We start from the raw sequence: 288,358 nt of genomic DNA, 5'->3' as shown, positions 1-288,358 counted from the left end.
CAGCGAACAAAAAATAAATCTATTATGTCTTCTTCGCTCTCTCTCTCTCTTTCTCTTTATACTATCCTTACTATTATGATAGGTATATTCAAAGTCCACAAACTTAGTACCAATCAGATTTACAGTCAAATTTATGCTGCAAATTCCTTGTCTTCCTTCCTTCGACAAATACAGCAAATTGAACTGATCATCTCCAATAAATTAATCTTTTTTTTTTAGTGGAATGAATGTTTGAAAAATAAAACACAAAACTAAGTGGAAAATGGCAGAAAAGCAATAAAAAATCAACAAACCTGTGTGATTTGTTTCAGAAAAAAAAAAAAGAAAACGATGAAAATTAAAAAGAAAGAAATTTATGTGTAATAAATTAATATTGGACACAAACCATCTAATGGTATGCTTTTACGAATTAATCAATTTCATCAAATATTAAAGTTATTGAAACAAAAAAAAAAAAAACAACAGGAAGGGAGGACCTAATTATTTATAACTTAGTTGTTTTATACTTAATTTATTAACTATTATCTAATGGACGAAAATTAAAAAAAAAAATCTATCATTTCAAAAAGAGCAAAATTAACTTCTGAACCACCCAATCAAGTTCTAAAACGCTACGTATGTTTCCTTTTTTCGCGATATTGTTATATTTTAAAACTTCTATTTTATATGAATCGATCTGCGATCTGCGTATATATAGTTTATGAAATAAATATGCATGCATATGCATGCTGTAAGCATGCGCTCTAGCACATCTCGTAGCATCAACTAGCATCATTTTCATTTTAAAAATTAACTAATCCAGTTTCCCAGCAGCAGAAGCCAATTCGATCTTCTCCAAATGCAACTATCTACTTTACCACTACTTCTATAATACCATAATGATTGATCCACAACTCACTTTGAGGCAATTAAGACAAATCTGCCGCACTACTTGTTAACCTTTAACAAATTGTTAACGAAAGATCAATAGAAAGAAGCAGGTGAGATATAATCTGGATAAATTAGACGAAGTCCATTAAAAAAAAAAATCACTTCATTTAGAATGACCACATGCTTACGACTCATTATCGTGTAAAACTAAAAGCGGAACACAAATCTCTCGTCCGTTACCACATAAATTTATTACCCGAGATTTTAACTCATAACCTTTGGATGTATCTAGTAGTAGAGTCAAATGTCAAAAGCAGACGCATTTATCCATAGTAGACAAAATATCGCCATATCCTGACAAAGAAGAGTGAAACAACTCTCCGGCACTACTATTATTCCCATAACATGAAATTCAAACAAAATGCAAGGTCAGATTTTTGCAGCAAAAACGGATCACCTATTACTATGTACTATATTTGTATTTACTGATCATAACCCACCATCAGTTCAACTCCTTAAAAAAGGCCGCTACAGATTCTCTTCTTTTGAACAGTTTGATTTCGAAATTTGTCATATCAGAGTTTTTAAGGAATTTCAAAAAAATGACAAAACATCCATTCCTTCATCCAATGATTTTACCCCTTCTTCACTTCACTATCCAACAGAACGAATTGATTGTGTCATCACTATGGTATACTTGACTGATTATTGGAAACAAAATAGACTGCTTAAAGGATGATGTGAAAAACTACATTCTGTAAATTCTGAATGCGATATAAGCCTTTAATGTTAATCGATGGTGCCGTACTAATTTCCGAAAGTCCTTTTAAGTGAATATTTAAATCGATGACGCTGTACCAAAAATTCTATTAATTGGATTTTAAACTGCAGTCATCTTTCATATAAGTTGAACAATCGACTATCAAATATTTTCTAAATTATTTGAAAACTGATTCCTCAAAGCAAGACTTCGGAGATTGAATTCATGCGTTTTTAATATATTGAACATAATGACGATATGATCGAAGAATAGCTGTAAAAATTACTCGAAGTTTTAAAACGTTATTTTGAAGACCTGAATTGTCCAATGACGTGCACCTCTCCCTCGAACTTTGTTTGCTCTGATAAAATAAATGACAGTCTGAATAAAAATGAATCTTTTTCCCTACCTCCCTATTTTTCTTATTTTTTCTTTACTTTCTTTGTCACAGTGGAACAATGTTAACGTGTTTCCTTCAGTTGTCGAAAAGCCCAGTAAACAATAAAATTTCAAAAATCTGGACGTATGTTTAATACTATTTAGTAACTTACACCAAAGTTTTCATCCTCGCTTCATCAAAAGCCTCAGAAAGGCGCTGCTGATGATCGATAAGATTTGATAGGTATCTTAAAATTAACGAAAAATGAAATTCCACAAAGTCTGTTAAGAATCATCGTCATCGTCATTAACTTTAAAATTAACAAAGAATTTTATTCTCCATTACTAAATTTTTCAAAATTCACCCCAAAATTCCTTTGAGCTCAAAACTTCGAAACTCAATAAAAAAAATGTAATGTGAGTAAAATATGTAAAATGCCAGATCACCTGTTCCGCAATGGTGTCATTTTTCTGATCACTTCATTAACGTCAGCACCATATTCGAGGAGTAGATAAATCGTTTTCGTCACTTCGAAATTTGGCGCGCGAGGAGTTAGAATCGCTAGATGCAGCGGTGTCTTTTTGTCTTTATCTTCAGTATTTACTGGTGATCTGAACACTTTCCAATGAAATAAAACCTGTGATATAAATAAAATGAAATAAAATTACAGACACATTATTACTAGCTGGATCCACACATTAAGTAAAGTTATTCTAGTCTCTGTCAAACCAAATCATGTTGGTCTAATACTGCATACTTTAGTCACGTTCTGTAAAAAAAAGGTAGCACAATGCTTTTCAGTCAAGAATCCAACTTCTTTTTCAGTCGTATATAACGATCAGATTTTTGGTCAAAACACTCCTTTGCATAACATTTTGCTAAACTAACCTTAAATGTAGAAGAGTCTTAACTCGACACCAAAACTCGCAAGATATAGCAAAGTGCAACGGGATGCGTCCCCTCGTATCGTCCGGTATGTCCAGCCGTGCACCATCACGGACAATTTGCCGTAACATGTCATCAGTTTCGTGAGCCGGACCGCAAGGTCTCTCGCATAACTTGAAAAAAGAAAGCGTTCAGTTGAATCGGTAAATTTCAATCAAGAGTGTGCTTATCATTCATCAAAATAATCAATTACTTCAATTGCAACAGTTTTGCCGCGATATTTCTGGTTGAAATCAAAACCGCGCCTTTCTGGTACGCAGCGACCCGTCCATCTAACAGCAGAGAGTTGATTTGTTAAAACTGCGCTTCGGAACTGCTGCAAATTTTGAGCTTCTTATTTGATTTCTGGTACAATGCATCAAACCTTCGGCCTTTTCCACACACTAACAACAACAGTGACATGCTCATTATTCGGTGCAGACCATTCCAAATTTCAGTTCTGCTCACGGTCGCAACATAGGATCCCTCAGATTTCTTTATGACTAGTTTTTTAAGGTCAAACTTAGCTATCAACATTAAGCTGTCAACAAAAAATTGAAAAAGATAAAAACACTCAATTTGATCTTCTTAATAGCAGAAATTTGAGATCATGGGGTTGATTCTAATAATCAACTATCATTTAAATTCATAACGTAAAAAATGAAAATTTCCGCTCATATGCTCACTTCAAACGTTTGCAGAGGTTTTTCGCGATTTTGTTGATGTCTACGAATTGTAGCAATTTCGATAGCTGAAATATCAGCATTTGTTAAAGGTAACGGTAATTCTGGTATTTCAAAACTAAGCATTTCCAGCATTGAAACATCTGGTTCCGGTTCATCTGACTCATCATCTGTAGGAAGCACTTGAGTGGTATTGCATGTATTTTGAGGTATCTGAAAACATATTACATACTTTTAAAATTTGTATGTACATAAATGTTAAACCAAAAATTAAATCATTAAAGGTCTATATTTAGGACAAAATACAAGAGCAATTAACAAATGCTAATTTTTATCTTACATTACAATTAAAATGAAAGCAACATACGTCTTGTGCAGAAGTCTCTTCAGTAGTAGATACCCGTTCTTCAACAAGATCATCGGTATTTGCAGAAGCTCTTCGTTTTCTACCCTTATTCAATCTGATGCTGTTACTAGACGTCTCACTAGTGTCCACCACAGTAGTTCCACATGATGTGGTTGCTCGTTTCCCCTTATTTCCTCTTGATAATCCTCGACCACGGGAGCTGCCTCGATGGCTCCTAGCTGTACTTTCACGTATTGAATTCGATCTCTCTTCATCAGATATTGGCTCCATATCATCCACTACCAAATTTGGTACTTCATCAGAGAATTCAGCACTTGTTGGTCGCACTTCAGAACTAGCTGGTGAAATAGCGACATCCTGCATCAGTTTTGTGAGAATGTCTTAGGGAATGAACAAAATATCAAGGTGGAAAATGAAATAAAAAGTTTTGAAAAATCAGACATTGCAACATTTTGATGAATAAAATCCTAAAACGAACAAGCACATAAAAAAATTATGCTCTGAACCTCATTTGAACGGAGGGGGGATACTTTCCTCCGTCTTCCACGTCCTCGACTTCCTCCTCTTCCCCGCCCTGAACGCCTACTGCCAATGTTACGAAATGAAGAGCTATTTTTATTAACTGCAGATCCTTCATCTTCTGTGGATGTATCCGCTGCGACAATCTGTAAACCATTATCAGCACACTCCGATAGCAATAGTTCATCCGGGACTTCTACTTTTGCTGTAGCTGCTCTTTCCGAAAATGTTAGTAGTAAAGATTCTTCCCGTTCTTCCTGAAAAAATTAGACTTTATTTTATTTTATTTCTATTATTTTATCCAATTAAGTCAATTTTTTTTTTTACCCGTCTATATTATTATATCAAAAAATTCTTCTAAAACAGTTTAAGACCATAATGACAATCCAGAAAACTACCTCAGCCTTACTCATATTTGCCAGCACTTTACTTTCATCCTTGATAACACTACGTCGGCCATCATCAACCGATTTTTTTATATCTGTGGATGCAACACTTTTCTAGAAAGTTACAAATTTCACATTAAATCGGTAATTATAACGAACAAAAACTTTATTTCAAAAAGCTCAATTAATATACTGAAATCTTTGAAGTCTATGCCATATTTATACAAATATTAACATGCCTTTCCAAGGTAAGACCAAAAGACAATAGCTACTTTTTTTTTAAATCGTACTGTACATAAACAGTCATTTACTGAAGCAAAAAAAAAAAAAAAAACCTTTCCATCTCGTCGTCTGCTTCTAGCAGTTTGTTTTTTAGCACCATCTGATGACCGTGTTTCATCTACTGGAGAGTTTTCGGTTTTCATAACGGTTTTCAGCTTATTTCTAGTAACGCGACCTACGTCTGGTGCAAGATTACACAGCAGCTAAAATGCATCATAATCAAAACTAATTATTGGCTGAAATAAACTCTATAAATTAATGAGTGGTCAACATTATGAACTTTTCTAAACAACAGCTTTTTGCTATGATAAAGAAATATCATATTGGAAACAGGAAAATTTTGCCAGCGAGATATAAAATCAAATAAAGATTAAAAGTTGCCGTTTATCAACCCTTATCTAAGTAAGATGCACGTATTATATACATATATAATAGGGTAAAAATACAAATTTATCCTAAAACCTTTTCCGTTTCAGTTGGAATTCGATCTGGAATATAAAGACCACCCAGTTCACGATTCTCAACATCACCAAACCGATTCCATTCATCCGGCGTGAGCACTTCAACTGTTTCATATTCCCAACGAGTAGAGAGGGTATGTCGGTTGTTTCTCTCGATGCTATCCTCCTGAAACAGTAATCAAATACCATAACTGTTGACTTAGGAGAGCTATACAGATCGCTAATATATATATTATTAAGCAAAGAATAAACAATGAAATAGTACACCTAATAATGTAATAGTAATGTGAAAATTAAAATTTAAATGATTACTTAAGTATTGTCAATAACCGACTAATTAATCAATAACTGACTAATTAATCAACATCAATAATTGACTATTATATATATATATATATATAGATCACTAACTATTCTAAAAGATCTTGAAGTAAACTGCGGAATCAGCATCTGCAATCGAAGTAACTTACCGATGAATTGTTACTTCTACTAGTTGATGGCAATAAATGTTCCCTATTCTCGTTGTTTTTCGATTTTTGACTAACTTCATATTCGATAATTAACCGGTCACAACCATCCGTTAAATTCTCGTACGGTTCCCACGTATCTTCACTTTCGGAGAACCCTTTCCACCGTACCTTATAGAGCTTTTCACCGGTCTCACTCGTTTTTATTCCAACAATCTTTTCCACCTACAAATCTGTCAGAAGTTTTAATGCAAGAAAACGAATCTTAACACTGAATGGGTAAATAAAATTAAACAATAATTAAACGATAATTATAAGTGTTACATATCTGTTGAAGAAGTATTAAAGCAACTATGAATGTAAACATTGGAGATAATATTAATAGTTGTCACAAATTCCATAATCACAGTGACGGAATTCAGAAATATGAAACACTAATTATGATAAAAAAATTCGTATTCAGTAAATCAATCACAACAACTGTGTTCAAATTTAATTTGTTAGTTGTTACTTAAAATTTAATCACACCGCATAAGTTTCCCCGACAGTTCTCGACTTCGTATCCAGCTGAACCAATTCTGTTTCATCCGCATTTAGCGTCCCCACCCCGGACACATTAGCCATCACAATTTTGCCGTTATTCTGCAAACTACTGTCGCATTAATCAGTGGATTGATCAACATGGACAAGTTGCTTAGCAGCAAAAAGTAATTACAATCTGTGCCCCCCTTTCTCCCAACAAATACTAACACACCTCCGTCCTATCTGTGTACTCCCATGTTCGGGTCATCCGTCCTCACAGCCGTTGGAGACGACAGCAACGGCGAGATGAAAGAGAGAAAAGGGCAATAAAGGTGACCGGTATTCGCGGAACCAAACCATCTCAACCTTCTTGTGTTACAGTGATAGACATTGAAGGAAATATGCGATCTTTCCATAAATTTTACAATTATCATTTCTTTTACGTTATTTACAAAAATTTACAGCTGGACATGAGCTAGGCCTAATCTCAGTTTTCCTTTCTAAAATTAAGTAAACTTCTCTGTCATTGTATCCCTAGGTGAAGGAAGAACGTCTGTTTCGATTAATTTTTGCATTCTGGAAGGAAGACAAATTCCACTTCGTCCCTCTCTCAATACATTTAGTTACGATTTGGCAATGAATTGACAGAAGCCCGGATAACTTTGATAGATATGAGGAAAGGGGACAAAGCAGGATGAAGGTGACAAAAAAGACTTGCAAATATTTTATTCAAGTGGTCATAATTATTTAATTAACAAATATAACTACACGAATTCTCAAACTATTATTGAATTTCATGGAGATACTTTCCTCCAGGACGTTTCAAATCAAGAATGGCCTCCTCCTCGATCTTACACTCTGGTACAACTAGTATTTCGCGGCTAAGCCTTTGTCACTGCATGGAAACATCTGATTTGCTGCATGTGATACTTTCCTGTGCCGTGCATCGCTGATCGTATCTGTGTTATCTTTCAGAAGAATTATGCCTTTCTCTAATTGATTTCTCGTCTTTAGATTATCATCAGAATTCTAGCATTTTAATGACCTTATTTGACACTAATTTGTATAATTTTCTCTTGTAATAATGACCTGTTGAGATGCACAGTTTAATGCAGTGCATTAAAGTTTGAAATCAAAATATATTTCGTTGTATTCGTTTAATTATTTATTCATTTCTTTCTTTGTCGTTTCATTTATCGAAAATGATTAGATATAAATATGTATGTAAAAAGTTTATTCATTTACTCAATTTACAGCCTTCCTCTTATTCTGTTTTTTTTTCTAATGTATTTAATCAAATATGTTATAAAGTAAAGAATTTATGTATGTCTAACATATAACTGAACATTTTTAACAAATAAACAAATTGATTGGAACAGAAAATATGGAAATGAATGTGGTTTTTCTTCAGATTAGCAAATAAGAAACCAGTCATTCTATTGGTGATGTAAATGCAAAAAACAAGAAAAAAAAAAACAATGTTCAGGTAGGGCAGGCAAAAATGCAATGTGCAAAGCATATGTATAGTGTAATCTAGAGCTTTTTTGCTTAGCTTCACTTCTTTTTCTTTTTTTGTAAGGTCATTGGCAGTGAATAGTTAATCGAGAAGCTTTCAAACACCTCACGAATAAGCTTATTGTAATATGAGATGCTGCATATGTTTGGTAACCTCGACTCTCGATAAGTTTAGCAAAATTAATAATAATAGCTATTGAAGTTAGCCGTGACTTGAGCATTTTCAATTCCTAAACATTACATTGCTTTATTTCGACTACTTCACCCTGAAATGGTCTCGTCATCAAGCTCATTGATTTGTACTACAGTACTTTTGATGCCTCCATTTTTCGTTATTTTGCGATGCAAATTGAAAAGCAAAGCTGAATTCCATATGCTGGTTTACTTACACATGTTTTAAGAACTTAATAGTCGAAGTTTGACTTAGCTGATGTTCATGCATATAGATATCCTGTATAATGTTTGCATATTTCTGAGGAGTCACGCACTTTCGCTATCTCATAAATGGGAAATTATCTAACAAAAATTTGGTGGGTTTCAAAAAGTAATACAATTTCAGGATGAAATTATATAAATTCGGAAGGCAGTTATAATTTTTAGGTAGCATTGGACGAGTTATTGAAAAAAGTGTTGGCGGGGTATCATTTATGTTGGCCGTGTACTGTGTGTTTCGTTAAGAAAATGGCCTCTTCGGCAGCCGGAACAATCAGTACAAAAATATCCCAGTATACACTGGAACGTGCCAACCGTACCCGGTTACTTATTGAGAACTGCTACGCCCAAGCTCTAGCTCAATGCCATGAACGAGAGAAAAGGTTGCAAAAATTGGAAGAAAAAATGGAAATGGAAGGTTGGTCCATCTCACTGTTCGTGTGAATATTCTAATTGTCATAATAATGTTCTACTGTTTATTAGTTTATTTCTTATTTGTTGGTTTGAAAAAGAATTAAGACAAATTATTTTGCTTATCATTTTGCGGCACTTTGTGCAAAGAGCTGACATGGGTCAAAATTTTGCTGAATGTATTTGTGAATGTTGCATCCTTCATTATATTCGATGACTGAACACACTTCGACTTAGTAAATGATATCGAATTTGAAATGACTGCCAAAATTATGCAAAGTGCAAACAAATTGTTTTGGTTTTCAGGTCTTTCGGAGTCGGAAAAAGTAGTACGTCGACAAGTGCACATGGCTAAAGAAACAGATTTTTTGCGATTGAAAAGGACACGACTAACTGTTGCGGATTTCACGTCGCTTAAAGTAATTGGTCGAGGAGCTTTCGGAGAAGTTGGTGAATAATTTGGTTTAAATTAATTCTAGGCCTTTGAAAACTTATAGCCCAAAATAAAGGATGCGATATTAGTATAAGACATAGCAGAAACTGAATGAAGTTTGTATAAAGAAATAACTTTCTAAAGTTCTGAACTTACACATGGTATTACGTTGTTGTTTTTACTGAAGAAATGAATTACCATTCCGGAAACCGGAACATACGTCATAATTTAATAGGATATGAAGTGGTATCTCATTTTTTTCATTTTTCAAATAATAGCTAACGTCGTTGGTAACGATCAAGTTATAATATGAAATTTAAAACGAAGTTTTCCTCAAATTCTTGTGCAGGTACGATTGGTTCAAAAAATCGACACTGGTCATGTTTATGCAATGAAGATTTTACGAAAAACTGAAATGCTTGAAAAAGAACAGGTGATTTCAGAACTTCCCAACTATTACTATTGGTTTTTCACTGTACTCTCTCAATTTATGTTTTATTTTCAGAAAACACCAACTTTCAAAAAATCTTAATAATTTAATCAATAATTAACCGACTCAGTTTTCAGACAGCTCATGTTCGTGCAGAGCGTGATATACTATCCGAGGCTGATTGCGAATGGGTTGTAAAGATGTATTTTTCGTTTCAAGATCCACTTAACCTGTATTTAGTTATGGAATTTTTGCCTGGTGGTAAGTTGATTTTCTTAATTGATTATAGTGGTTAAATAATCAAGTAGTTGCGGTACTTGATCTACAATTTGTTCTCGAGGTAGGGATAGATATTTAAACTTAACTAAAGTGGTGAAGCCATGCAAGATAGTGTCGGTTAAAAACACACATGACTAGGATATAGTTTTCACTTGTAAAATGTCTGTCCTAACTTTCGAGAGAATAAGACCATTATCCTTTTCAAATTAGTAGATTTGTAGCAGGAATGGATAAAACTTGAAATTATTGCAGGATAAATTCTCGGAAATTTTTCATAGTCCTAAAGAATGAGTTAAACATGAAAATTGTGAGAACTGTTGCGTAGTTTCAGGTGACATGATGACACTACTGATCAAGAAGGATACACTGTCGGAAGATGCCACTAAATTTTACATTGCCGAAGCAGCGCTAGCGATACAAGCAATACATAATTTAAATTTTATCCATCGTGATATTAAGCCAGATAATTTGCTACTGGATTCAAAATTAAGTTTTTCGAAAATGAAATCAAATAATCTTTACTTGATGGTTTTTAAGGAAGAATATTTATTTTATACATATTGATAACAATTAGGTTAAAAAACTAGTTGAACATGTAAATTTATTTCTAGCTGCAAGAATTATTTTTCTCTATTTTCCTTCCTTCAGCTGCAGTTTCGTCCACAGACGCTTTGTGATATAGCCACCATTTTTCAGGGGCACATAAAGCTGTCAGATTTTGGATTGTGCACAGGCCTTAAAAAGGCCCATCGAACCGAATACTATCGAAATTGGCCAAGTCAACTGCCAAAGGATTTTGTAACAAAACCGCTTGGATCAAAGCGAAAAGCCGAAACATGGAAGAGAAACAGACGGGCAATTGTACTTTAGTTTTTCAAACACCATATTCTTTATAAACGATCACTACAAAATTCTTTTATTTACTAATTTAAACTTCTAGACATTAAATGTTCTCTGCTTAGTTTTCCTAGGGTTCTATCAGTTAATTTTTCGAGCTTGGAATCATTTTCAGTTTTTTATTGCATTGAGTCTTTCTTAAAAAATTTTTAAATTCGGAATTCGGAGTTTCAATGTTGTTTATGTTGGCACTTAGAGCTTACAATAATTAAAAAAAAAAAAATGAACTCTCAGGCTTATTCAACGGTGGGTACACCAGATTATATTGCGCCAGAAATTTTTCAACCGAATGGTTATACGAAGGCATGTGATTGGTGGTCTCTCGGTGTTATTATGTATGAAATGCTTATCGGTGGGTATTTGATAGATTCCAGTATAAAAGCTCGTTGAGTTGAGGTCTTAAAATGCTGATCTTCATAATAGCGGTGTACTGAGGCTTTAAATTTAAAGGATAGTCAAATTTTTATTTGAAATTGTTTTTATTGATTTATGATATACAATTTTGCAGGTTATCCACCGTTCTGTTCTGAAACACCTCAAGAAACATATCGAAAAGTTATTAACTGGAAACAGACGTTGTTATTTCCACCAGAAATGCCAATCTCTGTAGATGCTAAAACAGTAGGTTAAATCATAGGTTATAGTTTCTATAATTTGAACATTGGCGTACTTCCTTAGCCAGGTGATGATTATAATAGTTTATAGTAAAGATGGTGATCTGAAATTTAATGCTATTTAATGCCGTCGGCTGGTTGCAACAGAATTCGGAAAATGATTACTCAATAAGTTGATTACTCAAGCGGCAAATAGTGAAAAAAATAGTAATGATTACTCAAGCGGCAAATAGTGAAAAATAACTATTACCAGAAACTCAATTAACACCAGAAATTTGATTAATGTCAGTGTTTCAGACAATCAAGAAATTCTGTTCAGAACCGGAGCATCGTTTAGGTCAAAGTGATGGTGTTGAAGAGCTAAAGACATGTCAGTTTTTCCGTGGAATCGATTGGAACAACATCAGGTAGATATAACAGCAGAGTTTTCAACTGTAAACTTTTGAAGTTATATGCAGTCCTCGAATTTTTTATTTACATTCTGTGAATTTATCGAAAATTCTCACTATTCCTTTTTTCGGAGTTTCCTACTTTTTTTGCATTTATTAATATTTTGACATCTGAGAGGTCTTACCAAAAGAGGTATTAGGCGATAGTTTGTTTTTTGATTTACTCCTTTCCGTTTAGGAAGTGTCCGGCACCCATCCGTGTTGATGTGAAAAGCATCGATGATACTTCAAATTTTGATGAATTTCCAGATGCCGATTTAAGCATTCGTAAGTTTATTATCTTACTTTTGCTTAGCTTTTAGCGTCAGCTATCACAAAAGTAGTTCTGCCTTCCGTTTTCATTAATTATATTAAAAATTCATTTTTTTTTTCCGCTGATTACAAACCGGATGTTGGTGCGACTAAGCAGCAACTTGGCGATAGAGGAGAATTCTCAAATTATACTTATCGGCGATTTGATGGATTAACACAAAATCGTCAGTTCAGAAAGAAATGTGTGAGGTTTTTTATGCTTACTCAATTTTTAGAGTTTAATTTTTAAATCAAATTGTGAAATTTCAGGTCTTACTATTTTCAATGTGATAATAATTTACCTATGTCTGTTTTTATGTTGTTACTATTACTACTTGTTCAATAATAAGTCACTGAAGAATGAAAATTGAATTTTTTATCTGAAACTGAGTAATATCAATCATCGATCTATTTAAATTTACTGACAGTTTTATTTTTTGATGAGTTATTTCATTTAATAAACTGCTGTTTATAGTCCACCAATGAAGATGCAGGAGATTAGTGGGCATCATCAGTGAAATTTAATGCTGCATCGCCTGGCAGATTACGAATATTTCAAAACAAGGAATTCTTGGTGGATATTTTATTGGAAAACTGTAACACTTGCTTTTTCCTGTTTTGTAGCGTTTTGTAGCGGTTTCATATATTTATGCATGATTTCCTTTTAGTTATTTCTTACTTAGGGGGGGTGGGTTATATATACAGTTTTTTTCTTTTTATAAATTCATATGTTGTAATTAATATAGTGATTTTTGTTGTAATAAGTTTTTTATGACTTTTTAGGTTTGAAAAAACCCTTTATTTTTGTGGTTTCTTCATCTCTTCTTTGTATTTATATCTAAGGTGAGATAAACAATTTAAGACTAGGAACTTATTTCAGCAGTTTTTAAAATTATATATATATATGCAAATTTTTGAGATTCTGTATTACTATAATAACGCGAATCACAGACCTATCAAAAGTGAAATTGATTTAAGTCAAAGTTAATTTAGGGGAGTATTGCTGCAATAATGTTAGATAAATTTTACCTTAATCTGTAAAATAATTAGTTTAGGCAGCGCTGATTTATTTCATTTTGATTATATATTTTACTCGGTTATTGTTATAAGGACTACTGGAGTAAGACTTTGTTGCCAGGGTTACCGAAGAAGGACTAAAAAAACATTAAAGTAACATTTCCACAAATTTTCATGATTAGAAATGATTGTTTAGCAATGGAAGAGTGAGATAATTGTTGTTCTTTCGGAATAATTTATTTCATCTTTGTATGGTTGTCCATTGTCATTTATGATTAATAATGCATGGTACCCTACAGTTAAGCTCCTGTTTCGTTTGTCAATTCCCATTTCTACTGTCTGTAATTTAGTTATAGGCATGTTCTGTTTTCTTTTCTTTTTTTCTTTTTTTTTTTGGTTTTGCTTGATTTTGCATCAGTTACTTGCACTTAGTTGTAAACAATTTAACATATTGTAATATTTCATATGGATTGCACAAAGAATTACTATCAAAGTAAGCAATTTACTCTTTCGTTTTAGTTGTATTTTTCCTGTCAGGGTATATCTCTTTTTCTCATGTGATATATAAATATTTCACTTCTACACATCGTTATAATTTCCGATAGAATCTATCATCGCGAAATGTGAATGATGAGTGAAAGAAAAGATAGTTATTTGGAACAAATTTTTGCGAAATGGAATAATTAGATTTTAGCTAAAATTGAACTGAACAAATGTTGTATCTGGACTTCCTATTGTCGCCTGTGTATGGTTATGTTGTAATGAACATTATTATTATCTTTACTTCTTTGTGATTCAGTTAAATTAAAAATTGGTTTTTCTAGTTGATAGATGGGATGGAAATGGACATGTGCGAATTATATGATTCTAATGATAGCAGTCATGCTTACTCCGTTGCACGATTACATCTTTAAACTAACCTAAATCTTGCATTTTCTATTAATGTTGTCATTCCATCACTTGGCAGTAATATTCAGGAGTTCTGTACTTTATATGAATAAATGTTTTTCTAATATTTTAATATTTAATTTGTGCTGGATAAATAAAACCACAATGCATTTTACACTGATTGCATAAGTGTTAGCAGAAAAAAAGAAGAAAGAAAAGTTGTATTAGCTGTGCCTTCACAATATTTCCGGTCGTAATAATTGCTTCAGGAGATGACAGTCATTCACATTTCACTCGGATAACTCAGTTTGTAATATCTTCTAGTTCTACATGCTTCATTCATCCCTTTTGTGCTATTATGCTTCTCTGATTACCTATTTTGACAATTTGTTTCTGTTTAATCTTTTTAGCTGTTCATTTCTCTAATTGCTTAATTACTTACTTTTCTTTGGTTATTTTGCTTTATCTTAATTTTCTTTTTTCTCATTTTTCGTTATGAGATTTTCTTTGTTTTTGCTGATAGCATGAAAAAGAAAGAAAATTAAGATAAAGCAAAAAAAAAAAAAAAAAAAAAGAAGGAAGAAATGGTTCTCCGTTTATTGATATTCTTCCATAAGCATGTGTTTTTAATGCTAAAACTTTGCTAGATTTTCGGGAAACTTTGAGTTTCAGCATGTATTTTTGCAGTGCAGTAATGCTGCATGTAATAAATGTAGTAAGCTGATATAAACAGATGAAAGCTAATGAAATTGTCATGGGAAACTACTATCACGAGATTGTCTCCGAGAAGTAATGTGATTGAAATCATCATTCGAAATTGCTGTAGTGGAAGTATTACTCGGAGAATACTGGTATGGCACTTGGTTTTTATGAAAATTTTCCCAACTTTTACCATTGAACTGTGCATAAATTGTAAATATACTGTCACCATTATCATATCACTAGCATTTTGATCTTAAATCATATTTTTTATTCATTTTATCTATATGAGATGACATTCTAGGTCAAAAAGATTCTCATCCACAATATATCATTGCATTCCAAACTGTCAGATGAAGCTATTATAATATAATCTATGTGGTAATTAATTTGAAGCTAGCATTTTTTCTCCAGCTATCTGTTTTCATCTTTTCCAAAATTCGATTGTTAGTTGGTTATCAAGTAATTATTAATATTAAATGCATTATTTTTAAAATATTAAAAGGATTTCTCCATAAGAACGTTTTCTTTTGAAAGTGATCATTGAAAATTGTTGATGAATTCGAAATGTTATAGGAAATTCGAACTTGGTTGGTGGGAATTGATTTCACAGCTTATTATATTACGTAATGTGAGGCCCCTATCATAGTAAAATCGTTAGCGAAAAAAAAAAAAAAATTGTTTAGTCTTCTATTTCCTCTTTTGTCTTTCTTTTTTCTTTGCCGAAATAAAGTTTAGCGATCATTTTGACTCAAATCAAACAATTTCTCAGTGATTCATTTCTCTTTTTTTGCTATTGCAGAATGTTGCGTTTCTGAGTTATTTATGTTAATCGGAAGTAATTAGAAATTGTTATACTGGGTGTATTTCATACATGGGCCAAAGATGCATTTAACTTGGAGTCGATTATTGGCCGCTGTATTGACCATATCTATATTTGTCTGTTTTATCTTGTATAATTCACTGGAAACACAAACTTTCGAACATAGACGAAATTATGAAGATCATCAGGTAAGCTAGGTTTTTTCGGTATATATGTGTTAGCCAAGGGTTATTCCTTAGTTATATTCTTAGCTTGTTTACCTGCTTCATTTTCGGGACAGCGTAATGACTGATTTAAACAGTTTGATATAATGTCGATTTTTAGGAAAATTATTGCATATTGATTGCTATGAATAGAAAGGAGTAAATTTCCCAGATTTCCGGATTCTGCATGAGAAATATTAAAATATGAATCTTCTTGGTCATTATCATCGAAAAGAAGTTGTTATGATTTGGTGATTTACTCAAATAAATTTACAGTTGGAATTAGAGAAGCTGGAGAAACAGATCAATCTTTTAGAAGATGATGCGAAAAGGAGTGGACAATTAATGCACAACATGTTGCAGAAAGTCCTCGAAGAACGTCAACGATGGAAAAGTAACTTTTATGCTTTAAGTTACATAATGATTTATCATGTAAAGGCGATTGATCTGTTGGAATTCTCGAATTCTTTTTTTCTATTTTGCATTTTTAATTCTGTATTTTTTTTTTTCATTGTAAATTCAGTATCTGAATCATTTGAGGTAAAACTGTGAGAGAAATCAAAAATGAAGAAAAAGGAAAGGACCCTATGGATGAAGCTGCTGTTGGTTTTTTACCGCCTCCAAAGAGAGCCGAACAGGTATTTTCTTGCATTTGGTGAAGTTTCATTTTGAATTTCACTGTTTTGTTTTGTTCAGATAAGTTTAATTAATCCAATTAAATTTAAGCTCAAGTATACAGTTTTATGACGGAAATATTTTTCCCATGCATCAAATATGAATATTAAAATCTAGGTTCAATTATAAACATGGTCGAAATAAGCCATAGGTAGGAAAACTTTTCAAATCTTCGAAACTGGGAGTCAATCATATGATTGTTTTGCTGTGTACTATTTTGACAATAGAGCAGTTTTAGATTGAAAAAGAGGTCCGTAATGCGGAAGAAGCTGCGCAACAGAAAGCTCAGGAAGAACAAGCAATACATGGAGTCATCCATCCTCCAGAAGAATCACAGAAGGCAATGAAAATTCCGGATAGAATAGGTGGAAAGGTATGATTTCCAAATGAAATTAAATGACAGCGATGCAGTCATTGGATTTTTTGTCATGCTTACGTGTTTTTATATTGAACATTTGAAAGATCATAAGTATTCTTGGAAGTTTCCGATTATTTATGGTAATTCTCTACCCAGTTGATGTGCCAATTATGAATATCTTCGAGAAATTGGCTTATTCACTAGAAATAATTGCTTTTCAAGTTTCCCGATAAATAATCAATAATTTTGATTTGCTGTACTCAGTTCTTAATATTCTTTTTAATTTGCTAAAAGTAATTTGTACAGTGCAATCTATCAGTTTGAAATCTGAGATCGTTGAAGTCGCTTAGTTATAGATTGGTATTGTCAAACAATTTATGGATCGCATTTCTTCTACTCCGTCGCATAATATGTGTTTTGCAGCTATATCTATGACAACATCTGATAATAACAATATCCAAGTAACCTTTTTTAAAGTTTTAATCACGTTTTGGTTCAGGATATTTTAAATTAGCACGAATTTATATATTGATACTTGTACATATTTTAATACTAGTAGTATGATTATTACTTTTCATAGAGCTATTAAGATAAGAAGAAGTGACTAACTGGACACTTTTTTTGATTTTAATCGAAAGATCCAATCTTTTTGATGTTAACTTATAGTTTTATTTTTCTGTTTGTTGTCGGTGGTTTGAGTGAAATTATTTTGAAAGACTAATTTGGATGTGGTTTTTCACGGTACATATTTTGTTGTAGCTCATTTTTCATGTAGTTTATTTCTGGTCGTGAATTTTGAACAAAGGTGCAAACTACAACATTGACTAAATTTAGTGTGTTTAATATTGATGTGAAATTTTCCTAAAAATAAATTTTGCTCTATTACTCATCTATTGATATTTACTTATTTATCTTTTTTTTTTTCCACATTCTCACTAATTTATTTAAGATGTTGGACATATATAGTAAACTAGCATTTGACGATCCAGATGGTGGGGTGTGGAAGCAAGGTTACGACATTATATATAATCAAATGTCGGTACAACGTGAAAAACGACTTGAAGTAATTGTAGTACCCCATTCTCATAACGATCCAGGTTATAGCATTTTTTGATATGTATTTTAATTTGCTACATGACCGTTCTGATTATTTTTAGCCATTTCAAACAGGATTGGGGATAAAGTAGTAAATTTATTAGAAGTGTGTTCATAATGTAATAAAACTTAGATGGAAAATGTTAACCTAAAATTATGGATTCCAAAAAAATATATATACCTTTAATAAAATTTGAAAATATAAAAGAAGTTTTTAGGTTGGATAAGAACTTTTGAAGAATATTATGAAATTCACACACGAAATATATTGAACAATATGTTGAGCCATTTGCAAAAAATGGATGAAATGCGTTTTGTTTATGCAGAAATAAGCTTTTTTGAGCGATGGTGGACAGAAATCGATGAAGAGAAGCGGGAATTAGTGAAGGGGTAAATTTTACCTAGTGTCTTATTGAGTTATTTTTTGATTAACTGTTCATTTTCCGATTTAGAAACTAGCGATATGAAGGAATTACATAATTTGGTATTCTGAAGAAAGCAGGTTCAGATGACCATGAATCAATACTGAGGAAGTAGAGAAACTCAGAAAAAAAAAAAAAACGTGTATCTGGTTACTCTTTGAAACATCGTTTTTGAAAACCTGAACTGTATATTAATGTTCAGGTAATTCGTTCAGTAAAATGTAGAATTTATTGAGGAATGCTAATATTATCTTCCTCAATTTTCTCCCAACTTTGTTTATTTGACATTATTTTGTTATAAATCAGGGCTTAAAATTTATCCAGAGGAATGAATACATCCGAAAAAAAAAAATTTTTTTTTGCAGGACGTGTTACTGTTTACTTCTTTTAACTAGAAGTTTAGCTTTTAATTTAAGGCTTTTGAAATCGAAAAAACTGGAAATATTAACTGGTGGATGGGTAATGCCTGATGAAGCTAATTCACATTACTATGGTGTAATTAGTCAGTTAATGGAAGGACATGAGTGGATACGCAATCATATTGGAGAAGGTTATAAATTGCAATGATTGCTTAGATTCGGAACTAAAACTATGTCCATTGTTTTAATTCATATCATGAATGGCTTATTTGAATAAAGAATGCTGGAAAATTAGTTTCATGAAATACACTTTTTTTTTTTTTTTTCATTGTAGTTCTTTGAAATAAAAATACGATTTTTCTTCTGAAAATCTTAAGTCTTTGAATATCGTTCTACCCAACACTTGGAAATAATGATTTCAGATTATAAACCAAAGAATCATTGGTCGATTGATCCTTTCGGTTTAAGTCCTACAGTTTCATACTTTATGAAATTGTCGAATTTTTCAAATGGTGTACTTCAACGTGTGCACTATTCGGTTAAAAAGTATTTGGCAGAAAGGAAAGAGCTAGAATTTATGTGGAGACAATTATGGGGTACGTCATAAAAGTAAAGTTTAAAAATTTGTGTACTTTGTCTATCCGTGAAACAAACTTTTATTAGGACATTTCCGATACTGGCTTATATTTTTTGTGGGAAGGCATTCTGTTCAACGTGTTAGCTATCATCAGTTTTCTTAGTTAATTTTATTTGATTTTACTTGGTAATACTTAAGTTTGTTTAAAATATTCGGTTTCGAAGTTGTTAAAACTTCATTTTTGCCTATTATTTACTATTTTTACAAATATTTTATTCAAGTAGTATTATAAAACTGGCAAATTCTATTGTTGTTAGTACCAAGCTTTAAAGAAATATCTAAAATATTGTGGATTCTTGATAAGATTTGGCGTTTTTTCCCAATTCCAAAGTAGTGAAGAATTCGAAATTTCATTCTTATTTTGGGAGAGGTATAATGTATCTAATTAAACTTTGATTAATGAGTTAGTAATGATATAATGGGAATAGAATTGTTTGGTTATGAGTTAAAGGAGATGAAATGCTTGATTAGTGAGCTAATTTCATGGATCGGTAAATGGATCATATGCAATTTATGCACTTTTTCTTGTTAAAAGATTTCTTTGATTAACAACTTTCTTTATCACACAATTAGCGAATAGTGAATGTATTACTGAAATTAATGGTTGAAGTTTATAGGTAATCGTGATAACTCAACAGACTTTACTACACACGTCATGCCATTTTTTTCGTATGATATACCTCATACATGTGGTCCGGATCCGAAGATATGTTGTCAGTTTGACTTTAGACGTACTGCAGGGAGTGGCATGGATTGTCCGTGGAAATTGCCGCCAGTTGTTATCACCGAGAATAATGTTAAGGAAAGGTAAAACATGAGGCTTTTAGATTGACTGAAGTTGTGCAATTCCTAGGTATTCTATCAGGTAACGACATCACTACTGATCCAATCTCCGAGATATTTTAGATATATTGTCTCTGATGAATACAGACCTTCTAAGTGATTTTTTGTTTTTCGACTCCAATTTCAATTACAGAGCGGCTTTATTATATGATCAATACAGAAAAAAGGCACAATTATTCAAAACAAACGTTGTTTTGGTACCACTAGGTGATGATTTTCGTTATGATACCGAATTCGAATGGAATAATCAATATTCAAATTATATAAAATTATTCAAATATATGAATGAACAAAATGAATGGAATGTAAATGTAAGTTTATTTGTTTGAGTGTCAGTTCTCATATCTTTAGGTTTAACTTTTTTTTTTTTTGTTTGTTTGTTTTTTTTTTTTTTTCTTTAGGTTTAAGTTTTTTTTTGTTTTGTTTTTTTTTTTTTTTTTTTCTCCTTTTTTGTAGTAACTTTTTGTTGAAGTATCTCTTTTTGTATGACAAGAAAATGTTTACCTGTCACTGTCGGTGTAGTAACTTATCCGTTTCTGTAGAACAAAAATTAGGTTTTAATCATATAAATGATTGGAATGGCATATTGAATGTGGATTGATGTGTGAAGCCTTAAATAGTAATTATTGCAGTTATTGTTTACAGTAATTAGGGAAACAAATGTTAAGGAAAATGGTCTTTTTCTGTAGTTCCATTCATTCAATTTTGGCGATATTATATTCAAAATAGTCATTTTTCCCTATTTTAGGCTCGTTTCGGAACTGTGGATGATTATTTTCGTTTAGTTCATGAACGGTTACACGAAGATAACGATAAATTACCGGTCCTTTCTGGCGATTTTTTTACATATGCCGACCGGAATGATCATTATTGGAGTGGTTTGTTTTCTGTCCCGAAAATAAAATATCAAATGTGGATGGATGATTCAACCATTGATGCATAAAGCTGTTATTTGTTTTATATTTTGTCTCTTAGTTCAAGGATATATTTTTAAAATAAAATATTTTATTTTAAAATAAAAATAAAAAATATCTGGAAATATGATCTTGAAGTTGGATTTCTAAAATCTCGTCTAGTAAAGAACTCTTTTCAGGATATTATACGAGTCGACCGTTTCACAAGCGTTTCGATCGTGTTTTACAACATTATATCAGGTTAATAATTTGAGCAAGTAAATAAACTTTTAACACTTTAAAGATTATAAGAGATTTGTTTGTAGGAATATAATATTAGTTTGTATGCAAAATGTTTGGGAAGCAAATTTAGTGATATTTCTAATTTTTTAATCGCTTTATTGGATTTTTTTAGCATTTTTTTTTTTTGGTGTGAATTTTAATTTTTAAAGAATTTTTTTTTTTTTGAATGTTTCTTTACGTTTTAACATGTCAGCATATTTTTCTTCTAGAACCGCTGAGATTTTATACAGTTTTATGGGGATAAAAGGATTCAAAGAAAGGAATGCATTACGTTTATTTGGATTACTCGTAGAAGCTCGACGGTGGATGAATTTATTCCAGCATCATGATGGCATTACCGGAACATCAAAAGATGAAGTTATGGCTGATTATGGCCAGAAGTTTGTTAATATAAAATTATTAATTCAATTGAAAAGTCTAATTGGTTTTTACTGGCATATCTGTTCCCATGTCTTTTTCGAATCATCACTTGCATATTATTTGTTATTTATTTGTAATATTTTTCCGAAATAATTTCAAAAAATGTTATAAACCTAGTAGCAGTACTGATAATTTGTTCTGATTTTTCAAAAAAGTTTTTTCTTTGTAGAATGTTTGAAGCAATGAAGAAATCCGAAGAAATTATAACTACAGCTGCAGATTTCTTGCTTAGGCAAAAAACATCACAAGATTTGTCGACCCCTTCAAGTTTTTTGATAGTAGGTTCTAATTCGTTTATTTGTAATTAATTTTATTTCCTATCATTAATTCATTCAAAGCTTAACAGTATACACATATATCCATCTTTTTAGTTTGATCATCAGCATCGATCAATTTCTCGTAATTCCATGTTCTTTTCTGATTACAGTTTACCTTGTATTGCAACAATGAAATGATTTCATTCTTAATTTCAAGATTTTAGGAAGAAAGTCTTCGTACATCTGAGTCACTTCCGATAAAACGAATTGTAGTGCATGGAAGGTTAGTGAAATTCATATTTGCGCGATATTATTGCTGCATTTACTATTTTTTTGTGTTAAAATTCCTCTGATTTACTGAAAAACTATGCCACTGCAACAGACGAAGTTTGTCTTAAGCTATATGGCAGTTACACCAAGATTAAGTTTATTATAAATTAAGGCTTTTTGTTAAACCTTCACGTATGATTTTAAGCACTTTTTTTTTTCTAATTTATATGAAAATGTTTAATTTTATTTTAGTGGAGTTATCTTATTCAATTCATTGGGAAACTTGAGGATGGAGACGATATGTGTGCATGTTAATGCTTTGAATACAGTAGTAGTGTTAGCTTCGGAACCTAATACAACTGTTTTGCAACAAATTGGTCCAATTCTTGAATTCGTTCACAATAAATGGGTTATCGATTCGAAGTTATATGAGGTGTGATTGCGAGATGTGTATTCTATTTTGTCTAATCACTTTTTTCATATTTTATTTTTTGGAAGCTGATCCTATTCTCTTCTTGTTAGTGTTAATTTAAAAAATTTCAGCTCTGTTTTGTTTCCACTATACCTCCGCTAAGCTTCCAGAAATATCTGTTTAAATCTGGTGTTCCACATAACAAAGCTGTGATCCGATTGAGTTCTACCGAATTGCAAAGCAGGTTATATCTTATTTTATGCTTGTCTTTATACCTAATCTTTAATAAAATGCAAAGTTATTCTGAAAACCAAATTTAAGCGAAGGCAGCGACATTTAGAGGTTTAAAATTTTGGTTAAATGAAAAGATGATTATTAAGTTTGTAACACTTAAGCTGTAGATTATTGAGTTTTCACTTTTTTTTTTTGCATATTCATTTTTATTTTTTTGTTTTTCTTCCAGTGATTTTGATATCGCTCCACTAGGAGATTTCACGTTCGATAATGGTTTAATATCAGCAACTTTTGATCCAGAAACAGGTCATTTGTCTGTAAGTTCAGTTTTTTTTTTTTTTTTTTTTTTTTGAGCTTTGAAATAAACAGGTAAAAAATGAAGGAAATCTTATGACTATGGTAATGAACATATTTCTTTGAATCCAAACTTTTTTGTAAATCTCTTAATTTTGAAATGTTTATTGATAGAAAATAATTTCCAAATGTTCTAATGCTGTCTTCATTACCCCTTTTTCTCTTCTAACCCTTTTTTTTAAAAAAAAATTTTGCAGTCAGTATCATTAAAGCAGAAAAAGAATATACCAGTAAGAACGTCGTTCGTCTGGTATGGAGCAAGGATGAAGAGCCCATGTAAATTTGTTATTTCAGATTTGAATGCATCATATTTGATTAATTCATGTTCATTTTCGTACTTAATTATTTTCTCAATGCATTGCAAAATTAGTTCTGGAATTTATAGTCAGTTCTAATCAGGTGAAAATGAAGAATGAACTTGAGAATTTTAGCTCGTTTAGCGCAAGTCAAATTAATTTCAATTTTTTGTAGCACTTTTGAAAGGAACCGATAATCCTTCTGGTGCATATTTATTTCTACCAGATGGTCCAGCAAAACCACTGAAATTAAAACAGTCATTTATAGCTGTTCAAGGAATAGTAATGCAAAAGGTCGCTCCTAATATTTTGCCCTTTTTAAAAGAAATGTTTATAAGTTGTTATTTCTTTCCGATATCCAAATTTTGGCTCAAAATATAAACAAGTAGTCGAAACTAAAATATCAAAAATGTATGTAAAATAAAATGTGCTTTTACTTTTTTTACTCTTTAGGTGCTAGTAGCTAATGATGGAAACATGACTTTCACTCATGTTGTCAAAATGCCATTTTTATCACCATCGATAGAGATTCAAAATACATTTCATTTGGATACTGTCCAAAATGTTGAACTAGCGATGCGATTGGAAGCAGGAATTGGTAACGGGGATGAATTTTTCACTGATCTTAATGGATATCAGGTGATATTTATTCCATTAATGAGCAAAATTAATTTATTTGAAGGCAATTTAACAAAAATGATAGAAATAAGAAAAATAATAGTAGTAAGTTTTTTATGCTACAGCAGACTTGTACCAATGAATTTTTTATTGATATAAAAGTTAATAATTTTGAAAGGTAATTGTCAAGCTTGTTTTTAATCGTAGTAGTAGTACTGAGGTATTTCTGTTAGATAAAAAGTACTAAAAGCATGTTCTAATCTGAGAATAGGAATTAAAGCAGAAATATAAGGTTCAGCAAAACTTCAGAATCAACGGCATATTAATTTCTTATGTTTGCAGTTTTTTTGGATTAAATAACTTAGTGGTAGATGTATTATTTCGATCCATGTGTTCTTATTTTAGGATTTTTTTTTTTCTTTTTGCAGTTTTGAAACATTGTACTATTTTAGATAGGAGGGTTATAAAAAATAAGTGTAATCAAGGTTCAATTTTAATTAAAAGTTACGGTACTTTTTTTCTTTTTTTTTTGTGATTAAATTTCAATTTATATATTGTTTGAGATGGTGAAACGACGTAGACTCAAACAACTACCGCTGCAAGCTCATTTCTTTCCGATGCCTTCTTCAGCTTTCATAGAAGATGAAATGCTACGTATGACACTTTTGAGTGCTCAACCTTCAGGAGTTGCAAATCTTGCTAGTGGTATGCAGCTTAATAATTTTCTCATTCTTTTTTTCCGATAGTTTCAGTGAAGAAAAATTAGTAACCATAATAATGATGAGATAAATTAGTAGTATTCATCAGCTATAAGACAGTATTACAATGGTAGTGGTAACGAATAAATAACGGTTATTGGAAGGAATATTAATAGTCGTATGCTTGTCTTAGGATCGTAAGCTTTAAGGAGGGAATATAAATGATGCTTTCCAATGGAGGATTAATTGCAGGACAGATGGATGTAATGTTGGACCGGCGCTTAAATCAGGATGATGGAAGAGGTCTTTTCAGTGTATGTGTTTTGTTTTTAAAATTAAAATTAAAGTTATCTGATTTATTCAGTGCTTTTGATGTTAGCTAATGAGGATTTTTTTTTTTAAAGGGTTCATTTACTTAGTTAATCGACATGTTTTCATGCTGTTTCGTTTTTTTTTTTTCTCTCTCTCTCTAATAATCAGACATTTAATAAGCTATTACATTAGGTTATTTTAAAAAACGATAAAAAAATTTTTTCGAGTATTTGTAGGGTATAATGGATAACAAAAAAACAACAAGCTCTTTTCGACTCGTGTTTGAAGTTCCTTCTCGGAATGTGCCGGTAAATACGAAAGCCAGAGTTACTGCTTATCATTCGGCGCATGCTTACGATCGAATGCTGTCATTGCTATATCCGCCTGTAATATTGCTCACTAATCTCAGTGAAGGTTAATCTCAATTTCAAGTTTGAATTACGTTTCCTGTTAAGGATTCTCTTTTAACAAAGCAGAACATATAGTCATAGTAATGTTTCATTTGAAAAAATAACTGTTATTTGATTGTTTTAAATTTGGCTGCTCTTTAATAGCATGAATCACCTCATAGGCAAATTGGTATATCAATATATGTCGAGATTATTTCATTTATTTCTAACTTATCCACCACATGACAACTTTAATTCTCAACTACAATTTTTTCCTAGTGAATTAGGTTATGACGGTTGCAATATTATAATGTTATTCATGGAAACTGATAATGATGCTTTATCAGTGTTTATTGCTATCTTTCAGATTATATGGATAATTATAAGTTGATGAATACTGTATTCTCGTGTGATGATACACATCTGATTACTCTACGTACCTTAGCAGCTCCAACTATTTACGACACTCGTTCAGTTCACATTCACAAACCTCGTAATTCATATGCTCTTGTTTTACACCGCTTTGCTACTGATTGCCGTTTTACTAGTAAATTGCCAGAAACATGTACTGCTACGGTATGTTTTGCTAATATTTTATTATCTTTTAAATATTTTACTATCTTTTAAAATGTAAATGTAGAAGCCTGAGATTTGAATAGTATTATATGCACTTAAAGGAATAATTTTCTAGAAAAGGTGAGTGAAATCATTGACTTCAAACTTGGGAATTAATTAGTAGTTTAATTTAAATATGAAATTGCATGGTATTAAAGCTGTCATAGTTTGATAAAAGATTATGTGTGCGTAGTATTGATTGAATAACTTAATAGATTTTTAAATTAAAAAAAAAAGTTCTAAATTTAATATTTTTCAGCTTGATGTAAAGCGTTTATTCGTGAAGTCACCTTCACGTGTAGCGGAAACTTCATTAACAATGTTATATGATTACCCTGGTGACGTAAATAACATATCACTGGAACCTATGGAAGTGCGAACATTTAGGCTGGACTACACATGAAGTACTTTTTTGTACTTGTGGACAATATTTTGTATTATTCTTATGTAGCAGAGTTTAAATATTTTTTGTCTTCATTTTCTTTTTTTAAATTGTATTCATATCTGTTTCTCTGTGATTATAATAATCACCCCTTTTTTAGTCGAGGCGACATGAATTTAATGAACTGTTTGCTGACAAACAAGGAGACTGAGAAGTTGGAAAGTTGCACAATTCTTAAGACATAGATCAGCGTTGGGTATTTGCTGCAAAGCAATGCTAACTAACTTGTAAATATTATTTTTCATTTTTTTTTTTTATTTTTTACTGTAGACATTAGACTGTTCACCGTCTTTATAAAATAAAGTTGAGCAAATGAAGAAAGCAATCAAAATTATCAAAATAGTTCCTTTGCTTATTTCTACTTTACATGACTTACGACTTGTTTGTTGCCAAAACCTACAACTGAAATGTTTCTTCTGAAGCAGATTTGACTTCCTATAACTTAAGCAATCTTAGCAAACGCAATTGCTGCAGCAATTCTAATTTGTTTTTCTCAATTAGCTCAATTGTTCTGTTTTGTTAAAGTGATAAATTGTTCAATCTTTTTAAAATAACAAAATGCAGTAGACCTAAATTTCATCCGATGCGATACTAATGGTGGTAGATTGAATTTTAAAGTCGTTCGGTAGTTCTGATTGGAATTTCTAGAAACACTGTTTGGCATTTTCACGAATTAAGCCTGAACAAGAAGCTTAAATCTATTTACCTCTTCAATATTTTCATATGGTGTTAATTACGGGATGCTCTATCAATTATTTTGGTTTCAATTTCTTCATATATATATATATGTATTCGATTGGGGAGGAAATATCGAGAAATTTTCGTCGTCAAAAAATACATTTATTTGTTATACTTGGTTATTTGCTCAGAAGTTGTATAATTTCAATTTATCCTTTTTTTTTTTTTTTTGTCCATTCAAATACAAATGATGAATACACGTTTTTGTTCAATGCTAGTGAAATGATTTGAACTCATTTCTTTCATTATCATCCATATTTTTACAGGTTGAAGAGTGTCGGATATCTTTGAATTATACCTCTCTCAACAAAGACTGAGGTTGGGATGTAGTGAGAGTTGGAAATAATGTATTTATGAATTGGAAAGTTGTAATATGATAAGCATGGATAGCACTTTCTTTTCGTATTCCTTATATTTGCCTTTTCTTTTCTTAAGGACAAAAGTAATCATTGGATTTTTCTTCTGAATTCACTTGTACAAATTCAACTCTGAAAAGAGTGGAAATAGCAACAGTGTCTTGATCAGTTACTTTTTAATAATAATAATAATAGTAGTAGTAGTAAGTAAATGAGGTAGAAATTTCTAATCAACAAAAACTATTGTATTAACCGATTTAATAATCTTGTTCCTTGTACATTTTTCTTTTCTAAAAAAAAAAAAAAAGAAAAAAAAAGTTTGGAAATACGGTCTGCTTTAGAAGTAAAAATCCTATTAAGAAAAAATAGTAGGAAAAAGTAAAGGTTGAAAAAACGGATTAAAATGTGTATTATTTTCTTGAAGTCACATATGTGCACAGCTTATGATCGAGATTAGATTTTCCTTTAAACGTAGCTTTATATTATTATTGTTTATTTATTGTTATTATTATTATTTGTAAAAAGTAAAAGTGAAAACAGTATTGGAAAGCTAAAACAATGAAGATGAATTGCTGGAAAAGAGATATAAGAGAAAAATGATTAAGCAGTAGAGCTTGATTTCGAACTTACTTCTTTCTAGTGAATCGAGAAGACCGAAAATTTCGGTCTTAGTGATTTCATTATTACGATTTTCATTTTAGTCAATGATATCTGTTAACTATTAATGTTTATCGAAACTTTCCTGTGCTCCGTCCTTGTTTTAAGATTACTTTTTCAATTAAATTGCTTTGCTTATTTTTTATGAACTTATCGGTAGAATCGATGAAAGAAGTTGAGCACAATCTGTTCGAATATTTTACATTTGAATATTTATTTGTCATCTTTGTCTAACAACTGCTCATCATAATTTATTTGATAAAGTATTTGAAAACTTAACTTGGCAAATAATTGCAAGTAAAACAAATAATTCGTTAAGAAATTATCAAATGAACATGCAATATTCAAAGATTATATCGATTGATTTATATCATAGTTATTTTGCTGATGTATTATCATTTTTTATTATTAATTCTTATGAAGTCAATATATAGAAAAAAAAATGATAAATAATTTGTCACAAAAAATATTACGCATAATTTTTTTGAAAAAAAAAAAAAGTGAGAAAATAAAAGGAAAAAGAAGAGATGAAATTCAATCGACAAAAATTAAAATAGAAATTACTTTAACAGAAGATTGAATGTTAAAACATTTCCACTATCAATATACAAGATGATGTAAAAAAAAAAAAAAAAATAAAGTAATAATAATAATAAATGATCTAGTAATAAAATCATATAATAATTTTTTATCAGTCAAAAATTATTAAACTTCCCAGAAAAGATATCGAATAAGGGTGTGAGAATATTTATCAGTTTAAAATTGACTCATAATAATTCACAAGAGATGTTAATTTTAAATAGATAAAATCTAATATTATGTGTTGAGTTTTAGTAGTTTTACAATTTCAAAATAAAACAAGAATGACATTATTTTCTGTATTTTCCGGTCAATTGCTATACTTTATCCTGTTACACTTTTCCGTTCTGTTAAATTTTTCCGGTTCAGCTAGTGCCTCAAAACGACGGATTATTCGTTTACTAACTCCATTATCTAAGAATGCATCCAGTAATGGTCAACGGTTATTTCAAAATATTGCAAATAATGAAATGCAAAATATCGATATCATTTATATGAAATTATCTGAATGGGCAAAAAATGAAGGACCCAATTTTATGGTTGGCTTAATTTATAATTTTAAAAAGGGAACATTTTAGAGTTTTTTTTTTTTCAAAAATTTATCAAAAAAATACTTAAACAGAAAATACATGGAAATATTCAGAAGTGTGTTGATAGGATGAAAATTTTCTTCTCTTTCTTTTTGTTCATCATAAAATTTCATTTTCCGCTTACGTTGTCATTGTGTTTTTTCTTTTTTTAAATTTCCTATTTAGCATTGTTTATGAATTTTGAAAAATTTTTGCTGTTTATTGTTGTTGTCGAGAAAGATAGTTTTGCTGCTCAACGATAAACTATGTGAAACTTTTTTTTTTTTTCAAAATCGATAAATTCCTTTCTTTCAGAAAGCATTTGATGAAAATATGAGAAGAGCAGAAAAAGAAGCTTATGAAAAACGTGAAGAACTTGGAATTGAAATAGATCAATTACCACCGTTAGTAATAGATGCTATCCAGATCGTTGACATTTTTCGGCAAGATCCGACTAGAAGTAATCTTGAGGAAAAGAAAATGGTTATTTTAATTAAGCATAAATTTCTTTTTTTTTTTTTTAGTTTCAATTTTAATTTATTTTTATCTTTTTGATTTCTAAAAATTAATTTGGATGCATTTTCATTTCTCATTTAATCGACAACTCTTTTCAACCACTTTGCCAAACTTCTATTGCTGATCTCCATTTTCCACAAAACATTGTTAATATCTATGCCTCTTCCAGTATATTTATTACACATTAAATTCTTTAGCTGATATAATTTCAATTCTCAAATTGATAATCACTTGAAATTCTACTAATTTTATATCAATACGAAATTTGGATAAAAAAATCTTTTTTTTTTTTCTATTTTTAATTTGACAGAATTGTCTCACTATTTGCAGATTAGTGATTTGAAGAGAACTGTAGAACCGTTATTTGTCAATCGTTATCAAATTATTTTGGATCGTGCTCAGAAATTACAAGATGAATATGGCATCAATTTGTTTCGCTCACCTTTTGCTAAACGTAGAAAGCATTATTTTAAAAATGACGAATTATAATTGTTTAAAAGTGACAAACTATAATGATGTGTGATATCAAGATATAAAATGTTGCTGGATTTCATACAAAAATTGTTATTGCTTCGACAATTTTAAAGTTATTTGCTATAAAATTTTGTTGAATCTTAATTATAGAATATTTTGTTTATCCAATAATTCTGAACCTGCACGAATTAATCGAATTCACAGATATTTTGGAGAGTTTTTAAATTGCTTGATCGGCTTATCTATATATTGATTTGTCTTGTGCTTATAAATGCATATACAAAAAAATGTAAGTGAGAAGGAATAATTTTGAAATGATAAAAAGGTATTACAACATAGCACTTTTATTCAACAAATTTCAAAGAAAAAAAAGGAAAAAAAAAAAAAAAAAAAACAACTGGATGATTCAAAATGCACATACTATTTTCAAAATGACAGACTACATCAAAAATGTAATAAAAATGTTTCCTTTAGCATCGGAATTTCCTCAAAATAAAAACAAATTAAGAACAGCAATCTCACCATGGATATTGAGTACACGACATAAATAATTGTCACAAACATACTTAGTTTAAAGATGTATGCACTGATAGGGATTAATTTCATACGGAAATGATCATGTTTTGTTTTAGTTTTTTGTTTTTTAAACCAACAAAATAAACCAATGTGAGTCCTCATCATTAGTTTAACTCTTTTATTCAGGAAAGGAGAGCAAAAATGAACAAAAAATTTTTGAAATTGAAGTTTTTTAATTTCAAATATGTTTAGTGCACAGAAAGCATGTATTAAGGAAGTTGATTCACAATAATTAAGAATTTAAATCAAACATATAGTACGATTTTCCTTCAGCATTGTCGTGCTTACTCTCTAAAAACATATTTAACATTGTTCCTTGGCAGTACGACACGAAAAAGATCTGATTTTCATTGATGATAAAACATGAGAATATGGACTATCTGTTGCTAGTAATGCAATGAAACAAAGTATGATTCAAATCTGACTAATCAAAACTCGTAAAATCTTTTTTCGTATCATTCATCCCATTACCAGCTGCATGCAAATGCTTTAATGAATAACCCATAAACTAGTAACTGTACTGTTTCTCCTCTTATAATTAGCAATAAAAAAACAGGAAAATAATTTCTATATATTACTTTTCTGCGCTTTTCCTAATCTCTCCGTTTCAAACATTTACTGAATAAAATTGCCTGACCACAAAAAAAGTTACAAAATCATTACCTGCTCAAACTTCTACTCATACTCCGTCTTTCATCATATCGAGGCGACTTACGTGGCGGAGGTGTGATAGAACGGCTACGTGTTCTCCGATAATACGGTGACCTTCAAAAACATTTATGGCAAATTCTATAAATTCACATTCAATAATTTCTCCTAACAAAAGGAAGAAAACCATATCTATTTACACATATTGATTTAAGCTTACAAACTTACATATACTAATTCGATAAACCCCTATTAACTGTAATGAATGAAGCGAGATATGCGATGAATTCATTCACGTAAAGTTTTAAAGTACAATACCATCATTAAATAAAACACAATCATGCATTAAGCAATAAAAGGTATCCAATGTATTATACGTGGATTACTACATTTAAGGATTTGATGATAAAAAGTACGAGAATGAAATTGACACATTTCTCATAAATCATCACAGAAAATAGAGGTTCATCAAAATCAAAAAAAAATTTTTTTAAAACGTTTTATATAATGCTACTACTATTAAAAAGACAAGAAAATAAAAAATGAAAAACGCAAAAAAACTTTAGAAAGAGAAAAAGGGGTTAAAATAACTTTCCAAATAGTCAGCTGTTAGTCAAAAAGTTAAAAAAAAATTTTTTGTGAGGAAAAATAACTATCCCTCTTTCGAAATTCGAATTCCTTACCATCCAGAGATGATGAATGGATGTTGTTTAGATGATGATGGTTATGATGATGATGATGACGATAATCATTATGATGAGTGATGATGATGACGACGACGGTGATGATAATAATTGATAACGACGATGATGATCATAACTGATGACGACGACGACGATAATCATGAATGACGAGGACGATGATAATGATTATTCATGATTGACAACCGTGACAATGACAATAGTGATAACGATTATGATGATAATGAGGTAATGATGATGATGATGAATACTGTTTGATATGAAATAATATATGTTGGCAAAGAAAGTTGTATTGATGCTTTTTTTTTCTTTCAACATGAACTATTTCGATTTTCTTGAATGATAGCACTTACAAATGCAAGTGCTTCGTTCGTTATATTGAAGTGTAAAGAGGGTAAAATTATGGAGGGATATACCTTCGTTCATGCCTCATTCAGACCAACCGAACTATGGAAATTTCCTACTTCATGCGGGAAATTCCCTGCTGCATTTTGTTGCAGAGAAATGTATAGGTGACGAAGATCGATGAAGTGATGAAAAAGTCGTAATGCTTCTACGAAGATGTTCGTTAGGCAACAGTAGAACTGATAGTAGTAGTTGCAAAGCAGATGAAGTAGGTGTTGATGTTGAGATGAGTTGTGATAGTAGTGGTAGTAGCAATAGTAGTAGCAGTAGTAGTAGTAGTAATGGCTGTGGTAACTGCATGGATGGGGTAAAATAACTTACTCTTTTCGCCTCCAAATACCTGGAAATTTTACTCTTACAAAACAATCTTACATAACTAATCACCAAGCCTATTTTCTCTAAGCATTGATATTATGGCAATAAAAAATAGCTCTGATTGCAAGAATGACAAAATGGAAATACTTGCGTGAAGTTGAATGATACATGAGTGCATTTGTCGAACCAGAGACTATTCTGTCCGGTGATATAAGTTAACTTTTTTTGTGAAGGAAAAAATTACGAATAAGTTCAAAGTAAAAAGTCCATCCTCTAGTAGTGCTTTAATTTTATGTGAGTGTGTGTAATAAGATATAAGTTTTGATTTAAAAAAGACCAAAAAAAACACAAATTAACTATATACATAAAGGTAACAGCTAAGTAAAAGATTTGAACAAATCATTAAGCATACCTTGAACGCCGGCGACCACCCTCATAGTAAGCACCACCACCACCACCTCCACCCCCTCCATAACCACCATTTCGTCGACGACCATGTGAAATTTCTACACGAGCACGTACACCACAAATTCTTCTAAGAAAAATGAGAACAAGAAATACAAAGTTCCAATTAATTTACCAAAGCAAAAAAAAATATTCTGAAGCTAAATATGAAAATAAAAAAAGAGAACCAAATCTTACGTCCCATCCAAAGCTTTTACAGCATCCTCAGCATCTCGGGCATCTTCAAATTCCACAAAAGCAAATCCTGGAGGACGACGGGCAACCCAAACTTTACGTATACGACCAAAACGATTGAATGCATCTTCAAGCTGGAAAAACGAAATAAAAAACAAAGTGTATTTTTTTTTTTTTTTTGATAAAGAGGAAACAAAAGGCAAATATCGCTTAACAAAAAAAAAAATCGAATTCTTTCTCAGTGGTTAATTGGTGGACAATAAAAAAAGTGTATCAACACAATGCACTATAACACAAATCCAATTACTAAAATTGATTAACCTCCTGCGATGTAGCATCCTGTGGTAAACCTCCAACGTATACTTTACAATCGAGCGGGTCTGATCGTCGTGACATATTCAGCAAATAAATTATATGATCAACCTTTAGGTTTAAAAAAGGATTAAAATAAGAGGAAAACCAAGATCCGCTAATTTTTGTACAGATTACATTGCAAAAATTGAAAGCTTATTCTAAATGTTAGGTTATGAAGACAAAAAAGTAGACTATATTCATATGAAGAACAAACCACTTAATTTTTCCAAGTCAATAATATGAAATGTTAGCAACACACTGCAATTTAAGGATAAAGAAGCGAACCTTTCCTCTACCTAGTTTAAGTGTCGAAAATTTGCCTAACTCCAGCGAAACACTGGCGAAATTAATATCAGTAGTACTACCTTCCCACCAATAACTAAAATTGTATCACTATCACTCTGTGTTATCAACATTTACATTCATTAATATATGAGATAAAAGCTGGGCATTATACCCCTTTTAAAGCTACAAAGAGCGAGAAACGAATAACGATATTTAACAGTAAATGCATAAATGACAATGTCGAGTGGTTTATTCCAAAATCCGAATTTTTAAAAATACAAATAGTGAAATAACAAATTCAGAAAGAAAAATTATGGAATGCCAGTGGTACGGCAAGAATGATTTCTTATTTGGAGGCATTGTTATTTTCTTATAAATAATAAATCCTCCCAAAGTATTTTGAGTGGTTAAAGTAAGCTATTAACGATTCATAAAGTATGATTATCATCAGTGTGTACGAAAGCGTATCATTTCGATATTTTGAATCTATCCTACTTTGTTTCAACATTTTTTAGCCATTGAAACGCTGTTCCACATAACGAATAATGCTGATAGTTATGCAGATAAAATATAAAAATCTCAAATAAAAATGCTGGTATAGCAATCAACCTTACAATGTTTTTTTTTTTTTTTTTTTACTTTTATGACAAACAATGATAGAAACATTCTAGATCATATTAAGAATAAGAGAAATTAAGAGCAATTAATCAATATTTCTGTGCCATCTTATTGGATGGTCACACACTATTTGCCCTGAAAAAAAAAGCATTAATTGCAAAAAACATAACTCGGGGAAATTCCAAGCGATTACTTTAATGTTAAGAAATAAAAAATTTGAGTTTCATATCTGAAATGAACAAATCAAGGATAAGATATCAGGATACAAAATGGCTCAAGTTTCGTTTTAAAAGTATTGAGAAAAGATCAATGACAGATAAGTAATAACCACAACATTTGCAGTGCATTTTTATAAAAATAGTTTTCAATTTCATTTTGCTGAATATACCGCCTTTGTATTAAAGTAATTAACGAGGGAAAAATGAATCATAAACTGGTAGCATGAAACTGTAAGCATTCTTTCGAACTCTCCATCAAATACCAACACAGATTTAACTTACGTGAATTGGGACGCACTATTATCGGCCCGCTCATTTATCCCTAAAATAACAGCCCCTATTTTATAGCTATTGTGAATAATTACTGATAATAATAATAACTGAGTTAAGGATCTTAACATCATAAATCTTAACCGTGACTAGTTCAGCTAGAATGAAAGATAAATTAAAAAAATTCAACATCTCCAAGATGACAGTTATTAAAATGGTCCGTATAGTAAATAATCCCAGAAAAATCAAAGTAATTTTTAAAAAAGTGCAAAGCAAAAAATCTCTTTGCTATTTTATTGTTTTTTTGGATTTTATTAGCCCATTTTGCTTCAAAAGAGAAAATCTAAACCCATACCGTACTAAAAGTTATATTGCTATAACAAGGATCTTGGAAGAAACAGAAAATACCTATTTAAACTGCGGCTACGGCTACGGCTATACCGCGGCGATCTTCGCGGCAGCGGTGAGCGCGAACGACTGAGTGATCGTCGGCGTATCGGTGTCCTACAAATAGGAAATTGATAATATCAAGTGCAGGACGATAAATACCACCAGAATTTAAAATAAGGTCAAATCTTTAATACACTCTACTGTCCAGAATTATGCTTCCACATCTGAGAAAATGAATCCTAATAGTTCATCCAAGAGCAACAGACAAAATCGTCGAAACAGAGTACACAACACAAAACTGATATAAGCTTCAAGTAAAAACAAAGGTATATCCCGATGATTGGATGACAATATATCGGACTAAACTGCCGATGGGTCTTCAGAAAGAAGTTCACATTGTCATTGTCAACCACCAAAGTATTGCAGTCAGACTATCAGCAACTTATAGAGAACCCTTCCTGTTTCTCGCACGCCAGCATTTCCAGATAATAAAACGCAGTACATCTTCATGGTAATGCTAGGACAGCATACCACAAATGAAACTATATTAGAATCTCGAAATAAACCCAAAATAATGTTATGGAACTATTTTATTTCTAAATATCGGACAAGCAAGGAGTTTGTGCTACCTGCTTCCAATCACTTGATTTACAGCAATGCTTCCTCCCCTCAATGGAAACATCCGGGAAATTTCCCTTATATTAGCGATTATTTTTACCTATATTGACAGGTTTCTAGTGCAAATAAAAATTATCTGAAGTCTTATACATATATATAAATATATATGTTATATATACTCAGGTATTCCTACTGCAAATTTTCTTACCGAGTTAAGTGATACAAGTAGAAAGAAGTGTGGAAGCTTTGCGGTGACATATACGTGATACATCTGTGGTAGAGACCACCGAGCACACGGATACCGCAGCTGCGCGGCCGTTTATAACAATGAAATTGTGCAGACGATGTAGCCAGTTAACTTTATTTTTTGGATAGTGATGAAGCGTTTTTGAAGACTTAGAAGACGATGACCCTTTTTTCCGGATCTTTTTTGCAAGCTGACCACTTTCGAAAGCTTTGAACCCGCCGGCAATGCAAAAAATGAAGGATGCAGAGATGGTATAATTGCGAAAATAACTGAAGCGTCGGATGCAAAGTTCAGAACAGTGATATTGCAGTAGTAGTATGAAGTGAGCGAAAGTGAACTCATAAAACGAGTTCCTGTAGGAGGCGCTGACATGGTGGTAACGGGCTAAAATATATATTTCAATTTCATACTATTTTCTTTTTTCTTCGTATTGTTGAAAGTAATAGAACTTTCGTATGTTATCATAAAAAATAAATACAAAACATCCTACTATGTGACATGAAAGCCGACCCATTTATCAAGTTTTTAGAAGAAATAAATAACCTCGAACGACGTCTACCTCCACCTCCTCGACCACCACGGCGTGAACCACCATGCGAAAACTCCACTCTTGGGCGGACACCACAAATGCGTCTGAAATTCGCCCATTATTTATCATAATACTACTTCCTGTCTCCTCTTCAGATGTTGAATACTGTATACTTATCTATGGTCGTAAAATAATTTCTTCGCAATATAAAACAAAAGAGAAATATACGAAAATGTAAACTGAAAATGCCTTTTTTCTTTAACATTCTAGCATTTATCAAATTTTATTAAATCATTATTACAGTCCGTCCTTTCAAATAAGGAAAGATAATGAAAGAGCAAAATATTTGTAGCAATGCCTAAAAGCCAACTTATAATTCTTATACGAGCACCAAAAAAGTGAAGAACTTACGTTCCATCAAGTCCCTTTACTGCATCTTCCGCATCTCGACTATCTTCGAATTCAATAAATGCAAAACCGGGTGGACGACGTGCCAACCAAACTTTTTTGATGCGACCGTATTTGCTGAATGCTTCTTCTAACTGAAATAATTATTCTGATGAAAGTTCCAGGAAAGAATAGAAAAAAAGAGATCTGATCATATCATGGACTCACTAATAAAATAGAAGATTGATTATCTAGCAATCGAAATGACATTAAGAATGTTGAACGGTCCATATGCATAAAATTTTCTTAATATAAATTCCACTCTAGCAACAATAATTAACGAAAACACCTAAATCACAGCATTTACATAATTTCCTGACACAATACTGTGCTACTTGCCCAGTATGATAATATAGAGTATAGTAATATTATGGGTTTTGAGAAAAGCAGATTTTTTTTTGCACAGATTACTGATTATGATAAAAAGTTTAATATTTTGTTTTTGATAAGTTACTTCTTCACTTGATGCATCATTAGGTAGGCCTCCCACAAATACTTTGCATTCCAAACATTCGTTACGTCGAGCCATTCTAATCGTCCGAAAGCCTGAACATAACAATTTAAAATTGATTTATATATAATCGAATTCCAAAGTCAAAATAGTTACAACTACATATTTAATTTCAGATTATTATTTGTATGCTGTTCTATCCTGTAACTTAGATTGCGTAACGTCAGAGTATACGTTTCGACCATCCAGCAGTTACACGAACAACATAGTTATGAAACGTGATAATGTTGCACATATTTTCACACGTTAGTGTTAAACATCTACAATTATTAACAAGCAAATATAGCACGAATGCTTCCTATGCAACAAAATACATTCTTCAATCACAAGTCAATACATGATATATGTCTACTTTAAACAGCAACAGAGTACTTTTTATGATACAACAATATCTATCTTTACCGGCTGCTCTTCATAAAATACAATGCATTGTTTTGTCACATACACGTCGCAACATAATTCATTTAATAAACAAGCGGCAGTGTCAAGCGTATACTATTACTATAATAAGCAAACGGAACCCCCAACGTTCCGCACGGGTAGTTCCGCCGAACAAGTAATTACGCCTTCGTACTATACCGTAGCCGAATTTTCCATTCGAAATAACTCAATTATATAACAGCGTAAACCTGATTTAAAAAAATTCAAATTTATACTTAATATTTGGTTGTTAAAGCTAGCACTAAAAGTGAGAAATAAATGTTATTAGTAACAGAAATGTCTTAAAATAAATGAATCTATTGAGTTAGTGTTGCTCTTTTGATACCTTTTTGAGTAATTAATTCTGTTTATGAGTAATTCTATTTTTTTTTTTTAAAGTAATTAAATGCATTTATGAGTAATAATTAACTCTACTACCTACGTGACTGTAATATTAGTCTTTAAGCATTACAAATAGGACTCTAATTGATAGAATTAATTATATGTCAAATATAAATGAAACAGATTGTAGGATTTTCTTTTTTGACACTTTTTATCGGCCAAAAATTTTAATTTTGCAAATCTCTCTGGCATAAGATTTCATTTGTTTTAATAAGACCACGAACAATCGTAATTTTTCAAATTAAAGGATGATATAAAAGCAAGGGATTACTTTGAAATGAGGGAAAAAAATAATAATTTGAAAATAAATGAAATAGTAACTGCACAAAATATATACTTCAGAAAAAGGAATGTAAAAGAAAAGTTATATCTGTAAGCAAAATTTTACTTAATAATATAAATAGGATAAAAGAATGAAATTTCAATATGCTTTTCAATTGTGTCATTCTATTTGTTCATCGGGCAATTTCACTTGCATATATTTAGAGTAAGTCTTTAGTAAACAAAAATTTTTCTTCCTTCTCTTCCTCATCCATCTTATCTACTTTTACCTCTTTCTTCTCCTCCTACACGACATACTCAAAATACTTGAGCTTACATCGTGATGGTCATCTCATTGTCCACAATTCTATCTTCCATTTCACCACTTATTATGTGTCATCATCACTTCTCCTCTCCTCGTCACATCCTTACAACTGTATCGTAAATAGAAATTGTTTAGATCAAATTTATTGCATATTTATCAATTTTCAATCTGTGCTTTTAATAGATCCATAATTTTCTGTTCCATTAATTAACTATTCTGATAGTGGTTATCATCGTATCAATTGCATCATTCATTCCTTATCTTTGTCTACTCCCAAAATTATGAAAAAAATTCTAACATTGAAATTTTTATACCCAATAATAATAATAATAATAATAATAATAATACTTTAATTTGTCAGTAGGAGAAAGCTATATTGCTTTCTTAAACAAGCAAATTGTGGATTTTTGAAAAATATCATTTTAGGAATATTTAATTAAAAATTCTTTTCAGATAAATGACATTTGGTAATATACGATATTACATAATTTTTGTAGTATTTGTTTATGTTTTTGTTATAATTCAAACAAATCAAATTATTAAAAGCATTTCATTGGTTTTGAATGACACAAATATTGGTAAGTTATGTGTTAGAATTGAAATATTCTCTTTTTAAAAAAATCCAATTAAATATTTTGTTTAATTATGCATTTTCACTTTTTGCTCAATTCATTAATTTTCGATTTACTGCAGTAAATCAAGATTAGCATCTATTCAAAATTAATTACTAAATTTAACATAGTTTAGTTGACAAGCAGTTTACTTGTAAAAGGATGACAAAGTGCTATTAATTAGCTAAAATCTTAATAGGCATTTCGCTTTACTGTGAAGAAGGAATACCGTTATTGTTAGCTAATGATACGGTAAAAACATGTCGACCGAATGAAAATCCGGATAGCAATATGGCTTGTCCGGAAAGATTTTGGTGTCATGTTGGTGCAACACAAAATTCTTGGTATTGTTGTCCAAGAAGCAGAAAAGGTACATTAATTTGACGTGAACGCAGTTTCCGTAATACTTTAAAAATTATACATGAAACTAAAGGCTGATGACGAAAAAATAAATTTACGTTTATTGAATCTGCAAAAGAATGTAAAGGTATACTTCCGAAATTCTAGCTAATTTCTAGCCTAAATATTTTCGGAATTAACTGAATTAAAATTTTAAAGAATAGAATTGTAATATATTTTAAAGAATTGTAATATATTACGATGCAGTTTGAAACGATTTACATGAAAAAGTTAATTAAGAAAAGATTTAATTGAAATAATGTGTTCTGGTCTATATTTTATCATTCAGTAAAATTAATTAATTACAATTATTAATCGTATATTTGATTAATTAATTGCTTATCTATTTTATAATCGATTAATAACAAATTACAGTGAAAGAACGTTGCCATTTGGCACCAGCAAATGGTTACGGAAATGAACAAATCGGTCGATTTTGGTATGATTGGAAAAGTTCCACCTGTAAACAATTAACATATGCTGGATACGGTGGAAATGAAAATAATTTTATGACAAAAACAGATTGTGAAAAAGCATGCTTAGGTAAATTATTAATTAACTTTTAAAATTAAATTATCATCGTTCTTTTCTTTAATAATAAAGTATTGCTCATTCTTTTGGTTTAATTACTATTTTCTTTTATTGGGTAAATTGTCGTTCATTTCTCTTTTCCAAGGTAGATTATTATTCTTTTGAATGGGTAAATTATTGTCCATTCTTTGATCAATATTGTTTTCCTTTATTTACATAACTTTTTGCTTTCTATGTTAAGACAAATAAATTATTACTTCTTTTACTTCTTACATACTGTTGTAGATGAATTGTTATAACTTTTTTTTTTCTAAATGAAATACTTCTAATTGTTCTGGGTAAATTATTATCAGTTTTTATTTAGTATATTGATATTGTCAGAATGAAAAATATATTATGAAAAAGCATATTTTAGGTAAATTATTATTCAGTTGTCCTTTTGTGCTAAAATTTGTAATTTAAATAAGATAATTATCTTTTTTTTTTTTTGCCGATAAATTGCTATACATTCCTTTTATTAAAATATTATTTGTTTTATTAGTTAAACTGTTATCCGTTTATTTGGTTCATTTCAAATAATTTTGCATAAAATCGTTGTTTGTTTTTCTTTTCTTTTAGTTAAGCCAATGCTGAAATTAACTTCCAAAACTTTTTATTATTTGGAAATTTGCATAATTTTTCCTATATAATAGTTATTATGTCTTAATTTCAATAAAATTCTATTCTATACGAGTATTTCAGGTAAACTATCTGCAGAATCATTAGCATATGGTTCGCTTTCAAATAAACTTGGTGTTGGCAATCAAAAGTTTTCGGTGGAGGAGCAACAAAGTATCATTCAAAATAATTTCTTCTTAATTTTCTAATCTATTTTATTTACCCGAAAAAACGAAAAAGAAAACGAAAAATGTCCACAATATTTCTAATATGTTCTAAAATGATAGATACAACATTTCATAACTGATCATTTATCATGTTAGCTAACGTAAACAAAATTTCTGCGCACTTGTCCTACAGTTTCAGGTGTTGTCCCAAATCCTTGTGAACTCAGTCCAGATCGAGGAGTCACTGTTAGTGGCACTTTATCGTCTTATCGGTAATATTTCACTAACTTCCCAGAATGGTACCATCTTGCTGATAGTTGTTATTACTCAATTCAAATATGATTAATTAATGTTGCAATTACACACATTGTTATAAGTAGCTTTCGTCAATTTTACAAGTTAAAACAAAATCACAACTTTCAATTGATGATGTTTATTTTTACGGTTATATATCTCTATAAAATATGAAAACTTTCTTTTAAAAAAATCTGCATTTCAAATTTTAGATGGTATTTTGATATTTCCGCCGATCGCTGTATTCGATTCAATTATTTGGGTTCAGCAGGAAATGCGAATAATTTTGAAACAGATCGCATATGTTTGGATATTTGTGGCATTGGTTAGTGGCATTAGAAAGTTTGATAACAGAGAAATTTTTGGATTGTTTTTTTAAAAAAAAAAAAAATGTAAATCACATACTATTTTCATATGACAAAGATAACACAATAGGTTTTCTATATGTTATGAAAATTTAAGTTAAAAATTTGTTTTCCTTCAAAGAAAAAAAAAAGGAAAACTTAAACAAATTAAAAGCATAATTTGTGAAGAATTTGAATGTAGGGAAACTAAATTTAAAAAAATAACAATTTATAGCATATGGAAATGATGACGTAAATTGAGCAAAGAGTTTATTCATTTATTTTTTTTACGATAGAAAAATTTATTTTGTTTATGTTATTCAAAAAAAAAAAAAAATGAGTAAGAAATGATTTAGATACTAAAATAATGAGTAAATAAAGTAATTAAACAGACAAAATAAATAATAGAAACTTTCTCTTCGTCTTTTTACAGGGAATACTAGTGATGACAATATTTGCTTACTTCCCATTATGCCGGGTACTGGTCCATATAAAATCCCTCGCTTTTATTACGATTCTCGAAATAAAGCTTGTAAACAATTTGTTTATACTGGATTTGGTGGCAATAACAATCGTTTTACCAAATATGAACAATGTTCAGAGACATGCTTAAATCCTGGTATGAAATGAATGAATCATTTAATGATAAACGATAGCAATATTAATAATAATTATTAGTGTTGTCTCAATCAATATTTAAATTACCACTATTATTATTATTATTATTATTATTATTATTATTATTATTATTATTATTTTAATATCTAACAAAGTCTCGATGATCAGGGTCGCTTGCAACTACAACTGTCTCGCCATCGCCATTCGTTACTACTCAAATTACAACAAAGGAAATGTCCACATTATCAACAGAATCAACATTTAATTTTGAAAAGTTCAAACAATTGCAATCTTTAACAACAGTTCTTCCACAGCACTTGGTTCTTGTTGAAGAAGTTAAAGGTTTGCTAGGTATTTTGAAATTAGTTGTGTAACCGACTTGAACAAGAAGTTCTAATTGAATCAAGAATTATGAAGTAGAGCAGTATTCTGATAAATTGAGATAAGGAAAGAAAGTTCTAATAAAGTTGCAAGAGAATTTTACCCTCTGAAATATCTCTAAAATTTCTTCAAAAATTTCTCATTCTTATTCACAAGCAGCAAGTAAAAATTAGTACTATTTCTATATTCATTGGTATTATAAGACATTTTGAATTAAATTATCATTCAGATCTTTTATCGTCGATAACTACCAAATTAATTCCTATAAAATAATCACAAATCTAGTATTTAAATTGATAGGTCAAATAATATTATATTGTAATTTGTTATATTCCACAAAAAATGGTGCTTGCATCAGGTTTATACTTAATAATATGATTTGAGGAACTTCTATCTTAATTTTAGGTAGAACCAATTTTATTTGATTTTCAGAACTAATGTCAACAACTAACAATGCCAATCAATATAATAAGCCTTTCGGTGAAAATTTGAACACTCAAAATCTCTCTTCTCAAATGATAAGTTTTTAATTTTTAATAAACTACTTCCGATGATTGCAATGTGAAATCCTTTAACAAAAAGTTTTTTTTTTTATTTCATATAACTTATAACTATATTATGAGTTTTACAGAAAAAAAAAAATTTAGTTCTTTGAAGTCTATTATTTTAGTTGTACATAGAAATATTACACCTAAAATTGGTTGTTTAGCTTTTGACCTTTAGCCTTTGCGAAATTGTGTTGACAGTAAATAACACCGAAAGTAAATTTATTACATTAGTGTAGCACACATTATCTATAGGGAATATTTATATATAAATTTAGATGTCTGGAAGCGATGAAACCAATTCGATTCCAGCAAAGTCGAAAGTTGATGGAATCGTTGATATTATCAGTGGAGCTATCACTGATCCTTGTCTCCGGTCACTGCCAACTGGATTTCAATTGCAATACTGCTCTCCGTCTGATTCATTTCTGTGTCCTCGTGGAACATTTTGCCAAATTGGTTCTGGACCACAAGAAACATTCTGTTGTCCAATAATTGGTATATTCCTTTACTTCAATTTCAATTTTTAATTGAAATTAAAAAGCAATTTTTAAGTATATTTTATTTGAAATTAAAAAACAATTTTTTTTTAAAGTATATGTTTTAAATTTGAAAATTTTGTCAAAATTAGTCTTTACAATACTATAAATTTCCAAGAAAAAAAAGTATTAAATAACGAATGTCTATAATTTCAAAATGATCTTATTTTTTCTTAAATTTATTTGTAACGTTCATTTTTTTTTTTTTTTTTTTACCATTTGAAGCTGACAATCCATGCAAACAAACGCAAGAATCCGGAATTGGTTTAACCGGTTTAAGGCGTTGGTACTATGATGCCAGTGATAATTTCTGCAAAACGTTTGTTTTTAATGGTTTCAAGGTATGAAATCATTTACACATATAGCAAATGCAAAAAAAAAAGTCTGAAAATGAAAAATGGTTGGATAAAAATATGTATTTATTATTATTATTATTAATTATTAATAATAATAATAATTATTATTGGCTTCAAAAGCACAAAAGAAAACCATCATAATTAATTTCAGATTATTATTATTATTATTAGTTTAAATACAAATATGGAGAAATTCTATTATTTTCTTCTCCTTTATAAGTTTTATTTTACTTTCTAGGGGAATCAGAATAATTTTTTGACATTTCGAACATGTCAGCAAAGTTGCGGCGCTACAAATCCATGTGGAAATGGCGAACCACAAATGCAGACAAATGCACATGAACAGTATGCATATTCATGGCTGATATCGTAAATATGATAAATTGATAAGCTTATCACTTTGATTATCGTTTTCTTTCTTAAATCTGTTCCAATTTAATGAAATTTCAAAAGCTTTAGATGCACACCAGAAAATGTCCATTCATGCCCAAAAGGATTTTATTGCCGAGTTTTGGATGATTTGACAAAAACAGCCTGTTGTCCGGGAACTGATCAAAGTATGCTTATCAATGGCAAAAATATGATACTGAATCCTACGGCAAACATTAACTCTGCTTATGGTAGCATCTATAACGAGTTTACGAGTGGCAGTGGTAGTTCATCCACCTTTGACAGAAGCAGAATTGTTGATTCGACTGATACCGCTGAGATGGCGGCTATTAGTGGTATCTCACCGATCAGCTCTATCAGTTATTTCAATGCCAAACCTATTCTTTCCGGTGAATACCTCGGATATATGTCAGGTACAGCCACTGATATTAAGTCAGGTTTCGGTAATGCATCACAACCAAGTACTTTTGCCAGTCAGTTTGGTGCCAGGATTGAAGCACCTGATTTTAGTGGAGCAAATCCATTCGCTAACTTTTATTCTGGTATTCCAAAAAGTCCTGTAATATCTGAATCAATTAGTTCTGGTATTCCGATATTTCCTGGTGGTAATCCGGTTAGCACCGGTATCTCTACTGATTCATCAGTTGGGACTGCATTTGGAGGTGCTAGAATGTCAAACGAATTCAATACTGGGGTACAAAATTTAGTGTCAAATACAGCGATGGAAACAATTCGTAAGTTTCAAATTTTTTAAGCCAAAAGGTATGAATTATTGATCGATTTCGAGAAACTGAAATTAGAAATTCACAGAGCAGAACATATTACATTTTAAAGATGCAAATTTATTTGTTTAAATTTGAGGAGGAAATCGTTGTTTGCAACCGCTTGCACCTGGAACCGGTACATACAGTTTGCCACGATACTACTTCGATACAGAAGCATCACTATGTCGACCATTTATATATTCGGGATTCGGTGGCAATGATAATAGCTTTGAAACAATTCAGGAATGCCGGATGGCTTGTCCTGGTAAAAATGTTTTAAAATTAGAGCGACTAAAAATTTTTAGATTAAAATTTTTATAATAATAACAAAGTCTAGTCTAGGTATCTCAATAATTCAGAAATAACTGACATAATTATTTTATCAAAAAATCGGATTTGATTTTGTCATAAAAATTCAGAAAGTAAAAATCAGTTTTATCTATGTCATATCTGAAATTTTCAACTGCATAAAATCATTATTATGATAAATTACTTACAGAGTATGACAATCCTTGTCCTCTTGGATTGCCATACGTTGACAGAAATGATGGAAATGTTGCATTTTGCTCATCTATTAATCCTTTATGTCCTCCTAATTATTGGTGTCACATAGGAGATCGACGACAAACATCAGTCTGTTGCCCATCTTGTAAATTATTTAAATTTTATAGGAAAATTCTTAAAGCCATTATAAGGTATGTAGTGCCTGCAAATAAATGATTCATCGGTTAGCTTTTAAATATTCAAAGAGAGCATAATAAATGTCTAAAATTCTGAATAACCGATAAAACATTTATAAATAATTGGTAAAATTAATTGAAATTGGTACCACTTGAAATTTTATAATAGTTTTATCTTCATAACGTTATAAAATCAATTTATTAATGCTAAATTATATTTTAAATTCTAGCATATTTAACTATTCATTGATTTTCCTTAAATTTTCAGTAGCAAATGTAAATGCACTACCAATTACAAATCCACTAAGACCGCTAAGAAGTTTGGTATCGATGAATTTTATGCGAAATTTGAATGGTGCAGCTCTAGACACAGGAACTGATTTGGTAGAACAAAATGATATGGTCGGAATTATACCTTTAGCATGCTTTCAGCCTATGCTAGAGGGCAGAGGTAAAGCAAAGCTTACTCGATACTATTTTAACAGTATAGCAAGAACGTGTGAAAAGTTTATTTATTCTGGAAAAGGTGGAAATCAGGTTTGTTTCTTTTAAAATCCATTTACTTTCGTAGATTTGCTTTTGTAGCAAACGTACATTTCGGTAGTTCTAACATCTTTAGTTTACTTCAACAAATGATGTTTTGTTTAATTATTGGAATATTTATAGAGTCTCAAAAATAAATTATCCATTCGCACAAATTTAATTTGATATTTCTGAAAATTTATTTAAAATTAAGTACTTATCCTTATATTTCGTTTTTTTTTTTTTTTTTTTTTTCCTTCTTCTTTTGTGTATAATATGTGTAGATCTGATGCAAGAATGTTCTATTTATTTTTCCTATCAATTTTAGAATAATTTCTTGTCAAAGACGGATTGTGAAGAAACATGCCCGATATTAGAGAATCCTTGTGAAAATGGCCTGCCAGCTATGGGTCCAGAAGGTAACCCAATACTATGTGACAGTGACACCACCACTACCAGTAAGTGTAGTATCGGTTACTATTGTCACATTGGTGCGACATCCTCAACAACAGTTTGTTGTCCTGCAAGTAAGATTAATTTTCAAAATTTACTACTTGTTTTCTCCAAATTATTACGCCAAATTCAGAGCAAATTTATTTCTTTCAAATAATTTATTAATTTATGGACTGAAACTTATTGTGGAAATGTCATTCAGTTGGTGATCCTTGTCGTATGCCAGTATCCAGTGGAAATGGAAATGCAGTCTTGAATCGTTGGTATTACAATACACAATCACAAATTTGCGTGAATTTTGTTTATAGTGGTCAAGGTGGTAATTCAAATAATTTTCGAACACGTGAAGATTGCATTAAAGCATGTCCTGAATTTAGGTGGGATTATATTCTGGTTCAGATTTGCAAGTTTAGCCATAAACTAAGTATGGACAATACTTATGAAAGATAATTCATTATCACTATCAATAATATTTGCTATTATTATCATTAACAGTGACAATATAAAATTATTATTAATTACTATTAATAATAACAATTTGACATTTTTAATTAATTATGCTGATGATAAATGAGAAGCCAAAATTTCTTTTTTCAAGGATGAAAAATTATAACAATTGTGTATATATACCCAAGCTGGTATATGATAGAATGTTGGAAAGAAATGAAATACAAATAGTTTTCAAATTAAATTTCAAAAAATAGAATGATAAACCAAGAAAAAGATAAAATTCTCCCTAACCAATTTTAGAAATCCCTGCTCTACTGGACGTCCTCATATCGGTCTAAATGGGCAAATTACACGCTGCGGCGCTACTGGACCGTTGATATGTCCAACAACTTATTGGTGTCACATTGGTGCATCGCTGGAGAATTCGGTGCGCTACCTTGTAGAAATACTTACTGTTTTAACTAAATCCATGGACCGTTTTAATTTGATGCTTCTATAAATACAGAAACGGTTAAGATGAGTTGGAGGGAGGGCGATGCTAATGATTATACCTGTCAACCATAATTCAGGTTTGCTGTCCTGCTAATGGGATACCATGCGAGCAGGAACTAGAAGTAGGAAGCGGTGATGCATTATTGGTACGATTCTATTATGATTCAGCAACGCATACCTGTCAGCAATTCCAGTACTCTGGTCTTGGGGGAAACGAGAATAATTTTCTGACGTTACGAGATTGCGAAGGACGTTGTCCAGGTAATAATAATTATTTATGAAACGTCTTCCAATTTGAATTCTGTGATCATCTGTTGATTCCTGGATCCGTGTAATATCTAATTATATTACGCATTTGTGACGCACGTGACATGAAATTCATGAATGGATGTGTTTTGATAAAGATTTGAATTGCACTATACGCAGTTATGTTTTTGAATGTTGAAAAAAAGTTTACATTTTTTAGTACTGCCAAATCCATGTGGACTTGGACCACCACAAACAGATGAACACCAGAATCCAGTTATGTGCAGTGCTACCGATGCTAGGTTGGTTATCTGCAACCTACAATTATTACCATAATTCCTTACAATAAGTCTTATCTGGTACTCCAAAAATTACTTTAAAATTTAAGAAAAATTTTGTACAAAATGTCAATCTTGTGCAAAACATAAATTTTGAATTTAAAAATTACATCTTTCATTATTATTATTATTATTATTATTATTATTATTATTATTATTATTATTATTATTATCATTAACAACAATTTTTACAGCGTATGTAACACGGGCTACTTCTGTCATATTGGTGACACAGAGGAGACAACGGTTTGTTGTCCAGGAAAATCCAATGATATTTGCAATGAACCGAGTGTACCGGGAACTGGTCAAGCACAGTTGAACCGTTATGCATTTGTATCGTTAACCAAACAGTGTTTACCATTTATTTATACCGGTTTGGGTGGAAATGAAAATAATTTCCTGTCACGAGCAAGTTGTGAAGCAACATGTCCTGGTTTGTATTGCTGGATTGAAATTAAAATTCTCCCATTTAAAAAGTAATTTTACAAATTTCTGCGATTTATTTCATGCAGTTGTTAATACTTTGTTTGTATTACAATAATATTGAAAATGAAAAATATTTCCTTCCATTATTTAGCAGATTATCAATTGCATTTTCATACTATAAAATTTGAGTATTTTGAAAAGTTTCAGTAATTTCAAATCCATGTGCAGACGGTGAACCAGCAGCAGGAAGTGATGGACGATATCTAATCTGTTCAACTAGTGGACCTAATATTTGTCCGGTTGGCTACTGGTGCCATGTAGGTGCTGATATCGCTGCCTCTTTGTGTTGTCCTGGTGGTTTGTTTTTTATTCTCGAGATTTTTTTTAAATTTCTTGAATTGTGATGTTAGAAGCTTTAGAATAATGGAACTACTTTATTAATTTTTAAGCATGAATTTCGGAAGATTAGTTTAATTGTTAAATTTTTGTCGCATTATCTTATTTTAACAAATTTTAGCTCAAAATGCATGCGTTTTGCCGCTTGCGGAAGGTTCCGGAAGTGTAGCAATTCCACGCTGGTACTTTGATCGTCGTTTACATCAATGCGCTACATTTACCTATTCAGGTTATGGTGGTAATCAGAATAATTTTCAAACATTAAAGGAATGTCAGGAGAAATGTCCCGAATTAGCGTAACTTTTCGTTTTTATATTAAATTATACTAAAAATAATTATAAACCAAAATTTTAAACTTTTTCATTTATTTTGTTGCGTGAATATTTTCTACTTCAGCATAGTTTTTTAGTCCATATTTTTATTCTACTCAAATAATTCTTTCCCTTTTTTTTGATCTTTTAAATTAAAAATTTTTCTTTCAAAATGAGAAAATCTTTCAGGAATCCATGTTCAATGGGTGATCCAGCCCAATCCATAGATGGTAATATTTTGCAATGTACCGCATTACATCCCCAATGTCCAACATCCTATTTCTGTAACATTGGTGCGACACCTGAGACATCAGTTTGCTGTCCATCGTTTGGTCAACCCTGCTTATCACCATTAGCTGTCGGAACCGGAAATGCTTCACTTAGCAGGTTCCTTTCACTTTTTTTTTCACTAAATCATATTATTTCATTCAGCGATCGGTGTATTGAAGTCAATTTTTTTTTTTTTTTCATAATGAAATTAAATTTTTTAATTTAAAATTTCATTACTACTTCAATCAATCTTTCAGATGGTTTTTTGATCAAAATTCTCGGCAGTGCCTTCATTTTATGTATACTGGTCTTGGTGGTAATGAAAATAATTTTTTAACAGCTGAAGCTTGCACGCAAAAATGTCCAGGTAAATATATTCACAATTATCCTACTACTAGAAATTGAAAGCAAAGAAAGCATTTGAAATTGCAACTTTTAATTTTGAAAATCGAATTTATAAAAGAACTTTTAAAAATTTAATAAAATTTCAGTTCTTCGAAATCCATGTCCGTTCGAAAGTACCATAGCAAGTTCGAATAATTTGCTAGCGTTAGCAAAATGTAATATTCAAAACGCATATTACTGTCCACCAACATATTGGTGTCATGTAGGTGGTGATGCTGATACTACAGTGTGCTGTCCAGGAGGTAGAATGCCTTATGCTAATTTCAAATTATTTAATATCACTTATGAAAAGAGTTTCTTCATCGTCTGTGAAAGTTAAACTTGTAATCAGGAATTGTATTTAGCTTCGGATCCTTGTCAGTTACCACTATCTCAAGGAATTGCCACTGATAAGGGACCATACACTCGTTGGTTCTATGATCGTATTTCTGGCTCTTGTAAGCCATTTCAATATGCTGGTATTGGTGGTAATCAAAACAATTTCTTAACAAGAGCCGACTGTGCTAAACATTGTCCAGGTGTGAATATTAGCCATATTAGTACTATATTTAATTAATGTTAATGTTATAATTTAATTTGATTATACCTGTTTCAGTTTTATTTCAGCTATAGAAAAAAATTAGTATAATTATGAAAAGAAATTAGTAATTAATATTTTATTTGGCATATTGAAATAGTAGAAACAATCTTTCAAAAAGTACAAATTTATAATTAAACTGCAAGAAAATTTCATATATCACATTTTATTGGTTTTAAATTTATTTGAATTAAATTAATTTCAACAATTTGCAGAAGGTGAACCTGTTATGGTAGTATCACCATTATCATTGTTACCACTGTCAAATTTATCGGCTATCTGTCCAACAGGAATGCCATATCAGGATGAAAGGGAAGTAATCATACATTGTTCTGTCACCAATCCGTGTCCTGCAAATTATTTTTGTCACATTGGAGCTGACATATCAACAACTGTATGTTGCAAAGTCACAAGTGAGCATTCAACTTTATTAAATATCATGAAAAATTTTCCATTAATTTATGCCGAAGTATTTACAAAAATTAGCAAGAGATAATCAAGATAAGGTTAAAGGTTAATGTAGCATCTTTTATTTTCATGCTCATTACATCGTTACAAAACTGATCCGTCAAAAAATATTGTTAAATAAAAGAAAAGATATCAGTTAGAATCATTGCTAAATTGAACAAATTTATAGCATTCATGTCACCATGCAGCATTCCGGTACAAATTGGTCATGGAATCGGACAAGAGAAACGTGTGTATTACAATGCTGCTCTCCGGCAATGCATACCATTCATTTATTCCGGAATGGGTGGAAATGAAAATAATTTTTTGACAATTCAAGAATGTGTCGTCAAATGTTTAAATGATGAATCAAATGTTATTCGATATTTTGATAGTGGTAAGTTTTTGCTTGTTCATAGAAAAGCAAATTATGCCTTAAAATAGAATGATTAATTGATTAATTTTGAAATCTATGACAAATTGTAAAACTAATCGCTGTACAAAAAATATTATCTTTGTGCAGAGTTTATTATTTATTAATTACAGTCTTTAAATCGTATAAGAAGTAATAGTTATAGGTCATATCACGAGAATACTTAATATGTCTAAACAAAATGATATTTTTTTATGATAGATAGATCAAAGACATAACTATTTCAATAAATAATCGTCGATGTTAGAGTCGAAAGGTGAAATGTATCGATCATTACTATTAGATAAAATTGTAGGTCCTTTCATATCGATTTTAAAGATTAAAAAAAAGCTTCGAAATCATACCTATAAGTTCTATCTTGTAGAGTGAAACGAGTAGTAGTATATAAGATATGTTACATTGTAGCAAATAGGTGGAAAATCTTAACATGAAGTATAAGGGAAAGCAAAAAAGTTGAAAAAAGTAAATTCTAATTATTTCGTTGCCGTTAATGTGGGACAAATGCTTAATGGTGTAGCTAGAGTTATTAATGTATTAGGAACTTATTGTTATCTCTTCTTCAATTGTTAATCATTAAGAAATAAAATTTGCCAGTCTTGCTTTTAAATTCTTTTAAAATTATAAATGTTAAGGTTCAATTAATAGTGATGAAACGAATTGTAACGAAACAAACCAGACAAATTCAAACGTATGTATTGAAATTTTTTGATTGAAAATACAAATGGAAGACAAGAAATGATAGTTGAAATGATTAGTTAACTTTAAATAATTCTAGCTGATTAAATTATCGTTTTTTAATACTTTCCTGAGTTATTGGTTTGATAAGTGACAATTTATTTCCTTCTGTTCTTTCTTTTAGATAATTCATGTCAATTACTTGCAGTAAAAAATAGCTCACTTTTTAGAGATGTAATTTTGTGAAAGTTAACGATACGACAACCAACAATATCAGTTCTAGCAAGAACGACGATTAATAATTAATATTACCGTGCAAGTGTTAATTTGAAATCAAATATAGATAATATAAGTATCAATTCGTAAAATAGAATTTTTTCTGATTTTATTTACTTTGTTTTTATTTACTTTGATATTAATTATTGATAATTCAATAATGATTTTTATCAAATAATGATGAATTACTCATTTTGTAAGTTGCAAGCCAAATCTAAGTGAAATTTCACTTTTTTTTTTTAAAATTTATGTTTTTTTACGTGATTTTAGAATTTTCTTCAACGTTATTTGTACGTTTACTCATATCATCCGCATTACTCTCGAAGCGCAATTAGCTGTTACATTTTTGTGTTTCGCAAATAAAAATACTGAGCTGTTAAAAAAAAAAAACATTAATTAATTAAAAATAAAAATAAAGAAAATTGAAGTGAAATCTTATAATTTCCTTTTTTCAAATTTTTTTTAAAATTGCTGCAAAAGACAAAAATATTCACTATTGGAAAGCAAATATGAACATTTTCTGTTTCTAATTTCATTTTTTAAATTTATATTCTTAGAAAATTGTTTTAATTTTTTACAAAATGAAGTAACTTCAATTCTACAATTTGTCATAATTTTGAATGAAAATTTTTATGTTGTTTTTTGGAGTTTTTCTACTTTCACAGCTCTTTTACTTCCCATAAATTTATCGCTTTTAGCCAGTACAATTTGTTATACGAAATTTTGAAATAAGTAATAAGAACAAAAAGAAATTTTCGTATTTGAACTTTTCTCTTGCATTTGAAATTTGATATTTGATGAACTCGTTTTCAATTAGAATTTCAAAATTCCACTATGTCAATTTCATTTCAAAAAATAGAAATGAATTGATTTATGCATCCTTTCAGAGAAACAATTCTTTGAATGAAAAATTAAGTTTAATTTATATTTACATGTTATAGTGATGGCATACAACATGCACCTAAGAAGTAATTAGTAATAAATTATGATTAATCAATCTTAAGTGCTCTAACCGGAATATAAAAGAGAATTTTGATCGGATAGCAGTTCTTTTTTTTAACTTTTTTGTTTCCTTTTTCCTTTTCATTATTCCGTTCAAAAAACTATATATTCGCCTACTTAATTATTTATTTCTTAATTAGCAAAAAAAAAAAAAATAAAACAAATTTTGTCTTGCCTGAAATGATTGATTCGAATTTTGATGAATCTTTTTTTTTTTTCTTTCTGCTTATGTATTTTTCATTAATCATTTATTGCTATTTGAAAATACCAAAAAATGAAGAAAGATTTTTCGACAGAGAAAAATAGATAAATCATTTCAAAATGCACATACAGTGCTTGCATATGGCATAAAAAAAATTTGCTAAAACATGCAAAGCTTGAAGTAATGATTTGAAAATCAATGACATTGACAAAAACGAGTGACATTTTTATTGCAAAAAGTATTAAAATTAAAATTTTACAGTGGCAGTATGATAGAATACAAAAGAAAATTTAAATGACAATGAAAATTCATAGTTTTATTTGGAAGGGATACTGATTAAAAGTGTGAAACAATGAGAAAATCTTTCATGCATATTTTACAGAGTTTAAAAATTCTGAAATATTTGCGCTTTCCTCTGCTGTTTCTGAAGTATCACAAATTTTTAAAAGCATAACAAACTATGCCAGCTTTGTTCACCTGGCAGAAATCAACGGTATATGCACTGTAAGTAAGATCACCAGTGCTACAAAAGATATTGTATTCACCCAGTAATTTTGTCACTTTTTTCATGATTAGCTTTTGTGACACTATTAGATTCGATGTCATCATCTGTAAAAAAAAAAAAAAAAAATTAATTTACATTTAAAAATTTAATTCACTGAATTAGCATTTATTTACTTGGTGATAGCAATATTCTGAAAATAATAATAGTTAAGTTATCTGCAATAATTATTTATGGAAAATTGCAAATAGTAACGTAAAAATTTTCTTATTTAAAATTGCTTAAAAATGTTCAAACCTTAGAAATAATTTCGCCGAGTATTTTATTGTTGCATACAGAATTTACTGTAATAATTGTATCATTTGAAATATTTCGTTTCATCCGCTTAATACATTGTTTGCCACATGTTTTGCAACATTCATTCAGAATAATTGGCTTATTAATTATTTTGTAAATTGGTTTTACAACTGGGATTGGTACTGTTTTTATAGTTGGTTTCTAAATTTAATAAATAAATTCTGCTACAGAACTTGTTATAAATGTTTGTAAAATATGAAACAATTTAATTTTAATAAATTGAAATAGAGAAAAAATCAACGAAAAGTTAAAAAATTTTATGCAAAAATTTATTTAGCAATTTTGCAATATTTAGAGTGAAATAAACTGAAAAAAATGTTGGTAAAATAACTTACAATGCATACAGGGCACGATTGAGGTAAGAGAATAGGGCAAACTGGTACTGGCGGGCAGATTTTGGGTTGGCAGATGACTGGTGGTGGGCAAGAAGAACATGGTTGAGGTGACGGGCACGATGGGCAATTGCAACTTGCTCTCAACAGGCCAAATAATACAAATTGGGTAGTGGACAACAGAAATAAATAATTGAACATTTTTCTAAAAATATTTAAATAATTTACTTATTTTACTATGGAATAATCACCGATCCGGTCAATAATGCATTCGTTAATTAAAGTTTAGCTAACCTCTGAATCTAATCCGGTTTTTTCATCCATCTAACAAGCCGAAATTGAGCAGGGAATTTATTTTCTTCCTTTCTAATTCCTTGTTTTTATGATTATTTATCAGATTCATGAAATACTTAAATAATAATAACTTACACCTGACAAGCAAAACTCAGGTATCAATTCAGAAAAGAAGCAGTTTACAATTTCTAGAATGACTTTTTGCAGGCATAAGCAATTTGATTTAGACAGAAAAAATTCATGAAAAGAAATGAAAATTTCATTACATAATTATTTTCTTTTATGTCACTATTAATCGTAGACATAAATTTTTGAGGTTACTATGAGAATTCTCTGTTTATGAATCATTTATATGAAATTAAAAAAAAAAAAAATAGAAAAGTTTACAAGGTGGAACTGTTTTGATACTTAATTGCTGCTCAAACCTTCCTTTTATATAATTCTTTTCCTTTTTTGGCCCATAAATATTCCATGAAATAATTGCAAATTTCTTCTTCATATTCGGTTTCCGGTTTGTCGATTCTCTATAAAAGGCCTTAAAAAATGTTGAGAAAATAATAACATATTATGCAGTACATATATCATTTCATTTTTCTATCCAAAATACTTTAGCATCAATAATTTTTGTCTAATGCTTCAGTATTTTATTTTCTGCTTAATATAGATAATGATAAATTTATCACCTAATGATTGCATAATAATCTGATTATCCGACAAGCAATAAAACTTATTTTTTTTACTATTTAAATCTTTATGTAGCAAAAAATGGTATTAACTGAAATATTCGCTTTATAATTTTCCATGAACTAAAGTGTTGAACTTCATGAAATGTTGTAAAGATGTGTTAAGCAACATTTTAAGTTTATTATTTAACAGACCAATTGTATTTCATAAAGCTCCAAAAACAAAGTATTTAAATCGTCATTTTCAATAAAGTTAAATGTTTACGTAGAAATAATGTGGCATCAAATAGAGACTTTGTTGATTAAAATATTCTCAAATTTAGTTTAAATCAAATTTTTTGATTTAAATTAATTTTTTAGCAATATGCATTATAGAATCTTACATTTGGTAACTCATTTCAGATCTTATTCAATGACTGAAATGTTCCGTCAATGTGGTATTATGTTCCTCGTTACAGTACACGTGTACGTCATAGAAGCGTCACCATGTCGTTGCTCATCTTGTCAGACATCGGGAGTTTCATGCTCTAAGCCTGTCGTGTGTCCCACACCGGTCAGCTGCCCACTACAAACATGTCCAGTACCGTCACCATGTCCACAACCACCTCCATGTCCGCCATGTCTTGTAAGTATTTCAATCAGTTATTCTTAACTTTTCTTTTTTGCGTAAAAATTTCTTTTAAAATATAATATTTATGTAAAAAAGAAATTTTTTGATTTGTTAAAAATTTGGTAGTCAAATGAAGAAAAGATTAATATATATGAATTAATTAGCTAAAATTTACACTGAATTAAAAAACAAAAAGCATATTTGCTGTAAAAAATGATAAATTTAAATGATTTGTTTATTTGTTACTTGTTTAATGTCCTTTAAACAAGCAATTGAACTTCCAATTATTTCAAGCATAAACAAAAAAAATCCCACCTGACATTCATCGTTTTATTATTTTTCATTTCAGAATACAGTAATACAACAACCGGTACTTGTTACTTATCGAGTAATAGTGCCAGTAGTACGAAAAATTCCTATCATTGAAAATACCTGCTGCAGTACTTGCGCAATTCCGTGTATTGCACGTAAGAAACGTGAATTATTAGCGGAAGATGAATTATTAATCAATAATAGCACCAAATTACCAGTGAATCCTGTATGCAATAGCAAAAGCTTGCAAGAAATAATGAGTGAAGTATGGATCAATGTTTATGCTTAATTTACAACTTTACAGCTAATTAATTCATTTCCTACTAATCATCCAATCAATTGATCAATCGATCAATCAACCAATCAATCAAATAATGCTCGCTGGAAATAATAGAATCATTTTTTCTTATCTTTGCAGAATATTTCGACAACTGCTGCTGAATCACAACGTTTAATTCAAAAAGTATCGGAAACTCAACTCGGTGGACATTTCAATGTTCTCTGCAGCAACAGCGATCTGTCCTATTCAGTACTTACCACTTCAAGTTTCTGTCAATATCAGAAGGATAATATCATATGCTATGCTTTTAAAATGCCCTAATTTCACTAAATGAAATCATTTTATCTTTTACGAAACTATTAATTTTCATTCTAAAATTCTGCTCCTCAGATATCAATAATAAACTGCTTGTAATAAAAAGTAGATATTGATTAATTTTAAAAGTTATAATAGTAATAAAATTAATTCAATTAATTTTTATTTGTTTGGAAGGTTAGTTAAAATACTGATATGTTTTCATTGTTGTTGGAAAATTTACGATTAGTTTTGTGATAGGGATAATTTGTGATAAATTGATATGTTAATTATAGAAAGGGGTTTTTCATATGAATATATGAAAAAGTGGCAAAGAAAAACAGCTTTTTATTTATCATTCAGTGAAACAAACATGACTTATTTGACATCAAGACTTTCAGATTTTCTTTTTTCTTGAAATTAAAAAAATTTTGTGCTTTTCAAAACTTTAATAGAAATTTATGAACTACAAATCTTCAACACGAACGAATCACATATATGATTTTTGTTTTATTGTATCACATCAATCTTTATTGGTTTATATAAATAAATTCATTTTCGATAGTAACAATTTTATATTATATATATTATTATTTCAATTTGGTTCATTACAAATAAGTCACTTACTTGACAAATAAAAGCGAAATACTTGGCAAATGAAGTACGAGATTAATATAGCTGGTACCATTTAAATAATATTTGATGAACAGTTCAAAAACATTGCAGTTATAGGAGGTAACAAATAAGTCAAAATTTACATGCTTCATTTGTGATCACGTGATACACGTAGTTGTTGGTATACAGCTAGCAAAGTTATATCATCAACTTTTCCATAAACTTTAACAATTTCAACGTCCGAAATTATTGGGACACGAATACATATATAGTCCAGAACAATCAGAGCACTGAAAAAAGTATTTTGCTACAGAGAAAAGCATAAGGGAGAAGATTGAAAGAGAAAATGCTTCTATTTGATCTCATTTAAAAATGTTTATGAAAGTTGTAAACAACATTAGCTTCCGTTTGAAATAATGCCAAAAACGATTGAAATTACTGAATCTTTAATTTATGAATGAGATTTTGAAGACAATAAACAAGTAAAAATGCTGTTTCGATAAGAAATTAAGCATAAAATCGCAGAATTTTAATAAGCAATGCGAAAACATTGACGTAAAATTTACTAATCAATAAAATGACGAATTTTAATTTCGTTAAATCATTTACGTCGGATAGATTAGCTATGCACTGCACACAAACTTCCCAAGCGCTTCATTAATTAATCGAATGCTACACTCCGATTCATCGTGAACAGGTGAATTTGTATCAGACCAAACATCCTCCTCATTTGCTTTTTATTGTTCCAATCAGCCAATTGATCTATCGATTTGTTACTGGGGTTCAACCGCTAATTCTAATTCCAATTAAAATACTAATATCTAATGAGTAACACTGACAGGCTACATCGAATTAATGATTCCTTGACTCTGACTTAGAACTTTAGGAAAAAAGACCACCGTTTTTTTCTTTTTTAATTTTACTATGGTTGAGATTTGAAAGGTTGATAAGTATTAGAAATATCAATTAGTACTCATTTCACCACTACTTTCACACATTACATGATGCAAAGAAATTCAATAAGCTTAATTTGCATGCATACATAGCAAATTTGAAAATGAAGTCGAAGCCAAAGATTATAAAAATTTGTTGAAATCATTTAGCACTTATAAATCAATATTAAGAGATGCAGCAATGCAGTTTTCCCCTCTCGTTAATATTCCCAAAGATTGGAAAATGTGGAAAAATTGAAACAAAATGAAATAAAATTGCAAAAAATGTCACAATTGCTTTGCATAAATTATTTTTAACAGTACAATATAGCAGCTGAAATGAAATTATTCAGTGTAAAGAATCAAACACTGATTGCTATTATCATATCATTATACGTAATATTTTATATTCTATTATTATTATCCCTATATTGCTTGTTACACGTCGACGTAAGTTATCAATATACATAATTTGCCACCTCCATCTGAATGAGCATTTATACATGCGATTATTTAACAATATCTAACAGAAATAATTGGATGGCCTCTGTCAAACTCTCTTCCACGATTTTCATTTATTTATTTTGTTTTATTTTCAGAGTTCTGACTTATGAGAAAGATTTTGGGACTCGATAATAATTTAGAAAAGCATTTTTTTGGAGAAATTTCTTATTTGCGTATTTGTTAATGAGCTATCGTAAAATTTGAGTGTTTTCAGGGTTGGCAACAAATTATTCACATTGGCAATTGCCGTGCATTTCATTTATTTCTTCTTCTTTTTGCAACTGAGCAATATTCAAACAACCGTAAGTCCATTTAAACTTTAAAAAATACAACATAGCGTTGCGACACCTAAAATTTTACACAGTATGAAATTGATAATTTCATATCATTTGAGGTAGCGCAAACAGATCAAACAGAACCATTGGATTTATCAATATCAAAAGCGAAAAAGAAGAGGGATGGATTAGAAGGCTTATCAATGGAAAGAGAGAATGAAGAAGAGATTGGATTGCAAGTGCTTCAAACAAAACCATTGGATTTATCGGCTCCAAAAGCGAAAAAGGAAGGAAATAGGGCACAAGGTTTATCAGTGGAGGGAGTGGCTAATGAACGAATTAAACCGCAGCAACAGCTTGTTACAATGGAAACAGTGGAGGTAATGGAACTATCAAAGAAAGAAAGAAGGGCGGGAAGGAAGCAGCATTGCAATATATGTCAAAAGGAAGTAACACATATGAAAGAACATATGATGACTCATACCGGTGAGAAGCCGTACAGTTGTTCAATATGTAAAAAGAAATTCACTAGTTCCAGTAATATGAATAAACACATGTTGATTCATACAGGTGAAAAGCCGTACAGTTGTTCAATATGCAAAAAGAATTTCACTCAGTTCGGGGATGTGAAAAGACATATGATGATTCATACCGGTGAAAAACCGTACAGTTGTCCAATATGCGGGAAAAGTTCCACTGATCCCAGTAATATGAAAAGGCACATCATGACTCATACCGGTGAGATGCCGTACAGTTGTCCAATATGCAAAAAGAATTTCACTCAGTTCGGGGATGTGAAAAGACATATGATGATTCATACCGGTGAAAAACCGTACAGTTGTCCGATATGCAGGAAAAGTTTTATACAAAAACACATTTTGCAGTCTCACATGGTAACTCATGATATGAATAGACCTATCTACAACTGTACTGTATGCAGTAAATATTTTAAGACTAAAAGAAGCCTGAAATTTCACATGCAGAATCATTAAACCTTGTGCACTTTAAAGAAAAGAAATGCGCTTTGATAGTTCTGTTGTTATTGATTATTTATATTTTCTATTGGTCAAATTCTAGTTACATATTCCTTTTTTTATTGACAAATTATTGTTAGTATCTTTGGTCTTATATGCAAATTAAGGTCATTTCCTTCACTATTTTGATCCCTGTAATGTATTTCTCAACATTAGGTGCATCATTGATTTCATTTGTATATGGGCAGTCATCTATCATGTAGGTATTATTTTTTTTTTTTTTTTCTATATTTTAATTTTGCTAAATTATGTTTTAATTAAATGCCAGCAATAAATTACAACATCGGCTGCAGTTTTCTTCCATGTATCTTCACATATTAGATTAATAGATAACAGATTAGCGAAAGCCAGATCAACTACTAATAAGAACAAACCCAAAACTTTTTAATAACAAGATAATTAGTGTATGATATTCCGTTCACCAACAGTTTCTTTTTTTTTTTTTCATAGAGATAAAGATAATTCACACCAAAATGACCACGTTCTTTTTTTAGTTTCATTATGGTTGAAATTTGAAAGATTAATAAGTGTTAGAAATCATCAATTGATACTCATTTGACAGCTACCTTCATCACATTATATGTTGCAAAATATTTTAATAAGCTTAATTTACATACTTACATAGCAAACTTGAAAATATAGTCCAAACCAAAGATTAGAAAGATTTACTGAAATCATCGAAAATGTAAAAAAATTGTGCAAAAAATATCACAACTGCTTTGCATAAATTATTTGCAACAATGCGATATAGCAACTGAAATGGAATTATTTAGTGTATAGGATTAAATAGTGACTGCCATTATCATATCACTGTACGTATTTTTTTATATCCTATTGTTATTACTATACCTGTGTTATTATACGTGGACATAGGTTATCAATCCACGTAGTTTGCCACTCCCATCTGAATGAGCATTTATACATACAATTCTCCAACAATACCTAAACAGAAGTAATCGGATAGCCTCTGTCAAACTTTTCTACAAATTTCATGCAGTAAGTTCTGTTTCACTTATTTCGATAGAAGATGTTACTACTTTTCAAACTTTTGAGTTATGACAAGGATTTTGAATTCGATGATAAATTTGTAAATAATCTAATATATTTAAAAAAGCATTTACTTGAAAAAACTTCTCCTTTTCGCACTTTTCAGAATTGGCAAGAAATTATTCATTGACATGCATTTCATCTATTTTTTTTTCTTCTTCCAACTGAGCAATATTCAAACCACCGTAAGTCCATTTAAAGTATAAAAATGCAACATAGCGCTGCGATTTAAAATTTTACACGGTATCAGATTGATAATTTTATATCATTTGAGGTAGCGCAAACGGATCAAACTGAACCGTTGGATTTATCAATATCAAAAGCGAAAGAGAAGAGGGATGGTTTACAAGGCTTATCAATGGAAAGAGAGAATGAAGAAGAGATTGGATTGCAAGTGTTTCAAACAAAGCCCTTGGATTTATCGGCTTCAAAAGCGAAAAAGGAAGGAAATAGGTCACAAAGTTTATCAATGGAGGAAGTAAGTAATGAACGAATAAAACCTCTGTTACGGCTCGTTCCAATCGAAAAACTGATGGAAGTAGTGAAACTATCAAAGCAAGAAAGAAGGACGAGAAAAAAGCAGCGTTGTGAGATATGTCGAAAGGAAGTAATATATATGAAATCACATATGACGACTCATACCGGTGAGAAGCCGTACAGTTGTTCAATATGCAAAAAGAATTTCACTCAGTTCGGGGATATGAAAAAACATATGATGATTCATACCGGTGAAAAGCTGCACAGTTGCCCGATATGCAGGAAAAGTTTCACACATAAACACCATTTGCTGTCTCACATGGGAACTCATGACGTGAATAGACCTGTCTATCACTGTACTGTATGCAGTAAAGATTTTCAGACAAAAAATGGCTTGAAATTTCACATGCGGAATCATTAAACCTTGCGCACCTTAAAAAAAAGAAATGCTTTGCTATTTCTGTTGTCGTTGATTATTTATATTTTGGATTGATCAAATTCTAGTTACATATTCCTTTCTTTGTTGACAAGTTGCTGTCGGTATCTTTTATCTTATATGCATATTAAGGTCATTTCCTTCACTGTTTTGTTTCCTGTAACGCATTTCTCAACATTAGCTTCATCCAATGATTTCATTTGCAATTAGCCATGTGTGCTATGCACGAGATATTTGCAAATAAGTATCGATGTTGTTAAATTACTAATAAAATGAAATTGCTCATATGTATTCCTTTCTCGATTATTGCATATATAAAATGAAAATAAATTTTTGGGAAAGAAAAGAATCATCTTAATCACAACATATCATTTACATTCTTGGCTGCATCTCACTTATACATTAATATTCGTTGTTTGTTGCATAGTATAAGGTTGCTTATAGTATTTTTATGCAAAATCTGCTATAAGGAAGTTCCCTTATGATCTCCAACATGTTGTAAATTTATGAAATTATGAACTTAAATTGCAACTAGAATCATACGGTGGAAATAATTTTCTTCCATCAATAAACTTTTTTGCCCATTCAGCATTTTTTGATTCATTCTTTATTTAAATGGTGGAAGAGATATAACAGAAGAAAGTGGAAGATAATTTGACTTATTTGTTAGTTTCCTTCATTTTTCCAAAAAAAAAGAAACTGTTAGTGAACGGAATATCATAATAATGATTTTACAAATAATATTTTCTGGGTTTATTCTTATTAGTAGTTGATCCGGCTTTCGCTAATCTGTTATCTATTAATCTAATATGTGAAGATACATGGAAGAAAACTGAAGATACATGGAAGAAAAAATTCGTGGAGAAAATAAATAAATATTCCGTTTGAACCCCATTTTCTGTGTATATGTGTGTAAATAAAGCCTATTAAATTTTTATAGTTATCGTATATAACATATAATGTGATGAAGGTAATGTTACTTTATAGCAGTCATCTATTACATAGGTATTATTTTTTTTGCTGAATTTTAATTTTGCTAAATTATGTTAAAAAAATGCCAAAGATGGTGGTAAAGATCACTGACTGAGAGTGAGATTAGTAATGAGAAGCATTGGTTGCGTCCAATAATCATTTGCACAATATCTGGTTGGCATCACTTGAAATGCTGACCCTGAAGGTATCAGTCCGCCATCTATGGCTATATCATAGCCTAGTTTCAAGTTACTTTTGATTATAAGCTCGGACTAGAACTATTTATAATTTTTCAACTAAAACTTTATTTGACAATTTGTCTTTACAAAAATGGATAGTGACAAGATATAATTTATACATTTTAAACATGCGTTCTGGTAGTTTTCTTTAATGAATTTTAAGCAAATTCAAATAACCTGCAAAATCTTTTACAATTTTTTATTTCATAAACAATAAACAATCAGTCATTTATTTCAAGCGTCATTTTGGCAAATTCAAACCGTGATTAACATTGTTCCAATCGACATGTTAAGTTAGATTCATCCAAACGAGCATATAGAAGGTGAGGCACATCAATTCCTGAACTAAGTATAAAACAGTGCTTTTAACGATTCGTCTTTCATCCTCTTTCCGATATTGAATATCGACATATAGTGTAAATGATATGTAATTCAATTAACTGAAATTCATTGCATTATTTTGGCTAACAAATTGTCACAGTCAGTGAACAAACGATTTAGTAGGCTTTTTAAAAAATTTAATAAGCTTAATTTACACAATGTAAACAACTAATATAACAAAACCTATTCCAAGAAAAAACCTAAAAATACAAATGAACTTTAGAAACTTTTGATTTCGGAATTTGAAAATTGAAAATATTAAGGAAAAATGGAATAAAATTGTGCAAAAAATATCACAACTGCTTTGCATAAATCCAGTCAGATCCAACCGGTTTCAAAAGTGTAGGCATCCATGATTTCTTTATTTTTTAAGTTCTAAAGAATTAGTCACATTTATTTTAATCTGTTTAAAAGAAATTTTTTTTTTTTTACATTTATAGTAAGCAAGCTGTTGCGTTTCCTTTTTGATCCATTTAGAGATCCGAGATAATTTTAAGGTAATAGAATAATTTTTGAAGCCTAATTTGAATAGTTCTTACCTTTCAACAAACTCTTTAACTTTGAATGATATTTCTCTCTGTGTAAATTATTTGCCACTTTGCATTTAACTGATTCCATCACTGCGTTTTAAGTAAAAAAAGATGACAAGGAATTATTTCCATCGTACGACTTTTCTAGTTGCAACTAAGTCCAAGATTTCATAAATTTACAGCATGTTGGAGATCATAAGGGACCTTCCTGACAACAGATTTTGCATAAAAATACTTATAATCAACCCTATACTATGCAACAAACAACGAATAAATAAAAGCAAATAATGTATAAGTGAGATGCAGCCAAGAATGTAAATGATATGAATCTGATTTACTGCAAATCGCATAATCATATAACTTTATGAAGTGATATGTTGTGATTAAGATGATTCTTTTCTTTCCCAAAAATTTATTTTCATTTTATATATGCAATAATCGAGGAAGGAATACATATGAGCAATTTCATTTAACAATATCGATACTTATTTGCAAATATCTCGTGCATAGCACATATGGTCATATACAAATGAAATCAATGGATGAAGCAAATGTTGAGAAATGCGTTACAGGAATCAAAACAGTGAAGGAAATGACCTTAATATACATATAAGGTCAAAGATATCAACAATAACTTCTCAACAAAAAAAGGAATATATAACTAGAATTTGATCAATACAAAATATAAATAATCAACAGCAACAGAAATAGCAAAGCGCATTTCTTTTCTTTAAAGTGCGCAGGATTTAATGATTCCGCATGTGAAATTTCAAACTGGTTTTAGTCTGAAAATCTTTACTGCATACAGTACAGTGGTAAACAGGTCTATTCATGTCATGAGTTACCATGTGAGACTGCAAAGTGTATCTTCGAGTGTAACTTTTTCCGCATATCGGACAACTGTACGGCTTTTCACCGGTATGAATCATCATATGTTTTTTCATATCCCCGAACTGAGTGAAACTCTTTTTGCATATTGAACAACTGTACGGTTTCTCACCGGTATGAATCATCACATGTTTTTTAATATTACTGAACTGAGTAAAATTCTTTTTGCATATTGGACAACTGTACGGCATCTCACCGGTATGAGTCATGATGTGCCTTTTCATATTACTGGGATCAGTGAAACTTTTCCCGCATATTGGACAACTGTACGGCTTCTCACCAGTATGAGTCATCATATGTTTTTTCAGATTAATGGAGATAGTGAAATTCTTTTTGCATGTCGGACAACTGTACGGCTTCTCATCGGTATGAATCATCATATGTTTTTTCATATTACCGGGTTCAGTGAAACTTTTCCTGCATATCGGACAACTGTACGGCTTTTCACCGGTATGAATCATCATATGTCTTTTCATATCCACGAACTGAGTGAAATTCTTTTTGCATATTGAACAACTGTATGGCTTCTCACCGGTATGAGTCATCATATGTCCTTTCATATGTGTTACTTCCTTTTGACATATATTGCAATGCTGCTTCCTTCCGCCCTTCTTTCTTTCTTTGATAGTTCCATTACCTCCACTGTTTCCATTGTAACAAGCTGTTGCTGCGGTTTAATTCGTTCATTAGCCACTCCCTCCACTGATAAGCCTTGTGGCTTATTTCCTTCCTCTTTCACTTTTGAAGCCAATAAATCCAAAGGTTTTGTTTGAAGCAATTGCAGTCCAATTTCTTCTTCACCCATTCTTTCCATTGATAAGCCTTGTAATGCATTGCCTTTCTCTTTCACTTTTGATATTGATAAATCCAATGGTTCTGTTTGATCCGTTTGCGCTACCTCAAATGATATGAAATTATCAATCTGATACCGTGTAAAATTTTAAATCGCAGCGCTACATTGTATTTTTAAACTTTAAATGGACTTACGATGGTTTGAATATTGCTCAGTTGGAAGAAGAAAAAAAATAGATGAAATGCATGTCAATGAATAACTTCTTGCCAATTCTGAAAAATGCGAAAAGGAGAAATTTCTTCAAGTAAATGCTTTCTAAATATATTAGATTATTTACAAATTTATCATCGAATCCAAAATCCCTATCATAATTCAAAAGTTTGAAAAGTGGTAACTATCGAAATAAGTGAAACAGAACTTACTGAATGAAATTTGTAGGAGAGTTTGACAGGGCTACCTGTTATGATCTCCAACATGCTGTAAATTTATGAAATTGTGGACTTAGTTGCAACTAGAAAAGTCGTACGATGGTAACCTATGTCCACGTATAATAACACAGGTATAGTAATAACAATAGGATATAAAAAAATACGTACAGTGATATGATAATGGCAGTCACTATTTAATCCTATACACTAAATAATTCCATTTCAGTTGCTAAAGAGTTTGTTGAAAATTTATGCAAAGCAGTTGTGATATTTTTTGCACAATTTTATTCCATTCTGCTTCAATTTTTTTACATTTTCAATGATTTCAGCAAATATTTCTAATCTTTGGTTTGGACTTCATTTTCAAATTTGTTTTGTCAAATTTGCTATGTACATGTGTAAATTAAGCTTATTAAATTTTTTTGCTACATATGATGTGATGAAGGTAGCTGTCAAATGAGTACCAATTGATATTTCTAACACATATCTATAGTGATGATGACAGTGATAATGTGATAATGAATAATGTTTAGAGGAAGAAAATTAATGATGACTATTTGATCATATTTTTTTTTGATCATATTAATCTGTCATCTATTAATCTAATATGTGAAGATACCTCAAAGGAAACCAGATGTTGTAATTCATGGCGAAAATAAACAACTGATTGTTTATTGTTTATGAAATGATAAATTATAAATGATTCAACAAAGAATACAAAAAAGGTATTAACTAATGTTATTATAGATTTTTTCATTTTAGCAAAAGCTTTATTTCTTTTATGGCAGTATTATGTAGTGTAAATTGCAAAACATTTACACTATATTTGATATTCAATATCGGAAAGAGGATGAAAGACGAATCGTTAAAAGTAACTTGAAAACTAGGCTATGATAAAAAATACAATAACTATAACCCTTGTAAATAATGGAAACCATGACCTGATTTGAGCAAATCATGTGCAATGCAACAAAAATATGTTTGAACATATATTTCTTAAAGTGTGTTACAGTTTTCTAATATTGTTGGCATTTAATTAAAACATAATTTAGCAAAATTAAAATTCAGCAAAAAAAATAATACCTATGTAATAGATGACTGCCTATAAAAGTAACATTTTTTTCATAACAAATAGGTAGTAGGCATTTCTAAATTTCCACTCTAATTGAAATGACTGTCTCAATTGTTTGCGAATGTTTTATACATGTCATTGACCTATTATCATGTATTTATGTCATAATCAATTTGAAGTTGAAATTATTTAGCATTTATAACATTATCAATTATAAGAGATCAGCTAAAGTGCTTTGTTCATCAAATTTCATCCGATGATTACCATCTGAAATTTTGTATATTTTCCAGAAAATATTATTTTGTAAAATCATTATTTGAAATTCATTATCAATGAACTTCTTAGTTCTAGAAGTCTTGGAAAAATGAAGGAAACTAACAAGAATAATAAAATGAGACTCCCTTGCAATGATTTTCGTGTTATTTCTTCCAAACGCAAAAATCATTTCGTAATAAGCACATGTAAATCTAAGAATTATACTAGCTCTCAAAAAACAAAATTATATATATATATATTGTACGTTTTTTTTCATACGTTGACGTAAGCTATCAATACACGTAGTTTGCCACTCCCATCTGAATGAGAACTTATACATGCGATTATCTAACAATACCCAGCAGAATTGATCGGTTGGCTTCTGTCAGACTCTCCTACAGTTTTCATTCAGGATGTTCTGTTTCATTCATTTCGATAGCAGATGCTACCACTTTTCAAACTTTTGAGTTATGACAAGGATTTTGGAATTAGATGACAAATTTGTAAATAATCTAATATATTTAGAAAAGCATTTACTTGAAGAAATATCTCCTTTGCTCACTTGTCAAACAGCAGCGATATTATTCTTTAGAAGCAACCGTCAGTAAATTTAAATGTTTTTCAGAATTAACAACAAATTATTCTCATTGACATGCATTTCATCTATTTATTCTTCTTCGTCTTCCAATTAAGCAATATTCAAACAACCGTAAGTACTTAAATTTAAAAATACAGCATAGCGCTATAATATATATATCGGGATTTAAAATTTTACACAGTGTGACATTGATAATTTCATATCATTTGAGGTAGCGCAAACGGAACAAACAGAACCGTTGGATTTATCAATATCAAAAGTGAAAGAGAAAGGAGATGGGTCACATGGCTTATCAATGGAAGAAGCGAGTGGTGAACGAATTAAACCGGGGCGACAACTCGTTCCAATCGAAACACTGATGGAAGTAGTGGAACTATCAAAGCAAGAAGGAAGGACGACGAACAAGCATCGTTGTGACATATGTCGAAGGGAAGTAGCAAATATAAAAACACATATGAAGACTCATATTGGTGAAAAGACGCATAGCTGTCCACTATGCAAGAGAAATTTCACTCAGTTAGGGGATATGAAAAAACATATGACGACTCATACTGGTGAAAAGCTGTACAGTTGTTCGATATGCAAAAAGAATTTCAGTCGGTCCGACAGTATGAAAAAGCATATGATGACACATACCGGTAAAAAGCCGTACAGTTGTTCGATATGCAAAAAGAATTTCGGTGATCTCTGTAATATGAAAAGGCATAAGACGACTCATACTGGTGAAAAGCTGTACAGTTGTTCGATATGCAAAAAGAATTTCACTAGGTCCAACAGTATGAAAGCACATATGGTGATTCATGCCGGTGAAAAGCTGTACAGTTGTTCGATATGCAAAAAAAATTTCACTCAGTTCGACAATATGAAAGCACATATGGTGATTCTTACCGGTGAAAAGCCGTACAATTGTTTGATATGCGGAAAAAGTTACACACAAAAACACAGTTTGCAGACTCACATGGTAACTCATGACATAAATACACTTGTCTATCACTGTGCTGTATGTAAAGATTTTCAGGTTGCTAAATCCAGCTTGAAATAGCACATGAAGAATCATTAAAGCTTGCACGCTGTTGTTCATTACTTACTACTTTTTTTATTGATGATTTATTATTTGTTTTTTGATCCTATATGTATACTAATATCTTTTTCTTTTAAGTTATCCTTGCAATGTATTTTTCAGCATTAGCTTCATCCATTGATTTCATTTGCAAGTAACTTTGCATGCTATGCAAGAATTTGCAAATAAATATCGCTATTGTTCAATTACTAATGAAATGAAATTGCTCACATGTATTCCTCCCTCGATTATTGCATAAATAAAGTGGAAATATATTTTTGGAAAGAAAAGAATCATCTTAATCACAACATATCACTTCATAAAGTTATATGATTATATGGTTATATGATTCATCCCATTACATTTCCGTTTATTCCTTTTTCCTCATACTTAGCTTGGACCACTACCAAGTAGCTAACGGCTGGGTTGTTTCTTTTCAATACTTGTTTGTGATGAAATGCTATGACGATAGGAGTGTGTGTGTGTTTCATTATCGTGGGGTCGCAGGAGAGAAGTGAGATTGTCTTCCAATTTCAGGAGAACATTTCACACATTTAAATTTAATGTTTTTGTAAAAGCATTTTCAGAAGAATTTGAAGATAAAAAGTTGAAGCGGAAACCGAAGAAGGAAGAAGAGGAAGGTAAACAGGAAGAAGAGGAGAAAGCACAAAAGAAAACTATTATTTGTTATGAAAAAAATGTTACTTTTACAGGCAGTCCATCTATCACTTTGCTTGTTTGTAAACAATGAAGATACCATCTTCATGGCTTCAACAAATCTTTCTAATCTTTGGTTTGGACTTCATTTTCAAATTTGTTTTGTCAAATTTGCTATGTACGTGTGTAAATTAAGCTTATTAAAATATTTTGTAACATATAATGTGATGAAGATAGCTGTCAAATGAGTACCAATTGATATTTCTAACACTTATCAACCTTTCAAATTTAAACCATAATAAAAAGAAAATAAAAGCGGTGGTCTTTTTTTAAACAATAATAACAGGATAGTGATAATGAATAATGTTTAGAGGAAGAAATGAATGATGATTATTTGATCATAATTTAAATGAAATGTTTTCTTTTTAAACTTTCTTCCATCAATAAACTTTTTTGCCCATTCAGCATTTTTTGATTCATTCTTTATTTAAATGGTGGAAGAGATATAACAGAAGAAAGTGGAAGATAATTTGACTTATTTTCTTCATCTCTATTTAAAAAAAAAAAGAAACTGTTAGTGAACGGAATATCATACACTAATCATCTTGTTATTAAAAAGTTTTGGGTTTATTCTTATTAGTAGTTGATCCGGCTTTCGCTAATCTGTTATCTATTAATCTAATATGTGAAGATACATGGAAGAAAACTGAAGATACATGGAAGAAAAAATTCGTGGAGAAAATAAATAAATATTCCGTTTGAACCCCATTTTCTGTGTATATGTGTGTAAATAAAGCCTATTAAATTTTTATAGTTATCGTATATAACATATAATGTGATGAAGGTAGCTGTCAAATGAATACCAGTTGATAATTTCTAATACTGATCAATCTTTCAACCAAAATCCTAACCGTAATGAAACTAGAAAAGAAAAAAGAAAAAGATGGTGGTAAAGATCACTGACTGAGAGTGAGATTAGTAATGAGAAGCATTGGTTGCGTCCAATAATCATTTGCACAATATCTGGTTGGCATCACTTGAAATGCTGACCCTGAAGGTATCAGTCCGCCATCTATGGCTATATAATTACCAGAGTTGCCTAGCGGCTCTACACGATAAGCTCGGACTAGAACTATTTATAATTTTTCACCGTAAAACTTGAGAAGGACAATTTGTCTTTACAAAAATGGATAGTGACAAGATATAATTTATACATTTTAAACATGCGTTCTGGTAGTTTTCTTTAATGAATTTTAAGCAAATTCAAATAACCTGCAAAATCTTTTTTGAGTCGTTTATTTCAAGAGCCAATATGAGCAGTCATTTATTTCAAGCGTCATTTTGGCAAATTCAAACCGTGATCTAACATTGTTCCAATCGACATGTTAAGTATAAATCATCATCCAAACGAGCATATAGAAGGTGAGGCACATCAATTCCTGAACTAAGTATAAAACAGTGCTTTTAACGATTCGTCTTTCATCCTCTTTCCGATATTGAATATCGACATATAGTGTAAATGATATGTAATTCAATTAACTGAAATTCATCTGCATTATTTTGGCTAACAAATTGTCACAGTCAGTGAACAAACGATTTAGTAGGCTTTTTAAAATGATTTAATCTATCATCATTTAATAACTAATAAAAAGACAACTAATATAACAAAACCTATTCCAAGAAAAAACCTAAAAATACAAATGAACTTTCCATTTGGAAAACTTTTGATTTCGGAATTTGAAAATTGAAAATATTAAGGAAAAACTTACCCAAATGAAAAAGGTTTGTAAACGAAACAACTTTCGCACACATCCCAGTCAGATCCAACCGGTTTCAAAAGTGTAGGCATCCATGATTTCTTTATTTTTTAAGTTCTAAAGAATTAGTCACATTTATTTTAATCTGTTTAAAAGAAATTTTTTTTTTTTTTACATTTATAGTAAGCAAGCTGTTGCGTTTCCTTTTTGATCCATTTAGAGATCCGAGATAATTTTAAGGTAATAGAATAATTTTTGAAGCCTAATTTGAATAGTTCTTACCTTTCAACAAACTCTTTAACTTTGAATGATATTTCTCTCTGTGTAAATTATTTGCCACTTTGCATTTAACTGATTCCATCACTGCGTTTTAAGTAAAAAAAGATGACAAGGAATTATTTCCATCGTACGACTTTTCTAGTTGCAACTAAGTCCACAATTTCATAAATTTACAGCATGTTGGAGATCATAAGGGACCTTCCTGACAACAGATTTTGCATAAAAATACTTATAATCAACCCTATACTATGCAACAAACAACGAATAAATAAAAGCAAATAATGTATAAGTGAGATGCAGCCAAGAATGTAAATGATATGAATCTGATTTACTGCAAATCGCATAATCATATAACTTTATGAAGTGATATGTTGTGATTAAGATGATTCTTTTCTTTCCCAAAAATTTATTTTCATTTTATATATGCAATAATCGAGGAAGGAATACATATGAGCAATTTCATTTAACAATATCGATACTTATTTGCAAATATCTCGTGCATAGCACATATGGTCATATACAAATGAAATCAATGGATGAAGCAAATGTTGAGAAATGCGTTACAGGAATCAAAACAGTGAAGGAAATGACCTTAATATACATATAAGGTCAAAGATATCAACAATAACTTCTCAACAAAAAAAGGAATATATAACTAGAATTTGATCAATACAAAATATAAATAATCAACAGCAACAGAAATAGCAAAGCGCATTTCTTTTCTTTAAAGTGCGCAGGATTTAATGATTCCGCATGTGAAATTTCAAACTGGTTTTAGTCTGAAAATCTTTACTGCATACAGTACAGTGGTAAACAGGTCTATTCATGTCATGAGTTACCATGTGAGACTGCAAAGTGTATCTTCGAGTGTAACTTTTTCCGCATATCGGACAACTGTACGGCTTTTCACCGGTATGAATCATCATATGTTTTTTCATATCCCCGAACTGAGTGAAACTCTTTTTGCATATTGAACAACTGTACGGTTTCTCACCGGTATGAATCATCACATGTTTTTTAATATTACTGAACTGAGTAAAATTCTTTTTGCATATTGGACAACTGTACGGCATCTCACCGGTATGAGTCATGATGTGCCTTTTCATATTACTGGGATCAGTGAAACTTTTCCCGCATATTGGACAACTGTACGGCTTCTCACCAGTATGAGTCATCATATGTTTTTTCAGATTAATGGAGATAGTGAAATTCTTTTTGCATGTCGGACAACTGTACGGCTTCTCATCGGTATGAATCATCATATGTTTTTTCATATTACCGGGTTCAGTGAAACTTTTCCTGCATATCGGACAACTGTACGGCTTTTCACCGGTATGAATCATCATATGTCTTTTCATATCCACGAACTGAGTGAAATTCTTTTTGCATATTGAACAACTGTACGGCTTCTCACCGGTATGAGTCATCATATGTCCTTTCATATGTGTTACTTCCTTTTGACATATATTGCAATGCTGCTTCCTTCCCGCCCTTCTTTCTTTCTTTGATAGTTCCATTACCTCCACTGTTTCCATTGTAACAAGCTGTTGCTGCGGTTTAATTCGTTCATTAGCCACTCCCTCCACTGATAAGCCTTGTGGCTTATTTCCTTCCTCTTTCACTTTTGAAGCCAATAAATCCAAAGGTTTTGTTTGAAGCAATTGCAGTCCAATTTCTTCTTCACCCATTCTTTCCATTGATAAGCCTTGTAATGCATTGCCTTTCTCTTTCACTTTTGATATTGATAAATCCAATGGTTCTGTTTGATCCGTTTGCGCTACCTCAAATGATATGAAATTATCAATCTGATACCGTGTAAAATTTTAAATCGCAGCGCTACATTGTATTTTTAAACTTTAAATGGACTTACGATGGTTTGAATATTGCTCAGTTGGAAGAAGAAAAAAAAATAGATGAAATGCATGTCAATGAATAACTTCTTGCCAATTCTGAAAAATGCGAAAAGGAGAAATTTCTTCAAGTAAATGCTTTCTAAATATATTAGATTATTTACAAATTTATCATCGAATCCAAAATCCCTATCATAATTCAAAAGTTTGAAAAGTGGTAACTATCGAAATAAGTGAAACAGAACTTACTGAATGAAATTTGTAGGAGAGTTTGACAGGGCTACCTGGTTATTTCTGTTTAGGTGTTGTTGGAGAATTGTATGTATAAATGCTCATTCAGATGGGAGTGGCAAACTACGTGGATTGGTAACCTATGTCCACGTATAATAACACAGGTATAGTAATAACAATAGGATATAAAAAAATACGTACAGTGATATGATAATGGCAGTCACTATTTAATCCTATACACTAAATAATTCCATTTCAGTTGCTATATCGCATTGTTGCAAATAATTTATGCAAAGCAGTTGTGATATTTTTTGCACAATTTTATTCCATTCTGCTTCAATTTTTTTACATTTTCAATGATTTCAGCAAATATTTCTAATCTTTGGTTTGGACTTCATTTTCAAATTTGTTTTGTCAAATTTGCTATGTACATGTGTAAATTAAGCTTATTAAATTTTTTTGCTACATATGATGTGATGAAGGTAGCTGTCAAATGAGTACCAATTGATATTTCTAACACATATCTATAGTGATGATGACAGTGATAATGTGATAATGAATAATGTTTAGAGGAAGAAAATTAATGATGACTATTTGATCATATTTTTTTTTTTGATCATATTAATCTGTCATCTATTAATCTAATATGTGAAGATACCTCAAAGGAAACCAGATGTTGTAATTCATGGCGAAAATAAACAACTGATTGTTTATTGTTTATGAAATGATAAAATTGTAAATGATTCAACAAAGAATACAAAAAAGGTATTAACTAATGTTATTATAGATTTTTTCATTTTAGCAAAAGCTTTATTTCTTTTATGGCAGTATTATGTAGTGTAAATTGCAAAATAAAGTTAGTTAATAAACTTGAATTAAATGGAAAATAAAAAGAGATTATAAATCAAAAGTAACTTGAAAACTAGGCTATGATAAAAAATACAATAACTATAACCCTTGTAAATAATGGAAACCATGACCTGATTTGAGCAAATCATGTGCAATGCAACAAAAATATGTTTGAACATATATTTCTTAAAGTGTGTTACAGTTTTCTAATATTGTTGGCATTTAATTAAAACATAATTTAGCAAAATTAAAATTCAGCAAAAAAAATAATACCTATGTAATAGATGACTGCCTATAAAAGTAACATTTTTTTCATAACAAATAGGTAGTAGACCACTTCTAAATTTCCACTCTAATTGAAATGACTGTCTCAATTGTTTGCGAATGTTTTATACATGTCATTGACCTATTATCATGTATTTATGTCATAATCACTTTATTATTTGGTATCATTAAAGTTTCCTCATTGATATGTATGCCCATTTCTTAGAAAATAGCTAAAGTGCTTTGTTCATCAAATTTCATCCGATGATTACCATCTGAAATTTTGTATATTTTCCAGAAAATATTATTTTGTAAAATCATTATTTGAAATTCATTATCAATGAACTTCTTAGTTCTAGAAGTCTTGGAAAAATGAAGGAAACTAACAAGAATAATAAAAATGAGACTCCCTTGCAATGATTTTCGTGTTATTTCTTCCAAACGCAAAAATCATTTCGTAATAAGCACATGTAAATCTAAGAATTATACTAGCTCTCAAAAAACAAAATTATTTCCACCGTATGATTCTAGTTGCAATTTAAGTTCATAATTTCATAAATTTACAACATGTTGGAGATCATAAGGGAACTTCCTTATAGCAGATTTTGCATAAAAATACTATAAGCAACCTTATACTATGCAACAAACAACGAATATTAATGTATAAGTGAGATGCAGCCAAGAATGTAAATGATATGTTGTGATTAAGATGATTCTTTTCTTTCCCAAAAATTTATTTTCATTTTATATATGCAATAATCGAGAAAGGAATACATATGAGCAATTTCATTTTATTAGTAATTTAACAACATCGATACTTATTTGCAAATATCTCGTGCATAGCACACATGGCTAATTGCAAATGAAATCATTGGATGAAGCTAATGTTGAGAAATGCGTTACAGGAAACAAAACAGTGAAGGAAATGACCTTAATATGCATATAAGATAAAAGATACCGACAGCAACTTGTCAACAAAGAAAGGAATATGTAACTAGAATTTGATCAATCCAAAATATAAATAATCAACGACAACAGAAATAGCAAAGCATTTCTTTTTTTTAAGGTGCGCAAGGTTTAATGATTCCGCATGTGAAATTTCAAGCCATTTTTTGTCTGAAAATCTTTACTGCATACAGTACAGTGATAGACAGGTCTATTCACGTCATGAGTTCCCATGTGAGACAGCAAATGGTGTTTATGTGTGAAACTTTTCCTGCATATCGGGCAACTGTGCAGCTTTTCACCGGTATGAATCATCATATGTTTTTTCATATCCCCGAACTGAGTGAAATTCTTTTTGCATATTGAACAACTGTACGGCTTCTCACCGGTATGAGTCGTCATATGTGATTTCATATATATTACTTCCTTTCGACATATCTCACAACGCTGCTTTTTTCTCGTCCTTCTTTCTTGCTTTGATAGTTTCACTACTTCCATCAGTTTTTCGATTGGAACGAGCCGTAACAGAGGTTTTATTCGTTCATTACTTACTTCCTCCATTGATAAACTTTGTGACCTATTTCCTTCCTTTTTCGCTTTTGAAGCCGATAAATCCAAGGGCTTTGTTTGAAACACTTGCAATCCAATCTCTTCTTCATTCTCTCTTTCCATTGATAAGCCTTGTAAACCATCCCTCTTCTCTTTCGCTTTTGATATTGATAAATCCAACGGTTCAGTTTGATCCGTTTGCGCTACCTCAAATGATATAAAATTATCAATCTGATACCGTGTAAAATTTTAAATCGCAGCGCTATGTTGCATTTTTATACTTTAAATGGACTTACGGTGGTTTGAATATTGCTCAGTTGGAAGAAGAAAAAAAAATAGATGAAATGCATGTCAATGAATAATTTCTTGCCAATTCTGAAAAGTGCGAAAAGGAGAAGTTTTTTCAAGTAAATGCTTTTTTAAATATATTAGATTATTTACAAATTTATCATCGAATTCAAAATCCTTGTCATAACTCAAAAGTTTGAAAAGTAGTAACATCTTCTATCGAAATAAGTGAAACAGAACTTACTGCATGAAATTTGTAGAAAAGTTTGACAGAGGCTATCCGATTACTTCTGTTTAGGTATTGTTGGAGAATTGTATGTATAAATGCTCATTCAGATGGGAGTGGCAAACTACGTGGATTGATAACCTATGTCCACGTATAATAACACAGGTATAGTAATAACAATAGGATATAAAAAAATACGTACAGTGATATGATAATGGCAGTCACTATTTAATCCTATACACTAAATAATTCCATTTCAGTTGCTATATCGCATTGTTGCAAATAATTTATGCAAAGCAGTTGTGATATTTTTTGCACAATTTTTTTACATTTTCGATGATTTCAGTAAATCTTTCTAATCTTTGGTTTGGACTATATTTTCAAGTTTGCTATGTAAGTATGTAAATTAAGCTTATTAAAATATTTTGCAACATATAATGTGATGAAGGTAGCTGTCAAATGAGTATCAATTGATGATTTCTAACACTTATTAATCTTTCAAATTTCAACCATAATGAAACTAAAAAAAGAACGTGGTCATTTTGGTGTGAATTATCTTTATCTCTATGAAAAAAAAAAAAAGAAACTGTTGGTGAACGGAATATCATACACTAATTATCTTGTTATTAAAAAGTTTTGGGTTTGTTCTTATTAGTAGTTGATCTGGCTTTCGCTAATCTGTTATCTATTAATCTAATATGTGAAGATACATGGAAGAAAACTGCAGCCGATGTTGTAATTTATTGCTGGCATTTAATTAAAACATAATTTAGCAAAATTAAAATATAGAAAAAAAAAAAAAAAATAATACCTACATGATAGATGACTGCCCATATACAAATGAAATCAATGATGCACCTAATGTTGAGAAATACATTACAGGGATCAAAATAGTGAAGGAAATGACCTTAATTTGCATATAAGACCAAAGATACTAACAATAATTTGTCAATAAAAAAAGGAATATGTAACTAGAATTTGACCAATAGAAAATATAAATAATCAATAACAACAGAACTATCAAAGCGCATTTCTTTTCTTTAAAGTGCACAAGGTTTAATGATTCTGCATGTGAAATTTCAGGCTTCTTTTAGTCTTAAAATATTTACTGCATACAGTACAGTTGTAGATAGGTCTATTCATATCATGAGTTACCATGTGAGACTGCAAAATGTGTTTTTGTATAAAACTTTTCCTGCATATCGGACAACTGTACGGTTTTTCACCGGTATGAATCATCATATGTCTTTTCACATCCCCGAACTGAGTGAAATTCTTTTTGCATATTGGACAACTGTACGGCATCTCACCGGTATGAGTCATGATGTGCCTTTTCATATTACTGGGATCAGTGGAACTTTTCCCGCATATTGGACAACTGTACGGTTTTTCACCGGTATGAATCATCATATGTCTTTTCACATCCCCGAACTGAGTGAAATTCTTTTTGCATATTGAACAACTGTACGGCTTCTCACCGGTATGAATCATCATATGTTTTTTCACATCCCCGAACTGAGTGAAATTCTTTTTGCATATTGAACAACTGTACGGCTTTTCACCGGTATGAATCAACATGTGTTTATTCATATTACTGGAACTAGTGAAATTCTTTTTACATATTGAACAACTGTACGGCTTCTCACCGGTATGAGTCATCATATGTTCTTTCATATGTGTTACTTCCTTTTGACATATATTGCAATGCTGTTTCCTTTCCGCCCTTCTTTCTTTCTTTGATAGTTCCATTACTTCCACTACTGTTTCGATTGGAACAAGCTGCCGCCGCGGTTTAATTCGTTCATCATCCACTCCCTCCACCGATAAACCTTCTAACTTATTTCCTTCCTCTTTCACTTTTGAAGCCGATAAATCCAAGGGCTTTGTTTGAAACACTTGCAATCCAATCTCTTCTTCACCCATTCTTTCCATTGATAAGCCTTGTAATCCATCCCCCTTCTCTTTCCCTTTTGATATTGATAAATCCAACGGTTCTGTTTGATCCGTTTGCGCTACCTCAAAGTGAAAGCACATTTCTTTTCTTTAAAGTGCACAATGTTTAATGATTCTGCGTGTGATTCCACTTCTAAATTTCCACGTTTATTTGTCTCAAATGTCTCAAATGTTTGCGGATGTTTTTTTACTCGTCATCGACCTATTATCATGTATTTATCCCATAATCACTTTATCGTCTGGTATCACAAAAGTTCCCTCATTGACATGTATGCCCATTTCCTAGATGGTATCTTCAATCAATGAAGTAAAAAAAATTGTGCAAAAATTATTTTTTTTCTTTTCTTTTCATAGAGATAAAGAAAATTCCACCATTAAATAATGCATGAATCACGCAGAATAAAAAAAAGAAAAACTGACTTGCATAAATTATTTGCATCAATGCGATATAGCAATTGAAATGGAATTATTTAGTGTAAAGGATTAAATAGTGATTGCCATAATCATATCATTGTACGTATTATTTTATACTCTATTGTTATTACTATACCTGTGTTATTATACGTGGACATAGATTATCAATCCACGTAGTTTGCCACTCCCATCTGAATGAGCATTTATACATACAATTCTCCAACAATACCTAAACAGAAGTAATCGGATAGCCTCTGTCAAACTTTTCTACAAATTTCATGCAGTAAGTTCTGTTTCACTTATTTCGATAGAAGATGTTACTACTTTTCAAACTTTTGAGTTATGACAAGGATTTTGAATTCGATGATAAATTTCTAAATAATCTAATATATTTAAAAAAGCATTTACTTGAAAAAATTTCTCCTTTTCGCACTTTTCAGAATTGGCAAGAAATTATTCATTGACATGCATTTCATCTATTTTTTTTTCTTCTTCCAACTGAGCAATATTCAAACCACCGTAAGTCCATTTAAAGTATAAAAATGCAACATAGCGCTGCGATTTAAAATTTTACACGGTATCAGATTGATAATTTCATATCATTTGAGGTAGCGCAAACGGACCAAACAGAACCGTTGGATTTATCAATATCAAAAGGGAAAGAGAAGGGGGATGGATTACAAGGCTTATCAATGGAAAGAATGGGTGAAGAAGAGATTGGATTGCAAGTGTTTCAAACAAAGCCCTTGGATTTATCGGCTTCAAAAGTGAAAGAGGAAGGAAATAAGTTAGAAGGTTTATCGGTAGAGGGAGTGGATGATGAACGAATTAAACCGCGGCGGCAGCTTGTTCCAATCGAAACAGTAGTGGAAGTAATGGAACTATCAAAGAAAGAAAGAAGGGCGGAAAGGAAACAGCATTGCAATATATGTCAAAAGGAAGTAACACATATGAAAGAACATATGATGACTCATACCGGTGAGAAGCCGTACAGTTGTTCAATATGTAAAAAGAATTTCACTAGTTCCAGTAATATGAATAAACACATGTTGATTCATACCGGTGAAAAGCCGTACAGTTGTTCAATATGCAAAAAGAATTTCACTCAGTTCGGGGATGTGAAAAAACATATGATGATTCATACCGGTGAGAAGCCGTACAGTTGTTCAATATGCAAAAAGAATTTCACTCAGTTCGGGGATGTGAAAAGACATATGATGATTCATACCGGTGAAAAACCGTACAGTTGTCCGATATGCAGGAAAAGTTTTATACAAAAACACATTTTGCAGTCTCACATGGTAACTCATGATATGAATAGACCTATCTACAACTGTACTGTATGCAGTAAATATTTTAAGACTAAAAGAAGCCTGAAATTTCACATGCAGAATCATTAAACCTTGTGCACTTTAAAGAAAAGAAATGCGCTTTGATAGTTCTGTTGTTATTGATTATTTATATTTTCTATTGGTCAAATTCTAGTTACATATTCCTTTTTTTATTGACAAATTATTGTTAGTATCTTTGGTCTTATATGCAAATTAAGGTCATTTCCTTCACTATTTTGATCCCTGTAATGTATTTCTCAACATTAGGTGCATCATTGATTTCATTTGTATATGGGCAGTCATCTATCATGTAGGTATTATTTTTTTTTTTTTTTTCTATATTTTAATTTTGCTAAATTATGTTTTAATTAAATGCCAGCAATAAATTACAACATCGGCTGCAGTTTTCTTCCATGTATCTTCACATATTAGATTAATAGATAACAGATTAGCGAAAGCCAGATCAACTACTAATAAGAACAAACCCAAAACTTTTTAATAACAAGATAATTAGTGTATGATATTCCGTTCACCAACAGTTTCTTTTTTTTTTTTTCATAGAGATAAAGATAATTCACACCAAAATGACCACGTTCTTTTTTTAGTTTCATTATGGTTGAAATTTGAAAGATTAATAAGTGTTAGAAATCATCAATTGATACTCATTTGACAGCTACCTTCATCACATTATATGTTGCAAAATATTTTAATAAGCTTAATTTACATACTTACATAGCAAACTTGAAAATATAGTCCAAACCAAAGATTAGAAAGATTTACTGAAATCATCGAAAATGTAAAAAAATTGTGCAAAAAATATCACAACTGCTTTGCATAAATTATTTGCAACAATGCGATATAGCAACTGAAATGGAATTATTTAGTGTATAGGATTAAATAGTGACTGCCATTATCATATCACTGTACGTATTTTTTTATATCCTATTGTTATTACTATACCTGTGTTATTATACGTGGACATAGGTTATCAATCCACGTAGTTTGCCACTCCCATCTGAATGAGCATTTATACATACAATTCTCCAACAATACCTAAACAGAAGTAATCGGATAGCCTCTGTCAAACTTTTCTACAAATTTCATGCAGTAAGTTCTGTTTCACTTATTTCGATAGAAGATGTTACTACTTTTCAAACTTTTGAGTTATGACAAGGATTTTGAATTCGATGATAAATTTGTAAATAATCTAATATATTTAAAAAAGCATTTACTTGAAAAAACTTCTCCTTTTCGCACTTTTCAGAATTGCCTATATGTATACTAATATCTTTTTCTTTTAAGTTATCCTTGCAATGTATTTTTCAGCATTAGCTTCATCCATTGATTTCATTTGCAAGTAACTTTGCATGCTATGCAAGAATTTGCAAATAAATATCGATATTGTTCAATTACTAATGAAATGAAATTGCTCATATGTATTCCTCCCTCGATTATTGCATAAATAAAATGGAAATAAATTTTTGGAAAGAAAAGAATCATCTTAATCACAACATATCACTTCATAAAGTTATATGATTATGCGATTTGCAGTAAATACATCAGATTCATATCATTTACATTCTTGGCTACATCTCACTTATACATTATTTACTTTTATTTATTCGTTGTTTGTTGCATAGTATAAGGTTGATTATATAGTTTTTTTTATGCAAAATTTGCTATCAGGAAGATCTCTTATGATTTCCAATATGCTGCAAATTTATGAAATTATGAACTTAATTGCAACTAGAATCATACGGTGGAAATAATTTTGTTTTTTGAGACACTACTAATATTCTTGCGGAATATTCTTTTTCTCTTTTTTACTTAAAACTTGCAGATTAGCATACTTTGTGATGGAGTTAGTTGAATTACACAGAGAGAAATATCATTCAATGTGAACAGGTTTGTTGGAAGGTAAGAACTGTTCAAATCGAACTATAGAAATTATTCCATTACCTCAAAATTATCTCGGATCTCTAAATGAACCAAAAAGGAAAGGCAATAGCTCAGTATTGATATAGATAATTTGCTTATTACCCGGCAACAATAATGCCATGAATGATGATGGTAAACGTTGGAAATGTCATCGCTTGAAGTGTATAATTGTTAGGAAATTGATCGCTATGGGCATCTTTTGATAACTAAATTTTCATTTACTAGTATGCTTGTTGTGTGCAATGGTCAAGTGGTCCATCTGCTTTTGACTTACGTGTGTTGCGTCTTTCACGAATGTCAGGCGTGTCTCGCTCGCTAAACCAGGCATAACATTGAACTGAGGAATTTGTTACACTTTTTGATGTGTAGAGAGGTAGTCATACAGTGATTGGGTTTTGCATATAGGTTATCTTGATGACGGTTTGTTGCAAATTGAAGGTAACTGATTTTTGCAAATATTTGGTCCGTCTGGTTGCAGTGGTTCTTTAATTTACTAATTTTTATAATTTCTCTACTGCAGTTTGATTTGGACCTCTCTCCACAGATCTCTGTTGAAGTTGAAGACGAATTAATGTATCGTAATAAAATGGTTTTCAGGTAGTTTATTTTACTACCCAAAAACCAACTGGAATTGTTCATTTGCTGTGAAGAATATGTCATGAAGGGGAATGTTGCCTGACAAAATTCTATAATTAATCTCTGGTTCACTATTTACCGAACATTCATTACTTAGTTTTAATTGGCTTAGCAGCGGATGGTCATATTAGAACAATCGATAGGTTATATAATCCAGTAGAATGTGTAAAGTACATTATAACTCATTATTTAAACTCTGCAAAATATGTAAAGATTAGGATATCTTTTGTATATTTTACATCTGGTAGGGTCATTGGATGTGAAAAAAAATTCAATTCAGTTCATGAACTCATTGCTTGTGCTGCGTTTTACCACAGTTAAACAGCTGGGACATTTAAAGAAACGGTTGGTTCTGCAGGGGATTGTGATGTGTGTTGCTGTAGTTTTCAATCATTCAGAAATATGGTCGATGAATGAAACTATGTCTCTTAGTATATGTTTTACTGCGTGAAAGCAATCAGGCTTTTATTCTGATCATTATTCTTTCTCCTTCATACCAGAAAAACAGTTAATATCGAAGTAAGAATTGAATTTAGATTAGAGCTTAATTCAGTTCTATAAGATTCTGTAGGCGTTTTTCACTTCTGTCATTTACTTTCGCTCAGAAAATTGTCATTCGCGGATGTGCTTTTGGCAGATTTAGAAGATGAATAAGTGATGAAGGAGATGAAACAGCATGGACGGGAGGGCTTAGAAGAAGTAGGTGAACAGTTACCATATATGATTCTGTTACAGATTTAGAAATTAAAACTCTCTTTAAATATTTAATTTTTTTAAATATATATTTAAATATTTGAGTGAATGGAGATTGAGGTTTTTGACTTCTCTTGTTAGTTGTACAGAAGGCTGTATTTCTGTTCTCGTGCATACTTCATTATTTGTGGTTGCAACTAAATTTTAAAAGTAATTCTACCAGTTAGAGTCATTTGAAGCGGATCACCAATATAATTTGATCGTGGAACTATGGGGTATGCAATGATGCTAAAAAAGTTTTTCATAGTAACTCTGTTACATGTGTAACAGCTTTATTCTTTTGTTTTGTCGATTATTATTATTATTATTATATTTATATTTATTATGTTTACATTATTATTTATTATATTCACCACAATAATAACAAGAAATTATACCAACATACACTAAATATTCGTTGAGATACTGGATATTCTCAAATTAATACTAAATAAGAATTGGCATGTCGAACGTATCGAATTGGATCTGTTCTCATCTGATCCATTTCTTTTAAATCCTTTGAAGTGAAACTTTTTCTTCGTTAAGATTGGAGTGAATATTTGATAAAATGCAGTTATAAAATCATTTCGAGTTTTCCCTTTTTGACTATAATTCCAGAACGAAAACTGGAGTATGATGTTTTGAGTTTGCTGTTTTTAGAGATGTTGGAATTGTTTGTTTTTATTGCTCAGTATATTTTGCATTTTTAATGACTTGTTTAATTAAAAAAGTGTTTATATATTAGAAAAGTAATGTTATTTCAGTTTTTTTTATTGATTGCGAAAGTGCATTCTTCGTTTTGCAACCTTTTGTATTTCATATTGCACATTAAAAGAGCCAGTATTCGCTGACTGTGTAAACCGATGAGTCATCTTCTAAAGAGACGATTGGAATAGAGACAAACTGTTTCAGATTCAAGTTTTATCCAAAGAACAGATCCAGAACAGACGCTATTGATCTGGGGATAATTTAAATATTCTCTTCTCTGATTTATAGTTGTTAGAGATTGTGTATGAACTATATTTGGTAGTAATGGAGACAATTACCTGGTCATCTCAAAGTGAAGCCGATGAAGAAATTGATGAAGGTATGCCTCGCTATAGGAGAACACTGTGATTCCTGAGAAAGTTGTGTGGTAGCTTCAGGTTTTCTGAGCGGTTTTTTATTGCTTACGTAGTAAGATCTTTTCAGAAGATGAAAGCAACATTTATATCCATGGTATACCAATTCCTTCACAAATTCTTGCAGAAGTGTTGGTCAGAGTTGATAATCGTCGTGATGTTGGTTATATATGTCCTTTGGTAGGTTGTTTTCGTTATTTCATCAATTTTGGTGGTTAACCCATCTATTTAAATTGTTAGAAAAAAATTTTATATCTTCACTAATAATATGTATTGGTTACGCCACTATATTAAATTTGTACTCTTTTAATACTCTTTATTTCTATTTCTTTACAACCAAGTAGAATTTTTAAAAACCATAAGGAAGGCAATGCATTCAAACATACTGGAAATCCGGAAAACGCAACTGCTTGGTTGAGTAAATTTAAATGTGATGTATTTGCCGTAGTATTTGAAATTGTCATATTCACATATTATTGTTTCACTTTACTTCTAAATGTGTTCCACTTTATTTCTAAAATTGATGAGTATTCTTTTTTTTTTAAAGCTATTGCAGATTTGTCGTCGATGGTACAGTGTTTTATCTGCTCCCGGTTTCTGGATCAGTTATATGATATACCGATCAATGGATTTGCCTCCCAACTCGTTACGAAATGAACCTTCACTCAATGTCAAAAAAGTTTCTCTTATGCAAGCTTTCGGCCGCAATTTGATTAGCAATCCTAGTGGTGACGATCGATATGAAAGTTGGGAAATGGGTGAAAACGGCGGTGATGGGTTAAGTTTCAGGATATTGTTTTGAACATTTCTGATGGAAGAGAAACAAAAACCATGTCGTCCGCAGATATTTATATTTGATCCTAATCCTCGAATCTTATTTGGATGTGATTCAGATGATGCAGGAGAGCTGAGGAAAACGAGAGTTAGAACCAGCATACGAATGTAATGATCTCAACCGTATTGAAATCACAATTTAAATTTAGATTCGGAATCGAGAAACCACCAGTAGGTTGTGTACCAGTGGAAAATATACCGGTTGCATTTGTGACAAGCTATGATTGGTGCAGTAAATTTCAAATCATTGATTTGTGGAAAGAGGGAATTGAAGTAATTATTTTCTTTTGTCATTTGTTTATTCTTTAAGCTACATATAGTTTAAATCAGTTATTGGTGATATTTAGAATGTCTTTTTCCTTACTGCACTGAAGCAATTCAGTTCTTACTATCAACTTTACTGTTGGTCAAAATTGTGGACTTCAAATAAATGTAGTAAAAACAGCTTTCCCTAGCACATCCTGACAAGGATCTCATTTAGCGTTCTTTTTTGGATGAATTTTGTCCACCAATCACCGTTTCGGAGTACCATACAGGTCGCTTCAATTGCCCATCGATTTATTTGTTAGAAGTGCAACTGCTTCCCGATGGAATTATGCCTTTGCCATACAGACCAATGCCAGGATTTCTTGTGTATGCTCGGTACCCTCGCCTCTCTCAACAGTATGATACACCAGAACATGAATGGATACATCGTGATGTACCACAGCGTGATGAAACAACCGATACTTCAATAACCCGAATTCGCATGTTGAAAGGTAAATTTTTACGTTAATTTCATTTTTTCTACTTTATCAAAAACAGAATAAAGCAGTTCGCTGATAATATATCAACGAACGTGCAGTGTCGTTAATTCCTTTAATTGATAATATTTTTTTTCTGGGTTTTAGAGGTTGAATGGCGAAAGATCGAACATACATTTTCGAATTATCCTAGAGGCATTCGTTACGTATTATTTCGACATAGTGGAAAAGATCAGCAGGGATATTGGGATGAATGTTATGGTTCAAAAATGGCTAAAGCTTCGGTTATTGTAAATTACGGTAATGGAGAACGAAGATGTATACCCTGATGAACGCAATTTCGATGATTTGATAAAAGTTCGATTTAAATTCAATAAGAATTTGAACTATGCTGTACTTATGTGACTTGCTTCTAATATCGAACACAATATCAACGCATGATGTTTTCTTTATTTTACTAACTTTTTTATACCACTGGTTCATCTCAATTACTTTTTGAGTTCCTTATAACGAGACGTCAACGGAATATCTAAATTTACGCCATTTTTTTTTTAATGAGTTATACTTGGTAGTTAATTGGCTTCTTTAACAAAAATATTGCAATGATTTTAGACCTAATGATCCGTTGTCTTAGTTACTTTGTATGTTCTTTTTTCCCCTCTTCCCTTGTTTCTTTTCAATTCCATAATTTTTTCCAATCTTTTCTAATTTTCCTTTTCCAGAAAGTAAGCTCCCTAAAATGATCTGTTTTTGGTATTATGCTTCTTTTTCTGGCTTGCTGAAAGTAACAAATTTTTTTTTGTTTGTAACTCTGTAGTTCAGTGAAAATTCTGGCTAGTCTCTGTCTGAAGAAACAAACGTCGATACTAAATTATGATTAGATATGTTTTTATTCTTACCTCTCTTATTAGTGTTGATTGAGAGAATCTCTAGCAGTATTCTAATACAATTATGCGCGGTATATTTTTTATATTCTTAACCTTTTTTTTATAATAAATAGGTTTTTTAACGGATTACGAAGCGACATTTGGTATTTTAAAGAAAATTGCACTCTTTATTTCATTTTTGTTGTATATATTAATTATTATTCTTCAATTTACATGCTGTGGAACGTCTTTTTAATCGGAAACAATTCCTGATAATGTTGTATTTTGCTTGCTGCTGGTCATCAAGCATTTCTATTAATTTCTAACTGACTTGATATGTTTTTGTTAATGTCTAGGCTTTAATTTGAGATAGTCTTGTTGATAATGGTTATTTGTTGGAATGGATCAGGGGTAAACTTTCGAAAAAAGGCCTTTTCCGAAGCTTTCATTAATTGTCAAAATGGAAATAACACAAAATGTTTTCAGTGATGTGATGAGATTGAATAAATCTAGGTTAATTGGGAAGTAATGAAGTACTGTTGATTGATAGCTATAATTCGTTGTTACCTTAGAAGGACATTGATTTTCACTAACATGAATTACATTCTTAATTCACTTATTCTGATTTTGTATTGTTGTTTATAGTTTAAAATACTGAATATAGTAATAAATTATCTTTTGCTCCCTTTTAAAGGAAATCTGTGCACAAAAATTACTCTTTTTCTGAACACTTAATATCCGTTCCCTATTTCTTAGGTTCACTTCCTGTCAGATTTAATTACTTTATTACTTTGAAAAAAAAACTAAATTTCTATATTGTGTGTTGAAAAATTAAATTTCCATGTCAAGAATACAGTAAGGATTTATTAACATAACTGATTCTTTCGGATTGTTTTTAGTTTCCAATTGTATTTGTATTTGTTTTTTTAGTTATAATTTTAAAAGAACATCAAATTTAGAGATTTTACCATGTTAATAAATTACCAAAAGTTGTGTAACTGATTCTTTTGGGTTGTATTTAATTTCTAATCATGTTTATCAGCAATATTTTCTATTAATAAAAACAGTACATTGGACCAATCTCTCTACACTATGATGCATATCAAACACGGAAAAGATAATTCATTAATTCACAATTTTTTTTTTTTTATAATGATTAACCATGACACTCAAATTTAAATTTGGTCAGTGTTTGAGTTTCAAACAAAATCTTGGACCTGGCTTTAATAGCTCGCTTATAGTTGGACTCTTTGATATTATTGCTGAATTTTCAATTTGATAAAGGCTTAACCTTGGATTATTTTCTCTTTTTTAAGTGCTTTCAAAAAAAAAAAATATATATATATATATAAATTAATTGCTTCCATTATCTGTAACTTACTTGTATACTTGTAGTACGTTATATAAGGAAGTATCAGGTACAACTAAATCCTTAAAAATCTTATATTGAAGTCATTTTATAGATTCCATAAAAGCACTTTACTTTTCTAGGAAAGTTTAACGGTTATCAGAAGGTGACTATATGGTAGATTAAATATGATAAATGTTTTGGAGAATCTCGAAAAGGCGAGACAGGATCAGCTGACTATATAAAAACTGTTGAGCAAATTTTATTTTTAGGATGTTTAGAAAGAATCGCTTGATTATATCCATCAGAAATGTATTGAAAGTGACAGAGCGCATCTTCAGAGACTCATTTTTGAAATTCAAGGAGAAATTATGAGTGCTTATTGCTAAAATGTGTGCTGGATAGGTATATTTATGGTTTAGAAATTAATTTAAAGGGATTTCAAGATAACAAAATAAATGCTTGAAAATGCTTTATCCAATTCAATTGCTTCATATTTTGCAGTTGTACAGAACAGAATACTCATTAGAAGCTATGATTACGAAGAAAATATTCTCGGAATTTCTAAACAAGTTGAAAAGACTCTCCCATCTGATGTTAAATACATAAATATCGATAGCTTCATGCGTAGATAAGAATATTCGCCAGAAGTGTACTTGTTTACTTTTTTTTTTCTGGCAAAAATTATTGCATTAATTGTTGCAATTTGTTTTTTAAATTTCTACATATACAAATTTTATTTGTCATAATTTCTAAGAGTCATAGAGACAGAAGTAGATTTGAATTTACTTATAAATGATTGTTTGGTTATATGAGATATTATCTGAGATGGCTGTAACCCTTATGGACGATTGAATTGAAATTTCATTTTATAATGTTTAAGTAATATTTGTGATCAATTTAATCACTTGAAGAATTTCTCACGGAAAAAAAATGGATGACAAAAAATGAAAAAGAACCAACTGTTTACTTAAAATCAGGATGAGTCAATGAATAAACAATTTTGGATATTTCTTAATTGTTGTATGGCTCAAATAGAACGAAAATAACATACCTTCAGGTAAAAGCAAATAAAACCAGGAGGAGTTACCAACTGAAAACCGGAAATATAAGAAAGAGTGAAATTGTATGTTTATAAGCTAAAAGATACGATTATATAAATCTATTTATGCTAACTTTCTTAAAGTAACCTAACAACAGCTGTTAATAACCTCCGATTTTTAATCCTTTTTTTTTCTTCCTTTTCCCACTTTTTTGCCGCTTATCTTTTTAATTTTTTGTTAAAATGTAGAAGAGATCAGATGAAATACTTTTTGAATTCTTTTCTTCTATAGCATTGTAAATTCTCATCTCTTTTAAAATGAGAAAAGCAGCTAGAAATTTTTATTTTCACCTTTTCATTGTTAATAGTTCGAAACTTTTAAAAGTATCTAATGAAATGATGCATAAAAAGAGTTTTATTTTGTATTTACTGCAATAATTATTTTAGCAATATTTCTCTTTCAGAATGCAATTCTTACCATCACTTCTTCCGTTATTATTGACAGGTATAATAACAGGTGTATCAAAGTCATTACAATTCTATAAGAAAAGGTGTTACAAGCTGTCTTATCTTTAAAATATATGGTCAATGATAATATATACACAAATATATTTAGTTTAAAAATATATTTAAATATTTAGAAGCTAATTACACTGTAACTTATTCAGATTATGTTCCAATTGCATATCAAAAAAATAGTTTTCATTAATTAATTGATCATATCTTTATCAGTAACTTCACCCTTTTTGACATAAATTTTTACAATTTTAAATTGACCAATAATATTATGAAAGTATAATTTTGGTATTGTTGAGGAGCAAGTTTTGTGCTGGGACAGTGTCCAGCAGGTGGTACAGCGATGCTAAACGGTTATCGGTGTACATCGAGCACACAGTGCCAGAATATCTCTCCGGAATACTACTGTTACCAGGGAGTTTGCTGTTTGGATAGCTTAGGTATTCTTCCTGAAACTCTTCTCTCTACAAATCCAATAACCATGCATCTCACAAACTATGCAAATTGTCGCTCTTCTACAAATTTCCACTACAGCAAACTCAGTGTCATACGGTGGATACTGTACGATGACCGCACAATGCAGTACATTTGGCGCAATGTGCATTTCACATGTATGCCAGTGCGCAAATGGTTCGCAGTACAACGGTCGTGCGTGTATCGCAAGTAGGGTTCTTCAATTTACTAGATTTTCTAGAATTCTAGATTTATTAGATTAAATGAATATTAAATGCTAGGTGGAATTTAAACTTTATACCATAAGTCTTGTGATCTTCATTGGTTACTTTAGAGAGTAACCAATGAAGATAATCGAGAAATAGAGAGATATATCGTACATCTACCTGTGTGATATATAGTATACCTTGTTTCTAACGTCATCTTCACGTAACATTTCTATAGCTCCAATTCTTTGTCCTTCAAATCAAATTTCGATAAATGGGCAGTGCTACCGGAGAGTAACCTATGGTTTTCTATGTAATTACACTCAACAATGTGCTTATATTGGCGCTTTTTGCACTGATGGAATTTGCCGTTGTCAATTTGGTTTTACTTTTGATGGAAGCAAATGTATTCCACGTTCTAAGAGTTAGCTATTGGAATTGTTAAATTATTTTATTAATAAATAAAATTGGATTAATATATCTACTTGATGATTTCGGCATATATTATAATTGGTCTGAAATTGATCAACCTTTTTTGATAAGTTTTTGTTCACATCCTTGTAAATAAATGCTAGTTTCTTTGTTGTTTATGGACTTTTAGTCTGTCCTGGAAATCAGATAGCCATTAGTGGACAGTGTTATCCATTTGCTCGCTTGGGTGAAGCATGTATGTATAGTGAGCAATGTATCGATAAGTGGTATCGGTCACTTTTGTGTGTTAATGGTCAGTGTGTGATCCAAATGAATGATGACACTTCGAGAGGTAAGCTTAACTACTTGTTACTTATTTTTTGTTCTTTTTCATATTAATCCTAATTTTTTAAGCAAATTTTATTTCAAAGAAGAAAGAAGGAAAAAATAAAGTGAAATAATATTGATGACAATTGGTGACATCCAAAAGGTATGATCATCCGTGATCTCTCCTCTCTTTTTTTTCTTCTTTTACCTCTATCACTATTGATTTTTGATTGTGAATTTTTTGCAAAAAAATTTAGCGACATGCCGTGATCGACGTGCTGAAGTGGAATACGTGAATGGTAGTGTGAAGAACTGTTTATATTGGCCCTGTACGGTTGGTTATTTTTGCGAATACAGTGAATCCCAGAATGGTGGTCAGTACATCTGCTGTGGTACCAATGCTAATAATATTTATGGTTTGCTTTATGAGATTTTGTTAACGAGTCCAATGAGACTAATTTAATTGCTACCTTAAATTCATTTCTGATTTACTATTGCATTCTGCAAAATGATATCGTTCCATGCTGCATGATGCAGTGACTCAATAATTTTAGTTCGTTATTTATATTTTCATTTCTGAAATATTTACAAAGCATTAAATAGTTTTAGAAAAAAAGAAATCATTGGTGACAAAATTATCAGATACCAATATATTTGGAGGTTTATTTCACATCAACGATCAATATTTTTAAATTTTCAGGTAAGGTGAAAGTGTATCCGGGCACTAACAAGCCATTAAATTGTTCTACAACTAACGGTTGTATATTTCCGGATACACCTAATTGTGTTATGTCGCATCGATATGGTTACAAAGTTTGCTGCTCAACTATGAACTGCTAATGAAGTATATAATTTTGACAGAAAAATAATACTTCAATTGATTATTGTATATTTCTATGAAAATTATAGCAAATTTTAAAGTATCGGAAATAATACTTTTTGTTGATATGTGATAATATTGATAACTGTTATCGATTGTAATGAAATATGTAAAGACCGTAAATAAATGAGCTAAAAAATGATCAAATAAACATATTCAACAGCTAGCAAAAAATGATTGCTTTTTTTCTGATTTTGAGTTTAAAATGATTTTTTTTTTCCTTCATTCTGTCATTGTATGATTAAATTGTTTGATTTAAAATTGCCATTATTAAAGTTTTATTTTTTTTCTTCGTATTTTCAAATGCCAGCAAAGATTTCTTGTATATCAAAATGTCAATAGACCAATAAACTGTGATTTCATTGTGTTTGATTAGCTTATCAGTGATTTGGCTTGTATTGAAGCATATAATATCATCATATCATTGTTAATTAGATGGTATTGAAAATGGGCTAAAAAACATGACAAAAATTAATAACAAGTATTTCAATAATTTTTTAGTGATATAAAAAATTTACTGCTTAAGTGTCCTTTTTTGATACACAAGTAGCTTTTGTATGAACTTTTGACTGATTTTGTTTAAATCATTAATATGAGAGAAATTTGATAACATTAATTTTAGAAAGATTGACTTACTGATCTGCACTTTGATTTGAAATTTTTTATAAATATATTTGCTTTAATTAGTAAAAAGATGTCATTTGTAAGATATAAGTTGTTTTGAATGGATACTAAGTAAATTTTTCAGGAAAAATAAGATCAAAGTGATCCGATAATTTTGATCAATAATTTTTTTCAAACATTTCTCATTGAGATTTGTTACTTCCAAGTTTCTATTTGTTAAATTTGTAATATCAAAAAACTTACTAATAATTGTAAGGAAATTTTTTGCATTAATAAAGTTTTAACACATTAATGAAATTTCACGATATTACTTCGAGAGTAAAATAAGAGGTCAGAATCAGACAAGAATTAAATAACTGAAATTGTCATTCGTTAAATATCCCACATATTTCAGTTAAAATATTTCACAAAGGGAAATGTATGTTAAAGAAAATATTTGTAAACAAATGATTTTAGTGTTTAAAAAAACTCATTGCTTGAAGAATATTTCATTTTGTGCAATTAAAAACAATGAATTTTACAATGTTTTTATAAAGCACAAATAGTTACATGCACAATTATGCATGCAGCTGTACTTTATAATACAAATTAATTAATTGTGGAAGTAATGTTTTGAAAAGAAAGTTTAAATTTGTAATATCAAAAATAAATTTAAAGGAGTTTAGTAATGGAATTAAGTAATGGCCGTTAGTCTCAATTGTATACTTTTAATTACTTTTAATATTTTCACTTTAAAGCACTATCCAAAATTTTTAAAGAATAAAAAAAATTTTTTGGTCCCCTTTTACACAAATACCTCTTTCTATGGCAGTCGCTAACTTCATTATTTTAAAAATTGTTAATAAATTCTTGACACATAATAGTTTTGCTTGTTTGGAAAATGAAATTGTTCATATTATTTCACCTCTGAGTGCCGAATAAAATTAATTGAATTTAGTAAAGTGATGATCGGATGAAGTAATCTGCTAGAAAAACAATTCCATATACTGGAATTCATCAACAAGTTTTTTCGATTTTATGCTAACAGAGAGAAGAAGAGAGTAATCAAAATTATAAAGTAATATTAACTTAGCTGAGTTATACAAACATTTGATTTTTCAAACTTTCAAATGGTGAGACTACTAGATCTACCATACTGATCAAAAAAAAAAAAAGGGAAATTGATTTTTTTTTTGTAAGGAAATTTGCATTTCGAAAAAGAAATTTCTAAAAAAAGTAAAGAAATTTCTATTCTTCTAAAAGAGAAAAAAAAAATGATATGATAAGAATAAAGGATTTGGAAGCCAAAAGATTCTTTATCAATATGCTTTCTTGAAATTTTTTCAAAACTTAGGACAAATGAAGAAATGAAGAATTTTCGTTTCCGGAATACCTTGTTAATGATAATTTAAATATGGTGGCTATTCAGTAGGAATACAAAATTAAATTTTTGAAGTCAATTCCTGAAATAAAATTTTAATTACTAACTAATAGATTGAAAATAATTCACTGAAATTGAAAAATATGAAATTAAATCTATTATTCTAAATTATTAAATATTAAAATCTGGGTTTGGATACATTAACAGATACATTGCCTACACTAATATTTTGTGGCACTTATTTAGAAACGATTTCTTCATTACCAAAACTGATATTTTATTATTATTATTATTATTATTATTATTATTATTATTATTATTATTATTATTATTATTATTATTATTATTATTATTATTATTATCGAAACTGCAATGCCATTTTGTTATTTTCACTGTCAAAAATCAAAAAATCAAAATACAAAATATTTGATTATAAATCAAATCAAATAAATTAATCATAAATTTTCTAGCTGTAAAGTAACATTGTGTCAGATTACTGCAAAATACTTTCAGAGAGAATTCTCAAAAATTTCATATTCAAGGAAAATCAAAGAATAAATGAAGCACATTAGCTTATTTTTTTAATATGATACCAGACGACACGTTGAATGTCGGATTTAATCCTTCTGTTCCATCTGTGACGTATTTTCGACATTTTCCTATTCTATTCTTATTGTTCTATATTTCTAGTTTAATCGCCAATGAAATTATCACCTTAAAGGTGACAATTTCATTGTGTCATTAGCATGTGTCATCCAAATATTGTTGCCTTCTTAGGACATTCACAAATTTTTCCTATTCATACCTTCCTTCTTTTTTTTTTTTTTTTTTTTAAAGAAAAAGAAGGAAATGAAATTTAGTAATTCCATGAAATTTCTGAATAATTAGGTAACAATAATATTCATTTAACCTTGACATTTCTCTTCACATATATATATATCACTGCAAAATTTCTTCCTTTTATTTCATTCATCTTCGAGAATTTCAATATTGACAACAACTTTTTCGTTTTTTTTTTCAAACTTTCTTTTGTTTTAATAACAAATTAAAACACAATAATAATTTTATGCAATCTATAAGTTAATCTATGAAATAAGTGTTAATAAACAATTAGTTTGAAAACTAACAATAATCGATCTGCAGAAAAAGCAATCATTAATTTGCGACATTCATGTTAATTAACTATAACTTGTCACCTGTGACAAATAAGGGTAAAAAAGAAAATCAATCACTAATTGGAAATATTTAATACGAACTATTAATAAATCAATTAATGAATCACCACTTCTTATTCAACGTAAATTTGGAGATAAAACATAAATGAAGTAAAAAATACGATTGAATTGGTTTCACTTACTTTCTCTAAAATTTTAGTTAATATTTTTATCGATGAAATTTTCTTATTTCATTGGGTTGAAATTTTGCATTTACTTTTGGCAATACTGATATAAATGTTCAATGTTATCAAAGATTTATCTTTGACAAACTATTTCGCTTTTTGAAATTAAATCCAAAATAGTATTATTTAATTAGATTCAAAAAAAATTTTTTTTTTAGTACCACAACTATTTATAGAGCACTTTTAAATGCAAATTTGCAAAATTTAAAAGATTGAATAAATTCTTTACAAAAATGAATGCTATTTACAGCACCAGACTGATAATGAGAGATCCGGTTGGTATCACCTCAAAAACTGGATCCGTTCTTGTGAATGAATATGGCAAAGTTACTGACAAGAAGAAATAATCCTACAATAATAATTTTTTTTTTTTTTTTTGATTCTGAAAATTTAATTGTATTGCAATCTGTTGAATTGCTATATAATTTTAGCTAAACGAATTATGATTATTTGAGAGATTTCATTGATACAAAAGATAATTTCAGCAGTAAAATTGCATTGGTTCTGAAAATTCTGAAAAGAAAAAAGTTAAAATAAATTAATAATTTCACTATCAAATAATTATTTTTCAATTTATCGAGTAAATACTATTTCTTATTTTTTTTTTTTTTTTGCATCTTATATTTCTCTTTGATCTTATTTTTCCCCAACTTTTTTTACATTTCTTTTCCCATTTTTCTAATCTTTCGTCAATTTTCAAGAATTAATTAAAATTTGAAGCATTAAAATTTTCTAGACATAGCTGAATTTCAAAACTTAAAATAAAGATATAGAATTATGAGGTAGAAATTGAATGGAATTAAATTTTTATAAAATTATGCAATTTGAAGAAGGATGGGGAATAAACGGTGAACAGGTAGAAATTTCGAATACTATTCTGTTTGCTTTAAAAATTTCATATTTTTTCTTTTCATTTTCATTTCTCCATTCTTACAATTAAAAGAATTTTGATGTCCGAGATTCCAATTTTTTAATTTTTATTAACTTATCAAAAATTGTTGCTCATAAAAATCACTTTTGAATCATTTTTTTTTTTCTTCTAAATCACTGATATTTGATCAAATCATTCAAATATCTGAAAACATTGGACTGAAATACAAAATTGAAGTAAATCAGCAAAATTTATATGTAAAGAAAAAATAAAGCTTAGATTTTTGATTAATTCTCCAGCATTTCATCTTTTCTTGCTTAGTGCAAATTAAATTAGCAACTCGTAATTATTCCTATTTACAATGATATTTTAATTAAACATTCTAACAGATATACCATATTGATTAAATTTTTGTTGGTTAATTTCGCGAAATAATTTTATTTATTTCTCGAATTGCTTTTGTGACAATTGTTGTGACAATTCTTGATCCATTTAATGATAATTTTTTCTGCTTTCTGAAGACAATGATAGCATGATAAGAATACTTTGTTCTGATGATAAATTTTCCTTATCACTATACCTCTACAATTAATTTGTTTAATTTGAGATTTTTTTCATTTACATAATTAAATTTCTTTTTTTTTTTTATTTACAGATGGATATATTGCTGTAATAAATTTCTACCGTAACAATTGGGTAATAATTAAATGATTAGATCAGGTACGATTACAATGATAAAAAACTTTCTAAACTATTTGCTTGTTTATTTTAAAATTCAAAAGAATACCTTTCTATAAATTTCTTTTATGGGAAGAGCTGAGTGAAGTTTTGACATTAATCAATTTGAAATTTAAATTCAATACTAATAAGAAAAGTTTGGATTAATTTGTTTTGCAGTCTGATTTAAATTTTCCTTTTAAAAAAACGAACGTATTTGAAACAAATTATTGAATCAGTTATGCTTAATTATAACTGAAAAACTGCTTATCATATTAAAAAAAACTTTTTAGTGTTGTTATCTTTCTTTTTTAATTACCGCATCTACCACTATTCACTGATAATTTTCGATTTGAAAATTTTTTGCTGTTAAAATTTAAAAACTATAAATTAAGTTTTTATTAAATTACATTGGAAAATAAAAATTTTCAGACATAAATGCGCAATGATTATTCAAAAGTTTTAGAAAATATTTTTTTGAACTAAAAATTAATTGAAAAAAACAAACTTAGTTTAGATGTGACTTAAAATTTGACTATTAAATGTAAAATATGCAAAATAATAGTAACCTGTCCTAAAGTAAAGTAATAAAAATTTTGGATTACAACAAATTGATGCAAAATTTTATGAAATTGTGATGGTCAATGGAAATAAAATTTTGAAAATGAACATACAACGATGAAAATACAGGTAAAATGCTATAAGAATTGATCCAAACGATTAAAAATATATCCGAAAATGAGAATAACCGTGCTGTGTTGAATGGCCTGAATCTTTTAATTTATAGTTTACCCAATATTTATTTCAAATTTTATAATGCTTCAATAATTTTAGCTTTCTTGTTTACTTGGAATTATTCATAAAAATTTCTTAAAAATTATTTGTAGTTATACTATTTGACATTTAATTAGAAAATATAATTATCATTTTGCTAGATTTGATCAAAATTTCATACTAAACAGTGAATTGTATTAAGAAATTAATAGAAATGATAAAGCTTAAATCTTTGCTTGAATCCTGCTCGAGAGTCTAACAAGCAATACATTTTCTATTTTGATTTTTTTATCAGAAATTTAAAAATTACAATAATTAAGAGATTATTATTATCGTTATAATTAATATCATTGTTATTTATTTTATCATTTTCTCTCTAATTAATGTAATCGAGAGATTAGATGCAAAAAAAAAAAATGTTTTTTTTTTTTCAATTAATTCTCGACAAGGTTAATTAACACTTTCCTATTTCTCTAAAAAGGAGGAAAAGGAAAAAGAACTGAATGTAAGTTCAATAAGCGTTGAAATATAAATGAAAGATAATTATCATTTATCAAAAATAAGACTTAGCAAATACAGATAAGCATGTGATAATGATAACGATAATGCAGTGAATAATGTTGTAAAGAGAATGTGCAGCATTTGTCTTATTGTTTAAGCTTAAAGGGATCAATTTTAAAATTCAAGTTTAAAATTAATTTTTTAGTTTTAGCTAAAAGAGTAGTGGAAAAAAGTATGAAAATAAAATGAAAGATGAAACGAGTAAATTGCTTGTTCTTCGGTTTTTAGTTTATAAAAAATTTTCAGAGTTATCGCATCTCTTCAAATCAAATTTCTAAAAAACTTTTAAAAGCTAATTAAAAGGAGAGAAAAAGGAAGGTTATATTCAATTTATTTAATTCTTTTGCATTCATTATTGAGCTCATAAAGAAAAAAAAAAAATGTTTGCAAATATTTTTAATTATCAAATAAAATCAATCATTTTTATAAACTGTCAAAAGTTTGATTTTATAATTTTTATACTTTACTTCTAACAAACAATAAATCTTATGAATTTTATGCTTTTTAAAATTTTATTCAAGGGCAGTGCATTGTTAATTTTGTATTTTTAATACCTCAAATACTACTTTACAATTTAATGTGAATTTATCAAGTCGCAATCAAATGTAAACTTTTCAAATCTGTTTTGACAATTTTTATCTTCCTTTCCAATTTATCATTTATTTATTTATTCATTTTTTTTTTTTTTTTTTTTTTTGAAAAATTCTGCGATTAAATAAAAATTATCATATTTTCAAAATTAAGCTGTATATTATTTAGCACTATGAAAAAGAATGAAATTTTTTTTTTTTTTTTAATTTTATAGCTTCAGGATAATATTTTTAAATCTTGCTTTCCTGCCAACTACTTTTTTTAATTCATTTATTTTATATGAAAATATTTGTGACAAATTTTGGCCTAACTAGCCAAGTATTGGGATATGAGGCCAAATATCTCTGATAACAGTTTTCTTTTTTTCATTTTTATCATAATATCCATTCTACTCTCTCTCTCTCTCTTATCAGCATTATTTTATATGAAAATATTTGTGACAAATTTTGATCTAACTAGCCAAGTATTAGGATATGAGGCCAAATATCTCTGATAACAGTTTTCTTTTTTTCATTTTTATCATAATATCCATTCTACTCTCTCTCTCTCTCTCTTTCTTATCAGTAATGGTTAAATGAGAGATAAAAGATCATTGTTGATTAAATTGTTGATCAAATGACATTTCAGTGACTAATTGTACAAGAAATGAATTGGAATAATTAAACCAGTCGGCAATCATCAATTCATCCCATACAATCCTTGCAGGCATTCATAACCAGTATATTTAAATTGAATTATCATCTAAAATGCATATTGGCGCACAGTAAACTAATCACTGTTATCATAAATCAGATTGTCTTATCATCGTCGAATAGTCTGTAAGGCTATTTTGATATGTTAATAGATATACCACAATTACTTTCTAAATTATGATCGATTTTTTAGCAAAAATTTTAACTTTTATTTAATAAATTTGCTTATTTTTACAACAAACTCTAATCCAACTTTTCTTTTTTTTTTTTCTTTTTTTGAGAAAGTATTCTTTTAATAAAACCATAAAATTTTGAAAAACATTTGAATAGTATTTTAATGCGTATATTAAAACCTAATTTGCTTTTATAAGATACATTTGTAGTATTAAAAAGATTATTTCACTTATTTTTCGTAGAAACTTAAAAGATTTGAACATTGCTTAAGTTTAGTGTCACAATTTCAATAGTTTTGAAAAAAAGAAAAAAAAACGATGTGCAAAATATTATATACATTGTGATTCTCGAGGAAAAAACTCGAGAACAATTACAATTATGAGATTTGCATTGGTAACTAATAATATTGGAAAAGAAAAGAAACCCACGGAGAAAGGCAAATATTTTTAGGGCAATTAATTTTGCATTTATTTCGTTATTTCCTTCTATTATTAAAAGATTTTATCTCATTTTTAACCTGCAAATAGTAATATTTGATTTTTGATTTGCTATAATTTTTGTTTACAAAAAGATACCATTTTTTCTCTTAAATTTTTTGTATGGTTTATTTATAATTTTATAGGTTTAAAGAGCAAAGAAATGAAAAAAAAATATAAAAAGTTTGTTTAAAAAAAAATCAAACTTTTGACTAAAGTTTTTTGAATTTACTTTTGATGATTGTTTCTCTAAATATTAAACATTAAATTTCATATCGAAAAAAAAAAAAAAAAAAAAAAAAGCTAAAATGAATAAAAAAGATCGAAAAAGAAATTGAAAATAAAAAAAATTAGAAAGAATTTGCTGTTAAACATTCCTTTCATATTTATTTATCATTTATCATTCAATCGAAAGAAAAAAATAATTTAATGCCTTTCAGTCTTACTTACTTTAACTTTTCCTTTTATCCATTATTTCTTTCTCCAAATCATAACTGCCATCTAATTGAAATTCTACGCTAATCGTTCTTCAAAAAAAAAAAAAAAAAATATTAATTAAATTTATTTATAATTATTTATCATTCATTAATTTTTTTTTATCTTTCATCTTTTAACGTTGAATGATTTTTGGAATCGATTAATAATATTTGCTGAGATTATTTCACGAATAGATGGATTAATTTTTAATTGTTACTTTCTTTAAAAAAATATTTACATCAAATTAGACTTTTCCATCGAACTTATTATTTTTCATAGCTATTTGAATTTATTTTGTAATATTTCAGGTTGTCATTAAGTCTATTTTTAAAAATCAAAATAAAAAAATTGAAAATTTGGTTGAATAAATTCTCTTTCCTATTTCTATAATATCAGCGATATATGATCGTCAATTGTCATTTCAATCCGTTATTTGATCAATCAATTTTAATCAATAATTTTCTGCTTATTGAATATGAGTTGAGTGAATAATAAACAGAAATCAGAAATTGATTTGAACTAGTTCAATAATTTGTTCTCCTATTTTTTGAGTAATTTTCTCTCCTGTTTTTGAGTAATAATTATTTAATTTTTCTTGTTTTTTTAATAATTATTTAATTCTTCTTGTTTTTTTTTTTGCTTAATTATAATTGTAAAATATTTGTTGATAGTATTTGCATTGCTCCATTCGATGACATTTCATTTTATAATAATTATAGTTTGTTATTGAAATTATGCATTCATCAATTCCAAACTATCTTTTCCTCTTTTCTTCTCCATTGAAACTATTACTTTAGTTCATTTGATTGATTTACTTCTGATTTACTTATACCGTATAAGGTATAAAGGTAATGATATTTTTTGATTTAAAAAGAAAAATTCTCGAAGAATCCAAACAATTCTCAATTTAAGTGAAATTTGATAGACAACCTGAAATTAGTAAAGTTTATAAATCTCTCTCTCTCTCTCTCTCTTTGCTTCACATATTATACTTAGAAATTATTAAAGGCTTAAGAGTCGATTAATCTTAATCGATGCCATTTGCGCATTATATCGAGAAATAAGTGAATGCTTTGCAAATAAATGCTAAACTATCTTGGAAAATCCTTTCCTTTCATCAGCAAATTCTTATTCAAGAAACTAGAATTGTTGATTCGATCAAAATTTAAATGAATTTCAAATGTTACTCTGAAATGACTGTATTTTTAGCTTTTACTAGCATTTCTATTTCTCTCTTCCACCTCTGTTAATTGCACTGAAGAATACATCATTTTATTATGTTTAAAATATTACCACACTTTTGAGTAAAACTTGTTAATTATTTTAATTACAGGTGACATCTGAGTAATAAAACCTATTAATTATCATTTTTTTAATTTATTTCTACGATAATTTAGTGTAGAAATAATATGCCAATAATTTAAAAAGTTTCATACAAATTTATTCCAAAAATTTTGTTAATATTTGTTAATTTCATTTAATGTCATTTCGAATGCGTAAAAATTAAAATTTTGAAACAAAGTAAGTTATTAAGCTTTTGGTTAGAATGTTTCTAAGAAATGCGATTTGTTTTGTTTTTTTTTTTTTCTATTATTACTGTTTTACAGATGACTAATTAAAATTTAAAAATTAATAAAAAACAAAATATTCAATTTTATTTGGATATTATTTCTGTAATAATTTTTGCATTTTACCTTGCTTAATGATAAAATTTTTTTTTTTTTTTTAAACTTTCTTTCAATGTTTAATGATGAGAAATTAGAAAAGATTTCAAAAAATTGCCATTGAAAAGATTGGATTAAATTCAAAAAATGCATATAATTAATTTGTTCTAAATTATGCCATTTTAAAAAGGCAAAAATTTGAATATTTGAAGTGAGAAAACTTTTCAGTTTCTAGAGTGTCACATTAAAATTTTGAATTATTTTACGACCAGTGTCTCACTCACTCCATAGTTCATTCCAAACAATACATTCATGTAATTTTTTTTTTTTTTTCAAAACTTTGTTATTTCCATTCATTTTATCAAAAAAAGAAAAAAGGATGAAAAGAAGCGTTTGAAGCACTTCAAAGTGGTTCGAAATTTTAAAAATACTACAAATTTTAATTTGATGAATTTAAAAATATTTCATAGATTTGTCAATCAATGAAAATAGTGAAAGGATTGAAGAATGGCAGGTAGAAAGTAAGAAAAAGAAGGTGAAAAAGAAATAAAAAGGACAATTATGTTTCTAAAAAAAAAAAAAATATGAAAGTGAATTTCGGTACGATTCTTTTTTTTCCCCCTCCCCCCCCTACTTCTAGATAATTACACAATAGAATATTTTAAATTTAATTAAAAATGATTATATTTAACTTTGGGAACAAATGCTTTGATTGTATAAGAAATACAGAACAATTTAAAAAGTTAGTAATCAAAAAAGTTCAATTAAATCTATCCATTCAACTTTAAGTTATGTCATTTAATAAAAGCAAAAATTTTAAGGTAATAATCTCTCTCTCTCTCTCTATCTATGGAAATATTAATAAAACTTTTATAGAATTATTTTAGATTACTTTATATTATATTTTAGATTTTATTTTAGATTTAATTTAATTATTTTATTTTAGATTTAGTAAAAAATAAAATTATTTTAGATTACTATTTCTTCACTATAAATAAACAAATATGGCATTAGTTGTATCATAATTTCGTTTAAGAATTTTACATTTTATTTCCAAAATTAGCAATTTCAATTGAAAATTATTTTATCTATTTAATATTATGAAAAAAAAATTTTTTTTTTTTTTCAATAGGTAATAATTGTATGTTAAATAATTATTCTTTTTTATCCTAAATGACACAAAAATTTCAATAGCTGTGATTTTTAACAGATATATTTTAATTTGTACCAAAAAAAAGAAACGATCGATAAGTCTATTTTGAAATATATATTTAATATAGGATTTCAATTATTTCATTATCGTGATGAATTGATAAAAGTGATACTAATTTGACATATTTCATTCTAATTGCGCTTGTCGCAGTTGTCACAGTGGCATGTTTGATCCGTCGCGTTGTTTGATGGTTTAATCGGGAAATTTAATTCGTTACTGAAAATTACATATTTGTGTAGAGAAAGAAAGAAAGAGAGTAAAGAATGAAAAAAAATAGCAAAAATTTTTTAAATTTTTTTAAAAAATAATATTTCAATCCTTTTTTTAATTATTAAATTTGCTTAGGGTTAAAATTTTAAAGATTTCGGCTTATTTCATCATAAAAAGTCAACAAAATTGTTTAATTGATTGTATTGCAGTTTGATCAATTATGGAATATTATCCACTTAATAAATCTTTTCAAAAATTACTCATCAAATGACGGAATAGTGATAAAGTTTGATAAATGTGTTAAAAATTAGAAAAGATAATCTTGCAATCAGTTAAAAGGTGTGATTATTCAGTAAGAAAAAATGTTTAATTAATCATCTCAACCACTGACCAATTAATGATTATTTCAAAATTTCAAATATTTGCAAATTGAGCTCTGTTCTTCGAGAAATGCCATATGCATTAATATAAATAAACTTTTGATAATCTGCGATGCATTCTTTCCTCTTATTGGAATTGTCTGTCACATGCTATCATCCACTGATACTATCATTGAAATTTGAATTAGTGTTATCATCGAAATCAGTTATCAGTTAATGAAGAATGTTATTTTGATGCTATCAGTGTTGATTATTAATATTACTCTCTTAGTTCTGATAATCACTAGAATTACTATTTTATTTGAATTATCAAACTTATCACAAACAACAAGTAAATTGACAGCTATGAAATTTTTTTGATAATTAACGTTTGTGTGATAACAGTACTAAAGTAGAAGAAATAAGTGTGATTTTATTAAGTTTGACTAATTGATAGTTCTTATCATTCTTATCATATCAATGTGAAACGAACATAGTGGCAGGTTTTTCATCCTTTTCACCTATATCAGTTCATCTTTTCCGTATATTTATATCTATAATGGATGAATCTCTTAATTATTTGTCACAATGTCAACTAATATAATCCTTTTTTCATCTATTCTTATCTAACCTATAAATCTAATTTTTACTTTTGGGTTTTATTTCAGAAGGAAAAAAAAAAGGTAAAGCATTAAAATAATGTTAAGTTTTTGGAATCGATTTATAATTTATCACATTTAAAGAGCAACAAAATTAGTTGGGAATATATTTGAGAAATTTAAAATAAAGTAAGAATAGATGGTTTGATGGAATGAAAAGTATTTTTAGAAATTGAAATAATTTTGAATATTATCGACTACGCTAGATGAAGAAGAAACTGAGCTTAAAGATGCTTTAAAATAGAATTTACCTGACAATTTAATTAAGTAAATTAAGTATAATTTAAGTATTTGACATATAGTTTAAATTCTTTTAAATTATAATTGAATTTTTTAAAAATGACAAAATTTCATTCAATGATTGCATTATTTTATTGATTTCGCATATACCTTTATGCAAATTCAAATTATTAACGATAATTTCAAACCCTAAGTTAATCTAATTGTTAATTAAAATTTGCTAGTTTTTGCTAAAATTTTTCATTAATCTTTGTCATATTTATTCGCCACCTGTTTTTTTCACCAGTTTAAAATTACAAATAATTTAAATGTTATTAAATTGAATGTAGAATTTCCTACGAGAGTTCAGCATCAATGTAAATCATAAATTTACAATCTGTCATATACAAATTTGAAAATTTTTAAGTACAAAACAACTACACTGTGGATAAAATGGAAAGGTAAAATTAATTTAAAAAAAAAAAAATAGAAGCAAAATATTTCTTTTATTAGCATTGATCGATTAAAGTTTTCCATTTTTAAATTTTTTTTCTTTGAAAGGACGAAGAGAGAAAATGTTGAAAAAGAGGCTTACAATTACTTTAACAATAGAAATTCAGTAGAAGAGAAGAGAGAATTGAAGAAAGGAATAATTAGATAATTCAGTTTTCATCCGAAATTTGTTTATTTATTTATTTCGCTTTGGTCAGTGCTTTTTTTTTTTTCTTTTTCTTCTCATTTAAATTTCAAATCTGTTCCCATTTATATTGCCAACAGAGTTATTTGCCTCAAAAAAAAAATAAATAAATATGCAAACATTTCGATGCATTCATATAAATGCACAAAAAAAAAAAAAGGAAAAATTATATTGGAACGGTTTTTTTTTTTATATTTCGGAACAATATTCGACGGAATTTGTTCAAAATTTATTTTCTATTTAATTTTGTTTCACTTTTTTTTTTCTCTCTTTTTCTACTTATTTCTTAATTATTATCTTTTGATTATTGTTTTTTTTTAAATGATTAAATGCATAATTTATCGATTTGTTTTTTTTAGAATCAATAATTGTTTTCCTCTGATCAGTACTTTAATTTTGCAATTAGTTTATTTTATGTTTATTGTTTACATATGTTTGTTGTTGTCACTGTCATTTAATGAATTACACTAAAAATCAAAATTTGTCATAAATTGTCATTCTAAGCGAGCTAAGAAGTGTATCAGTATTTTTATGTTAATTTTAAGAATTATTATTTTATATAAAAGTTTATTGGATAATTTGAAATTAACAAGCAGTGGAATTAGTATAAGTTAATTGTAATTAATATAATTTGATTGCTTGGTTTTTTTTTATTCAGTAAAATATTTGAATTAATTATTACTTATTTGTACAATGTATTTAACTTAATAACTAATATTTCAATAAAACAATTCAAACATTTTAGTCAAATTCTAATTTTTTCTTTCATAAATTTTATCTAAACAATTGCAAATGATAAACAAATAAATTCAAAAAAAAAAAGAAAAAACGAAATAAATTAATCAAATTGCTCATTAGCCTAGAGATTTTCTAAATTTCATTAGTTTTTTCCTTTTACCTTTTACTTTTATTATCAATAAATTTTAATATTTGAATAAATAAAAGACTGATGAATAATAATTTTATTTATATGAATAATAAATCTTTATTTTTTTTTCGTTAGTAAAAAGAAGAAAAAAGAGGAAAAAATCTTTTTATTTGATATTTCTGATTATGTCAAAAAATATTAATCAAAAAATTTTGTTTTCTTAATATTAAAAATTATTTGCTTATTTCATCTGCTCCTTTTCACAAACAAATGATAATATTATTTCATTGTTATTTTCGAATTATTTCAATCCATTTATTTAGAATTTTTTTAAATGAGAAAAAAAAAAAGGAAAGGAAAACATATTTGTAGTGTCATCCTATTGTCAACGTATGTTTGTATAACTGCTTTTGTTCATATCGTATAAATTGGAAAAAGAAAAACCTTTTTTTTTTTTTCTTTCTTCCTTTTTTTAATATTTTAATTTTATTGAAATCTTTTTTTATTTCCATTAAATACTTATTTTCAACTATTTCTTTTTATTTATTCGCTTTATGTATATAGCAGAAAGGTAATTTTATGTAAATATTTTCAAAAAAAAAAATCACAATAAGCTTAATTTAATTCCAATTAAATTAAACTTTCTTTTTGTGATGAAAAGTTAATTTAAACGTATTAATAAAATATAAAATTCACAGTGATCAAATGACATGCAATGATATGATAATGATAATGATAATGATTCATGGCTTTAGTTTCAGTAATGTCAGTTTTTTTTTTTTTTTTTTAATTTCAAATGATTAATTAACATTTCATTTTTAGCTAATAATTCTTATTCCGTTTTCATTATGTTTGACTTATTCAACAAAGTTAAATTGTTGAAATTGCAGTTGACCGATTGGATTGATTGATTGATTGATTGATATGATCGGATTGGAGAGAAATCAATGAAACTATTGGCAGATTTGTTTAGTTGAAAATAACTATTTTGCAGTTATGCTCATTCAAAAGAAAACTTTAAATGAAAAGTTGAATTTATGATTTAAAGAAGAAATTAAAATCTAATTAATAAATACACTTCGTTCATTTATCAGTTGCAGATAAAATAAAATTAGTATAAACAAAAGAAAACGTTCTCATCTTATCTTTTCAGTTCAGTCAAAAATTTCATTGTTAATATGAAAAGTATTTGCTATATATATGTTTTTAATTATTTGATTTTTAAATTTATAATACTAATCGCTCAGTTCTGTAAAATTCTTCTATAAAAGCAATTTTTGCAAAATTTATTGAAATGTTAAGTTGAAATAGTCGTAAAAGTATTGTCCCATCAAATAATTTGTGTTATGCAAACTTATTTTAAATGGACCAAACCGATTTCTATTTTATCATTGTTATAATTTATTTACTTTGTAATATAATTGCATATCCTACAATATTATCCATTATTTCAGTTTTATATGAAATGCAAATTGATAAAATTTAAAATTTGCAATTTATAATTGCGTTTTAAAATTTCAAAAATATGAATGTTTGATATTTCAACAAATTTTTCAAATTTTTTAATTTAAGGATTGTATTGGAATTCTCTCTTATTATTACTTTTGTCATTGCTTTGCTAAAATCATTTACTATCTTAGACTTAATTTAACTAATTTAAGTTTTAAGACAGAGTGATATTCTAACTTTAATGATAATAGATAAGAAATTAATCACCAAATGATTAATTGATATTTCAATAATTTGTAAATTTATCGAAAAATGAGCCAAAACCGATTTGTTTACATAAAAATATATTCTGTATTCTGAGCAATGATCGAAATTTCAAAAAGTAACGCTACATTTTACTTTCCAAAATCATTTTTTAATATTTTATTTTAAATTCCTTAACAAAATAACAAAAATATTAGTATGTATATTTAATAAAAAGAATTCAAATAATACTTTACTGATTCTTTGATTTATTTTCCATCTAAAAAAAAAATCATCTGTGAATCTAAACTTTTCTTTTTTGAACAGATTATAATAGCTAACCAAATTTTATTTCTTATTATCTAAAATTTGTATTGAATAAAATTATTCACAAAATTTGTTAATTTATTTCAAAAAAAAAAAAACAATTCAGAATGGTTAACTATCATTAGTTGTGGTCAGTAACATATGTAAGCAATTTTTTCTAAACTTTAAAGATCTCATATCATCTATAAAGAGTCTATTGAAATTGTCAACTAATTCACTCTCTAAATGAAATAAAAAGTTGTTTATTATTTTATTCGAGAAATAATAATTGAAAAATTATTAATAAGTTTCAGTTAAATAAATCAATCAATTGTACATCTATTGCTACTAGTAAATAAATATTATGTTTGCATATTATAGCTCATTAATTTCCGCATTTTGTCCATTAAAATTTTCCCTTAATTCTTAATTGTAAAAACAAAATCTCGAACTTGGAATATCCCGAGAGTATCATGCAATCGCTACAAATTCATTTAAATTTTCTCTTAAATTCCTAATTGCAAAGAAAAATCTCAAAATCTCGGACTTGGAATATCCCGAGAGTATCATGCAATCGCTACAAATTCATTTAAATTTTCTCTTAAATTCCTAATTGCAAAGAAAAATCTCAAAATCTCGAACTTGGAATATCCCGAGAGTATCATGCAATCGCTACAAATTCATTTAAATTTTCTCTTAAATTCTTAATTGCAAAAAAAAATCTCAAAATCTCGAACTTGGAATATCCCGAGAGTATCATGCAAATTGATAGCAAATACTTAATAATAATAATTTGTTTTATTTTCTTTTAATGACACTAAAACAACAGATTCTTCCCACAGTAAATCACTTACTCATTACTTTCATTTATTGCAATCTCAATAAATTACTCTCTCTCTCTCTCTCTCTACTGAGTTGTCTTTATCAGTTGTCTTTATCAACTTATCACTCTTTCACATGCGATCATTGCTGACAGTACTTCAAGTTGTTCAGATAAACATTTGGCTTCCATTTTAGAATGATTAATGCGATAAATCGAATGCTAAATTGTTTGAATTGGGTCAGATCAGGTGACATCAAAGAAGAGAAAATGCATATTGAGAAGTATATTGTGCCACCTGATCCATTTCATAGTTTGGTTTTTACCTTGGATGCAGCTAATCTTAATAAATGTGAAGTGGATATTGCATTTCCCAGACTTCTCGTATGTGTTTCTTTCTTTTTTTTTTTTCTTTTTTTTCTTTTGTTAAATTAAAAAATAAATTATAATAATTTTCAAAACTTTTTATTCGCAATTTATATTATTTCACTTTTACACCAATATTATATGCTTTCTTTCCTTTTTGAATATTTTGACAAATTCTAAGAAATCAATTAGCATATTGCTTTCAACCTTGTTAAGCTATAAATTGTTCCAGGCAGAGTTAGACTTATCACCCGAAAATCAAAAGTTGTTACTCGATCAGCCAATTGAAAAGAAATGTTTAATGCTCACAGAACAAAATGCTATACGAGTAAGTAATATTTTAATTTTTGGATAAATGTATCTATCATTAATTGATAATTGATTAAAAAAAAAAAATCAGTAATTAAAATTGATCAAATATTTGATTATTTTTGGATGGCAAATGAATTCTTTTACTATGTGAAAGTACTTTGTTGTACTTTGTTTCATTCAAATTCAAATTCAAAACATCAATGATAAATAATTTAAGTGCTTTTGTATGCATATGTGTCCGTCAATTTGAAAATTTTTTTTTAAGCAAATCTTAAATTTACTAATTTAACATTTTAAAAATAATTTTAGGATAAATATGGCATAGGTAATAGTAAAATAGCAGAGAAATTCTTGGAGATTATTCAAGGAAATAGTTTATTAGACAGTGATAAAAATCTTTATGTCTTGGAAGCGCTGTTTATTTCGTTAAGGACACAATCACACAGGTAAATCAGCTATTTATAAATTTAAAAAATCAAAAAAAAATTTTTAAAATTTTCAAATTAATCGAAATTTGAATTATTTAATATTTACAATGTTTTATAAAATTAATTTAAAATTAATGCTAATATCTTGCACAAAAAATCTTTAGATAGCTTAGAAAAAATGTATGAATGCAATAAATTGAAATTATTAACTGATTAATAATAATTGAAAAATCTTTCAACCAATAAAATTTTTTATGTATTTCGAAAAAAATTTGATAATCAAAAAAAAAAAAGAAAAAAGAAAAATCAATTCGTTTTTTTTATTTGTTATGCTGTCAAATTATTGCAGTTATGTGGAAAATTTTGTCAAATTAGGTGGCAGTGGACATTTAAAAAGTTTACTAAGTGAATGTTCGAGACGATCAGGGCTGGAACAGCATGCATCTGCTATTTTACTTTGCTTTCGAGCACTTCTTAATTCAACGGTATTCTTCAATTATGATTTATAATTCTTAAAAAGATATTAGAAACTTATAAAATGCAAATATAATACTAAATTTTGTCTCTGAAAAATTTTTAAATTAAATTTTCAAAAAAAAAAAAAAAAAAAACAACGAAAAACTCAACATTTTTTTTTTTCAGCTTTCTGTTCATTACAATTTTTAAATATACAACTGCAATTTGTTTTTTATTTCAAATTTCAAATGATTTTTAAAAAAAATTAAATTTTGAACATTTTAGCTATTACAGTAATTTATGAAACGCCATATGTAGTAGTACTTATTTTGAATTGCAATTTCAAAATGCAAAAATTAGAAAAATGCATTTAGGAGAAAAAAAAAGGAAAATTGAAAAATTAAATATCTAATTGATTATTCATTGAAAATTAGACAAATACATGGAACACAGTTGAAATGACATGAAATTCTTTTCAGGTTGGTCGGTTGGTTATTTTATCATCGAATGACACACTTTGTGTCATTGCGTCGTCCACTTCTCTTCCAAGTGCTAAATGCAAGGTTATTTTTTTTTTTTTGTTTTCTAGAATTTTTCAAATTAACTGTCTTAGTGACAAGCATAACTGATAGTTTGGTTTTCCATAATGTCAAACTGATAAACTGATATGTGACAAGCATAACTGATAGTTTGGTTTTCCATAATGTCAAACTGATAAACTGATATGTGACAAGCATAACTGATAGTCTGGTTTTCCATAATGTCAAACTGATAAACTGATATGTGACAAGCATAACTGATAGTCTGGTTTTCCATAATGTCAAACTGATAAACTGATATGTGACAAGCATAACTGATAGTTTGGTTTTCCATAATGTCAAACTGATAAACTGATATGTGACAAGCATAACTGATAGTCTGGTTTTCTATAATGTCAAACTGATAAACTGATATGTGACCAGCATAACTGATAGTCCATGGAGCATCAGTTTACTACTTTTAACTCTCGAAATGATGCATTTCTGAACTTAGTTTGCCTTCTATAGTAATAGCAGTAGTAATTTTTTCTAGTAAAATTATAAAATAGTTGAGAAAGAGAAGAAAGTATTAATTAGTTATCATTATCACTTGGTGATAAATTTGCAGTGAGAGTAAAAAAGCATCCAATGCTTTAAATCAAATGTCAAAATGATTGAAAAATATTCTGTTTCCTTCCAAATTTGCAAACAATATAGTTTTTGAAAGAAACACAAAATAATTGAAATTTAATTTATTTCATTTGTTTTGCTTCATCATTCGAAAATTTATCGATCACATAAAATATCAGTGAAAAATTTTATTTGTTTAATAAACAGAATAATTCATAGTGGATGATTATATTAATATTTAGTGATAATTGCTGCATTTAAAATTTCTTTTTTAAACCATTGAAAAGAATCATTTTGTCAAATTTTTATGAAAATGATTGCATCATTAAATCACTTAAAGAACTTTTCCATCCATTTCATATATATATATATTTGTCAGTTGAATGAATTCAGGAAGAAATGAAAAATTATTTTCTTCCTTTATTTATTATTGCATAACATTTTTCTTTTCAAAAAAAAAATTCAAAATACAAATGAAAATATTTGTTTAATTTGAAATTATTAAACTTTCAGTATGCAATAATCTAGGTCATTTTAATAATGTTTCTGCTATAAAAGAATGTTTTTTTTTTTATTGTTGTTTACTTTGTTATTTGTTTGCTAACACAAATACATAAATAAATCTAAATATTGAATGAGCGATTTAGAAATAATTTCAAAATGAAACATTCAATTCTTAATTAAAATGATCAACTTTTTTATCTTCTTCTCCTTCATTTCATTCTTCTCGAAAATTATTCAAAGCTAAATTTGGCAGATCAATGGGCGGTAATTGAATAGTACGAGAAGTTCATAAAAGGTCATCGTAATGTCGCACTGTTGTAATAGTAATAACGTTGTTGGAATGCAAATTAGCCATTCTTCTTCCCTATTTCTCTTTGTGAGATAAACATTAGAATGAAAATTTATCGAATTGCGATGTTATCAGACACAGACTAATTACTGATTATCATTTTAATCATTTAAGTTTGAATGACGAAGAAATCCTTGATAAGTTATTGTTTTTTATTGATTTGTTAAAAAATGGCGCTGTTTGCTGTATTTCATGAAAAATTGATTTTTTTTTCAGGTTGGAAGGAAAGTAGAAATAGATTTTATCACTCTAAGTTTTTTTTTTTTTTTTTCTAAGATTTTATCACTTTAAGACGAATTTACTTATCAGGTTTTATCGCAGAAAGTTTGTCAAAACAAGATGAATGTAGCTGATAAATAAGTTAATCATCGAGAGCAGAGAAGATTAAAATAATCAAGAAGCATTTGTGAGTACTATCGAGAGTCTCGTAAATCTCTTCATTTCAATTACAAGAATTTTGCAGTATTTATACACTGAATGATTTATTGAAATAATTTTTGGATAGTTTTTGCTTTTTAATTTCAATATTTCACACAATATTATCGCTTTCCATTCTTTTTCTATATTTTCTTTTTTTTTTTGCACATTTTTTTTCTCTCATTTTTATGCTAAAATTTGAAAAACATAAAAAGTTCCTTTTCAAAGTAAATAAAACATTCCGGAAAAGAAGCAAAATGGAAGAGAGAAAAAAAGTTAAAATGTAAAAAAAAAAAAAAAAAATAAAGTAAACAAGCTGGCTATAAATGTCATTTGTACTTTTCTATGATTCTTCCTCTTTTTTTTTTTTAATTTTCAAAATTTTCGATTAGTTTGCTTATTTATATTGGTTTATTTGTTGCTATACATATACTTAAAATAAAGAATGAGCCGGATTTTAAATCAGGAAAGATAATTATATGAAAACATTTGCTCTTTCTTTCCAATTTTGATCTCAACAACCACCTTGCTTTATTGATTGATCATTTATTTTATGAGAAATCTGAACAAAGAAACCTTTTCAACTTAATTTCTGTAAATGTTAATTCATGAATTTGAAATAGTAAAAAATCCTGAAGAAATGTGCTATAATTGAGCTAATTTTTCTTTGTAAATTTGATGAAATTAGCAGTAAATGAAATCGCCCAATAATTTTTTTTGGATTTTTCAAATGATTTGAAAACCTCAAAAAAAAAAAAAAAATTGGTTGCTCTATTTAATTAAAAAAATGAAATTAGAAAGAAAATTCTATTATATTGAAAATTTGCATTTTATGATAAATGCATATTAGAAAAGACAGAAAATCAAAATTTTGAATGATTTATTCATTTTTTTTCAATATTTCCATTTTTTTATTTCTTATAATTTATCCATGAATTTTCATTTCTAAAGTTTTTACAAATAAATAAAAAGTATTTGACAATTAAATGAAAAATGAATTTTTATATTTTTGATCCATCCATGCTTACTATTATTTATAATAATGTTAGCTTTTCTTTGTTGCTTGTAGATACAAAAATTCCGCTTTAAATTAAAATTTTAACATATAATTTTTCAATTTTAATTTCAATCTTAACATATAATTCTAATTGCTCGTAAAATCTTCTTACTTTAATTATTATTCCATTGTTTAAAATATTATATTTGAAACATTCCCCTCAAGAAATCAAATTTTCTGACAGTGTACTGAGTTTAAAAAATTTTTCATCGAAAAATAGAAATTACTTATTTATTAAATCACCGATTGTTTTATTAGCATTATAAGTAAAAATGCTCTGTTTATTTAATATTTTCTATTTTTCCAAAAAAAAAAAAAAATGCAAATGTTCGATGCTAAATATTATTTAATTATTGTCTTACTTTTACAATCTCTCTAAAAGCAATTTCACTTAATTTCATCTTCTTTTTTTTTTTTTTTTTGAAATATATGAAAAGAACAAATGTGACATTGCATGAAATTTTAAAATTTTCAAAAATGGCTCATTTATTAATTTAATTAAACGTTAACCTTTTTCTTTTTGCTCCATCGAATTTTTATTAAAAAAAAAAAACTTTCAATTTCAGTACTGATTAATGTTCCTTAAAAGTAATTTAAAAGTTTTTGCTTTTTTTTTTTTTTGCAATTAAAAAGTAAATGCTTTTTCAGCTATGCTGTATTAACTTTATTTCAAATTTGTCGAAAACTTTTCGATGAAATGAGCAAGCAACTAATTTCAAGGGCTAACACAGAAAAGTAATTTATAATTTAGTACGAAATTTAAGTAATAATTATTCAAAACTGTTCAAATTGACAAGAAGCTAGTTCTAAATATATGCTAAAGCTTAAAACAGGAAAAAAATTGGTCCGAAACCGGAAAACAATTTCATTATAAAGAGTAGTTCAGGTGTACACTCGGATCTTCTTCGTATTTAGATCATACATAAACTAATATATAAGATATATCATTTAATTAAGTATAAAAAAAATATAAAATGTATAAAAAGTATTTTTACCATTTAATTCCTTCTATAGTTCATTGTTCAAATGTTGAATTTTCTATTAAAATTTAAATACCAAAAGGTCATTCAAACTTATTTTTTATAATTTATACTGATGAAAACAGCATTTCAATTAGAAAAATATTTTTGTTGTAGCTATATTCATGTGATAACAAATCAGAGATTATTATAATTATATTTGAACATACAATAAGAACCAGTTTGAAAGATAAAATCCGGTTTTCTGTCTTACTGAATTGATGTATTTCAATTATTCATTAAAAATTATCTTTAATTTAAGTATTATAATTCCAATTTGTAATGTTTTTTGTTCAGCATAGAATTTTCAAATTATTATTAATATTAATGGAATTAAAAAGAGAGCGTTTTGCTTGAATTTTGTTTAAAGAAAACTTTGTAACTTATGTTTACTTCAATAAAAAAATTTATTAAACTGTAACAAATTTAACAATAATTTCATTTTTGAAAATAATTTCTCAGAATGAAAATAATTTCTCAAATTTGAAAATAATTTCTTAGAATGCAATCAGTTCCGCCCACATTTTTCTCTTTTCAATTGGTATTTGCAGAAGAAAAACAATAAAAATTACATAAGAATCTATTATTCATCCATATATTTTCAAAAATATTCAAAGCTTTATCCCAACTATCTTATCTTTTTCATTCTTTTAGAAGTAAATTCGGAAGGGAATTCAAAATGTTAAAAAATTCGAGTTCTGATTAAATGATATTTACCGCCTACTGATAACATTTTCTCTTTTTTCGTCATCAATTTTTTTTTTATTTTGGTTAATACAGAATTTTCCAAATCTGCAAGTAGAGGTTAATTAATTAAAGCATACAATGATATAAGATTTCAATAACAATATTATAAGAATTTCTAAAAAAAAAGAGAAGTTTGAAATATGAAAATGTTCTTTATGAACTTTTATGCCTAATTAAAGGAAGAATATTTGATATTTTTAATGATTGAATCAATAATTTTAAATTTTAGACAAAGTTATTAACTCTAAACCTTTCCTTTATTCCTCATTTGAACTACTTTTCTAATCTTATAGCATCTTTCTTTTCAAAATCTCAAAATTTTCTCTTCGAATTATTAATATGCAATAGGAGCTGTGCACTTTAACTTTTGCGCCCTCGCTAAAGAGAGGGCGCAAAAGACAAAAATGTGTGATTCTGTCATTCATTATTCATAGAAAAGCTTTTTTTATTGTCAATTAAAAATTTTAAATGCAACATTTTAAATTTTAATTTCTTATTACGATTGCGGAATGAATGTTGAAAGGAGTGTAAGTGATAATCGTATCTAACAGTGACCTTTTATTTTGCAATCATATCATCACTGATAATTATCATTTAGGTTACTATCACTATCACTAATTCTATGATTAAATTATATTTCTCTTCAAGCAAAAAAAAAAAAAAAAAATTTTTTTTTGTTTTATTTTTAAATAAATTACTTTTTATATTGCATAGATTAATTTTTGCAATTTTCCCTGTTTTATATTTTATTGCATTCAAACTTTGGTACAAAAATTAAAAATCTTATTTGTTATCCAATTGCAATTTTTTTTTCTTTTTTATACTAAAATGCAAAACATATATAAATGTAATTAAATAAACAAATTAAATTAAATTAAATACAGTATGCAAATGATAATTTCATGTACACTAACGTAGATATTTAACAGTAATCGTCGATTTTTTTCCTCTCATCATCCTCTCAGCATTAAAATTTCTTTATAATTAAATATAATTTCTCATAAATACCTGTATCTCTCTCTCTCTCTCTCTCTCCTTTTTTCCATTTTTTTTTCGTTTCGTTTAAATTGCAAAAAATATAAAAATCCCTATATTTCGTTAAAATTACAAATGGCAAAAATGTATATTTTCAGTTTTTTTAGCAAAAAAAAAATGATAGAAATAAAAAATAAAATAAATAAACGAAAATATTTTGTTTATATTCTAACTATTGTCATCTCATTTGCTTTTCCATTTCATTTTTTCCCTTTTTTTTTTTATTATTATTATAATTACTTTCCTTCCATTTTATCTCATTCTCTCAACAATTTTCATTTCTCATTTTGCATCATTAATTGCCATTTGAAAAAAAAAAAAAAAAAAAAAACGTTTGGTAAATAATTGCTCATTTTGCTCATTTTTTCATGGATTTTTATCCTCCGATATAACACTTTTATTCCGAATTAATCCGCCGGTCGGTACTTTTGAATAAATGAAAAATACTGGTAAATTTTGAAAATGTTACCTCATTTATTGCTGAAAATTCTACTTTTATTCTCCCATCAATGCATGATGTGAACTTTAATTTATTCATGAATGAATGAAATTGAACTGCCATAAGCTTTCTTCATTTATTACTAAAAAATTGATCTCAGAGTTAATTATATGAATTTAAAAAGTAGCAGCTCTGCAAAAATATTTGATCCAATAGTAAGTTCGATTTTTGAACTAAATTGACCCAAACAAAGAAATCACAGATTATTATATATAATATTGATCTCTAAGACTCTTTTATTAATCAAACTTTAAATTATTCATATTCTTCTTTCCAGTAATAGTATAAGATGGACCAGAAAGCATGATAATATCGTGAATAATCATAGCTAACTGTCCACCATGGTTTCATTTCACCTAAACTACGATATCTCTTTAAATTTTAAAATTTAAACTAATTTTTAAAAAATTTTTTTAAATTTCACATAATACATGAACTTTAGACATAGTATCATCCATGTGACATAGTCATTAGGATGAGTAATCTTTTCGGTCAGTGATTCGAAAAGGAATTAATTTTTTTTTTTTTTTTTTGAATTACAGGTTTTGTGCTATGAAATATTAGCCGGTATTTGTTTGATACCTGATGGACATCAAAAAGTGCTGCATGCAATAACGGATGCACAAAGAATTCTTGGAGAAAGGACGAGATTTCAACGGTTGGTAGACGATATCTACCGGAATTACGGCAACGATCGTGAAACTGACCGAGTACGCACAGCTGCGATGAGCCTAATTAATGCATTATTAAGCACTGGTCCTGCTGAGGTATTCATTTCAAATTTATTTAATTTTTTTTTTTTTTTTTTAGAGATTAGAAATAATTTCAAATATTTAGAATTGACGTATGTTTCTTATCGTTTAGTTGCATATTTGAGAAATTAAAAATTATTCCATAGGAGACATTTGACAAAACAAAAGTCAATGGATCTAATGCCTAAAAATCCTCTCTAAAACCCATTTTCATTCCCTCTCTCTCTCTCTCTCTCTCTCTCTCTTGTATTTTAAGGAATGATACTGTCAGTGCTATAAAGCAGAGTTTAAGAAATTGTTTAAAATTTTGAGAAAAGATAGCAATAAAGGATTTACCACTATCTCCAATTATCTTCAATACAAAAAGATTGATCAATTTATAATTGTAACATCGAACTGTAATCACCTAAAGATAAAATGAATGATAAGAAGCAGCAATGATTATCATATCATTGATTGCTTGATATCAGCATGTAAAATGATTCTTTCAAGTGTTATTTTATTTTTCATTTTAAGCATTAACGTTGCGAATTTTAGGCTTAATTTTCCTTTTAACGATTGCTTTGCATGTTCGAAAGAATATGTAGATGAGACACTTAGAAATAATATTATATGTGTGACAGAAACATTTCAATAAAATTACGATATAAAAATAAAAAATATTTTTAATGAAAAAAAAAAATTTAAATAATATGAAAATTTCAAAATTTAAATTCAAAAATATATAAAAAGGAGTAACCATTCTTTTCAATATTTGATTACGACATTTTTCTCCAAAGCTGCTTAAAGATAGTGATCAGATAGCAGTAGTAGTAGTAGTTATGATATAAATAATTTGATGAATTGAATTCGAATACGAAAGCAATTAAAGTGAATCGGAAAGCAGTTGACTTTCACCTTTTGCTTTCCTGGTAGATTAGAAGTAGTTTCATCCTAAAATTTTTATTTCTACCATTAATTTATATACCAAGAAAGCAACTTTTATCAGATTTATAACTGATAAATGTAAAAAAGATTTATAAATTAGAAGGAGAAAAAAAAAAAAATCGGTCAAATTTGAAGGTGAAGGTTAGATAAGAGAGAGAGAGAGAGTTATTGTTTTTATATAACTGATATTTTTTTTTTTTTTGCAAAAATTTAGAAAACTGATAAGTTTCATTGAAACAGCTGACTGTCAGTTGTCAAAAATTTGAGGCGGAAAAAGATAAAAAAACCTTTTATCACATTACTCATTTATCTTCAACAATTGATCAAAATTGTTACTTGAAACTTTTCTTGCAAGCAATTAGTATTCATTAAGTAATTACTTGAATAATTGTTATAACTTCTAAACCGCTTGTTCAATTAACTCAACTGAAACTTTTATTTTTATTATTTGTTATGACAAATTTTATTTATTATTTGTTATGACAAGTTTTATTTATTATTTGTTATGACAAATCTGTTTATAAATTATTATTTATAAAACTTTCTAATAATCAAAATAGCTTTCACTTTGCTTTTTCAATCTTTTTTTCATCAACAAATTTTTATTTTATTGTTTGTTAATTATGGAAAAAGTTTCTTTTTAATTTGTGAAAATACTAAATTATATGCTTTCTCATTAGAATTACAAATTTTCATAAAACAATTTTTATGCCAACAATGCAAAAATTCAAAACAATATCTCATTTTTTGATTTAGTAGAATTCATAAAAATTTTGGTCAATAAAATTTATCTTTTTAATGGATTTTTCTTTATTTTATATTTTCAAATATTGCGATGAAAATTTTTTTTTTTTTTTTTTTTTTTAGAAATCATTGGAATTTCGTATGCATTTACGATTTGAACTATTAATGTTAGGATTGCATAATATCCTGGAACAACTTCGTGCTACTTCGTCAACCGTTTTGGACGATCATTTCGATTTGTTTGAAATGAGTAGACAAGAGGATGAGCAGCATTTTGCCAGGTGACATAAAATATTTCATGATTTAATTATATTGAATTAACAATAGAACAATCAATTCTATGTTTTATTTAGCTCTTTTTTTGCATCATTTAAGTTTTTAAAAATATTTGCCTTATTTATTTATCCTTTCATTTTATCTTTTCATATTTTAATTCGACATTAATTGCATGTGAATACTTTCCTGATATTTTATTTATCTTTAAGTAACAGAAAATGTTATTGATACATATCTTTAAATTGCTATTTGAGGATTAAAATATTATTTTCTATAATAGAAGTCAAATTTATGATGTGACATTTTATTGTGTCATCAGCAAGAATATGACAAACTTTCTTTTAATTATATTATTTTCCTTGGCCCACATAGAAAAATGAGAAATGGAATAAGAAAGTAAATAAGTGAATAGTATTTAAGAAATATCTGATAATCAATTGTAATAATTAATTTAACAATTATTTAAAAAAAATTTGGTACAAAATAAATTAACTTTTCTTGATGTTAGTTAATTTCAAAACCAAAAAAAAAAAAAAAAAAAAAACAATAATTGATTGTATCAATGATAAAAGTTAGACACAGATAAAGGTAATTTGCTAAATATTATTGGTGATAATCCATATTGATTTATTTCATTACAATTTTTTGTAGTTAAAATAAATTAGAATTTAAGGATGAAATTGAAATTTAAGGAGAGACTCGGGGACATCAACACCAATTGATGTGGAAAATCCAACAGATATCATTGATATATTAATGGAACGATTGAATAATACCATTGCAATGCCTCATTTCATTTCCATTTTGCAGCATCTTATGCTTGTATCATCCGATCATAAACATACCCATATATGGAGGTAAATTCAGTTAATTAATTTGTATCTAAGATTTAATTTAAATTTTGTGACCATTTTTATGTTTAACTTAGTTTAAGTTTTTTTTTTTTTTTCTTTTTGCATTTCCAAAAAAAAAAAAATTAATCTCATCTTCAGTTTACTCTTTTATATTATAGTTTTTGTTTACCCATACAATAGGATATGTTATTTATGGATTAATTAAAATTAATTAGTCTATTTAATTTGTAGACTACTCGATATTGTACTACAACAGTTAGTATTACATGCAAAAATGGAAGTTTGTACAGATTTGCAAGAACCTGTCATAAGCATAGATATAAATAAAACTTTATCCAGGTATTTTGGTATAATTTTTAAGCAATAATCTCATTTTATCTAACTAATAAATAAAATTTTATGAATAAGTAAATACAATAGAAAATATAAAAATAAAATTATGACTACAAAAGATTTAGCAATTTATGAATAATCAATAACCGTGCATAATGTTTGTTTGTTAAGTAAACAATTTGCATTAGTTATAAAAAATTAAAATAACAAATTTTATTTTTCTCAAATAATATTATTAAAAGTGAGAGGTTTAAATAATTTAAGTTTATATAAGAAATGAATGAATTATAGATTACATACACAGCATGAATATGAAAATCTTGAAAGGATGTATAATGAATTGGAAGAAGAATTACGAAAAGAGAGAATGAATGTGATTGAATTGCAAAATCGCCTGGCTGATTGCGATTTGCGCTCCATTTATTCCAGGTGTGGTAATTATTTTTTTCTTTTTATAAGATTAAGGAATGCTAATTAAAATTATTATTAGAGATTGTAATCAGTTATAATCCTACTTAATTTTTCATTCAATTTTTTTTTTTAATATAAGTACAAAATACATATTTATTTGGTTGAAATATTTTGATATTATATATTTCTTCATCATTTTTACATTCTCATCAGCCTAATTTGAAGTACAATTGAATCATTTCTTTCCCAATTTGCAACTAATAATTTTTTTTTAAAAAAAATTATACTAATTAAATAAACAGTTATCATATCTATTATTTTTTTTTTCTTCCCAATTAATAATTTTTTTTTTTTAAAAAAAATTCATTTTATATCAATTAATTAATGAATTTTTTTTTTAAAAAAAAACTTCATTTTATGCACTATCATATCTTTTCATAGTTTTGCTTTTAAAAATTATACTAACTAAATAATCAGCTATTATCATATTTATTTTAGAACTAGCGCAGATTCGACAGATTCGACATTTCCGTCCGATCCTTGTGAATCTCCAAGTCCATCATCATCTTCGGTACCACCGATATGTCCACCGTTACTACCTCCACCACCACCGCCACCATCACTACTACAGCTTAGCATGCATCGTGATCGAACTGTACCGGAAGCAATCGGCGCAAATGAAAATACAAAAAAGATACCGAAATCAACAGCACAACTGAAAACGCTTAATTGGATAAAAATTCCTAAAGATAGAATTTTTGGCACTGTTTGGGAGAATATTAATGAGGAAAAATTGTATGAAAAGGTTATTGAATTGCTGGATGCTTATTTTAATATCATTTAACACAACAATCACCTTTATTAGCACAAATTTTATAGAGAAAATAACATATCATTTAGTTTACTGATAAACAATCTAAGTTAGTGTTAGATTTATTTTCATGTAAATATTGTTGTCATTTTTCAATTTAAAGTGACGAGTTTCAGTTAGATCTCGAAGATGTTACACAAAATTTTTCAATTAGCAAGATATCGATTGATGAAATGGAATCAGTAAGTGAAACATTACGTAGACAGCATCGTGCCGAAACATCCATTTCCGTCATCGAACCTCGTCGTGCCCAAAATTGCACGATTATGCTATCGAAGCTTCGGTTATCAAATAAACAAATTAAGCATGCCATTTTGTCAATGGATCAATATGGCGAATTACCACGTGATATGATCGAACAAGTATGATAGATATTATTGACAATTCAATTCAATTCAATTATTTTTGTATAAACATTTCAAACTTACTCATTTGCATATTTACTAGTGCAAAAATATTTATACTAATGCATATAATATCTAAAAATAGTTTAATTCTTCATTTGTCACTTTAATTTAAATTTTTTATGTTTTATTTGACTGATCTTAAATTCTCCTCCAACTATAATTTAATTAGAATAAATTAAATAGCGGGATGAATTATATGTAATATATAGAAATTAAGGTAGTATTTGTTGTCAATAACCACGGTATTTTATTTTTTCTCTACTTTGTAAAATTTGGTAGTCGACAATATTACCTGTAAATAATCATAACTATTATTACCTATTAATTACTATAATATCAATATCAAAAGTCAAAGAAAGTAATTATCTAATTTTTCAATTCCCTATTTTTCTTTTTTTCAAAAAATCAACTTGAATATTTGGTTAGTCTGAACTTCGTTGTGATTTTCAACTATTTCTATAACTTAAAAGTTTTCTTCCTAACTCAAAATTAGTTGTACCAAATAGCTAATTCAAAGATTTATTCTCAGATGTTAAAATTTTTGCCGACTAAAGAAGAAATTATGAAAATACGCGAAATCGTGGATAAATACAAAACTGTCAATGTATTATCAGTAGCAGATCGATTCTTTTATGAAATTAGCAAGTAAATTTCTTTTTCCTTATTTTTTTTTTTTTTTTTTCAGAATTATTGTTGAATTTCACAATGTGATAAAATGATTGCATAGTGATTAGAAGCATTCTGATAAGATAAGGAATGAAAATTTGTTTGGAAGATGCATTTATTCCGCTAATCATTGCTTTGTTAAAGATAAAAGATAAAAGTTCAAAATGACTGATAAATGTTTTCTTCAGTGTTCCGCGACACGAAGAACGCTTGCGTTGTTTGCATATTATTAGTACCTATCGAGAACGCATCAATGATGTTTCTAATACTGTTGAAAGTAAGCTAAAAATTATGCTAATATTATATTAATATGATTAATGTTGCGCTATAAATTAGATTTTATTTTATCGAAAAAAAAATTTTAAAAAATTTCATTTCTGTCATCTTTTTTTTTTTTTTTTCCTAATCACATTATTTTTCTTCAGCAGTAACAAATGCTTCAACAGCTGTAATAGGCAACAAACGTTTAAGACAACTTTTACGTATAATTCTAGCAGTAGGCAACATTCTGAATTGTGGAAAACGTAATGGAAATGCTTATGGTTAGTTATTAAAAGTTAAATAAAATTTTTGTTCTTTTTTTTTTTAGAATAAAATTTTAGAAATAAATCTAAAATGCATACTTTATTGACTGAGTGAATAGACCATCGTTGTGATCCGGTCGGTAGTGCTTTGAAGTTTTGGATCTAAGACGGACGTCAAATTAAAAAGAATTTTCAGACAGTACTACTTTATAGGATTCACATTAGCTTCGTTGCGATTACTCACAGACGTACGAAATTCATTACGTTCCGATCGTAACTTACTGCACTATATCGTTGAGCAATTCGAAAACAAGAAGTCAGATGTACTAGGCCTGAAACGTGACCTAGAAAGTGTCTATCAGGCTGCTAGGCACAGGTAAGTCTTTGCTGGCTCTTTTCTATACGTTTGCAGTTAATGCTATTATTACTGGACGAAACACTGTTATATATTTTTGAAAAGTTTAAAGAATAACTTAGCCATTTCTCATCATATACTACAGTCGTAAAGAAATGGAACAAGAACTGTGTGCTTTACGTAAATCAATCAAAATTGCAACGGAAGCGTTAAAAGATACCGAAACAATAAATGAAGACGAAACGTGGAATAACAAACGTGACAAGAACGTGGATCGTTTTGTAGAAGTGCTGAAGGATTTCCTGAATTCTGCTGAAAATGATTTTGCACAAGTTGAGAAGCAATATGGTGATATGGATACCAAGGTAAATTAAATCTTAAAATACTTTAAAGTAAAGATAGATGACGTACGTGATATCTTTTTATCTTCTTAAGTGAATATTTCAATATATAAAGTGAATTTGTAACATACTTTCATCTTCACTTACTCAAAAAAAAAAAAAAAAAAAAAAAAAAAATTAACCTAAATGGAAACTAGGAATAAACGAATGATTTCTCATTATAATTGTCCCATTTTTTTTTTTTTTTTGTTGTTGGTGTTAACCGATTAGCAGAATTATTTCAGTTCCGGGTATGTGTGAGGATGTTTGCAGAAGAACCGAGAAACACTTCACCGGATGATTTCTTCGGTATAATCTCGAAATTTTTAACTGCACTAACCGAATGTCATCAACAGATTTGGGAAGAGCGTGAAAATTTGGAACGACTTAAAAAGCAAACAATGGCACGATCAATACTGTCTAAAAGATGTAAATCTTTTCTCGACTGCTTATTTCATTCTTTTTTTTTTTTAAAAAAAAAAAAAGGAAAAAGTAATTCAAGTCAAGAAATTATTTCTATCCAGAATATTTCCTTATAATTTAAAAAATGTTTTAATGATGTTTTAATTGCTTTTTTTTTTAAAAAAAAAAGAAGGAAAAGTCATTGAAAATATATTCTAAACAAATTTCCAAATTTTCGATTGAATTTGTTATGTGCTATATCAGTTTTTTATGATTTTTTCAAAGAATTTACTGTAAAAATTTTGTGATAATATTTTATGATGTTTTATAAATTGATTAATTCAACGAATTCAATATTATTTCAGCTCGACAACGTGACAATCATAGTCGTAACTTTGATCAATTAGTTACAGCGTTACAAAGTGGTGAAATATTTTCCGAAGAATTGACACGTCTAAGGACGTCATTTCGTTCACGGAAGAAATTAGCCTAGTGCATCCTCAGAAAGAGAATGAAATTAGGAATTAATTTGAATTGATTAGAAAATAGTGTAACGGAAGAGATTCGTAAAATGTTCAGAATCACACAAAATTTTTTTTTTACATACACTTTTTACCTTCTAATTAAAACTAAAAAAATTGCCAAATGAATTTAGAAAATTCTAAAAAAAAAAAAAAAAAAAAAAAATTAATTCAATTTCATAATTTAAAATCATTGTCAAATATCAACGAAAGAATAGAATGGAAATTTTATGTAATAATACAATATAATATATCTTTTTTGTTCAATATTTACATAAATTAATTCATTTTGCAATGTTCTTTAAATATTAATCAATAAATTGATCGTTATCAGTGATAGTAGATAGAAGAGAGATCAAAAATAAAACAATGATTAGCTTTAACTTTATGTATGTAATTATTTGTTTGCATTTTTGTGTGTTTATTATAGATGTAATATCATTTTTCTATAAATCCTCCCCTTTTTGTAGTGAAAAGAATAAAATGTGAAATTTGATTTAATTTGATTTAAATTTAGGTTAGCATACAATTTTTTAAATGGTAAAAATGGTTGAATTTTTTTGAAACATTTAGAAGATATTTGTTCATTTAAATTTTGATATTATGTGTGTTTAGTAATTAACTTAAATATTATATTGTATGTTTAGTTTTTATTTATATGTTTACATGTTTAGTAATTAATTTTTTTTTACCTGCGTTTAGTAATCAATTTAAACAATGAAAAAAAAAAGTTAAATTATCCAAATTTCACTTATTATCTAAAGTTAACCGCTTTAAAAATTTTCTTGTAATTGGTTAACAATTTTAAAAATAGTGAAAAATAGAATTATTTTGTTGAATGACAAATTTATGAACTATGTTTGTTGCGCTATTGTCAGAGTAGAATTAGCTTATATATCATTAGCCATGTACAGTATGTATGTATATACATGTTTTTTTATCATTATTAATCATAAAATAATGATGATAATCTCAGGTGTACTTTTGTTATAATTAATTAAGTTAAGTTATGTTGCTATTATCATACGGAAAGAGTAATATATTCTCCTACTGTTTACTAATCTTATCGAATGCTCTTCTTTTATGTCACAAATATCTATGATAATTCTCTTATCACTTCATCTATCACTTCATTCAAACGATTAAACATTGATTTTTTTTTTATCACGTACGCAGTATTTTCACGCAACGTATCAGAAATAAATATAAAGATGAAAATAGATGCATGCATCTATTGTAAACTGTGCATGCACTTTTTTCAATCTTGAAATTCACAGTAATATTAATGGTCTATTAAAGAGCGAAGGTCAGTTGTGTTTATCAGAAATACAAACAATCGGTTAGGCTATTCATTTTTCTCTTCTTTTTTCTTTTTTTTTTTTTTTTTTTCGAAAGCAAAAAAAGTGAATAATATTTACAAAGTGATATATTTCAATGTTTGCATTTGGTAATTTTCCTTACAATCACAAACATTTTAATTTAATTCCTTTATTGTAAGCATATGTGAATTTCTTAACATATAAAAAAAAAAAAAAAAGAATCTTTTGATATTTCATTTGATAAGAGATAATTGACAAAAGTTTAAGTTCGAAAGACATATTATTCACCATAAAATGTCACAAAATTTTTTGAATATACATTGGTTGAGCTGAAATTAAAATCACAAACAACAAAAATTTTATTAACAGTGTAACTTTCAGTTCATTTGTTTGCTAAAGTTTTGACTGATTCATTGTGTGATTGTGTTTTTCAAATTTCCATTGGTAAAAATTGTTATGAATGCTTGCTAATATTGTAATTATATCGAAATTTATCAGTTATCACTAAATTCTTCGATTTTTTTTTTTTTGGCTCTTTCTTTTTTACAGTTTTTTAATGGTCATTTAAAAATATTGGAGGAACTTAATTAATTATTTTATTCGTTTATCATTTGCTAATAATTTATTAATTGAATGCATTTAATTGATGGCTCACTAAAATGATCGAAATCAGATTTTTTGAATGTCATAATTAATTAATTTAATAATTAAGGCTAATTCTTATGCAATTATAAGCTTTCTCTTTGCACTAAATTTTTTTGTGCATTATTATCGAAATGGAAAAGGGAATTTGAACTTAAAATAAACTAAGTGTAATAAAGAAAGAAGTGACAACAAATTTTAACACTGCTTGATGATTGAACTTTTACAGATTCCGGTTCTCTTTGATGATTAAATTTTTACAGATTCCGGTTCTCACTTTTTATTTTTCCGTAATTACCTCAGCTATTTCTACCGTAATGTGGAAATATTAGTAAATAAGGCATTAATCTCAAGAATTACACACATATCATATCACTTTGTTCATGTGAATAATGGCAAGTTAATGCATATCATTAAATGTTAATTGAGTAAATAAATGAAAAATATTGAGGAAGAACAATTGATATTTGTTAGCAATCATATTTTAAAATTGAAATTATCAAAATGAGTGATCAAATTGTTTCGATGAAAAAGTATTTTTTATTTTTCTGATTTTGAAATTACAATTTGTATTTAAAATATCTGAAAATTTTTGCTTTCAAGTGCTCTCTAAAATCATTAATTTAAATTTTGTCTTTTAAAACAAATCGAGTTCGTTTTTTTTCTTTTTTTTTTTAACTTTTTTATTGATTTCTTTGGTGAACATTGATACATTTAGGGAAGAACGTCATATAAAATCAATATTATCTATTAATGAATTTTCATGCCAAATATTTAATTGGTTTCAAATTCATAATCCTCTCTCATATTTCATTTTTTCCCTCCCATTCTCTGCTTTTATTTCACCAATTATTTTTATTACCTTTTCATTTCCATTAAATTTATTATTGCTAGCTATATCTCTTATTATCACTCAATGTTAACAACTGATTCTCTGTCATAATTCTTATCACTTCTATAATTACTTATCATTAACATACCACAATTATCACACAGATAACACTTTGACCATTTTGAACTTATTATTCAATTTTCATTTAGTATAATATTCATTATCTTTATCATTTTCATTCAAAATATAAAGATATCTTTAAATTTTTTCATATATATGTATATATTTTTTTTTTTGACCTTTTTATATTCATCAAAAATTTCTGCTTTTTTCACCACTTTCATAAAAAAATTCTAATACTATATCTTCATTTGCATATATTTAAAATTATTATCACTTATGATTTTCGCATGATAAGGTATGATAAGGTACGTTGCTGTTAAAATTTTCATATTTCAGTGAAATATTATCAAATTCCTTCCATAAATTTCCTTAACTTATTTACATAAACAGAAAATAGAAAACGGAAATTACAAATGCCATTTACAAAAGCTACCACTACTTCCTAATACTTTTCATCTCTTCTTCAGAGTTAAAAGAGAGTTAAAGAGGCACAAAGAAAGAAATACCAATAAATCCGTTCTATTCTATCTCTCTTTTATATTTCTCAAAACTATTAGAAAATGCCACTTTATTCTTTGTCTACTAATATTTCATTAATTTTTTAATTGCTTAATAATTTCTCTTCAAACAGTATTTGCATGAGTCACTCCCAGATGAATCATCTGTAGATTGATCAATCATATTGAATATTTCTTGTCATTTTGTATATGTCAGAGATTAATCATTGATTTGAATTTCAATATGACATTTAAATTTTAGTCATTTATTCGAGAATAAGCGATAATTCCTGATACTCTGTCATCAGTGTATTCGAGAAAAATTGATGACCGGATTTATGCAAACAATAAATAATGTTCAATTATTGCCGTTTAATTAGATTATCAATTGAAAATTTATTAGTTAAATTTGAAAATACCTATTGAATTAGCTATAAGAAATTTATTTAATCTTTTCCTTAGTGCTGCTGCAAACAAAAGTATCTATTTCTTATCCTCGCTATTTTCAACAATGCATTAATTATTATTATCTGTTCAATATTCTTTTGTTCCATCTTTTTTTAACCTTTGATCAATTTCAATGAGATATAAAACTTTCATGCCAGTAGTGATCAGATTATTAAAATCAATCAAAAATAGGAAAGAAAAAAAAAAAAAAAATGAAGGAATAATTTCGATACAAGTTCAAATCGATTTTTCTCATTTTTTTTTTTTTTTTTTGCTGAAAATTTCAACAATGTTTTTTTTTTTTTTTTTTTATTTTTTTTTTTTAGATATTTTAACGAAGAGAATAAAATGACAACAGTGCAATTATTTGATTCAGCAGCTAATGATAGACAACACGCGGCTGATCAAAAAATATCAACAAAAAGTGCTCAGTTAATGACAAAGAGGCAAATGAACTTTTCTATTATCATCCATTGATCTAACATAGTTATTCAGAATTTTTGCAATAAAAAAAAAAAAAAAAAAAAGGAAAGAAAATGATAGTTTATTGCAATGAAATATCATAAAGTAGAATAATTCGGCATGAACTTTGATAATTTAGCTAATAAATTTAGTTTATGTGAAATCTGTGAAATTTTTTCTCCTCAACAAATTGATTTGATACCACAGTAACAATTCTATGGTAAGCACTGACTTTGAAGATAGGCTTTGAAGAACAAATACAAAAATTATGTAAATTAAAAGTTTTACTTAATTTTCTATATACTAAGTTTTACTTAACTTACTATACATATATTTTTTGTTTTTTTGTTTTTTTTTACTTACTATATATATACTTAATTTAATATTTCGCTGATTTTATAGCATTACGATGAACTAAAATATTCAATATTAAAAGATAAATTTATCTTTTATTAAAAGATAAACTTATTTGTATGATATCGTAATGATAGAAATACATAGCTAATAGATTTTTTGCCTTTTTGTCACAAAATTTTTGAGAAAACTTAAATTATCTGTTCATTTTCAATATTTAACCTTCAATTCAAATACTTTTGAACTATTTCCAAACCTCTTGACTGTAAGTTAATCATGTAATTTTGATTGATAGCACTTTCGCCTCTCTTCTATCACATTAAACAAAATATTCATTTTTGAAAAATAACTAATATTTCTATTCTTAAGTTTCTAATCCATTTTTTATTCCTTTATTTTCATTTCATATTTATTCCTCATCCCTTGTCAATAATACGTTAGGTGAAAAAATCTTTGAAATTATTTTTTTGGTAATGAATTGAATTTTAAATTCTCATACATTGTGCTAAAAAAATTATTCATTACGAATTATAATTTCGCGAAAACTTCTATCTAAAAACAATTCCCATAATATCATAAATTATCTCTACATAAATCTAGTTGACTGTTCAAAAATGTTTCCTTGAAGTAATTAGCCACTGAAGTAATTAGATAGGAGAAATGAGAATCTTTTTGATGGAATTATTTGACACTGAAAAAACAATGGGGCGCTTTTTGTTGTCATCAGAAGAGAGCAAAAAAGCATCAAATAAATTTCATTCTCTTTGTTTGTTTCTTTTTTTCTCTTCTTTCACTTCAAAATTACTGTTCTCATAACATACAAAGGTGACAAACTTACCATCGATTTTTCTATTTCAAAAACAATTTTATAAAATTTATTAAATGTTTAGATAAAACATTTATATTTGATATTTGAGGCTAATTTTTATTAGTCAGTCATTTTTGAGATTCTGAAAAAATCTCAAGAATTAATAACCTCTAATTTTTGTTGTATGACAGAAATGTCATTGCATAATAAAACTACTTCCAATAATATTACTCTTTTTGGTTAAACACTTCAAATATTTTTTTTTTTTTTTTATTTTAAGTACTATTTTCGACTAACTATGAGGAAAAAGAAACAATTAGAAATTTCTTTTTTCAATTTTTCCAAAATCTCAGATTAATTTGAAATGAGCATTTTGTTGACATAATTGGTAAATAATGGGACAGAAAATGAACAACTGGAAGTAGTTTATAAATATATTTGTTAAACTACCATTTCTCTTCTTCTAAACAATCTATAATTTTTTCAGCAAACTTTTTTTTTTCATCAAATCGTCAGCAAATTAATTCATCCATTATTTCAAATGTTTTAAATCATTTTCTGAAATTTACTTCATCGCATAAATTTTGCTTTCTTTTTTCTCTCTTTTCATTTATTTTTTTCCCATTTTATTCAAACATTTTGAATTATTAAATGATTTAAATGATACCCAAAAACTAAAATTAAACAAACATTAATAATTATCAGTCCAATTTAATTTTTCTTTATATCATTCATCCCTTTTTTTCTCCTTCCTTTCTTTTATTTGCTCTTATTTAGCTCTTTCTTTTTCCATTTCTCAAATCAAACAAAACTTATATCATTTAAGTTAGTTTGTTTATTTCATTTTTTTTTTTCGTCCAAATTCCTTTTTTACTTTATATTATTTCTGATAAATTTTTTTCGAGTAAAAAGAGAAAAAAGTATTGAAATGAAATGAAATGGGAATAAATTGTCGTCATCAAAGGTTAGCAACGATTTGCACTTTGTAAATTTAACAAATCTATCAAAACAATAATAACCTAAATTAAATTACTTCTTTTAATGAGTTTGAAACCAGTTTTGGAAAAAGCTAACATTGGTTAAGAATTTTTGTTAAAGCAAACCAAAAATTTTATAAATCAAACTATTACTTTAATTTTTATTCTTTTTGTCAAAACAATTATTACATTATCAATTTATTCATTTTATCGCAGATATTGTCGATCAGTGGTTTTTTTGCTCGCTGTAACAGCTGCTATATTTTTCTTTTCTACCGTTATTTTGGCAATACTTTTGAAGCTAAAATGCAACGAAGAACCGGTAATTTTTAATTTTAATGAGATTTTATTTCATTTTTTTTTTTTATTCAGATTTCAATTCTAAATTAATCAGAGATGTTGTAAAATTACACATTAAAATATGTAATGTGGTCACTAAAAAAAAAAATAGCTACTCGTAAATTACTTTTTATTGAAATGATGAATAGGTAGGTGCTAAGATAGTACCTGAAGTGAAGTAGTACTAACTAGAATAAGTTCATATTACAGTAATTATCGAATAATTTGATTGCTTTAATCATTGCTAAACAATTATCAACCAAATATTATTTTTCAAATTACACATAAATAATTTGAAAAAAATTTAGGTAATAACAAATACAGTAATTCAATGTAACGATTCATCAACTTCATCATCAAGTAAAGAAGTTCCGTTAAAATGGCCAGAGCCAAGCGGAAGTTTACACGCACGTTATAAACGAGCCGCTATTGCAACTGATAATGGCATATGCAGTGGAATTGGAAGGTTAGTCGATAATATTTGGATTTTCTAGAAGAGCACTTAAAGTAATAAGATTTAAAGTTAAATTTGCAGTAACACGTAAACACGTAAAAGAATGAAATGCAAAAATATGGAATAATTAGCTATAGTCGAGATTCTGGAAATTATTGATAATTAACTTATTTTTAATTTATCAACAAATTTTAAAGTTAATAGAACACTGAAATCAGTTTGAATAACGCAATGCCAAGTAAAAGCAACTTGAATTGTTGGTATTCATACAGAATCATTAAATGACATGTGATGATTTTAAAATAGAAAAAAAAAAAAAATAAAATATCAGCGAGATTTAATGGTTTGTCATTTATTAAAATTAAGAGAGCAAAATTTTGATATCAGTCTATTAAACTATTTTTTAATATTAATATTTGCATTCAAATTTAATATGAATTTAACCTTTACTGTCTCCTCTAAATTCTCTAATCTTTCAAATAATTTTAAAATAATAATTTAAGAGATATACTTATGCTTGGTGGTAATGCGATAGATGCGACCGTGGCGGCATTGGTATGCATTGGTGTTGTAAATCCTCAAAGTTCTGGTTTAGGTGGTGGATTTCTTATGACTATATACAATAGGTTAGTTTTAAAGTTTGAGTAGTTTGTTACCATTTTTCTATTTTGTTTACAGTTTCCTTGTTTGTCATCTGTTTATCAATTTTACTTGTTTAAAGCAATTATTTTCGTTGCTTTTTCGGCTAACATTTTTGTTAGATTATCTGTCCGATAATATATAATTTTGCCTTCTAAATTTTATTTTTGATTTATCAAAATGTTTGTTTACTTATTTGACAATTATTCCTTAATTATTTTACTATGCCAATTACTTATTGTTTGCTCATTTATTCGATTCTCTTCTGCATAATTTATTTCATTTTAAATATAATTCTTATTCTGTTATTAGTCAATTTCTTCGTGTAAATTTTTTTTTACTTACCATTTGTTTGTTAACCATTTCTTTCACTTATTATTTGCTTTTTATTTGTATTTATTTGTTTACTTCCTTTTTATCATTCTTTCTTTATCTATCGCCTGTCTTATCTGATTAGAAAACTGTTTAATTAACAGTTTACCTTATGAATATATTATTCCAATAATTTTTAGCTGAAATCTTTAAATAACTCTAAGGCATTTTTCATTCCTAAGTTTTTTTTTTTTTTCAAAAGTCATTTTAACAAGCGAAATAGTTATCAATAATTGTAGCACTTCAAATCAATGTATAGTTGTTAACGCACGTGAAACAGCACCAGCAATAGCAAATGAAACAATGTTCGATGATTCACCGGAAGATGCTTTAAAAGGTTACTGAAATTGTTTCATTGAAATTTGTGCTACTTTTTCTAGATAGAGTAAATTGACATATATGTAAAGAAAGAATAATCTTACATATAATTCCATCATAATTTTGTTAATAAGTAATTTTGTTTACGTTAGTTTTTATACTTAAATTTTTATACAAATTGTTAAAGTTCAAAATTATTCTTTAAATTTGAAAAAAAAGTTCATTATAATGTTTAGGATACCGAGCTATTGCAACACCATCCGAATTACACGGATTATGGACGGTATTTTCACTTTTTGGAAGTGGTAAAGTATCGTGGTATAGATTATTTCAACCATCCATTGAATTAGCCTTAGAAGGTTTTCCGGTTTCGGCGGCTTTAGCACAAGAACTTGCTAAAATAGAAGAAACGATATTGACCGAACCATCACTCAAGTAAATTTTATCTTTTTTTTATTTTTTATTTTTTTTTTTTTTTTTTAGTGATTGAATCATTTCGTTTTTTAACGGAATTGTTATTAAATTTAAAAAAAAAAAAAAATGGTGGGAAAAGAAGATAAATGGTAATTAATTACAAAGCTAACTTTACCCTTTTCTCTTGCATCACTGATAGATTTAATAATTAAGTATTATAATTTAACAATATGGTGTAGTAAATAAAATTTCCATTGTCTTAAAGAAAAATAAGTAAGACTGGAAAATCAAAAAGTTAATCATCCGTTTCAGGAAAGTATTTGTGAATCCAAAAACTAGAAAGGTTTATGAAGAGGGTGATATCATTACGAGGGATCATTTGGGCGCTACTTTACAGCACATTGCAAATAGCTCTGATCCATTGCAACTTTTTTACCGCGGTAATTACTTTCTATTTATTTTCTTTTTCCAGCAATTTTATTTATTTAATATCTTTCCAACGTGAATCTATGAGTTACAATATGCAAATATTATTAAGTATTCATGAAATTATTATTATTATTTTGGTAAAAAAAAAATTTTGATTTGTGACAGAATTTAAATTCAATTTTTCATTACACTAATTTGACAAATGAAAGAAAATTCAACAGAAAATATAAAAAATGATTGAGTAATGAAGTGCATAAAGAAATTATTTTGTTTACTGATTTTCTACACATTCCTTGAATTCTCCTAAAAAAGTGTATCGAGGTGTATTGTAATGTAACAGGTTTCTTCAATTTTTTAAAAATTCTTAGCTTTAAATGCTGATTAGAAGAGATTAGTTCTAATTCAGTGATTAAACTTTCATCAATAAATACGTCATGCTGAAGTAATCAGACAAAATCTAGAAATGAATTAAATATGATCACGTATATAAGTTAGTATTTACTAATTAAATATGAGTAAGTAGCAAAAATATGGAAAAGCTGATAATAATTAGAAGTAAACTGCCTTATGTTAAATGATCGTATACGTTTTTCACGTAAAAGATTTATGTTTTTTAGCGTATGGCATTTTTAGGCATTTTTAGTAACACAAAGTAATTTTACCTAATATTGTGGGATATATCCGGATAGTCACGATAGAATAATACATTCGGAAAGTTTTGCCGGGCATGAACAGTTTTGTTTGACAGCTTGTTTTTGTAACATATAGATTAAATTTAATTCTAAATTTATGATATTTTAAGGTGGCATTGCGCAAACAATTGCTGCTGAAATTGAAGAACGTGGTAAGATTTAGTATTCTTTACGATTAGGAATCCGGAATTGTGACATGCAACAAGGCTAAATTGCACATCGAACTTAATTTGTTGCATGAATCTTTCAAATCAAATCTGAGATCGATATCTTTCTGGATGATACACTCCGGTTATATTATTCCGTTTGACGTGACAATTATATTTTATGTTAAAGTAAGAAATACATTTCTGTCGTAATTAATAATTCGATCGTTTATTTGTATTATTTCTTTTTCAGGTGGTTATATATCCACGGATGACTTAAGTAATTACAAAACAAAATTAAATGAAAGTCCAATTATCACTGAACATTTCCTTGGTGATTATGCAATGTGTGGACCGCCACCACCAAGTTCAGCTGCTATCACCCAAAGTATCATATCAATTATGGCTGGTAAACATATTTGATAACATTTCTCTTTTGTTACTAATTAGTTCAGAATATATAAATTTCAATATTATTAGTGAGTTTTCTGAGTTTTCTTTTTAAAAAATTAAAGTTTATCGAACTTTTTATTTATTAAAATCAAATGAGTAAATTGGTTTGAAAATGAACCAACCAGTACATATTACTTCCGTTTTAATTAATCTTCTAGAAAAATGAAATTGTTTGATCAATAAGTCACATTAGACTCGTCCATAGCTTGATGATATTTTTTTCAGAATTTTATGATGGAAAAAATGAATTCGATAAAGATGATCCATTATTCTATCATCGCTTAATTGAAGTGCAAAAGTTTGCTTATGCTCAAAGGACAAAACTTGGTGATGCTGCATTTGTACCGGAAGCTCTGCAAATTGCAGAAGAGATAATTAAAAAGTGAATTAGTTAAGTCAATTTTGAGGAAAAAATTGCAAATGATTCTTCATTCTTTCTTTTATGTATTCGCATCGATTTTATTATTATTCAGTATTATTAATAATTTATATCATTGTGATTGTTATAATTGCTAATAATATTAATTTTTTATTCGCTTTAAATATTTTACCTTAGCTTTAATAATATAGAAATTATTTCATTTAATTTCATTATTGCTTCATTTATTACAAATCAGTTATTTATATATCTTTTAATTTCACTAATGAAATTGAAAATTTTTTTTTTTCATTTACACTTTTCAGTTCTTATGTGAAGCATATCAAATCTCTTGTGAAGAATACATCTCAGCCATTGGATGCATATGGAACTGATCTATTTCAACAGATGGATGATCACGGCACATCACATGTATCAGCGATCGATCGGACTAGTAATATCGCAGTATCATGCACCAGTACTGTTAATCGCATGTAATGTTACTTTTTATTAATCTGAGTGATATACGAAATTATTATGTTCCAGTTTATGCATTTTTCATACTGCAGATATGGCGATAAGTAAGTAAGGTCAGAGGGCATTTTTTCTTGACGCTTTTGAAGTGGAAGGATGCAAAGTGTTAAATTTCAGTCCTTTTTTAGCAATGAAATTCTACTAATTAAAATGGAGTCCGAAGATTTTCACCACTAGAAACAAGAGTGAATTTTTATTACAATACAGACTGGGATCACTGCGCATCTCACCAACGCTTGGAATTGTTTGGAATGATGAAATGGATGATTTCTCGATTCCTAAACAATCAAATTCTTTTGGATTTCCGTCTTCACCGGCAAACTATATTAGACCCGGAAAAAGACCGTTAAGCAGCATGTCACCTATGATTATTTACAATAAGAATACAGGAAAGGTAAAAGATTACAGAAGATTGATGAGTAAATTTATGATTTAAATATTAAGTGTTATTTGAATTTTTTCTTTTTTGACATCATTTATTGCGATTAATGTAAAAGTGTGATAAGATAGGTAAATATGTTTTTGGAGATAAATTTTAGATAAGTTATAAAAAAAATTAAATTTGGATTGCTTCAGCTGAAATATTTAAACTTGCCAAATTTGAATTCAATAGATTTAATCTAACGTTTAATATTTAATAATGTGATTCTTTTTATAGTGCTATTCATTTATACTTAGTGTGACAATTTGCTAATTGTTAATGCCATCAATAGAGTATTCCATTTCGACAATTGTATAATTTAATAAATCTTAGTAGTAACTGATACTTTAAATAACTTAATTAATTGGTATAACTAGTGTTTATGTATTTTAAGGTGAAAATGGTCATTGGTGCTTCTGGTGGTTCGTATATTATTTCAGCGATAGCACAAACTGTTATACGTACTCTTATTTTTAATGAAACGATTAAAGAAGCTGTTGATTCGCCACGTTTTCATAATCAATTTTTGCCCCCAGAGACTTTATACGAAGCTTCGATACCTCAGGTAATTTTCTTTTTTCTTTTCATTTCTTTGCTATTACTCTATTAATTAATTCATTTGCACCAAATCAACAAATTATGGCCAATTTGGACAATGAATAAAATCAAAATATGACAGTCCTTTTACTATTGTACTATATTATTAGCATAAATTACTAATAAATTATGAAATTTAGGAAATTATAACGAATCTGGCTAATGAACGAAATCAAAATATGACAAAAATTTCAAAATTAAAAAGTGTTGTACAAGCATTTGTAGTAAATACGGATGATTACATTTATGGAAATAGCGATTTTCGACGGGAAACAGGAAGTTTTCCGGCTGGATTTTAATAACATAACAAATATTTCGTTTTTTTTTGCCGTTAGATTTTAAAATTGTTCAAAAAATTCATTGCATATATCTAATAGCTTCTTGGAGATGAATAATTTTTAATTTATTCATATACGTGTAAATTAAATAGAAATGAAAATATATATAACTGTGAAATTTTATTTAGGGCTTATTTTTTACGTGTATTACCACTTATATGTACTTATTTACAGTATTTTCCCCATTTCTTCGCCTTCAATTACAATAAGTATTAATCGGTTACCGTTAAAATATACATAAGTTATTGCGCAAATTTAACACTCAGTGACTTCAAACTTATTATTGGTAAACTGTGTCACTTTGTGTATAAAATTTTCTTCCAGGAAATTTAAAAATAGCAAATTACTTAGTTGTTTTACTACATTGACATTTATAGAGCTTTATTTTTATGGTACTTTTGTGAATGACATAATGCAATTTCAGCCTTATCATTTTATAATGAAATGTATCTTTTTTTTTTTTGATTTTCGTTATCACTACTAGTTATTAGAACAGTTTTAGTTCATATTATTCCAAGCAGTAAGTAAATTAAATAGAATGAATTATTTTTTTTTTTTATAAACATTCACTTGTGGATCATTTTTGAAGGTACATCAGTATTAAAACTACTATTAATCTTCTTGCATTTGCAAAATGATTGGAAAAGATAAGAAATTCTTGAATGATTTTCGATTTATTTTCAGTTCTCATTCAATTCTAGTTTTTTAGAAAATAAAGAAACTTTTACACTAATTCAATTTTTAATTAAAATAGTTGGTATCAGTTTACTATGCTTCCTATTAATATATAAAATAAACAGTACATAAAATATTGTGATTGATTCAGCATTACTATGACATTTCTTGACAAGAAGAGATAGGATATCTCACTCTGTGTCGTGCAGACTTAATAAACGTCAATATTCGGAATATCCCTTTTGTCATGGGGAGGAACACACGTACACTTGTGAGGTTGCGAGTTTTGTGGAAGTGATGTATGCCTCCGGGTGATTTTTTGTGCCAAATAGGTTTCATTCGAAAAGTTAGATAAAATACGCCTAAAAATGCGTCGGATTGGGTTCATTACTCTTGGGACAATCATTCTAGGAGAATAACTCTGATTTCAAGCAAAAATTGAAAAGTTTGAAAATCATTTGTGCATTTTGTGTATTGAGGCTCATCACAAGGAACGTAACGATCAATCAGTACATGGCAGTATTGAATGACACTTCGTTCGAAAATACGTCATGCCAGAAGAAGTGCAAACTGACACTATCGAATCGCATTTGTCCGATAAAGGAGTGCTGACAATCTGCGCCACCAAAACAATGATCGGCTCACTGCAGCACGAAGTACCTCTATTCGAGCATCTCCAAAGGAACCGGAAGTAAGTGAGAAATCGGCGTCAAAAAGTAATTCTTATGCCATTTTGTATATTTTCATTGTATATAAAATGAGAAAATGTTTCAGGAATAAATTTTGATGATGTAATCACTCACTCATTTGTTCCTATGAACTGCAACAACTCTTTCCGTTAGCTGTAATTACTATTCATCCATTTCATTTACTGGTCTATCAGTTTTTCTCGGTCGAAGACATCCTTCATTCAAATCAACTTGGATTGGGATTTCATCTTCACCTTTTCATTCATGGATATTTCTTAATAATGAATTTAACTTTAGGAAGTTCTTTTTGTCGAACGTTCTCTTCTTCTGTACAGGAACTGGTCATATACGGTGTGCCATTTGACAGCTTAAATAATAAAACAAACTTTAATAATTAAGTTTTTTAACAATATTTCAGTAGCGAAATTAATAAAGTTTTTAATTAGTCATAGTTTTAGATCATTTTTACAATTATAAACTAATTTTTATTTCAAATTTAAATATGGATATTTATAAAAATCCTACAATTTGTAAGCGTTTTTGCACATTAACCTAAGAAATAAACCCTAGTGTAATCAAATTACATTTTAATTAAGTGCTAAAACTTTTAAGGAATAGCAGATCATTTAAAAAAATAGGTAATAAGAACTTAGTTGATTATTTTATAGATGGAAAAGCTTACCTTTTTTCTCTCTCTCCAGAAAGTTGAAAAAAGCAAGCTGCTCAAATTATAATTAAGTAAAATGATGCATATTGACATGCATATTACATTTATCACAATTTATTTGATCCAAACAAATAACACACCGATCAAAGAGCAATGATAAAAAATAAACAATGAGTGAGACACATTAGGTGAATTGTCGATATTCAAATTATTTATTTCTATTCCTATACAAGACATTTAGGCTAGAAAATCATTGGACGATTCTATGATGTTATCGTCCACTAAGCTTAAACGTCGTTTTAATGGTACAAAATGGTGTGTACTTATTGTACTAATTGTCATATCACCAACAAAAAGACTGCAGCCATAACCAACCATTTGTGGATTTATATGTCCACTAATTTCTATATCTGCCCTGAACAGTGTCAAGGTTAAATTAATTAATTAGAAATTATGAAAGCTCTTTTTCATGATTTCTAATTGCATTAACTGTCCCATAGTTAATTTTTATCTTTTGAATATCACCAAAATAATTTTGTAAAACTGAGTACAAAATTTTAGGCAAAAGCTTCATAGGTATTTACCTGTATCCATGATACCATCTTTTGGTGATAAATTTGAGTGATGGATGCTCTAAGATCATTTTATGATGCGTTGTTTTCGGATCAATTTCTAATTTCATGACTACATCATCAATCTGGAAATCACTATCACTGCATGGTATTTATTACACACAATTATTTTAATGGTGTTACTGTATTTCAAATATTATATTCGTTAAAAATCATATTATATATGCAGTAGAGATATGATAGAATATGTTTTTCGGTAATTTTGAAAGAAAATATGATGATTATTATTCATTAAATAAACATGCTCTTTTAAAATATTCAAAAAATAAGAGGAAATGGAAAAGAACTTTAAAATTATGGTTGGTTTCACCATCTATCACATCAAAATTGGTCGATAGGAGTGTTGTTGATTGTTGTTTATCGTCTGGAACAACGCAACCACATAATGAAAAGCATTTGTCATTTTTATCAATTAGTACACCCTAAAATGATTGTATTCATTCATAATATCGTTTTCATATAGTACGAATCGTAATGCAAAATGTGTATAATCGAAATACTATTGATAAAGTTATATTGATAAAGAAATATTAAGGTAAAGTTATAAATGTTGCGAACATGTAAATAAAATATTTATTTCTTCAATACTTTTGACTATTCCGAATTAAATTTAATTCTAAATGTAAAATATATGCATGTAGAGATATGACAGAATATGTTTTTCTGAAAAATAAGAAATGATATTACTAATTTTTGACTGCTGAATTAATTAAACGTTTGGTGAGACAAAAAAATTGCTGAACAAATGCATCAAAAACTTCTTTTAACAAATTTCAGTTCTTTCAATTATAGCTATATCTGCCGGAAGAATCCATGCTGAATGGCGGCTGGATGTGCGCAACAATTAACGTGGAATACGATTCCAACTAAATATCTGAGAAATGGACAAAAAAAGTGAAATTAGTTTGACACTGATTTGGATTACTGTCATAACTAAAGTTGTAGTTTTATCGCAATGAACTATGCTTGTTGTAGCTTTTAAAAAGTATCATTTTTAAATAAAAAAAATAAGTACTTGAAGAAGAATAAATTACTTCCTTTGGAATAGAAAAGAGGGCAGTTAAGCAGGTAAGGGCCAATGTTAATCTAAAATGTAAAGCGAAACAGAAATTAAAAAGACAACAAAAGTCATTTTTAATCATCGATAATATAATATCATCAATTTTGAGATAAATTTTTAACTGAAATAAAAAAATTGCTGGATTTGTTTTATATTTCATTCAAAGAATATATTTTCTACGATATTATCGTTATAATGCATCTTTAATTAATTAATTAAAATTGTTAATTCATTTACGTATTGTTTTTCCTATTTGTTAACAACTTTCTTTTTTCCGTTGAAAAACTCTGATGGACAGTGTCTGCGGTAATGTTTTCTTTCGCTGAACTGATAAAGTTAATAATATTGTGATAAGAAAAGGTAATAACTTAGCAATATTAATGGAAGGAAATCAAAATGACAACTTTGTATGACATTATTTGCATTCCTATCAGTAATATTTCCATTGTTATTTAAGAACTTTTAAAAATTTTTTGATTTTTTTTTTTAAATAAATATTCGAAAAAGCATTTATGCACTTCTTTGTTACTAATTGCATCATCCCATTATTCATTTCGGATTAGCAGTCCAGAAATGAAGGAATGGAAGAATCATAAACAAACACACCACGGCATTTCTAATTTTTTTTTTTTTTTTGCAAAAATATTTCAATTTCTTCAGCGTTCCTTAAAAAAAAAAAAAAAATGATTATAACCATTTCTGTGTTATTATACTGAATTAGGAACGGAATTAGAAAAGCCTGATAAAAAGTAAAAGGATGAAAATTTTCACTTGTAATTTCATTGCTTTATCATCGAATACAATCCGTGCAACACCGATAATATCTGCTTCATAAATAACACTAGCTGAGGTTTTGCGTTGAAATTTTCTGAAATGTTTCAAAAACTTTTATAAATTGCATAAATTTTTAATTTAATTTAGATTTAGCTAAATAACAAGCATAGTAGGCAAGTGATGCACAACAGAAAATATCACTGAAACAAGCAACTACAAATGAAAGCAATTACAGTTCATGGGTACAGTGAAGGAAAGACACAAAATTTATCAAAAGTCAAATTGACCAAAAAATTCAAACTAAATTGGATTTTGATTTAAAAGCAGCATTTTAAATCTTTAATAAATTAAAGAAAGGAATATACATGCCTAAGCATAACTGTTCCGCACTCGATAATGATGATCGGATAAACTTTGGGAAATTTTTGCTTTTCTTCTTTTTTCTCTTCCTCCTAAAAATGAAGACGTTTTTCTTTTTTTGCTCATGAACGTACTATATAGGATAGAATTTTATCAAAGGTATCCATTCGTCTGATAACACTGACAACAGCAGCTGATCTTTTCTTTATCATTGAGCAAAATCCTCAATTTTATACTTATTCCCATCCTCTAATTTTTCCCATTTTTTTTGCGGAAAATGTTTTCTTTTTTTCAAATCATGTATCATTTAAAAGAAGTTTGGTTGCAAATAGAAGAATGATAGCTTGATACTGTTGTTTTCACCTGCTTGCATCTCTTAAATAAGCCATCACATTTACGAACATTTTAAAATTTCTTTGAAAGGTGATCAAATTTTGTAGTTACTACTACTATTACTACTAAATGGGAATGAAATTATGAAAGAAATGAAAAAAAAAAAAGAAAAGACTACAAAAGTAGGTAAAAAGGATAGTGTTTGACAGGTAAAAGAGGAACAAAGAGAAAGATGAAAGAAAAGCTAGGAAGAGAAGCAACAACATACTAATCAACTTTGCCTCAAATATTTCATTCAGCATACAGCTGCCTCGGATCTTGTGTTGTAACTTTTAGCTGAAACATTTGCAGTAAACAATTCTTTTAAACTTCCACATATCATTTATTAATGCTAACAATGGTTCTTGTCTTCACATACATTATTTTATTTACTTTTTTTCTTTTGGAAGAAGAAAAATGATGAATGAATTCCTTTTCTTCTTCATTAGACCCAATGGAATATATTACAGTGAATAAGTTCCATCATTTAAATGAAGCACGAGAAATGGTTGGTTGGTTTGATTCAAAACCAATTTAATTAACAAATAAAAGGGAAAAGGGTAAACAAGTATATTACTGAAGAAAGCTAATTTAACTAATCATTTAAATATTATAAAATAGAAAGCCCATCGCACTTCAAATTAGAATTAAATTGAAAATATAATCACAGTCAGTTCTTTTCATCTTTTTACATTAATCTGTTCACATTTTAACTCTTTTTTTTCAACAATACCCAGTCTGCTGATAATCAATTTCAGTCACTGATAATTCTCTCAGTTCGAATCAAAGAAACCTCAATAACAAATCGATACTAATAGCACTTCTTCACGCCACGTCTCCACGTAGCGTAACATTGCACCTCGACCAGTACACAACCACTACCGCCTGAAGCGCAATTCCCTCAGCAAATCGTAATTAGCGTGCGAACCTATCGCTATTGCTATCAAAACGATTCACTCTTTCACTCTGCAAACTATTGAATTGTGCAATACCGCACTCTATTTCGTTGGTCTTATTAATCTCTCGCAGGCTCTTCAAAACATGTACTCTCTCCCAAATCCTTCCTTTTTTCTTCCTTTCTATTGTTTGTTGCTTGCTAAATAGAATATCTTTTAAAAATAAATTGCTAATTTTCTGTTTGATACAGTGGCTCAATTGTTTGTTAACAGTTTTGATACGGTGGAAATATTAGTGTAAATTCAGGTCAATTTCGATTTGCAAGCATTTGTATCAGTGTTTTATAATTTCAGCTTCTAGATTAAAAGAGATGTTAACTCTTCGAATTTGCACACGAATTTGCACACGATCGGATACAAGCACATGTCGTTTGCAATCAACGTTAGCTGAAAAAATGAAACAAGCTGTTTCCGGAATCAACCCTAATGATAGTGAAGAAGAACAGAAACGAATTTTGAGTGAAGAACGAGACAGTAAAGTAATAAATGTTTAATACTCGTTCTAATCTTGTTTCATCAGTTTACTTTCTTTGAATTTTTTGCTGGAATTAATTGAGAGTGAATTGGAAGAAAGCTTGTGGATTAATGTCTGACACTATAAATAATACTTAATAGTATGGCTAATCTGTCAAATTAATGATATACGTAAAAGAAGTTTCCTGTTGGGAATTGTGTTTTTAAATTTAAGCAGAGTTGGTAAGTCTTAACTATTTTCATTGCGGTATAAACAAAAATAATTGTTACATAACATTTTAATATTTTAATAGGGTGAGCCGTTTCGTCCAGTATTTTTATATCCAAAACGCAAATTACGCATGCAGTTAAACATCGAAAGGGAAACAGGCCAAATGAAAGTGCAAAGTTTACCACGTGGTGATATATTTCAACGAATGATGGTTAGTTTGTAATATGTTGCCAGAACTTACATTGTGTTTCTGTTTACTTCTGAAGTTTGAATAACAAGAATTCAACAGGTTGGTGATTTAATGCAGTGTTCTAATGAAGTACGTAGATATTGATTTGATGACAAAGTTTCGATTATATTAATTAAGCAAAGAATTATTGTGTTTGTTTTTCAATGAGATTCAATGCAGACCACCATCTTTCCAGGTTGGTGTTGAAAATTGAAGTTTTTGTTTTACTGTATATCTCTCCTAAATCTTAACATTCACCATTAGATCTTTTTTTTATGCAATATAATCGAGACCTGAATTTTAGGTTCGTCGGCCACGAAAAGAGGAAATGAGTACCGAACAAGATTGGCCAAGTGTTTGGCCAGTAGCACGTTCATTTCGATCCTCTGTGGTACCACTTCCAATTCGGATGGGTGCTAGGAGGCATCCAGAAAGGAGAGCACCTTTTAAAACGGTATTTTAATTTTTTGATGTTTTTGTTTAGTGTACTTAATAGTGTTTCTATGTGAAGGCTCGTATTAAGTATAAAACGTATTTTAGCATAAAGCCAGTTATTCACAAATGTGGTTTGTCTAAAAGCTTTTTTTTTTTTTTTTTTTTCATTTTTCCTTGAAGTTATTTCCAGGAAGGTAATTTAGAATTGGTCAAAATACCAAATTTTCTTCATCTTACTCCAGCAGCTATTGAAAGGCATTGTAATGCAATTAAAAGTTCGTTTGCTTTTACTATTAATTTTTACAAATATAAGCATAGATGTTTCATGGAGTAATAATTGTCAGTGAATGATCCATGAAATATTATCAATACCAAAGTTTTTATGAGTCCAGTATTATATTAATATGTTTTGGGATATTTGATTTTTCACTTATCAATAATTTGCACCATGTCTTATCTTAACTTTATTTTTTACATTTTAGAATTTTGTACAAAATGGCCAGAAAAATTGGATGATAATGCACGTCATAAATTTTTCCCTTTAACAGTGTCTTATTGTGATTACGTACATCAGGGTAACTCGTTACGTGACATGCGTTCACGTGTCATTATTGTTCAGCTTAAGTTATCCGCACTTTATTTGGATGATCATGCTGTTGATAAACTAATTCGATTAGTAGGCGATAGGTATAATCCTGAAAATGATATGCTAACAATTGTAACTGACAGGTAAATTTTTTAATTTTTCTCTGTAGTATTTGGTTTTTCATACCCTATTCTTATTCTTTTTTTTTTTTTTTTTTTTTTTTTTAAATCACCATGCTGTGCGAAATATTGTATTTTTTCAAAACCAATAGTCTTTCCAGTTTTCTTGACAAATGTGGAAGTACTTGCCGCTATTAAATTTTCATCCATATTGATTGCAAGCTAAAATTCATAAGTTTTAGGTGTTTTACAAGAAAACAAAACTATGATTATGCTATGTATCTTCTCATTGCTTTATATAATGAATCTTTTGTAAGTTTTCCTATTCTTATTATAGAATCTAAAATAGTTGAATTTCCTTTTGAAGTTAAATGAGTGGAGGTTTGATTAAGCAAACTTTCATGAAAACAAAGGGCAGATAAAAATGTGAGAAAATCGGAGATGAAATAAATTGGAAAAAATTGTTTCTGATAAATGTAATCTGACTGATCTACTGTTTTAAAATCTTCAACCTGCGATCTTGTAAATCTTGCAAATTAGGCTGAAAGATTAAGTAATAAACTTGATGAGCTGTTCAGAGAAAGGACTGCCTTGCTCATCATTTCTGAATCTTGCTTTAGATATCGCAAATGATGTGTAAGTTATTAGGTTTGCAGAAAGTTGAAGATTGGGAAGTAAAGAAACCCGAGGATATCCGATTAATATCACGAACAATTGATTTCAAGGGTTCCAAAATGGAAAATGACTTGCAAAATTTACTTATTAACATGAAGGAAGAAAAGGTGTTTTTCAAGATTTATTGTTTAGCTTATTGAAACTGTAATCTCTGTTGTATTCTGTCGTTTTAGAATAATCTTTTGGATGAAATAAAGCAAAGTTCATTATTTTTACTGATGTTAGCTTAACACTAATATTTTTGTATTTGATTGGAAATGATTGAGTTATTTACTACTTAGTAACAAGAAATCATGTTTGGTTTTGGTCCTATATAGCAGTTTCTATAAAGAATTCAAAATTTCATACTATTTTAGTTTCAGGGAAATGAAACAATTACGATGCAAAAAATGGACTCGAAACTGGAGGAATTTAGTAAATCATGGGAAAATTACCGAAATAGTGTAAGTATTTTTGTTGATTTACCCATAATGCTGTGAGACGAAGAGGATATGTCATGCAGTGCTAGTGAATGAATTATTATCATTTATTAAATTTGAGTTAGCGTATTTTTTCAATTTTTTCTAGTTGCTGTATATATTAATTTCAGTTGAAGTATTTTGTATTTTTATTGCAAGTTATAGCGATTGGTTCACTGAACCTTGCCATAACTGTAACCATTTAAAATAAAGGATTATAGTATAGGAATGATGACTTTTATGTGCATAAGTCTATTGATTATGCCTACGGGAGTAATGTTCAAGTTAAGGTTTTTCAGAAAGAGACATTCGAAACAGTTCGCAATTATGCAGAATCAATCAAAAAATTACTTGGAATTTCTCAATCACTGGATCAATCGGCACCATAGTCTCTTTGCTTGATTTGTTTATAGTTATACGGTTGAAATGTTATCTTCATGAACTAAGTTGTGCCTAGTTATTTTTATGTGAAAATAATGAAGAAAAATGTTAGAGTGATTACTGTTGCTGTTAGGTTACTTCCGTTAATGTGTTCATGTTATGGAATTTGTTATGAACAAGAGTCTTAGTTGTTATTATAATAATAAGTTTTTTTTTTTTTCTCTCGTTTCTAATAAATGCCAAAAATTTTAAAGGAATAAATTATGCAAACGATAAACTTGATATATTTCCTATTTTTTCCTTGTTGCAAAGTACGTGTTGGGACACAAATACTTAGTGTTTTATGCTATGTAATTTAAACGTGAATAAATGTATTTTATTGTTCATCTTGTTATTATATGCTTTAGATTAAATAATATGATGGAATTTAATTAATAGTTGCAAAGCCAAAAGTAATTCCTCTTTTTTCTTCGTTTCTAGTAATCGGTGTGCAAAAGAGTACATCTTTTTTGCAATAACAAAGTATTTTTTTTTATATCAATTCTTTGATATATTATGACTGATTTGTATGTTTGAAAAAGACTTTGGCTTGTGTAATGTTTAAGGGACTGAGAAATACTGCATGTTGCATATTCTGACCCTGAAGATTGTAGATTTTTGGTCTTGGCTTATTTCTGATTAATTTAATCTTAATGGAAAGGATGAAATTTGATATTCTAGAAATTGCCAGGAATAACTTCATTTCTTTTGTTATTTGCAATTATCACTTTCGGGCCATTAGGAAAACTTTATGTGGTATTGCATTTTTTTTTTTGCGCAGAAGATTTACATTTTATGTTACATTTTATAGTTTCTCATAATTTGCCTACTGTCTATTACGTCATTTTATTACAATGGTTAAAGCAAAGTGCATTTAATCATGAAAGGGAGGTTTTTTTTGAAATATTTTGATTTATTAAATCCGGCTTTATCGTCCAGTTTTCCGATGCTGTTTGAGTGCATAAGTGTGAGTGATTATAATGCCGTCAATAACTGAAATGAATGTCTGAGGTTGTAAGAATTAATAATCTTCAACTATTAACATTAGAATTAGGCTTCTGTAATTAAATATTAAATATTAAATTTTAAGCATAACATTAAAGTGCTATTAGAAATTATAGGAATTGCCAATATCTTAGTTGTCCAATTACTTTCTCTTTCTCTCTTTCTGGATAAAAAATGAAATAATTTTAAACAATGAGTGAGAATTTAATCCCACCCTTCTCATTTCAGAGATATTTGCTAAGTGTTTAATGTCATAAAGCATATTATTGAATATTTTAGAGCGTCTAAACTAAATTAAAAATTATCGGTTGGGAACGTTACAGAATGAAAAAGAAGAGCGAAATAACTTTTTTAACATTTGTAAAATAACATTTATAAAAGACTTTTAATTTCAGTATTAATCCTATCCTTGACAAAATTATTATTTTGAAAGTAATTGCAAAAATTGCTAAGTGCAAAATCCTTAATGTTACGCTTATATATACATAATAGTACAACATGTAGAATGCAACATCCAAAATTTTATTAAGAAACTAATAATACGTATGCCACAAGCGAATGTATAATGGAATAAGCATTTAAAAATAAATTTTTCTTATTGTGTAAAAGGAAAAATAAATAAGTTTTGGAGGCATCAAGCATTTTTCTTCTGTTGAGTTTTTGAATGGTAATTATTATGAAGCAGTGAAATGAATTATTTATTTAGGATTATAGGAAATGATAAGTTATGCTGAAACTTTTGCAAAATTGTAAGTCTCAGATTCGTAACTATCATCTTTGTGATAAATGGATCAGTCATATCATCTTTGTGATAAATGGATCAGTCATATCATCTTTGTGATAAATGGATCAGTCATATCATCTTTGTGATAAATGGATCAGTCATATCATCTTTGTGGTAAATGGATCAGTCATATCATCTTTGTGATAAATGGATCAGTCATATCATCTTTGTGATAAATGGATCAGTCATATCATCTTTGTGATGAATGGATCAGTCATATCATCTTTGTGATAAATGGATCAGTCATATCATCTTTGTGATAAATGGATCAGTCGTAATGAAAAATAATTTTTCCTTTTTTTCTTATCTCCTAAATTTGCAATATTGCATGTGACAATTGATGATAATGAAAATAAATGAAGTTAGCTAACAATTGAAATGATTAGTTATTACAAAATATTTCAGAGAAAAAATTGTAAACACGAAATTCAATTCTCGAACGAATTCTATTAAAAATAAATTTCTAAAAATTCAACAATTTCATTTCCGATAAAATGCATAACACAATGCATTTCAATTCCCTGAAATATTCGCATTCTGTAGTATGTGCTCTACTATTATCTTTTTACTAATCCACACTATCTCAATCCTTTTTAATCCTAACCGTTTCCTTTCTCTTTCTTTTCTTTCCTTTTGAAAATTTCATTTATATGTTAAATAGTACTTTCTATTTTTAACCATTTAATTATGTATGAATAAATCTATAAATCATGATTTTTTTCGACTTTCTTTATTACTTAAACTTAAAGTTTAAATAATAGAAAAACTCAAGTAAAAATTCATATTTGTTAGAATTTTATGTGTGTTAAACTAACTAACTAATTAAACGAAAAATGGGAAATCCTTTAAAAACTGCACGAAATGAACATATTTTATTGCTGATTTTAATTTCAATATCGAAGGTATAAGATGAAAACTACAATTATTTTAGTAATTATTACTAATTATACTCCCAGCATTCTTTTCAAGTAATATGACATATATTTCAATTAATATAATAACTGAAACATATTTTAGGGATAATTTGCTCAATAACAGGTTTTCATTCAATATGATAAAATATATTACTTTGTAAATACTTTTGTGGAAATTTCTAAAGTATACCATTTCATCATTCCTTTCTTCTAACTATCACAACTTTCTGTCATCTTTTCTGACATTCTCGAGATCAGTAGACAAATTTATAGTTTACAAAATTAGTATTTTTGTTCAAAGTGCAACTTACTTTCATAACCTAAGATTCACTGAATGCCAGTGATAACAACATTTTTTTGTGTCAACGAGAAAAGAGTAATGGATAATGGTAAAAAAGTAAAGGTGAAGGATAAAGGTGCAAAAAAAGAGAAAAAGCAAAAATATGGAGAAGAATTAATGTTGGGGAAAGATGCGAGGTTAACATATTGAAACTGAAGGCAGCACAACTGGGATTTCATACAAATCAAATATCACTGTTAGCAAGACAGTTTCTTATTAATCAGCAAAATTAAGAGAAAGTTGGGAATAGGAAAAGCTTTGAGGAAAAGCTATCAAGAAATGTATCGCATTTCATCGCATTGCCTGAAAGCAAAGAAAAAGTCAATGCAAAGTGAAGTGCATGACAGATCTGAAATTGCAGTAAGAAAGAAACATGGATGAAAAGTGGTGATAACATTATGTATTGTTGAAAAAATCTCTTATCAGAAGTAGACTTTGACATTGATATGGAAAAGCCTTGATCAAACGTAATGAATCGCAAAACACTAATTAAATTAATTTGCAAAAGGTTTCAATCAAAAAAAGAATGTGTGATTTCGTGTGAAAATGACTAATCCTATAATGCAAGAGAAATATTTACTTTATTGCTTTGTCTGCTCTGAAATAAATTTAAGTTTGCAGCTGGTGCTATTGATGTTCCACCGGAATTTGATTTATGGATAAGCTTCCGGTTGAAAAGTAGGAAGGTTAATCTGGAATATGAACTTCTGAGCGATATATGAAGACATGCGCTATTCGATCTGTTGAAACAAATTAAGTAATTGGTAAACTGAGGAGGGTAAAAAGGTTCCCAAACACAGTTCTGTTAGAAAGGAACTTACCCATCCATCGAATGCACTAGATTCCATATTATTGTATTTGATATGAACATTATCCACTTATCTGTGAAGAAATATGAAGAAAGGTTGAATGTAACAGCAAATGAGATATAAAGCAAACTAAGTTTGCATGACTGCAAAAGGGTAATGTGCGATTTAATTACACATTTTTAGAATTTAACTTCATGAAACTTGACAGGTAAATCACGCAACTCTCGAAAGAACACATTAGCAGGTATGGGATTTATCAACTGATTTTAACAAAAGTAATTAAAAGCTATTTGAGCTTTTCCTTCCTCTTTTCATAAACAATTTTCTTCAAAAATGCTTGAATTTCTCATGATTACCTGTTTGAAGAACAATATTTCTTTTTCATTGATAACACTAACAGTTGTTGACTCTGTCGTATTTCTTCGCATTGTCTAAAATTCGAGAAATAATCATTGCCGTGTAATTTGCATATCATATTTTGATAAAAGAAATATGCAATTAGTTCCTAAAGTATTTGCTTATCAGAAAAAATTAACTTACTCTGCGATATGCAATTATTTTGAGTAAAGTAATAAAATCAGTGCATGCCATTGCTACTATCAGAGCTACTGATACTATACCATCAATTCTGGCACATATCTGACCATGATAAGAATTGTGATGTAACCAACGATACTTCGAGCCAGAATTAAATAGAAGCGAACAGTCTTCTGCAATTTTCATGAAGGAATGACAAAGGGTTTTTGCATGTTGCAAGTTGCGCATGCTGCAAGTTACGCATGCTCTTGCAAGCAAAAGATATGATCAAATCAATTGCTTACCGTACAAATGATGGGTGCAGTAGACCATTGAGATTGTCCAAAAGATGATCGCAATTTTGAAAGTCCTCGCTTCTGACCATAACTGATTGTACCTTGTCGCATAAACGAAAGCAAAGAATCTATTGATGGCTGTTAAAAAATGCATAAGAATCGACCCAAACCATGCTCCGTTCAAAATAACACCAACTAATCGTACGGAAAACAGTTCTGGTGACGATAATATTGGAGACTTCCTCAAATGGAATTTTCCAAATAAAACAAAAAACCGGAAGAAAATTTCGTAAATAATGAGAAATTAAAAAATTTCTTCATTTTCATAAGTAGAACTTACAGACTTAGAACCATGGTACACCACGTGAAGTGAACAAATATAGCTTGCAAGTTACAGATCAGGAAACTACTGCATAAAACTCCAAACGCATTACGGAAACGTGATCTTGTACGTGTTAAGTATAGGGATATGCCATTGCTAATCAGTCCAAAGATCGATATCTATGATGCATTGTTGTAAATTTGATTTCATTTTACTTTAATATAATAAGATGTTAAGTAGAGTTATGTATTAACAAGAAACTACTGCAATTCTCGGAATTTCGTTTTTTTTCTTTCTTTTTTTAAATTTAAAGTATTTGCATTCTTCTATTCATCTAATCAAAACAACGAATACAGTCATTTGCGGAACTGTCACACTTCGGATGCATCTGTCTGTTTTTATTGTTACTTTAATTGATGCATAACAGATTTTTTAAAACATTTCGTCAATTACATCACTGTGATTTCAACACACACACACACACACACACACACACACAAATGATTGTTGACAGCGTTAATATAAATAATATTAAGTACAAAAAAATTCATTCCATAGATACTAACCAATGCGACAGTTGTCGCCGCTATGTAATCTTCAATACGATTGCCTTCAGACATGATGGCGCACTCGAAGAAATCAGTCAAAAATCAACTCTAATTAAGAATTATGTTAAATTGGATGAGACCATTTAATTTCTTGCAGTAGATAATGATCCGACAAGTATTTACTCAATAAGGCAAGAAGGAATAAAATAAATGAAATAGATGAAGTAGGAGGAAATAAAAAATATTCATTGTAGTTTGCCTGTCATGAAAGATTTAATTAAAAATTGATTTTAATCGAATATTTGTGGGAGGAAAAAAGTTTATTACATTTTCTAATATAAATTCATCGTAGAACAGAGTATCATATTTTTATTTATTAAAGAGCCAAAGAAATGATGAATGAAAATACTGCATACAACCATTAATGACGATCATAAATTGATGCTAAGAGAGAGGAAATGAAAGATGAAGGAGGATGCTAATAGTATTTTGAACTTTCAGAATTTCTCTTTTTATTTGATGATTTTTCATAATGTAACGGCTTGGCATTCAATTTTAATCTTTCAATTTATTAAAACGTTTCCATTTGATTAAATTTAGCTTACACACTGCTTTGCTTCATTAGGAATCATTTGCTTATTGTTGTATGTTCCTCTTAACCGTTGCTAATTCATCCGAGTAAATTAATGGTACTAATATACATATAAATGAGAATTTAAAGAGGAATTAAATTTAGAAAATTCGGCAGTTTGACATTTAGCATATTTTCTTTCTTGAATAATAACATTAGAAAGTTTGTAATTAAACCATGAAGCTAATTTGTTGAACTATTTCCACTATGCTGACAAGCAAAATATACTTCTATTTGCTCAACTCCTTTTATTTACTTTTATAATTGCTATTTTAAATATAATTGTTCTTTCACAATATCCTCTTTGAAGATTAAACATCTTCATTTCATTCAAAAAACTGCCCGAAAAAACTTCCCAAAACTGAAGCTTTTTGCAAGTAATACAAGGCATATACAATTGAAATCAATTATTTGTCATAAATTAGGCATTTAGGAAGACAAAAATAATTTTCAAAATTGAAATTACAGATTATTGAGTGCATTTGCTAAATACGTACACTGACTTATTTTTTAATTAAAATTCTAATGGTAGAATATCTTAGCATAAGTCGAAATAAGTGTTAATGTCATTTTCGAATTTGAGTGAAAGTTTTCTATCTCAACAATGTTTGAATCACAGTTGTTTGTCTGAGCTTCAGGTTAATGTAACACAATGGTAACAGTTATCAATTATCAGAAACATTCAATGTTTTTGATTAGATTTCTGCAAAATATCGATATTCACAGAAAATTCAAGATGTAATCAAATGAGTGTTTCGATATGAAAGTATTTTTGAATCAGATGATTGCAGTTTTGTCGAGAAAAATCCATCTTTACCGACGTGATGATAGAATTGCTCGTGCTTCTTATGCTAACATAATAATATTCGGTGGGATAAATAGAAAAGAAAAAGGCATTCAGCGAAATTTATGAATTTTAACAATCAATAAAAAAGCGTAATTGAAAGAAAACAACGAACAACAAATCCCATTATGCTGAGTACATCACTTCGAATCGATCAAAATTTCAACGGTCAAAGGCAATGATATATACACTTACTAACGAAGAACATAGTATTGTAACCAATTACATTTGAAATCTTACTCTCAACTATCTTTGTAAACCGAACCTTTCACTTTGCCTATTTATTTCCATTCAAATTAATCGTATCATTTCTACTTCACAACTCTTTCTTCCTCTTTTTCAACCATCAAACTATAAAAACGAATTTTGCTGATACCAAAATTTGAGTCATAATTGAGAAAATCGGCTGTTTTCATCACATTTTAAAAAAATAATAATAACAAGCCATTCTTTTTTTTAAACTTTCTTTCCAACTTCCACATATTTTATTTGCGTCGAATCATTTCATGAAAATTCATTCAGCTGTCATTTAGAATCTGGAAATCGCTGCTCTATTGAATTAAGGTACATTCCTCAGTTTTTTTTTTTTTTTTCTGTATTTAAACACGAGACATAAATTTTTTTCAATCTCAAAATTTAAAAAATTTTACTGAAAGTTTTTGTCGAATATCATTCTTTCATTAAACTAATTTGCCTAGAGAGAAATTTCCACGCAATGTTGTCAATATGAGAAATTGCCAGTTAACATTTAAACTCATTAACACTTAGTTGACAAAATTTCTTTCCATTAATAACAGAAATGCAAATATCTTTTAGTACATTGAATTTAACTCAGATGGCGATATTTATATCTTCAAATCTCCATACAATTTACATATCCATCCGGGCAAAAATGTTCAGTTTGTATCCTTTTTCAAGCAAGTAATGCACTTCCTGAATTTTAATTATTTCTACACGAATTGATTGATATTCACAACAGCAAAAAGACAATATGAATTGCACCACTATGGAAATTGCTTCAACTTATCGATGTATAAAGCTGATACCTTCGTTCCACAAGAAAAAAGAGATTTCTGACAGTAGAAAATCAATACGATGAGCTAAAAATTGCAAATAATCTTTTAGTCCATTGAATTTAACTCAGATGACAATATTTACATCCTTCAAATGTCTAAATGAATTATGAAGTTAGTCACATTGAATATTCAAAACATTCATAAAAAATCCAACGTAATGATATATATAAGGAAATAAAGATAGTTCAATAGGTCAAACTTTGGAGAAAATAAATCAAATACGATATTTTCCTTTTGAATCAATGATTCATACAACGAACTAATTAACAAATGATATGATTCACATTCACCGGATCCGGTTGAAAAATTAATAAATGATTCTTACAATGTTAGCGTCAGTCAGAATTATTGCGATTGTTCTCGATAGAAATATGAAATTAAGCCTGAACATGATAACTGATCCTGCATAGAACGGATTGCGAATACGTAATCGTAAAGATAATTATAGAAATCAGTCTTATATCCATCATTATTATTACATTATTACTTACTCAAAAAATCATTCCAAATGTATGCAAATTGTTGCTCCTTGCAAGATGTTCATTTTAACATCTTGCAGGATTTAGAGTAAGAGAAAATTATCCAATGTTAAGAAACACAATCAGCCTGTCTCGCAGTATTAAAAGAAAATCAGAAAATCAACAAAATTATCTCTATTATTTATTTAACAAATTCTTACTTATCTTAGAGATCGTCAATATATCTCGCATTTGAATTAGTACTTTTAATAAATCTCTAAGGTTTTGGTGAATATCCACTGAAAACATTCCAAACTGCTCCCATTCACTAATAAATCTATAAATGATACGAGAAAAGTTGTTGATGAAAATAATTTGCTGCAAATTCTAAAATTGAAATTTTCAGATTAAATGAAACAAAGAGAAACTTTGGAAAAAAGAAAAATCCTAGAAAAGAGTAATAGTGTGTGTATCTTATAGTTCTGTTAAAACTTACTTCAGCTAGGTTTCTCATTCATGGTCTCAATATTTAACAGAACAACACAAATATGTCTTTTCCTTATTCAATTCTTTTGGATTTCTTGCTATTTTCATACTATAGCCAAGTATTCTGTTCGAATTTTCTGGACAGTCTTTTTTATTGACTAGGTTTTTCGTATTATTGCTTAAATTAGTGGCAAAAAAAATTTTTCTTCTTTTGAACATATGAGCTATCTCTATTTAAATGATTTTGGTAATAAATAATGTGGTTAAATAGATTAAATATTGAATTTTAAAAATGAATATTGTATGAAATATTGCATTTGAATCTTTTATATATATATTTTTATTGTTGAACTTCTTGTCACTTGAAAGTGGCAGTAGCGTATTCGAATAAGAATATTTTATTCATTCCTTATTCCGAAAGCAGAACGTGATATACTTTAGATGAAATTGCAAAACACGATGAAAGTGGCAGAAGAATTAAATATAGTGACCTGCGAGATTCGAGATGAAATGTTGCAACGCAGAGGAAATGCAAAAAAAGCAATTCAGGAACGAGAAAAAGTCAATTTCTGATCCCTGTAGAGTTTGATTTTTCAGATGCTCAAAGTTTTTTTGTGATCATATTTTTGTTCTTATTATCTCACATCCATCCTATAATGGATTAATTATGTCTTTCATTGTAACTTTCAAACATCTATGCGAAGAACATCAAAGGTACATTAGAGTTGCAGGCCAAAAAAAATTAAATGTGGATAAACTTAAGAGAGTCAGACCCTAATATTCCGAGAGTTAAAAAGGAGGAGGAAGAAAAGAAGGGACATTTTTAGGAGCTTCCATAAAGGTTGTTCATGTTACTTTTTCTTTTTTTACTAAGTTTCAATTGTGATTTGTTACGCTACTAATTTCAACTCACTTAAATTTCTTTTGATTAAAAAAAGTAAAAGTGCAGAGATAACCTATTTGCTGGTGATAAAAGTCGGTGAATTAAGTGATATGGAAACCTTATCACATATTACGTTGGATAGAAAAATTAAACTTTTATCACTGATGCATCAAGCACAGCTAGTCAACAATTTTTTAATTGTCAATCAAAGAAATATGAATTCGAATGCTAATTTAATTGCTAAAATGTTACTTATATTAATACATTTCACACTGACATTTGAGTATCAAAAATTACCTATTTCATATAAGAATAATCGATTCAACATATAAAGCTATCAAATCTGTTCAATTCATTGTCTTGTAGCAGTTTGCATCCAATTTGTGACTGGCGCTGTTGTCACTGTTGTACCGGAATTTTTTTTGCAGATAAGGTTGTGGTTAAACAACAGGAAAGTCATTCTAGAAACACTAATGTGTCACTAAATTGTCATATGAGGTTGACATATCAGTGCAGAGCTCCTCAGAGTTACTTTCTGACTGCATTTTATCAAAAAGTTTCAAAATAACATCACTAATAATAGGTGCTCTTGGTGGCAAAATAATGAAGGACCACTTACCCATCCAATGATTGCACCAGAATCCATGATATAGTGGTCGACACAAATAGCACCCACTTATTAGTGAACACAAATGGATGGATAATCAATATAAAAGTATACGATATATAAATTACTCCAAGTATGCATGACTGCAATGACAATAATTTAAAAGTATTGCATAACATTGGCATTTGTTTGTTCGTATTGCTTGCAATTCTCGAAGAAAGCACGCTGAATCTATCGCTCAGTTTTGTAACCTTTAATGGTCATTTCTAAGTAGCCTTCAGTGTAGTTCTAATAATAATTTGAAACTCCGAGATTTGGGATGAAATGTTGCAACGCAAAGGAAATGCAGAAACAACAGTTTAGGAACGAGAAAAAGTCAATTTTTGGTCTTTCTCTTTTGAGATTGATAATTCAAAGTTTTTTTTTTCTTTATTAGTTATCTGTTTTTGAATGTGTTTGAAAGAAATATTTATTAAGATGTTTTTCATATTTGCAGCATTGCGAACAAATTCATGTTTTAAAGCGCAACTTATGGATGCAAATCGAGAACGCATGAGATATATGAATGATTGTGCTACATACAGTGAAAAATTGACCGAAATGGAAACTACAAATGCAGAGGTAAGGAATTAATTACTTTTACTATCTACATTCATTTTTTATAAAGCTTTCAAACCAGATAGCAAAATTTTGCTTTCTTTGGCTAATTTATTTGCCCAGCCGGAGTAAAGTTTTGTGCATACTAATAAGCCCTTATATGCTATGGGCAGATTATTTAACAGTACTTTCCAAACTTTGATCTGCCTATATTGAATCTTTTATTCCTTGGTTAAAATATTAATTTGAAGATGTTTTTGCAGTTAAGCAATAAGCTGGAAGCACTGCAGAGCGCAACTGCAATGAGTGATGCAAATTGTGGAGAATTAAAGAAGGAAGTTGAAAAATACCGAAAACAGCTTCATGATGTTATGGAAGCCCATGATAAAGTGATTTTTTTCTCATGATAATCTCAATTAATTTGCTTTAAAGGATTTAATGTGACCGCTTTTTCTGCCTACGACGATTTTATTGTAAGAATGCAAAATGAAACGAATAATATTCTATCAGTCCAATCTGAAAGCAAAATTTGATTTGCTAAGATTTGACTTGAAAAACTTATTTTCTTGTAAAAAAATTTCGTTTTTCTTTATCTGATTCAAAAAATTTTGTTTTCTAAAGGAATTTTTATAGCAAATTTACATTTTAGAATATAACATCCTTGTCTTTCAGGATATCACCAAGCTAAAGAATGAATTAGAATATATGCAGGAAGAAAAGGAAAAATATGCTAAGCAGATGTCTGTCGAGTAAGTAATTTCTCTCTTCTTTTAAAGTATTACTAATCACTGGAGTAGTACCCAACGGTTCAACTTCTTAAAGAAATATCATACTGGGATATCGCAGTCAGTGACGATGAGAGCTCAAAAGACTAATGAACTAAACCCGACGCATTTTTAGGCGCATTTTGTCTAACTATTCAAATTAAACCTATTTGGCACAAAAAATCACCCGGAGGCATACACCACTTCCACAAAACTCGCAACCTCACAAGTGTACGTGTGTTCCTCCCCATGACAAAAGGGATATTCCGAATATTGACGTTTATTAAGTCTGCACGACACAGAGTGAGATATCCTATCTCTTCTTGTCAAGAAATGTCATAGTAATGCTGAAACAATCACAATATTTTATGTACTGTTTATTTTATATATTAATAGGAAGCATAGTAAAATACCGGAATAACGAAAATTCAAATTTCACCATCATCGATGTTATTAACCTAATTGCGTTGATAGAAGTATGAACATATCTTCAGGAAAACATTTCTTGTTTACAACGTCCCGTGTATTTCTTATTTAAGGGTAGAAATTTCCTAGTTACCCTTAAATTCAATTTCAAATTTAATATTTGAGAACATGCTTTCATTAATGAAAATAAGTAGTAATAATATATCTTTGATTTATCCTTTCCATCAATGTCTTATTCGATAGCACTCGTCGAATCATTGCCCATAATGGAATAGGCTTAACTTGCTTATCGAATTATGCTTAATCGTTAAAAGTAATAGTATTTTGGCAGATTCCTTCAAGTGCACCATAATGTCTGAGAATAGTGAGTTTGAAGACAATATTGCAATGGGCTGCATCGCTGCGGTTAGTATTTCACCAAATATATAATTGATTATTAAATTTGGTATAAATAAAAATAGAACCATCAGTCAGTCCCTTATTGAGGCACTGATATTTGATTCTGTAAAAATCCTAGGATCATAAACGTAAACACGGAATTTGAAGTTTATCATGTTACTAATGCCATAAAAATTGTAACCTTCTTATTTCAAATTCATAAAGTTGGTCGGTTTTATTACTTTAACAGAATGCATTATAGATATCGGTCTTCGGACTGATTAGCAATGGCTTGTCCTTTTATTTAACACGTACAAGATCACGTTTCCGTAATGCATTTGGAATTTTATGCAGTAGCTTTCTAATCTGTAATTTGCAAGCTATAATTGTTCTTCTCACGTGGTGTACCATTGTTCTAAGTCTGTAAGTTCTACTTATGAAAATGAAATTTTTTAATTTCTCATTATTTACGAAATTTTCTTCCGGTTTTTTGTTTTATTTGGAAAATTCCATTTGAGGAAGTCTCCAATATTATCGTCACCAGAACTGTTTTCCGTACGATTAGTTGGTGTTATTTTGAACGGAGCATGGTTTGGGTCGATTCTTATGCATTTTTTAACAGCCATCAATAGATTCTTTGCTTTCGTTTATGCGACAAGGTACAATCAGTTATGGTCAGAAACGAGGACTTTCAAAATTGCGATCATCTTTTGGACAATCTCAATGGTCTACTGCACCCATCATTTGTACGGTAAGCAATTGATTTGATCATATCTTTTGCTTGCAAGACATGCGTAACTTGCAGCATGCGCAACTTGCAACATGCAAAAATCCTTTGTCATTCCTTCATGAAAATTGCAGAAAATTGTTCGCTTCTATTTAATTATGGCTCGAAGTATCGTTGGTTACATCACACTTCTTACCATGGTCAGATATGTGCCAGAATTGATGCTATAGTATCAGTAGCTCTGATAGTAGCAATGGCATGCACTGATTTTATTACCTTACTCAAAATAATTGCATATCACAGAGTAAGTTAATTTCTGATAAAGAAATGTCTTAAGGAACTGATAAATCTGATATGCAGATTACAGACAACGATTATTTCTTGAACTTTAGACAATGCGAAGAAATACGACAGAGTCAACAACTGTTAGTGTTATTAATGAAAAAGAAGTATTGTTCTTCAAACAGGTAATAATGAGAAATTGAAAAAAAATGTTTATGAAAGAAGTGAGGAAAAGCTTGATTGCTGCAAGAGTTAGTCGATCAAGTTTAAATTCCGTTTAAAGCTTGAATTTTAAATTCCTTACTTCATATCATTTATATTAATATCACTCTTGAGTCATGCAAACTTGGCTTGCTTTACATCTCATGTGCTGTAACATACAATATTCCTTCATATTTATTGACCGATAAATGGATGCTATTCATATCAAGCACGATCGCACTACTTTTGGTGCATTCACTAGATGGGTAAGTTTTTTTCTGTTAAAATTATTTCCCAAAACCCTTGGTTTTATAAACTTACTAATTATTTGATTTGATGCAACAGTTCAGGTGGCATGTGTTGTGAATGTTGGATTGGATTGGTGTTGTGAATGGATTGAATTGGGTTGTTTTACTTGCACAATTGAGTCGAGTGCTTTATCTTGGGTAATTAAACCAAACAAGCAATCAGCAGTTTGACAATTTAGTGAGGAGGATGAGCTAAGCAACGGGGAGACTTCTGGAACAATCCTTCGGTTGAGTGGTAATTGCCCTTATATAGCATGATTTGAGGGTGGAGAGATAAAGCGATTGATACAATGGAAGCTAGGAGGAAGGCTATGGGAAAGATAGTTTTTGTAAACGGAATTAGATAACAAACAAAGGATTGGAAAGATGTGCATTAGATAATATGACAGATTAGCACGGGAATTTGTTAACACATTACCATCTATGAGTCATTAAAGAATTTGAATTACAATAAAACTTACAATAAATGATTAACATGATTTGCTTAAATATAAATACATTGATTTAAATTTGACCCTTTGCTAAATTCGATTGTTCGGTACAAAGATTATTTCTAGTGGAATTTCGAGCTTGTTCTCGACAGCATGTCTTCATACATTCAGTATCGATCGCTCAAAAGAAAATGTTCATTTTTCAGATTGATTTTTCTGGTTTTCAACCGGAAGCTTATTTGCAAAACAAATTTCGATGGAACATCAATAGCACCAGCTACAAATTTTCAAGTAAATCGACGAAGTGAATAGTTCTCATGCATTTTTTAAGTGACGGATTGGTTATTTCCACATGAAATTGCACATTTTTTTTTTCGGTTATAATCTTTTGCAAATTAATTTGGTTGTTTTAGCGATTAGCTAGGTGCGGTACATTTGTCGGTGGCTTTTCAAGCTTTGGGCTTTTCAAGACTAATCAAATATTATTTGATGTTTTGAAAGATTGTATGCATTGAAATAACTGATTTTGCTTTATACATTGTTCTAAGAGATCTATAAACATATTTCCATGAAATATCCCTTGTTTACAACACCGATGTATTTCTTATGTAAGGGCAAAAAATTCCCACTTAAATTCAATTTGAATTCTCACTAATGAAAATAAGTAGTGGTGATAATGTACCTTTGCCTTACCTCTTTTCATCTACTTCCTAGCTTCATTTTCCTAGCTTTGTTCAATAACACTTCTCGAACCATTAAGCGTGGTCAACAAGGCTAAATGATCAAATTTAACTAAATTTTTAACTTAATTGTATTTTTCGCCAATTTCTTCAAGTGTGCCATAATGGGTAAAAACAGTGAGCTTGAAGACGATATTGCAATAGCCTGCATTACTATGGTTGGTATTTTATCAACATAATTAATTAATTAATTGGTAGTTTTGGTTTAGATAATCATACGGAGATAAGAGCTGAAAACCAAGGACGATGCAAAGACAATTTTCTTTCCATTAGATACTAAAAAGGATGTAAGCTTTTTCAACGAGCATTGAAACGAGCAAGAATGTGCAAGTTGAAGCTCACGGATTACAGTCTGAATTCTATTCAAGAACAGTATTTTCCATCAATTTCACACTTTTATTTCAAATGCATCTTAGGTAGCGATTTTTGGATTACTCAGTAATGGAATGTCACTCTACATTACACTTACGGGTTCACGTTTTCGTAACGCATTTGGAATTTTATGCACAAGTTTCCTAATATGCAACTTGCAAGCTATATTTTCACTCTCCACATGGTGTATCATTGTTTTAACCGTGTAAGTTGCGCTTACTAACTGAATATTCTCCCTTTTCTTCTATCCTTAATATTCCTTTTATTTGGTTAACAAAACTTTTCTAGGAAATCTCACAAACTATCATTGCCAGAATTCTTCTTCACACGACCAGTGGGCATTTTTGTGAACGGACCATATTATGCATCGCTTTTTGTACACTTTTTCGTCGCTGTCAATCGATTTTGTGCTTTCGTTTATGCCACAAAATACAATCAGTTATGGTCGAAATCCAAGGCTATATTAGTTGGAGTTATGTCCTGGGTGGTCGGGACTACCATAAGCATGGCACATTTATACAGTAAGTTCATATATTATCACTCATATACCATCACTACTATAAGCATGGCACATTCATGTATTATCACTCATATACTATCACTACCATAAGCATGGCACATTTATACAGTAAGTTCATATATTATCCCTCATATACCATCACTACCATAAGCATGGCACATTTATACAGTAAGTTCATATATTATCACTCATATACCATCACTACTATAAGCATGGCACATTCATACAGTAAGCTCATGTATTATCACTCATATACTATCACTACCATAAGCATGGCACATTTATACAGTAAGTTCATATATTATCACTCATATACCATCACTACTATAAGCATGGCACATTCATACAGTAAGCTCGTATATTATCACTCATACTATTACTACCATAAGCATGGCACATTTATACAGTAAGCTCATATATTATCACTCATATACTATCACTACCATAAGCATGGCACATTTATACAGTAAGCTCGTATATTATCACTCATACTATTACTACCATAAGCATGGCACATTTATACAGTAAGCTCATATATTATCACTCATATATTATCACTTATATACTATCACTACCATATGCATGGCACATTTATACAGTAAGCTCATATATTATCACTCATATACTATCACTACCATAAGCATGGCACATTTATACAGTAAGCTCATATATTATCACTCATACTATTACTACCATAAGCATGGCACATTTATACAGTAAGCTCATATATTATCACTCATATACTATCACTCATATACCATCACTACTATAAGCATGGCACATTCATACAGTAAGCTCATATATTATCACTCATATACTATCACTACTATAAGCATGGCACATTTATACAGTAAGTTCATATATTATCACTCATATACCATCACTACTATAAGCATGGCACATTCACACAGTAAGCTCGTATATTATCACTCATATACTACCACTACCATAAGCATGGCACATTTATACAGTAAGCTCATATATTATCACTCATATACTATCACTCATATACCATCACTACTATAAGCATGGCACATTCATACAGTAAGCTCATATATTATCACTCATATACTATCATTACCATAAGCATGGCACATTTATACAGTAAGCTCATATATTATCACTCATATACCATCACTACTATAAGCATGGCACATTTATACAGTAAGTTCATATATTATCACTCATATACCATCACTACTATATGCATGGCACATTCATACAGTAAGCTCATATATTATCACTCATATACTATCATTACCATAAGCATGGCACATTTATACAGTAAGCTCATATACTATCACTCGTATACTATCACTACCATAAGCATGGCACATTTATACAGTAAGCTCATGTATTATCACTCATACTATTACTACCATAAGCATGGCGCATTTATACAGTAAGCTCATATATTATCACTCATATACCATCACTACCATAAGCATGGCACATTTATACAGTAAGCTCGTATATTATCACTCATACTATTACTACCATAAGCATGGCACATTTATACAGTAAGCTCATATATTACCACTCATATACCATCACTACTATAAGCATGGCACATTCATACAGTAAGCTCGTATATTATCACTCATACTATTACTACCATAAGCATGGCACATTTATACAGTAAGCTCATATATTACCACTCATATACCATCACTACTATAAGCATGGCACATTCATACAGTAAGCTCGTATATTATCACTCATACTATTACTACCATAAGCATGGCACATTTATACAGTAAGCTCATATATTATCACTCATATATTATCACTTATATACTATCACTACCATATGCATGGCACATTTATACAGTAAGCTCATATATTATCACTCATATACTATCACTACCATAAGCATGGCACATTTATACAGTAAGCTCATATATTATCACTCATACTATTACTACCATAAGCATGGCACATTTATACAGTAAGCTCATATATTATCACTCATATACTATCACTCATATACCATCACTACTATAAGCATGGCACATTCATACAGTAAGCTCATATATTATCACTCATATACTATCACTACCATAAGCATGGCACATTTATACAGTAAGTTCATATATTATCACTCATATACCATCACTACTATAAGCATGGCACATTCATACAGTAAGCTCGTATATTATCACTCATACTATTACTGCCATAAGCATGGCACATTTATACAGTAAGCTCATATATTATCACTCATATACCATCACTACTATAAGCATGGCACATTTATACAGTAAGTTCATATATTATCACTCATATACCATCACTACTATAAGCATGGCACATTCACACAGTAAGCTCGTATATTATCACTCATATACTACCACTACCATAAGCATGGCACATTTATACAGTAAGCTCATATATTATCACTCATATACTATCACTCATATACCATCACTACTATAAGCATGGCACATTCATACAGTAAGCTCATATATTATCACTCATATACTATCATTACCATAAGCATGGCACATTTATACAGTAAGCTCATATATTATCACTCATATACCATCACTACTATAAGCATGGCACATTTATACAGTAAGTTCATATATTATCACTCATATACCATCACTACTATATGCATGGCACATTCATACAGTAAGCTCATATATTATCACTCATATACTATCATTACCATAAGCATGGCACATTTATACAGTAAGCTCATATACTATCACTCGTATACTATCACTACCATAAGCATGGCACATTTATACAGTAAGCTCATGTATTATCACTCATACTATTACTACCATAAGCATGGCGCATTTATACAGTAAGCTCATATATTATCACTCATATACCATCACTACCATAAGCATGGCACATTTATACAGTAAGCTCGTATATTATCACTCATATACTATCACTACCATAAGCATGGCACATTTATACAGTAAGCTCGTATATTATCACTCATACTATTACTACCATAAGCATTATTTTGCTGATCGACTTGGAAAAATGAACGGACTTTTTCCGATTAATTCAAACCAAGCATTATCTGCAGCAATTCCGTTTCAGGACTCTTATTCGTTATTTATATGCATTACTTCCCAACAGGTTTTTCTAACATCCTTAAATGTTAATTTCAATTTAACCAAAAACTACGGTAGTTATTTGAACGAGAAAATTTTTTGAAGGCGATTGTTCACTTACATTTAATAAGAATTATTCCTATCGATTTTCTTATTCACGTTCTCTTGCTGGCAAAATATGTTCCAACACTGATGCTTCAATAACAGTGATAACAGTGACGTCAATGGCATGCTTCGATTTCACTACTTTGATTAAAATACTTGCATATCAGAGAGTAAGTTTACCTCTGCTGAATTAATAATCATTGCATGATAATAGCAGCAGTGATGGCATTTTCCTCATTTCTCATTTTTCTGAAAAAGAGGTTTTTTGAAGGTAATGCAATGTGCTAACTGTTATTATTTTCATTTGATGACTGCTTTAGAGAATACGAGCAAATACCACTATATCAACGAGTGAAGCAGTCAGAGCACGAGGTATCTTGTTCTTTAGACAGGTAATGAGCAGAATTTCAAATTATTATTAGAACTACACTGAAGGCTACTTAGAAATGACCATTAAAGGTTACAAAACTGAGCGATAGATTCAGCGTGCTTTCTTCGAGAATTGCAAGCAATACGAACAAACAAATGCCAATGTTATGCAATACTTTTAAATTATTGTCATTGCAGTCATGCATACTTGGAGTAATTTATATATCGTATACTTTTATATTGATTATCCATCCATTTGTGTTCACTAATAAGTGGGTGCTATTTGTGTCGACCACTATATCATGGATTCTGGTGCAATCATTGGATGGGTAAGTGGTCCTTCATTATTTTGCCACCAAGAGCACCTATTATTAGTGATGTTATTTTGAAACTTTTTGATAAAATGCAGTCAGAAAGTAACTCTGAGGAGCTCTGCACTGATATGTCAACCTCATATGACAATTTAGTGACACATTAGTGTTTCTAGAATGACTTTCCTGTTGTTTAACCACAACCTTATCTGCAAAAAAAATTCCGGTACAACAGTGACAACAGCGCCAGTCACAAATTGGATGCAAACTGCTACAAGACAATGAATTGAACAGATTTGATAGCTTTATATGTTGAATCGATTATTCTTATATGAAATAGGTAATTTTTGATACTCAAATGTCAGTGTGAAATGTATTAATATAAGTAACATTTTAGCAATTAAATTAGCATTCGAATTCATATTTCTTTGATTGACAATTAAAAAATTGTTGACTAGCTGTGCTTGATGCATCAGTGATAAAAGTTTAATTTTTCTATCCAACGTAATATGTGATAAGGTTTCCATATCACTTAATTCACCGACTTTTATCACCAGCAAATAGGTTATCTCTGCACTTTTACTTTTTTTAATCAAAAGAAATTTAAGTGAGTTGAAATTAGTAGCGTAACAAATCACAATTGAAACTTAGTAAAAAAAGAAAAAGTAACATGAACAACCTTTATGGAAGCTCCTAAAAATGTCCCTTCTTTTCTTCCTCCTCCTTTTTAACTCTCGGAATATTAGGGTCTGACTCTCTTAAGTTTATCCACATTTAATTTTTTTTGGCCTGCAACTCTAATGTACCTTTGATGTTCTTCGCATAGATGTTTGAAAGTTACAATGAAAGACATAATTAATCCATTATAGGATGGATGTGAGATAATAAGAACAAAAATATGATCACAAAAAAACTTTGAGCATCTGAAAAATCAAACTCTACAGGGATCAGAAATTGACTTTTTCTCGTTCCTGAATTGCTTTTTTTGCATTTCCTCTGCGTTGCAACATTTCATCTCGAATCTCGCAGGTCACTATATTTAATTCTTCTGCCACTTTCATCGTGTTTTGCAATTTCATCTAAAGTATATCACGTTCTGCTTTCGGAATAAGGAATGAATAAAATATTCTTATTCGAATACGCTACTGCCACTTTCAAGTGACAAGAAGTTCAACAATAAAAATATATATATAAAAGATTCAAATGCAATATTTCATACAATATTCATTTTTAAAATTCAATATTTAATCTATTTAACCACATTATTTATTACCAAAATCATTTAAATAGAGATAGCTCATATGTTCAAAAGAAGAAAAATTTTTTTTGCCACTAATTTAAGCAATAATACGAAAAACCTAGTCAATAAAAAAGACTGTCCAGAAAATTCGAACAGAATACTTGGCTATAGTATGAAAATAGCAAGAAATCCAAAAGAATTGAATAAGGAAAAGACATATTTGTGTTGTTCTGTTAAATATTGAGACCATGAATGAGAAACCTAGCTGAAGTAAGTTTTAACAGAACTATAAGATACACACACTATTACTCTTTTCTAGGATTTTTCTTTTTTCCAAAGTTTCTCTTTGTTTCATTTAATCTGAAAATTTCAATTTTAGAATTTGCAGCAAATTATTTTCATCAACAACTTTTCTCGTATCATTTATAGATTTATTAGTGAATGGGAGCAGTTTGGAATGTTTTCAGTGGATATTCACCAAAACCTTAGAGATTTATTAAAAGTACTAATTCAAATGCGAGATATATTGACGATCTCTAAGATAAGTAAGAATTTGTTAAATAAATAATAGAGATAATTTTGTTGATTTTCTGATTTTCTTTTAATACTGCGAGACAGGCTGATTGTGTTTCTTAACATTGGATAATTTTCTCTTACTCTAAATCCTGCAAGATGTTAAAATGAACATCTTGCAAGGAGCAACAATTTGCATACATTTGGAATGATTTTTTGAGTAAGTAATAATGTAATAATAATGATGGATATAAGACTGATTTCTATAATTATCTTTACGATTACGTATTCGCAATCCGTTCTATGCAGGATCAGTTATCATGTTCAGGCTTAATTTCATATTTCTATCGAGAACAATCGCAATAATTCTGACTGACGCTAACATTGTAAGAATCATTTATTAATTTTTCAACCGGATCCGGTGAATGTGAATCATATCATTTGTTAATTAGTTCGTTGTATGAATCATTGATTCAAAAGGAAAATATCGTATTTGATTTATTTTCTCCAAAGTTTGACCTATTGAACTATCTTTATTTCCTTATATATATCATTACGTTGGATTTTTTATGAATGTTTTGAATATTCAATGTGACTAACTTCATAATTCATTTAGACATTTGAAGGATGTAAATATTGTCATCTGAGTTAAATTCAATGGACTAAAAGATTATTTGCAATTTTTAGCTCATCGTATTGATTTTCTACTGTCAGAAATCTCTTTTTTCTTGTGGAACGAAGGTATCAGCTTTATACATCGATAAGTTGAAGCAATTTCCATAGTGGTGCAATTCATATTGTCTTTTTGCTGTTGTGAATATCAATCAATTCGTGTAGAAATAATTAAAATTCAGGAAGTGCATTACTTGCTTGAAAAAGGATACAAACTGAACATTTTTGCCCGGATGGATATGTAAATTGTATGGAGATTTGAAGATATAAATATCGCCATCTGAGTTAAATTCAATGTACTAAAAGATATTTGCATTTCTGTTATTAATGGAAAGAAATTTTGTCAACTAAGTGTTAATGAGTTTAAATGTTAACTGGCAATTTCTCATATTGACAACATTGCGTGGAAATTTCTCTCTAGGCAAATTAGTTTAATGAAAGAATGATATTCGACAAAAACTTTCAGTAAAATTTTTTAAATTTTGAGATTGAAAAAAATTTATGTCTCGTGTTTAAATACAGAAAAAAAAAAAAAAAACTGAGGAATGTACCTTAATTCAATAGAGCAGCGATTTCCAGATTCTAAATGACAGCTGAATGAATTTTCATGAAATGATTCGACGCAAATAAAATATGTGGAAGTTGGAAAGAAAGTTTAAAAAAAAAGAATGGCTTGTTATTATTATTTTTTTAAAATGTGATGAAAACAGCCGATTTTCTCAATTATGACTCAAATTTTGGTATCAGCAAAATTCGTTTTTATAGTTTGATGGTTGAAAAAGAGGAAGAAAGAGTTGTGAAGTAGAAATGATACGATTAATTTGAATGGAAATAAATAGGCAAAGTGAAAGGTTCGGTTTACAAAGATAGTTGAGAGTAAGATTTCAAATGTAATTGGTTACAATACTATGTTCTTCGTTAGTAAGTGTATATATCATTGCCTTTGACCGTTGAAATTTTGATCGATTCGAAGTGATGTACTCAGCATAATGGGATTTGTTGTTCGTTGTTTTCTTTCAATTACGCTTTTTTATTGATTGTTAAAATTCATAAATTTCGCTGAATGCCTTTTTCTTTTCTATTTATCCCACCGAATATTATTATGTTAGCATAAGAAGCACGAGCAATTCTATCATCACGTCGGTAAAGATGGATTTTTCTCGACAAAACTGCAATCATCTGATTCAAAAATACTTTCATATCGAAACACTCATTTGATTACATCTTGAATTTTCTGTGAATATCGATATTTTGCAGAAATCTAATCAAAAACATTGAATGTTTCTGATAATTGATAACTGTTACCATTGTGTTACATTAACCTGAAGCTCAGACAAACAACTGTGATTCAAACATTGTTGAGATAGAAAACTTTCACTCAAATTCGAAAATGACATTAACACTTATTTCGACTTATGCTAAGATATTCTACCATTAGAATTTTAATTAAAAAATAAGTCAGTGTACGTATTTAGCAAATGCACTCAATAATCTGTAATTTCAATTTTGAAAATTATTTTTGTCTTCCTAAATGCCTAATTTATGACAAATAATTGATTTCAATTGTATATGCCTTGTATTACTTGCAAAAAGCTTCAGTTTTGGGAAGTTTTTTCGGGCAGTTTTTTGAATGAAATGAAGATGTTTAATCTTCAAAGAGGATATTGTGAAAGAACAATTATATTTAAAATAGCAATTATAAAAGTAAATAAAAGGAGTTGAGCAAATAGAAGTATATTTTGCTTGTCAGCATAGTGGAAATAGTTCAACAAATTAGCTTCATGGTTTAATTACAAACTTTCTAATGTTATTATTCAAGAAAGAAAATATGCTAAATGTCAAACTGCCGAATTTTCTAAATTTAATTCCTCTTTAAATTCTCATTTATATGTATATTAGTACCATTAATTTACTCGGATGAATTAGCAACGGTTAAGAGGAACATACAACAATAAGCAAATGATTCCTAATGAAGCAAAGCAGTGTGTAAGCTAAATTTAATCAAATGGAAACGTTTTAATAAATTGAAAGATTAAAATTGAATGCCAAGCCGTTACATTATGAAAAATCATCAAATAAAAAGATGTTTTCAGTGGATATTCACCAAAACCTTAGAGATTTATTAAAAGTACTAATTCAAATGCGAGATATATTGACGATCTCTAAGATAAGTAAGAATTTGTTAAATAAATAATAGAGATAATTTTGTTGATTTTCTGATTTTCTTTTAATACTGCGAGACAGGCTGATTGTGTTTCTTAACATTGGATAATTTTCTCTTACTCTAAATCCTGCAAGATGTTAAAATGAACATCTTGCAAGGAGCAACAATTTGCATACATTTGGAATGATTTTTTGAGTAAGTAATAATGTAATAATAATGATGGATATAAGACTGATTTCTAGAATGATTTTTCATAAAAGTGAATTGTTGCTGAATGATGCATATTATATCAGTACAGGAATGCCGGATACTAAAATATGTTTCGGAAAGGCACTAAAGGATGCTTAGAAGTGAAGTAATTTTGCGATTTATATAGCGACCGACCATTCGTCGCAATGAAAATTATCATAAGGAGCTGAGCATGGTGTCATTGCAGTACTCAACCAATAATATAATACTGCCAATTTGATATAAAAGTATTCAAGCACTATAACTCCAACAAATTCAGTGATCTTTACTGCTTCACATGTTTATGGAATGATACTTTTGCCTTTTGAATGATGTCAATTGATTAGTTCATGTCAATAAGTTTATTTTGAACTTCTCTCTCTCTCTCTCTCTCAAATAGCAAATTCCAAAAAAGGATGCATAACATATATTACTTAATGTATTGCAATCTCTGCTATTAATATATCTCTTTGAGTTCGTTTGAATGGGATACTTTCCTAATAACAAACACAGTATGAGTATCAAAAACGGTTTGACAAAATGTGATCCATAATTAAACTGAAAATTGCATTGTCGATGATATAATCGCTAATTTGCTACTTAGTTATAATTTAGTAGTATTATCGTATCAGCAAAAAGTTTTACTAAATAAATGATTGTTTCAATTTTTGCGAGCTAATTGATTGGTTGTTTTCAAAGAAGATCAAACAGCGCTTTTATGTCTTACAACGATAAATCTTTCCTCTTAATTTTTTGCACTCTAAAAAAAAATCACAACAATAACATTAGTGTTATACTCGTTTGTTTCTGACAACACTGAAGTCAAAAAGCAGAATTAAAAAAGATGCCAAAATATCACAGAAGTAGGAAATAAAAATGTTTAACTTTACGAAGGAATTAATTTTTCAGGAAGAAATGCAAAGAAATAATCCAATTATAGACATGAAAATTGGATGCCACAAATGTTTTTTTTTTTTTAGTGCGAAATTTTTCAAATTTGTCCAAGAAGAATTGAACAGTAATTATCTCTGTTTGAGCTATTCAGCAATGTTTTTCCGTTCCATGCAGCACTTACGAGGAGGTCAAAACTATCCTACGTCTCATCTGGAACTTTATGCACTATGTAACTTGAAGACTGTAATTATAATTTCTATATGGCGCGCCATCGTCTTTTGCGTAAAATTTGGCTTGTAAAATCAGTTTATTTTAGTGGTAGTATTTTCCGCATTTATTATGTTAGAAACTCAGCCTCTTCTTTCCGCACGGAATAATAAGCGTTTTAGTGCAGGAAGTGTAGATCGGATCAGTTGCTGTGCATTCCGATAAGATAGAAGCAATTATGATCGAATTGAGCCATTGGAATTATCTCATAGACAACTGGAATTTTCTTGTGTATGCTACATTTATATAGTAAGTTTGTTACAACAAAGCATTGAACAACCTAATAATGTAAGATAATAGTGACATTTTTAAATGAGAGCTAATTTACAAGTAAACATTAAATTTACATTAATAAAATTTTAAACTATATTTTTTCCTTTCAAAATTCTTTCATTTCTATGATAAAATATTTTGTGTTAATATTAACACTGTAATATCAGTAAGAATAATAGCGACAATGACTTCCACTAGTTTCACTATCTTAGTCAGAATTGCATATCGTAGGGTAAATTTATTTTTCGGAAATGACTGAGTCATTGTAAATGACTGGATCAGTAATAAGGCCAGTTTGAAAATATTTCCTTTCAAGCGTTTGTTTTTTTTTTTTTTTTTTTTTTTTTTTTTGTTTTTTTTCATTCTTGGAAGTATGAAGAAATAAAGTTATCTCCACTGATAGCATTATCAAAGAATAAGACACATTCTTTTCTTCAAACGGCAATTTAGTAAAATAATTGATTGCATTGATAACCAGAATCGCTATAATGAATCCATACATGTCACATTTAAATTTGAGGATTACAAATTGCTTTCACTAGGTATTATTAATTTTGAATTGAAATGCACAGTGTGCCAAAATAACAAATTAATTATCTTTACGATTACGTATTCGCAATCCGTTCTATGCAGGATCAGTTATCATGTTCAGGCTTAATTTCATATTTCTATCGAGAACAATCGCAATAATTCTGACTGACGCTAACATTGTAAGAATCATTTATTAATTTTTCAACCGGATCCGGTGAATGTGAATCATATCATTTGTTAATTAGTTCGTTGTATGAATCATTGATTCAAAAGGAAAATATCGTATTTGATTTATTTTCTCCAAAGTTTGACCTATTGAACTATCTTTATTTCCTTATATATATCATTACGTTGGATTTTTTATGAATGTTTTGAATATTCAATGTGACTAACTTCATAATTCATTTAGACATTTGAAGGATGTAAATATTGTCATCTGAGTTAAATTCAATGGACTAAAAGATTATTTGCAATTTTTAGCTCATCGTATTGATTTTCTACTGTCAGAAATCTCTTTTTTCTTGTGGAACGAAGGTATCAGCTTTATACATCGATAAGTTGAAGCAATTTCCATAGTGGTGCAATTCATATTGTCTTTTTGCTGTTGTGAATATCAATCAATTCGTGTAGAAATAATTAAAATTCAGGAAGTGCATTACTTGCTTGAAAAAGGATACAAACTGAACATTTTTGCCCGGATGGATATGTAAATTGTATGGAGATTTGAAGATATAAATATCGCCATCTGAGTTAAATTCAATGTACTAAAAGATATTTGCATTTCTGTTATTAATGGAAAGAAATTTTGTCAACTAAGTGTTAATGAGTTTAAATGTTAACTGGCAATTTCTCATATTGACAACATTGCGTGGAAATTTCTCTCTAGGCAAATTAGTTTAATGAAAGAATGATATTCGACAAAAACTTTCAGTAAAATTTTTTAAATTTTGAGATTGAAAAAAATTTATGTCTCGTGTTTAAATACAGAAAAAAAAAAAAAAAACTGAGGAATGTACCTTAATTCAATAGAGCAGCGATTTCCAGATTCTAAATGACAGCTGAATGAATTTTCATGAAATGATTCGACGCAAATAAAATATGTGGAAGTTGGAAAGAAAGTTTAAAAAAAAGAATGGCTTGTTATTATTATTTTTTTAAAATGTGATGAAAACAGCCGATTTTCTCAATTATGACTCAAATTTTGGTATCAGCAAAATTCGTTTTTATAGTTTGATGGTTGAAAAAGAGGAAGAAAGAGTTGTGAAGTAGAAATGATACGATTAATTTGAATGGAAATAAATAGGCAAAGTGAAAGGTTCGGTTTACAAAGATAGTTGAGAGTAAGATTTCAAATGTAATTGGTTACAATACTATGTTCTTCGTTAGTAAGTGTATATATCATTGCCTTTGACCGTTGAAATTTTGATCGATTCGAAGTGATGTACTCAGCATAATGGGATTTGTTGTTCGTTGTTTTCTTTCAATTACGCTTTTTTATTGATTGTTAAAATTCATAAATTTCGCTGAATGCCTTTTTCTTTTCTATTTATCCCACCGAATATTATTATGTTAGCATAAGAAGCACGAGCAATTCTATCATCACGTCGGTAAAGATGGATTTTTCTCGACAAAACTGCAATCATCTGATTCAAAAATACTTTCATATCGAAACACTCATTTGATTACATCTTGAATTTTCTGTGAATATCGATATTTTGCAGAAATCTAATCAAAAACATTGAATGTTTCTGATAATTGATAACTGTTACCATTGTGTTACATTAACCTGAAGCTCAGACAAACAACTGTGATTCAAACATTGTTGAGATAGAAAACTTTCACTCAAATTCGAAAATGACATTAACACTTATTTCGACTTATGCTAAGATATTCTACCATTAGAATTTTAATTAAAAAATAAGTCAGTGTACGTATTTAGCAAATGCACTCAATAATCTGTAATTTCAATTTTGAAAATTATTTTTGTCTTCCTAAATGCCTAATTTATGACAAATAATTGATTTCAATTGTATATGCCTTGTATTACTTGCAAAAAGCTTCAGTTTTGGGAAGTTTTTTCGGGCAGTTTTTTGAATGAAATGAAGATGTTTAATCTTCAAAGAGGATATTGTGAAAGAACAATTATATTTAAAATAGCAATTATAAAAGTAAATAAAAGGAGTTGAGCAAATAGAAGTATATTTTGCTTGTCAGCATAGTGGAAATAGTTCAACAAATTAGCTTCATGGTTTAATTACAAACTTTCTAATGTTATTATTCAAGAAAGAAAATATGCTAAATGTCAAACTGCCGAATTTTCTAAATTTAATTCCTCTTTAAATTCTCATTTATATGTATATTAGTACCATTAATTTACTCGGATGAATTAGCAACGGTTAAGAGGAACATACAACAATAAGCAAATGATTCCTAATGAAGCAAAGCAGTGTGTAAGCTAAATTTAATCAAATGGAAACGTTTTAATAAATTGAAAGATTAAAATTGAATGCCAAGCCGTTACATTATGAAAAATCATCAAATAAAAAGAGAAATTCTGAAAGTTCAAAATACTATTAGCATCCTCCTTCATCTTTCATTTCCTCTCTCTTAGCATCAATTTATGATCGTCATTAATGGTTGTATGCAGTATTTTCATTCATCATTTCTTTGGCTCTTTAATAAATAAAAATATGATACTCTGTTCTACGATGAATTTATATTAGAAAATGTAATAAACTTTTTTCCTCCCACAAATATTCGATTAAAATCAATTTTTAATTAAATCTTTCATGACAGGCAAACTACAATGAATATTTTTTATTTCCTCCTACTTCATCTATTTCATTTATTTTATTCCTTCTTGCCTTATTGAGTAAATACTTGTCGGATCATTATCTACTGCAAGAAATTAAATGGTCTCATCCAATTTAACATAATTCTTAATTAGAGTTGATTTTTGACTGATTTCTTCGAGTGCGCCATCATGTCTGAAGGCAATCGTATTGAAGATTACATAGCGGCGACAACTGTCGCATTGGTTAGTATCTATGGAATGAATTTTTTTGTACTTAATATTATTTATATTAACGCTGTCAACAATCATTTGTGTGTGTGTGTGTGTGTGTGTTGAAATCACAGTGATGTAATTGACGAAATGTTTTAAAAAATCTGTTATGCATCAATTAAAGTAACAATAAAAACAGACAGATGCATCCGAAGTGTGACAGTTCCGCAAATGACTGTATTCGTTGTTTTGATTAGATGAATAGAAGAATGCAAATACTTTAAATTTAAAAAAAGAAAGAAAAAAAACGAAATTCCGAGAATTGCAGTAGTTTCTTGTTAATACATAACTCTACTTAACATCTTATTATATTAAAGTAAAATGAAATCAAATTTACAACAATGCATCATAGATATCGATCTTTGGACTGATTAGCAATGGCATATCCCTATACTTAACACGTACAAGATCACGTTTCCGTAATGCGTTTGGAGTTTTATGCAGTAGTTTCCTGATCTGTAACTTGCAAGCTATATTTGTTCACTTCACGTGGTGTACCATGGTTCTAAGTCTGTAAGTTCTACTTATGAAAATGAAGAAATTTTTTAATTTCTCATTATTTACGAAATTTTCTTCCGGTTTTTTGTTTTATTTGGAAAATTCCATTTGAGGAAGTCTCCAATATTATCGTCACCAGAACTGTTTTCCGTACGATTAGTTGGTGTTATTTTGAACGGAGCATGGTTTGGGTCGATTCTTATGCATTTTTTAACAGCCATCAATAGATTCTTTGCTTTCGTTTATGCGACAAGGTACAATCAGTTATGGTCAGAAGCGAGGACTTTCAAAATTGCGATCATCTTTTGGACAATCTCAATGGTCTACTGCACCCATCATTTGTACGGTAAGCAATTGATTTGATCATATCTTTTGCTTGCAAGAGCATGCGTAACTTGCAGCATGCGCAACTTGCAACATGCAAAAACCCTTTGTCATTCCTTCATGAAAATTGCAGAAGACTGTTCGCTTCTATTTAATTCTGGCTCGAAGTATCGTTGGTTACATCACAATTCTTATCATGGTCAGATATGTGCCAGAATTGATGGTATAGTATCAGTAGCTCTGATAGTAGCAATGGCATGCACTGATTTTATTACTTTACTCAAAATAATTGCATATCGCAGAGTAAGTTAATTTTTTCTGATAAGCAAATACTTTAGGAACTAATTGCATATTTCTTTTATCAAAATATGATATGCAAATTACACGGCAATGATTATTTCTCGAATTTTAGACAATGCGAAGAAATACGACAGAGTCAACAACTGTTAGTGTTATCAATGAAAAAGAAATATTGTTCTTCAAACAGGTAATCATGAGAAATTCAAGCATTTTTGAAGAAAATTGTTTATGAAAAGAGGAAGGAAAAGCTCAAATAGCTTTTAATTACTTTTGTTAAAATCAGTTGATAAATCCCATACCTGCTAATGTGTTCTTTCGAGAGTTGCGTGATTTACCTGTCAAGTTTCATGAAGTTAGATTCTAAAAATGTGTAATTAAATCGCACATTACCCTTTTGCAGTCATGCAAACTTAGTTTGCTTTATATCTCATCTGCTGTTACATTCAACCTTTCTTCATATTTCTTCACAGATAAGTGGATAATGTTCATATCAAATACAATAATATGGAATCTAGTGCATTCGATGGATGGGTAAGTTCCTTTCTAACAGAACTGTGTTTGGGAACCTTTTTACCCTCCTCAGTTTACCAATCACTTAATTTGTTTCAACAGATCGAATAGCGCATGTCTTCATATATCGCTCAGAAGTTCATATTCCAGATTAACCTTCCTACTTTTCAACCGGAAGCTTATCCATAAATCAAATTCCGGTGGAACATCAATAGCACCAGCTGCAAACTTAAATTTATTTCAGAGCAGACAAAGCAATAAAGTAAATATTTCTCTTGCATTATAGGATTAGTTATTTTCACACGAAATCACACATTCTTTTTTTGATTGAAACCTTTTGCAAATTAATTTAATTAGTGTTTTGCGATTCATTACGTTTGATCAAGGCTTTTCCATATCACTGTCAAAGTCTACTTCTGATAAGAGATTTTTTCAACAATACATAATGTTATCACCACTTTTCATCCATGTTTCTTTCTTACTGCAATTTCAGATCTGTCATGCACTTCACTTTGCATTGACTTTTTCTTTGCTTTCAGGCAATGCGATGAAATGCGATACATTTCTTGATAGCTTTTCCTCAAAGCTTTTCCTATTCCCAACTTTCTCTTAATTTTGCTGATTAATAAGAAACTGTCTTGCTAACAGTGATATTTGATTTGTATGAAATCCCAGTTGTGCTGCCTTCAGTTTCAATATGTTAACCTCGCATCTTTCCCCAACATTAATTCTTCTCCATATTTTTGCTTTTTCTCTTTTTTTGCACCTTTATCCTTCACCTTTACTTTTTTACCATTATCCATTACTCTTTTCTCGTTGACACAAAAAAATGTTGTTATCACTGGCATTCAGTGAATCTTAGGTTATGAAAGTAAGTTGCACTTTGAACAAAAATACTAATTTTGTAAACTATAAATTTGTCTACTGATCTCGAGAATGTCAGAAAAGATGACAGAAAGTTGTGATAGTTAGAAGAAAGGAATGATGAAATGGTATACTTTAGAAATTTCCACAAAAGTATTTACAAAGTAATATATTTTATCATATTGAATGAAAACCTGTTATTGAGCAAATTATCCCTAAAATATGTTTCAGTTATTATATTAATTGAAATATATGTCATATTACTTGAAAAGAATGCTGGGAGTATAATTAGTAATAATTACTAAAATAATTGTAGTTTTCATCTTATACCTTCGATATTGAAATTAAAATCAGCAATAAAATATGTTCATTTCGTGCAGTTTTTAAAGGATTTCCCATTTTTCGTTTAATTAGTTAGTTAGTTTAACACACATAAAATTCTAACAAATATGAATTTTTACTTGAGTTTTTCTATTATTTAAACTTTAAGTTTAAGTAATAGAGAAAGTCGAAAAAAATCATAATTTATAGATTTATTCATACATAATTAAATGGTTAAAAATAGAAAGTACTATTTAACATATAAATGAAATTTTCAAAAGGAAAGAAAAGAAAGAGAAAGGAAACGGTTAGGATTAAAAAGGATTGAGATAGTGTGGATTAGTAAAAAGATAATAGTAGAGCACATACTACAGAATGCGAATATTTCAGGGAATTAAAATGCATTGTGTTATGCATTTTATCGGAAATGAAATTGTTGAATTTTTAGAAATTTATTTTTAATAGAATTCGTTCGAGAATTGAATTTCGTGTTTACAATTTTTTCTCTGAAATATTTTGTAATAACTAATCATTTCAATTGTTAGCTAACTTCATTTATTTTCATTATCATCAATTGTCACATGCAATATTGCAAATTTAGGAGATAAGAAAAAAAGGAAAAATTATTTTTCATTACGACTGATCCATTTATCACAAAGATGATATGACTGATCCATTTATCACAAAGATGATATGACTGATCCATTTATCACAAAGATGATATGACTGATCCATTTATCACAAAGATGATATGACTGATCCATTCATCACAAAGATGATATGACTGATCCATTTACCACAAAGATGATATGACTGATCCATTTATCACAAAGATGATATGACTGATCCATTTATCACAAAGATGATATGACTGATCCATTTACCACAAAGATGATATGACTGATCCATTTATCACAAAGATGATATGACTGATCCATTTATCACAAAGATGATATGACTGATCCATTTATCACAAAGATGATAGTTACGAATCTGAGACTTACAATTTTGCAAAAGTTTCAGCATAACTTTATGACGTGCATTATCATCCAATTTTTCTGGCCATTTTGTACAAAATTCTAAAATGTAAAAAATAAAGTTAAGATAAGACATGGTGCAAATTATTGATAAGTGAAAAATCAAATATCCCAAAACATATTAATATAATACTGGACTCATAAAAACTTTGGTATTGATAATATTTCATGGATCATTCACTGACAATTATTACTCCATGAAACATCTATGCTTATATTTGTAAAAATTAATAGTAAAAGCAAACGAACTTTTAATTGCATTACAATGCCTTTCAATAGCTGCTGGAGTAAGATGAAGAAAATTTGGTATTTTGACCAATTCTAAATTACCTTCCTGGAAATAACTTCAAGGAAAAATGAAAAAAAAAAAAAAAAAAAGCTTTTGGACAAATCACATTTGTGAATAACTGGCTTTATGCTAAAATACGTTTTATACTTAATACGAGCCTTCACATAGAAACACTATTAAGTACACTAAACAAAAACATCAAAAAATTAAAATACCGTTTTAAAAGGTGCTCTCCTTTCTGGATGCCTCCTAGCACCCATCCGAATTGGAAGTGGTACCACAGAGGATCGAAATGAACGTGCTACTGGCCAAACACTTGGCCAATCTTGTTCGGTACTCATTTCCTCTTTTCGTGGCCGACGAACCTAAAATTCAGGTCTCGATTATACTGCATAAAAAAAAGATCTAATGGTGAATGTTAAGATTTAGGAGAGATATACAGTAAAACAAAAACTTCAATTTTCAACACCAACCTGGAAAGATGGTGGTCTGCATTGAATCTCATTGAAAAACAAACACAATAATTCTTTGCTTAATTAATATAATCGAAACTTTGTCATCAAATCAATATCTACGTACTTCACTAGAACACTGCATTACATCACCAACCTGTTGAATTCTTGTTATTCAAACTTCAGAAGTAAACAGAAACACAATGTAAGTTCTGGCAACATATTACAAACTAACCATCATTCGTTGAAATATATCACCACGTGGTAAACTTTGCACTTTCATTTGGCCTGTTTCCCTTTCGATGTTTAACTGCATGCGTAATTTGCGTTTTGGATATAAAAATACTGGACGAAACGGCTCACCCTATTAAAATATTAAAATGTTATGTAACAATTATTTTTGTTTATACCGCAATGAAAATAGTTAAGACTTACCAACTCTGCTTAAATTTAAAAACACAATTCCCAACAGGAAACTTCTTTTACGTATATCATTAATTTGACAGATTAGCCATACTATTAAGTATTATTTATAGTGTCAGACATTAATCCACAAGCTTTCTTCCAATTCACTCTCAATTAATTCCAGCAAAAAATTCAAAGAAAGTAAACTGATGAAACAAGATTAGAACGAGTATTAAACATTTATTACTTTACTGTCTCGTTCTTCACTCAAAATTCGTTTCTGTTCTTCTTCACTATCATTAGGGTTGATTCCGGAAACAGCTTGTTTCATTTTTTCAGCTAACGTTGATTGCAAACGACATGTGCTTGTATCCGGTCGTGTGCAAATTCGTGTGCAAATTCGAAGAGTTAACATCTCTTTTAATCTAGAAGCTGAAATTATAAAACACTGATACAAATGCTTGCAAATCGAAATTGACCTGAATTTACACTAATATTTCCACCGTATCAAAACTGTTAACAAACAATTGAGCCACTGTATCAAACAGAAAATTAGCAATTTATTTTTAAAAGATATTCTATTTAGCAAGCAACAAACAATAGAAAGGAAGAAAAAAGGAAGGATTTGGGAGAGAGTACATGTTTTGAAGAGCCTGCGAGAGATTAATAAGACCAACGAAATAGAGTGCGGTATTGCACAATTCAATAGTTTGCAGAGTGAAAGAGTGAATCGTTTTGATAGCAATAGCAATAGGTTCGCACGCTAATTACGATTTGCTGAGGGAATTGCGCTTCAGGCGGTAGTGGTTGTGTACTGGTCGAGGTGCAATGTTACGCTACGTGGAGACGGAGACGTTGCGCTACGTGGAGACGTGGCGTTGAAGAAGTGCTATTAGTATCGATTTGTTATTGAGGTTTCTTTGATTCGAACTGAGAGAATTATCAGTGACTAAAATTGATTATCAGCAGACTGGGTATTGTTGAAAAAAAAGAGTTAAAATGTGAACAGATTAATGTAAAAAGATGAAAAGAACTGACTGTGATTATATTTTCAATTTAATTCTAATTTGAAGTGCGATGGGCTTTCTATTTTATAATATTTAAATGATTAGTTAAATTAGCTTTCTTCAGTAATATACTTGTTTACCCTTTTCCCTTTTATTTGTTAATTAAATTGGTTTTGAATCAAACCAACCAACCATTTCTCGTGCTTCATTTAAATGATGGAACTTATTCACTGTAATATATTCCATTGGTCTAATGAAGAAGAAAAGAATTCATTCATCATTTTTCTTCTTCCAAAAGAAAAAAAGTAAATAAAATAATGTATGTGAAGACAAGAACCATTGTTAGCATTAATAAATGATATGTGGAAGTTTAAAAGAATTGTTTACTGCAAATGTTTCAGCTAAAAGTTACAACACAAGATCCGAGGCAGCTGTATGCTGAATGAAATATTTGAGGCAAAGTTGATTAGTATGTTGTTGCTTCTCTTCCTAGCTTTTCTTTCATCTTTCTCTTTTTTCCTCTTTTACCTGTCAAACACTATCCTTTTTACCTACTTTTGTAGTCTTTTTTTTTTTTTTTTTTTCATTTCTTTCATAATTTCATTCCCATTTAGTAGTAATAGTAGTAGTAACTACAAAATTTGATCACCTTTCAAAGAAATTTTAAAATGTTCGTAAATGTGATGGCTTATTTAAGAGATGCAAGCAGGTGAAAACAACAGTATCAAGCTATCATTCTTCTATTTGCAACCAAACTTCTTTTAAATGATACATGATTTGAAAAAAAGAAAACATTTTCCGCAAAAAAAATGGGAAAAATTAGAGGATGGGAATAAGTATAAAATTGAGGATTTTGCTCAATGATAAAGAAAAGATCAGCTGCTGTTGTCAGTGTTATCAGACGAATGGATACCTTTGATAAAATTCTATCCTATATAGTACGTTCATGAGCAAAAAAAGAAAAACGTCTTCATTTTTAGGAGGAAGAGAAAAAAGAAGAAAAGCAAAAATTTCCCAAAGTTTATCCGATCATCATTATCGAGTGCGGAACAGTTATGCTTAGGCATGTATATTCCTTTCTTTAATTTATTAAAGATTTAAAATGCTGCTTTTAAATCAAAATCCAATTTAGTTTGAATTTTTTGGTCAATTTGACTTTTGATAAATTTTGTGTCTTTCCTTCACTGTACCCATGAACTGTAATTGCTTTCATTTGTAGTTGCTTGTTTCAGTGATATTTTCTGTTGTGCATCACTTGCCTACTATGCTTGTTATTTAGCTAAATCTAAATTAAATTAAAAATTTATGCAATTTATAAAAGTTTTTGAAACATTTCAGAAAATTTCAACGCAAAACCTCAGCTAGTGTTATTTATGAAGCAGATATTATCGGTGTTGCACGGATTGTATTCGATGATAAAGCAATGAAATTACAAGTGAAATTTTTCATCCTTTTACTTTTTATCAGGCTTTTCTAATTCCGTTCCTAATTCAGTATAATAACACAGAAATGGTTATAATCATTTTTTTTTTTTTTTTAAGGAACGCTGAAGAAATTGAAATATTTTTGCAAAAAAAAAAAAAAATTAGAAATGCCGTGGTGTGTTTGTTTATGATTCTTCCATTCCTTCATTTCTGGACTGCTAATCTGAATTGAATAATGGGATGATGCAATTAGTAACAAAGAAGTACATAAATGCTTTTTCGAATATTTATTTAAAAAAAAAAAAATCAAAAAATTTTTAAAAGTTCTTAAATAACAATGGAAATATTACTGATAGGAATGCAAATAATGTCATACAAAGTTATCATTTTGATTTCCTTCCATTAATATTGCTAAGTTATTACCTTTTCTTATCACAATATTATTAACTTTATCAGTTCAGCGAAAGAAAACATTACCGCAGACACTGTCCATCAGAGTTTTTCAACGAAAAGAAGAAAGTTGTTGACAAATAGGAAAAACAGTACGTAAATGAATTAACAATTTTAATTAATTAATTAAAAATGCATTATAACGATAATATCGTAGAAAATATATTCTTTGAATGAAATATAAAACAAATCCAGCAATTTTTTTATTTCAGTTAAAAATTTATCTCAAAATTGATGATATTATATTATCGATGATTAAAAATGACTTTTGTTGTCTTTTTAATTTCTGTTTCGCTTCACATTTTAGATTAACATTGGCCCTTACCTGCTTAACTGCCCTCTTTTCTATTCCAAAGGAAGTAATTTATTCTTCTTCAAGTACTTATTTTTTTTATTTAAAAATGATACTTTTTAAAAGCTACAACAAGCATAGTTCATTGCGATAAAACTACAACTTTAGTTATGACAGTAATCCAAATCAGTGTCAAACTAATTTCACTTTTTTTGTCCATTTCTCAGATATTTAGTTGGAATCGTATTCCACGTTAATTGTTGCGCACATCCAGCCGCCATTCAGCATAGATTCTTCCGGCAGATATAGCTATAATTGAAAGAACTGAAATTTGTTAAAAGAAGTTTTTGATGCATTTGTTCAGCAATTTTTTTGTCTCACCAAACGTTTAATTAATTCAGCAGTCAAAAATTAGTAATATCATTTCTTATTTTTCAGAAAAACATATTCTGTCATATCTCTACATGCATATATTTTACATTTAGAATTAAATTTAATTCGGAATAGTCAAAAGTATTGAAGAAATAAATATTTTATTTACATGTTCACAACATTTATAACTTTACCTTAATATTTCTTTATCAATATAACTTTATCAATAGTATTTCGATTATACACATTTTGCATTACGATTCGTACTATATGAAAACGATATTATGAATGAATACAATCATTTTAGGGTGTACTAATTGATAAAAATGACAAATGCTTTTCATTACGTGGTTGCGTTGTTCCAGACGATAAACAACAATCAACAACAGTCCTATCGACCAATTTTGATGTGATAGATGGTGAAACCAACCATAATTTTAAAGTTCTTTTCCATTTCCTCTTATTTTTTGAATATTTTAAAAGAACATGTTTATTTAATGAATAATAATCATCATATTTTCTTTCAAAATTACCGAAAAACATATTCTATCATATCTCTACTGCATATATAATATGATTTTTAACGAATATAATATTTGAAATACAGTAACACCATTACAATAATTGTGTGTAATAAATACCATGCAGTGATAGTGATTTCCAGATTGATGATGTAGTCATGAAATTAGAAATTGATCCGAAAACAACGCATCATAAAATGATCTTAGAGCATCCATCACTCAAATTTATCACCAAAAGATGGTATCATGGATACAGGTAAATACCTATGAAGCTTTTGCCTAAAATTTTGTATCCAGTTTTACAAAATTATTTTGGTGATATTCAAAAGATAAAAATTAACTATGGGACAGTTAATGCAATTAGAAATCATGAAAAAGAGCTTTCATAATTTCTAATTAATTAATATAACCTTGACACTGTTCAGGGCAGATATAGAAATTAGTGGACATATAAATCCACAAATGGTTGGTTATGGCTGCAGTCTTTTTGTTGGTGATATGACAATTAGTACAATAAGTACACACCATTTTGTACCATTAAAACGACGTTTAAGCTTAGTGGACGATAACATCATAGAATCGTCCAATGATTTTCTAGCCTGAATGTCTTGTATAGGAATAGAAATAAATAATTTGAATATCGACAATTCACCTAATGTGTCTCACTCATTGTTTATTTTTTATCATTGCTCTTTGATCGGTGTGTTATTTGTTTGGATCAAATAAATTGTGATAAATGTAATATGCATGTCAATATGCATCAGTTTACTTAATTATAATTTGAGCAGCTTGCTTTTTTCAACTTTCTGGAGAGAGAGAAAAAAGGTAAGCTTTTCCATCTATAAAATAATCAACTAAGTTCTTATTACCTATTTTTTTAAATGATCTGCTATTCCTTAAAAGTTTTAGCACTTAATTAAAATGTAATTTGATTACACTAGGATTTATTTCTTAGGTTAATGTGCAAAAACGCTCACAAATTGTAGGATTTTTATAAATATTTAAATTTGAAATAAAAATTAGTTTATAATTGTAAAAATGATCTAAAACTATGACTAATTAAAAACTTTATTAATTTCGCTACTGAAATATTGTTAAAAAGCTTAATTATTAAAGTTTGTTTTATTATTTAAGCTGTCAAATGGCACACCGTATATGACCAGTTCCTGTACAGAAGAAGAGAACGTTCGACAAAAAGAACTTCCTAAAGTTAAATTCATTATTAAGAAATATCCATGAATGAAAAGGTGAAGATGAAATCCCAATCCAAGTTGATTTGAATGAAGGATGTCTTCGACCGAGAAAAACTGATAGACCTATAAATGAAATGGATGAATAGTAATTACAGCTAACCGAAAGAGTTGTTGCAGTTCATAGGAACAAATGAGTGAGTGATTACATCATCAAAATTCGTTCATGAAATATTTTCTCTTTTTAATATGCACAATGAAAACATACAAAATGGCATAAGGATTACTGTTTGACGCCGATTTCTCACTTACTTCCGGTTCCTTTGGAGATGCTCGAACAGAGGTACTTCGTGCTGCAGTGAGCCGATCATTGTTTTGGTGGCGCAGGTTGTCAGCACTCCTTTGTCGGACAAATGCGATTCGATACATGACAATTAGTCAGTTTGCACACGACGTATTTTCGAACGAAGTGGCATTCAATGCTGCCATGTCTTGACTGATGTTTACGTTCACTGAATCGTGAAATTTGGGGTTCAGTCTGAATATAACTTGTGGCTTAGAGTCGAACTGAGTTTTCGTATGCTCAAAGGCCTTCCTTGTTTGCTATCGTAGTTGGTGTAGATGAATGCGTTGAATGATAGGTGTATTGTAGCAAATTTATTTGTGAGCAACCACGATATATATGTATTAATCTATAGCAACAATACTGATAATTTTGTAGAGTTTTTTAAATTGATGGTGAAATTAACTGAAGTATGAGTGAGGGAGAGCAGCCTAATTGTAGCTTACTGGTAAGGAAAACAATGATAAAAACTGATCGAGACCCCTATACAAGGATTTAAATCCTTGCATAGGGGGCATTAACTTGCAACAGAGCATGATTATTGAGTAAGGATGATCTTTTATCAGATAATCTTTTGCTCTTTATATAGCAAGAGATGGTTTTAATATTGTAGCTTCCCAAAGGATGACTATCAACTTAGGAGACCTTTACAATATTTCGATGGAACAAAGAAGTAATTCTTAACATATTAAACAATGCACATACCCTTTGTTATCAGATGAAAATGTCTAGACAGGCAAATAAGCTCAACTGTAATGGGAAGATGAGTGTTGAAATAATGATTGCTTACATGATGTATAATTTGAAACACTTTTGCATTTCTAATGTTCAATTAAAACGAATTTTAGTATTATAGATTAATACAATTTTAGCTGATATATTTTGTAAGTTATTAGAGTTTCGCAACAACTGTTCTCTTAGATATTGTTGAAACGAATTTTTCATTATTTATCAACAAAAAGTATATTTCATCATTAGCGTTTAAATTTACTTATTAAAAAAATTGGTGCCAATTTCGTCTTCGCAACCCATTATCCAACTAAAATATTTGTCTTAGCTATATGCCTGTTCTTATTTTCTGCTTTACCTTATTACAAAACTGTGATAATTTCTATTACAAATTCTTTTAACAATCATAAAGTTTGTGTTTAGTAGCATCTAAACGATCTCAGTAATTTCGAAGTGCTTTGCCCTTATAAGAATTTCTCTATATTTGCCTATAATCTTCCTATAAAAATTCTTCTCCCTCCCTATGAGAACTACTTTGGAGAGTATGCATAATATTAGTGAGATTATTCCAATCAGCAGCTTCTCATACCTATTGGACCTGATAAAAACTTGCTGCATGTACGAAATCCCGGCAGAGTTTGATTTTTCAGATGCTCAAAGTTTTTTTGTGATCATATTTTTGTTCTTATTATCTCACATCCATCCTATAATGGATTAATTATGTCTTTCATTGTAACTTTCAAACATCTATGCGAAGAACATCAAAGGTACATTAGAGTTGCAGGCCAAAAAAAATTAAATGTGGATAAACTTAAGAGAGTCAGACCCTAATATTCCGAGAGTTAAAAAGGAGGAGGAAGAAAAGAAGGGACATTTTTAGGAGCTTCCATAAAGGTTGTTCATGTTACTTTTTCTTTTTTTACTAAGTTTCAATTGTGATTTGTTACGCTACTAATTTCAACTCACTTAAATTTCTTTTGATTAAAAAAAGTAAAAGTGCAGAGATAACCTATTTGCTGGTGATAAAAGTCGGTGAATTAAGTGATATGGAAACCTTATCACATATTACGTTGGGTAGAAAAATTAAACTTTTATCACTGATGCATCAAGCACAGCTAGTCAACAATTTTTTAATTTTCAATCAAAGAAATATGAATTCGAATGCTAATTTAATTGCTAAAATGTTACTTATATTAATACATTTCACACTGACATTTGAGTATCAAAAATTACCTATTTCATATAAGAATAATCGATTCAACATATAAAGCTATCAAATCTGTTCAATTCATTGTCTTGTAGCAGTTTGCATCCAATTTGTGACTGGCGCTGTTGTCACTGTTGTACCGGAATTTTTTTTGCAGATAAGGTTGTGGTTAAACAACAGGAAAGTCATTCTAGAAACACTAATGTGTCACTAAATTGTCATATGAGGTTGACATATCAGTGCAGAGCTCCTCAGAGTTACTTTCTGACTGCATTTTATCAAAAAGTTTCAAAATAACATCACTAATAATAGGTGCTCTTGGTGGCAAAATAATGAAGGACCACTTACCCATCCAATGATTGCACCAGAATCCATGATATAGTGGTCGACACAAATAGCACCCACTTATTAGTGAACACAAATGGATGGATAATCAATATAAAAGTATACGATATATAAATTACTCCAAGTATGCATGACTGCAATGACAATAATTTAAAAGTATTGCATAACATTGGCATTTGTTTGTTCGTATTGCTTGCAATTCTCGAAGAAAGCACGCTGAATCTATCGCTCAGTTTTGTAACCTTTAATGGTCATTTCTAAGTAGCCTTCAGTGTAGTTCTAATAATAATTTGAAATTCTGCTCATTACCTGTCTAAAGAACAAGATACCTCGTGCTCTGACTGCTTCACTCGTTGATATAGTGGTATTTGCTCGTATTCTCTAAAGCAGTCATCAAATGAAAATAATAACAGTTAGCACATTGCATTACCTTCAAAAACCCTCTTTTTCAGAAAAATGAGAAATGAGGAAAATGCCATCACTGCTGCTATTATCATGCAATGATTATTAATTCAGCAGAGGTAAACTTACTCTCTGATATGCAAGTATTTTAATCAAAGTAGTGAAATCGAAGCATGCCATTGACGTCACTGTTATCACTGTTATTGAAGCATCAGTGTTGGAACATATTTTGCCAGCAAGAGAACGTGAATAAGAAAATCGATAGGAATAATTCTTATTAAATGTAAGTGAACAATCGCCTTCAAAAAATTTTCTCGTTCAAATAACTACCGTAGTTTTTGGTTAAATTGAAATTAACATTTAAGGATGTTAGAAAAACCTGTTGGGAAGTAATGCATATAAATAACGAATAAGAGTCCTGAAACGGAATTGCTGCAGATAATGCTTGGTTTGAATTAATCGGAAAAAGTCCGTTCATTTTTCCAAGTCGATCAGCAAAATAATGCTTATGGTAGTAATAGTATGAGTGATAATATACGAGCTTACTGTATAAATGTGCCATGCTTATGGTAGTGATAGTATATGAGTGATAATATACGAGCTTACTGTATAAATGTGCCATGCTTATGGTAGTGATGGTATATGAGTGATAATATATGAGCTTACTGTATAAATGTGCCATGCATATGGTAGTGATAGTATATGAGTGATAATATACGAGCTCACTGTATAAATGTGCCATGCTTATGGTAGTGATAGTATATGAGTGATAATATACGAGCTTACTGTATGAATGTGCCATGCTTATAGTAGTGATGGTATATGAGTGATAACATATGAACTTACTGTATAAATGTGCCATGCTTATAGTAGTGATGGTATATGAGTGATAATATATGAGCTTACTGTATAAATGTGCCATGCTTATGGTAGTGATAGTATATGAGTGATAATATATGAACTTACTGTATAAATGTGCTATGCTTATGGTAGTAATAGTATGAGTGATAATATACGAGCTTACTGTATAAATGTGCCATGCTTATGGTAGTGATAGTATGAGTGATAATATATGAGCTTACTGTATAAATGTGCCATGCTTATGGTAGTAATAGTATGAGTGATAATATACGAGCTTACTGTATAAATGTGCCATGCTTATGGTAGTGATAGTATGAGTGATAATATATGAGCTTACTGTATAAATGTGCCATGCTTATGGTAGTAATAGTATGAGTGATAATATACGAGCTTACTGTATAAATGTGCCATGCTTATGGTAGTAATAGTATGAGTGATAATATATGAGCTTACTGTACAAATGTGCCATGCTTATGGTAGTGATAGTATGAGTGATAATATATGAGCTTACTGTATAAATGTGCCATGCTTATGGTAGTCCCGACCACCCAGGACATAACTCCAACTAATATAGCCTTGGATTTCGACCATAACTGATTGTATATGGGTGATAATATATGAGCTTACTGTATAAATGTGCCATGCTTATGGTAGTGATGGTATATGAGTGATAATATATGAACTTACTGTATAAATGTGCCATGCTTATGGTAGTGATAGTATATGAGTGATAATACATGAGCTTACTGTATGAATGTGCCATGCTTATAGTAGTGATGGTATATGAGTGATAATATATGAGCTTACTGTATAAATGTGCCATGCTTATGGTAGTGATAGTATATGAGTGATAATATATGAACTTACTGTATAAATGTGCTATGCTTATGGTAGTAATAGTATGAGTGATAATATACGAGCTTACTGTATAAATGTGCCATGCTTATGGTAGTGATAGTATGAGTGATAATATATGAGCTTACTGTATAAATGTGCCATGCTTATGGTAGTAATAGTATGAGTGATAATATACGAGCTTACTGTATAAATGTGCCATGCTTATGGTAGTGATAGTATGAGTGATAATATATGAGCTTACTGTATAAATGTGCCATGCTTATGGTAGTAATAGTATGAGTGATAATATATGAGCTTACTGTATAAATGTGCCATGCTTATGGTAGTAATAGTATGAGTGATAATATATGAGCTTACTGTATAAATGTGCCATGCTTATGGTAGTGATAGTATATGAGTGATAATATATGAGCTTACTGTATAAATGTGCCATGCATATGGTAGTGATAGTATATGAGTGATAATATATGAGCTCACTGTATAAATGTGCCATGCTTATGGTAGTGATAGTATATGAGTGATAATATATGAGCTCACTGTATAAATGTGCCATGCTTATGGTAGTGATAGTATATGAGTGATAATATACGAGCTTACTGTATAAATGTGCCATGCTTATGGTAGTCCCGACCACCCAGGACATAACTCCAACTAATATAGCCTTGGATTTCGACCATAACTGATTGTATATGGGTGATAATATATGAGCTTACTGTATAAATGTGCCATGCATATGGTAGTGATAGTATATGAGTGATAATATATGAGCTCACTGTATAAATGTGCCATGCTTATGGTAGTGATAGTATATGAGTGATAATATACGAGCTTACTGTATGAATGTGCCATGCTTATAGTAGTGATAGTATATGAGTGATAATATATGAGCTCACTGTATAAATGTGCCATGCTTATGGTAGTGATAGTATATGAGTGATAATATACGAGCTTACTGTATGAATGTGCCATGCTTATAGTAGTGATGGTATATGAGTGATAATATATGAGCTTACTGTATGAATGTGCCATGCTTATAGTAGTGATGGTATATGAGTGATAGTATATGAGTGATAATATATGAGCTTACTGTATAAATGTGCCATGCTTATGGCAGTAATAGTATGAGTGATAATATACGAGCTTACTGTATGAATGTGCCATGCTTATAGTAGTGATGGTATATGAGTGATAATATATGAACTTACTGTATAAATGTGCCATGCTTATGGTAGTCCCGACCACCCAGGACATAACTCCAACTAATATAGCCTTGGATTTCGACCATAACTGATTGTATATGGGTGATAATATATGAGCTTACTGTATAAATGTGCCATGCTTATGGTAGTGATAATATATGAGTGATAATACATGAGCTTACTGTATAAATGTGCCATGCTTATGGTAGTGATGGTATATGAGTGATAATATATGAACTTACTGTATAAATGTGCCATGCATATGGTAGTAATAGTATGAGTGATAATATATGAGCTTACTGTATAAATGTGCCATGCTTATGGTAGTGATAGTATATGAGTGATAATATATGAGCTTACTGTATAAATGTGCCATGCATATGGTAGTGATAGTATATGAGTGATAATATATGAGCTCACTGTATAAATGTGCCATGCTTATGGTAGTGATAGTATATGAGTGATAATATACGAGCTTACTGTATGAATGTGCCATGCTTATAGTAGTGATGGTATATGAGTGATAACATATGAACTTACTGTATAAATGTGCCATGCTTATGGCAGTAATAGTATGAGTGATAATACATGAGCTTACTGTATAAATGTGCCATGCTTATGGTAGTGATGGTATATGAGTGATAATATATGAACTTACTGTATAAATGTGCCATGCATATGGTAGTAATAGTATGAGTGATAATATATGAGCTTACTGTATAAATGTGCCATGCTTATGGTAGTGATAGTATATGAGTGATAATATATGAGCTTACTGTATAAATGTGCCATGCATATGGTAGTGATAGTATATGAGTGATAATATATGAGCTCACTGTATAAATGTGCCATGCTTATGGTAGTGATAGTATATGAGTGATAATATACGAGCTTACTGTATGAATGTGCCATGCTTATAGTAGTGATGGTATATGAGTGATAACATATGAACTTACTGTATAAATGTGCCATGCTTATAGTAGTGATGGTATATGAGTGATAATATATGAGCTTACTGTATAAATGTGCCATGCTTATGGTAGTGATAGTATATGAGTGATAATATATGAGCTTACTGTATAAATGTGCCATGCATATGGTAGTGATAGTATATGAGTGATAATATATGAGCTCACTGTATAAATGTGCCATGCTTATGGTAGTGATAGTATATGAGTGATAATATACGAGCTTACTGTATGAATGTGCCATGCTTATAGTAGTGATGGTATATGAGTGATAACATATGAACTTACTGTATGAATGTGCCATGCTTATAGTAGTGATGGTATATGAGTGATAATATATGAACTTACTGTATAAATGTGCCATGCTTATGGTAGTCCCGACCACCCAGGACATAACTCCAACTAATATAGCCTTGGATTTCGACCATAACTGATTGTATTTTGTGGCATAAACGAAAGCACAAAATCGATTGACAGCGACGAAAAAGTGTACAAAAAGCGATGCATAATATGGTCCGTTCACAAAAATGCCCACTGGTCGTGTGAAGAAGAATTCTGGCAATGATAGTTTGTGAGATTTCCTAGAAAAGTTTTGTTAACCAAATAAAAGGAATATTAAGGATAGAAGAAAAGGGAGAATATTCAGTTAGTAAGCGCAACTTACACGGTTAAAACAATGATACACCATGTGGAGAGTGAAAATATAGCTTGCAAGTTGCATATTAGGAAACTTGTGCATAAAATTCCAAATGCGTTACGAAAACGTGAACCCGTAAGTGTAATGTAGAGTGACATTCCATTACTGAGTAATCCAAAAATCGCTACCTAAGATGCATTTGAAATAAAAGTGTGAAATTGATGGAAAATACTGTTCTTGAATAGAATTCAGACTGTAATCCGTGAGCTTCAACTTGCACATTCTTGCTCGTTTCAATGCTCGTTGAAAAAGCTTACATCCTTTTTAGTATCTAATGGGAAGAAAATTGTCTTTGCATCGTCCTTGGTTTTCAGCTCTTATCTCCGTATGATTATCTAAACCAAAACTACCAATTAATTAATTAATTATGTTGATAAAATACCAACCATAGTAATGCAGGCTATTGCAATATCGTCTTCAAGCTCACTGTTTTTACCCATTATGGCACACTTGAAGAAATTGGCGAAAAATAGAATTAAGTTAAAAATTTAGTTAAATTTGATCATTTAGCCTTGTTGACCACGCTTGATGGTTCGAGAAGTGTTATTGAACAAAGCTAGGAAAATGAAGCTAGGAAGTAGATGAAAAGAGGTAAGGCAAAGGTACATTATCACCACTACTTATTTTCATTAGTGAGAATTCAAATTGAATTTAAGTGGGAATTTTTTGCCCTTACATAAGAAATACATCGGTGTTGTAAACAAGAGATATTTCATGGAAATATGTTTATAGATCTCTTAAAACAATGTATAAAGCAAAATCAGTTATTTCAATGCATACAATCTTTCAAAACATCGAATAATATTTGATTAGTCTTGAAAAGCCCAAAGCTTGAAAAGCCACCGACAAATGTACCGCACCTAGCTAATCGCTAAAACAACCAAATTAATTTGCAAAAGATTATAACCGAAAAAAAAATGTGCAATTTCATGTGGAAATAACCAATCCGTCACATAAAAATGCATGAGAACTATTCACTTCGTCGATTTACTTGAAAATTTGTAGCTGGTGCTATTGATGTTCCATCGAAATTTGTTTTGCAAATAAGCTTCCGGTTGAAAACCAGAAAAATCAATCTGAAAAATAAACATTTTCTTTTGAGCGATCGATACTGAATGTATGAAGACATGCCACCTGAACTGTTGCATCAAATCAAATAATTAGTAAGTTTATAAAAACAAGGGTTTTGGGAAATAATTTTAACAGAAAAAAACTTACCCATCTAGTGAATGCACCAAAAGTACTGCGATCGTGCTTGATATGAACAGCATCCATTTATCGGTCAATAAATATGAAGGAATATTGTATGTTACAGCACATGAGATGTAGAGCAAGCCAAGTTTGCATGACTCAAGAGTGATATTAATATAATTGATATGAACTAAGGAATTTAAAATTCAAGCTTTAAACGGAATTTAAACTTGATCGACTAACTCTTGCAGCAATCAAGCTTTTCCTCACTTCTTTCATAAACATTTTTTTTTCAATTTCTCATTATTACCTGTTTGAAGAACAATACTTCTTTTTCATTAATAACACTAACAGTTGTTGACTCTGTCGTATTTCTTCGCATTGTCTAAAGTTCAAGAAATAATCGTTGTCTGTAATCTGCATATCAGATTTATCAGTTCCTTAAGACATTTCTTTATCAGAAATTAACTTACTCTGTGATATGCAATTATTTTGAGTAAGGTAATAAAATCAGTGCATGCCATTGCTACTATCAGAGCTACTGATACTATAGCATCAATTCTGGCACATATCTGACCATGGTAAGAAGTGTGATGTAACCAACGATACTTCGAGCCATAATTAAATAGAAGCGAACAATTTTCTGCAATTTTCATGAAGGAATGACAAAGGATTTTTGCATGTTGCAAGTTGCGCATGCTGCAAGTTACGCATGTCTTGCAAGCAAAAGATATGATCAAATCAATTGCTTACCGTACAAATGATGGGTGCAGTAGACCATTGAGATTGTCCAAAAGATGATCGCAATTTTGAAAGTCCTCGTTTCTGACCATAACTGATTGTACCTTGTCGCATAAACGAAAGCAAAGAATCTATTGATGGCTGTTAAAAAATGCATAAGAATCGACCCAAACCATGCTCCGTTCAAAATAACACCAACTAATCGTACGGAAAACAGTTCTGGTGACGATAATATTGGAGACTTCCTCAAATGGAATTTTCCAAATAAAACAAAAAACCGGAAGAAAATTTCGTAAATAATGAGAAATTAAAAAATTTCATTTTCATAAGTAGAACTTACAGACTTAGAACAATGGTACACCACGTGAGAAGAACAATTATAGCTTGCAAATTACAGATTAGAAAGCTACTGCATAAAATTCCAAATGCATTACGGAAACGTGATCTTGTACGTGTTAAATAAAAGGACAAGCCATTGCTAATCAGTCCGAAGACCGATATCTATAATGCATTCTGTTAAAGTAATAAAACCGACCAACTTTATGAATTTGTAATAAGAAAGTTACAATTTTTATGGCATTAGTAACATGGTAATCTTCAAATCCCGTGTTTACGTTTATGATCCTAGGATTTTAACAAAATCAAATATCAGTGCCTCAATATTTGTTGCAAGTACTTATATTCTTTGTGTTAGCTGCTAGAAAGGGACTGAATGATGGTTCTATTTTTATTTAAACCAAATTTAATAATCAATTATATATTTGGTGAAATACTAACCGCAGCGATGCAGCCCATTGCAATATTGTCTTCAAACTCACTATTCTCAGACATTGAAAAAATCTGCCAAAATACTATTACTTTTAACGATTAAGCATAATTCGATAAGCAAGTTAAGCCTTTTCCATTATGGGCAATGATTCGACGAGTGCTATCGAATAAGACATTGATGGAAAGGATAAGTCAAAGATATATTATTACTACTTATTTTCATTAATGAAAGCATGTTCTCAAATATTAAATTTGAAATTGAATTTAAGGGTAACTAGGAAATTTCTACCCTTAAATAAGAAATACACGGGACGTTGTAAACAAGAAATGTTTTCCTGAAGATATGTTCATACTTCTATCAACGCAATTAGGTTAAGAACATCGATGATGGTGAAATTTGAATTTTCGTTATTCCGGTATTTTACTATGCTTCCTATTAATATATAAAATAAACAGTACATAAAATATTCTGATTGATTCAGCATTACTATGACATTTCTTGACAAGGAGAGATAGGCTTTGGCAATCATTCTACGAGGACAACTCTGATTACAAAAAATTTTTGTTTGTAATCAGAGTTGTCCTCTTAAACAAAAAGTTAAACATTAAACAAAAAGTTTAATGATCATTTGTGTATTTTGTTATACATTACTTTTCATTTCCATCTTAAGGAACTTTCGGTATCAGTTCGAGATCGTGAACTAAGTATTGAGGGTCATCACAAAGAACGTAACGATCAATCAGGACATGGCAGCATTGAATGTCACTTCGTTCGAAAATACGTCATGCCAGAAGAAGTGCAAACTGACACTATCTAATCGCATTTGTCCGATAAAGGAGTGCTGACAATCTGCGCCACCAAAACAATGATCGGCTCACTGCAGCACGAAGTACCTCTATTCGAGCATCTCCAAAGGAACCGGAAGTAAGTGAGAAATCGGCGTCAAACAGTAATCCTTATGCCATTTTGTATGTTTTCATTGTGCACATTAAAAAGAGAAAATATTTCATGAACGAATTTTGATGATGTAATCACTCACTCATTTGTTCCTATGAACTGCAACAACTCTTTCGGTTAGCTGTAATTACTATTCATCCATTTCATTTATAGGTCTATCAGTTTTTCTCGGTCGAAGACATCCTTCATTCAAATCAACTTGGATTGGGATTTCATCTTCACCTTTTCATTCATGGATATTTCTTAATAATGAATTTAACTTTAGGCAGTTCTTTTTGTCGAACGTTCTCTTCTTCTGTACAGGAACTGGTCATATACGGTGTGCCATTTGACAGCTTAAATAATAAAACAAACTTTAATAATTAAGCTTTTTAACAATATTTCAGTAGCGAAATTAATAAAGTTTTTAATTAGTCATAGTTTTAGATCATTTTTACAATTATAAATTAATTTTTATTTCAAATTTAAATATGGATATTTATAAAAATCCTACAATTTGTAAGCGTTTTTGCACATTAACCTAAGAAATAAACCCTAGTGTAATCAAATTACATTTTAATTAAGTGCTAAAACTTTTAAGGAATAGCAGATCATTTAAAAAAATAGGTAATAAGAACTTAGTTGATTATTTTATAGATGGAAAAACTTACCTTTTTTCTCTCTCTCCAGAAAGTTGAAAAAAGCAAGCTGCTCAAATTATAATTAAGTAAACTGATGCATATTGACATGCATATTACATTTATCACAATTTATTTGATCCAAACAAATAACACACCGATCAAAGAGCAATGATAAAAAATAAACAATGAGTGAGACACATTAGGTGAATTGTCGATATTCAAATTATTTATTTCTATTCCTATACAAGACATTCAGGCTAGAAAATCATTGGACGATTCTATGATGTTATCGTCCACTAAGCTTAAACGTCGTTTTAATGGTACAAAATGGTGTGTACTTATTGTACTAATTGTCATATCACCAACAAAAAGACTGCAGCCATAACCAACCATTTGTGGATTTATATGTCCACTAATTTCTATATCTGCCCTGAACAGTGTCAAGGTTATATTAATTAATTAGAAATTATGAAAGCTCTTTTTCATGATTTCTAATTGCATTAACTGTCCCATAGTTAATTTTTATCTTTTGAATATCACCAAAATAATTTTGTAAAACTGAGTACAAAATTTTAGGCAAAAGCTTCATAGGTATTTACCTGTATCCATGATACCATCTTTTGGTGATAAATTTGAGTGATGGATGCTCTAAGATCATTTTATGATGCGTTGTTTTCGGATCAATTTCTAATTTCATGACTACATCATCAATCTGGAAATCACTATCACTGCATGGTATTTATTACACACAATTATTGTAATGGTGTTACTGTATTTCAAATATTATATTCGTTAAAAATCATATTATATATGCAGTAGAGATATGATAGAATATGTTTTTCGGTAATTTTGAAAGAAAATATGATGATTATTATTCATTAAATAAACATGTTCTTTTAAAATATTCAAAAAATAAGAGGAAATGGAAAAGAACTTTAGAATTTAACTTTAGGCAGTTCTTTTTGTCGAACGTTCTCTTCTTCAATTGTTTTATGCTATTTCATTACAAAAGCAATTAATCGTTGTTCGAAATATTCTACTTTGATTGGTGTTATCATTCGCTATTATATTATCAGATGAATTGTTGCATGTTTCATCTTTATCAGAGTGTGCTTACTTATTATTGACACCAAGAACTGGAATTGCAGAGAATAGTTTCACACTGATATATTACCGAAAAGCCAGGGAAGATTTGTACTTCCGATAACTTGAACCATACCGCTCAAAGCCATAACTTTTGTTTAGTCGACCAAAATGATGCATCTTGTTATGCTTTCAGGCATTCTTCGCTTTTCGCAGATACTCCTTTGTCGTAGAGAAGCAGCTTCATATATCTATATGAGGTTGCGAGCAGTACTAGAAATGACATATATGACAGGTCTCAGCTGAAGGGTAAACACGTGGATATACTAATATCCAGATCAGCCATCCTAAGGATAACTCCAAACTGGATAGATGGAGCTGGCTTAGTTCTGCAAGTCCGTCCATCCTAAGAAGTGATATTAAAGATATCTACGATCTGACGACTTCTTTTTCAAATAAGAAATTTAAACAGTTAAAGACTTAAGCTAGCGTTGATTGTTACTCTACCCAATTTTTCATTTTTGTTAAGCATATTTGATGCTTGAATTTACGAAATGAAAGATACTTCATTTTTCTACTTCACTTAGCAGTGAAGAGCGGCAGTACATATCGGAAATTCTGTAATGAGAGTATTTTCAACACAGAATTAAACCATGGTGACAGGACAGAGAAGTGGGAACACCAGCAATGTGGAGAGAAAAATGAAAAACAATTGCAAACATTCAGAGTAATCTGTATTTTGTATAGATACTATTATAACTAATATATCATATTAGATAGGGAAGCTTTACTAGTATTTATAAGGGAACGGGGAATTAGATGGAAAAGCTTTTCATATTAGTAAAGCTTCCCTATCTAATATGATAACATATTGGTAAAGTTTTCCTGTCTAATTCCCCATTTCCTGATAAATACTAGTAAAGTTTTCCCATCTACTTCTCTGTCTCTGTCACCATGATTTGATTCTGTGTTGAAAATACTTTCGTGCTGCTGCACTTGCAGAATTTCGGATATGTGCTATCGCTGGTTTCTATTGAGTCACTCCTTAGAACCCTCCTTTTTTGGCAATGAATTTGGCTTCTTGTGATTTTCATTGGTCACAAGCGTACAGCTATACAATCCTTGATCCTTGTTTGAACTCCAGCTGTGTTGAACCATATATTTACTTCTTCATTTGACTCCTTTAAAACTATGTACCCGTTATCTTAACAAACAACCTAAACTGTTTGAATTTCTGTTCAGTTCTTCAAAAGAATCGATGTGTCCAATTTTCTTTCTTTTCTTTTGAAAGCTATTCTTTTTTTAAGCTTCATTATCTTCAGTTGTTCCCCGTCATTTGAGATAGTAAAATTTGCCTAATTCTATTTCCAATCTCTCGAACGAACAATTCAGAGTAAGATTAAATCATGAATGTTAAGAAGCAACTGAAGGATTAATGAATAATCTAGTTTATTCCGAATAGTTTAGAATTCTTACGATGAGCTCGAAGATAATCAGAACAGATCGAGAAAAGATAAGAGAAAAACAAACATTTCATAAAGCCATCGCAGATCACTTCGATCTATGATTAAACATTAACCTGTCACTGTTCGCTAACCAACAATTTCATTGTCGTCTCATTCATGCATGACACCGATCCATCTGTCTATTACTGCTGTCCCCAAGCCACTTCATTTCCCGTTTTTCACCCATTACGTCATCTGTCACTTCCTCTCTTTCAAAAAACTATTTATTAGCTTTTTTTATCAATTCTAAAGCTGTTGACAAGACAAATTTTAACTTTTTTTAATATATATTTTGAAGTTTGTTTTTTCATCAAATCGCATTATTCTTTTTCATACAAACATCAACCAAAAGAAAGATATTCGTTGATCCTTCACTTATTCATTTGATTAGCAAAACTCCATTATGAGATTCTGGAAATAGAATTCGTTGTTCAATTGATGAAGGTCAAAGTTGAGGAAGTAAAGAAAAATAAAGGAAAATTCAGAATATATATTAAGAGAGTTAACATTTACATTGCCATCATCTTAAGAGAACTTTGAACATTTATTCATAAACATTTATCCATATTTACAACGCTTAATGTCGCTTTTATGTAAGAGGAATGGTAATAATAAGTCTTTACATTAATCACTGTTAACATTTATGTAATCATGTCTTCTTCAGCAATAGCTATAGGACCATTATGTTTGCTAAGAAGCACTCTTATTAAATTCAAAGTAATTTTCAAAACTAATTTTTGACTTATTTCTTGAAGTGCATGATAATATCTGAAGATACTGACAATGCAGTGGTCTGTTTATAGTTGCTACTTTCCAAGATTTTTACTCTTAAGGCATCACATCACACTGTTTGTCGAATTCCAAGAAAAATTTAAAATACAAACTGAATAGGCATACAATAACTAAATTTGGATTTTAATTTTAAAATAATCAAATCAATTGTTGGGAAAGCTTGAAATTGATGGTAACATAATATGACTTTTCGTTAAAAAAATGTTTATATACAAAAAATGTGTCATTTTAAGTAGTTATCATCAATCAGTAAATCCTCACTGTCTTGCATTAGTTTGAATCCAGTTCATATGTATAACTGGTAATGTTGTCGATGCACTGCAAATAATTGTGCGATTGAAAATCAGAAAGGTTAATCTGAAAACCGGATAAGTATCTTTTGGGTGATCATTGAATGAATGGATAATGATCCAATATGCATAAAATTAATTTTAAAAAAGTTACACACAAGATGTCTAAAGAGTATTAAAAGTATTAAAATGGATGAACGAATTAGAATCCGAAGAATTACGGGAATATTTAAAATAGAATGGTGAAAATTAAAAAAAAAAAATTTTGTACATATGCTATAAAATTAATTAGTCGTGAGATGATTGCATCAGAAATTTGATAAAAGTTCTAACTTTCAGCTGCTATCGAAAATGACATGGCAGTGTTTACTGGTCAAGAAATAACTGCCATTGCTTACCCATCTAGAGACTGTGTCAGAATCCATATTATTGTACTAGAAGCAAACAGAAACCATTTGTCGGTTGATAAGTATGAAGCAGTATTGAACGTCGTAGCGCATGAAATGTACAACAAGCCAAGTATGCACGACTATAAAAATAATTTCATGAATATTTAGACAATTAATTTTCAGAAAAAAACATGCTATAAAAGATAAAAAAAAAAAAGAATTAATTTTCGAGAATTTCTACAGACAAAAGAAATTCTCGTTGTCATTTGATCTCTTTTTCTAAAACTCACTTTTTTTTTGTAATGCTTCGATTTTTTGTTTATTACCTGTTTAAAAAACAATATCTCTCGTTCGTTAATAGCGCCACTAGTTGACAATGCCACATTTTTCCGCATTGCCTGGAATTCAAGAAAAAAAGCATTTGAAAAGATTGCAAACTAGTCTTACTGTATATCTTAAATGCATGAAATATTGCCACCTTGTGAATATCACTATGCACTGATACAATCGTTCATCAGAAGTGGAAAAAAAAAAAGAAAAAGAAAAGAACTTACTCTTTGATATGCTATTATTTTGAGTAAAGTAGCGAAATCGATACATGCCATTCCTAGTACTATTCCTACAGTTGCAACAGTATCAGTATAGGAACATATTTTACCATAGAAAGAACTTTGAAAGGAAAAGCGATAGTTCGAACTTTCATTAAATACAAATGAGCATTCTTCTGAAAAGAATATTTTCTATTTTAAAAGAAACTAAATTAGCAGAATAAGTAAACATCCTGATATCATTTTATGATACTATGAAAGATAACATTCGATTTAAGCTTGGGGACAGTTTGTTTGTTCGTGATCAAAATAATGACAATACTTTGAAATATTTGATACCGTAATCAACATAGTCATCAATTAATAGTGAAGAATTCATTTAAGTCTTCACAAACTTCTATATATTTTATTAAACAATCTGATTTATAATTGAAACAGATCGAATAGCTTCATTATTATAGATTTACTATATAGATGTTGGGTGGAGAAGAGTAGTCCAAATGCCCAACAACAGATTCCAATAAAGAAAGCCCTGGATTTCGACCATAACTGATCATATTTTGTAGCATAAACGAAAGCACAGAATCTGTTAAGAGCAGTGAAGAAGTGCACTAAAAGTGATCCAAACCACGCTCCATTTGCTAAAACGCCCACGAATCGTACAGGAAATAGTTCCGGTGATGATAGTATTGGAGATTTCCTGAAGTAGATTCTTCGTTTTTTTTTTTTTTTTAAACAAAACAAAAAATGAAAGGAAAATTTTGGAGAAAAAAATGAGAGGAAGATTTTCCGTAATGTAAATGAAACTTACAGACTTAGAACAATGGTACACCACGTGAGAAGAACAATTATAGCTTGCAAATTACAGATTAGAAAGCTACTGCATAAAATTCCAAACGCATTATAGAAACGTGATCTTGTACGTGTTAAATAAAAGGACAAGCCATTGCTAATCAGTCCGAAGACCGATATCTATAATGCATTCTGTTAAAGTAATAAAACCGACCAACTCTATAAATTTGTATGAGGATGGTAATATTCAAAATTCAGTGTTTACGTTTATGATCCTAGGATTTTTACAGAATCAAATATCAGTACCTCAGTATTTGTTGCAAGTACTTATATTCTTTGTGTTAGCTGCTAGAAAGGGACTGAATGATGGTTCTATTTTTATTTAAACCAAATTTAATAATCAATTATATATTTGTTGAAATACTAACCGCAGCGATGCAGCCCATTGCAATATCGTCTTCAAACTCACTATTCTCAGACATTGAAAAAATCTGCCAAAATACTATTACTTTTAACGATTAAGCATAATTCAATAAGCAAGTTAAGCCTATTCCATTATGGGCAATGATTCGACGAGTGCTATCGAATAAGACATTGATGGAAAGGATAAGTCAAAGATATATTATTACTACTTATTTTCATTAATGAAAGCATGTTCTCAAATATTAAATTTGAAATTGAATTTAAGGGTAACTAGGAAATTTCTACCCTTAAATAAGAAATACACGGGACGTTGTAAACAAGAAATGTTTTCCTGAAGATATATTCATACTTCTATCAACGCAATTAGGTTAATAATGCTGGTGATAATGATGATGATGAGTATTTATGGCACTTGCAACAATTGCATAAAATATGCAATGTATTTGGATCCATCCGCAAACATTAATGAATGTTAAAGACGAAGTAATTATTATATTTACTATTTCCGTTTAAAATTTTATTCCGTTAATAAAACTTCATCACAGATGTTGTTGCATTCGCGTTATTATTGTTAATGGTTTAAAAAAATCTTTGCATTCTTCTTAGTTAAAAATTTTGTTCAAAAGTTAACGACGAATTGATACATTCATTTGGTTTTTTATTTCATTTAAATAAAATTTAAGGGTAACTAGGAAATTTCTACCCTTAAATAATAAAAAAATTTCAATTATTGAAGAGGAAGAACTGACGCAAATTCATTTCGATACATTTTTCTGAGAAAGTACTTTTCCTATTTATATTCAAAATCATTCAGTATCTCTTCTCAGTTTTCTAAAATCTAAAACATCTTTTCAACAACGGAATAATTGACAATGAGAAGAGAGAGCTGATGAAAGAAAAGCTCAATTTTATTTCTTGAGATTTTGATTTGGAGCGCTTGACGTCCTTGCATTGTTAAATGGTTACAATTGGTTTTACAGCAAATTTCGTCCGTATAAAAATCTTAATTTTTGCTGTTTCCAATTTCAATATGCTTTTTATCAGTTTACAAATAAAATTTCATTCTGTACAAATGGTTAAGTGCCGAGAAGATTTGATTTATTCGGTTCAATGGTGCAAGAAGACTTTGCTTACAAAGTTATATAGATCTATTTTTAAAACGAAATGTTAATTATAAGATAATATGTTTAAAGAAGTCTAAAATCATATGATGCAAAAGACAATAAAAGAAATCTTCAAAGTGAACATTCCGCAAAAAATAAATTCTTCATAAAAGATGTAGGTAATAGCTAATGAAGTGAATTTTCAAGAAGAAAATAAGAAAGTCATCTTCAATTGTAGAACAAAAAAAAAACTGTTCGAGAAGACAATTAAAGCATGAATTTCTTAATGAAACTAACAACTTAGCATGTTAGTTGATTTATTAAATTAAATCTTCTTTATCAGTGCTATTTGTGATCATTTTGCAGCAATTGTCTCCTGACTACGACAACATATAATGTCAAATATAGGTCAAACATCAAATTAGCAATGGGTCTATTTTTAATACTACAAATGTTATTTGTTATTAAGACGATATCAAATAAATAACATTTAATTTTCTCACAATGCAGTGGTAAAACATTCGATACATTTTTGTGTTCACCATCAGTTTTTTTATGCATAAAGCAATGGAAAATGTCTGAGAAATAACTTTAAAATAATATTGAGAATGGATGACAATGAAGAAATTGGAGTTTGATTTCATCGTGTAAATAAATTTTGTTACATATTAAAGCCAATGCCTAAGAGAAAATTTCACATGAATCTGTTGAAATCCATCTACTATTATATTGTATGAAGGACGGTAAATCTATATTTGATGAAATTAGAATCAGTGTTAAAACTGATTATAATGGTATAATAAAAACTGAAAAATTCACAGACTTCAAAAAAACGGAAATACCGATTTCATGGTATTATTATAATCAGAATGACTCCAACATGACTCTAACTTTTATGAATTTTTCAGAATTTGGATGGCTATTAACAGATTTCTAAGAACCATGCGGATTTCAAAAAGCTTATTCTTGTGTTAATAAAATTTTTTTTTCTTACTCTCAATATGTTTTACTTTGTTTCTCATAATATTGGCCAAGCAAACGATTTAAGTCCCGAAAACTTGCAGAAAACGGATTTTGATTGTCTCTTCGCTGTTGTATGAACAATTAACAACATCAATGCATAATTAGAATAATTTAGGAAATTCTTTACTTGTATAAGAAAAAGAATACTTTTCAATTTCTCTTTTTTGTCAGAATAATATTCTCTAGAGTAACATTTCAAGTTACCACGAAACAATCGCTAACAAACAGATCACTAATCTTTTTACGAGATGATCACCAGCAACAAGATCTACTCTAAATCTTTCTACTACCGGAATTTGTATATTTAACCTTTAATTTCTGATATCCTTGAACTGAAAGCTTTGTATTTTTCTACCGAATGATTCATATAAAGAGCTTAAAATTTTTTCACTTTTAAAAATTATTAATTATGTGCTTTTTAGTGTCTTTTAAGATGTCAATTCGGAAAATAAGACTTATAAAGAGTTGCAGATAAATAAATGCTAATACGGAAAATGAGAGTTTTGAGGAGCTGCAGAAAACTTTAACGAGCTGACTTGTTTGTCGAACCAACACATATTATTAGTGTGCCAGCTTGTGTATTATTATATAAATTAATGAATCAGACCGTGTGACATCCTATAATACGAAATTATAATTTCACTTCTTTTGCTTATTTTGAAACTGATTTGAGATTGCCACTGCTACTACATAAATGCTTGTCGCCCAAATCATATTCCGGTTGAAAATTCATGGAAAGCAAACGATAATTTTGAAGTGAATAATGAAAGTGAATGCAGTATAGAAAATTAATTTTAAAAAACTTAAATCTATATAAATTTAGACACTATTCAGTGATTATGGATTTCGTGCCAAAATACAAAACTGGAAAATTAAAACGTACCTCATTGTATAAAGATGTGCTGTCAAATTGATCAACAAATAGAACAATAATATTTGACAATAAAATTTTTGAATTAAAGAAAACAAAGGAAGAAAAAATTTTTCAATCTTTACATATCCAATAAGTTATTGAATCAGGATCCATATTATAGTGCATGATGCAAACAGTAATAAATCACTGACCAACAAATACTGCAAAAAAAAAAAATGCAAAGTAAGCCAAGCAGATATGACTATATAAAGGTGATTTCAATGTATACTAAATATAGAACTTGAATTTCTATCCATTACCTGTTTGAAGAATAATACTTCTTTTTTGTTGAAAGCACTACCAGTTGACATTGTAACATTTTTTCGCAGTGCCTGAAATTCGGTAAACAATCATTGCTGTATGTCAGACTTTAAGCTTAATTTGCAGGGAAAAAGATGCATGCATGAAGAAGCGTTTATTTAAGCAATCATTTGTCAAAAGTAAGCTTACTCTGCGATATGCAAGTAATTTGATCAAAGTAATGGAATCAAGGCATGCCATTATCATTACTATAAATACTGATAATGCAGCATCGGCATTGCTACAAACTTTGCCATAATAGGAATTTCCATAGAAAAAGCGATAAGATGAATTTTCATTAAATAAAAGCGAACAATCTTCTGTAAACAGTTTCTGTATAAGAATCAGTACAAAACTACAAACATAAAACCAATGTTAATAATAATTTAAACCATTAATAGATTCTTTTAAAGACAGTGATTCGTTTGAGTGTTCATTGAGATTGAGATAACAAATTCTCTTTCAAGGCATTGTAAAAGATATCCATCACTCAGTGAAATTGTCAAAGTATTTGCTGCTTAGTAAAGGTGACAAAGCATCTGCTTAAATATGATAAGGGTGGTAATAAAGGTAAAGGTAAAGGTTGATATAGGTGACAATCTTTTCCTATCATAACAAACTTACTATATAAATGTAGCATACATAAGGATGTTCCAGTTGTCCATGAGATGATTCCAACAATTAAACTTCTTGATTCTGACCATAATTGCTTGTATTTTATTGGATATAAAACAGCACATAAACGATTAAGGGCCACAAAGAAATGCATCAAAAGTGTCCCATAATATGGGCCATTTACTAGAACGCCTACTAGTCGAGCCAAAAATAACTCTGATGACGACAATATTGGAGATTTTCTGAAAAAAGTTTTGTAGGAATAACAAGTAACTTTGGCATGAATATTCAACAAATTAATGTAACTTACAAAGCTAAGACAATGGTACACCACGTGAAGAGCACAGATATTTCAGAATTTAAATCGAAGTTACTAATTAATTAGTTTTTTGAGTGAAATATCTACCAGTACAATAAAAAACTTTGCAATGCTCTCTTCAAAATTATTGCTTCTGACGTTGTGGTGCTGTATTTGTGCCTGTAAAAAAAAAAAGAATTAACAATAGGGAAAGTATTACCCATATAGATCTTAATATTTGAGGTTTTACCAACAAGTGCGTAAAGTGAAGCACTTAGCTTGAATTCTTTGAAGTATAAATAATAGATGAAATGAAATTTTAGAACTATGTATTACTGATATTTAATTGAGCATTTTCTTAATTTTTAATAATAAATTGTTACCAAAAGATGATGAAAACAAGATAATGAATTCTTTGAAGTATAAATAATAGATGAAATGAAATTTAAATTACTATTTCAATAATTTAGCACATTTTCATTAATGAGTGTCACCAAAAGGTGTGCAATATATGCTAAGTATTCCTTGTTTCATACCACTCTTCAACCTAAGGAAAAAATGATTCAAGCGTTGATATCGTCAAAGAGTAAATTCAGTTGAAATAGTTGAACAGCAAAATTTCAAAGGATTGCATTTGCATTGACAAAGATTAAAAAAGCAAAATAGACATGTTGGAATGATTACTAAGTTTACTGAAATCAACCTGACAGTTTTTACATATCGTTTCGCTTACACTTTTCTCAGAATACATGTGGCAAAAATATTCAGTATTTTGTTTTCAACAAAATAATGAATTTATTGAATTTAAATTACTTTCTGGCAGATTTTAATTATTTGTTCTATACTTTCATAAAAGTTCTCGATTGCTCATGTAACGACAAAAGAATATTCAAAACTTTCATCACTGTGAAGATTTGTTTCTTCATGTATCGATGAACAAAAAATATAAATTTGATGCAACAGTTTTAAGGAAATCACATTTTAGCAATTTTCAACCAGTAGAAAATCAATGGAAGTAAGCTGAACACTGCAAATTTTCCTTCCATTAAACAACAAATGAATAAAAATGCAAATAACTTTTAATCCATTGAATTTAACTCAGATGACAATATTTACATCCCTCAAATGTCTAAATGAGCTATAAAGTTAATTACATTGAATATTCAAAACATTCATAAAAAATCCAACGTAATGATATATATATATAAGGAAATAAAGATAGTTCAATAGGTCAAACTTTGGAGAAAATAAATCAAATACGATATTTTCCTTTTGAATCAATGATTCATACAACGAACTAATTAACAAATGATATGATTCACATTCACCGGATCCGGTTGAAAAATTAATAAATGATTCTTACAATGTTAGCGTCAGTCAGAATTATTGCGATTGTTCTCGATAGAAATATGAAATTAAGCCTGAACATGATAACTGATCCTGCATAGAACGGATTGCGAATACGTAATCGTAAAGATAATTAATTTGTTATTTTGGCACACTGTGCATTTCAATTTTATTAAGGTCAGCTTTCAATTCAAAATTAGTAATACATAGTGAAAGCAATTTGTAATCCTCAAATTTAAATCCTCAAGGTTTTAATGAATTTCAATTGGAACTAATCCTAACCACGTCCCATTCAAATACGAAAAAAATTGTTGGTAGCGATAATATTGCAATTTTCTAAAATTATTTTTTTAATCTAAATAAAAAGTAAAAAATCAGAGATTGTAAACTATTACTAATTAAATATGAAAAAGCAATTCAGGTGATTTTTGTTTTTCTTTTCCAAATTCATAAAAATTGTGATTGTTTGTATATACAAAATTTCCAATAAAATTGAAACGAAAGAATTTGATTTCACACATTGCATTGAGAAGAATCACAAACATATCTTCATAAAAGGTCCCTTGTTTACAACATACGGATATTTCTTATAGGTGGGAATTTTTCCTTGTTCTACTTAAATTCAATTTCAAATTCAGCACATAGAAAAATGTTCTCGAAAATAAAAGTAAGTGGTGATTATGAACTTTTGCACTTATTCATTTTCATCTATTTGCTAGCTTCGTTTATTTTATTGTCCCTTGCTCATAATATTTACGATCACTGCAAAAAAATTGAATGAGTCTATCGAATTTGAGTTAATTCTCAAAATTCATTGTATACTTATTCAATACAGTAATGGGAGGATACAATCATTTTGATGATAGCATAGCAATGATTTGCATTGCCATGGTTAGTGTCATCAAATAAAAATAATCATTTATTTTTCAATAATAATATGAAGAAAGACAAACAGGTATCATTCATTAATTGACATAGTGTTTTCGTTCTAGTAGACACACATTGTAATGGATATCAAAGAATATGGATTGTAATCTTGATTATGAATAAAGCTACTTAATTTTATAATTAAATAAGCATTATAGGTGTGGTTCTTTGGATTTGTCAGCAATGGTTTATCTTTGTATATAACACGTACGAGGTCACACTTCCGTAATGCGTTTGGGATTTTATGCAGCAGTTTTTTGATATGCAACTTGCAATCTATATCTGTGCTCTTCACGTGGTGTACCATTGTCTTAGCTTTGTAAGTTACATTAATTTGTTGAATATTCATGCCAAAGTTACTTGTTATTCCTACAAAACTTTTTTCAGAAAATCTCCAATATTGTCGTCATCAGAGTTATTTTTGGCTCGACTAGTAGGCGTTCTAGTAAATGGCCCATATTATGGGACACTTTTGATGCATTTCTTTGTGGCCCTTAATCGTTTATGTGCTGTTTTATATCCAATAAAATACAAGCAATTATGGTCAGAATCAAGAAGTTTAATTGTTGGAATCATCTCATGGACAACTGGAACTTCCTTATGTATGCTACATTTATATAGTAAGTTTGTTATGATAGGAAAAGATTGTCACCTATATCAACCTTTACCTTTACCTTTATTACCACCCTTATCATATTTAAGCAGATGCTTTGTCACCTTTACTAAGCAGCAAATACTTTGACAATTTCACTGAGTGATGGATATCTTTTACAATGCCTTGAAAGAGAATTTGTTATCTCAATCTCAATGAACACTCAAACGAATCACTGTCTTTAAAAGAATCTATTAATGGTTTAAATTATTATTAACATTGGTTTTATGTTTGTAGTTTTGTACTGATTCTTATACAGAAACTGTTTACAGAAGATTGTTCGCTTTTATTTAATGAAAATTCATCTTATCGCTTTTTCTATGGAAATTCCTATTATGGCAAAGTTTGTAGCAATGCCGATGCTGCATTATCAGTATTTATAGTAATGATAATGGCATGCCTTGATTCCATTACTTTGATCAAATTACTTGCATATCGCAGAGTAAGCTTACTTTTGACAAATGATTGCTTAAATAAACGCTTCTTCATGCATGCATCTTTTTCCCTGCAAATTAAGCTTAAAGTCTGACATACAGCAATGATTGTTTACCGAATTTCAGGCACTGCGAAAAAATGTTACAATGTCAACTGGTAGTGCTTTCAACAAAAAAGAAGTATTATTCTTCAAACAGGTAATGGATAGAAATTCAGGCATTCTCTATGAAACATATTTTTACCAACCTAAAATAAGTGTTAGAATTATTAAAATTGATCTATGTAATAACTTTTATTATTTCTCCAAACACTGTATTTTCCTGAATTACGATTACTCTCCCACTACGATGAAGTAGGTATCAATGATCGGAAACTCTTCAAACTGTGCTGTGATGAGACATTTCAATGACATTTTGTACAATACTGTGACACTTGTAGTCCTGCTTGGTTAGCTTCATCTACACAGCATCCGTTGCCGTATTAATAACTCATCCATTTCTATTTACAAATAAATGGCTTTTATTCTTATCGAGTACAATTATTTGGATACTGATGCAATCAACGGATGGGTATGCAACTTTTTCATTTTTCTAATTAAAATTGATAAATCAGAATAATAAGATCTGATTAATTATTCTACCTGCATATACTATAATACCTTCATCGTTTTTTTCAGTTTTATCAAGAAAATTTTCTAATTCTTGCATTCAAATATTTTAAATTTAATTATTTATATTCACTTTCTGCTGCTGCTTGGATGATAATTCATTTTCAGATTAGTCCTTCTAATTTTCAATTTCAAAATGATTTGGAAAACAAATTCCTGGATACCAACGTCAACAATAGCACCAGCGACGACCATTCATCGACTTCACACTATCACGAGACACTGAATTGTATTCTTATCTTGTTTGTTGATTATTTCGACTATGATATGACATTTCTTCCAATATTAAATATATCAAATATTAGCGTCCATTGTTACGAGTAGCTATTTTTATATTTCATTTTTCAACTGAAACTTCCTAAAATTTCATTTGATAAAAGCTGCGAATTTAGTTGTAACCAAATTCATTTGTATGATATTATCAGTTTCTTCTAGCATGGATTCAAGTTTTTTTTTTTTATTTGATTTGAATTTGGCATGTAAAATTTAACTAATTTAATGTCATCGCAAATTGTGTAATACATGCTATAAAGTATTCAGTTCTAAAGTATTTAGTTCAGATAAATGTAAGAGTTTTTTGTTTAAAATAATTAAACTTATAACTGATAACCAACAACGGCAATACAATTCATTGCAGTATTGCTTTCAAGTATTATATTGTTATTGTCATTATTGTCACTTGGAGAAATAAGTTGAAATTAAAGCAAGAAACATTTTTATTAACAAATGTACTAAGCTTTATTATCAACTTTTTCGGCATATATACATTTCTTTCATTTCTTCAACTTTGACCTTTATCATTGATTTGTTGATCAAACTAACAAATCAACTGAAAGATAACTATTTTAATTGATATGTTTCTGTGATAGTTTAAAGCATTTGTATGAAATTCAACAAAATGGCGAAATTTTCAGCACCAAATTTGAAGAAGAGGTGTAGACTAGGTTCACACTGGAAGTTTGTATTGCTTAGAACCACAAAAAGGTGAATTCCGGTTTTCCGTTATTTTAAATAATTCACATCACTATTTTGAGCAGTACAACTGATAAAAAATAAAAATGTAGTTGATGAACAGATTTGAAGCGAAGTCATAATTAATTAATTAGTACTGAAGATGCGATTTGAATAATGAAAACAAATATAGCTAATATAAATTGTTGGAAATGTGCCACTGCGATTTTTCTTGATCGCAATTCTCGTTGACAGTAGTAACTGTGACATTGTCAACGCGAGACGAAAGAACTTTTACTTACGCACAAATTGTCAAACAAAAAAAAAAGCAGGAAAGAAAATAAGAATTAGCACATAGGACCCACATAAAAACAAGTAGCAATGATAATAAAATTTCAGTTGAAACTTTAGCAGATATAAACATAGGAAACAAAATGACCTCAAAATCTTAGCATTATTTGCATAACTTTAATAAATAGATTTGTGTAAAGTTAATCACATAAATTTACAGTGACAAAATAACAAGGCAACAAGTAATCTTCCTACAGTGAATTTTCATTTTAAACAAGTTGAAAAGTTGAAATATAAGAAAAAGATTTTAGCATATTCTTTCCAAGTCGTTCGCCCTTCTTATCTTTGTGCAAACCGAATTCACCTACTCCAATACTTTTTAAGTTTTACATTGTTATCTTTGACTACTTCGAACTTTGTCAACTTTACTCCTCTCTTCTACCTCTACAATTTCCACTTCTGGTACCATTGCTGGTATTTGACCAGCGGCAATTGTTTTCACAATTACAGGTGTCATACAATGTACAGTAACCCGTAGCTGCGGGTCAATATATATGCTTGTTGCAAGTTTCACGTTGTTGCAGTTACTAGACCAAATAGATAGCACTTGCTTAGATGCAAACGTGAAATGACCCTTCTCGCATGGCGTATGCGTACGTATAATCAATTTCATTTGCAGTCGTACTATAAATTCCTCAATTGCTTTAACACCAAAAAGATGACCTCGGCCACCTAAAAATAAGAAAAAAAAAATGAAAGATTGATAATTTTAATTTAAAAGAAATTTTCATTTCTGATTTTACTAGTCGAATTTTAAAATTACATCGACAGATCTTGTAAAAACAATTTTCAGCATAGTATCTCAGATGTTTCAGAATTGGAGACTACTAAAATTTTAATATGATTGGGTTAAAAAGAAAAGCAATTAATTGACAGAGTAATTTGATATCACCTATTATCTAGCTTAATCTTATCAGTAATATTTTTCAACTCTCTATTATTTACCAGATGAATAACTAATTGCGCTAAGCAACTCCGATCACGTCATACGCTTAAATTAGCGTGCTCATTAGAGTAACCGAGAATGAGCAAACGTTATACTTGAGTAAGGATGAATCATCATGTTTTAGTATTCAGTAAAAAGTTCTTAGTTTATCTCCGAGAACGTCAATGAGAGAATTTATAAACGAGAATGATAATTTCATTATTTCGATTTATAACATCTAATCATCACAACTTGATTCAATTTCAGATGTGCTAACCTTTAATTTTTTGAAATCTTTCAACAGCAGTACTCGGCATTCCCAGTATTAAATCACAGAGAATTCGATAGTTCCATTTCAACGGTGGCCTTTCAATTTTCTTTATTACTTCAAGATTTTCTAGCTGGAAAATTTATTTGTTCAACTCATCAATTTTTCCAATCAGTAATGAACTGACAAAACTCTAAATCGAATTTTCAATATTATTACTTATTTCAATTATCCCTGTTTTTTTTTTTTTAAAAAAAAAAATGATAATAAAACTGACAGAAATTCATGTACTAACTTTTGAACTGATACCGGAATGTACGGCAAAAATTGTATTGCCAATTGTAGCAGCGATAGGCATTTCAGAGCAAATTCTCGTGATAAACGCTGACAACACTATGCATAGCTTAACCGGAAAACGTTTTCTAACTTGAAAAGGGAAAAATTCCGTAGCTCCACGTATTATATAAATGTGATTTGGTGTGGTCACCTACAAAATTTGAAATTAACAAACAAAGTTTTCTGTAGATGAATCAATAATACCCAATTTATTATTCGGCTTAACATGTGATATTAATTGTTCATTTGCACTGATATCAACATTAGTTATCACAGTGTATCACATTTGAAATTTCATTTTACATGAAAATTTTAAAGCATACTTTATACGCTGCCAGAAAAGCAAGTGTTTCAACAGATTCAGCACATTCTTGATCGATGATACCACCAAGAAAAAGATATCGCCGTTTTGGTGGATATCCATATAATTGGAACCAACGTAATAAGTCAGAATACCTAATTAAAATAAGATGCTTAATTTGGATTACATTCTAAAATACAATCCAAGAGTGATTTTAAAATTTATTCTTGCTTTTAAATATATAAATTGATGATATTTGTTTTGAAATGGAATGAAAAGTAGTTGGATGAAAAGCTGACCGTCCACGAAGTTCACCGATTACCACAACATCGGTTGAAATTTCTAGAAGTGAATCTTCTGTACGTAAAATTTCACTTAACTGTAAAAAAATATTTTATAATAATTTTACATTTCATTCAAAAAATTATGAAATTTGAAATTGCTTTTCTAAATAGCAAAGAATAATTTAGAAGTGAATTAAATGTATGCTAAATTTGAAGAAATTTACTAATTTTAGAATGTAAATATTTCTCTCGAAAATCTCTGCACGAGAATTGAGCAACAAAAATTTTCAATGAATGGATACCTCCGACAAAAGCTCATATAACTCAACTCCTTCAATGTCAAAGAATCCTGGTCCTTGTTCAATCATACGAATTAAAAGACTTTCAAATTTGGTTGGTTCAATACGTGTAATCTAAATCAATAAACAAATCTAACTGAAATTTTCAGTCATGAAAATTAAAATTTTCCATTAAAATATTTAATAAATTCACTAAATTATGCTGACATTGAGAAAGAAACCTTATCTTTTCCTGTCCTGTAGTTCTTTCAGATGAACTGAGCCATATAATTCTCTCGGTTTTATACTTATTTGGTTTTTTTTTTTTTTCTTTCGCTACTAATTTTATTCTTTTCGATTTACTCTAGCTTCCAGGTATTTTTCCAAATATTGTCATAATTGTATGAGGTAAAGAGATAATAAGTTTAGAACAGGTGATCGATTCACTCAGGTATGAATTTACTATCTGCTCAATTAGTACAATTGACAGAAAGATAATAAATTTGCGCCAAGTCATCAAATCAAGAAATAATGCCGAAATGTTTGCTAAAAAAGGAATTACCACTGCATAGTCAAAGCCCAATGATTCGTGAATCTCATAGTTCACGTAAGTGATTTCTTCGAAAGGTGTCCTAACTGTTGGTTCCTCCACGTTACCTCTGTATTCTGCTAATGCTCTCATAGCTTCCGCAAATTCCTCAATATTTAAACATCCATCGAGTGGTTCACCAGTTATCTACAAATTTTCTGCATTCATTATGCAAAACTAATAATATCAAAAGCAATAGTTAATTACTTCAGTGTTAATTAAATTTCTTTTTTTTTTTTTTTTTTGCTAAAGTATTTGTCATAAAATATTAAACATTTCACAAAATTCAATTGCAGATTTCTTTTTATTTTTGCATTAAAATTTTAGAAAAGAATTGAACAGTACTGGTGGTGAATCTTTGAATATTATTCCTTCTTTTTGCAATAATTCGAAATCCAATTTTGGATTATATTCAATTTTTTTATATGCCTCAATCATCCATTCATGGATCAATGTTGATAGTATTGGATAAGAGATAAAAAATAGTAGAAGAAGTGGCGTTAATAAACGAGCCAGGATTTGCATACCTGGTAAAAACCTGAATTTCTTTTTCTGCAATCAGAAAACATTTAGAAAATTTTAATATTAAATTCGATTTAAATTCATTTTCTTGCAAATTAAATGCTCTACAAGCAAATGGTTGAATTAGAAATAACGATTCTTCACATATTCTCACGGATTTGACGTTTTTTTCAATTGAAAAAGAGAGCAAAAAAAAAAAAAACAGATATTTCAGTAAAGCATAATTTTACCTATCTAATTGTATTTGTTTCAAATATAAAATTTAATTTTAAATATTCCATTGTAAAGTTGACGAAATAAGATAAATGTAAAAAGTTTAAGCTAATTTATTATGCAAAAATCTGATAATCAAAAAGTTTTAAAGTAGATTTACTGATGAATTATTAATGAAAATTAACTAACTAACAGTAATAGCAAAAAGCGGCATTTCCTCCCAGTTGCAGCGGTCAAGTAAACAACATTTGATATCATGAGTTAAATTGCGCAGCAAACACCATTCTCGATTTAAAGGCACTCTTGGACACTGCTTTTTACACCATCCTGTCACGTCACAGCGAAAACTGACTCGTATTTTGCGTGACCGAAAAAAAAAAAAAAAAAACGAACTACATATTTTGTTTCAGGACTAAATTTACTTTAAATTTTGCTGCATTTCAGCTGATACAATAGAGGCAAGAAATGTCATTTCGAGAATTGACGTCTTTTTTAATAAATTTAAACTTCTCTCAATTGCTCTTATAATCAGAAAAAAAAGTGACTGATTTAATGCAAAATGTAAATTAACGATTTTATAAGAAAAATTATTTTAAGCGAAAAATTTTGCACGACAAAATAAGAAGCAGAAAGAATTGTTCTAATATTTAAATTTTAAAATTAAATGAACATAAGATTATATTATCAGTGATTCATATTTTTTTTTCATTTTAATTCAATTTTAATTCAATAATTTCTTCGATTAATAATCAATCAAATAACTAACTCTGTGCTTCGTGATACAACACATATTGCCTTCTCGGGACATAATAATTGGAAATGTTCATTGCCGCATTGCTTCGATGACCATACAGCAGGTAAAATGGCGGTATTGGATAGTAGAAAGATGAAACAACCGCCTAGGTGCATCCTTTTGCGCAACAATTACTTCAAGCTTCCATTTATTGTCAATTTTATATGAATTCTTTGTGGAAAATCTAGCAAAAATGTAAAAGCAATTAGTCAGAACATTTATTCAAAAATTAAGCGCTTTTTTCTCTTTTGTTGAAATAAATTTCATACCTCAATGGAACATCGGAAATTTTAATAACAAAAAATATATTAACAATAATTAGCTAACAGTTATTTGAACGAATTCGATTTTTTTCATTTTGATATTAATAAGTTATGAAAAATTTCAAAAAGTTATCATTGTGTGTTTTTAGATTTAATTATTGTTTAAACAAAATTGGATAAATTAAATTTTTTTCAACTATTATCTAAATAACAAATACATTAAAGATTAAGCAATAATTTAACAATATGACGATAAACTAGTAGAAATAAATAAATTCAAACCAAAATGATTTAATATTTTAATGTTATGGCTTCAATGTTAAAGTTGTAATAATGATATTAATTAGAAAATATAACATTTATGTGAGTATTTTGATAAATTTCTTTTACATTAGTCCAAGTACTTTGATAAATTTCTTATGCTTATGCTTTTAATAAAAGAAATTTTTAATTTTTTGAAAATTTCCTTCACTTTAATTTCAAATTTCATAGACATATTGTTTATGCAACAAAGTAGATAGCATTAGTTATGGATGATGTATCATCGATATTTAAACATATCAAATTTCATAAACTGTCAACATTACGATTATACTAAAATTCATGAATTTGTTGAAAAATTAATGATTATGTCTGGCATGCAACTACGAATTAAAATTTACGGTTAGATTTTTTGAATTTTTATATGACTTTAGGAAGCAGTTTGAAACGTATCAGAAACTTTTTGCTTCGAAGCCTTTCGTTCTTTAATTTTAAACTTGAAACCTTTTTATATTCTTTAAAAACTTAGTTTTGCTATGTTTGGCTATTGCAACCGGATACGTAACAGTGGCAAACAGAAAACTGGAAGAAGCCTTAATGAAAACATACAATCGGAAACATCGACCAGTAAAAAAAGATTCGACAACGATGCAAATTCAAATTTATCTGTTAATTGGACATATTGAAAAAGTGGTACAATATTTTGAAAGCTTTTCAAATGAATATGTTAGGATATGCTTATTGATTGACTCAATTAAATTTCAAATTTGATTGACTTATTGATTTAAGTAAAATTAATTAACTTATTATTGCTTCTACAAATAAAGCTAACAAAATTTTTATATGCAATCTTAAATTTAATTTTTTTGGAAATCCCAGTATTACTGATTGAAAAGAAAAAAGCAACAGGATGAAGAAGAGCAAACGATGTTACTTCATGGATTATTGTGGACATCGTGGACCGATGAATATTTAAAATGGGATCCTAGCAAATATAATAATACAAGACGAATCGCAATTGAAAGTTGGAAAATTTGGCAACCTGCTCTTTCGCTTTATAATAGGTTTTGAAATTAGTTTCTTTCATCCAAAGAAGAAATTGGATTTAAATTAATTAATGAAATAAAATTTTTACTGATAATATTGTAATCATTATCATAAGATCCTCGTATCAATATGAAATTTACCCATATTTTCATAACCTGTGGACTGATAACTAGTTCTTACTAATTTCAGTTTTTTTTTAATAGTTTTCATCTTCAATCATCATTGCCTTTTTTTTAATGTAATTGTTAATTTCAGTGTTTAAAAGAATTTTAATTCAAATCTTTTTTTTTTACAATAATTGATAGTTTCAATTTATAAATTCTATTGAATGCAAATGTATTACTTCTATCAGTCAAAATTTCCAAATTTCATGACAAATTTTAAACTGAATAATAATAATCCAAAAAAAATATTAAATGTGAAATTATACATCATTCCAACTACAGAACTAAAAATAAATTTCATAATAATAATAAATATTAAATTAAATTTTTGAATACCAAAATGATTTTTTTTTTAGAAAACAATGCGAAAAATAATTTATTATTTGATATATTATTATTTGAAATAATAATGGTTAGCAAAATTTAACTTACCCAAAAATATAGCAATATTATTTATCATTACTTACTCTTTAGCACTACCAATACATTCCAGTGCACGTGGTAATAGCTGGTATTTACATATGGGTGGCTTACCAGCATCAGTAAACAATGATGGCAAAGTTTGGGCATCTGGTTCTTTCAGCTTTCACGTAACATGCTTATTTGATTTTACTAATTACCCATACGATGAACAGGTAATTCTAACTCTTCAATTCCTATCAAATTCAATTAACTAATGCTTAATCATTCCAAAGCTTATTTTAGCATATTTCAATAAAATTTTTAAATTTTAGTCTTTTCATTTCAAACTTCTTTGCACACTTTTGTTTTTTGCATATCATATTCCATCCTTAGTGTATCCGTTTGATTGCATATCTTACGTCTTTCCAGTTCACGTTCACGTTTTATTTAAGGAGTGTCCTATTGTGATTGCTGACTGGGTATATGATCTTTCTAAGGTGAATTTATCAGATCCATCTGGAAATGCAAGTTTGAATAAACCAGCAATCAAACTTAGTTATGATCCGCTCGATAATACAAGCATGAAACGTCATGTTGCAGGTATGTATAAAATAGAAGATTAGAAATAATGATTCACGAGTGAAAATTGAAAATAACTTCAGATCCTATAGTTTGTATAGCTTCAAAAGTTTACCTTCACTTTTGCTTTTTAATTAATTTTTTTTTTTTTTTTTTTGTTGCCGAAAGTAAGCTTTTAATTTTGAATTGGAAGATGAAAATTGAAATACTTATTTCGGTCTCGTTGTTTAGGCTGTTGGGAAGTGAAAGATACGTGGCGTCGTCAATGCTATTGGGGACCAACAGGTTGTCGGGATGAGTCACCAGACAGTCAGGTATGAAATATTATTAAAATAATTACAATTTTCGTTCTAATCGAGAAGTCAATTGCTTTATTGTAATCGAAGCTACTTCAGCAATAACAAAGATTGGATAAGTCTGAGAGCACAAAGATGAAATTAACATTCATAGCTGTTAGGCTTCGTTCAAGAAGTAAACAAATAAAGGTAACAAGTAGGGTAGTTGTCACCAGCCATGATTAAATGAAGTAAAAGCTATTAAAAATTCTTGCATGAAGTCAAACTTGAAATCAGACTTCATTTTTACAGCCTGAATGGTTTTGGTCATTGATTGAATTTGGTGTTCGAATTAAGCGCAGAGTACCGTATTTTGCTTTAACAGTTATCGTACCTACCGTAAGTTAATAATTGATACTAATTATTCATTAATTACTAAAAACGGAAGTTGATTGAATAGATGTAAAAAAAAAAAAAAAAAGTTCATGTAAAATAGCATAATTAAGTGATGAATTGCTGTGTGTACAAAGAAATAAAAAGTTATTGTTAAAAGATTTGCTAAAAAGATAAATGAGATAACTTCATGATTTTGAAATTTAGTGCAACCTGTATACAAGTTAGCAAATTGAAAAATGATCGGTATTCAGTAGCATTTCCATCAATTTGTTTATTTGCTGACCTTTGACCCATTAAATTGATTTTTGTATTATAAATGTTGTGAAAAAAAATTACCATTTACAAAGGTTCTATTTAGATAACCACCTGTTTTCTGACTTTAATGGTCTTTTGGATTGACACAATGTCATTAGCAATTGCTACAACAGTAATGAATGTACTCTTACAAGGATTGTATAGTTGGGAATTTATTAAAAATTTACCACCTGGCAGTGGTGGCGTACCAAAAATAGGTGCAGTTTATATTATTACTTTTGTGATTAAAATTTTTGTTGCAAAGATTTTCATTTGACCAACAAATTAAATATTTTAATTATCTTGGTCTAATTATATATAATAAAAACATATTTTCTTAAACATTTACTTTAGGAACAATAATTCAAATAATTTCTGATTTTAAACCTTTCAATGGAATTTTTATTAATTTCAGTGTCATTTTATGGTATGAATCTATCGTTGACAGGAATAACATTTATGCTACATGTTATTATCGCTTATTTGGTTTACATTTTACCTGAAAATTTGGAATTACCATTTCAGGTAGATTACTTTTTTGTATTCTTTTTAATAATATGAAAAAATTTCGTCTAATTTGATTTTCCGGAAATTTTATTATTTAGAACTAATAGGTGGTTAATTAAAGTCTATTTAATCTTTTCTATTTCTGATTCAGTTAACTGATATAACGGAACGATTGAAGCAGCTGAGACCATTCAAAGTTAAAGGATTTTCATTCGACCCACAAAAATAAGTTTTACTTTTTTTTACAAATATTTTTTCATTTTTTTTTTTTTAAACTTTATTTACTTTACTTAATGTAGTAATTGCAATCTTTAATAAAATATTATATATATAATATTATGCTTCCAAATATTTAAGTCAAACATTACAGCTCATTGGAATTTAAAATGATATAAACTATTAAATGCAAAATGCTCGGAATTTTAGAATGCAATAAAATTTGCAAATTTATATTAACTAAGACAATTTGTTTGGCTGATTTTACAAATATTTTCGTGGAATTTTGGAAATTTGACGAAGTTTGATGTTAGCATTACTAAAAATTAATTTATCAGTAATGACAGATCAATGATAATGATAAACTTAGAGTTTAATTATTGAAAATTAATACAACATTAAATCAATAGCAATTATAATAGAAGCTGAGATTTGAAAAAAGATCATATTTTTGTTCGAAATATTTTACATGGTCAAGTAAAATGAGACCCATAAAATCCTTTTGTAACTTTTGAAAATACATAAATTAAAATTTAAGCTTTTGATTGGTGATTATCAAGACAACGAATACAATCAACAAGACCATCAGAAGCAGCGACAATGTGACAATATCATAGCGATGGATCAAAATCCCACATTTTCCTTTATCACTACTACTGCAACTGCTCCAGCAACAGAATTACAATTGAATCCTGCAGTGAATGATGGCGAGAATATTGCATTGACTGATAATTTATCACGTATCATTTAATTGAAGCATTATAAACTGATAAGAATGAAAAGAGAATTCGAGAATAATAGAAAACATTTAAAATAAGAAAATTATTTTAATAAAATTAATAATTAGTTCAAGTAGAATTGAAATTCCAATATTTACTTTTATTAAATTGAAATAATTATAAAAATGATTTCCATTTCCTCTCGAAAACGATAAAATTTTGTAGCAATTTATTTTACTATGAGTGGAACATAAACTGTTCAAGTTTTATTTTTTTTTTTTTTAATTAAAAAATTTTTTAAAATATATTTCTAAAACTTACACTTAAAATTTTTCAAATTTTGATTAGCTAAAATAAAATTCCATCGTTTAAAAAAAAAAAAAATACAAAAAAAATTTAGGAGAGGAAGCATTTAGTTGCAGCTTCGGAAACTTAAGCGATGATTTACTAAATTAACTATACATATTTCAAAATTTTTTACCAAAGATTTAAATGAAATGCAATAATTGAATAAATAATTGTCCAAATATGCAAAAATATTTTTTTTTTTTTTAACAACATTTGAAGGTTCAATTTTTTTTGTTAAAACACAATTTTTGGAGTTGCGAAAAAGTAAACAAAGGCGATAAAAATTGAAATGAAAGAAATAACGAAAATTAATTCTTCTTGTCCATCCTAAGTATTTTGTTTCATAAATAACTTAGCAGTTCGTAGGCGAAAAGTGACGAATTACATCTCCGTGCACTGTCTACGATAGCAGAGAATGCGTAATTACGATTTCAGATGCGTCTATTCGCATTTCAGATGCGTCTATTCGCATTTTAGATGCATTTATTCGCATTTCAGATGCATTTATTCGCATTTTAAATGGTTTCTATTCGCATTTCAGATGCGTCTATTCGCATTTTAGATGCGTCCATTCGCATCTTAGATGCATTTATTCGCATTTTAAATGGTTTCTATTCGCATTTCAGATGCTGTTTATTCGCATACTCCGTCGCAAAGTGGGAATGTGACAACAAGTGACGCAAATGCAGGAACGACAAGAAAGAATAGCGACACTGCTGGATTTGGCCATATTGCTCAACAATTGTATATTATCAGAAGATTGATATTTTTCTTGTTCTTTATCATTTATATTATTTCTATACCAATTTGTTTATTCTGATTACTTTGTGTTATTTGGTAGCTTTTTCATAGTTACCGCCATTGGATTGAAACAACAATTAAAGTCGATGACCATTTTGTGAATTCAATTAAAATTAATTTCATTCATTTCAATCCAATTCAAATTTCTTTCATTAAACTTCAATCATACCTAGCTTGCTTCAATTCAAGCAATCTTATTTCATGTTAATTTGTTTGAATTCAATTCAGTTAAATGATTTATCTCTTCACGTCTCACTATCTTCACTAACTTTACACATTTGAAATATTTCAATCAAACTATTTATATTTATAGTTGAATACACTTTAACAAATGTTATCAGTAATAAAGAAAAGTATTCAAATGAATGTTTCAGTGCAATTTTATGAAATTCAAAATAATGCATCCAATTTATCTTCGTGACAAGCAACAAACTTTCATTTTTCTTTTTTTTTTTTTTTTTTTGCAAGCCGAAAAATGCATAACACAAAAGTTAACATCGGTCGATGTATTATGCGAGAAGTAATGACAGTAAGACCAGAAGTGAACTAATTTCAGAACAAGTAATTCGAAAAAGGAAATTGTTTACTTCAATGATCAATAATCATAAACTTATTTCTTTTCTATTAGAAGCAATCAACAAATTCAGGTGTAAATTTCTAAAAAATTAGAACTGTAATGTTTGAATATGAATTATTGATTGATTACGTTAAGCACTTCGGTCAGATTTAAAAAATAATTGCTTCACAATTGCATGTGCAATATTTGAAATTCTTATAAAAATTTAATCGTACTACATTTGATTGTCATGTACGATGCTAAATTTTTTAGCTTTTATTTTGATAGATTGAAATTGAAATGATAAACACAATTTTAAGTAAAATTAGTAAAAAATTTAAAGACAATTTTCAATTTAAAAAATATAAAGTTATCGGACATAACAACAAGGTACTGAAAAATTCACAATCGCTGGAAATTCTTTAGCTTTTTCAAAATTTTACAAATAGGTTATACGGGGAAAAATGAAATGAATAACATTGATAGTTGATTCAAGTCAATTAGCATAATGTGGAATAGTTGAAGTATTTAAAATTATTATAAAAATTAAATAGAAAATGAGAACAGGAAAATGATTCAACTTTTTGTCCTCTTTGTTTATAATTAATTAAAGCATTACTTTCTCTTGAGTACTGATCGCTAAAATTAATTAATTCAAGAAACTGTTTTTCAGTTTGGGAATTATTTTTTATTTTTGTTGTCAAGTTTTGGACAAATTAAGAATTTGTTCACAGAATAAATGGACAAATGAAGAATTTATTTTGAGACTTGGTCATGAACAAATTTAAAATTTATTTTAGGGTTTAGTCATGGGCAAATCAAGAATTCCTTCCTTATAGCGACTTGAATGATTTCATGATTGCAGCAAATGAAAGTAAAAAATGGTTATGTTTCTGCTTGGCATGAAATTATAAATGCAAGTTTTCCCTTAAGCATCGATCGCTTACAATAAATACAAAGAATTCGAATATTTAATTTAGAAAAATTCATTAATTAATTAGGAATACTAAATTGAAAGTTATTTTTTCCTAAATTTAAAATTATCATCCCCATACATATGTATATATAATCATATATTATGCTCGATTTAATAATCACATTGTTTTATTTATTCATTCAGTGATTATAAACAAACTTAATGACTCATATCGTGTATGAATTAGCTACTTTTAAGTAAAAGTAAATGAATTAAAAGATATTATGAAAAGATATTTGATGGAAAGAATTAGTTTTGATCGATAAAACTTTCCAAAAAAAAATTTTCTGAAAATGGAAGCTTTGATGCTATATTTTTCTTCCATCAATGAATCATTAAATATAACATTAAATGAACAAAAAAAAAAAAAACGAAAAAAAATTTGAAGGCAAAAAAAGTGAAACCATTTTAATTTTTCATTTCTTTGCTGCTTTTATCGTATTCAAATTACATACATTCGTTTGGAATGTTACTGTCACTACATCCTACAGAAGAAAAAAGGCAAAAATGAAAGGAAAACTATGTTTAAATAATAATAATAATAATAATAATAATAATAATAATAATAATAATAATTCTATTATTAGTCATTCTTTACATTAAAATGAAACTATAATATAAATATTCAATATCTTTAATATAGCATTCAAAAATTTTTCAACTATTTGCAATACATTTCCTTTTATTATTTCAAATTTCTTAAAAATGAAAAAAGAAAAAAAATAGTTTTTTGTTATGACCTATATTAAATGTTCATAGTTTCTTTTTAAAAAAAAAAAAAAAAAAAAATGAATTTTGACATTTTTTTTTTCTGTTCTAAATATATATTTTTTTTTTCAGAAATATAATTTTCATTAATATTATGCAACAAATAATGCTATTAAAATTGCACTTTTTCAACTTTTTTTTTTTTTTTTTCAATGAGAATACGAATGCAATGGGATGGACTAAATTATTCTGTTTCGTTGTTTTGGGAAAAATTTTCATACAAATAAAAAAATTTCATGTAAACATAGTACTTCAAAAAAAGTTTACTGTTGCAGTCCATCATCATTACCATTTTATTTATTTATTTATTTATTTATTATTATTATTATTATTGTTATTGTTATATTTTATTATTATTATTATTATTATTAATTAATTCCGAAATTCATTCATTTTGTTCCATTCTGTGAAATTTTCCATTATGTTCCATTTTGTTTTTTTCTAATCTCAGTTTTTAGAAATCTTTTTAGAAATACTAAAAAATTTAGAAATACTATAAATTATTTCACCAAGAATAACATTACGATTAATACTTTCTATAGCGGTAGAATAATTAAAATAATTCTTATAGTGATGCAACATATTTATTTATATTCAAAAAATTTACTTACTTGTTTTCTATTGAGTACATTAAGAATAACAGTAATATTTTAATTGTTACATAAATAAAAAACATTCTTCAACTTTAATAACTCTTTATTTTGATAAGTAAGCATTCAAACTCTTGAAATGCTAATTTTTAAATTCAACATTTTCTTGATGAGAGTAATAAATTCTCAAATTCGGAATATTTTTAATACTATAAAGTAAATTTTAAAATCTGATATTTTATACTTGAAAAAAAAAAAACCGCAGTATCTCAAAGTTTGCTATACATTATAAAACAAAATATTTGGATAATATATAATATTTTTCTATTCTTATTCTTGGAAAATATTTATTGATTTTAAATTTAGAGCAATTGCAAGAAACAACCCGATAAACAATAAATAAACATTATAGATTGATCAGTTTGAATAAATAAAAATATTCAGATGACAATAAATTATAACTTACAATTATCAAACTCAAAACCATGGGCACTTTTCCTCATTCTACTACGTTGGCGTGGAAGTATTTGGAAACTTGTACTAATCGAACTTATCATATTTTTGTTAATGTTTTTATCTATAAATATATTTCTCAATCACATACTTCCAGAAAATACACGCAAGTAAAATTTCATTTGCATCTTTTGAATGATTTCATTTTTCATTCTTATTTAAATTTTTTCTTTTAATGCATTTAGAATTATAAATTAAATTGCTTTGAAAGCATATCATCGTATAATATAGAAGATATTTGATCGGTTTACTTTTTACAATTTTTTTTTTTTTTTTTCTCATATATTATTGATTACAACGAGTAAATTCTGGAAAAGTTCAATGTGAAAAAAATAGAGTATAACTGTAGTAATACAATAATTTTTTGAATTTATTAAATTCGTTTGCATCATTTTACTTAATTCTTCTTGTAAAATGATAATTATAGAATAGTTGCTGAAATATCACAATGGTTTAAATCCCAGGAAACTTTTAAAATGATACCAGTGGAATTTATGCTTGGTTTTCTTGTTCAAGCAATCATAACACGTTGGCAGAAGATGATTCATGATATTGGTTTCATTGATAGGTTTGTTTATGATCCTTTTTTTTTTTTTTTCTTCTTTTCGATTTTTAAACTGTTTAAATTCCTCGCATGTTTTTCCTCTTTTATTTAGTCATTTTAATCCATAATAAAATTGAAATTTAATTCTAAAATTTTGCTCCCTCATTTGTCTTATTTTTTTCTTAGAATTTTGTTGTAAAAAAATTGATCAATCATTTTTCTTCTGCTTTAATTACCTATTGTTATGATAAGGAAGTGATATCATTTTCAATTTTCCCTTCTATAATTTATGCCAATGAATAATCTCTTGTCTTCAAAAGAGCAACTGATCAATAATCCAGTCAATCAATCAATATCATTATCAGCCATTATTTTCATCTTTTATCATTACGAAGACAATTTAGAGTTTATTATTTCTTTTACAGTTTATCATTGACAGTAGCTAGCTATATTCATGGTAATACGGATTATAGTCGTATGATACGACGTAATATCGTACGTTACGTTTGTTTAGCTCAGGTGCTTGCATCACGAGATTTTAGTATTGCAGTTCGAAAAAGATTCCCTACAATTGATTCGATTGTTTCAGCTGGTAAGATGAATTAATTTTTGTTTACTATCTTTAATCTAAAGGAAAAAGGTAAAAGTATGCTCATCTTTTATTTAACATAACTCACTTATCTATTATTTATTTCAATTAGTTGAAATGACTAAATTAACTGGCTATTATAGCTTCATTATTGAATAAGTAAAACTATAACATAATTGATTAATGTCAATTGTAAAACTGTTTTAAGAATTATTTCTCTACCCGTTTTATTTGCGAAACTTTTTATCATACTGATTATCCAATAATACTTTTTTCAAAGAAAGTTTGAAATTTCGAATAGTTTCATTTTTGAAATAGTTTCATTTTTGGTTTCATGATGCCACATGAGAAGGAAAAGTTCGATCAAATAGATTGTAATTTTGGATCAAGGTATTGGTTACCTGTACAATGGGCACTTTCTATTGTTCATACTTCTCGTCGAGAACAGTTAATTGATAGTGACTTCTATTGTGAACGCATCTGTGAAGTATTTTATTTTACAATTTATATTGTTTATGCTTATATTAACTATTAGAAATTATCATACAGGATATCTTCGAGAATTGCTTTTGATAAAATTTAATTCGACTTATTTTCAGGAAATTAGATGCTTCCGAAATAGTTTAGCCAATTTATGCAAATTTGACTGGGTACCATTGCCGTTAGCATATCCTCAATTAGTGTATCTGGCAGTACATGTACATTTTTTCATAGTACTTATTTCAAAACAAGAAATTATCCTACCAGTAGTACAAAAGAATGTGACAGAATCGCTCAGTGCTGCAACAACAGTTAGCGAATCGGTTTTCACATCGTTTTCTTCTCTCTATTTTGTAACAAATTTTTATTCATTTTTTTTTTGAAAAAAAAAAAAAAAAAAAAAAGAAGGAGAAGAAGAAACCTTAAGATAGCAATTTGATAAAAAACATATCACTGCAGTTGCATCGGTGGGTTCCGTTAACACCAGCTATACAATTCTTTTTTTACATGGCTTGGACAAAAGTGGCAATGGTACTTATTAATCCATTTGGTGAAGATGACGATGATTTCGAAACAAATGCACTCATTGACCGAAACTTTAAAGTATATTTTGAAATGAATTTATTTAATTTATTATTAAATCAAAAATTTGCAAACATCTCTGAAATAAATACTTTCTCACTGATATGATAGTTATCAATCAATACAAAAATATTCATATCATTGCTGCTGCTCTAATTTTTATATTTGCATAACAGTAATACTTGTGTTCCGGATAATATAATAATTTAACATACTTAATCTTTCTTTTCTGAATTCATAAAAGCAACTAAAGATGAATGATTTAATTAAATCACCAAGGAAATTATATCACCATCTCTTTGACACATGATAATTACATAAATTAGACAGATTTAAGAGATCAAATTTGATATTTATTCATCTGCTTTTTTTAAAATAATATTTATCGAAGTTAGCAATATTAAAAACGTAACTTGCAAATCATTTTAGGTAGGAATAAGAATTGCAGATGGTACAAGTGATGATGTGCCAAGACAATTGAAGGATTCATTTTGGAATCATAATATCGAAGCATTATATAGCGAAAAATCTATTAGAATTAATGAAAGACAAGATGGTTTAGTGGGTTCAGCTACAAGATTTCCGTAATGTTACGCAAACATTTCACTGATTTTAGAATTTTAAGCATTCGTTTAAAAACATGTCAAAATTAAATTAATGATATATTGGCTGCAAAAATTTAAAAGATCTTTTAAGGTTTATATATATATATATAATATAAAGAATTTATTGAAAGAGGTAAAACATATTACTGCTATGAAAAGTGCAACTAAACATAATTTATTATTAATTATCTAATTTAACATAATTTACTAAAGACGTAAAATTAAGCATTAATTTTTGAAATTCATGCAAATAATCAATCAGTCATCTTTTTAGAGAACCATATGATGTTGAACAAATATTGATGGTACCATTAAAACGAAATAGCATAAATAGCATCAATAATGGTAGTCACTCAATGTATGTAAGACAAAGATCACAAAGACAAAATTATTTGGATAATGCAATGTGAGCATTGTTTACATGATATTACAGGCACCGAACAGGTGAACTATAGGTACCGAACAGGTGAACCAATATAATATTAGCAAAATGTTTTATTTCAATATTTGTTACAAAATACGTTAAGGGTAAATGCAAAGTATTCCATATCACCTCAACATATGCATATGAAATCTTGAACCACTTTAACTCATTTCAATTGAAAGAAAAAAAAACTCGAAATAAAACCTATGCAACGGAATTCAAAAATCTATGGATAATTTCGAATCTTATAAATATCTTTTATATTTATAAAAATATTTTTTACAAATATAAAAATTCATCTTTTTCAGTACTGATATCGGTCAACAGCTTCGAAATACTGCAAAAAGTATCACGAACACAGGGTACCTTTCTACGATTTAAATTTTTCTGAGTAATTTGAAAAACGATGACTGAAACTAAATTTGACTACAGTACATATATTTAGCGCTATTTATCCCTGTTGATTTGCATGTGAAATCTCAAAATCCAACAGTTTCGCTTTGCAGTACTTCCGAAGAACATCGCACACACAAAGACAGTTGGTCATTACGTCGCGGCAAAAAATCCTCAACTTTTACTTCATTAAATGAAAAGTTCTGCCACCTGAACAGGCGTTATATGATGGACGAGCAAGGTAATATAATTAAATTATAAATTGCCAATTTCGGATGTTAACAGAAAGCAAAACATCTCTGCAGGAAAAATTATCATTATTATTATTATTTACTGACACATGTCATTTGCATGACTTTAATGTACTGATGTTACTTTACAACTGAACGTCAACAACGTGTCCATATAGATTTAAAATAATGATCTACCTGTTGGATCATGCAAATGGTATAAATCACTAAGTAACAATTTTCACCTAGCTCTCGAACATCTAATTGCCCCTTATTTCCTTTTTAGACAAAGCTTCCGAGAATTAGACTGTAGAGTCGGAAAAAATAGTCAAAACGTTCACTAAAATTGTCGAAGTTTTCCCTTTTTTTCGCAGCAAAGAACGACTTATCAAAGCAACACGATGGTACTGCTGGGAAACTAAATCTTCCCAAATCAGAAATTTCGCAATATGAACAATATGGAAAAGATACATCGAATCAATCAGTGGAAGACGAAAGTAAGGATGATGACAGCTTTGAGCAAATTGCAAAAATGTGAATGATAAAGTAGCTTTAGTCAGCAGAAATTTGTAAAGAATACAATTTTCCAGACAACTGAAAAAATATTTCGAAAACCTGCAAGTTTTAAAAACCATCGAACACTGAAACGACTAAGTGCAATGAAACTTTTATAATGTTTACATGCATAATAACAATATCTGAAAGTTAAAAGAACACCAAATATTGTAAATATTTGTAAATATTTGAATGGCACGGTAGTTAGAACGAAGTGAATAATCTTATAAACAATGTTACCTACAATGATTAAAATTTAACAAGATCCATAGAAACCTAGCAATTTATTAGAAATCGACACATGCAGAAATTAAAATAATTTATCACTACTTATTAAAAAGTAACAGTGACAAAATTAAAGATCTACTTTTTATGAGTTAAATATTCCTCAGCTTTTCGAATCAAATCCTGCATTTCCTTATATTGTGCCAACATACTAGCTTCATCCACCGATAACCATCTAACATCTTGATGTTCATCTGATAATCTAATTTCTTCATCATTTTTCAACCTTGCCAACCAATACTTGACTGTTTTCTGAAAAAAAAAAGTGAATTTTGATAGACATACTTCACAAATCTAACATGTTTAGAGGAATCAAATGGAAAACCATCCAATCATATATACCTCATCATACTTACATAACACCAACTATTGTGATGCTTATGTTAAATAATATGAACGGAAGCTACAACAATAATAATTATCCACGATAAATTGAATCTCGAAAGTTGCTCACTTGTTTGTTAATCTCTTCTCCATGTCGGTCACTTTTTTTCACTACATAGGTCATAACTTCTACAAAGTCCATATGTACATCCAAATTACTGGCCGTTATTCCAGCTTCTTCACAGGTCTCACGTAATGCTGCCGACCATTCATCTTCACCAGGATCAACATGACCTTAACATATATGAAAATAAATTTTCTTCATAAATCAAAAAAAACTGCAAACCTTCTGTTAAAATCTTATGCAAAATGATATAACTAAAATGAAATTCTGAACAATTTACTAAATCCTTAATTACAAATAATAAATAAAATCTACAGCCTCCAAAATTACCACTCACCAATGTGTTAAAATTGTGTTCACACTAGAGTAAAAATGTGTTAAAATGAAGCTGCATCGCATAAATCGAGAAAAGGATTTCCTGAGTTCTTCTAAGAAGTCTTTTCTAGAAAATATGTAGTATATTAAGGACGACATAGCATATTACCTTTGTCTAGAGATAAAAATATTATCTTACATATATGTGTCAAATGAGTGTGATTAAACGAAGTATAACACGATGAATGGTTCTTATAAGATACTCAAATAAAGCAAACAAAACCTTTTGGTGGAGACCAATGGTGTGGAGGATACGACGCTTGCAATAATAAGTATTCGATTCGATCAGCCTTATGACGATAAACTAGCATACCTGCTGCACGTACAATGTCGGCCATCATATGGCCAAGTGAAGAGTAACGTGAAAGAAGAATACTAACTTAAGTGTAAAGACTTAAACTTTTGACCTGAAAACTTTAATTAACTGCTCCCTCATCCGGTCAACCGCAAAATACTCCTACTGAAATTTTAAATTCGAAAACTTTTGTTTCAAAGTTGGTTTATTTCTCTTATCTTCTCTTTATCAAGTTGAAGTCATTCGGGTTAACAGATTCAGGTAATCTATCTCTTTGTCATCTCTTCTATATCATTACTCTGTCCCATAATAGTCAATACCAGATGTATCTTCTCACATGAGTTATCACTTTTTCTGAGTGATAAGTAAATGCTTTATCAGTCGAATACTGCATCGAAATCTTTTCCTATATAACGTAATCTCACTTTTGTACTTTGCTCTTTTACAATTTTTCCCTCTTTCCTTTCCATTTCTTTCTTCTCTTTTCTTTTTCTAATGTTAATAGTTCCTATCTGTATCAATTTTTTAGAATTAACGTTTATTTCAAACTTTTAAAAATTAGAGGAAAGAGGAAAATCCTCAATATTCTGAATTTTATCTCATATTTCGACATGAATAGTTATTATTGAGAGTAACAATGGCGATGAATGGTATAGAGAAGTTTGTAAAATATTAAAGGACAAAGAATAGTGGAAGTTGTCAGACTTTCGAAATATCAGACGAAAAAAAAGTATAAATCAAATAATTTAGAGTTGGTGTAGCTCTTAACACTGAGAACTTTCGATTTTGCAATTCAAGTCTGAGTTTTTTTAGTATTTTTTAAAGCTTTTACTAATTTCACAAATTATTAGTGGAAAAAAGGAGCAAAGAGGAGAATACCAAGGTCCCGGGGAGATTTGAACTCCCGTCGCAGGATTCAGAGTCCTGAGTGCTAACCACTACACCACGGGACCATATAACCAAGTATTCTCGTAATTTCTTCCAATGCACTGGAAATTCGATGCTATTTTGGCTTTTTGAATTAATTTTATACTTAAGGGAAAATTCCATGTTTTTTTCACTGTTTTAAACAGTTGTTTGAACATCAACAAAATTGTAAGCCTATGGACAAGCAAAATGAATTGTAAGACAAGCAAAATGAAGTGTCAAATAAGCATTAGTTACTTAAAGCATTGGTTTGGTCTCAGTAAACATGCATTGATAAACGAGGATCAAATTTGATTTAGAGAAGTTATGTGAAGTATAATGCAAGAAACATATTTATTAATTACTAGTTTCTTTTTTTTTTTGCGAATGCTAGATCAGAAATATTTTCGTATAGATATGCTATCTCATATTTTTTTTGATCAAAATATCCTTGTCCTCAAAGCAATTCCTTAGAATAAATTTTTAGGTTCAGGTTCATGTTTTGGTATTTACTTTAGTTTCTTTCTAATGTTAAGTATCCTGAATTAAATCGAACTTTGCATTGTGGCATAAATGGTAGTTAAGTTGAATAGTAGTAAAATTGAAAAGTCGCATGACTAGGCTCAATCCCAAAAACGAATTGGTATCATGAAGATATCAAGTGTATAAGTAACAAAATTATCCAACCAACGAACCGTTAGGTAAGCCAGACAGAATAATTTCATTTTTATAGTAAAGTAAAAGATTCAAAAGATTTTTCGATAACTTTAAGTTTGTCTCTATTTGGTGGGTTACTGTCACATCGATGCTGCCAATAAATTAGATGAGGAAACTATAAACAAACGAATTCAAAAAATTGGTTGAACATACCATGCAAAAGAAATTAAAGGGAAAATCAGCCGTGCAAGCTGGATATTCAGGAACATTTTTTTTTTTCAGAAACGATGAATTTCCAACGCAAAAATTTCTTAGTTTAAAAATAAGCATTATTCTTTCATGTAGTTAGTTATATTATAAAATGTGAATGTTTATTTACTTTTTATGCACTCGGATTACAGCAAAGCAAATCCTTTGGTATTGTTTAAAAAAACAAAAAATTGATTTCACAAAATACTGCACAAGAAGCAATTTGGTCTGAATAGATGCAGATAAGGATATAAGAAAATTTTTTTTTCAGAAAATTTCCTAATAACAATCAAAAGAATAATAAGTTCATTCAATTTTGTCATCGTCATTCATTTCATTTATTAATTCAACAACCCAAATACCGTCTGAATTACGTTGTTCTTTGAATAGAATACGCATCAGCTGACCAACACAAGGTATTTCACTCACACGGGAACTAATCGTTTTAACCAGTTCTGCTTGATTCACAGAAGCCAAAATACAAGGTACTGCTAGAGCAGGTTGAGTACGAACCCTTGGAGACTGAAATATTTAATTAGTATATTCCAGAATCTAGGCTTAATTAAGAAAAAACATGATAATTTAATACGAAATAGCTTATTAAGACTGTTGAAGTTCCAAACGAAGTTTACCAAGTTTTCTGTAGACCATAATTCATTTTGCCGAATGGTTTCCGTATGCCCATCGTCAATATGTCGTACATATACAACGTTTTCAATGAAGTGTTCAATAATTGCTCTAACTTTCGTTTTTCTAAGATCATTACACTGTACTATACAAAGTGCACCAATTGCCTGCAAATATACAATAATAAAAGGGAAAAAATTGTTTAAGAACTTCTTTCGTAACTCTACTATAGAAGTTTCTTCCCATAATGTTTTTGTAAACTTTAGCTTTTCAGCAACATAATGAAACATGTTTGCCATTAATCTAAGAGAAAGATAAATAAAAATACCAACGTGAGTAAAATTAACCATTTCATTAGCATTCAGTTTCTCTGTCGGATACAACGAAGCAAAACATTCGGCAGATATATCTTGCGATACTGTAGCTGGGGTTACAAAAAATACTGGCCAGTCAGTATTGCTACCAACTCTTCGTACCATCAATTCACTTCCATTAACTATACTGATAAGCTTATGATATATCTGAAAATTCAATAATGCAGCACAACACAAAACACTGTTAACCTTAGAGTTAAAATTAAAGTACGATTTTTGAAAAAATTAGATTAAATCGTTTTTTAGTGATATCTAGTATAGAATATCATGCATTTTCGAATATTATACTATAGAATTATTGCACCTGATAAGTTGGAAATGACTGCAGATCATCTTGATGCAAGGAGATTGGCTCTGGAGATACAATCTGAAATCAGAAACGGTTTCTTCTATAATTCATTTTACAACAAAACTAAGCTAGATTGTTGGTAGAACTACCAGATCATGAGTTTTGTAAAACAATAAGTACCGTTTCCTGTCCTTCATAGTTACTTGTTTTAACGCACAATTGACTAAAATCAGCTGATTCGTCGGATGTATAAATTGGTTTCTTAATCAAACTTGTTTGTGATGAATCGGATACCTGTGAATATTATGATATGAAGTTCTGAAAATGAGCTAGACCAAACGCATTCCTCTTATTACCCCTTCTTGCTACTACAAACATTTTTTATCAATTACAAATAAATGGAAATAAAGAATCACTACAAAAGTTTTCCACCGATGCTCCAGTATTACCTGCGGAATTGCTTGATTTGAAAACTCCGGCAAATTTTTCACATATTGCGAAGTTTCACTCACTGAACGTTTAGGAAAATTACTTTGCACGTCTGAAATAAAAATTTCCATTGGGCTACTTCTTCGATTCATGCAAAATTGTTCATAAAGATGCGAAATATAATAACGGTAGAAATAAATTCCTAGCAATTACCATGCGACTGTTTCTTAACAATATTACAATAATCACTGATTGTGCGGTGTGGCGGTTCGCCATATTCCAATTTACGACGGCAGCTATCCCAAAAAGAATCTACTGATACAGAAATTTTACAATCTAAAATAAAAATAAACAAAAATTTAAAAAATCTTGTTGAATTTCAGTACCACTGGTAATGAATGGAGCGATTATTAACCATTACTTGAAGTTTCTGATATCTCTATCACAGCATATTAGCTTCGACTTTGACTCGAAAGAAAATTTTTTATAAAACTATTGATAAATAAATAAAACATAGTGTTAAACGAAGATAATAGTAAACAGAAAATAAGAAATAAGTAAAACTAGGTGATGCATATTGGAATAAAAAAATAAGGAATTTTAGATAAAAAAAAAAAAGAAGTACTCGTAAGACTTTGTAACCTGTGCTTGAATTCGAAACCATGGAATTTGTTTTTGATGTCGGAGGAGTGGTAGCCTTTGATTGCATTGAACGTTTCTTAGTTTTTGAACTGGAGCGAAATAGTGGCTGAAATTTATTATTGTGTGATGATCGTTGCATTGTTGAATGTCCATTGTTGCTTTCCGAAGAAGTATCATTGAGCATCGGCTCCCGCGTTCTTTTGGGTGATGCAACTCGCCATTTTCTTGGCGGAAAATACCATTTTTCAGGAAAATTATGCTGCAATAGCAATTAAAAGGTACAACTCTATCTCAAGATCTAATTTTTGAAAGTCTCATCTTTAAACTTCCGATGCTTAAAATTGCTCGTTATCCAAAGAATTTCAGAAAATAGTACAACGACATTAAATAAAATGAATAAACGAATCGAATGTGTTAAATCAATTGCTCATAGCCTAAACTGCTTGGAAAACTAAACTGCGAATCTCAGCAAATTCCGATGTTACTTCTATTCAGGAAATTAAACCAATTAAATTAAGTTAGATTAGAATGAATTAAATTGACACGTCAATTATAATACATTCATTACATTGTTTATATTTTGGTTGTATTTCGGAATCTCAAAATGATGACCAATTGTTGCATTCGGGAATGACATCTGTGCATCCGGCACATAGGGCATTAATGAGCGCATACCATTTCTAAAATGAAACGCTGTAAAATTTCGAGTTTTAATTTAGTATATATATAAAATTTTCTGTAGATCTGAAAAATTTTCAGGACTAAATATAGACAAACTAGCAATACCAAAAAAATCGAACAATACAACATTGAAATTTGCATAACTAAATCCTTGTGAATTCGAATTTCCTTATGCTTTAAAGAAAAAGAAGTTGTCTAATAATTCTAAAAAATAATTCTGCTTCCTTCTATAACCTCCTATGATACCCCCTGAGGAACCCTTCTATAAGACTTCACTGGATATGTGGTACACTACTACCAATAACGTAGCATATTTTACTATCGATTAATTAAAAGGTACTAAGACAAACATTTGCTGGTATGGCTGATCGCATTGGTTTGTGGAGTCCAATGAATGTGAAGGCTGAAGATAAGATGACCACTGCTTTCCCCAAGATTGGTTCACGATGACGTTCTGTTGTTGTTGCATACTGGCCGCACTATTATCATTACCGTAACCGTCGCCGCGTTGACCGTAATCATTTGTGGTATACATGGGAACTTCACAATAAGTATTTTGTTGTAGTTGCGGACAAAAAGCATTCTACAAAAAAAAAAAAAAAAAAAAAAAAAGAAGCTTTCTTCAGCTCTTGCATTCTGATCAAAAAAATATGGGAAGCCATAAAAGAAAAAGAGCAAAAAGATAACTGATAATTATCAAACTTCAAGGACAAATGCATTGACAAGCGAGACTTCACTGCTTTTCATGAAGTCAAAATAATAATTGTTCATAATAAATATGACAATATAACAACTGATCCAATTAGTAAATGATTAACAAATAGGATGTAGAATTGTTCTGGGAAAATCTATTAATTTTAATCAATCGTGAAAAAATTGATTTACAAAATCTTTTCTCCACTAAATTCTTTGCAGACCTGAATAATACATACCGCTTTCACAAGATTTGAGTTATTAGAAGCAATCACATCCAATTTTGCTGATATATCCCATAGCTGCATTTGTAATGCTACCAGCTGTAATTCTTGTTCCCTCTTGATGCTAGAAAAGAATAATCTTAGTTATATACCCAAGAAATATCTCTTGATAAATCAAAGTGTTCTGACAATAAAAGTCTGTCCCAATTCCATTGCTTAAAAAACAAAACTCATATTTCATCCACGCGATTCTATCTCGACAACAAACCTTTCATTTGTAAAATTTTCTTCCTCCTTTCTCAGCATTTCTTCCTGCTCATGCAGTCGTTCTTCTTCCTCATGTAGTTCCTCTTTTCGTTGTTCAAGCTCCCTCACAGCATCCATTTTTGGCACATTTTTGGTTTCAAAAAAATTTTAATAAAAACGTTCAAAAAAATTTTTAATTGAATTAAACTAATTAAAGCCAAGAGAAAGACGTAAGAACTGAAAGTCAAAGCTTTCCGTGAAGACTGTTTTTCTTTGAATTTCTATGGTGATTTTGTTATACTATGATTTAGTTAATCAATTACAAAAAAAGCATTAATTAATGTAGTGAAATAACAATGAATCAGAGTAACCCTGTGATGCACTATTGATATTCTTCCCTTGCTTCACACTTTTTTTTTCATCCACCTCTTTGCGAACTCGTGGCTTCTTGTAATAAAGTACAAAATCTGTATCTGATAACGTCACTTTTGCCCAATACAAATCACGGGCACATTTCAATGTTAAACAAACATTGTAATTATTTTCATCAAGTAACTGAAAAAAAAAGCACCGTTAGGACTTGAATAAGAAAACAATTAATAATATCAAATCACATTTAACATTTCATTAAAAGTACCAAAGGTATTTTCCCATAAAATATAATTTCTTCGTATTATGTATATTAGACGTAATTATAGGGTATTTATTAAAAAAATATGACTAAACATATTTGATGGGCATACAAACAAGCAAATAAATTACATAATAATTACATGATAAAGTATTTAGAAAACGCATCAATTTTCTAGCTCAATTTTTCTACCTAAATTATTGCCAATTTCGAATTTTGCGTAATATGAGGGTTTGAAAAACGCAGCATTGCCTTACCCTTATTCCTTTATTAACATTCTTTTTAGATGGTGAAAACCTCTTCACTCGACATCGAAATGATGCTATTGGCTTCTCAAGAACTTCAGCGGGCTAAAATTCGCCATTGGTTACTAAATTTTATGTTCCAATTATGAAACTGCGGCAAATGTACGTATTCATGAAACAGCTGCCACAATTTCCAAAATTTACTACCAGAAAACACAACAGCCACAACTAATACAGAGTCGACTGCCATGTCACCATGAATTATAATTTTTGACCATTGCAAATATCACAATGTATTCAAACTCAATGAACAAATGCTCACCTGATCCTGGAGTTCAAATAAGTCTGACACACTACATACAACTGTCTGCCCGAAATCAACAAGCAATACTTCACAAGTGTTATCATCTGGCCGGTAATGGCTAGCTATTGCTCTAAATAAATGGATAACAATTAACACAGAAAAAAGTCAAAAACTTCACTTGAAAATTTAAAATTTTCCTTTCGAAACTAAAGGAAATTAGAAAATGGATAAAAAATTAATTGACCACTGATAGAAAAAATAAATACACGGTCAAAGAGATAGAACTGCGAGAAATTTCGAAAAAACATAACAGTGATATATTGGAAATACCAATCCTATTCGCAGTAAAAATTTGACATCAACTTGGCAAGTTAAACCATTAAATCACTAACATACCTGAATGCTTGTGGCTGAAACGATGAGCTGTTTGACCGTGCTGGACGAATCAACCGAGCTATACAACAAATACCACGATCTAAGCATACTCGAGATGTTAGAGGTGTTGTCGCTGTCACCATACGCTTAAAATAACTAATAATAATTCCTCATTGAACTAAATTACATGAGATAGTGTTTTATTAAAGGGTAATATAAATACAGATGAAAAATGATGCAAAATGAACCAACACTAATTTTGAGCAAACATGACTGTAAATCCATTTAAAATGTATAAACATTCTCAAAATGCTTCAACTACGATCAACCTACAAGAACAAACCCTTGCCAGATCATCGATTACGTCGGGATTTCTCATTAAATAGGTGTCGTAGTCTGTACGCTCAGTTACTCGTGCTGTCAAACGAGCCGGTAATGAAACACTGAACTTTTGAAACATAAACGGCAAAGTTGGATCTCTAGTTATTGCTGGCACCGATGCACTTTTTACTACCAATGCCCGACATCGACGTCGAGGCATACCACTATTATTACCACCGTTAATATTAATGTTCTGCAAATTTGAAGAATCATCGAATTAAAATCAAAATTTTGGAAAAATTTAAAAACTCGAAAAAAAAATACCCATTGGACATCGTCAAAATTTTAATTTCCAGTTCTAGTACGCTTTTAATATGTAAATAACTGAACAAGAGTCTAGAACAAACTATAATGAATGAGGAAAGATAACGATGGATAAAACTGAGCAAAATTTGTAAATGAGAATTTCTATCAATAAAAACTGGAGAAGGCATTAAAATGAAAAGAGAGAAGGATTTAAAATAAGAAGTTAGTCTAGTTGACTATTTCATTAGTTTAATTCATTCTGTTGAGGATTTACTTTAAAACTTTTGGAAAGTGTTTGTTAGTGAAAATTATTAGATCAAAAATTAGAATGTTCATCAATAGATCATATATATATACAGATATATAAATGAATACATTTAACTCAAAGTTCCTTGAAATGAGAAAAAAGTGGACCACAGAACAGAACCATGCCTGTCTGATTAAATCGTCATTACGTAATTATCACTGATGCTATTTGTACTGCTACTAATATCATCATATGGTATTCCGATAATTTTCGCGCCTGCCTCCCTCATTCCAGTAAATCCCGCGAGAAACAGATTTTATATATATATAAGTGTATACAAATAAATGTTTATATATACATATTTACGCAGTCTTTTTATGGGAACAGATCTTCACAATACGAAGTTATCAGTATATAGGAAATTGTTCAGAACTCTAAAAAAGAAATTGTTGCCCAGTTAATCCTGAAAATAGAAATGTTATCAGCATTTCCACACTTCCACATAGCAAATATGCACTGATTAGGACCTTCGAAAGTTCGAAGAAAAAATCCATCAAGAAAATGTATTTCAAAAATATTCTATTTTTCTAAAAACTGACACATGTTTGGAAAAAAGTCTTTCTGCTAGCAACTGAGTTAGTGATCACCGATGCATGCGTAACATCAGATCCGACATGTTGAACCTCATCAGTAACAGAAGTTAGAGGAGCTTCTGGGATCTTTTCAATTATCTGGAACACGGTATTGCATTTATGAGCTCAGAGAAGCAGATTAAGACTTCTGCTTGCTTTGCTTAGCGTCTTTCAAAAAATTTACTACGATACTTTAAAACAAGTGAGCAGCCATGATAATTTATTTGTAACAAAAAAAAATTTAAGCTTTCAATAATCCAAAAGGCTCGCATAGAAAAAACGCTTCTATAACCTGACTTTTACCTTCTCGGTACATGTAATTTCAACAAACTTTCCATCCTCATTTTTCTTGTATATTTGCGACATGATTGCTGGTGGATACATTTCTTTTGCTCGTTGAGGATAATTTGAGGGGAATTCATTGCCTTAAATGAGACGGAATTTTCAATAACTAGTAATATAATATGATCTAAAACGTTTGGAAAACTCATAGAAGTATCTGCAAAGTTGTTCGAAGTCGAAATAATGCTATGTTTTTTGTTCTACGGCTCATACTTTATATGAATAATACAAAATGAAAATGATAAGAATGCAATCTGATATAAAATATCATAAGAAAATTTACAAATTTTGATTATGCAAATCGCTCCTTCTTCCAAGAATTCAAACTCTTCACATTTGCTTGTATTACAACAAGATTCCAAAATAACACATAAGCAAAGAGGTGGTATACCACGCAAAGATGGCAATAATTCACATATGTCATTTGCGCTTATATCATACACCTCTCCAAGATCAATACCATACATCTAAAGTCATGGCATTTTCATAATCTGTGTCTACTCAATTGAAAGATGATTTAATGAAAATGCTATCAATGATTTTTTAAAATCTATTTTAGTGTGGACAGTAGCACACTAATGCATTTGATAAAACGACTGATAGACTTCAAACTTCTTCGGGAACGCTGCGCTGCCCTCATAAAGTTTTAAATACAATCCATAAACTTAGAAATATCGACTACTCTCTAACCAGTAAATTGTGTAATGATTGTATGAGAAACTTTTATAGATTCAGGATATGAAAAATTAAGAACGATTAAGTGATTTAGCTATCATCGAGATGTTAGAGAGATAATAAGTTAATCCTCATCGAAGTAATGAAGCATACCGAAAATGTCATTGTCTTGTCTCTCTTTAGTAATACCGCCCTTTGATATCCCTTCTCTGTTCGTACCATATACACGGTGCCTTAAAGTGATAAAGTTTTATAAATACTCTGCCACTTCCAAACTGTTTTGTAATGAAAAAACATGGATGTAGGAAATAACTGATTATGTAAGGCAATATTAGCAACCACGTATGTAGCAAGTTTACGTGATAATATCTGCAATAGAATCAACTAATGAAGACAAATTTAATTAGTGTGAAGCCATACATCAAAGAAATTTTTAATGTTAACATGAACCCACAGCGTCACACGTTATTAGATTTAGTCAAACTTACTCATGCTGAGTGGTTGCGATACCGCAGGACGCAATGAATCTTCTGTGTCGTCTACTGCCGCACTGGAAAGATTTACACTGAGCTCATATTGATCGTCGCTACATAACGGTTTTACATATAAGCATTTCGTCGCCCTATCCACTCGTAAAATTCGAACTTCGAAACAATCACCCACTGGTAATGCCAATCCAGCCGGAATAAAACACGTGCTTGCCATTAAATTTACTGTAAATTAATGCATAGAAATTTAAAATAGAAATTTTCAAAATCTAGTGAAAATTACAAATTTTGGATATAACTGTTAGATTGAAAAACAATAGAACAATCGTTTTTATGAGAAGACAAAGATCTTTACAATCATAAGCTTGATTTTTCTCAATTTTGAATTAATCCTAATTCCATCGCTTAGGAAGACTCAAAACACTTCAAATACAAGAAAAACGAAATAAGAAAAAAAGCCAAAGTTCTAGTTAAGATGAATGTTGAAAATCCTATGTTAGATATAAATGTAGAAAAGACAAACTTGATGAGCCGTCATGTCGCAACCAAAGAGCTCTGCCATCTGGTGGTGCAGCTACTAAGGATTTACTTCCGGAACGCATTTTTCCGTTTTCGCTGCAAACATAAAACAAAAAAGTATTGTTAAGTATTCCCGCAAAAACACTGATAATCTTGAACAGAATTAAATTAATACAATTGCTACCAATTAGCTGGATAACGGAATTACCAGGTCGTCATACTTGATTGACACATGTCTTGGTATTACACTACATATTATATTTTATATTACTATTTCCACTATTTCGCTTATTTCATTCAGTTTTTTGAAATTGTTGATCACTTTTGAAATTTCATTTTTTCTTCCTTTTACAAATGAAGAAAAGAAAAGCAAAAATAAAAAAATCTTCAAAGTTAAAAAATAAACATAGCTGGGAAAAAGAAAATGGGCTTTTGTAAATGACACATTTTATGAAAATCTTTTTAGTTATCCTAAGAAAGAAAACATTTCTCAGTACTACCATGATTTTTGGTTGTAAATAACGGACGATTTAAAATTCCGGATACTGATACTGCGGATGTTTTCAGGATATCCCAGATATCCTCATTCAACTGAACTGCTAAACCTTACATCTCAATGAACAAAAACACACAAATGCGCACCGCCAAAAAATCCTACAATCTAGAGCACCAAATCTCACCGTATTTACTGTACTAATTGACGTCCGTGTTTTAGTGTATGTATCTTTTCCTCTTTATACCACCACATTTGCATATAGCTGCTGCTACTCATCTGCATGTTGCATGCTCATCTGCACGTTTGCAATTTAAAACGTGCATCCAGACGGATTGCTTGCAAGTGCAGCACTGTTCTAGAATATGCACAGATTGCTACTGTAAAACAAAAGAAAGTTACTGCTTACGAAGAGCTACAAATAAGCGCATAGAGACTGATATGAAATAATAAATAGGCTACAGTATGCCAGTAGGATACAGTATGTAACCATTGTATGTTACAGTACATCTGATACAGTATGCAGCATATCTAATATGATTAGGTCATTCCTTTCTTATCGCATTCAAAATTTTATTCCACAAATTCCAAAAAATTAAACTAAGAATTCATTTTTACAGTTTTAAAAAAATTTTAAAAACAGATTTTAACATATTGTTGCAAGGAATCATCATGATGTGTATAAACTTTCCTTTTGAATTTTGAAGCTATGTGCATCTTTGTTTTGCAAACTGCGATATCTGCTGAGGTTTTCCATTTGCTTACGGTTCTCAACATCTTATATAAAGGATGAACTGGAGAATATTCGTGAAGCTTAGATGATGATAAAAAGATGCAGAACTAATATGCACATTTGAATTCAATCGAACGTTAGTGACAAGTTTCAGTCGATGTTTAATTTCATCAATCAATCCTTAATTTAATGACAAATGATAATCCTTAATTTCGTCCTCGAATCTCTACCAGAAATTGAGTAAGTATGTGATGCACAACACTTAAGTTGTTCAAAAAATTTTATTCAAAAAACAACAATGTATGACAGTACTACCCGTAATGCAATAACTTGAACATATTGAGCAATGATCAGGAATTGAGGTATTCATTTCAGAGTTAGTTAATCAGAACTTTTCGAGATTTGTAGCTATTCTGAATCAAGTTGTCATAGAATTCTGAGTTCGAATTTGGGTGTAAATTTCATTTTTCTCTTTCGAATTCTCCCAAACTTTTCAAAACCCCAACTGTAGATTCTAAATCCTTCATTTCAAATACAAAAATCTTATGTTCAGCATCAGCAAGAACTTTCATTTTGAATTCTTCAATTTCAAATGATATTTTGAACCTAGAATCAAATGGAAGCGTCAATGAAGTCTCCATGGTTCAGGTTTCAATGAAAACCTCATAAATACAAATATCTGATAATAATCAAATCTGATAAGAACAAAATCACGAGTCACGCGTAGTAAGCTCAAACCACTGCCTGACTGCATCACTAATTGTAGCTGGTAACATGGCAACATGTCCAACAACCACATAAAACGGAAACGGAAATTTCTGCAGATATGGAATGAGATTCACATTTCCATCAGCTGTAAATTCAGCTACTTTCATATCCACGATTGACTTTTCACCATTGTCGATTGCCACAAAAAGTACTGTAACTCGGTCAGCGTGCACTTCTGCTACAGCCTAGAATTTAAATCTTATCACTTGATTTTTCAAAAGTAATTTATAAAAGCTTAGAAGATAAAGCCTGGAATATCTCAACATAACAGATTACGAAACTGATTATGGATGAAAAGACAACCAACTTTTTTCACTGCCTCAGCGCCATCCACCAATACTCCCCTGCCATCCGAAACAATGATCAACATCTGGTTGTTTCTTTCGCGTCCTCTGGCTTGCTCAAAAAACTAAAAAGAAAATCTTTCCCCACAAGCAAAATGTTCATTCTTACAAGTTAAAAATCAAAAAATTTTAAACCACCATTAAAATAATTACTCCCACTGCAAAAACTTCAACGAATTCTAACTTTTTTACTACAGTTCAATAAATTGACTAAGTCGGTTCGGTTTTGACCAAAGTTTAGCTCGTTTATTAATTTTCCACCCAAGCTACTGCCACCACGATCTCCAAAGTCGGAAATCATTTTCACCGAACCACCAAATTTACAGATTGCCAACTGTCCTATTTCAAGTCTTCGCAATCCACTTTCTATCATAGCAACACTTTGACAAGCTTTCTGAAACATTCATATTATCCTCAAAAATTACACTGACCATCTACGATTCTACCTATGACTCTAAGCAATACACTATCAACCAGTCTGTAAGTGTTAAAGGCAAAACAGTGAAAGCACGTGAAAAATAAAAACAATAAATTACTAGTTTCCATGCAGCAGTGAATTTCGACTGTGTATACTTATCTACCAAGCAGCTTTCACTTTAAGAAACAAAATAGAAAATCACAAGTAAAGTTAAAACTGAAAATAAAATTCAAAACATACCAATTTAATTTGGTTATCGTGCATAGAAGATGAGTCGTCAACAGCTATTAAAATTTGGTAGTTGTGCTGAGCTTTCTTTGTACGACGTAACCAAATTTTATCTTTTCTATAGCCGCTAGCAATATATGCAATCAAACGACGCATATTGAGTCTTTTACCAGTTCGATAGTCACCTCTAAAATGGACAATGGGGATATTTTAAAAATATATAGTCATATATACAGGTTAGGTTTTACAGATAGCAATCTGACAATCACTGCTTTCTTACAACTACTTTCTCAAGTTTTTATCCTAAAATGTATTCTAGAAATAACTTACTCAAATCTGGAAGCCACTGTTGGTTCAATAATCATTCGCAGATTTTCCGAAAGCTCAGCTGCTAAAACAGAAACCGAATCAGAAATTCTATTCCATCGATCTTCTGCATCGGCGCTCGACAAACCTATCTCCTCTGTATCTAGCAAAGTAATTGTCGAATTTGAACATCCCATCTGTTACAATAAAAATTAATAAATAAAAATTTTGCAATTTTTATAGTTGTGACTTGAAACTATTCTTTCGGTATTCTAACCTATTCTCAATCTCCTATTTTAGAAAACAAAATTTTAGCGTAATGGGTAAAAATCGAAGAGTCAACAAAAAATGAATTCTTAAAAAACTTTGGAAATTAAAAACAACAAGTCATGAGTCATAATTTCAAAATGAAATAGACAAGTTTCCAACTTAATTCAATTTCAAATAAAAAGCTTACCGAACGATGAAAATTTGTTGTCGAGTGGATAATAGAGCTTTGGAAATCGGAATCCCAGATATCAGTATCGATCAAATCGCCCTCGTCCACTTCATGTTCATCTCCGGCACTATTATTTTTCGTCATTTCTTCATCATTCTGAAAAATGGTATTCATTCAACGATGCAATAATAAAACTAAAACTTTAATGTCTAGTCATCGGTCTCCCAGTATCGATGATACTACGACACATAAAATTTGTAGAATAATTAAAATTGATATATGCTAAAATTAAAGGAGTTTTGTAACTCTCGAGAATCAATTGAGATTTTTTGCCAGACTGCTAAAAATTTGAGAATTTCTGAACTAGACTATCAAACGTACATTAACGACACACCTGTTCTACATTTATATTCTTCAAGTCTCTTAACTGGTCTCTATTTCCTTTTGAATTTCTTGCTTCTTCTACCGAACTTTTATCAATGACTATCTGTTCGCGCAAACTGCTATTATTTCCATCAAGATGTCCAAATTCGGGTCCTTCTTCATCTTTTTGCTGACCGTCTTAAAATTAAAAATAAATTATTACCAAATCGAATAGAAAATGCTACTGTTTATCGAAAGAATTTGGATCACTAGGAAAAATAAATCGAATAAACTATAAAGAAAAAAAAAAAAAAAAAAAACAGGAAACTTGTTTGAAAACTAACTTGGAAGAGTTTTTTGTACGACTACATCAGTAATATCATCAGCTAATTTCTTCTCTTTTTTGGATTCCTTGTCATCTTCCTTCATATCTTCTGATTTTTCATTTCTTATATCGTCGTTTTCTGTTTCTCCACGACCACTTTTTCCCTTGCCTTCTATCCCCGCCATTAAATCACTGAAAAAGACACTTTTACAATTACAGATGTTGTTATAACTTCTAACAATATCTTATTTCTCTTTAAAATCAACATACTTCTCTCTCATATTCTCATCATCCTCAATTATGTCGTTCGGATTTAAAACATTGTCACTGCCTGTGATATCTTCCACTTCTCCCCTATCCATTCCTCCAGAACCACCTTTGAGGACTTCATCATCATTCTTGTTTAACTCTTCCACGTTAGCATCATTTGTTCCATTCTAAAAGGGAACAATTTGATAAATAAATGACTAAGTCCAAATGAAATACAAAACATAAAGTACAAAAGTTCGTCCTTATATTAAAAACTGAAATTTCAAATGTGATGAAATAAACCATAAGTCCGGAAAATTAAATAATCAGAAGTTTGATGTGAATAAGACCTACTCCAATAGTTTTAAGAAAAATACCACAAGTATTCACACATTTAACTGCATTTGTTAAACATTTTTTAACACTCACGAATGTCCCAAATATCCCAAATACTAAATATTTACAATAAATAAGTACCAGAATTTCCTCCTTATCCTTTTCAGTCATTTCTGTTATCATCTCGTCTTCAACATCACTATTTGACTGATCGTCATCTCCATCTAAATTATCATTCATAACATCTTCCATATCGTTCTCTGACTTGTTTTCACTCTCATTATCATCATTACGATCTCCATTATCTTCATTAGTTTGTTCGTAATCCTTATTATCCACACCATTATCCAATAAGTCACGCTCATCAACATTCTCCAAATCGTCATCAGCAGTGTCATCTTTACTATCATCATCATCATCATCAAATATATCTTTATCTTTTTTGTCATTTTTAGAATTCCGTTCATCATTATTCGCTTCCATATTGTCTGTTTTTTTATTTGCGCCTGGAAAATATCATAAAATATGCAAAAGAGACGATACTGACAAAATATAATTGATGGCTACAACAACACTATGCAACACTACATTAATTCTCACTTCGTTGGCTGATTTAATCACAAGCTGTCATTTCAGATAATATTCATATCAATCTTTCATTTTTCAGTCAAACTGTGCTTCTTGTCCTATTTTTTTTTAAGAAAAGCTGAATTCTCCCTTCGTTTCACCATATTTCATTTCAGAAGACTGATAAAATGACTCCATCAATCTTTCCCACTCGCAAAGAAATATTGAAACTAAACCTTCGCTGCCATCAGCAAGTTCTTGTTTATTATCATCATTTTGATCCCATAAATCAGGATCCAGTTTATCTTGCTCACTTTCGTTAACATCTCCCACCTCCATATCCGCTTCAGGTTCATTGTCTTCATCTTTATCACTTCCTTCATTATCTATAAGTAATCGAAAATAAGTTTCCTTGACATACAGATCCAACAACAGTACAAAAAAACCAATTTGTCTCCATAATGCGAACAAATTACTTAACTCGAACTGCTCAAACTGCTTCTTTAATCAATAAAGAATTAAACTAACCGTCGCACTGTTCACGATCAATATCCTCTAAACATCCACCAAAATCGTCATCCATGTCAAGCGGCGTACCATCGTCTTTATTTTCAACTGGTTCTACCGCATTTTCCTCCTCACCTCTCAAGCCTTCAACCTAAAAAAAGTCTTACACAAATTTTTGAAATCAATACAAATTCAATCAAAGATCCAGACAAAAGCTCAGATTTGAATTGGAAAATAAAGCCTTACTTTACGTCATTTGGAAAAAAATTGATGGAAAAGAAATAAGTTTAAATGGGCCAAATATATACAGTTTTACTTTTCTTTACCAGTAGTTTCAAATAATTTACCTGTCCTGTTTCATCGATATCATCACCAACATCCTTCTCACCTTTAGCATCTCCTAAACCAGCAATGTCATCATCATATGACTGCGGTTCACCTCCATCCTTTTCACTGCCCTCCTTTTGAGGTTTCGGTATCGGATTTACATAACCCTAGAGAATAAATGATATGACAGCACAAAAAATTAGCAATTAATTATTTCCCATAAAGCTAGAGCTGAACTGAACATCTTCCAATGCAAAAAGAACATAATTGAGTAAAAAAAATGAAGCTGATCAAATTAAAATATTAATTGGCCCTTGTTTTTCTCCTCTTTTATTCGTATTTCTAACTAGTTTTAGAAAATTATTCATCTACTATTACTATATGCCAATACCGTTGAGAATGATCATCATCTTATCGTTACTTTCACATTTAAAGCCAAAAAAAAAAAAATCTGCAAAGCCGAAAAACCAACTTTTTCAAGTAGTGCAGCAGTCATTGATTCGAAGTGTATATAATATTTGGCCAACTCAATTGCAGAATTCTCAACTACCTCCAAAATGAAGGACAAAAGTTCACAGAGCGTACTACTTATCGAAGTTACTTGCTCCAAACGATCATATTCCATTGATCGCTTACCTTCAGATAATTGTACACACAAGTTCCATATTTCTTCAGTTGACTAGAACAAAAAACTCTTCAGTTTTTAATTTGATTTAGAACTTATTTTCAGAGACTCATAAGTCAAATCAGATGAAAAGCCTCAAAGAAACTATAGTTTGCATAATCTTTTGCATAACCTTTTCTCCATTTGATCAATATATTATTTGTTAAATTAAAAATCGGGTTCAGCATTTAAGATGGATTCCTTTCAGGATGACAATCACTTGATTTAGCTCGTGGTGGGTTAGTTATTGATAACCAACAGTTTGTTTTTGTCACTTCATCATATATACTGGGAAAATTTTTTTTTGGTTAAAGGTATCAAGTCTAACCTTATCAAAATTCAAATTTCGTAGCAAATTTGTCAACTGCCTCAGAATATCCATAAAACGGTCATTGTCAAAATCAATTGACATTGCTTGCTTGTAAGTATTTTGCACTATGATCAACAAAGCTTGAATTCCCTCCCACTGTACATCTCCAGTCGTTGCCTGAACATTTGTCGGATTCGTCAATGCTTCTAAAACTTCACGCAAGATTCCCTTTGCCTCTTCGACCTCTTCAACCATTACACATGAGATGAGAGACAGTTGGGAATTTATATCGGTGCTTTCCGCTTTCACTGTATTAATGGTGTGCGATATATCGGAACTGCAAAAATTTGGAATGTCTAAAATATCAATTAAACAGATTCTAAAAGTCGAGTCAGAAGGCTCGTCAATAAATAATAGATGTGAAAGCTACAGATCGATTAAAAAAGTTATAACGGAAGCTAGAAATTCAAAAAGCTAACTGAACTAGAAACTTACGTGAAACATGGATCACAAACTTTAATTGAAATTCCTGATATATACAGAAATTTACCTTTTCCAAATAGCAATATTGCTACAATCCAATGAATGAAGAAGCGATAATTCAATAGTTTCAAGTATTCTTGATGCTTCATCTCGTATTTTTCTAATTACGTCAAATGTTGCATTATATTCTTGATGTTGCTTATGCAACTGCGATAATCGAGTATCTTGAATACCACTGAGTTTCAGAACCTGGAAAAAATTGAATGTAAATTCAACCCAAAATATAATCATCAAAAAAAAAGGATTTAAGAGAATAACTTTAAAAAGAAAAAATAATAATAAACATATTCTTCCCTTTATTTAAACTAATCAACATGTATATCAGTGAATTCAAAAAAATTACCAATCAATATACAAACACCTGTCAGCGAAATTTTTGCATGTCAGAATTTTTGAAAACAAAAATAAAATAAGTCACTAACGGTGTTTTCTTCGAAGTCAGTATTGCATTCCGGAGCGTTTTCAAGTTTTTTTCCCATAAATTCCAAAAGCGAATTAAATTTAAGCGCTGAATATTTCGACTGTTGTAGACAATGCAACCACTGCTGACCATGTAAGCAAGGTTGTTTTATATCCTATAAAAAGTACAGGAGGAAAGCATAACTGATAGGATTTTGAATTTTCAGTTAAACAAAAGCTAAATATATTTAAATCGCCTATAGTTCTGTAATATGTCTGAAGCACAAATACCTTAAATACCTTAGCATTTTCTAGATAATTCGACAACATTTTTTTAGAACTATCCATCCTCCTTAGCATTTCTCTGTTGACTGTTATAAGCTGATCACATAAGTACAGTTCATTCAGGATAAATTCCGTGAGTCCCTTTAATTCGCTCATCGTCTTCGTACCGATTTGGGCATTTGGCTTATGAAAATTCTTCAAAACAACATTTCGTGATGCTCCTCCGTACCTTATAAACTAAATGAAGAAATTTCATAATTAAAAGAGAAAAAAATCTATTCAACAAGTCTTAACTAAATCTATTGGATTACAATAAATCTATTAGACTACAACATCAATAAATAAGAAACGAAAATCTGAATTTTACATAATTTTATTTGCAGTGCGAAAAAATCATGAAAATGAATAAATAAATTTAAATTTTCGGAAATTTCTGAGACAATGGGAAGAATGTATTATGTTCAGTTGCTAATTTCTAGAATGACAGAATAACGGCGTCAGCAAAGAAAAAGTCCCTTGTCGATTTACTAATTTTCAGGTACATTGAGTTTACTTGTCTCTATCTCTACTTTTCACAGTACCTATAGCTTAAGATTAAACTTGACAGACCTTTGTCAACATTTTATTGTCTTCAGGCATTCCAGCGACAACATTAGCAGTTAACAGTTCAGCATTAACCATCAAGCCTTTTCGAGTACTTAGACCAAGTGCAATACTATCCTTCAATAAACGTGCAACTGCCTGAAAGTAGTAAACGGATTTCAGGAAGAACTTAAATAAATTACTGCAGCAAACATTACAATATTACATCATTGTTACTCTTTGAAACAAATCAATCAAAGAATAACTTCGAAATCAGAAGGGTATGTTAGAAAATAAGAAGGTCCGACTCAGATGTAGTTTTTTCTACCGATTTTTTCATTTGCCGGATTACGATTGCTGTATGTCCACAAAGAATGAAATTTCGAATATAATGGAAATTCAATCTTTTATTGTAAATAAAACCAAATATACCGATTCCGATAAAATCATTTTCTACTGTGTAAATATGCTCTCTACTACGAAAAAATTTTACGAATCTTCTTTCATACATCATAAGTATGTACAAATCCTCTTTTTACAATTCCGTCTAGGCATATACCGTCGGATATTTCTTTAAAATATATGTATATTATACCTTTTGTCGTTCACTCAGTGCACGACCTTGCTGCTTTTCCTTTTCACTGTCGCTACCCTCGTACTGAACGTCTTTACGAATGAGATCGTTGCAGCATTTAACAAATTCTGTTAACTGAAGTTTCAAACTTTAAAGCAAATAAAACTTAAAGGAAATTTGCAGTGAAATGAAAATATTTATGATTTTCATATACATAGAAGCTAATTGTTTTGAAAGTTTAAATGTGGAAAAAACAGCAAAATGATATAATGCGTGGTCATGCTTAAAATGACATTTCATTTCGATATGAGATCAAATTGATGTATTCTAATGTCCTCATCGAATAATTCTACACCAAATGATTTGTTAGACCCGATCGTGGCGCTAACTGAATCAAAAGCATACTTAGAAAAAGAAATTTGGAGGTGTTAATATCATTCGAATGATCAGTCAGACATGCGTGACATGCCTTACAACTTGTACTTTCTTTCCCCAACGACTTATCCAGAATAATTTTTAACATAATATATTATGGAACTTACTTCCTCAATATTTTCCAAATGGATACCATCCATTAAATGTTTCGCAATTTTTGACGTTAAGTCAACCGCACGTTTCGCATAAAAATCATTACATGATATTATTCGGTCAGTAGCAAATGTCGGTTTAGTCTGATGTTCTGTTGTTGACAGCATTTGTGGAATTTCATCAAGAAGGGGAGCAACTAAATCACTACTGGATAACTTAAACTGTTTCAAGAGACGAAATAATTGCTTGTGAGCTTTTTGAGCTGATGCCTTCACGCTCCATAAATTTAAGTCATTGTATTTCATGATTTTTACAAAATCATGTAGCTGCTTTTCTGTTGGTTCCTTCTGTGTGGCTAATTTATTTTCAACTATCTGAAATCAAAACCTGTTGGACATGAGAAATTAAAGTTTATAAATATTAGTTTTTATTTGCAAAATACAGAGCAGAAAATTTGGTTTCGAATTAATCTATGCCTTATTTTAAAATAAGGTTATCCATTATACCGTTTACTTCAATTAGTAAGTTAGACCTATTCTTAGCAGTAAATCCGAAATTAACTGAATCCTCACTAACTTCAAATTCCAATAAGAAAAAAATGGTATTTGTGATGGCACTGGAGTTTAATACTTCTATTTCAAATTGTGCAAACGTCTAAATTTGAAAAAAAAAAAAAAACTTGCAGTGTCAAATAGCCGGAAATATGCAATTACTGATCTCAGGCGCTGACATAAGTTACCCCTCATACTTTCTTTTGCCAGCATGATAAACTTGATAAGCAAATCAGCAGTCAATAGCCGAGCTTTAAAGTCAATAATTGTCGAATTTTGTATCCATTCAATTGTCATCGCTAAAATTTCATCGTCGCCTTTATCCACTTTATAAAGTGCTTCGAAAAGTGGCCACGACAACAGCAGTGTCTGTGTACGACAATCGGTCTGTAACAAATTTTCAAGTGTTCAGTCAAATTATCCAAATAGATTTGAAATTAAACACATAAAACCGAACATAACGACTACCCAAATGTTTTACTCATAATAAAACTGATTGTAAAAAGTAAGAAATTAGTCAAACTTCACATCAGGATTATTTTTCTAAATGACAGAAGTAGCTTATTTGATACTTCACGTAGATATTACAGCATTTTAAGTACCAATTAGTAACTAAATCGAAAATGTAAAATTCAACTACCTGTACTTGTTCAAGTAAATTATCCCAACACAATACTTCCATCTTACGCCAATTCACCAACAAATGTCGCAACTCTTCCAGTTCATTCATTAGCGAATGCTTTCGATCAGCCACTTTCTCCCATAAATCTGCTTCTGCTGAAAAAAAAAAAGATTCAACATTTTTCTCTTAATGACATATTAATGAATTTAGGGAGCAAAAACATTTCCACTTGGTTAGAATACATAAAATTATGAATGATAATGATATGAAAAAAAAAAAAAAAAAAAAGGAAAAGCATAAGGTTTTCAGATCAGAAAAAGACAAAAGTCTATATGCATAAAAATAGTCATCAATGTAATATTAATCAGGTGATCGGTTACTATAGACAACCACTATAGGTCCTACCCAGCAGATGCTCCAGAAGTGCCGAAAATTGCATTTGAGGAGTTTCCATCGACGTAGACAATATCTTCTGTGCTCGCTGCAAAAATTAAGAAAATATAACAAATAAACCAAAAAACAAAATGAAAATGAAAGATTAAAATCACTCAATGTTTAATAAACTATTGAAATGAATTGGAATCGCACAATTTTTAAACAATTACTTTTTGTATATTATTATTATTCATTTTTATCGTTTCAATTTTAAATCAATTGAAACTCCTCAATCAGATATTGTATAGTCCACATTATTAAATCATATGTAACATTAACCTATATTGTCGGCAAGCAATCATGATCTTAATACAAAACATTTTTCAGAATACAATAAATGGTAAAATGTAGACTTATAAATTACGACGCATCACCTGCAATATACCATCCAAGATTGTCATTTCAGGCCATTTTTCTTTTAACCAGTATACACGCTTAATTAGCGGCTTCATTGCTGTAATACATTTCTCCAACTCTGATCGGCTATTCCTTCGGTAAACGTCAACAACCCGCATATCTTGATTACGATCCAACTGATTAAGTGCGTACAAATTGTAAACTGTAATAAAGATCAACAAAAAAATCAACCGATCGTGGCAACGTAGGAAAAACTGATAATATTAGATTTATCAAAAAAAAAAGGAAACATGAAACATTAATAGGGAAAAAAGATAAGCAAACAACTTTTTTTTCAATCCATGAAGTTGAAATCAAAACTCATAATTTTTAAAATTTCTGAAATTTTTTGAAAGTTTCAAGTAATGATTATGAAAACAAATAGTGAAGAAAATACCAAAAATTTTTGAATCTACAAAATCGTCCACAAGACCACAGGACAATGCTGTATCCATCATCCACGCTAAAGCCATGTGACCATCGTAGTTATGCATAGATTTCTCATTCGCCAATAAATGAAGTATTTCTGTTAAACCTTCGCTATCGATGCAGGTCTCAGATCTTGAAGTGAAAAGTTGAGGTTCTTCAAGTAAATCTTGCTCATCGTTGGAAGTTGAGAAATCTGGCAGCAGTTCTCGAAGCTGAAAAATATATAAAATGAAGCAATATTTGACATTCTGCTAGTCCTTGTTAGTTAAAGACATTTATATGCCTAGATGATGGCGCAAAAGTGACCAATAAAATGTCAAAAGTAAGTTGACAATTACAGCAACAGAATCTATGTGACACATTTTACAAAAACGTTCTAAATTCAATATTAAGATTACTGAAAAATCAGTGATAAACCCAATTAGGAAATTTGCAGTTAAATTGCACTCATAAATGGCTCGATTTCTCATGATTTCAACATATATTTATTTTTGTCTTATTCTTTGACACTAGATGGGGATATAATTCACCGCCTTTTTAAATTGTTATTCCCTGATAACTGCTGTATTCTACTCATCTTACATTACCTTTATGTCATCCTCATCAAGTTCTTCTTCTCCATACTTTGCGCTTTTTCGATAAACATACGCTTTTTCTTGCTTTTCTGTATTAGCTTTAAACCAATTCGACCACTCGTTTCCTGAAAAGCATCAATTTCAATAAATATATTGTATTTCCAAAATCTTGATCTTCTATTCCCCAATTGCCTGAATTGATTGTTTGAATCAAATGAAAGCTTGATTAAAGAAATCAACAAAAATACGGTCAAATTAATTTTGACCCAAATCATAGTCACATTTTAAATAAATGAAATCAATTGATATTAGCCTGAAATTTTTATTATTAAGTATTGTTTTTTTTTTTTTATTAAGTAGGATGAAGGCTTAGTTATGAAAAATGAAATATTTGCACGAGTCACAACAATTTCACCTATTCGTCTTCTAAATTACAAAACATCACTCACTAATCCATTCAACAACTGCTTTGATCATAATCTCTTTGGGTTCGGTGAAGCACTGCCTGTTTTTCCTGTATTTCTGCAGAGAAAGAGCTACTAATTCTTTCTGTAGTCTCTTTGGCATTATTGTCTTCTGCGAGATACACCATTTATAAAAAACACCACTTTCTGGTAAATTATTCAAGCAATTCCACTTAAACTGCAAATTTTTGTTAAAATTACTTTGCTGTTATAAGCAAAACAATGATTTCTGCTCTCTTCAAACTACATCATACTTGAAGTTTATCCGATTTAGATAGTGCAGTTATATACCGATAGCTTAATATGATCTTTTTACTTTCAGATTACGTCTTTGCTACAATGTTTATATCCCATTATTTCATGACTACATGCTTTTTACATCACTAAAACTATAAACATATTAATTTCCGGAAATTTTAAACAAAATTCAAACGAGATATTTCTACACGCTTCTTACAACAATAAAAATAATACAAATCAGTTTATTCTCTCGCCATCATCCTATTCTATCAAATTTGATTCATTAACTAATCCTAGAAATCTTATTTATTTTTTTAAAATCAATGAGTTAAGATTTACCGAGAATTTGGTTGGAAAGTTGTAGGCAGCAATCAAATCGCGTGAATTGATTGTTTGAATCAAATGAAAACGCTTGTACGAAACCGCTGCCACCAAAACATTCAAAAACATGAAAAACGGGCAGATAATATCCACAAAAGCACTATATTCAGCAAATATTTTCTGAAAAAAAAAATGTACGGACATGCACAATTACTAATTTTTAAAAAGAGATAAGAACCAGACATATTCTTTAGTCATTTGGTTTTAAAACAACAGAAACATACATTATAGAAAGACTGAACAGACGTCAGAAAGCTATCAATCTGTGCTACAGTCATTTGAATATCATTATCGGATAAATTGTCTAAATGATCCAAATCAATATGGGAAAATGTGCGATGCTGTTCGACAATTCCTTCCAAGAAAGTATTCATTGTTATTGCCAGTAATGGGAACTGTAAATTATGAAAAAGTCTTTAAGATTTTCGAGCAATATAAAAAATTTTTGAAGAAACGCAGCAAATGAAATTTCTTCTTAAAAAAATTTTTAGACTGACTTCAGCTTAGTTTCATATATTTGAAACTATAGTAATTAGGAGTAATAACATGCATATATATGGTAAATGACAAATCAAGAATTAGTTTCTAAAAATCGGGATTGAGGAAAATCTGCTCTAATAGATGCTCTAAAACCAATTTCTAAGTCAGCAATAATATGAATATGCTGTTTTGCCAAAATTGTCAACGAAAATATTACACAGTAATAAGCAAACGGCAAGAAACTAATTCACTAAGAAAAAAAATTTAAGCAACACCCTTAAATTCTCTCATTCTTATCAAGGATACCTCAAATTCTATGAAAGTATCTTTTGTTAGAATTTAACTTTAAAAATTTACATCTGTATGCCGAGGACGAAAAGAAACTGTATTTTGCGAACAGTTTTGCAACTCCTTCACCACAAAATTATGCGCATTTAAAAGAATACTGATGAACGGATGCTTGGAATTTGAAAATAATGTCAAATCTGTCTGCCCACTTACTATTCCCTGATAGGATTGTAGAACTCCAATAATATTTTCAAGCAATTTTTTCTAAATTCAAATAATTAGAAATAATTAGTCACAATAAGAAACAAAATTAAACGGAGTAACACCAGTAGGTAATGGCTTCAGTCTTTCTAGAGAGAAAAGAAAACTAAGCAAAAAAAATTACCTTATTCATCAAATAATTGAAACTCATTTCATCATTTATCACTGGGTCAATGCAGTTCTTTGCCGGAACTGATAGTGATAACAATGAACAAGCAGCTATTTCCAGTCGTTGCATTAAACTTGACAAGGTAATGTTGGAAGATAAATTAATAAAAGATGGCGTATCCATCAACGATTCGAAATGATCTATCAGAGTTAGAAGCTTTTCCCTGAAATAATTTACCTGCTGAAAACACCACATTTCAATAACTTTTAAGCAATATTTTTGAAGGATCTAATCACTTTTGTATAATTTAATCAAAACTAACCACTCTAAAATGATCTACCACATGCTCATTTTCCAAATTCATTCCTGAACTATCACTCCACCAGTGAAACAGCAATTTTCTAATCATTTAAAAAACCTAACAAATATTCCTCAAACAGTTTTCTGTCACCGTCTAATAGTAACCAATCCTGAATTACAATAAGATAGCGCATCAAAATCTCTGCACATGTTAGAGTAGACAAAAAAATCAGATTTTGAAAATCTAATTTAATTTATCACAATTTAAGCTTTAGTGCTAACACAACAACGAATACAGCTACGATTAAGACCACTAACCTGTATTTCAGTTTAAAAGATTTTAAGTGAGCTCCGATCTTCCATAAATAAGTACATAAATGCTTTCGCTGGATGGGAAAATCACCAAGCTGTGCCAGCGTAATCTCCTGTGAAGATAACTGAAAACTCATCGGACGCCATATTGACGAGAACAATTCCGTACCCAAAGTGACCCAAGCTAGATCACTATTCTGGAAAGAAAATTTAATTGTATCGAAATGTTGTATCGAAATTCATGTCTTTCTATTATTAACAATTCTATTCCATCAATAACATCAATTACTTTATTGAACACCAAAAAGTCATTTCTACTATCCTATGTTTCCATACAGCGCAATTAGAGGACTTTTCTGTTCTTTAAATAAAACTGTTTTGAACATTGTCTGATCTGAATTCAAGATCTCCTGCAAGAATAGCAGAAAATCATAGTCTAATTTAAATAAATTTTATTAACTTACTTTACATGCAATCGGAATTTCTCGAACAGCAAAATCCGAGCTAAGATATTGGCTAAAATATGCAACTTGTGACCATTTTTCATCTTTAAGATTTAACCATGCCAAGCGATAAAGTTCAACAGGATGATGCACTGATATTGATAACAACTCAAGCAATGTCTGTAAAATGAAAAGGATAATCAATAAGATGAATGCACAGCATAAAAGGGCAGTATATTCAGTACACTGTGTAATGAATTCTTTCACATACAATATGTGAATCATATATTCACTGGAATAAACATTACGTAATTCTATTCTAGCAAAGTTATATCTATGATAGTAACCATCAAAGTATTTTGTTTGTTTTTTTAAAACATCAATAGATCAATACCTGTTTTTCATTGTGATTATTCAAAATAGCAAAACCACAGCAAATATTCTTCATTAATTTCAGTGCTATGCTTAAAACACTACTCTTATTATCATCATGTTTTTCCATTTCAGCAATATTTTGTTGTATCAAGCAGCTTTCATTTTCCATTGAAATACTGCACGTATTCAAATCTTTGAGTTCGTCTTCATACTGCAATAAAACTGTCATTGGAAGTTGTTAAATCCCAAAAGTTGCAGAATTTGCAATGTTTGAAAAATTCAATTCAATTCAAAAAAAAAAAAGACAAAGAAGAATAATCTGCATGCAACGCCATTTCTCAGTAATGAAGATAATTCGATCTTATCTAAAAAATAACATAATTTCGTATCTGAAATAGATAAACAGAAACATGACAAACCTTTCTCCACTCCTCATAACTCCGAAATGGTTCAAAAAAGCTACATCGTTTGTGAAAATTAGAGTAACGCTCCAAAGCTTTCTTATCAGTCAACCACACTTTATCGATAGTAGTTGCAGCAGAACATAAACCTGTGGACCACCTGAATTAAATCACTAATCAATCACCTCATTAAATATTAAGTACGTATGTAAGCAAAACGTTTCCATTTTAACTACTAATGTGTTAATTCTTAGGAATTGAGAAAACAAAGGCTCAGCATAACTGTTTAACTGTACATCAGCATCTCAGACGCAAATTACCCTTATACCATCATCGCCCATTTTTATCCAACTACTACAAAGGTAATCCCGAAACCGAACTCGAACTTTACGACTAATACATGGCAATTCCTAGCAATACACCACCAGTCGAACATTACATTACTCATTGTCAACATAAATTATTTTGCAGAGCGCAATTAAATATTTCTCATTGATTGTTTCATAATGGATAAATATTAGCTATAGCTTGCATGTTCTCTATTATTTTAAAGCTCCAAAATTTCCAAATAACTTACTGTTTCCAAATATTGGAATAAGAAGGATCATTCAAACGCTGCCATGCAAGATGAAGTGGAGCACATCCACTTCGTAAATCCATTTGCTGATGGCATGTTTTTATGAAAAGTGTAATATTCCACAAGATCTGAAACCTTATTGTTATATTAAGCACTGCACATTTAAAGTTTAGCATAATGAAATCTAATATCTTGCATAAAGTGGATACGAAAGTGATTTAAAATTTTAATTTGCCTATTATTGATAAAAAACATTGATAACATCACTTATAATTAGTCATTGGTTTACCAATGCATTTATTCTGCAAAATTTGCTTAAAACCAACTCGAGCAACTTACACGCCTTTAGCTAGCCTTTATATCTGATTAACAAAAAAATACTCATTTATGACAAAGTGCTGCTCGTACAACACGTCCAGAAAGTAAATTATCGACTGTTTTTTCTCTTTCATATTCCAAAAATTTGACAATAAAGCAAACAGAAAAAAAATATAATCAGAGAACAAAAAAAAAAAAAAAGTTACTAAGCATGAATCCGAGACCGCATAATCCGTTGAAGAAAACTTTGAAATGTACACATTTAATTCATTAAGCAGTTCTTTCACATGTGAAATTGCAGGTGAAGGAAGTTGGTCACTCCGGATTTTTCCTGGAAAATCAATATTCAAAGCTAACCTGATTTAATTAAGTCTATTACATATCTACCTAGAAGCTTCAATGTGAAAAGAATGAATTAGGAGGTATTGAAATATATCTAAACATTGAATCAGAAATTTCAAGAACCAAGTAACCATCGATATTGTTAAACGGATATTGTTAAATTATGCATATTTAGATTCGTACAATCGGTATAGAAAAATCTGCAAATATTTCTCGGAATGCTCTGTGAGTCAAGATCTTGAACTCACTTTTAATAAAAAGATTGCTTATGTCAACGGCAGATCCTTTCTCAGTCAAAATCTTATCCAGATTAAACTTTGTCCACAAAGCGCACATCCCGACGATAAATCTAGAAAATTGTTTACTGATATATTTTCTAATAAAAACAAATTACCAAACTATTGTAAAAAAAACTGATTTAACACAAAAAATTGATCCAACTTAAACATAAATTTAACTCGAAATTCATGATCAGCAGAATCAGCAGTCCAACTGTCAGTCACGCTAGTGCTATTGCTAGCATTATTTTAGAGTCTAATTTTCAAGCTTCAATAGATATGTAAGAATTAAAGTGTAAATTTACATATATAAATGAAGAAATTTTAAACCATGATAAAGCTTTTTCTGTTCATTATTTCATGTTAGTAACAAAGTTTGTTTTTTGTTCTATAAAGTGATTTGCATCAATAGATAATATGACACCTATCATTGTCTACATATTTGTCTGGAGGTTTTGTAATGCGCAATGTTGGAGAACCATCAAAACGTTCGTCATAATCCAGTGCCTTATTTTGTTTCAGGTTTTGAATGGCTTCAATAACCTTATCTCTTGCTTTCGTATCTAAAAAATATTGTCAACAAATTAATCAATGAATTTATTAAAGATTTGGTAATCATTTGTTTAATGAAATATTAATTTAAAAAATTAACAACCTGTGCACTTAAATAGTTCGACCATTTCCTCAATTTCCAGCTGTTTGAACGGAATGCAAAGTGTAGCCCAGAGAACACCAAGCATCCAATCATGTTGACTTACATAGGACCAAACCAAAATTTTCCATTTGCTGTATATGGTAGCAAAATTAGAATCTATTGCAGGGTAAACTATGAAGGTTTCTTCGTTGTTCTCATCAGTGTCCATGACTTCTTCATTCATGATTATTTTGAAATGCTGAAATTTTGGAACTCAATTGCTTCATTTAACTCGGAATTTCAAGTTATTACACATCTAATTATCATTATCATATCAATAACACTAATTACAAAACATTCCAAACATTTATTTGATCCTACTTTTGCATCGAAGAAAAAAAAATTCGTAATTTTCGAACTGCCGTCAGCTTTTTAATAGAAATGCGAACGTGAAAGCTGACCTTTATTACATTTACAAAATCCGCGTCTTTCTCCTTCAAAAGTATCTTTAACTTCAACAACTCCCAGCATGAAAGCTGCTCATAAGCTTGCATTATTGCTGGTGTAATTCGCAGAATATTTTGATTTTCCGTGTTCATCACCATATTCTTGAAATAAAGTTTACAAAGGTAAAGCTAAGAGTGTACTAATGAATTTAGAATAATCATTTAATAAAAAGGGGAAGAAATGTTATCCACAACTAAAACCAAGAAAAAAGAAATCAAAATTTCTTGATAAAAAATAGAAATAACAAGTACGTACCACTAGATCTTGTGCTACTCTAAACCAAACACCATCATCAGGAAGTAAATATAATTCTACTGAACGATTACGCATAGCTCGTGAAACGCTGCCGTAATCATCATCCATAGTGAAGAAAACTCTAAATTTATGAAACCATTAAACTGTCTAAAGTAACAATCTAACAAGACATCAAAAAATTATGAGCCAAAATAATGCGAAACTTTTATCACTCAATTACTTATAGTATTTCAGTACAGCAAATAATCGTTCAGAAGTTGGTCTGAAAAGTAAAATTAACAAACAGTAACCGGAAATCATTATGTGCTTTTACAACAGAAGTACCATCACCACATTCTTGTAAATTCAATTCCCCATTACTTTCTAAACAGGCATTTAATCGATCCAATACTGCGGCACTATAAAAAAACGAAGTCAATACAAGAGGTCAATATATCGCCTTAATCAAACAACTAAAAAATAGTTCAAAGTTGATGATTAAGAAGCAACCTGCAACAATTAACATTTTCAATCAAAATCCAGTAACCATTGATAAATGCATCAACAAAACGACTATTAAGCCATTCAAAACGCATTTTACTTTCACCCAATTCCTTGTAGTAATCCAACAATTTATTTGCAATATCTATAAAAGTAATACTCAAAATCATTTTGTCATGGATAATAAGTAGAGTAAATTAATTTCTATTTTTAACAATATAGAATATCCAAGAATTCTCGGAAATGTCAAAATTCAAAAACACAAACCATCATCGACAAGAAGCATAGCGGTTTGTATAGCTAGTCGTAAAGTAAGTATATCATTAGCACTATGTATATCATCCAGCAAATCCGGAAATCGTTTAAGCAAATTCAAACAATGTTGTTTTATGGAAGTGAAATTGATCTGATCGGTAATCTTAATAATGCGATATTAATTAACCTGTATATTATTTGCTAAAATATATTAAATTCTTAATTTGGAATTGAAAAATATGCGAAATTGCTCCCGATATCACACGGTACAGCAGAAAGGAACGACCGAATGTACTACAATGGTTTTAATATGAAAAATACATATTGATGAAATCGTGATTATTTATCCTGGATAATTGAGAATGTAATAAATATTAGTAAATAGTGTTTAATTAGCCATGAAATTTTGATAAAAAAAAAAACATTCAAGATTACTCGAAATAAAAATCTCTTGTAACCTGTTCAAACGACCCGAGAAGTTCGAGTGAATCAGATTCTGAAGTTAGATGTATCGTATGAAGCTTCTTTCCCAGTAACGATGCCAAAATGCTTATAGCTGTTGATTTGCCAGAACCAGCTTTTCCGACAATTAATGCAAGCCAATTCATTTTCACGCAAACAGCAAGTTTATTCAGCAATTTCATTTGCGATGACAACAATTTTCTGAAGAAACATTAGCTCATTTAATTTCAGTTTACGTCAGTTAAGTTTAGTCTCAAGAAAGCTGTGTTAAATGTAAATTTCGAAAATTAACTTAGACTTGAATTTGAAAAAAAGGGAAATAAAATCTACGTATTTTGTCGCCCGCATATTGCTCCCGATCGTTCGAATTCCACTTTTCCAATGCGAATATATGAACCAATCAAAGAAAGTGATGCTACAGCTTCAGTACATTCAAATTTGAAACATTCATAAAATAAGCTTCGCATCTGTAATATTTGATCTATGAAATTCAAACTTTTGTGGACGGATAAGTCGGATAAGTCTTATATTATGACATTAATCATTCCTGAGATATTACACCAACCAATCTTTTTCTCAGTGAATCGAAAGAATTAGCAAAGTTAAACCTACTTTTTGTCGATCAGCATTACTACGTAATCTCCATACGTACAATAAATCAAAACCATATGCAACATCACCATTGTTCTGTAAAAGTAGAGAAAAAACTGTTTGACGCATATCTTAGTAAATAGTTTCCAGCTAAATCCGTTAAAAATTCGAAAAATATAGTGCAAAATTCAACTTACAAAAACTTCTTTAACTTACTTCAACCGTTAGTTGTGCCCATCTCAACAAATCACGCAAATTAAATTCAAATGGTGATCCCTTCCTTAGAAACTCTGGATCTTCTGCCATAAGATTTGTTATTGATTTGTTCACATTAACCATACTTTGGATAATATCATCAATCAATACAGATCCAAATGAACTTCTTATAACTTCAAAGAAATCTGATGTATCCATTTCGGCTACATAAATCTGCAAACTTTTTCCTGATTCCAGGACAATATATCATTTTCACCCACTCAAAAACGAATGATACAGATTTTACTAAAATAAATCATATTACATAGTTTGATATAAATTAAGTAATCTGCGTTTTGGGTAGTTTCCAAAAGATTTAATATTACGAAATCCTATAATCTTTTTTGTCATTATTGAAGAAAACATACAGATGTGAAGCGATTAACATATGATTTGGGTAGCTTCCGTCGATTGCCTCCTTGAGAACATGGATTTTGACATGCAAAAAAACGCGTTTTCCTATCACCAACACCAATATCGAAGGTTCGATTCAGTTCTGGTATGAAAAGATGATGACGATGGTCGAAACATGCATTCAAACCTTCCAAAACACTCTGTGATGCCAGATTCATCTTAAAAGAATTTATACATTTGATTTTCAAATAATTCAATTTACTATTCAGTTCGACAATCCTATTTATTTAATTCCCTTAAACTATATAAACACACCACAATCAAACACTATAGCCGAACATTATATAGTAAAGATTGATATCCTATAAGCTCTAATTTTACATATGAAACATGGAATAAGTAATTCCGTTGGAAAGAATACAATTTTACTTTAATATTCATCATGCCAGTTTAAGTGATCATCTTTTTGAAACATAAATCGTTTATATGTATCGATAGAAAAAATATGACTATGACTGTTCAGTTTTCAAATTAATATAAAAAATACCAGTATTAAGTATACTACAAAATATCCAATAAACATGGAAAAGCCACATATTAAATATGCAAAAATCTTAAATTATGACCTCATCTAGAAGAACCCATTGTCCCGTTTTGATTGCATGCAAAATAGGTCCATCTCTCCACATGAAAGATGGTGTACCATCAGACAAAATAACGGGCACATCGCAACCGAAGAGATCTGCCAAGTCCTAGAATAGCTAATGCAAGTTTTCTTTTCAACAAAAATTTATCATCAACAATTATAAATTTAGCCATGTGTTTTTTTTTTTAAAAAAAAAAAAACAGACAAAACAAGAAACTACCGTTTGTTCCGACAAATTCAATCTAGTCAAAGAATGGCCAGTAACAGCAGCTAAAGCAACAACAGTGCTTGATTTACCACAACCTGGAGGACCTTCAAGCAATATTGGTTTATCAACGGCTAATCCACGCACAAGCCTAGAAACATATTGTTATGTAAAAGTTAAATTTTGAGTAGTTATTTGAACAATTTTAATATAAATCGCTAGTAAAAAAGAAATGCTTTTTTTAAAATATAGTTTTTATTATGAGAAACTATAACTTTACGGCAAATACTCATGAATCATTTACCACTATCTCCAAAACCTTAATCGTCGATGATTTCAAGCTTACAGTTTTACAGTTTTCTAACTTTTAGTTTAATTAAATAAGACTTAAAGGAAAGGAACAATTCAACTATTCACAAAATATGCAGTACAAGTTATTTCAAAATAGAGCAAACTAAAATATCAAGATAAATAGAGCATTATTTTTTGTTAAGAATTATGCAGTAATAAATCCATAACAAGAAATATTTAAAATTGAACGAGCAGTGTGTTCTCATACCTGAAAATATTCTGCTTACATGTCAGGGCATCAAATGTAAAATCTTTGGGTATAAATCGTTTGGCTGGTCCAAAAGGAATACGAAAATCTCCAACAATGAGACTATGTGAATCTTTTTCATCGAAATGCAATGTAGCCGGTAAGGAAAGCGATGCTACATCACAGACGCTATCCAATTCTTGTTGAATAATTTGACAGAGCTAAAAAAGAAATGTAAATAACTACAAATGTAAATTATTTTATTTGGACAACAACTTCAAGTGTAATAATCTAACTCGTAAGGGAACCGTGAATGAACAAGGAGGTCTAGAATTTAAAACAATCTGAAAATAAATTAGTGATGGAATTATCTGGAAGTCACAAATTCCACCATCCTAGAGTTATCCCCGTTTTGTAAGACAAAACAAATAACAAGTAAATTTTTGCAGAAAAGAAAAAATTTTCACTCCATCAATGGCCTTTTTCTTTAAGACATTGCAATCCAAACTGATACGAGTCGATAAAGTACCAAAAGCATCAAAAAGAGTTGCCGAAAAAGCATGGTAAATTGAAAAAGATGGTGAATTAGATCGTGACAATGCAGCAATAACAAGCTGAGTAACTGCTACTATATCACGAATTGTTATCGTATTCCTGAAATTTACAGGAATCTTATTTATTCGGCTTAATTTTTCTATTTAGAAACTATTCATTATCAAATAGAAAATTCTGAATCAAAAACAAAACTCAGGTAAGTCCTACATTTCACTGAAATTTGAACCTTCCATCCAGCATTTAATTTGTAGTCATATGAATTCACAAACCTTAGCATATGAGAATATTTATGATCAAACCACTGCACGAATTTTACAATACATTTGTTAACTTTTAACCGCAAATCATTCTCATCCAGCAGTGTAGTTGTACTCAGCAGTTGATCCACAATAGCAGTTAAATCATCACCGAATACATTTGATGGACACCAAATTTCTGTGAATCGATTTCTCAGTGCTTTTGAGAGCTACAACGAAATGATTAGAATTGACTTAATAATCTACTTCGAAATTATCTGACCCAACAATATTATAAATGCACAAAGATTTTGTAATAAATCATTACACTGCACTGACAATCATAGATCCCTGAAACCTAAGCTTTAAGATCTCGTCCTTCTTATGAATTTTAAATAAATTGTTAAATATAACAAACCTCTTTTTTACCATAATCTCCACCGGGATTCATAGTTGCTATAATATTGAAACCACTTTTTGCTTGTACTTCCCCACCCGATAAACTGCCATCATTCAAAAACAATGAACGGGATGGCTCCAGCAAGGGATTCAGCCGCTCCAAAACCTGATCATAAGAATGACTTAAACAACTCAGTTAAACTAACAGGTAAAATTAAATAGAATATTCAAGACAAAAAAAAGAAAAAAAAAAAAAACAACAAACCGAATCAGAAGCAAGCGAGATTTCATCTATAAGAAGTGGTCGACCTTCTTTCATTGCCTGTACGACTACTCCATATATCCATTTGAATGCACCATTACCAACCGGACGTAATGAACCCAGAAAATCAGCAGCTTCCGTTCTTTCATGACAATTCAAAGCCAACAGATTCTCCTGCAATATTTTTTAACCTATCATATTATGCATTTAATGAATGCTAAGTTCTAACATACTTTACACAAATCAACAAATCCATGGAATGAAATGGCATTTTTATAGATCAGTTGTCATTTTCCTCCAGAAACTACACATAAAGATATCTTCTATCCACCCTACAAAACAAAAGAATCACTTTTGCAAGCATCTGAGCAACCGTTGTTTTACCACATCCTGTTTCACCAATCATTAGAACTGGCTCAGCAAAGTGCCAACTTTGTGAAACCAAAACAAGCATCCTTCGAATGGTACTGGTTAAAACAATATTATTCACAGCTGTGCATGAACGAAATTCAGGCGGTAAGTAGTGCGAGTCAGTGGCAAATAATCGCTCAACATCTATTTTACGCTTCAAATTTTTTTCCAATATTTTTTTCACGCATTCGACATCGACTGCATTACGACATCGTGCACCAAGCAACATAAACCCTGAATTCTATGATTTTTCTTCTCCAGTTTTTGGTGACTGTTTCAAAAATGAAATAAGCAAATACGAGACTACATGCTCTGAAGAAAACATCGATAATGTTGAGATATGTTCAGTTTCTAAGAAATTACTAATTGATTAATTTTTAATATATTTTTGATCTTAATTTTAATATTACTAAATTTGTCTCATATTTTTCTTTAAATTTAAAATACGCTGAAAAAAAAAAAAAAAAGAAAAAAAAAAAAGAAAAAACATACGTTCAACAGCACAATTAACACTTTATATGATAGAAAAAGACTTACCATGTTCAACCAAACACTGACGCCAATCATTGTCATTAGAACCTGCAAGTCGTTGTCCCCATCTGAATAAATCACGAAGTGTCATCAACCCATCACTGGCTGAAAAAACGCCAATCGCACTACGCTGAGCACGTAAGTCACAAAATACCGAAACCATTGCTTGTGCAGCTGATGGGGCGATTTTACAACTGAAAAAAAAAAAAAATTCATAAAAGAATTTAGATTTAATTTCACTAAATATATTCAAAATATTTCGTTACAATATTGAAGCAATGTTGCATATTGTAGTGCCAAGAAATAAACCATCGAAAGGAAGATATACACACAGAAGCACTGGTAAACGTTACTTGATTAAATCCAAATGGATCAAAAGGAAAAGGAACAGTTTACTTCTGGCATTTTGAAAGTTTTCAAAATTATTCTGGCTATACCTTGACTGATCAAGACAATCAAGACATGATCAGAATAACACAATACTGGAAAAATTTTTGTAATTACAAAAGCTTTGGAAATTATCGTTACCTAACGATGATCATTTGAGCTAGTTCATTGTATGGCAGTTGATCGAATTGCAAAACAATAAAACGATTGAGCAAAGCACGTGAGAGAGGTTTACGACCGGCATAAGTGCAAACGGGATTTTGCGTTGCAAATACACGAAATCGGGGATTAGCCTTTACGACTGTGTTCGTTTCAGAAATATACAATTCACGATTATCATCTAGCAACTAAAATTAAAACAAATGGCAACTAAAATACATGTAAATCTAATCCCATTTACAAACCGAAACGGCAAATTGTGAGTGAAAAGATCGAATATCATGCGTGTTATTCCAATCCTTAAAAATATTTGATCAAAAAACATACCCTATTGAAAGCTTCAATGATATCGGTTGGTGCAAGATTTAGTTCATCAAGAATTATCCAATGTCCATCACGAGCAGCTTTTACTAATGGACCTTCCATAAATACAAAACGGCCATCACCATCTGGTACATAGGATCCCATGTATTCTTGAAGATCGGTGTGTTCATGATTATTAATCCGAATAATCGTATTCCCAGTAATTTTAGCAAGATGGATTACCTAAATATTTTATTCAAATTTTAAATTCAAACTTCAAAAAATCACAAACAGTAAAAAATTTCAAGAATAAGTTTATGATGAACATACAGAATAGTACAATTAAGAGAACATTTTTATCTCATTCATAAATATTGTACAGTTCAGAAATTTAAAATTGGATTTTATTTATGTAAAATCATCAATTTAATATCAGTTACAAACGCACCATGGCTGTTTTTCCACATGATGTTTCACCTTCCAACAACACCGGAAATTTGCCACTACAAACGATTCGAGCAAGCTGGGCTAAATTTTTTCGAACTGAAGCTGTACAAACATAACCGGAATCATCTTGTGGTTTAGCACTTCCTTTTTCGATCCAATATCCTTCAACTTCACTGGAAAAAGAAAAAAGAGAATGACCACAAAATGGAAAAAAAAAAAGAGAAAAAGGAAGCAAAATGAAATCAAAAGACATTCAAGCAATGGCTTTACAAAAATTTCATTATTTTATTTATTGGTCACAAGATATTTCTAGAGTTTTACAACCTCATGCTATCTCACTAGTGTACCAGTTACTCATTCACTGTAACAGTCAAATAAACTATATTTATAAAATTTGCATTTTTTAAATTGTATTTGATAAATGAATCGAAGAATTCAAGGAAAAGAGAATACAGCTCATAATTATTGAAATATTAGTGATACATACATGCGATTATCAATAAATTTCGCGTTCATTTTACCCAATGAGATTTTTTTCATTTTACTTTGAATAAGTTTGCCAACCACTGCTTGAGCTTCTGCATTCAGATCACTCATGAAGGACATAGATACTGCTTCATACATGTTACGTATCTCATTTCCAAATACATTCTCTGCCGTGAATGCCAACGCACGACATAAAGTACGTAAGCTGAAAAAAAACTGGCATATGCAAAACATTAATTTCTGATCTTTCATGAAAAAAAAAAAAAAAAAACAGTTGCAATAAAGATGTTAATTGAATATGATTGACTTAAATGCTCCAGAACAAACCTATATTTTCCAGGAAAAGATATACGCAATGTCTGATAAAGTTCCAGCACAATAGATATTTTGGCAGCATCAAATGATGGAAGATAAGCCTGTGCGATGATATGCAGTTGATCCATTTCTGTAGTTTCATGTACAAAAATTTCAGTGAAGCGACTTCTGCAAAGACGTAAAATCGCGCGCTGCTAAATTAATTTTAAGAAATCAGAACACTCAATTTTTTCTCAATGATTCTCTCACCTTATTCCAGCTGGTAGATTTCGTTTCCCTACATCACTGGCAGGATTCATGCATGCAAATAAACGGAAATCTGGATGTCGACTTTCTGAATCTTCAGTAAGGCGTACCACAGAATCCAGACATTCCGGTGTAGCTAAATTAATTTCATCAACCAGAAGCCACTCACCTCGTTCAGCAGCCTAGAACAAAGGACGACTTTGGTAAGATGTAGCTTTAAAATCAGACAGCAAAAACGAATATTTGTTAACAGAAAAATAAAAAATCATCTGAGACTAGAAAAGCAACGTTCTGTAATTGTAGATTGGAATTTTAAGAAAAATAAAGCTTTTTAGAGATTTACTTCAGCAACTGCTCCACGAACATATGCAAAGGAAACAGCTGAAGCTTTCAGTGATTCTGCACAACGTTCTGCTCGAACAAGTAACTTCGCCCACGATTTCAGAGAGTTATGTTTGGATGACATTTTTAATCTACGACGTGATGTTTCCGCAATTAATTTTGCATAGTCACTGTATCGTCCATTTGATAAACACATCTACAATGATTTGTTTCACTTGTTTTTTTTTTTTTTTTTTTTTTTTTTTTTTTGGGGGGGGAAGGGGGGGTGGTATCTCTGGAACTGTGCTAAACAAAACTCATATTGCTAATACAACCAAATTACGTAAGTAAAGCCAACTAAAAATACTTTATCTTCTTTTACTAACCTGTTAATAGTTTTTTTTTTTTCATTAAAATAAACGACAGGTTTCATGATGATAAATTACTTCTTTACATTTCAATACAAGTGAAACAAGTAATGGATACGAACCACCAATTTTAGAGACAATTTTAACGACAACATGTCATAAACAAAGAGGCATCTGGTGGATGTTAAATGTTCTTAAAATATTAAGCATTTTTTAATTAAACTTCCGAATGTAATCCAAAAATATCTCGAAAATAACGAAAAACTCACCTCTAAGTGATTCAGAAACTTTTCATTTTTTATCAAATCAAACGTTGCAGCAAATAAATCATCAAATTCTTTTTTTAGTGGTCTTAACAAATAGGGTATTGATACTGGTTTATACCTAAAATGTCAATAAACCATCAAAAACACATTATGTTCGATTATATTTCAAATTAAAAAAACATATATTGTCCCATAATATGCATGCTATGCGTAAATGAATGAAAAGAATAAATTAATTAAAATTTTTACTCGAAATATGAAAAATTAAAATTTGGGAGTTCATAACTGAAATACATACCCGCCAATTAAATCAGACGAATCTGAATGTTGACTGAGATTAACAACTCGAAGAGTAGTGCCAATACGATCTGCTAGTAATTGTACAATAGCTGTTTTACCAACACCAGTTTCACCAACAAGCAATATTGGCTCCATTCGACTTACACAAACTGCTATCCGCTCCAGTAACTGACATACGTTACGTGTAATGCCAAAACAAGTAACCTTGCTAAAATTTCAATTCTCAAAAGAAAAATTAATTCGTTCTAATTAAATGATTATATATTATTGGATTACTGGTGAACGTTCTCATACTGATATATTTTTACTTAAATGCAATAAAAAAAATCTCTCGCTTCAATCCTTTAAGTAATTTTCCATGAACTTTGTTTCAAATTTTTTCGTTGGTTTAATTTAAATTCTACGTCAGTTGCAATCATTTCTATGCATGTGATATCAACATATTTGATTTCATTGTAAATAATGTACGTGCTCTATTATTTTGACTCCTTGTCCTTGAGGAATATCTTCATTCTCTGATTATTTATGTATCTCTATTTAATTATAACATTTGCTAAAACAAATTTTTCCTGCATTTTAAAATTTTAATAACTATTTTAAAAACGCAACATTTTTACCTTTCTCCTGTTATTTGATTTCTCGGCAGATTTACTCGGCCACATCTCATGCTAGTTTGTGTCACCGAAATTTCAGGTAACCGGAGGTTTAACTGATATATTAGTTGATCGTGATTCAAGGACAAACTGTTGGCAATTATTTCCGAACATGCAACAACATCTTCCTGCCTGCGGCAATGAATTGCCCAACAGTCAACCAATTCATGAAAAACAGCTATCGAATCCGACAAATCATTTAAATCGTTGATACGTGTGCAGGCTTTCAATAAATCCCTACAGAAATCCGTTACAACGTATTAGTTTTTGGCAGTGCTTCCAAATAAATTCATTTTTCTTTTAAAAACAAATTAAAATCATTTAAGAAACCTACGTCGCTCCTAATTTTCTTCCATTCAATTGATTAGCCGAGTTGTTGATAAATTCGTCAAATAACGTAATCAATTTTTGAGCAATTGGTGCAACCCTTTTGCATAAAATACAAATAGCACGATGAAGTTCACTATTTGAAAATGGTGGCAGCGAAATTTCAAAAGGTACAGAAGTAAGCAACAATTCAACATCAGCTGATCGGAAACTTCTTTCCTGTCTTATACATCTAAAGACTGAATGTTATTATTTTCCGAATCAAATGTTAGATATCCTTTTCTTATTAGTAATGTGATTAGTCCAAAAAGAATTTATCCGGAATCTTATAAAAAATCCTAAGGATTCGAGAAATTTTTATAAATTCTTTAATTGAAATGTCTATGTTTATGCTCACCGATTTCTAATAATCTTGCATCAAAAAAACAGACCTCATTGTAGCAACAATATAAGCTTCATTATGCATTCTTATTGTTTCACCGGAAGTTACTCGTACTTCACGACTATCACATAAGTTGATTATTTGTGCTATTAGATCAGCCGAAGCACAATCGATATCTTCCAAAAGTATGATTCCCTTATCAAGAATGTACTAAAACTTAATTACGATTAATTTTGAAACCAGCGATTAAACAGTGAATAACCACGAAACCAGAGCTTAATTCGTTATTTATATTAGCATTCTGTATCGAACTATATGTCAGATAACTATCTATTTTTACTCCACAAAAAACCTATCACTTAAATGACTCATTAAATCTATTCTTGAATGACTAGAATTTCTTTTGTAGAAGGAAATACATAACGTATTTGTCAATGGATAAATGACATAGTACATCCACGTTGAGATCAATGCTTTTGTTTACTTGTTCAACTAATTTGTTATAACCCTAGCAATTAAAATCAGCGATGATTCCAAAGCGTCTTTCACAAAGAATACGAAAAAAGAAGATTTTGATCTTATTAAAGGCTCATACATAATCTATCAAATAGCTAATAGTATCTATTCCAAAAAATCATAATTTTATTGGAAGCAAATCTTACCTTCGTGAAGGTGCTCTGTTTCCAGCAAAATTCACCAGGTATATCAAGGCAATGAAATATTCCGAACAAAGTTTTCGAATCGATTTGTTCACCCATTTGTATAGTTCGACATGGTATTTTCATACTGTGTGCAACTTCCTTTATAATCGATGTTTTACCACAACCAATTGGACCCTAAAATTTCAGCGACAAAAAGTTAAATGATCTTCTTGCAAGAGATATGTGAAAAGAAATTAGCTCACTTAGAACTGAAAAGGATTCCAAGATAGACTGAATTATTAGGACCCATATTTTTATACTACCAACAAATTTACGCAATAATGAATTCATCTGCTGAAGTGGGTTAGTTCGGTGCTACATATCATTTGATGTGAAAAAAATTAGCAAGAAAAATTGTTTCAAATGTTATTTTACTCCTATAACTCTGTCAGAAATTACTTTTGATCCTAACAATAATTTGTACATTAAATGTTTAACGTACGTCATTTACTGCCATCATCCAGTCATTATCATTTCCATTCTTCCGTTAAGTAATTAAAATCGTAGGCAAAAGAAAAAGTTTTACATAAGATTCCACATTTTGAATTCCAATTTTTAAATTAATCTTGCAAAATTCAGATTTTTAATTAACCTTTTTGCTTTTGAAATTGTAAAGGAAAACCGATAAGCAGAATTTTTTAGATTTATAATAACAGTTTCGAAAACTTACCTGTACGAGGACAAATACACGATTTCGGATGCCAACCTCCAACTGTTCACGATAAGTAGCTCTAGTAGGCATAGTATCCGGTACAAAATTAGCCACAGATTCGTTCTCTTCACTGGACTTCCTACTTCTTATCATTTTCTCCGGTTTTCTGCTTTCCGCTTCATCGGTAAGCAATAATTTTCGCTTCTGCTTTCTTGTCTTTTTCACCTTCATTCTCCCTTACCTGAATTGAAAAAGTACGAAACAAATTTACATCTCTACATAAATTGTTTTGGGCAATGCCAAATTCGGGCGGAATAGGCTCTGTTATATAGCTTATATCTCGCTTGATTGCCAAACAACACTTAAATCTCGATAAATGAATTTAACATTATCTCCATCTCTTAGATATAATCACATTGATGTATCATATATTCAATATTAAAATATCGGTATAAATCGGTATTAATGAAAAGTTTATTTGAGCAAATTTATTTTAACAAAATAAGTAATTTTTTTACAAATTATACCACATAAGAAATGAAGTGAGATGGGATAGAAAGAGAAATGAAAACGAAAGGCATTTGCATACAACATTTAACAAAACAAAAACTGCAAAGTACAATAAAAAACCGGAACCAATCATCAAGTTAACTCAACCATTGGTTCACTTAGATTGCGCACAAGTGGCAATTTACATCGCAGTTTTATCTCTCAGCAATGCCTATATCTTTCATTTCTGCTTTCTAAAAATATTGCCTTGCTACTCCACTTTCCAGATTATTTTTTCGAAGACTCAAAAACTTGCATGCTTCATAAAATTACTTTCTTTAAATTCTGCAGGTTAAGTTTTTGTGTCAATTTGTCTGATATTGGCATGATATAAAATACTCAAATATTTCCATTAACAAAAACGAAATAATTTAGCGAATTATAATGTGAATCGAAAAGGAAACAGCTGGAAACACAAAACATTCACAAATTTTGTCAACAAGTTAACACAACAATAATGATATTAAAAACGGGAAAAAAGAAATACGATATGAGATCAATCATAAAGAGTTCAATAATTTAGTAATCAAAACCAACAATGGCATTAAATGAAACTATGTAATAGGTGGCAAATGGCAAACAATACCACTGGTATCAATTGCTGAATAAAAGAACACATTTCGAAGAGGATCATCCTTTTGTGAAAGTGCCTAAAACTTGATTATTTAAAGAAGTAATTTAAGAAGTTAAGGTTTTTTTTTTCTTAGAGGAACTTGATTTTTTAAACAAATAACTGCTATAGACTTAAATTCCTGAAAATCTGTTTACGAAAATGCATAAGCAGTCTCAATAATAATTTTAATTTCTAATGAAATCCGACCTTGTAACACTGTAAAAGTATAACTACTAGATTATGTTGAAGATAAGCAAGGCATTGCTATTAGCCAGCTCTTGTTCAGCAGTCCAAAGAGCAGCTCTTAATACTCGACAAGTAACAAAGATAATTTCAACTGAGCAAATTTTGAAGGTTAATATCCCTTCCAGAAAGCCCACTTCATGTATTATATTATTCAGTAATAAATGGGAACTGCAATGTGAATAGTTAGACAATCCTTTTGTTAAACTGTCATATTTGAATAGAGGAATGCATTTTGAAACAGCATTTGTATTTAATTGGATTTCAATTTTCAGTTCAACATAGCAGCGAAAAGATCCAAATAAAAAAAGGAAAAACCTTTATTGCTTCCTGTGCTATATGTGCTCCAACGATAGCACATGTCGGGCTCAGTTGTGGGCCAACAAAACTGAAATAACTTCAAACCTAATTTTTTGTAAAAAGAAAAGCTATCCACGACAATCTAATAAAAGGAAAACGTTTCAATTATTAACCAAGTTGTTACTGAAAGAATCAAATTTCACTAACTGCGAAAAATATTTGTCGTTGAAATATTCGTCATCAAGCACATGATTGCATTGCTCCAATTCTTTCTTCCACATTTCTATGAATTTCTCTTGCTCCACAGTATCATCGCTATCTTGTAGTCGAAGCATAACTAGAAAATAGTATTTTAATGGATATTTTCTATGTTTGAGTGATTACATGTTTATCTGCAAAAATTTCCACATTTTTCTGGATTTAACTATCTCACATAATTCGATATTAAAGATTTAAATGCAAAAGAGAAAATCTGCAACAAAACAAATTCTTGTTTGAAAATTCTACTATAGCACATTAGTACTTGGAGGAATACCTCGGACAGGGAAATATGATCGAGGCAAAATTTGTTTTGCCTTACGAATGAGTCTTTTATGAGTCCAGTCGACATTCCATGCATCGTCCCATAATGGGTATGAAAATGTCTAGAAGTAATTAGAATGTAAAGGCAAAATAAGGTACTTTTAATTAATTTATAAAATCTCAAATTCAAATAGAGCAAACTGTATAATATACAATTGATGGCATCAACATATGCGAACTTTAGCAAATCTAAAGTTTTAATTTTATGTTCATTTTCAAACGTAATATAGACAGCATACTTTAGAAAGTTACCATGTGTATTTTTTCATCGTCGTCCAGTACAACATTCACTGATGCTTTATTTTCCTTTCCTCCTTTTCCATTTTCTACTTCACTGCCAATTCTTTGTTTCTTTGCTGGTGAAGAATCGTCCTCTACAGAGTCATCTTCCAGTATACCACCTGTCCTTACTTTTGGTACAGTCCTAAAATTTATGAAATGGTATTATCCAATCCTCAATTTAGTCAGAACAAACATTATCTTTATAGGATACAAGCACCAGTCCTGTAAGTAAAGAAGAACGCGGGTATTTGATTTGGATTAATGGATGAACAGATAATGTATAATACTAAGAAGCTCAACAGATGATCTTATCAGTTTTTTATTCAGATATCAACGGTATATGAACTTACACTAAAAATGAACAGTCCGTAAAGTCGAAAAATGCGTATCCTATCCAACCAAAAACGCCTCCAGCAATAAATCTAAAATTAACTTTTAAAAATATCCATAAATAAAAAGAAACACTGTTTCTCCTGCTTTTACCATTATTCAGGATGCTTAAAAATCCCGGCTATATGAGTTACCCATATATTCCGCTAATAAATGGTACTATCAGAAATATGCAGGTTAAATAATTCCTGCAATCACACCTATTAGATATAAAAGAAGATCACTTGAATGGTTCACATAAGATGAAGAATTAAATCACTTCGTTTCAGTTCTGATTTGGACTATTCCTAATTCAAAATGTTTCGCTTGGATTAGTAATTCGCTGTTCATTTCTAACTATTCAGACACTTCAAAACTCATGTAAGGTTACAGAAGTTAACGAAATCGCACGGTTTTCTAGCATTCCGACATATTTTACTGATTTGATTAATGACGGCGTATTTTTGATCAACCAAAATAATTAAATCGAAATTAGTGAAGAACTTTTCATCTTTTTCCGAAATATCACCCGTATCCACATGCAATTCCACATTCGGATTTAATAATTGACATTTCTGCCGTGATGCTTCAGCACGCTGAAAAATAACAGTGCATAAAATCCGAATGTGGTATATGAGACGAAAAGAGAATTATATGAGTTATTGACTAGAGCAAGGAATAGAAAAGTTATAACAAATTTTAGTAAAATTGTGCTAAGAAATAATAAAATAATCTCCAAAAAGTTTTAATAAAAAAAAAAGTAAAAATCAATAGAATAACTGCTAAAAAATGCGTTTCAATTTATGTATCAGAAAACATACAACTGAAATTACTATCCACAGATTTTAAAGTTGAACTTCATTAGTAAGAAAAAATCTGCGAACTAAATTTTGATACTTCGTTTGATCAATTTATGTCTTAAGAACATACATTTTTGCCTTCACTGCCACGTTGCAACAAAAACTGACTGCAGTAATCATCCGCACAAATCTAAATTAAAAACACTGTTGGAATAATAACTAAATTAAATTTCATTCAACCAAGCAGGTATCCAAATTTCATATTCGCATATGTTCGAAATGATTGAAAATAGATTTTGAAGCTAGAAAATTAAGTTTAATACTCATAAGTTTGCACAACATTCACATATTTCTTTAAATAAATCAACAGGCGCTTACTGTTTTATTATCCAGTAGCGTTAGCGATTTCAATCCGGTTAACATTAAATTCTTTGAAACTTCACTTCCACATCCTGACAAACCAGCGACTAATACTGTCGAACTGCGTAATCTGTAAATGCTTGAATCTTACTAAACCTATTATTTCCGATAATTTTCAAACAATAGTTTAGACGAATTACTGTTTTTCTGAAGTTAATATGAAGAAAACCTGTTAATAATGCCCCCAAAACAACTTCTTATAACCCACTTCCAGTCATTTATTTGAATATTCCTTCTTACTCGTCGAAAAAATTGTCACACTGCTCACACGATTTTGAGAATGACGGAAAAATAACTGTTGGACAGCTCATTACGAAAGAAAAGATCCCAAAGATTCATCCCAAAGTTTAATTGCATCAAATTCCATTTTCGTCAAGACTTGCTTTTCTATGATAAAAACACACGAAATCAGAAAAGAAAAGAAACGCTGAACTAATCTTTTACAGGTTAGAATAAAATGTCCATATCTTAAAAAATTAACTAATCAATTTTTCACTTATAATAAATCAGTTCGTTCTGAAAGTGAAAAGATTAATTTCTGAAGAACTGACCTATTCTGAGTTTCCAAACCCCACAAACGTATCTGTCGATCGTAAACAGCTTTCTCATCCTCACTGATTGTATATGTATTTGCGGCTGTAAACCTACTGGAATTCGACATTGACGACATCTTTTGAAGTAGTCCTATTTGGCTGTATTGCTAGGAAGGAAAAAATAATGTTAGAAAATTTGAAAATCCAAACTCACATGAATTTCTGCAATGTAAACTTTTCAGTCCAACATTTTAACTCGATTCATTCTTTTCTCTCTAATAAATATTTATCAAGAAACAACAAATATTATTTAAGCTATCACTTCCAACTGTTTACGTCTATCTCTTACAC

The 288,358-nt window shown here is 29.5% G+C and overlaps 40 protein-coding genes and 2 non-coding genes across 45 annotated transcripts in view; 22 read left to right on the top strand and 20 right to left on the bottom strand.

Moving 5' to 3' along the window:
• The window catches only part of Bm11038 (conserved hypothetical protein,hypothetical protein), a gene marked incomplete at both ends in the record, with an annotated part of 8,566 nt that extends 1,678 nt beyond the window's left edge, over positions 1–6,888 (bottom strand). The window contains 13 exons of one of the 2 annotated variants that reach the window (XM_043082424.1): positions 2,182–2,256; positions 2,456–2,620; positions 2,898–3,067; positions 3,148–3,270; positions 3,620–3,829; positions 3,984–4,340; positions 4,490–4,759; positions 4,901–5,002; positions 5,224–5,373; positions 5,633–5,797; positions 6,102–6,323; positions 6,627–6,740; positions 6,853–6,888. In XM_043082424.1, the coding sequence (XP_042938358.1) occupies positions 2,182–2,256; positions 2,456–2,620; positions 2,898–3,067; positions 3,148–3,270; positions 3,620–3,829; positions 3,984–4,340; positions 4,490–4,759; positions 4,901–5,002; positions 5,224–5,373; positions 5,633–5,797; positions 6,102–6,323; positions 6,627–6,740; positions 6,853–6,888 (2,159 nt within the window). Of the gene's footprint in view, positions 1–2,181; positions 2,257–2,455; positions 2,621–2,897; positions 3,068–3,147; positions 3,271–3,619; positions 3,830–3,983; positions 4,341–4,489; positions 4,760–4,900; positions 5,003–5,223; positions 5,374–5,632; positions 5,798–6,101; positions 6,324–6,626; positions 6,741–6,852 lie in introns of those variants that run through there. The other variant, XM_043082425.1, reaches the window with a different exon arrangement.
• Positions 6,889–8,816: 1,928 nt separating this feature from the next.
• Bma-sax-1 (Protein kinase domain containing protein) lies at positions 8,817–12,873 on the top strand (the record flags this gene model as incomplete). The annotated part of the gene is made up of 12 exons (XM_043082423.1): positions 8,817–8,985; positions 9,285–9,424; positions 9,761–9,844; positions 9,979–10,102; positions 10,452–10,648; positions 10,769–10,981; positions 11,252–11,369; positions 11,526–11,638; positions 11,929–12,038; positions 12,259–12,347; positions 12,383–12,576; positions 12,847–12,873. The coding sequence occupies 12 exons, from the start codon at positions 8,817–8,819 to the stop codon at positions 12,871–12,873; spliced, it is 1,578 nt and encodes a 525-aa protein (XP_042938357.1).
• Positions 12,874–15,860: 2,987 nt separating this feature from the next.
• On the top strand, positions 15,861–26,864 carry Bma-aman-2 (Glycosyl hydrolases family 38 protein; the record flags this gene model as incomplete). The annotated part of the gene is made up of 27 exons (XM_001897321.2): positions 15,861–15,986; positions 16,278–16,395; positions 16,542–16,639; positions 16,915–17,049; positions 17,391–17,495; positions 17,984–18,131; positions 18,348–18,519; positions 18,968–19,101; positions 19,333–19,506; positions 20,165–20,354; positions 20,524–20,701; positions 21,139–21,268; positions 21,484–21,544; positions 21,796–21,966; positions 22,176–22,284; positions 22,488–22,546; positions 22,786–22,966; positions 23,077–23,189; positions 23,409–23,496; positions 23,731–23,809; positions 24,005–24,123; positions 24,283–24,468; positions 25,011–25,152; positions 25,398–25,459; positions 25,694–25,871; positions 26,214–26,422; positions 26,721–26,864. 27 exons carry the CDS (start codon positions 15,861–15,863, stop codon positions 26,862–26,864), a joined length of 3,609 nt encoding a protein of 1,202 aa, XP_001897356.2.
• A 2,653-nt stretch (positions 26,865–29,517) lies between these two features.
• On the top strand, positions 29,518–30,807 carry Bm11039 (Uncharacterized protein; the record flags this gene model as incomplete). Its single annotated transcript, XM_001897320.2, has 3 exons — positions 29,518–29,772; positions 30,118–30,285; positions 30,649–30,807. The coding sequence occupies 3 exons, from the start codon at positions 29,518–29,520 to the stop codon at positions 30,805–30,807; spliced, it is 582 nt and encodes a 193-aa protein (XP_001897355.2).
• An 845-nt stretch (positions 30,808–31,652) lies between these two features.
• On the bottom strand, positions 31,653–34,472 carry Bm11223 (Uncharacterized protein; the record flags this gene model as incomplete). The annotated part of the gene is made up of 5 exons (XM_001902522.2): positions 31,653–31,659; positions 32,032–32,133; positions 33,850–33,972; positions 34,080–34,210; positions 34,398–34,472. 5 exons carry the CDS (start codon positions 34,470–34,472, stop codon positions 31,653–31,655), a joined length of 438 nt encoding a protein of 145 aa, XP_001902557.2.
• On the bottom strand, positions 32,750–32,797 carry Bm15573. Its single transcript, XR_006227958.1, has one exon. It is a non-coding gene; the product is annotated as a small nucleolar RNA Bm15573 (small nucleolar RNA).
• Positions 33,265–33,438, top strand: Bm11040 (Uncharacterized protein; the record flags this gene model as incomplete). Its single annotated transcript, XM_043082422.1, has 1 exon — positions 33,265–33,438. The coding sequence occupies one exon, from the start codon at positions 33,265–33,267 to the stop codon at positions 33,436–33,438; it is 174 nt and encodes a 57-aa protein (XP_042938356.1).
• Positions 34,473–35,863: 1,391 nt separating the features above from the next.
• Bm2547 (RNA-binding protein., putative) lies at positions 35,864–38,581 on the bottom strand (the record flags this gene model as incomplete). Its single annotated transcript, XM_043082421.1, has 5 exons — positions 35,864–35,873; positions 36,230–36,325; positions 37,620–37,709; positions 38,017–38,147; positions 38,507–38,581. 5 exons carry the CDS (start codon positions 38,579–38,581, stop codon positions 35,864–35,866), a joined length of 402 nt encoding a protein of 133 aa, XP_042938355.1.
• A 1,847-nt stretch (positions 38,582–40,428) lies between these two features.
• Bm18117 (Uncharacterized protein) lies at positions 40,429–44,503 on the top strand (the record flags this gene model as incomplete). Its single annotated transcript, XM_043082420.1, has 9 exons — positions 40,429–40,549; positions 40,782–40,952; positions 41,357–41,524; positions 42,254–42,343; positions 42,536–42,608; positions 42,843–42,955; positions 43,408–43,593; positions 43,761–43,934; positions 44,406–44,503. The coding sequence occupies 9 exons, from the start codon at positions 40,429–40,431 to the stop codon at positions 44,501–44,503; spliced, it is 1,194 nt and encodes a 397-aa protein (XP_042938354.1).
• Positions 44,504–44,796: 293 nt separating this feature from the next.
• Positions 44,797–53,987, top strand: Bm3821 (Kunitz/Bovine pancreatic trypsin inhibitor domain containing protein; the record flags this gene model as incomplete). The annotated part of the gene is made up of 23 exons (XM_043082419.1): positions 44,797–45,016; positions 45,283–45,398; positions 45,652–45,758; positions 45,873–46,537; positions 46,665–46,832; positions 47,067–47,216; positions 47,516–47,784; positions 48,098–48,296; positions 48,425–48,599; positions 48,973–49,099; positions 49,242–49,425; positions 49,631–49,712; positions 49,943–50,181; positions 50,382–50,531; positions 50,692–50,866; positions 51,071–51,268; positions 51,409–51,518; positions 51,643–51,798; positions 51,901–52,074; positions 52,349–52,546; positions 52,771–52,977; positions 53,646–53,701; positions 53,919–53,987. The coding sequence occupies 23 exons, from the start codon at positions 44,797–44,799 to the stop codon at positions 53,985–53,987; spliced, it is 4,194 nt and encodes a 1,397-aa protein (XP_042938353.1).
• Positions 53,988–55,600: 1,613 nt separating this feature from the next.
• Positions 55,601–57,188, bottom strand: Bm14305 (Ground-like domain containing protein; the record flags this gene model as incomplete). Its single annotated transcript, XM_001897318.2, has 4 exons — positions 55,601–55,777; positions 55,968–56,168; positions 56,363–56,564; positions 57,079–57,188. Coding segments are annotated over 4 exons (690 nt in total), but the record flags the coding sequence as incomplete, so codon positions are not given.
• Positions 57,189–57,748: 560 nt separating this feature from the next.
• On the top strand, positions 57,749–64,137 carry Bm2343 (Ground-like domain containing protein; the record flags this gene model as incomplete). Its single annotated transcript, XM_001897317.2, has 6 exons — positions 57,749–57,961; positions 58,296–58,523; positions 58,677–58,777; positions 61,098–61,185; positions 61,278–62,051; positions 63,514–64,137. The coding sequence occupies 6 exons, from the start codon at positions 57,749–57,751 to the stop codon at positions 64,135–64,137; spliced, it is 2,028 nt and encodes a 675-aa protein (XP_001897352.2).
• A 2,883-nt stretch (positions 64,138–67,020) lies between these two features.
• Bm17823 (Uncharacterized protein) lies at positions 67,021–68,431 on the bottom strand (the record flags this gene model as incomplete). Of its 2 annotated transcripts, XM_043082417.1 has the most annotated exons (3): positions 67,021–67,647; positions 67,800–68,060; positions 68,378–68,431. In XM_043082417.1, the coding sequence occupies 3 exons, from the start codon at positions 68,429–68,431 to the stop codon at positions 67,021–67,023; spliced, it is 942 nt and encodes a 313-aa protein (XP_042938351.1). The 2 variants fall into 2 exon arrangements, with proteins under 2 accessions (XP_042938351.1, XP_042938352.1); XM_043082418.1 differs by lacking the exon at positions 67,021–67,647 and having other exon boundaries at positions 67,728–68,060.
• Positions 68,432–70,362: 1,931 nt separating this feature from the next.
• Positions 70,363–72,119, top strand: Bm17822 (Uncharacterized protein; the record flags this gene model as incomplete). Its single annotated transcript, XM_001897314.2, has 3 exons — positions 70,363–70,419; positions 70,520–71,198; positions 71,956–72,119. The coding sequence occupies 3 exons, from the start codon at positions 70,363–70,365 to the stop codon at positions 72,117–72,119; spliced, it is 900 nt and encodes a 299-aa protein (XP_001897349.2).
• Positions 72,120–74,801: 2,682 nt separating this feature from the next.
• On the bottom strand, positions 74,802–81,297 carry Bm17821 (Uncharacterized protein; the record flags this gene model as incomplete). The annotated part of the gene is made up of 5 exons (XM_043082416.1): positions 74,802–75,842; positions 75,932–76,010; positions 76,161–76,195; positions 78,753–78,956; positions 80,419–81,297. 5 exons carry the CDS (start codon positions 81,295–81,297, stop codon positions 74,802–74,804), a joined length of 2,238 nt encoding a protein of 745 aa, XP_042938350.1.
• A 611-nt stretch (positions 81,298–81,908) lies between these two features.
• Bm17820 (Uncharacterized protein) lies at positions 81,909–85,986 on the top strand (the record flags this gene model as incomplete). The annotated part of the gene is made up of 4 exons (XM_043082415.1): positions 81,909–81,913; positions 82,071–82,149; positions 82,239–82,931; positions 85,816–85,986. The coding sequence occupies 4 exons, from the start codon at positions 81,909–81,911 to the stop codon at positions 85,984–85,986; spliced, it is 948 nt and encodes a 315-aa protein (XP_042938349.1).
• A 1,313-nt stretch (positions 85,987–87,299) lies between these two features.
• Positions 87,300–89,294, top strand: Bm11070 (F-box associated region family protein; the record flags this gene model as incomplete). The annotated part of the gene is made up of 6 exons (XM_001897311.1): positions 87,300–87,354; positions 87,459–87,568; positions 87,945–88,165; positions 88,372–88,495; positions 88,704–88,980; positions 89,113–89,294. 6 exons carry the CDS (start codon positions 87,300–87,302, stop codon positions 89,292–89,294), a joined length of 969 nt encoding a protein of 322 aa, XP_001897346.1.
• Positions 89,295–92,686: 3,392 nt separating this feature from the next.
• On the top strand, positions 92,687–94,974 carry Bm11069 (EB module family protein; the record flags this gene model as incomplete). Its single annotated transcript, XM_001897310.2, has 7 exons — positions 92,687–92,726; positions 93,037–93,177; positions 93,272–93,400; positions 93,635–93,820; positions 93,998–94,159; positions 94,392–94,550; positions 94,835–94,974. 7 exons carry the CDS (start codon positions 92,687–92,689, stop codon positions 94,972–94,974), a joined length of 957 nt encoding a protein of 318 aa, XP_001897345.2.
• Positions 94,975–112,635: 17,661 nt separating this feature from the next.
• Positions 112,636–129,169, top strand: Bma-daam-1 (Formin Homology 2 Domain containing protein; the record flags this gene model as incomplete). Its single annotated transcript, XM_043082414.1, has 19 exons — positions 112,636–112,821; positions 113,036–113,131; positions 113,425–113,561; positions 113,893–114,028; positions 114,479–114,562; positions 121,317–121,541; positions 123,321–123,478; positions 124,166–124,330; positions 124,559–124,666; positions 124,952–125,089; positions 125,570–125,876; positions 126,059–126,304; positions 126,879–126,994; positions 127,204–127,292; positions 127,441–127,557; positions 127,753–127,915; positions 128,040–128,259; positions 128,520–128,703; positions 129,042–129,169. The coding sequence occupies 19 exons, from the start codon at positions 112,636–112,638 to the stop codon at positions 129,167–129,169; spliced, it is 3,003 nt and encodes a 1,000-aa protein (XP_042938348.1).
• A 6,450-nt stretch (positions 129,170–135,619) lies between these two features.
• On the top strand, positions 135,620–142,123 carry Bm4651 (Small heat shock protein OV25-1, putative; the record flags this gene model as incomplete). The annotated part of the gene is made up of 14 exons (XM_001896516.2): positions 135,620–135,645; positions 135,875–135,980; positions 136,306–136,463; positions 136,955–137,077; positions 137,702–137,799; positions 138,017–138,215; positions 138,507–138,634; positions 139,426–139,467; positions 139,715–139,870; positions 140,140–140,296; positions 140,599–140,766; positions 141,014–141,200; positions 141,622–141,792; positions 141,965–142,123. 14 exons carry the CDS (start codon positions 135,620–135,622, stop codon positions 142,121–142,123), a joined length of 1,878 nt encoding a protein of 625 aa, XP_001896551.2.
• Positions 142,124–144,430: 2,307 nt separating this feature from the next.
• Bm11062 (Uncharacterized protein) lies at positions 144,431–146,668 on the bottom strand (the record flags this gene model as incomplete). Its single annotated transcript, XM_043082413.1, has 4 exons — positions 144,431–144,608; positions 144,778–144,890; positions 145,113–145,247; positions 146,657–146,668. The coding sequence occupies 4 exons, from the start codon at positions 146,666–146,668 to the stop codon at positions 144,431–144,433; spliced, it is 438 nt and encodes a 145-aa protein (XP_042938347.1).
• Positions 146,669–148,658: 1,990 nt separating this feature from the next.
• Bma-mrps-35.2 (MRPS35 protein, putative) lies at positions 148,659–151,923 on the top strand (the record flags this gene model as incomplete). Its single annotated transcript, XM_043082412.1, has 9 exons — positions 148,659–148,826; positions 149,115–149,243; positions 149,566–149,715; positions 149,887–149,971; positions 150,179–150,425; positions 150,644–150,713; positions 151,058–151,183; positions 151,439–151,519; positions 151,834–151,923. 9 exons carry the CDS (start codon positions 148,659–148,661, stop codon positions 151,921–151,923), a joined length of 1,146 nt encoding a protein of 381 aa, XP_042938346.1.
• Positions 151,924–155,288: 3,365 nt separating this feature from the next.
• On the bottom strand, positions 155,289–157,560 carry Bm17819 (Uncharacterized protein; the record flags this gene model as incomplete). Its single annotated transcript, XM_043082411.1, has 8 exons — positions 155,289–155,300; positions 155,578–155,689; positions 155,819–155,949; positions 156,163–156,237; positions 156,347–156,516; positions 156,628–156,860; positions 156,959–157,119; positions 157,507–157,560. The coding sequence occupies 8 exons, from the start codon at positions 157,558–157,560 to the stop codon at positions 155,289–155,291; spliced, it is 948 nt and encodes a 315-aa protein (XP_042938345.1).
• Positions 157,561–162,950: 5,390 nt separating this feature from the next.
• On the top strand, positions 162,951–163,823 carry Bm11066 (Uncharacterized protein; the record flags this gene model as incomplete). The annotated part of the gene is made up of 3 exons (XM_001893548.1): positions 162,951–163,094; positions 163,334–163,459; positions 163,743–163,823. 3 exons carry the CDS (start codon positions 162,951–162,953, stop codon positions 163,821–163,823), a joined length of 351 nt encoding a protein of 116 aa, XP_001893583.1.
• A 788-nt stretch (positions 163,824–164,611) lies between these two features.
• Positions 164,612–165,850, top strand: Bm11065 (Uncharacterized protein; the record flags this gene model as incomplete). Its single annotated transcript, XM_043082410.1, has 5 exons — positions 164,612–164,665; positions 164,901–165,061; positions 165,157–165,389; positions 165,500–165,669; positions 165,758–165,850. 5 exons carry the CDS (start codon positions 164,612–164,614, stop codon positions 165,848–165,850), a joined length of 711 nt encoding a protein of 236 aa, XP_042938344.1.
• A 15,993-nt stretch (positions 165,851–181,843) lies between these two features.
• On the top strand, positions 181,844–184,107 carry Bm11067 (Uncharacterized protein; the record flags this gene model as incomplete). Its single annotated transcript, XM_043082409.1, has 8 exons — positions 181,844–181,897; positions 182,277–182,437; positions 182,536–182,768; positions 182,880–183,049; positions 183,159–183,233; positions 183,447–183,577; positions 183,707–183,818; positions 184,096–184,107. 8 exons carry the CDS (start codon positions 181,844–181,846, stop codon positions 184,105–184,107), a joined length of 948 nt encoding a protein of 315 aa, XP_042938343.1.
• A 1,546-nt stretch (positions 184,108–185,653) lies between these two features.
• On the bottom strand, positions 185,654–187,339 carry Bma-mrps-35.1 (Uncharacterized protein; the record flags this gene model as incomplete). The annotated part of the gene is made up of 5 exons (XM_043082408.1): positions 185,654–185,820; positions 186,028–186,112; positions 186,283–186,432; positions 186,755–186,883; positions 187,172–187,339. The coding sequence occupies 5 exons, from the start codon at positions 187,337–187,339 to the stop codon at positions 185,654–185,656; spliced, it is 699 nt and encodes a 232-aa protein (XP_042938342.1).
• Positions 187,340–188,791: 1,452 nt separating this feature from the next.
• Bm17818 (Uncharacterized protein) lies at positions 188,792–191,593 on the top strand (the record flags this gene model as incomplete). Its single annotated transcript, XM_043082407.1, has 6 exons — positions 188,792–188,818; positions 188,912–188,994; positions 189,270–189,366; positions 190,777–190,911; positions 191,134–191,246; positions 191,416–191,593. 6 exons carry the CDS (start codon positions 188,792–188,794, stop codon positions 191,591–191,593), a joined length of 633 nt encoding a protein of 210 aa, XP_042938341.1.
• A 7,830-nt stretch (positions 191,594–199,423) lies between these two features.
• Bm11064 (Uncharacterized protein) lies at positions 199,424–200,229 on the bottom strand (the record flags this gene model as incomplete). The annotated part of the gene is made up of 3 exons (XM_043082406.1): positions 199,424–199,673; positions 199,757–199,917; positions 200,176–200,229. Coding segments are annotated over 3 exons (465 nt in total), but the record flags the coding sequence as incomplete, so codon positions are not given.
• A 530-nt stretch (positions 200,230–200,759) lies between these two features.
• Bm2337 (Uncharacterized protein) lies at positions 200,760–202,552 on the bottom strand (the record flags this gene model as incomplete). The annotated part of the gene is made up of 7 exons (XM_043082405.1): positions 200,760–200,865; positions 201,008–201,138; positions 201,291–201,365; positions 201,454–201,623; positions 201,734–201,966; positions 202,062–202,222; positions 202,499–202,552. 7 exons carry the CDS (start codon positions 202,550–202,552, stop codon positions 200,760–200,762), a joined length of 930 nt encoding a protein of 309 aa, XP_042938339.1.
• Positions 202,553–204,319: 1,767 nt separating this feature from the next.
• Positions 204,320–204,764, bottom strand: Bm3418 (Uncharacterized protein; the record flags this gene model as incomplete). The annotated part of the gene is made up of 2 exons (XM_001896520.1): positions 204,320–204,497; positions 204,667–204,764. 2 exons carry the CDS (start codon positions 204,762–204,764, stop codon positions 204,320–204,322), a joined length of 276 nt encoding a protein of 91 aa, XP_001896555.1.
• A 2,940-nt stretch (positions 204,765–207,704) lies between these two features.
• Bm11061 (Serpentine receptor, class x protein 12, putative) lies at positions 207,705–209,948 on the bottom strand (the record flags this gene model as incomplete). Its single annotated transcript, XM_001896521.2, has 7 exons — positions 207,705–207,804; positions 208,136–208,266; positions 208,453–208,524; positions 208,681–208,850; positions 209,142–209,374; positions 209,486–209,646; positions 209,895–209,948. 7 exons carry the CDS (start codon positions 209,946–209,948, stop codon positions 207,705–207,707), a joined length of 921 nt encoding a protein of 306 aa, XP_001896556.2.
• A 6,377-nt stretch (positions 209,949–216,325) lies between these two features.
• On the top strand, positions 216,326–218,395 carry Bm11060 (Uncharacterized protein; the record flags this gene model as incomplete). The annotated part of the gene is made up of 7 exons (XM_043082404.1): positions 216,326–216,379; positions 216,574–216,734; positions 216,803–217,039; positions 217,305–217,509; positions 217,628–217,699; positions 217,941–218,071; positions 218,278–218,395. 7 exons carry the CDS (start codon positions 216,326–216,328, stop codon positions 218,393–218,395), a joined length of 978 nt encoding a protein of 325 aa, XP_042938338.1.
• Positions 218,396–219,805: 1,410 nt separating this feature from the next.
• Positions 219,806–224,096, bottom strand: Bm5190 (Ser/Thr protein phosphatase family protein; the record flags this gene model as incomplete). The annotated part of the gene is made up of 10 exons (XM_001896523.2): positions 219,806–220,143; positions 220,674–220,797; positions 220,960–221,151; positions 221,324–221,456; positions 221,601–221,680; positions 221,888–221,998; positions 222,426–222,599; positions 222,798–223,004; positions 223,381–223,534; positions 223,954–224,096. The coding sequence occupies 10 exons, from the start codon at positions 224,094–224,096 to the stop codon at positions 219,806–219,808; spliced, it is 1,656 nt and encodes a 551-aa protein (XP_001896558.2).
• A 776-nt stretch (positions 224,097–224,872) lies between these two features.
• On the top strand, positions 224,873–230,271 carry Bm6921 (uncharacterized protein; the record flags this gene model as incomplete). The annotated part of the gene is made up of 11 exons (XM_043082403.1): positions 224,873–224,906; positions 225,034–225,197; positions 225,414–225,568; positions 226,209–226,350; positions 226,570–226,717; positions 226,928–227,010; positions 227,284–227,370; positions 227,726–227,879; positions 228,077–228,186; positions 228,923–229,124; positions 230,078–230,271. 11 exons carry the CDS (start codon positions 224,873–224,875, stop codon positions 230,269–230,271), a joined length of 1,473 nt encoding a protein of 490 aa, XP_042938337.1.
• Positions 230,272–234,131: 3,860 nt separating this feature from the next.
• Positions 234,132–234,805, top strand: Bm3377 (Bestrophin 1, putative; the record flags this gene model as incomplete). The annotated part of the gene is made up of 2 exons (XM_043082402.1): positions 234,132–234,223; positions 234,625–234,805. 2 exons carry the CDS (start codon positions 234,132–234,134, stop codon positions 234,803–234,805), a joined length of 273 nt encoding a protein of 90 aa, XP_042938336.1.
• Positions 234,806–235,125: 320 nt separating this feature from the next.
• Positions 235,126–238,040, top strand: Bm14764 (Bestrophin 1, putative; the record flags this gene model as incomplete). Its single annotated transcript, XM_001896525.2, has 8 exons — positions 235,126–235,275; positions 235,388–235,591; positions 235,728–235,871; positions 236,280–236,434; positions 236,730–236,861; positions 237,188–237,241; positions 237,386–237,513; positions 237,877–238,040. The coding sequence occupies 8 exons, from the start codon at positions 235,126–235,128 to the stop codon at positions 238,038–238,040; spliced, it is 1,131 nt and encodes a 376-aa protein (XP_001896560.2).
• Positions 238,041–238,420: 380 nt separating this feature from the next.
• Bma-ndx-4 (bis(5-nucleosyl)-tetraphosphatase [Asymmetrical], putative) lies at positions 238,421–239,506 on the bottom strand (the record flags this gene model as incomplete). The annotated part of the gene is made up of 3 exons (XM_001896526.1): positions 238,421–238,594; positions 238,797–238,960; positions 239,389–239,506. 3 exons carry the CDS (start codon positions 239,504–239,506, stop codon positions 238,421–238,423), a joined length of 456 nt encoding a protein of 151 aa, XP_001896561.1.
• An 835-nt stretch (positions 239,507–240,341) lies between these two features.
• Positions 240,342–240,413, bottom strand: Bm14645. Its single transcript has one exon. It is a non-coding gene; the product is annotated as a tRNA-Gln (tRNA).
• A 1,165-nt stretch (positions 240,414–241,578) lies between these two features.
• Positions 241,579–250,645, bottom strand: Bm11059 (Uncharacterized protein; the record flags this gene model as incomplete). Its single annotated transcript, XM_001896527.2, has 23 exons — positions 241,579–241,794; positions 241,905–242,066; positions 242,247–242,420; positions 242,578–242,640; positions 242,743–242,856; positions 243,012–243,103; positions 243,205–243,327; positions 243,634–243,892; positions 244,193–244,313; positions 244,665–244,897; positions 245,247–245,355; positions 245,500–245,601; positions 245,833–246,032; positions 246,366–246,458; positions 246,676–246,787; positions 247,054–247,178; positions 247,376–247,606; positions 248,554–248,637; positions 248,842–248,963; positions 249,164–249,347; positions 249,709–249,788; positions 250,044–250,268; positions 250,567–250,645. 23 exons carry the CDS (start codon positions 250,643–250,645, stop codon positions 241,579–241,581), a joined length of 3,303 nt encoding a protein of 1,100 aa, XP_001896562.2.
• Positions 250,646–252,498: 1,853 nt separating this feature from the next.
• On the bottom strand, positions 252,499–283,547 carry Bm4440 (Uncharacterized protein; the record flags this gene model as incomplete). The annotated part of the gene is made up of 74 exons (XM_043082401.1): positions 252,499–252,741; positions 252,864–252,965; positions 253,085–253,294; positions 253,559–253,733; positions 253,877–254,049; positions 254,310–254,447; positions 254,686–254,852; positions 254,999–255,171; positions 255,250–255,416; positions 255,706–256,070; positions 256,368–256,517; positions 256,660–256,789; positions 256,986–257,132; positions 257,438–257,644; positions 257,958–258,276; positions 258,490–258,671; positions 258,905–259,057; positions 259,182–259,403; positions 259,776–259,907; positions 260,344–260,457; positions 260,865–261,224; positions 261,564–261,788; positions 262,042–262,178; positions 262,429–262,504; positions 262,833–263,017; positions 263,252–263,495; positions 263,871–263,983; positions 264,308–264,500; positions 264,902–265,063; positions 265,168–265,338; positions 265,781–265,975; positions 266,097–266,304; positions 266,700–266,890; positions 267,158–267,316; positions 267,531–267,722; positions 267,931–268,072; positions 268,490–268,617; positions 269,014–269,138; positions 269,398–269,498; positions 269,852–269,990; positions 270,083–270,320; positions 270,523–270,669; positions 270,824–270,944; positions 271,114–271,221; positions 271,313–271,448; positions 271,571–271,721; positions 272,017–272,221; positions 272,351–272,487; positions 272,633–272,707; positions 272,828–273,040; positions 273,235–273,438; positions 273,847–273,972; positions 274,087–274,222; positions 274,631–274,830; positions 275,077–275,263; positions 275,434–275,630; positions 275,819–275,965; positions 276,065–276,235; positions 276,414–276,706; positions 277,010–277,197; positions 277,532–277,737; positions 277,877–278,095; positions 278,301–278,472; positions 278,787–278,990; positions 279,113–279,268; positions 279,350–279,528; positions 279,690–279,884; positions 280,305–280,419; positions 280,600–280,809; positions 281,219–281,491; positions 281,589–281,813; positions 282,013–282,173; positions 282,626–282,799; positions 283,335–283,547. 74 exons carry the CDS (start codon positions 283,545–283,547, stop codon positions 252,499–252,501), a joined length of 13,197 nt encoding a protein of 4,398 aa, XP_042938335.1.
• An 872-nt stretch (positions 283,548–284,419) lies between these two features.
• Bma-aos-1 (ThiF family protein) lies at positions 284,420–288,144 on the bottom strand (the record flags this gene model as incomplete). 2 transcript variants are annotated; one of them, XM_043082399.1, is made up of 10 exons in its annotated part: positions 284,420–284,515; positions 285,040–285,109; positions 285,229–285,358; positions 285,557–285,665; positions 285,856–286,027; positions 286,236–286,307; positions 286,666–286,850; positions 287,185–287,244; positions 287,433–287,544; positions 288,026–288,144. In XM_043082399.1, the coding sequence occupies 10 exons, from the start codon at positions 288,142–288,144 to the stop codon at positions 284,420–284,422; spliced, it is 1,125 nt and encodes a 374-aa protein (XP_042938333.1). The 2 variants fall into 2 exon arrangements, with proteins under 2 accessions (XP_042938333.1, XP_042938334.1); XM_043082400.1 differs by lacking the exon at positions 288,026–288,144 and having other exon boundaries at positions 287,433–287,477.
• Between the last annotated feature and the right edge of the window lie 214 nt (positions 288,145–288,358).

This window comes from Brugia malayi, assembly GCF_000002995.4.
Source record: "Brugia malayi strain FR3 genome assembly, contig: Bm_v4_Chr4_scaffold_001, whole genome shotgun sequence".
NCBI lineage: Eukaryota > Metazoa > Nematoda > Chromadorea > Rhabditida > Onchocercidae > Brugia > Brugia malayi.
This window is presented reverse-complemented; position numbering and strand designations above follow the sequence as displayed.